General features: G+C 26.7%; 30 protein-coding genes and 1 non-coding gene across 42 annotated transcripts; 17 read left to right on the top strand and 14 right to left on the bottom strand.

Moving 5' to 3' along the window:
- Positions 1 to 31,639: 31,639 nt before the first annotated feature.
- Positions 31,640 to 45,043, top strand: Bma-kqt-1 (KCNQ voltage-gated potassium channel family protein; the record flags this gene model as incomplete). 4 transcript variants are annotated; one of them, XM_043075570.1, is made up of 17 exons in its annotated part: positions 31,640 to 31,773; positions 32,874 to 32,964; positions 33,552 to 33,678; positions 33,996 to 34,051; positions 36,372 to 36,491; positions 36,850 to 36,975; positions 37,179 to 37,289; positions 37,691 to 37,872; positions 39,193 to 39,291; positions 40,621 to 40,857; positions 41,101 to 41,282; positions 42,701 to 42,976; positions 43,444 to 43,654; positions 43,895 to 43,973; positions 44,237 to 44,400; positions 44,570 to 44,703; positions 44,856 to 45,043. In XM_043075570.1, 17 exons carry the CDS (start codon positions 31,640 to 31,642, stop codon positions 45,041 to 45,043), a joined length of 2,517 nt encoding a protein of 838 aa, XP_042931504.1. The 4 variants fall into 4 exon arrangements, with proteins under 4 accessions (XP_042931504.1, XP_042931503.1, XP_042931505.1 ...); XM_043075569.1 differs by lacking the exon at positions 39,193 to 39,291; XM_043075571.1 differs by lacking the exon at positions 42,701 to 42,976.
- A 3,053-nt stretch (positions 45,044 to 48,096) lies between these two features.
- On the bottom strand, positions 48,097 to 49,980 carry Bm8610 (serpin, putative; the record flags this gene model as incomplete). The annotated part of the gene is made up of 7 exons (XM_001896614.1): positions 48,097 to 48,252; positions 48,353 to 48,511; positions 48,604 to 48,807; positions 48,920 to 49,111; positions 49,295 to 49,506; positions 49,594 to 49,766; positions 49,907 to 49,980. The coding sequence occupies 7 exons, from the start codon at positions 49,978 to 49,980 to the stop codon at positions 48,097 to 48,099; spliced, it is 1,170 nt and encodes a 389-aa protein (XP_001896649.1).
- A 9,661-nt stretch (positions 49,981 to 59,641) lies between these two features.
- Bm8611 (Uncharacterized protein) lies at positions 59,642 to 61,908 on the top strand (the record flags this gene model as incomplete). The annotated part of the gene is made up of 7 exons (XM_043075568.1): positions 59,642 to 59,715; positions 59,900 to 60,072; positions 60,202 to 60,413; positions 60,584 to 60,778; positions 60,899 to 61,102; positions 61,440 to 61,598; positions 61,681 to 61,908. 7 exons carry the CDS (start codon positions 59,642 to 59,644, stop codon positions 61,906 to 61,908), a joined length of 1,245 nt encoding a protein of 414 aa, XP_042931502.1.
- A 1,583-nt stretch (positions 61,909 to 63,491) lies between these two features.
- Positions 63,492 to 65,507, bottom strand: Bm1988 (serpin, putative; the record flags this gene model as incomplete). 2 transcript variants are annotated; one of them, XM_043075566.1, is made up of 7 exons in its annotated part: positions 63,492 to 63,647; positions 63,747 to 63,911; positions 64,073 to 64,276; positions 64,390 to 64,581; positions 64,740 to 64,951; positions 65,110 to 65,282; positions 65,437 to 65,507. In XM_043075566.1, the coding sequence occupies 7 exons, from the start codon at positions 65,505 to 65,507 to the stop codon at positions 63,492 to 63,494; spliced, it is 1,173 nt and encodes a 390-aa protein (XP_042931500.1). The 2 variants fall into 2 exon arrangements, with proteins under 2 accessions (XP_042931500.1, XP_042931501.1); XM_043075567.1 differs by lacking the exon at positions 65,437 to 65,507 and having other exon boundaries at positions 65,110 to 65,239.
- Positions 65,508 to 67,149: 1,642 nt separating this feature from the next.
- On the top strand, positions 67,150 to 69,072 carry Bm3467 (serpin, putative; the record flags this gene model as incomplete). Of its 3 annotated transcripts, XM_001896611.2 has the most annotated exons (6): positions 67,150 to 67,220; positions 67,379 to 67,551; positions 67,665 to 67,876; positions 68,060 to 68,251; positions 68,364 to 68,567; positions 68,660 to 68,839. In XM_001896611.2, the coding sequence occupies 6 exons, from the start codon at positions 67,150 to 67,152 to the stop codon at positions 68,837 to 68,839; spliced, it is 1,032 nt and encodes a 343-aa protein (XP_001896646.2). The 3 variants fall into 3 exon arrangements, with proteins under 3 accessions (XP_001896646.2, XP_042931498.1, XP_042931499.1); XM_043075564.1 differs by lacking the exons at positions 67,150 to 67,220; positions 67,379 to 67,551; positions 67,665 to 67,876 and adding an exon at positions 68,914 to 69,072 and having other exon boundaries at positions 68,144 to 68,251; positions 68,660 to 68,818; XM_043075565.1 differs by lacking the exons at positions 67,150 to 67,220; positions 67,379 to 67,551; positions 67,665 to 67,876 and having other exon boundaries at positions 68,144 to 68,251.
- A 4,192-nt stretch (positions 69,073 to 73,264) lies between these two features.
- Positions 73,265 to 75,187, bottom strand: Bm18052 (Uncharacterized protein; the record flags this gene model as incomplete). The annotated part of the gene is made up of 7 exons (XM_043075563.1): positions 73,265 to 73,423; positions 73,519 to 73,677; positions 73,770 to 73,973; positions 74,086 to 74,277; positions 74,461 to 74,672; positions 74,786 to 74,958; positions 75,117 to 75,187. The coding sequence occupies 7 exons, from the start codon at positions 75,185 to 75,187 to the stop codon at positions 73,265 to 73,267; spliced, it is 1,170 nt and encodes a 389-aa protein (XP_042931497.1).
- Positions 75,188 to 76,827: 1,640 nt separating this feature from the next.
- Positions 76,828 to 78,843, top strand: Bm18051 (Uncharacterized protein; the record flags this gene model as incomplete). Its single annotated transcript, XM_001896612.1, has 7 exons — positions 76,828 to 76,898; positions 77,053 to 77,225; positions 77,384 to 77,595; positions 77,754 to 77,945; positions 78,059 to 78,262; positions 78,424 to 78,588; positions 78,688 to 78,843. The coding sequence occupies 7 exons, from the start codon at positions 76,828 to 76,830 to the stop codon at positions 78,841 to 78,843; spliced, it is 1,173 nt and encodes a 390-aa protein (XP_001896647.1).
- Positions 78,844 to 80,410: 1,567 nt separating this feature from the next.
- Bm8614 (Uncharacterized protein) lies at positions 80,411 to 82,592 on the bottom strand (the record flags this gene model as incomplete). The annotated part of the gene is made up of 7 exons (XM_043075562.1): positions 80,411 to 80,635; positions 80,729 to 80,887; positions 81,163 to 81,366; positions 81,486 to 81,650; positions 81,821 to 82,032; positions 82,162 to 82,334; positions 82,519 to 82,592. The coding sequence occupies 7 exons, from the start codon at positions 82,590 to 82,592 to the stop codon at positions 80,411 to 80,413; spliced, it is 1,212 nt and encodes a 403-aa protein (XP_042931496.1).
- A 2,341-nt stretch (positions 82,593 to 84,933) lies between these two features.
- Bm18050 (Uncharacterized protein) lies at positions 84,934 to 85,846 on the bottom strand (the record flags this gene model as incomplete). Its single annotated transcript, XM_001896608.1, has 3 exons — positions 84,934 to 85,243; positions 85,453 to 85,557; positions 85,776 to 85,846. 3 exons carry the CDS (start codon positions 85,844 to 85,846, stop codon positions 84,934 to 84,936), a joined length of 486 nt encoding a protein of 161 aa, XP_001896643.1.
- Positions 85,847 to 87,204: 1,358 nt separating this feature from the next.
- On the top strand, positions 87,205 to 87,672 carry Bm8615 (Uncharacterized protein; the record flags this gene model as incomplete). Its single annotated transcript, XM_001896607.2, has 2 exons — positions 87,205 to 87,259; positions 87,449 to 87,672. The coding sequence occupies 2 exons, from the start codon at positions 87,205 to 87,207 to the stop codon at positions 87,670 to 87,672; spliced, it is 279 nt and encodes a 92-aa protein (XP_001896642.2).
- Positions 87,673 to 93,148: 5,476 nt separating this feature from the next.
- On the top strand, positions 93,149 to 96,636 carry Bma-odr-7 (nuclear hormone receptor family member odr-7, putative; the record flags this gene model as incomplete). The annotated part of the gene is made up of 6 exons (XM_001896606.2): positions 93,149 to 93,388; positions 93,955 to 94,094; positions 95,049 to 95,246; positions 95,684 to 95,754; positions 95,946 to 96,017; positions 96,554 to 96,636. The coding sequence occupies 6 exons, from the start codon at positions 93,149 to 93,151 to the stop codon at positions 96,634 to 96,636; spliced, it is 804 nt and encodes a 267-aa protein (XP_001896641.2).
- A 6,638-nt stretch (positions 96,637 to 103,274) lies between these two features.
- Bm1354 (Uncharacterized protein) lies at positions 103,275 to 109,847 on the bottom strand (the record flags this gene model as incomplete). Of its 2 annotated transcripts, none has more annotated exons than XM_043075560.1 (12): positions 103,275 to 103,379; positions 103,612 to 104,646; positions 104,842 to 104,954; positions 105,582 to 105,784; positions 105,938 to 106,058; positions 106,937 to 107,090; positions 107,411 to 107,523; positions 108,024 to 108,147; positions 108,516 to 108,605; positions 109,020 to 109,195; positions 109,472 to 109,532; positions 109,806 to 109,847. In XM_043075560.1, the coding sequence occupies 12 exons, from the start codon at positions 109,845 to 109,847 to the stop codon at positions 103,275 to 103,277; spliced, it is 2,337 nt and encodes a 778-aa protein (XP_042931494.1). The 2 variants fall into 2 exon arrangements, with proteins under 2 accessions (XP_042931494.1, XP_042931495.1); XM_043075561.1 differs by having other exon boundaries at positions 108,024 to 108,135.
- Positions 109,848 to 110,674: 827 nt separating this feature from the next.
- On the top strand, positions 110,675 to 111,502 carry Bm10028 (Uncharacterized protein; the record flags this gene model as incomplete). Its single annotated transcript, XM_001891654.2, has 2 exons — positions 110,675 to 110,811; positions 111,256 to 111,502. The coding sequence occupies 2 exons, from the start codon at positions 110,675 to 110,677 to the stop codon at positions 111,500 to 111,502; spliced, it is 384 nt and encodes a 127-aa protein (XP_001891689.2).
- A 2,358-nt stretch (positions 111,503 to 113,860) lies between these two features.
- Bma-suca-1 (succinyl-CoA ligase [ADP-forming] beta-chain, mitochondrial, putative) lies at positions 113,861 to 118,037 on the top strand (the record flags this gene model as incomplete). The annotated part of the gene is made up of 10 exons (XM_001891653.1): positions 113,861 to 113,902; positions 114,222 to 114,360; positions 114,697 to 114,796; positions 114,872 to 115,034; positions 115,255 to 115,407; positions 115,686 to 115,800; positions 116,843 to 117,004; positions 117,150 to 117,295; positions 117,458 to 117,578; positions 117,874 to 118,037. The coding sequence occupies 10 exons, from the start codon at positions 113,861 to 113,863 to the stop codon at positions 118,035 to 118,037; spliced, it is 1,305 nt and encodes a 434-aa protein (XP_001891688.1).
- A 1,625-nt stretch (positions 118,038 to 119,662) lies between these two features.
- Positions 119,663 to 125,986, top strand: Bma-lap-1 (Aminopeptidase ZK353.6 in chromosome III, putative; the record flags this gene model as incomplete). 2 transcript variants are annotated; one of them, XM_043075558.1, is made up of 11 exons in its annotated part: positions 119,663 to 119,669; positions 120,151 to 120,198; positions 120,748 to 120,986; positions 121,652 to 121,753; positions 122,184 to 122,333; positions 122,683 to 122,850; positions 123,366 to 123,552; positions 124,379 to 124,508; positions 124,902 to 125,019; positions 125,350 to 125,580; positions 125,795 to 125,986. In XM_043075558.1, the coding sequence occupies 11 exons, from the start codon at positions 119,663 to 119,665 to the stop codon at positions 125,984 to 125,986; spliced, it is 1,572 nt and encodes a 523-aa protein (XP_042931492.1). The 2 variants fall into 2 exon arrangements, with proteins under 2 accessions (XP_042931492.1, XP_042931493.1); XM_043075559.1 differs by lacking the exons at positions 119,663 to 119,669; positions 120,151 to 120,198 and having other exon boundaries at positions 120,759 to 120,986.
- Positions 125,987 to 132,412: 6,426 nt separating this feature from the next.
- Bm2241 (Uncharacterized protein) lies at positions 132,413 to 138,072 on the bottom strand (the record flags this gene model as incomplete). Its single annotated transcript, XM_043075557.1, has 9 exons — positions 132,413 to 132,706; positions 133,302 to 133,474; positions 133,599 to 133,809; positions 134,075 to 134,268; positions 134,953 to 135,109; positions 135,403 to 135,617; positions 135,905 to 136,016; positions 136,688 to 136,768; positions 137,953 to 138,072. The coding sequence occupies 9 exons, from the start codon at positions 138,070 to 138,072 to the stop codon at positions 132,413 to 132,415; spliced, it is 1,557 nt and encodes a 518-aa protein (XP_042931491.1).
- Positions 138,073 to 151,586: 13,514 nt separating this feature from the next.
- Bm18049 (Uncharacterized protein) lies at positions 151,587 to 152,770 on the bottom strand (the record flags this gene model as incomplete). Its single annotated transcript, XM_043075556.1, has 3 exons — positions 151,587 to 151,634; positions 151,969 to 152,135; positions 152,653 to 152,770. 3 exons carry the CDS (start codon positions 152,768 to 152,770, stop codon positions 151,587 to 151,589), a joined length of 333 nt encoding a protein of 110 aa, XP_042931490.1.
- A 1,809-nt stretch (positions 152,771 to 154,579) lies between these two features.
- Positions 154,580 to 157,029, bottom strand: Bma-dhhc-1 (uncharacterized protein; the record flags this gene model as incomplete). Its single annotated transcript, XM_043075555.1, has 6 exons — positions 154,580 to 154,747; positions 154,967 to 155,195; positions 155,444 to 155,573; positions 155,926 to 156,109; positions 156,524 to 156,616; positions 156,916 to 157,029. The coding sequence occupies 6 exons, from the start codon at positions 157,027 to 157,029 to the stop codon at positions 154,580 to 154,582; spliced, it is 918 nt and encodes a 305-aa protein (XP_042931489.1).
- Positions 157,030 to 158,513: 1,484 nt separating this feature from the next.
- Positions 158,514 to 164,448, top strand: Bma-ndc-80 (HEC/Ndc80p family protein; the record flags this gene model as incomplete). 4 transcript variants are annotated; one of them, XM_043075552.1, is made up of 17 exons in its annotated part: positions 158,514 to 158,549; positions 158,786 to 158,883; positions 159,465 to 159,527; positions 159,626 to 159,725; positions 160,114 to 160,260; positions 160,487 to 160,615; positions 160,949 to 161,017; positions 161,409 to 161,520; positions 161,778 to 161,869; positions 162,061 to 162,174; positions 162,327 to 162,467; positions 162,695 to 162,790; positions 163,104 to 163,247; positions 163,573 to 163,728; positions 163,806 to 163,922; positions 164,101 to 164,241; positions 164,377 to 164,448. In XM_043075552.1, the coding sequence occupies 17 exons, from the start codon at positions 158,514 to 158,516 to the stop codon at positions 164,446 to 164,448; spliced, it is 1,827 nt and encodes a 608-aa protein (XP_042931486.1). The 4 variants fall into 4 exon arrangements, with proteins under 4 accessions (XP_042931486.1, XP_042931487.1, XP_001894611.2 ...); XM_043075553.1 differs by lacking the exon at positions 162,695 to 162,790; XM_001894576.2 differs by lacking the exons at positions 158,514 to 158,549; positions 158,786 to 158,883 and having other exon boundaries at positions 159,499 to 159,527.
- An 862-nt stretch (positions 164,449 to 165,310) lies between these two features.
- Positions 165,311 to 166,335, bottom strand: Bm2809 (S4 domain containing protein; the record flags this gene model as incomplete). Its single annotated transcript, XM_001894577.2, has 3 exons — positions 165,311 to 165,484; positions 165,765 to 165,840; positions 166,091 to 166,335. The coding sequence occupies 3 exons, from the start codon at positions 166,333 to 166,335 to the stop codon at positions 165,311 to 165,313; spliced, it is 495 nt and encodes a 164-aa protein (XP_001894612.1).
- A 1,503-nt stretch (positions 166,336 to 167,838) lies between these two features.
- Bm3451 (uncharacterized protein) lies at positions 167,839 to 174,068 on the top strand (the record flags this gene model as incomplete). The annotated part of the gene is made up of 17 exons (XM_043075551.1): positions 167,839 to 167,847; positions 168,194 to 168,321; positions 168,669 to 168,780; positions 168,924 to 169,063; positions 169,240 to 169,326; positions 169,539 to 169,653; positions 170,088 to 170,177; positions 170,548 to 170,679; positions 171,255 to 171,377; positions 171,487 to 171,633; positions 171,883 to 172,054; positions 172,264 to 172,472; positions 172,753 to 172,836; positions 173,134 to 173,238; positions 173,326 to 173,403; positions 173,672 to 173,725; positions 173,946 to 174,068. 17 exons carry the CDS (start codon positions 167,839 to 167,841, stop codon positions 174,066 to 174,068), a joined length of 1,908 nt encoding a protein of 635 aa, XP_042931485.1.
- Positions 174,069 to 180,715: 6,647 nt separating this feature from the next.
- Positions 180,716 to 191,259, top strand: Bm10031 (putative 38.3 kDa protein in HEM2-OCH1 intergenic region, putative; the record flags this gene model as incomplete). Its single annotated transcript, XM_043075550.1, has 15 exons — positions 180,716 to 180,758; positions 181,278 to 181,390; positions 181,849 to 181,934; positions 182,111 to 182,283; positions 182,503 to 182,637; positions 182,851 to 182,936; positions 183,137 to 183,344; positions 183,597 to 183,724; positions 184,113 to 184,233; positions 188,731 to 188,822; positions 189,410 to 189,494; positions 189,700 to 189,799; positions 190,161 to 190,261; positions 190,590 to 190,639; positions 191,110 to 191,259. 15 exons carry the CDS (start codon positions 180,716 to 180,718, stop codon positions 191,257 to 191,259), a joined length of 1,671 nt encoding a protein of 556 aa, XP_042931484.1.
- Positions 191,260 to 193,959: 2,700 nt separating this feature from the next.
- Bm7835 (Uncharacterized protein) lies at positions 193,960 to 198,103 on the bottom strand (the record flags this gene model as incomplete). Its single annotated transcript, XM_043075549.1, has 9 exons — positions 193,960 to 194,128; positions 194,591 to 194,766; positions 195,009 to 195,143; positions 195,611 to 195,710; positions 195,836 to 195,966; positions 196,459 to 196,713; positions 197,351 to 197,425; positions 197,670 to 197,868; positions 198,003 to 198,103. The coding sequence occupies 9 exons, from the start codon at positions 198,101 to 198,103 to the stop codon at positions 193,960 to 193,962; spliced, it is 1,341 nt and encodes a 446-aa protein (XP_042931483.1).
- Positions 198,104 to 219,008: 20,905 nt separating this feature from the next.
- Bma-aman-3 (Uncharacterized protein) lies at positions 219,009 to 228,940 on the bottom strand (the record flags this gene model as incomplete). The annotated part of the gene is made up of 20 exons (XM_043075548.1): positions 219,009 to 219,167; positions 219,649 to 219,821; positions 220,076 to 220,172; positions 220,360 to 220,487; positions 220,656 to 220,821; positions 221,406 to 221,542; positions 221,720 to 221,831; positions 222,165 to 222,287; positions 223,679 to 223,772; positions 224,274 to 224,407; positions 224,614 to 224,776; positions 225,185 to 225,249; positions 225,400 to 225,521; positions 225,748 to 225,886; positions 226,253 to 226,427; positions 226,785 to 226,964; positions 227,284 to 227,461; positions 227,845 to 228,018; positions 228,359 to 228,486; positions 228,840 to 228,940. 20 exons carry the CDS (start codon positions 228,938 to 228,940, stop codon positions 219,009 to 219,011), a joined length of 2,748 nt encoding a protein of 915 aa, XP_042931482.1.
- Positions 228,941 to 237,303: 8,363 nt separating this feature from the next.
- Positions 237,304 to 242,334, bottom strand: Bma-set-14 (MYND finger family protein; the record flags this gene model as incomplete). The annotated part of the gene is made up of 11 exons (XM_043075547.1): positions 237,304 to 237,411; positions 237,864 to 237,969; positions 238,160 to 238,337; positions 238,494 to 238,656; positions 238,743 to 238,853; positions 239,089 to 239,197; positions 239,500 to 239,567; positions 240,003 to 240,130; positions 240,689 to 240,833; positions 241,389 to 241,482; positions 242,228 to 242,334. The coding sequence occupies 11 exons, from the start codon at positions 242,332 to 242,334 to the stop codon at positions 237,304 to 237,306; spliced, it is 1,317 nt and encodes a 438-aa protein (XP_042931481.1).
- A 2,374-nt stretch (positions 242,335 to 244,708) lies between these two features.
- Positions 244,709 to 253,350, top strand: Bma-him-14 (MutS domain III family protein; the record flags this gene model as incomplete). The annotated part of the gene is made up of 21 exons (XM_001897043.1): positions 244,709 to 244,826; positions 245,423 to 245,571; positions 245,795 to 245,910; positions 246,142 to 246,219; positions 246,626 to 246,747; positions 247,059 to 247,267; positions 247,351 to 247,473; positions 247,693 to 247,785; positions 248,273 to 248,395; positions 248,531 to 248,597; positions 249,316 to 249,504; positions 249,668 to 249,738; positions 250,151 to 250,250; positions 250,351 to 250,448; positions 251,039 to 251,086; positions 251,233 to 251,400; positions 251,583 to 251,655; positions 252,047 to 252,111; positions 252,189 to 252,259; positions 252,586 to 252,698; positions 253,082 to 253,350. 21 exons carry the CDS (start codon positions 244,709 to 244,711, stop codon positions 253,348 to 253,350), a joined length of 2,463 nt encoding a protein of 820 aa, XP_001897078.1.
- A 1,787-nt stretch (positions 253,351 to 255,137) lies between these two features.
- On the bottom strand, positions 255,138 to 255,211 carry Bm14546. Its single transcript has one exon. It is a non-coding gene; the product is annotated as a tRNA-Asn (tRNA).
- A 695-nt stretch (positions 255,212 to 255,906) lies between these two features.
- On the top strand, positions 255,907 to 262,501 carry Bm5382 (Protein kinase domain containing protein; the record flags this gene model as incomplete). The annotated part of the gene is made up of 16 exons (XM_043075546.1): positions 255,907 to 256,005; positions 256,121 to 256,258; positions 256,559 to 256,639; positions 256,920 to 257,027; positions 257,361 to 257,488; positions 257,605 to 257,680; positions 258,051 to 258,232; positions 258,310 to 258,380; positions 258,492 to 258,662; positions 258,725 to 258,882; positions 259,233 to 259,317; positions 259,584 to 259,657; positions 259,986 to 260,040; positions 260,149 to 260,271; positions 260,704 to 260,750; positions 261,488 to 262,501. The coding sequence occupies 16 exons, from the start codon at positions 255,907 to 255,909 to the stop codon at positions 262,499 to 262,501; spliced, it is 2,610 nt and encodes an 869-aa protein (XP_042931480.1).
- A 792-nt stretch (positions 262,502 to 263,293) lies between these two features.
- Positions 263,294 to 265,459, top strand: Bm8772 (uncharacterized protein; the record flags this gene model as incomplete). The annotated part of the gene is made up of 6 exons (XM_043075545.1): positions 263,294 to 263,350; positions 263,632 to 263,714; positions 263,957 to 264,098; positions 264,354 to 264,521; positions 264,848 to 264,973; positions 265,316 to 265,459. The coding sequence occupies 6 exons, from the start codon at positions 263,294 to 263,296 to the stop codon at positions 265,457 to 265,459; spliced, it is 720 nt and encodes a 239-aa protein (XP_042931479.1).
- A 2,108-nt stretch (positions 265,460 to 267,567) lies between these two features.
- Bm3806 (Uncharacterized protein) lies at positions 267,568 to 278,280 on the top strand (the record flags this gene model as incomplete). The annotated part of the gene is made up of 26 exons (XM_043075544.1): positions 267,568 to 267,577; positions 268,337 to 268,409; positions 268,938 to 268,987; positions 269,117 to 269,175; positions 269,580 to 269,681; positions 270,297 to 270,405; positions 270,587 to 270,856; positions 270,954 to 271,038; positions 271,421 to 271,469; positions 271,720 to 271,900; positions 272,127 to 272,272; positions 272,390 to 272,516; positions 272,827 to 273,002; positions 273,190 to 273,354; positions 273,687 to 273,770; positions 274,078 to 274,233; positions 274,570 to 274,761; positions 274,868 to 274,997; positions 275,189 to 275,305; positions 275,610 to 275,827; positions 276,117 to 276,299; positions 276,713 to 276,752; positions 276,935 to 277,011; positions 277,153 to 277,386; positions 277,762 to 277,840; positions 278,222 to 278,280. The coding sequence occupies 26 exons, from the start codon at positions 267,568 to 267,570 to the stop codon at positions 278,278 to 278,280; spliced, it is 3,171 nt and encodes a 1,056-aa protein (XP_042931478.1).
- A 2,416-nt stretch (positions 278,281 to 280,696) lies between these two features.
- Positions 280,697 to 287,193, top strand: Bm2391 (Uncharacterized protein; the record flags this gene model as incomplete). The annotated part of the gene is made up of 5 exons (XM_043075543.1): positions 280,697 to 280,958; positions 283,869 to 284,148; positions 284,647 to 284,752; positions 286,742 to 286,855; positions 287,041 to 287,193. 5 exons carry the CDS (start codon positions 280,697 to 280,699, stop codon positions 287,191 to 287,193), a joined length of 915 nt encoding a protein of 304 aa, XP_042931477.1.
- Between the last annotated feature and the right edge of the window lie 1,165 nt (positions 287,194 to 288,358).

Below are 288,358 nucleotides of genomic sequence, written 5' to 3'. Positions count from 1 at the left end.
AAATAAGTTATTTAGTAATTTATAATATGCGTGGTAGATTATTATTCTTATGCTTATTACTATTAGGTAATTACTTTGAACAAAATGTGATTACGTTAAAAAATTGTGCATTTTCAACGTTTACAGCTAATTGATTACAATTTAATCTTAATGGATTTCTTTAATGAATAGGCATAAGTAAGTTTATATTTAATTAGTACTTTACGTTTAGAATTTTGCTAAAATAAGTAAAATTGTAAAATTTGCTTCTATCGTATCATGTAAATATGATAATTGGTATAAATAATAATATAATATCTGATATTTGTTTGAAATTTTTACTTTACCTTTTGAAAGTATTCAAATTCACTTGAAAGTATCCATAGTAAAAGATAGCAATAGCAATTTGTATAATTTTAGTTAATAAATAAATTTTTTTACATTTATTCATTCATTAATTGGTATTAATTTTTAATGCTATTTTATTTTCATTTCAAATAAACAATTGGGAATTTAAAATTTGTTTTTTTTTTTTTTTTGGAAAGAATGTGTTAAACAAATTTATACTTCAAATTTTTATTTGTAAGTAATGGATTAAATATTATTCAAATTTCAATTAAAGAGTGCGAAATTAAGTATTTATTTAATTTTCAATTGTTTATGCTCATTTTACTAATGTAATCTTTGCTTTCTAAGAATAATTTTTCTCAAATATATCATTTTATCACGCAATATTTGTTACTGTAAAAATATTTATATTGCAAAGAAATAAGTGCAAATTTTTTTTAAAAAAATTAAGTATAGTAAATTTAATTTATAGAGTGAGAAACCGGGTTAAGACCGGATATGTTATCAGTTTAAGCATAAATAATAATTTCTAGTAAATATGATAGCAATGCAGAATGGAAATGAAAATAAATGAATTTCGTAGAAATTAAATGAAAAAAAAAATCAAAAAATTTATGAAAGTTAAAAGTTTAAAAAAAGGAAATAAACAAAAGTTCGTCATAAAAAAATCAATAACTGAAGCATAATACGTTAAGCACACAATGATTTATTTACAGCATTTGAGGAAATTAATATATAAATTTAATTTTAATCTTATCTTACATTTTGTTGCATAATTCTTAATCAACTATTAATTCAGTACACTGATACATACTCTCATTTATCATATTTATACATTTAAATTAATTTTTCATTTATTGACTACAATTTTTATTCCTTAGCATTACCTTTTACATTAAATGAATCATTTTTAAAAATTTCAATTAAACTGTATATTTATTTATTATATTTGAAAATCATACCTCTAAGGATTTATGCTTATAGTAAGCATCCATTATTTCATAAATTAAAACAATTATAATTTGAATTTATCAATATTTTTCCAATTTTCAGTTTTCAGTTTTTTTTTTTTTTTTGATTTTCCTAACTACAAAAAAGAATGAAGAATTTAATGCTGACAAATAATTTTTTTTTTCTCTTTCATAAAAAGCAAAATGATGAAATGAAAATAATTTTGAAAAAATTTATAATCTAATGCTACTTTTATTTAAGTTTGTCCGCTGTTTTTGATTAATGATGTAATTTTAAAACAAATAAGTGTTTTTATCATATTTATATTACACACTGATTTATCTTTGCTTTACTTGTTTTAATGTTTTCTTTAGCAATTTAGTTATTTTTTTTTAATATATTTATTTCAATTTCACGTTTCCCAATTGCATCCACAGTAGAATTCGTCACTTTTCATTTGCTTTTTCTATTTTGACACATTTAAAAAAGTAAAATTTAAAGCGGGTGAAATTTTCTCAGATAATTTCACTTTTTAAATAGCAAATAATTCTATGGAGTAATTTAGTTTCAAATTTCAATTAAAATAAAATACAGATGATCACTGATTATTGATTAAATTTGTAATGGTATAAGAGTAATTGAGCTTTTCGTATTGCTAAATATAAATCACTTTGGCTAATTAATGAAAAAATAACTTAATTAATGGATTGCTATTATTAGTATGCTAATTTCAGATAAATGTTCTATAATTTAAGAGAAAAAAAGTTTTAAGAACTCTACAAATCACTAAAATATTTCATTTTAATTCTATTTAATTTATAACAACCGATGACTTATAATGTGAATTGAATATTATTGATATCGGTTTTTTTTTAATGTCAATAAATAGGTGGAATGGAATTTATAGTAGAATGATTTTTGCAAATATAATTAATTAACATAAATTAACTCCACTAAAAAATATTTCTGCAAAAGTAAAATTACTTTTGTAAACTAAGTTCATTATAAATATTTGTAAATAAATTAATCCATTGAATATGAATGTCATATATCAGACTTTATAAAATTAACACTACTTCAGATATTTATTTCAAAGTTACATTTTTTCTTCAAAGTTAAGAAAATAATTTTTGCATGATGAATTTTCCTTCTCTATTAAATTAGTATTTTTTCCTTGATCAAACTGATCCATTTTCATATCAAATTAATAGTTGACGAAATACTTTATTTATGAACTGATCAACAATCACGAATATAATTGTTCTTATCATTATAATGATATGAAATTTTGTACTGTTTTTTCATCAACAATTAAACATCAAATCATTTCAAATATTTGAAAAATAAAATTAAATTAAAAAAATATAATAATAGAAAAAATAGATTGAAGCAGTAGAAAATAAAATAATTACTTAAGAATAGCAAAATGATTAAAAAAATCAAAAAATTAATCAAGCAAAATGGTTTTAAATGACAGCAATTGCTACCAAAAACAAAAAAAAAAAATTTCCATTTCTGTCTTCACCAATCAAAAATTTTTTTGTTTTCACTTTTTTCTTAATTTTGTAAAAACGATTTTTTATTTTGCCTTCTTTTTCATCAATTCATATTTCATCAACAATGCAATCAGTTTCATTAATTTACAATTTTAATAATTTTTAAAGTTTTAGACTTTTTTCAAATTTCATTTTTTTTTTTTTGCTTTTTCACGCTTATATCTGTTAGTTTAACGGCTGTTATTTTAATTTTTAAAATTTTATTTTAAAAAATCATTAATTAATTTCTGGCATTACATTTGCAAAAATATTATATTGAATTGTTAATCTTAAAAATGCATACAAACAATACTCATTGCAATACGGAAAGTTACTTTTATCATGGAACTTTAAACTTTTACACCATTATTTCATCATTTAAATATTTGTGTTACTTAGCGAGTTTTCAATTAATTTTAAACTAATTCCTTTGTTTAGCTTATTCTTTATTCATTTATTCACTACTTAAAAAGTAAGTATTTCGTTATGCAAATAGTCCTCACTAAGTAATAAAACCGTTATTTCATTATTCAATATTAAACAACAAAATTTCTATTATTTAATTTTAACATATTAAATATTTTTTTTTTTAAATTAAACTTTTTATACATATATTTCAAATAATAACTAACAAAAAAAGAATGTCTATTTTATTTCAGTTTTTTCTTTTTGTTTTACGTTTTTCTTTGAAAACATTGATGAATAATAAAACGAAATTTCGTTTATGATTGATGCATAAATACATGGAAAAGTTAAATTTAACTAAACACAATGATGTAATAAATTAGTCGAATATTTGGTTGCACATATGATTTATCCATTTGCGCCAACAACAGCACATATGATTTATCCATTTGCGCCACAATAACAAATATTCAATTCATTCTTCTCTCCCTCTCTCTTCCAATCACTTTCTTTATTATCACTCTCAGGGGACAACGAATTGTTTGAAAATATCAGATAACAATGTTTCCTTCATGGAAATACACAATAATATTATTAAAAATGTATAAATGAGAAATTCAGGTATATTTTATTTAAAGAAAGTAAAATATATGAAGAAATGAAATTTCATCCTTTTTTTCTTTTTCCTAAAAGAAATATTAAAAATTTATTCGTTTTCTTTTCTTTTTTGCGTTTATTTATTTATTTTTTTTTATAAATTGATTTGATTTGAAAACAATTAAATAAAGCTCCATTTTTTAAATCTTTTAATTACACGTAATTAAATACTTAAAGTAGATGATATGATAAAATAGTTTTATATTCTTCTTTTTTTATTAATTATATTTGTTTTTTTATTCTTCATTCGTTTTTTTTTTTTTTTTTTCTTTTCTTTTTGTTAAATTTAACTGCGGAAAATTACAATATTTTGCAATATTTTAATGAAAAATTCAATACTTGAAAATGAAAATTTTAACGCTCATTAAATTTCATATAAGAAAAATTTATACTTTAAACTTAATTAATGAATTTTGCTATTAATTGGTTTATTATTTGTTTCACTTCTTTTATTTCCTTTTTGTTATTACTTTTGCTAGTAAGTAATAAATTAGTAAAGTAAATTTATGTTATTTTTTCCTTTCATTGTTTTCTTTTTTTCTTTTTTTAAAAATTCCAATTTAAAACGTTTTAAAATTAGTATTTTTTTTTTCTTTCTTTTTTACATCTTATCATAAACAACACTGCTGTCAATCTTTTCGATATTTGTAACAGATTTGTGAGGAAAAATAGGTTGTATGCAGCCAACACAAAGTTGTATGAAGCCAAGTTAAAGTTATATGATATATGAGCCAAGATAAAGTTGTATCAAATTAACTTCTAAACATATTCAAAAGCATTTCTTTTCATTTCTTTGTGTAAATTATTTCGCTCAATATTTTTCATCGCATCGAATCTTTTTTCATTTTCCGTCAGTTTTTTTTTTTCTTTTTTTTTTTGTGTGTGCAACCAAATAAGCTTAGAATAATTTCAATGAAAAGAATTGAAAATTTTTGCAAAATTTCTCAATTCTTTTCATCAAATTAACTAACATTTAAAAAAATAAAATAAAAAAAAAAAATGAAAGAATTGCTTAAAATCTATTTCCACTCATTCCAATATTTTGTTTTTCAAACTTATGGTGTAATTTCAACTTTAATTTTAGCACAATACAGTAAAATATACTATTCTGTTATAATTGTTGTTAATTTTTTTTTGCAAAAAAACGAATTAAAATTTACATAACTTGGATAATTTACTTTAATAAGAAAATAATCCAAATACAGTTTTTAAAAGTGATTTTCTGCATTTACATAATATAAAATTTGGATAAAATGAAGGATTGGAAAAAATACGAAAACTTTTCTTTAAAATGAAATTCACTTAACCAAATGTGCTGAAAATGCAATAAAATAAAAACATGAAAATTTTCATATACCTTTTTCTAACCAAATCGATGCTACATTAGCATTATTAAACATTTAATACTCTCATTTTCATATTTAATTTTTATTATAAGACAAAACAATTTTATTTATTGCATAATTCTAGCATTTTACATTCCAATAAAGGTTAAACATTTAATATGATCATAAAACGTTTTTAAAATTTGCTTTAGTGGTTAAAGCTTTTGTTTTAAAATTTTAGTTAATACTTATTTCTTTGAATTACAACTGCAAAAAAAAAAAAATTTGATCATATTGTTATGTAATCGATAAAATCATAAAATTTATAACAAATTCTTTTTTCAATGATAATAATAGGTTAAAAAATTCAATTTGGTTTTTATTTTCCTTATCAAAATGTAAATGGAAGTGTTATTAGTTCATACTAGCAATATAATAATACTACAAATAAAATGCCGCTTAATCAATCTTATCATTAAAATATCGAATAATTGCTTAATCAATCATTTATCATTTGACTTATAATAATTCCCTTTAGAAATTTACTTATCAATCATTCATCGCATTATTTTTATTTTATTTAATTTCATTTTTTTTCATTTTTTTTTTTTTTTTTTGAAGGAAAGAAAAGAGAAAAATTTTACAAAATCTCAACTGAACAATAACAAAAATAAAGCAAGTAATTTTTCAATTTTTAAATTTTCTTTCATTTTTTTTTTCGTTTTGTTTTTTTGGCAATATTTGTTCCATTTCATTCTATGCGATATTTATTGATTCTAAAAAATTTTGACAAATAAACAATTAAATTTTTTTGTTCATTTTTTTTTTTTGCATTTCTTTACGAATTAAAATCATTTCATTTCAAACATTTATAAATAGAAATAATCGAATAACGATAATGGCATGGAATTTCACTACTAGTTATGCTGAAAAAAATTTTTAGAAATCATGGATAACTGAAAAAAAAAAGAAGCGAAAGCAACATTGATAATTATAATGATAAGATAATGATAAGAGTGAATATCTGATGAATTTTTTGAAAAGAGAAATAAAATAAAATTTATGCTACCATTTTGTTAGGCGAAATTTTTAAATGCAACAATTAGTTCTCTTTGAGATATACACAAAAGAATGTATTAAAAATGAAAATTTTCGAATATAATTTTTAAACACCGCATACTTTTAATTTTCAAACAATTAAAGAGATTAAAACTTCGATTTAGCAATTTTTATACCCACAATACATTTTTTTTTCTCTTTTTTCAGTTATAAAATTAATTGGATCAAAAATTAAGTCAAATTTTTTCCTTTTTTTTTCAAATTTTTCTTAAAATTTATTTTATTGCCAAAGGAAGAAGAAAAAAGAAAAATAAACAAATAAGAAGAGAAAAAAGCAAAAAACAAAAAGCGAAAAAGCACTACCGGATTGGTGGAAGAATGTATAAAAATGTGTTTACCATCTTTTAAGATTATTGATAATTCATACTTCAAATGTTACACTTCAATTTTTTTTTCTCTTTGTTCTTTTTTTTTTTTTTTTTGTTCTGTCAATTTCGACAGCATTGATTTATTCGATTCAAAAAGCTCTCGATATTTGAAAACAATTCCATTTTTTATCGAATTTTTCCATGGATATTGAATAAAATAGCATAAACTATTTCATCTCTCTTTTAAATTAAAAACTGATTAAATGCTTAATTTAATGCAAAATAATAATGTTTGATTAAATTTATTTGTTACAAATTATAAATTGCACAAATATTGCATTTTTTTCTTAGATGCATCCATTAAAATTCACTGAAATTAGTTTTTCCTTCTTTTTTTTTCTCGTTAAAAAGATGTGAAAGTTTTTTTTTTTTTTAAATTTATTAAATGAAATAATTTTTTTTTTTTTTTTTTTCAGGCCAGCATATTGATGAATTATGCAAAAATATGTCAAAATCTAGTTTACAAACTATTAACGGAAGTTCAAAATCAGAAATTATTAGACTAAACATTCCGGAAATCACAACATTACATCAGGAACAACAAACGGAAAGAAATGTTAACAATGAAACTGAAACATACAGTCCATCAGTTTCATCATTTGATGAAAATTTCAATTGCGATGAAATGTTTATTACTGCTGCTAGCATCGATGATACACATATTGCTACTAATTCAGCATTTTCAATTTCTAATGATAATAATTCAAACTACGATCAGTTTGTTTCAAGCATTCCAGCACGTAGCATTTCACGTGTTATCGATGAGAAAATACGTCAACGAATTAAAAATGTATGTTTTGCACTTTTCTTTTCCTAACAAAAATTTTTGTTTAGTTTTTCATTCTTTTTCTTTTTTGTTTTTTTTTTTTTTGTCTCCTTTTATAATTTATAAAAAGTTGCACATTCATTTATAAAAAAAAAATTTATCTTTTTTGTGTGATTTGTGAAAAGCAAGAAAATTTTTTTCTGTAGTTTCTGTTTTATCTATTTATTTATTTATTTTTTGCAAGTTAGGAAGTACCATTCGGCATTAATGTCATCTACTATGTTTATTAATTTGGAATTAAAAAAAAAATTAGTAATGATTAACTTGAGAATTAAATAAATTAAATAGTACAATAACTTGTACTATTATCACTTCAATATATTTCATAAAATTATCCAATCTAGTTTTTCTTTTTTTTTTTGTTCCAAAATAGATAATTTTTAATTTAGAATGCTTTGACATTTGGCATTATCATCGTTCTTAATATTAATATTTGATTGCTTTATTTCATTCAAACATATCAGATTATATAAATATTTTTTTGAAAAATTTTTGGAAATTTTATTTTTTTTTTCCCTAAATAGTTTTACAAATTTATATGCTTAAGTTGACTGCAAAAAAAAAAAAAAAAAAAAAAAAAAGAAGAGATGGAATGAAGAATGCAATAGAAAAAATTATTGCATAAACATTTTAATTCATACATTTCTAATTTAGCAATTATTAATCATTTAATGATAAGTAATAATCAAGACAATAAATATAAATATGAAATCAATTATTGATAAGTGAATATTTTGCCTTTAAAAAATATCAGTTTTGAATTATAGTATTATTAAATTGATTAAAGTTAAATTCTGCCATCATAAAGTTCTACTGAAATGAAATAGTTTAGTAATTTTCTTTTTTTTTTTCTTCCTTTTTTCTTCGCTCCTTTTCGTGTTCTCTAAATTGAATTGAAAAAAAAAATCGTTTTAGTTAATAGCATGAAATTCCCATTTTCGTAATTATTTCTCATTTCATACATACCTGTGATATTGTAAGTAATAGAAAACATGAAAAAATAAATCCTTTTCCTTCTCTTTTTCTTATTTCTTCTTTATTACTAAAAAAAAAAATAAAAATCTTAATTTTAAACATTTTCATAAAAATAATAATTTTGTCTTTTTGTTTATGTTACATCTTTCTTGCGTTTTCTTTTTTTCGATTTCATTAGTTTTTTTTTTGATTATTTTTTTTTATAATTTTTTTATTTTTTTTCTTTTTTCATTGTTAATAAAAATACGAGATATATTCTAAACATAATAATTTGTTTTGTTTTGTTTTACATATAGTTTGTTTATTTTGATTTGAAATTTTCTATTTTTCATTTCATTTTCGTTTAAAATTTTCATTTTATTCACGGTTATAATTTCCCACAGATGGATGTGTTGTAATGATGTTATATCCCCGAACCTATTAAAATACTATTTTATAGTTGTTTACACATTAAGCATTTAAGCAAATGCATTCATCTTTAAGTACCGAACTAATCGCTTTCCCGCGGATTTTTTATGGCTTATTTACTGGACATTTGGAAACATTATGATTTTAATTTGTTACTTATGCTTTCAGTTAATCGATCAGTAGGAAAATTAATACGACGAATGTTTTTTTTTTTTTTTGGAAATTTATAAATTCAATTCATTTATTTTCTTATTTTGATACTGTTCATTTCTTTATCATTGATTAAATTGAGATCTTAAAATTCTTAACATTTATAATTTTTGCACATTGAATGAAAAGCAAAAAGAATTGGAAAAACGAGGAGAAATTGATCATACATAAAACAAAAAAAAAAGAAGGGAAAAAAAAAATAGAAAAAGGAAAGAAGAGGCTTAAGCTATCCGTTTTTACAAATTCCATTCAAATCATTGAAATAAAACATAAATGCTAACAATAGCAACTTTTCTTTCTTTTGTTTCCTTCCATTTTTTTCTTCGCTATTTTATTGACAAATTTTCAAAATTTTTGTTTTGAAAATTTCAATTCTTACTTGTATAACTGTTCCAGTTTTCTTACTGGAACTGTTACATGTATGCATTAAATTGATTACATTTTTTTTTTTTTGCTTTCATTTAATCCAAAACATTTTTTTGTCCTTTTTTTTTTTTTCAAAAGAAGGATGAAAAAATTTATTTTAATCATTGATTGATGATTGAAATAATATTTCTGTCTTTTCATATACATTTTAGGTGAAATTGCTAATGTTCTTCAAATTAAATGCGATAGGCTTTTTTTTCCTTTTTCAAAAATTAAAGTGCTAAATTTTATATTAATTTAAATTAATTGACAATTTTATTTGTTACAGTTGTAGTAATCAATTTGACTATTTATATTTGCATATTTCTGATTCGTAATCTTATCATTTCACATTAAATTTTAGCATTTTATATAAATCAGAATTTTATCAAAAATTTGTTATTTTTATTTCATTATTTCAGCAATATTTTAGTCAAATATTTAGTGTACTATGTAAATCAGCAATCAATAATTTACATTATTAAAAAGTAAATATAAATGATATATGAACAATTATATCTTATGCAAAATTTTGTTAATCAATAATACTATCACTGATAAAATTATAATTCCAAAAAAAAAAAATTTGATCCTACTGCAAATATCGTTGCAGAAAAAAAAATCATTGATGAATGAATCAATTATTTGTTTTCTCTAATTAATATTAATGATTTCAATTTTATCATAATTTTATCGCTCAAAGCTTATTAGAATTTCATTTTTATGCTACACTCATTAGCAATAAAAGAATGCCTCACAGATATACTATTATTATTAGTAGTAGTATGTGAATTTATTATTAAATTACAAAATTAATTTTTCAAATTAATTTTGTATGAAAAAAATTACAAGAAAGAAACTACTTTTGAATTGCTAGTAACAACAACAAATAATAATCAAATAAATGTTATATAAATTTTACTTTGTTATAATTAGTTATTTTATTATATCGTCATGTAATGTTTGTTTTAAAGTGCGTTTTCACTTAATCATTTATTTCTTTTCATTCAAGACAATCAAAAAAACAAAACAAAAACAAAAACAAATAAACAAATAAATAAGGCAAAATAATATTGAAAAGAGTGTGAAAAAAAAAAAAAAAGCTTTCCTATGGTTTATACTAGTGTGTATAAATTAAAATTAAAAGGCAAAAAAATAAATTGAAAATTTTTGAAATTGTTTTTTTGTTGCGAAGTTTGATTTTTTATTTATTTGTTTCATCGCGTAACAACCGCGTTTACCACAAATACTTTTAATTAAAATTAATTTTATACATATTTATCATTGTTTTTTTCAACTTTCAAAAGAACAGATATATAAAACTTTGCAAACAAATAATAATGATATTGTAAAATTATTCCCTTTTGTTGTAAAAATTTCTTCATAATAATCATTTATTAAGAGAAACAACAAAACTATAATTTATATAATTTTAAAAATGAAATTAGCACGGGCTAATTTTTAAAAATTTAATATCATTTTTTGTTCTTTCGTGAGGAAAAATATTGTTATCATTTTATTATCTTATCATTGCTTATTACAAAATTGATATTTTTCTTTAGCGAAATGATGAATAGCATAGTGAAATAATTTTTTGATGAAAAAATTTATGATTCTGATATAATTTAACAAAATTATTGGACAGCGAATTATTTTTATTCTTTAATGATTGTATAAATATCCTACCAAAAAAAAAAAAAAACAATTTATTGTTTAAAAAAATATATAGTTTTTTTTTGTCTTTCTGCCTACCAGCATTGTATTAAAAAAAACAAAAGTTTTTATTTTTATTTTTTTTTTTAAAGAAAAATTTTGTTTTTACTTTCTTCAAAAAATCATTATTAAAAAAATGATACTTTATTCTTTTTTCTGCTTTCATATTTTATCAAAATAAAAGAAAGTCTCAGAAGAAATGCTTGTCTTTTTTTTATTTTTTTGAAATTTAAAAAAAATCCTTTTTAAAATTATTTGAAATAAAAAAATACATACCAGTAGTTTTTTCCCTTACATTTTCAATATTATATTCAAGAAAAGAAATAAAAATGCCTTTTTCACTTTTTTTTTGCATTATTTCTTTTTTTAAAAAATTTTTATATTAAATTTATTGACAAAAAGTAAAAAAGGAAATGGAAATTTTTTCTTTTAATATAAGAATTGATAAAATGTAATACTTATATGCGAGTTACTTACTTATTCAATAAGAATATAATTAAAGATCTGAGAGAAAACAACATTTCATTTCTAATAAATAACAAATAATTGCATTAGTCATGTATTTAACTTTAAAATTTAATTTTCCTCTTTAGCAGGGTGGCATTTTCATTTAAATGAATATGTCTATCTATATGAATGTGATCATTGTCAAATGTTTTTGTTGTTGTTATTGCCATCATCATAGATTTCTAAGCATACTAATTAAATTATTTAAATAACAATTGATTTATTCACCAATCAGTAATCATTTATTATTTGCTATACACATGCTAGCCGTAAATAAAGCAAAAATATTATACTAAAATATTTTATTTCTCATCAATGTATAAATGAAAAAATGATATCATGAATAAAAATGGAAAGTTTGTTCTTTTTTTCTTTTTACTTTTTATAATTAATTATATTTCAAAAAAAAAAAAAAAAAAGGAAAAAACTTATAAAAAAGGAAAAAAAAAATTATATAATATATAACAATACAATAAATTTTCATTTATACTATCCGTTTCGTTTGGAGTTTCAAAATTTTATTATATCGTTTGTTTGCTGGTTGGATTAGCTACTATTAAATGATGAAATGATTTATTTAAAAAAAGTTAAATAATCTTTAATTTTTTTAATTTTAGCTTTATTTGAAAGAAAAAAAAGCTCAAATATCATTGATTTGCTAAATATTCTCGCTCTCATTTTTCTTTTTAATGCTCTATTTGATTAGCTGAAGTTGTTAATTTAAGCAAACAATGATGAAATTTTTAAAGCATTCCAAATGTCTAAGCAAACTTTTCATTTTTGCTTAATTATTTATTTATATGTAGTTTAAAAAAGAAAATAATTGTTAGAAATATTTCAATAATTTTCCAGATGTTAGCAATTTTCTCTTCTCTTTTTTTCACGTCAATTAAAATTTCATTAATATCACATCAACATTTTTAAATTGGAAAAGAAATTCTCAAAAATTATTTATGACAAATTTTTAAATTATCACAAATTAAAATCGATAAATGTATAAAATAAACTAAAATCTAAAAATTATTATCAATTCTTTTTTATCATTTTTTTTTTTTTTTTTGACAAGATTTTTTGTTGATATTAAAATTATTTGATCAAATTCGAAATACTATAAGAGGAATAATGGAATACAGCATTTGTTAATCAATATATTTCAGAATAACAAAAAGAAAATTTTATTCATTTAGATTAAATAAATGGTAAAAGTTGCGAAATTAGAAATGTCATTTAAATATAATTTGATAAAACAGCAAATTCAAATGGAAAGAAATATAATTTAATAAATGTTCAGTAGCTAATCAAATGTTTCTTCATTCGAGATTTGTCCTTCATTTTTTTTTTTTTTTTTTTTGTGCAAATTGTAGATTTGTTTACTAAACTACTTATAACTTCTCTTAATTCATTGAAGAAATAATTGAAATGCTTAACTACACTCTTTAAGTTTGTTTTTCAATGGAATTGAAAATATTTATCAGAAATAGTAGATGTACTGGGAAATTTCAGTTTTCAAAAGATCTTCAAACTATTAATTTTTAATATAAAATTTTATTAACGTAAAATAGAACTAAAAATTATGCCTAATAAAATATTTATTATATTATTATTTAACATAAATAATAATTGAATTCATTTCTTTTCATCAAAAGCTAAGCGAAAAAATTGGTAGGAGAAGCAATGAGAACCATACTTATTAATTGAATTTGAAAAACTTGATCAAATGAATTTCTTTAACTAGAAATCTTTTATTTAGTTCAATTTATTTAAAATTCAAATTGCAATTCCATATATATTTATTTATTTGTTTAATTTTAGAGTTATATTTTGATATTATTGCCTAAAAAACTGTGCACAATATTATTTTCTTTTTTTTTTTTTCAAAATTTATAATAAAAGAATGAAAAAAATTTATGAATAAACGCAATTTTTTCAAAGCATATTTTTTCGTCTTTTCATTTTTTTTGTTTACAGACAGAAAAAAGTTTCTTTTTTTATTAATACAATGTATAAAGCAATTGAATATCTTTTTTATTTTATTTATTTCATTTTATTTTTTATCGTTGCATATTTAGCTAAGCAATTTTTCGAATTTCGTTTTCTTTTCTTCGCTTTCTTTTATCACTTTCGTTTGGAAATTTATACAAAATACATGAACATTTTCCATAAGATATTTTAATCATTTATATTATCCTTTTTGCATTCGATTAACTCTACCATATCACTGTTGAACATAGAATTATTAGCGATTATTTAATTTTCTAAACTTTTTTCTTCTTTTTTAAAAAAAGTTTTATTGCCCATTTCATTTTCCTCACTTACTTAGTTTACATTGCTAAATTTTAAAATACTTACTTACTCTCCTCATTTTCATAATTTACTTTTCAACATTTAGGTGAAATTTTTTGAATTCTTATTTAGTAATTCTTATCACCTATACAACTTTCAATTAACTTACTTAATTTCTTCCACTTGCTTAGCTTATTTCATTTAATTTTTCATACTCTTTGACAATTTCCATCAATTACTTAATTTCCTATACAGACGTAAAGTTTCAACGTTGATACGAAATTATTATTGTTTATAAGATATAGAAATACCATGAAATTAATTGAAATGAATATCATTTCAAGAATACGATGAAATTTGATATGCATATTCGGTAGAATTATTCATTAATGAAGGTCAACAGAAAATATATTTTATTATATCAAATTTCAATTTTGTTACCGTAATCTTTCTTGCTCACCTTGCATTTCTTTAATCGCCGTTATACTGTAACCTCCATTTTCCATTCGTTGCATTCCATTTTAGCCCTTTTAGATGCATTTTCTTGTTTTTTTTTTTTTTTTGATTTTGGACTAAATTTAAAAAATTTGTAAAAGAAAAATCTTATAATTGCACTTTTATTGTCGGATTGAATTGTGATTTTAAACTCTAGTTAATTAAAATTTTCAAATTCTTATTTGGTTTTTGTAACATATGTAATCCCCAGTTTACTTACTTAACTACTTCCAATTATTTAGTTCATTTTACTTAATTTTTACTATTCACTAGCATTTCAATCAATTACTTAATTTGTTGCATTAATTGCATAGGTAAAAAATCTCTAAATAACAAACTCTAAAAAATTAAGATTTTAACTATTTCAATAAATTTGGTATTATTTCATAGAACTAAAGAAGAGGAAGAAATGAAGTAATTATCATTGATAAGAGTATTATTTGCCATATTTCAGTTTATTTCTGAATGAAAAATATAATAATTTGATCTACTTCTGTTTAAAAGTAAAATCATGTTTGACAAAGGCTTTAAAACAAAAATTATTCATAAATATTTTCATTTATGCACAAATTTCATCGAAAACAGAGTGTTATTGCATTTGTTTTCTTCTTTTACAAATTACTTTCTATTTTTATTCGAACAACAAGTATGAATGCGTTGCAAATTTAAATATTTGACTCAAAAAATATTTATGTATATAATAAAAAGGTTTTAGACTTAGCTAACTAGCACAACTTAAGAAGGCTAAATAACTTCAGAGATTGCATATAAATTTGCATAAAAGATAGACTCATTTCATTTTGGCTTCCCAAAACGAATAAATTAAATTAAATGAATGAATGAAAGGATTAATCGTTGTCATATACTATCACATAATTTTTTTCCTTTTTCACTCTTTTTTTTTAACTAATTGGTAAATTAATCAGCAATTTAACTGTAAGACAAATGATAATGCTATCATCATGATAGGATGATAATAAATCTTCCGAAAATAAATAGATTATGATTAAAGTAGAATAAAAAATACGATTATGATTTGATTTATATACGATTGAAATATGTTACTAAATTTCAATAACAATTAACTGAAATAATTTCTCGTAAATAGATAATACATATAAAGATTAGTAATAATAAATGATTTTAATATTTTAAATGTTTCAACATTTTTTGCCATATCTTCTTCCTTTCCCTTCCCAAATAAAATACTTACTAGAGATATCTGAGAGAATTTAGAGTGAAAGAAAAATCATATAAAAATATAAAATATTCAAATTTCAACATTTTTCCTCCAATTTCCTAAAACTTTTCTTATGAAATAGAAATTTTTAATCGCTTGAAGAAGAAAATGATATCGCTTTTTTATTTTTCTTTTCTTTTTTTTTTTTTTTTTTCTCTTAAATAGTCATGGACTATTTGCACTTATATTTATTTCAACTAAATTTTTTTCTTTTCTTTTCTTTTTTTTTCTTTTTTTTTTTTTTTTTTTTTGAAAGTTTTATCTGAGAAAAGTGATGAGAAGGAATGGAAAGAAATAAAGAGATAATGAGGATTAGATAAAAAAGGAAAGAGGGAATGAATGCAATGAAGAAGAAGAAGGAAATATTATTATTATTCATTTCATTCTACTAATATATTTATCATTCTGCAATAACATTTCTCATATTTCTTTTTTTTATGAAATGATTTTATTTTTTTTTTTTTCTCTTTTATAAATATTTATTTTTTCTAAACGATATTATTGTTTTTTTTTTGATGCAATATTATTGAATTTTTACTAGGCAGTACATTGAATTTTCAGCGTTATTATTATCACTAAATTTCAATGATAATTTTGCTGATATCTTTTCTGTTTCTTTTCATACAAAAATTCCATCGATTTTTTATGTGATAATTCTTTCATTTATTCAAACTATAACTAGTACTGCTAACTTTTCCACATATAATATCACTAATTTCTGTGAATTCTATGAGAATTTTGTTGATACTTTTTCTAAGTAATAAATTAATTTTTCCGTGTATTTTTATTAATTTGCATTATGCATTAGTGTTTTTATTGATTTTTCTGCATTATATCATTAATATTTCTTTTCTTTTTTTTTTTCGTTTTGCAATAACTTTGGTAATGTATTTATGAATACATACAAATAATTGTAGTTTTAATAGAAATTTCAATTTTGAATTTCTAATTTTTTTTCTTTAAAATATATTCCCTTCCCAGTAATCATATTTAACAAAATTAAATTTTGAAAAAAAAAAATGAGCAAAGGCTTCAAAGCATATTGAATGTTAGTCCTTCTATTGCTTACCTTCTTTCTTTTTTCTTTTCTCAATTAATAATATTCGATGCATAGAAATGGATTTTCATTCAACTTCTGCGTCAGCCATCCAGAAGAACAAAAAATGAAAAATTCAAAATTGTATTTAAAGTGCGTTCTTATTTACTTCCCTGTTTTATTACTTTATAATTTAGCCAGAATTTCATTTTCAATATTTTGAAAAATTTCCACTAATTTTTTTGTGTTATTTATTTGTAAAATTTGCTAAATTGCAAAATTATAAAATTATGAACAAATTATGAATACAAGGAAAATATTCATCATTGTGTTTTTCATATTTAATTATTCCATTATTTCTTTACTTTACTTCGTAACCAATAAGAAATTAACAGTACTTTTCAATATTTAATTTCCGTGCGATAGTTTTTTTCTCTTGTTCTTCCATTATTTTCCTAAAATGGAAGATAATTAGTTTAAATCAACTGCATAAAGCTTATATTTGCAACAAAGATGATACATTTTCATTCTTATAATAAATGTAAGAATAGCTCTTTCCGATGCTGATGGTACTTTTGTATTTTTAAGAAACAAAATTTGCACTTAACGAAATATTTAAAGTTTAATTAACAATTATTAATTATTCTTTTTTTTTCCTTTATTTCTTTTAATGCAAAATATTATTCAATCGATAGCATTTTTTTAAAAACTGCTTTAAAAATTTCTTCCTTCAATTTTTTCTTTTTTGGGTTTTTTTCTCTCTTTTTTTATTCCGAAAGTTTACTGTTTAATTTAACAAGATGAGAAGAGAAGAGGAAAAAAAGACGACAAATAATATAATAGATAAATATGTGATTCGGGAGAAAAACGATTTATATTAAAAACAAAAAAAGTGAAACATAAAAAAGGAAAGCAATCAAAAACAACAAAAAAACAAAAAGAAAAAGAATTAAGCAAAATGTTTCCTTTTTTTTTACAATTTTGTTTAATTTATTTTCATCATCATATTCAAATATAACGGAAATTTTTTTTTAAATTGAAAGATACTTGAATAACTTGAAGTGTCATTTTCAAACCATTTGCACTGAATTGAATTTTAAGATAGCAGGAATAACTCGATTGGATTTACTTGTCAATTGTGATTGAATGATTTGAAATATTCACCACATGATTATATCAAATATATTTTTCAATTTAATTTTCAATGTATGCAATTAATTTTGATTTCTTTCCTTTTACATTCTTATCATTATTACTTTTCCTTCTTTTATAATTTGCATATATATGTGATTTAATTTAATTAATCACTTTTTTTTTTCATATCATATCACTACTATCACTAATGTTTTCCTTAACACTTCCTAATTTTGCCTTTTTCGTACCTATGATTTTATTCAATTCAATTTCTTCAAATAATATTATTATCTTTTTTCAACTGAAACTTTTTTTTTCATCATTTATCTTTTGTTCTTCCAATTTATCATATTATCATGTGATATCATTGTCACTACCTTTTTTTTTCAAAATTTTTTCTATTATTTTTTTTCTTCTGCAAATGCATTGCTTTATTTAATTGATTGTTTAATCATATCTTATTGTTGTTTTCTTGTTCAATCATCAATTTCGTGTTATTTTTATTTTCTCTGCATATAATCTTTTTTTTTTTTTTCAAATTAATCTTTTTTATTTGATCATTATTGTTTCTTTCAATTTTTTAAATTCCTTTTTAATTTATTCTTTTGTCTTCTTATATAGTATATACATATAGAAACAAGTGAAATAATTGAGAGGAATAATAATTCATTAACAAAAGGTAAAAACTTGCAATAAATTTAGGGTAAGTCATATTTCAACATTTATAAACTATAAGTGTTAAAATTTTGACAAAATCCACTTCTAAATGGTTTCTATTTTCAAGATATAATTGACTTATATTAATTAGGTAATTAAATTTAGATAATTTATTATGAGACGAAAAAAAAGCTTTTATGCAGGGGATTTTTTTTTTTTGTAACAAATTGAAGCATAATTTTCTCAAATATAATATAAAAAAGAAGAAAATCTCAATTTCACAAATTTTGATACGAACAGCAAAGAGTAGCTTGCTTATATGTAGATTATTTTGCGAACTAATTTAAATTTCAATTGTAAAAACAGAAACGAAACAATGATTGAATATAAGGCAACTGAAAATATTTGTTTTATTAAGAGTGAATATTTTTAAACTACTAAATGTTATCAGAAATGGTTGCTTAAAAATACAGAATTTGAAAAGAAATTGTAGGGAATTTTGATGGGTTTTCCCAAAAAATTTCATAAATTTCAAATAATTAAACTTCTGCGGGACTTGAAACATTATAAATAATTAGTTTCTAATGAGATTCTGAATCCTTGAAACTAATGGAAATTTGTTTAATGCGTTAACATTACCTAATCACAGTCAATTGATAAATTTTTTAATATAATGGGAGCAGTGAATGAATTTGTTTGCTTAAATTAGAATCATTTTAAAAATAATTAAAATTTGATTGGATTTCCTAAAAATTACATGAACCAGTTTTTCATAATCATAATTCATTTATGTTAATTTATTTCGTAAATTAGACTATGTTAATGATGTATAATAATGTAACATTATCACAAAGCTTCTAATAGTGACAAAATGAGCTCAAAAATTTTACAAATTATTTTCGCTGTTTTTCTAATTACCTATTTCTATCCTTTTCCTAAGCCATTTTATTTGTTGTGTGTCATTTTAAATGTTATTTAACGACGATGCCTTTGTCACACTTTTTTCCTTTTTTTTAGGGAGGATTTTATCATTTTAATCATCATTAAATTGTTCCACTTTAATTAGCTTGATTGTTAAAATTTTAATTGTCATTTATTTTTTTCGTTTTTTCCATGACACAAATATGGAAAAATAAAATTACTGAAAATGGGTATTTTTAAGTAAATTTATTAATCATTCATATCCTTATTCTTTTCAATTCATTCGCAATTATCTTACTTATCATTTTCTATAAACTAATTGCATACATTGAATATGATAATATTTGAAAATTCGTATCACTAAATGAATCAAATTTTATTTTAAATAAACATATCATTTCCGATGATCCAAAAATTCTATTAGCAGAGTAATAGATTTAGGTAAGAATAAAATTTATACCATTGAAAATTTTTAAATTGTTCGACTTAATAAGAATTAAACGCTAAATGTTAATTTTATATTTTTTTCAAATTTTTTCTACTTTTCTCACCAGTGATAATATTATACATACGTTATATATTTAATCCATTATCAAATAATAAGTAAAAAACATAGCAAATTTTTTATACTTACTAACTGTTTCAATACGCCGTAAAATAATAATGTAAATGAAAGACATTTCAAGTAGAAATTTTTTTTTTCATTTTTTTAGGTAGAAATTTTTAAATTATAAATACGACACAAAGTAATAATAGCATGAATGATACAATCATTACATAATATGGGATAGATTTTAATTCTAAATAGGAATTTTCCTTCGCCAAAAAAAATTTTCTAACAGTTTTTTATTTGACATTTTCAACAATAATATTGGAGATAAAAAAAAGAAATTAGATTTTATTTTCTTCTTTGAAAGCAAAATTTATCTTTTTTCCTTAATTTAATTTACATATGTGGTAGAAGGTATTATTTCACAAAGTAAAGATAATATTAGCTGTGCTATTCATTCATTCCCTAATATAAATCATTCATCTATTCAAATCTTTAATTATAAGGTATTATTCTAAAATTTTATTTAGAAACCTATTTAGCTGTAATTGCGATATCATTAAGGCAAATATTAAGGGGAAAATTGAAAAATAGATATATATTATTTTTAAGGATTTTCAATCATAAGGTTTTCTTTAAAGAAAATTTGAAATGTGATAAAAATCATTAAAATGATCAAACAATAAACATTTTCACTCCGATAGTAAAACATTCATTTCATTCAATGAATTTTCACTTCATATATACTATAATTAGTAAGAAAACCGTTTTTTTGTCTCCAATATATTCATATTAATAATAATTATTTTCCCATCGTTATACTATCATTATCATTATATCCTAAATATTAATATATTAATATTCCTAGCATATTTATATTCAATATGAATTATTGTTATTTATTTCATTTTTACATTAACTGCTACTAGAAAATATTTTCTAATAATGTTATAACTAATCTTAAATAATTATCATAAAACTTTTGCTGATAGGAATGACATAGCATAAACAATTATTGATAATGATTAACGATAATAACTATTGTGATAGCTCAATTTTATGGACAAAGATTGAAAGGAATTATTGTATCTCTTTTCTCACTATCATTTAGGATAGTGCGGAGACAACACTTATGAAACTTTCAAACCGAAGGAGATAGTGACAGAGGATGATTGACCTGTGATTTAGACTCATACAAAAAAAAAGAAAAAGAAAAAACACTAATCTTGTTTTTTTTTTTTTTCATCTAATTTTTGTCCCATTTCAATGAAATTTCCCAAATGTTTTGCATGCCTGTTTAGCAGTCTCTTCGTCAGTTTTGATACTCGAGAAAATGTTGCTTATTGGATAGGTAAATTGCTAGACTGATTTAAACTTAGATGTGCACATAAAAGAGGACAATATACCTTTAGTGAGTGAGTGATGTTTCACGTCGTTGATCATTGAGAATGCTTCATGGAGCCTTTAACTGAGCGGAGGGCACTTGGAAAAGAAGTGGGATTGTTCGGACCATTGGCTGTGGATGGAGGATTTATCAGTATGGCCATCTAAGTTTAAGGCTGTGAGCCTAATTTGTTGTTGATCTATACGTTACATCCAAAGCTTCGTAGAGCCGGTATCTGGTATGATTGGATCTTTTTTTTTTTTTGTTGGATTGTTCTAGCCATTTGTCTGGTCACCACTTGTCCTTGCTGTCCCGAAATTTATTACTTACGAGATGAAAAGTTGTTTTTCTTGTAGAATGGATTAGCGAGGTATGCTTGACAAGCAATTCTCTTCTTGGATAGCAGTTCCTGGTTGTGTGGATTGTTCTCGTCGAATCAATCTTTGGAATTCTTTGATAAGAACTCTAGGCATTCTGCAGAGGACTGCTGTTTCTGAGGAGTTGTCGGAGTTTTAGGAGAATATTAGCAAAAAAAAAGAATACTAGACTAGAAGTTGTCTCTTATTAGAGTAATTCCAAGATTTTTAACTTTGAACCTTTCTGCAATATCATCTGTTTTAGGTTTGTTCTGAAAATAGAGGTTGAGTTTGCATCGCATGGCGCAGTTTGACATTCTGCGCTAGACATCGCTCAGGTACGAAGAATATCTCCAATGCTCGTTTAGAGCTAAAATGCAGTCAGTGTATCAAAGATGCATTTAGGTTGTCTTTCTGCTTTTAAAAAAGGCAATGTCTTTGTGATCGTGAGTTGCTGCCTTGCGCAGAACTTTAGCAAGATGCGTCCATTATTTTTTCAGTTTTTAACACAATATTTGCCTAGTACTTCGTTCTGGGTTTCAGAGTTCTTTCCTACTTCAACATTGAAATCACTTGCTTGGATGAGCGAAGATCAGTATTTGATTTTTTTTTGTTGGATCAGCTTAAAGATTTGGGACGTTTGTGCTTCAACCGGAAGGACCCTGCCGGCAAGTTAATAAGTTTGGAGGCAATTGAGTTTTTGGTCATTAAATCAGTCCTGAATGAGAAAGCCTACATATTCTTTGAGTCTGTTTTCTTCATATATACGAATCACTTAGGGACGGCCAAGTCAATGTTCAGCCGTGACAGTTCGTGGGCCCATACAGCAGAATGTCATTCGAGACGTCACTATCCGCAGTATCATGCATCAAGGGTTAGCCTTTGGAGACAGAGAGTACCTTTGTTTCTTTGTTTTGACTGCACTGTAATAGAAGATGCTCGTTGACAGTGATTATCCAATCTGATATGATGTGGAAATGAGCTTTGATCAGGCCATCTTTTCTAGTCTTCTTCCGGATGAGATAAGCTGTTCCGTCTTTGAAATACTCAGGATAGTCATTCGGGATGTTGCTGAATAAAGCTGTCATCTATAGTGTCAGGTTATTGTGAACCGTTTGCATGCAGTGCTGGATTTGTATATTCCTGTGCATCTGCAGTTTCTTCCTTCGTAAATGTGGGTGTATTCTTCGAGCATGCATGATAGTTTTTTTTTTTTTTTTTGAAGGAAAGCAGCGTGATTGCTTTCATCTGCTAGGTCTAAAGTTGTAGCATCTATCCTGAAATTATAGGTTTGTTTGAAATATTCGTTTTTTAGATAACGGCTTTGTAAGTCTAACAAACTTCACCTACCCAAGTTTGAAGTCAAAATTTCCTTCTCTATGACTATTACCCGAAAACTAATAAATCAGCCCATCCTATCCACAAGCAGGTACACTTTGCTCCAGTGCTAACAACTTCACAAGAGCACGTATACTTCCTTTTTATGAAAAGAAAGTGTGCGCGGAAATGTCCGAACCAATGCTATCTATCATAAAAATAATTGCAAAAAACTTAGTCAATAAATTATAATTTGAAATCTTATTTCGAGTAGTAAAAAATTTAAAAAAAAGAAACATTCCAATATTTCATAAAAATCGTTTCCATGTTTTTATTTTTTATTTTTTTTTTTTTTTTTTGAGCTGTCATATAAAAATTATAGGTATGATTTATTTGCCATCCATTTGATTTGAATGATAACTGTTGTAGTAGTATTAGTAGTAATTTTGATCTTTTCCGATAACCATTATCAATAAATAAACAATTTTGCTTACCTTATAATAAATGTTCACTGTTCCACTTTCCTTCTTCTTTTTTTTCTTTTGCTTTGAAAAATTTTAGCAAAAGAAAAATGTAATTTGAGAAGATTGTTTGAGAGCAAAGAGAAAACAACAGATTGAAATTTTATAGACTGTTTCATAAGTACTGTGAAAAATTATCCTAAAAAAAAAATAAAATTTCCCTCCACTTTATCACTTTTTCTCTCTCTTTTCTCTTTTTCTCTCTTCTGCCGTTCCTTCTCAACCTCATTGACATTTCATCCTTTTTTTTTCTCACTTCCTATCCTATTTTCTTCTCTTTTTAATTTCACTTAAAATAATTCCAACAAACATTTTTGACGAAATCCTTTCCTTTCTCTCCTCCCTCCTACCTCCCTCTTTCTCTCTCTCTCTCTCTCTCTCTCTCTTCAATCCTTTCATTTATCCATCATTTTACCTCTCCAATGGTTAATATTTTATATCCGTCATAGATATTTCTTTTGTTTTTTCCATTTCAATTCTATTTAAATTTTTTGTTCAGTTCTCTTTGAATGCATTATTTTATATAAGCTTTTTCACTCTTTTTCTTCTTTCATATCATTGCATTGATACAAAATTTGAATATTTGAATTATTACAACTAATTAAAAAGGGAAACTACAAATTTAGTTATATCTTAAAATATCTGTTCATTGATAGTATTAATATTATTATTAATTATCGTTATAAAAACTACCAATATTTAGACCAATTCAATTAATTAAAAAAAAAAAAATTTAAATTACGAAATTATTTCTTCGACACATAAAACACTTTTTGCAATATAAATGAAAAATGATATATTAATGATATCCGTCACTTAAATTCAATAAAAAGATGTTAATGCTAATGAATCTCAATTATCTTTAATGAAAATGTTATGATGCCTTCATGTTTGGCGCCACGATATTTACTTTTATGCCATTCTTTCCAATTTTGAACTAAATAGCTTGTTCTATGCTAAAGACCCAGTAAAATAAACAATTGCCATATAGTTTTTTCATTTTTCAATTTTACTAAATAGTCAAATTATCCTATCTAATTTTTTTTTTATTTTTCGAAATTTTTCCATTCTATTTTTTTTTAAAAATGTCGAAAAAATTACTGCTTCCAAAAAAAAAAAAAAAAAGAATTATTTTCTATTTTTAAAACGATCTCTATAAAGATAATAAAGCAAAGTACAAAAAGTAAATTGAAAAATTGCTGTAGGCAATCGAAAAACAAATGCTTGCATGGGATAAAAAGAAAGCTACTTTCAATCTGCTTATTGTTTCAAATTATTGTCAGCTAATTAGTTAAGCTAAAAGGTAGTGCCAGGAAAAGACTAGTAAACATCGCTGCTTATCTTATCTATGAAAATACTTTTATTTTTTAATTTGAAAAAAAGAATACCAAAAAAAACTGTGCATATTGAAATTTTGTAAATTAAAAATTTTTCCTTTTTCCAAAACGTCATTTCAATTTTTTTTTTTATGTTTACTACAAATTTTATTCATATAATTAGCTATTTCTATTTTGGAATATCTAGTTAAGCATAGCATTTATTTTTAAAATATTGCTCATGCATTATTAACATTTGTAATTTTAACAAAACTGTGAAAGATTTTTCTCCTTTCTATAACTAAAAATTGCTAATAATCGCTGCAGTCAAAAATCTAATCGCTCAAAATTTTTTGCATTTTATTTCCAATTATTAATGACGAATTTTTGATTTACTAAATGAGAGAAGAAAAATAAAAGAAGAAAAATGATTTACATATCGCTTATGAATAGTACTTAATGAAAGACAAATTTCTTTTTTTTTTAACTTGAAAAGAAAGAATAGATTTTTTCAACATATAATATATTGGATTAGAAAATTTTCAAAATGATGAATGATTTAGTTTTTTTTTTTTTGAACATTTTAGAAAATTAATTTCAAAATCTTTTTTTTCTTGCTCTGAATTATTTTTAAGCTAAAATATTTGTTCACTTAATCTATGTAATTTTTCCATCAATGTACTGAGATTTAATTATATTGGAAGGCGAGAAGAACTCGAAAAGCGGGGAAGTGGGAAAAAAAGAAACGAATGAAATGTATGCTTGAAATCACTGATTGATTTTTCTTTTTTCTTTGTATTTTAATATATAATTTGATGGTGTTCACTTAATCATCAATAATGTCTTTTTACAGAGAGAACTCATTGACATCACTTCTTGTCCCCTCCCGCGCCTCCCCGTTGATACCGTTTCCATGGGAATATTCTTTAATTTTTAATAAGGCTAAAAATGTTTGTTGTTTGTTTCACCGGTTCATTCATAGGATGTATTAATTTCATGGTATAAATGAATGAATGAAATGAAATGAATGAATGAATGAATGAATGAATGGAATGAAATGAAATGAAATGAAATGAAATGAAATGAAATGAATGAATGAAATGAAATGAAATGAAATAAAATGAAATGAAATGAAATGAAATGAAATGAAATGAAATGAAATGAATGAATGAAATGAAATGAATGAATGAATGAAATGAAATGAAATGAATGAATGAAATGAAATGAAATGAAATGAAATGAAATGAAATGAATGAATGAAATGAAATGAATGAATGAATGAAATGAAATGAAATGAATGAATGAAATGAAATGAAATGAAATGAATGAATGAAATGAAATGAATGAATGAATGAAATGAAATGAAATGAAATGAAATGAATGAATGAATGAAATGAAATGAAATGAATGAATGAAATGAAATGAAATGAAATGAAATGAATGAATGAAATGAAATGAAATGAAAGAAATGAAATGAAATGAAATGAATGAATGAATGAATGAATGAATGAATGAAATGAAATGAAATGAATGAATGAAATGAAATGAAATGAATGAATGAAATGAAATGAAATGAAATGAAATGAAATGAATGAAATGAATGAATGAAATGAAATGAAATGAAATGAAATGAAATGAAATGAAATGAAATGAAATGAAATGAAATGAATGAATGAAATGAAATGAAATGAATGAAATGAATGAAATGAATGAATGAAATGAAGTGAAATGAAATGAAATGAAATGAAATGAAATGAAATGAAATGAAATGAAATGAAATGAAATGAAATGAAATGAAATGAAATGAAATGAATGAATGAATGAATGAATGAATGAATGAATGAATGAATGAATGAATGAAATGAAATGAAATGAATGAATGAAATGAAATGAAATGAAATGAATGAATGAAATGAAATGAAATGAAATGAAATGAATGAATGAATGAATGAATGAATGAATGAATGAAATGAAATGAAATGAATGAATGAAATGAAATGAAATGAAATGAAATGAAATGAATGAATGAATGAATGAATGAATGAAATGAAATGAAATGAATGAATGAAATGAAATGAAATGAAATGAATGAATGAAATGAAATGAAATGAAATGAAATGAATGAATGAATGAATGAATGAATGAATGAATGAATGAATGAATGAATGAATGAATGAAATGAAATGAAATGAAATGAATGAAATGAAATGAAATGAATGAATGAATGAATGAATGAATGAATGAATGAATGAATGAATGAATGAATGAAATGAAATGAAATGAATGAATGAAATGAAATGAAATGAAATGAAATGAATGAATGAATGAAATGAAATGAAATGAAATGAATGAATGAATGAATGAATGAAATGAAATGAAATGAATGAATGAAATGAAATGAAATGAAATGAAATGAAATGAAATGAATGAATGAATGAATGAATGAATGAAATGAAATGAAATGAAATGAATGAATGAAATGAAATGAAATGAAATGAATGAATGAAATGAAATGAAATGAAATGAATGAATGAATGAATGAATGAATGAATGAATGAATGAATGAATGAATGAATGAATGAATGAATGAAATGAAATGAAATGAATGAATGAAATGAAATGAAATGAATGAATGAATGAATGAATGAGTGAATGAAATGAAATGAAATGAAATGAATGAATGAATGGATGAATGAATGAATGAATGAAATGAAATGAAATGAATGAATGAATGAATGAATGAATGAATGAAATGAAATGAATGAATTATCAAATAATAAAATTCATGGAGTACAATTGCAATACCTGTTAATAAATGATTTACTGATATTTGTATTTATTTGCTTTTTTGTTTCAATTTGAAATAATAATAATAATAAAGGTTTCGAAAATAAAACCAATGAAAATAAACTTTTCGTTAATGTTTTATAATATTTTATAAATTAGCACGAGTTTATGGCGATGAAATTGCCAAAGAAGTAATTAAAATTTGATAAATGTGGTGTTTAATGTTTATTAATACGATTAATTTATGTCGTTGATATATTTTCATTCACTATTCTGTGATGAAGAGTATTAAAAATATAACTACAATTGAAATATATTATATACAATGATTGAAGGAATAGCAGAAACTTAATTGTTTTCTTTAACGGCTATAGTTACTTATCAGGTAATTTTAGCTAGATTAAAATAAGTGTCGCTTATTTTTTTTTTTTTTTTTTTGTTTCTTTTAAATTATTTCATATGTATTAAGTCATTTATACATGTAAATTAACTTTTACCGTAACTCTAACTGGATTTTTAAATACTAATGGAGAAGATATAACAAAATAACTAATAAACATTAATTCAAAATTATTCTTTTCATAATATTTTCAAATTTAAAATGATAAAACCCTAATTTGACGAATTAACATTTAAACTTCTTAAGACATATTCTCTCACCAATCAACTATTAGATTTTACGCCTCCAATAAATTATCGTAAAATAGCACGTGAGTGTTCATGCGTAAGTCTAATGTTGCAGAAATTTAATTTTAACATTAAACTTCATTATGTTGTAGTAAAGTGTTATATGTATTAAAATTAACGATTAGATTTGACTTTTTTAGCAACGTTCATGCATTATCACTATGAGAACGACATTACCGCAAAATCCTTCGTTGTTTCATTGATTTGATATCGACCACTTCATGCAATAACATTACTGTATTCTCGTTACTTTACCACAGTATTACTTTAGACTTATTTTAAATAAATTAACCTAACAAATTATTTTTGATAAATTATTTAATAATATTATTAGCTCACTGCAATGTAGCAATCTGAAGCATCAACAAATAAAATATATATGACACTTAAAATTTCTAATAAAACCATTTGTTTAATTAATTAAACAGATTGATTGAAGAACAATAATTAGTCATTTTTTTTAATTTTCTGACGTCAAATTTTCTCTTTCTTATAACTTAAATTCAAAGAAAAAAAAAGATTTTTTTTTTCACAAATATTTATTGTATAAGTTTTATGAAATATAATTATGATAGGAAAATAATTTAATTTTTCACTATAATGTACTTTTTCTTTCCTGACGTAAATTTGGTATTGGAAATTTTTAATTTAATTTATAACTATTTTTCTCTCTTTTTTCTTTTTCTTTTTTTTTTTTTTTTTTTTTTTTTTTTGTTTAGAACTTAGGAACAACATATGTGGCCGAAAATTTATCAGCAATATCACCAACAGTATCAGTATCATCTATTTGTCATCCTCGATCACAGCATCAGCAGCAAAAGCAACAATCACAATATAAATTAGCAATTGGTAATAATGCTGTTATCACAAATGATGCAATAGATAGTGATAATGCAATACAACAAACTGTGATACCATCATCAGCGGTATTAACTAGCGCTGGTATCAATAGCGATCGACGAGTTTTTTTTCAAGACGAATTATCTACTACAGCTGGACCCATCTCAACTACTGAGGTCTGTGATTATCAATCATTATCAGTTACAGTAAAAAATATTCCTGATATTGGTGATATTTATTGTGAACAACAAAAACTTTTTTTACATTATTTTTTCATATTTGATCGAAGTTCACGATCAATAATTGACGTTAATTTAGAATAAATCACTTAACGGCAATTATTAGAAATTTCAAAATCATTGCAAAATTTCAGTGACATTATTTTGCATCTGATTTCAAAAAAATAAAAACCAAAAAAAAAGACTTTCTATTCTTTTTTTCTTGCTAAACATAGAATAAGTATGAATTTGTAGGTATAATAATTGTTAATATTACTTAGATAAAAAAAAGTGCAGCTATCTGTATATTTATTAAAAGCACAAATGTCTTCCATGCATTTTCTTATGATTTTATAACTATTAGAGTTCATAATTGGAAATAAATTAGTAAAGAAAAGAAAATTGTTAAAATTATTTGCTAATTGTTCGTAATTTAAAGAATACATTTCAATAATATATTATTATTAATCAATTAAGTGACAGAAGAATTGTTTCAAATATTTGCAATCGTTATTTACTATTTTACTCTTATTATTAAATTTGAATTATATTTAAAATATAATCCAAAAAAAAGAAAGAAAAACAAAAGCAATGAGCTAGCAAAAACAACAACATTTCTAATTTTTCTTTTTTTTCTAACTCATTTTTTATATAAAATTTATAATATCAGTTTTAATTGCAATATTCTTCAAGCAAAATTCTGAGGTTTTCATTACTCTGATTTCTCCATCTAAGAGGAAAAAAGAATATAAAAGAAAATTATTTAGAGAGAAAAAAAATGCATAATTTCTTGCGAATTAAATTGTTTTACTAATTAATTATCTATAATAAATTGTTTTCAAATTCTTGCAAGAACTTTATACGCTGTTTTCCATTCGTCAACTTTGAGAAATAATTCCAAAAAAATGAAAAAAAAATTTTAATTTTTTTTCTCCCATTCTGTTTGATATTGCGTCATTAGCAGCTAATCGACGACGTACTTCTTAGCATTTAATTTAAAAGCTTTTTTTTTTTTTTTTTTTTTTTTGCCTTTAATAAATAATTAAAGGATGTATAACTTACGAACATCAAAATTACTTATATTTTAGACTTATTTTACTTTGTGCAAACATTTCTTACTCCTTACAAAGTATTTTTTAAAATTTATTCCATTTTTTATTTTTATCTTTCGACCCTAGTATTTTGCAAAAAAGTTGTATATTTAGAGCTATTAAAAAGTTAAAAGAAGTGAAAGATAGTTATATAGTCGTAAGTATACATTAAATCCGTTCCGTTTAATTTCGATCCGTTCGATCCGTTCGTTCCGTTCGTTTTTGATCCATTTATTCCGTTTCACTTTTTTTGATTTTGTTCTCCATTTTATCTCATTTTTTTTTTCGTTTGAAATAAAAGTTTTCAATTGAAAAGCTTAATAAATTATAGCTTAATGTGCATCTTGCAGGCAAGCTTACATGTCTAAAAACTGTTTACTTGTTATCTTTCCACTATCGGAAAAAGGTAATTCCTGCTAAAAACGCAAAGTATTTAGAAAATTTATCATAAAAAATTCAAGAATTAAAAATTGTTGTTTATATTTGCTATTTATATTTATTTTTAATTATTCAAATTTTTTAAATTTTCATGCAAAGTGGGGTACATTTGAAATAAAAATATCGACTATTTTGTAAGAAAAAAAAGGATTTTTAATTTCACGAATTTGAAGCAAGAATTTTTCATTTTTATTCTATTTCTGTCATTTTTTTTTCTTTTTTCACAAATAAAATCTTTGTGTTTCTGTTAGGAAATATCATTCTCTTATGATATTCACTGATAAAATTATACATTTTTTTAAAATACTAACAGAAACACAAAGATTTTATTTGTGAAAAAAGAAAAAAAATGACAAATTTTAAATCGTTTAGTGAAATAATATATCAAAAATAGCACTAAAAAATTTTGAATTAATATATTTAAACTAATCAATTAAAGTTATGTATTTAAATTCCAATTAATCAAAAAGTTTTCGCTTTTCACATTTTCTTGCTTCCTTTCTATTAAGAAATTATTGTGTAATAAAACATTTCATCTATAATATTACAGAACTTTTTCAAATTTCGAAAAGAAAATTTTAATTATTCAAAAAAAAAAAAATTACAGTGTTATCCTGGTTTATCAACAACGCGTAAGATGTCACTGGTGGGTAAACCGTTGGTTTATAAAAATTATAGCACTGATCAGAGGTTTCGACGGGTTCAGTGCAAGGTGCATAATTTTCTGGAACGACCACGTGGTTGGAAAGCTGCTGGTTATCACTTTGCTGTGTAAGTATATTTGAATTTTATAAAAATAATTAAAAATCATTTATTTTATTCGATTTTATGATTGTTTATTAGCAGCCAATTCAATTATGAATAATTTTATTATGTCATTTCAGTTTTTCTTATTGCTTTTGTTTTTCAGAAAACTAATAGTAGAAAAAATGGTTAAAAAAAAAAAAAAATTTGGCTGATATTTAATATTTATTTATTCAAATATTCGAACTTTTTCTAAATTTTAGTCAAAAATTCTATCAAATTGTATTTTTTTTCAACTTCTATTTTCAATAAATTTGGAAATTTATATGATTTGTTTTAGTACGACTAGTAAGTATTACTTAACTGATAATCGCACTGATAAAATATACTTTTTTATTCTTGTTAAAAATGTCAAAATATTTGAAATGTTTCCTCTGTTCAAAGCATAGCACATGCAAATTTTGGATACCTTTTTCAATCATACATTTTGTTTTCATATTGGCTACTTCCCAATAAATAATGCTGAAATTCGACAAAATTAATTTTAATAAAAAATTTAACAAGAACAAAAAAAGGATAAAAATTTGAGGAATAAATCTTTATTTATAATTTCGAATTCCGTTTTACTGTTCTTTGCTCTTTCATTGCCTTTTTTTTTTTTTTTTTTTTTTTTGTTTTTTCATCAAGTTTCGTTTATTTTATTTTATTTTTTTGCTTTTTTTTTCAGAATTGTTACAGTTTTGATTTTTTTCCTTGGCATTTTATTTAAGTATTAGTAGTTCTTTTTTCATTTTATTTATAATAATGTTATTACTCTAATAAGCATTTCGATAATTTTTGTCTTTTTTGTTTTTTTTTTTAAAGTTTTATTTTGTTTTCTGCTAGTTTCTTTTCTTATCAGTTTTTTAGATTTTATTAGTTGCTTTTGTTAACAAAGCTCCAACATCCTTCCAGAAGTTTGATTATCAAATACAAAACTAAAATGAATTTAATTCTTTAATTTTCCATTAAAAAAAAAAAAACAATTTGAGCACTTTTTCAAAAAAGCATAGTAAGACTGCAATAATTATTCAAAATTAACTCATTGCTCAATTCAATAATTTCCTTTACTTTGTAAACTTATTTAGACTTATAATGGTATTGATGTGTCTCGCGCTAAGTGTCTTCTCAACGATGCCCGATTTTGAAGAACAAGCAACTCTAATACTTTATTATATTGTATGTTTCTTTTCGTCTTTTTTTCAAATTTCTAAAATTATTTTTCTGCATAAAATTTATTAATTTACGTATTGGTACGTTCGTTTTTTATTAGCAAATAAGTTGGATTATTATGGAATAAATGAAAAATATAATTTCAATTTATAAGTCACGTATTAGTGACTTATAAACACGTATTAGTGTTTCTTTTTTTTGAATTTTTCTTTTGGTTTTTTTTTTTTTTTTTTTTTTTGTGCAGTTTTGCAGGTATGAAAGGAACAAGAAAGAATTTCAGTGAGAATTTTTTATATTTATTTCAAACAAAACATCAATAAGACAAAGATAATTGTAAAATTATAGTAATAGACAAGAAATATTAATTAGTTTGAATTATTACATATTTATAAAGAAGTAACATATTTATAATTATTACATATTTACATATAATATAATTGTCAATAAATATGCTATTAAATGAAAATTTTAAGCAGCTAATTATTTAATGATAGAATTATTCATTGATTTGAAATTTTGCATACTCATTATCATTTTCTAAATGTATTATGAAATAATAATATATGTTCAAATATTTAATGATATATATTCAGGAAATAGTGTTTGTATTTTGGTTAGCGATGGAATATATATTTCGGGTTTGGTCATCCGGTTGTCGCTCACGTTATCGTGGTATATCAGGCCGTATACGTTTCGCTACCTCTGCTTATTGCATTATTGGTTAGCATTTTTTGCTTATGCTATAACACTAATAACAATAATAAAGCAATAACAGCGGAAAGATTTCAAAAGTGATAAATTTTATTTTAAGCGTGTAATATTGTGTACATTTATCAGAAATAAATAAGAAAAAATGTTATCATTTAAGAATAATAGCATGAAAATCATTGATTAAATTTTAAAACGTTCAATTGTTTAATTTCAAAAAATTTTCATAAGATTGTTAAAATTATTTTTAAAAACTATAGTTTCATAAAAAAGATAAAAGTGTTTAATATTTTCTTTTAAAAATGGATTTTTTTTTTTTTTTTTTTCAGATATTATCGTTATTACAGCATCGATAATAGTTCTATGTATTGGTGCAACTGGACAGGTTTAAATTTCATTCATTTTCAATTGCTATTGCTAATGATCGGTCATTAGGGATACTTTTTGTTAATTGTTAAAACAAAAGTCAAACAAATTTGGTAAAACATAAATTGTAAATTATAAATTAAAAGTTAGTAGTTAAATTAAAATAACTGTAATATCAAATTAGAAATTAATATTGAAAAAGCTAACGACATTTTCATGTTAAAGTTAAGTTTTTTTTTTTCTCTCATTTTTTCTATATTTTTAGTTTCACACACACAACAATATATGATGGGAGAAACAGGAAAAAAAACAAAAAGAAAAATATTATTTTATCGTTTAATAATAATAAAATAAAAATTATTAATTGGATTTGAAAATATTTAATTATTCTGTTTTCAAGATTTTTCTTGACAAATTATGCAAACTTTAAATTTGGTAATTTATGAAGCAATTCCAAACAGTTAATTATTTAATTATTCAAATCTTATTTTGCCATTACCTACGTATTTTATGTTCCACTTAATCAGCTTCAAAAATTTCAATTTTATTATAAAAAATAAAGAATCCCATTAAATTTATTAGGAAAAAAACCTGTCAAAAAATAGGTTAAATTTAAGAGAAAAAACTAAAACATATTTTTTTTGTTAAATCAATGATCAAAGCAAAACATTTAGGGGCATTTGGGGAGAATATTTAACCACAAAAATTTTGATGTAATGATTCTGCAAGAAGATAAAAATGAAATTTTTTGTCAAATTTAAATATCGTCAACTCTTGACATTATTTTTTGCAAATTGTGCTTTTTTTCTCAAATTCAACGCTGATTTAGTCATTTACTTGCTGCAAAATAATGATATATTATGTAAAATGTTAATCGAAATACCTAAATTTTGTAGCACTTTCGTTTTAATTAGTCTCGCAACAATAATTAATATTTGCATATGCTTAAAGCGAAAGTTCTAATTTTCTATTCTGGAAAATTTTCACATTTTTCCATTCCATTTCACTAATTTCTTATATTTCGAATTATTTCTTTTTTATGAAAAGTTAAAATGAATATTTTAAATTTATTTTGTCAATAAATAAATTTAATTAGAATAGAAGAATTTGTAAATAATTTTTTCATAATATCATGATTTGTCCCACATTTAGCAAAGACTAAAATGAAATGATGTAATGAAATAAAATAATTAATGGTAAAATAATTAGTGCAGAATTAAACTTTATTGCACAAATTATTGTCATGAAATCGTTGTTTCATCTTTTTTGTTCCAAGTAAAATTGAAACATAATGCTTTGGTTAAATTTCAAAAGCCATTAAGAAAGCATTGAAAAGAATAATAAAATTTTTAAATGTTTTTCCATAAAACGAAAAAAATCAATTTTATATTTACATTTTTTAAGAAGAATTACAATAGAATTACATTTTTTAAAAAAAAAGAATTACAACAAAGCTTTCAAAGTTTCAAAAAGGATAATTCAGAAAATTTTTTTTTGAAAATGAAACACATTAGTTTTATGTTCATATTTATTGGTTTAATTATATTCGTTAAAATACCTACTGTACTATTTTTTTCCGTTTTTCTACCACTTCAAATTTGAATTGATTCTAAAAAAAGGAAAAATTCATTTTTCTAAACTAGCTCATTTGCTGAACCAATGAGTTATATTTAAATATCACTAAGGGTTAATTGTATGTCGCAATGAAATACTTTTCTAAAACACTTTCAAATTTTATCAAGAAATAATCAATAATATTTCTTTTCATAAAATTTGTTTCTAAAAAAAGAATAAGAGAAAATATAAAACCAGAAAAAATTTCAGCAAAAAAACGCCACCAATTTTAAATTCACAATTATTTTTCAATCCATTAACTAAAATTCAATTTTTACTGAAATTTTTTATTATTTTATTATAATTCACAATAGTTCCGTTTAATTTCATATTTTATCATATAACATTCATTGAACGGTTGAACTTTTTGTTCTAATTATAAGCAATGTTTCTTCAAATTTTTTTTTTTTAAAAATTCAAAAAAATATATATCAGTTGTTAATTTAAAATATGTATTCAAAGTATGCATTTTATTTTTCATTAAAAAAAAAAAAAAAAAGAAAAAGAAAAAACTGAAATATCAATTCCTATTCAATAGCTATATAATTGCCAATTGAATGAATTCAAAAATTATTGAAAAACAAATCCGGAAATCCGTTTTTTTCCTCCTTTCTTTCTAATTATAAAAAGGAAAGCTTAATTTATAGCACGAAGCTTGCTGCCTATTACCAATATTTTTAGACTGCGTAATACTTCAAGTTTTAATACTTTACTTTTATTTACAGGTATTTGCAGCATCAGCAATACGTGGCTTAAGGTTTTTTCAAATTCTGCGTATGTTACGCATAGATCGACGAGCAGGTACATGGAAATTACTGGGCTCTGTCATTTGGGCTCATCGTCAGGTTTGTTAAATTTTCTTAATTATGAGAAGATATGCAAATGATTCATTTAGTTCAAATATTTTTAAAAATTGAATTTATTGTCTATTTAAATATTTAAGTTGAAAAAGATTATTTGTCACTGTTTCAAACTTTATAAGAATAGGATGAAAGTATGCGTGACATATGCGTATGAAAGTGCTTTATTCCATTTTAAATTAAAACAAATAATCATTTACACAATTATTCAAAAACCAATTGTGTTTCTTTTCGTTCTAAAAAAATTTAGTCGAATAAATAAAAAGTGGTCAATTTCAAATATTTTCCAATATTTTCATTTCAAAAATTATTGCTTATTTTTTTTAAAAAAAGATAATTTTAGGAATTGCTCACAACTTTGTATATTGGTTTTCTTGGACTTATCTTTTCATCATTTCTTGTTTACCTTTGTGAAAAAAGCACCAATGAGAAATATTCAACATTTGCGGATGCTCTTTGGTGGGGAGTGGTAAGTTTCTTACCTGTTATCATGTGTGAAATTTTGAAATTTATAATAGTTATATTTAAAAAAAAAAAAACGACAAAATTACATTTATCTTGAAAACAAAACCAAAACTAAAATATCAATCAATTTTATCAGTTTTCTTTTTATAACTCTTAGATAGCCAATTTTTTAACACTAATAATTTAATACGTAAAGTTTATTAACAGATTACTTTATCAACTGTTGGTTACGGTGATAAAACACCCGAAACATGGCCTGGTAAAATGATTGCAGCTTTTTGCGCCCTTCTTGGCATTTCATTCTTTGCTCTTCCTGCTGTAGGTTTTGCCTTTTTTTTTTTTTTTTCATTTCCAAAATTATTAGTATAAATATCCTTTCAAATTATAATAAAGGTTTTTTTTTTTTTATAGGTTTGAATGAATGTAAGTATCTTTATCTAAAATTTCAATTTTATAATAATAGAGGAACTAAAGATTTTCCACAGTAAAATAAATAAATCTCTTTTGTAGTTGAAAGATAAAATTTTTTTCTTAATTTATTTCAAAAATTTATGCATATTCTCCGTAATTAAACATTTCTCATAACGCATTACTTACAAGTAATAGTGGTAATAATAATAAACAAGAATAGTAATAATAATAATAACAGTAATAATCCGTATATTAAAGATAGGTAATTTTCTAACAATTCATTAGTGTTATGCGAAATTTTTTATTAGGGTATTTTGGGTAGTGGATTTGCTTTAAAAGTGCAACAGCATCAACGTCAAAAACACTTAATTAGACGACGTGTACCAGCTGCGCGCTTAATTCAGTGCATGTGGAGGCATTATGCTGCAACACCGGAAAGTTGCTCAATGGCTACGTGGCGTGTTTACTTGGCAACAATTAATTCACCAAAGTAATAATCAGTCATCCTGTCATTTTTTTCTTTTCATATGAAATCTTTATTTAACACTGAGTGATAGCAGTATTGATTAGATATGGTAATGGTAAAAAAAAATAATAATATCTGTATTAATTGATTAAAGTTATCTCATCTTCTTGTTCTTTTTTTTTTTTTTTTTTTTGCTCTTTCTCTCTCTCTCTCTCTCTCTCTCTTTCTACAGAAAATTTTGTTTCATATTGAAAAAGAATATTATTGATTAGATAAAATGAAATGATAATAATTGAATTAACTGATAGGGAAAAAAGTGATAAAGAATACATTTAAGAGTGCACATTTCATTTGTTGCTTCAGTAATTGATATTTTAATTTTTGAATTGTTTTAAGGGAAAAAAAAAAGAGAAGGAAATCATTCTTATTCTATCATAATTTATCTTTATTTGTTTTTGTGATTGCTAACAAAAACAAAAGGCTTTTACTAATCAAATATTTTGGTTTGAAATATTTTCATTTTCAGTAACTATCTATCATTAATTATATTACTTCTTTTGCATGTTTTTGTGCAAAAATTTCCTAACATTTTCATCTAGAATTTCATTAATTTTTCTTTTCCAAAAAATTGTGAATTGCATGATTGTTGCACAGCTAATTATGATTCACACATTACATTACGTAATATTCAAACTCCATTAAGTTAGAACTGAAATTGATTTCATGGATCTCTGAAAATGCAAAATGAATTCAAATAATTAAAAAAAAAAGAGTTACTCTATTTAATTTTTTCAAATTATTAACGTATGAACATTCTTCTGGATTTACGCATTCATATTAACTGAAATTATGATTTGATATTTTAGTCAGTTAATAATAATAATAATATCTTTCTGCTAGCAAAAAAGATGAAAAGCTAAGAAATTATTTATTGCATTACCATTACTAGTAAAGATGGAAAATAGTAATTGACTTTCTTTATATCTTATATTTAATAATTTATTAAGTAAAACGGTCATCACTTTATCATAATAACTTATACGTAACTATTTTTTATAGAAGAAATCCTTATCGGTGATATTTGTTGGCAATGAATTAATCAATAAAAAATATTCCTAAAATGTAATTAGATTTCTAATTAACTGTATTTTACAGCCCTTTGTAGACAAATTCAAATTGAATGGATTTTTTTTTTTTTTTTTTTTTTTTTTGTGCAGACTTGTTAATGGTTAGTAAGCAAAGAAAACTACTATGAGATATTTCAATTAATTAAAACAATAAATGGGTGCTTGGTTAAATGAACGTTTTCACGTTATCTTACGTAGCGAAATATTACATTTTCAGTCATGCCGTAATAGGTTATGGAAACGACAGAATTGAACGACGTCGCCATACAACGAGTTATAATTGGCCAGAGAAGAAATCTTTACTGTGCGTGAAATGGTTAGAGAAAACCGGAAATTCTACCGGATATATTTATGCTACCTAATTATACTCATACTAAATTTATAAGATTGTATTTCGAACAGTATCTTTATAATCACTTATTCCATATAAACAGTATTGGTCAGCAAAAATGCTCACAAAAGAAAATGGAAAAAACCGAAAAAAAAATTTATTTCTTATTTGGGATGCAAATTTATGTATTCATTGCAAATATGCTAATAAAACAAGCATATTACTATAATTAGGTAACTAAAATTATTGAATTAATTAATATTTATTCCTTAATTTTATTCATAAATATTAAGCATAGATATTAAGCATAGACTGCTTAATAATATCAGCTTTTGCGTTGTAAATTAAGAATGTTCACAATGCACGCAAATGCATGACTATTACTGATTGGAATGCTTCTTTAAATAGCGAATATAGCTTCTCATACATTTTCCTATGATAATAATCATATAATCATTATATTAATATTATGAATTTTTAGAATTCAATCCAAATTATGATAGCATCGATATATTAATTTTATGTATTCGGATTTTTAAATTTCATTATCGTTCTCAGTTCATAGTAGTACCTGAATAAAGTAAAGTAAATGATGGAAAATTACGCTTTAGGAAGACGAACGGAAAGAAAAACATGTGAATCAGTAATTCATTTGGGAATATATAGTGCAAGAAAATTATTATCATATTTTAGAGTAGTCATTAATTTCTGTTTCTTTTTTGTTCTTTTTCCTTTTTTTAAAAAAAAAAAAAAAAAAACTTTAGCTAAATAGTTTTGTTTATTTAATTTTCTCAATACTTCGGTGGAACGAAATTATTCGAGAGTTTTGATATTTGTAGAAAGCAGGAAAATTTTTCACAAAAAATTTTCTATCCTTTACTCTTTTTCAAATTCGCCCATTTGTAGTTTGTTTAATTTTAGGAAAGGTTATGGGTTATTTATAATCGAGTAATTGATAAAGTGTTGAAGTAAACTTCATAAATTTTAAATAGTCGAAAGTTTACTTTGACATGTGTCAATATAATGGTTTTACTTTAATAAAATATAATGAATTTTGGAAAAATAAAAATTGCTATTGTAATTTGAAATAACCATTGCTAACTTTTGATAAATAGATATTAATTGCAAGATTATTCTCTCTCTCTCTTTTTTTTTTCTTTTCATTTGGTTTAAGAAAACTTATACTTTGCATGTTTTCTTTAATAATAGAACTAACAAAGTTAACAGATAAAAATAATAAATTATATGCAGTTCTATTATTTATTATATAAGTTTTAGGAATTTTTTACAGAATTAAAATTTGATATATTGCAGTAGTCGTGGTGGTGGTGGTGGTGGTAGTGGTGGCAATGGTTGCCAGCCAAGTTTGATCAGTCGGATACGGCAGAGTACAAAACGGCGTACAGGATCTAATGTGATGAGTCATTCAGAGAGTACACTTGATCGTAATGCCGGTGATACGGTAGAACTGGGAAAAGTGAACCCATTTAGCCACCACGGCAGTTCAATCGTTCGAACATTAGCCGTACCACGACAAAATGATGATATTAGGTAAACAGTTTGGTTGTTATAATCATTGTAATCACCAAGTAAAGTTTTAATTTTTATATATTCAATTTATAAGTTCGAATGTAATTGTTAAAGCGATCTGTAGCATTTTAAAAAAATGAACATCTGACATTGTATATAAATATTTTATACCTAATATCATATATATTTACCTAATTAAATGGTGAAAAAAAATTGAAACAAATTTTCCAATAAATATGAATATTTTAATTGAAAACATTTCAGTTTCATATCGGCATCAGATTACAGCGAAGTAGAAAGTCTTGGCGCTTTGGGTTTCAGTTTAAGTGGTTGGAAAGCAAAAGGTCGAAGCAGTACAAGTGCTGCATATAAAAAAAGCCACGATGATTCATCTGGCGCAAATAGAACCTTTAACACTACGACATTAGTTGGAACTACTGATATTGGTTAATTTTTAATTTCATAATCAAGATTTGTAATTAATTCATAGATTATTTTATTTCTAATAATGATTTCATTCTTTTTTTTTCCTTCCTTCTTTTCTTTTTTAAATCTTAAGAACCAAATGAACTTTTCATATCATCCCAAATACTACAACAAAATTTGAAAACGTTATAAAGGAAATATCACTGTTGAAACAAAGATTGATTTGTTTACTGCAATTTGAATTTTATATATTTTTTCCTGATACTATCACTATTTATTACTTACTACTACTACTACTTTTACTGTTGCTGCTGTTCTCTTCTTATGACTTATTGTTTTAATTAAAAATTTTTTTTTTCTATAATTCCATTCAAAAAGTTTTTAAATTTGGAAAAAATTTGGAGAAAATTTTCCGTTGATTAAATTTTGAAGTGCAGTAATTTTATTCATTCAGTACTCTAAATGGATACTTCTTGTATATTGCTATTTGAAGTTATCATATTGATATAAAAGTACCAAAAGTAATTTTGGATCTTGAATTATAATATACTATAATTAAGCTTAAATACACCTTCATATGTCAAAGTATGACACTTTTTTGTCAGCGAGAAATTTTCTTTATTTCTTTGATCTAGAAATCGGTGTTTTGAAATTTAGCAAAATATCGGGAAGAGTTCGTATATTTTTCGATTATGACGACATTTTCCTGTATTGTGATAAGTCAAGCAAATATTAACAATAAAGCAAAGCTATATACTAAATATGAATGGTGATTTTTTCGCTTATTAGACAGTTTCCATGAATTAACCATTCATCAAGCTAATTTGCATGAAATAACAAAGGACATGTAAAATGCGCAATTTCTCACATAATTATAAAAGGAGAAACATCAACAATTTCTTTTAATCATATTTAACCTTCAATAACTGATCATTCTGTTTTGTAAGTGTTTTCGGACCACGTTTTTCAATAACATTGATAAATGCAGTCCTGATGTCGTCCATTACTTGCCCCTTTTAATTTAATTCATTATGTGTTTCTAATTCGAACAAATGAATTCCACTAAATTTACCCTTTGACATTAGAGCAAATGAAAAAAAAAATTCCCTAAGAATGTACTGCTAGTATGAAATAACAAGTTCCACTGCTGTAAAATTTATAAATTATTTTTGTACAATCTTCAACCAAATTAATTTGTGATAACCAATATCACAACAAAAAGTTGATGAATAACTATTAATGATGCACATGAAATAATAAAATATTCCTGATTATCACTGTTTCTTATTCTATCTAGCTCGTCTTTTTTTTTTTCCACCCGTTTTTCATTTATCAGTTTTTGCCCTACAAATATACTTCTCAATTTACTAACTGTTACTGCTTTTCACTTTGTCTGTGTGGGTATTAGTGTGTCATTAGCATTGCTTTGCTTCTTCAGAACATCTGCAACCATCAGGAGAAACCGCTGAACCAAACCAATCGTTATCATTATGCAAATATTTGACAGAAGAGGATGGTGATTATATGGTGGGTGATTATAATTTGGTAATAGCACCGCTCTATCACTGGTGGGAAAAGATGCAACAGAAATATCGAGAATCGGATGAACGTGAAGGAACAGAACATACAATGTGGGATCATTTAGGCTCCTGTGCATCACTCACAAAATCTCGACGTTTGCGCCGAGAACCCCATCTTGACATCTACAATATTGGTATTTTAATATAATTCACCAAATAATAATAATATTTACTTTCTTTCTTTTTTCGCTACTGCTAATGGCTCGCATGCATGCATGTATTCATCTTCAACTTACATATTCATTAAATTGAAATCATTTGTTTTAAGTAAGTATCCTATTCTGCATTGGATCAAATCTTTTTTTTTTTTTTTAATATGATGATAATATGAACTAATAATGCATGATATATTCTCTTATTTAATTTTTGTAAGCTAATTCAATAAAGCTGTTATTTCTTCTAAATGGCATGCTATATCTTCCAATTCTTTTCCTTCCGATATCAAAAATGCTCACCGATATTATTCGTAATAGTATCATCTATCATTTCATAACATTCCATCTTCCATATTTATGTTTAAAGCCTTCTATTTCTAGCGCAAGTTTCAAATTTTTTATGATAATGTTAATGATTATAAATTTTACTTTAAATGTTATTTCAGATGATGATTCACCATCATTGCAACCAAAATCAATGGATGAATTTACTCCATCGCTAAAAAATGTCATACGAGCAATTCGACGTATACAACTTCTTGTTGCAAGGCGTAAATTTAAAGAAGCTTTAAAGCCATATGATGTCAAAGATGTCATCGAACAATATTCCGCTGGTCATGTTGATTTACAAGCACGTGTGAAACATGTGCAACAAAGGTTATTATCGTAATGTTAATAATGTGTAAAATTACACAAATAATAAAATACATTAAAGTTTATATGAACTCTAACAGCATTTCCAATACTTTTCAATAATTTACTTAGACTAATATCATTAATTAATCATATCATCTATGTAATGGATCGAGATAGCGAAAGTAATTTAATCGGGAGACGTAATTTAATTTAGAATCAAAGGAATAAAATTAACAATTTTAATAGATACTTCTTTTTTAGGCTGGATCAAATTGTTGGAAAACCGAAAGAGGAAGTAAAAGTGTCCTTAACGCATCGAGTAATTATTATGGAAATGCAGGTATACATATGTCTGTTTATACAAATTTTGTTTTTTCTTTTTTTCTCTTGAAGTAATGAAGTGATTTCAAAAGCAAAATATGTTAATGAATATTCTGATTTCAAGTTATGAATTTTTCTATCATTTCTAAACATTTATTGATTATTTTTCAATGCAATTCTTCAACTTTTTCTTTTTTTAAATTTAAAGTGTGGTATTATAAGATTACTTGATGGATGACATATATCTCACTGAAAACAAAGTGCCAATAATGTTTGTTACAGATGCAAAAAATTGATAAAAAATTGGATTTATTGCTTGAAATATTTTTGGGAAATAAAAATCAAAAAAAACAATTAGGTGATTATCCATTTCCATTTCGAATTCCAAACTCAGCTCCACAGCGTATTATAGCCAATTCTGAACCTGGAACATCTTCCACAACAAAGTAATATTTGCATTAATTCTTGTGCTATCATTTAAATTAAAATTTTTGATCTAAAATTTAGTTTTAACTTAATTTCTCTTAAATCTTAATCCTAAATTTTTATGAATAACATATCACATAAAATTAGATCATTCAGAAAGTTTCAAAAGGAAGTATTAGGAATTTTTAGGCTTGACAGTTCAGCTCCACAATGTACTACAACATCTTCAAATGATACGGAAATGCTTCCAGCATCCGACAAATCTGATGAAGACGATGGACAGTTTCAGTCAAATTGTCCCATCTTGGGAGCCAACCTTTCGAGTAGTTTCATTCATTTCAATTTTATAAATTATGCATAAAATTAGAATAGTAAAAGTATTTGACCTTAAGAAGATTAATTTCATGTGATAAATATGATTAAAAATAATTTTAAAAAAAAATGAAAAATAAAATGATTAAATCAAATTTTAAAGGAAACTCCGAAAACTCATTGAATACGGGATCAGCTCGAACACAGTTTTGGACACCACTGGAAACGCCAAACAATATCAATCAAACGGCAGCTGTATTATCACATCATATTGATAGTAATGAATTGGAACCATTATTGGATAATCAAAAGGATGAGAAGTCGAGTAGTACACGTATTGATTTCTTTTAAATTTTTACAAATTATCAACATATCAAATTACTAAGATAATTTCACTAAATATTATTCTCTCCTACTTTATTTTTCTGATTTCTCTTTTTGGGATTACAATCGATCGATATTGCTAATTTTCACAACCTTACCTTTTAATATCAGAAAAAAAAGAAGAAGGAAAAGAAAAATCTAAACAAAGACAATTGTTCCCAACTTGTTCACTCGATTATCATATCATGTCATCTTGTTGCGTCCTTTAATTTTGCTCATTTCGAAATTTTATTTTGTTTCATCTTAAACAATGTGTTAAAATATCTCGGTGCTTTAATTTACCATTTTTGTCGCATCATTTACTTTTTTAGTTTACAAAATTTCCTGAAATTAATCAAATTAAAACGAACAAGCATAGAAGTGGAGAAATTATAAGTAAATTGATTTACTAAACAGAAATCTATTGCTGTACTAACATGCAGGAAAATGTTACAAAAGTTACGGTTAAAAGATTTCTGTTTAAATTCATCTGCAGATCAGATCATCGAAATAAATTTTTGTCATCTGATTGTGAATGATGTAAACGCTATTTAATACATAACAAATTTTCAGTTGCACATCTTAAAGCTGCCTAATTTTTTTTGCTTATTTTCCATTCCTTGTTATTATAAAATCCCATTTCACACAAAATGCAAGAAAAAAAATACTGCTTGATACCTCATCATATTCAATTAAATTCACAATGTTTAAGCCAAAATTTATCAGGAAAAAAAAAAATAATTTTTTTTTTAACAATTTTTTAACAATTCAGCAATCATTGGTGTATACTTATATAAAATATTCTCAAATATTTTTAACTAAATTTGTACAAATTTAAATTTAAACAAGATTTCATAATATTTTCAAATAGAACGGGTTCATAATTCATTAATTTCTTCTCCTTTTTAACTCAATTTTATTATTACATTATAATTCATCTATTACAGTGATGAAATTGATGTAATTTTCCTCATATGATTATTTGACATATGGTTTTCCTCACGTCTAATTGATTTTTTCCAATTAGTCATAAGGCAAATGTAATTTTAAATGCAGTGCATATGCATAAATTTATTTTAAATAAATAAATATTTATAAATATATATACATAAATACCAAATGTTATGTTCCAGGATAATAATTTTCATTATTTTCCTTTTTTCATCTTTTTTATTAACTATTTTTTAACCTCCAATAATAAATATATTGTTTGTGTATTTTCCACTAAATCATTTGCTCTTATTTGCCTCCTATTCACAATTTTATCAATAATAATTTAAATATTTGCTTAAAAATCAACTGAGAAAAACACAACTTTTTTTTTAAAGCACTTCAAATTTTTAGATTTATTTATCTTATTGTTATTCTTCAATTTAACTACTCTTTTCGTTATCGTACTGTAGTGTTAATCTTATAAAGAGAGAATGAGTATTGGGCAGAAATAATAGTTCAACACGATTTAATTATCATTTCATAAAACGAAATTGAATAATATTTTAGAAATAGACAGGGAAGAAAGAAGAGGAAGAAAGATAGCAATAAAGATTTTAAAAAAAGCTTTTATTATAATGCTTCTGATGTTGGGTACAAACAATGAAGCAAAATAGAAGTTTGATGTAAAATGTAAAATAATTGAGAAAAAAGAAATGAAGAATGAAAAGATTGAAATTTGGTAGAGAATATATGAAGTGATCTCAAAAACTCTTCCAATTATCAGCTTTGCTTGCAATCTGTCATTTAAAAATTTTTTTTGAGTAAGCAAAAATTCAATCCCAAAAAATTCTAACATTTGTTACTTATTTTGGAGAAACAAAAAATACTCTGGATGATTCGCAGAATCTTATGAATTTACTAGGACAAGTACTGGTTACACCACTATTCATTCAGAAATAATTTGAGAATTTTTTGGAAAAAAGAAAAAAAAAACGAATATTTTGACAGCACTACCGTCATTAATAATTTTTTTTCTTTTTTTGTTAGTTAATAAAGAAAAGTGTAGACGATCGGTGACAATTTCTGCGCAAGTGGTATTTTTTTTTCTTTACTGAACTATTCAGTTAACTGATTGATTATTGATTAATTTTAATGATTTTGGCATCTATGGCGAGAAAATAAAACATTTCAATCTTTTCTTCATAAAAGTTGATTCTTCAATAGCATTACGAGAAAATTACATTTTCATATTATCAAATGCAATATTGTATTTTTCATATTATCAATTACAATATTGTATGCCTGTAGATTTATGATCAACAAACAATGTTTGAAGTTAAAAGCTTTCAAATTTACATTGTTAATTGCTGTTCGTCGGATTCCGCATAGTCTGCTCTAATTGGAGAAAAAAGTTTTTATGTGGAAATAGAATTTAGAAAAATAAGCATTAGCTAAGAAGTGATAAGTCTGAAAATTTTGTCAAAATAACGTTGTCACATTGTATAATTATCGATAATGATTAGAGGCTGAAATATTAAGACGACGGCATGCAAATGCTTCAAAAATTTTTAATTCCTAAAGTTTTGATAAAATTTGTTAGATGGTAGATAAATGGAATATAGCACGGTCCTTTCGCTTTATTAAGCAAACTTAAATTGAAAAAGTCGAAGAAATTATAGCAAACTGTCTCTTAGACTGATTAATAATGCTCGGTCAAACAATCTCGTCTCTGGACACTCAAAAATATGACTATTTGATAAATCATAAATTTTGAGTGTAAATAGTTTTTCATAATATTGATTCGTGCAGTGGTTTGAAAGTATCGATGATGTGATGAAATTAAAATGACATTCTTCAAATGTTAACGAACAAATATCTGAATTTGAAGATGTTATGGAAATATCGATGTTAGAGCCCATCACACAATATAGAATTTGTACCACAAATATGTTTAATTTCTGTGAATTCATTTGTGACAACCTATCAAACATAATAATATCACATGAAATGATGAAGTAAGCATTAACCTCAGAAAAAAATAAAAACACCAGCTAAAAAAAATCCATGCAACTTAAAATTTTATATAGTAACAGGAATTATACGAATGATCACTGACTGAATTGACCCGCAAACAGAACAGTCTTTAAGTTCTGAACGATTGCAAAGAGGAATGGTTGATCAGCGATGAAATCGGATGTAGTTAATATGCGACCCTCCAACTCAAGCACAGTAGCAGCTGCTGCTTCTGTTCCTTTTTCATTTACCTTCAAATAAATGATTTAATTGAATTTTGTGAATTAAAATGTTTGTAATTGTCTTTAGTAGTTTTCAATAAAGTTTTCATTTAATGAATATTCTCCAAACCTCAATGAAGCCTCTATGCATGATGTTGCCTACAGAGATTGCATCATTAGTAAGCTCTCTGAAATTAGCTGTTTCACTGATAGCATCTTCAATACCAATTTTTTGTAGAGTTTCTTTCAAATCCATTTTCCCTTCCAAACGGAATTTCGGTAATTTTAGCTGAAAGCCGAAGAACATTAAATCGATAACAATAAAACTGTAAAATTACAAATCGATTAGCATATCGGAAAAAGCAAATGACAATGTTTTACCGATACATCGTTTGGTGTAGCTGAAGAAATATATGAAAGTAGATCTCGACCCGTTAAATTTCTCAGAACATTTTGCAAGCCAAAGCGTGTTTTTGGCAATATGAAGACCATTTCCACTTCTTCACCAATATAAGGCAATTTGATAACTTGCACAGAATGGTCCTCATAGTACGGGAATTCCGATTGTAATGTCATCATTGACACCTAGGAAGATAGAAATGATAGAGAGAAAGCACAGACAAATTCATTCAACATGAATGAGTTTTGAAAGAAACAGCTTGCCGCTTCAAATTTTGACATTCCAGAAGATATTCACATTTTTCGTTTCGTGCTGAGAAATATGAAATATTTCATCATGAGTATTCATGTCATCAAACTGTGTCTCCCAAGTACCACTGAAGTATATTGCATTTAGTAGCAACATTTTAGTGTTCTTATTGATATCGCCTGCTGTTATTAACTCTGTTATTTTACGATTAGTCTTTTGCGATACCCAATTGTTGATTTCCTGGAAGAGAACTTTACTATTGTCATTTACAATAATCAAAGACAATAATTCTTTAAACAATTGGAATTGCTGAATCTAAGAAATAGAACCACTTAAGAGATAGTAGCTACCATTGTATCATTCTTCCTTTCTGATTACATCTTTCTCTACTCATTTAATCTTTGTTTTTATCATAGATCAAACCTGAGCAACTTGTTGACTCTGTTCGTTACTGAAACTATGTAATGTTTCACCATAATAAAATCTAAGTACTCTGGCAAAGCTTTCCTTTACAGAAAATCCTTGCTGTACGTAAAAACGATTTGCTATATTCAGTGTGTAGTTTTCATTTTTTCTCGCATCAATAACTACCAGCAGTTTGCTAAAGTGTTTTCGAACTTCTGCTTCATTTGTACCTGAAAAAAAAAAAAAAAGTGACTGCTGTTTTATCAGTTATGAGGTAAGTTTTCAACAGAATTTCAACATTTCCAATCTGTTATTACTTCCTCCAAGAAAAATCTGCAGTTGTTGTTTCGTTTCTTCATCTGCTGCGAGATAAATCATAAAAAGTTCAGTTGCTATCGAAATAGGAGATAGAACGACAGATTTATTGCCTTGTACAATTTCTTTCAGCAAACTGACCGCAATATTGGACTGAGCATAGTCAATCGGAGAACTGCAAGAATCTGGTAAAGAAGAGACTGAGATTGAAAATGTAATAATGAAGACTACTGTTCATATTAAGGTGCCAATAACGACATAATTGGCTATGTCTAATTAATTACTTATTAGTTGTATAGAAATTTTCCAACATACATTTCTCCAAATATCTGTACGATTTGGATACTTGCAAAAAAAAGTAATGCAGTGATGACTGCTTGATCAATCATTCTGAAATATCAGTATGGTATTCGAAGTGCTGAAATAATCATCCGAAGGTAAATAAAAGTCCAATCTCAATCATAATAGAAAGGAATTATTTCATCACTGGATAGTTGCAACATTTTAAACTCTAAGATTACATTTAAAAGTAAAAATATACTGTAGAACATTTTTTCTTTTGCTAATGAAATGGCAACTTCCATAGTTACTTTCCCTATCTATCTGGAATTAAATCATATCGAATTGGCAACTAATGCATGGTGCTATGTTAAGGAATATTTATATCAAATTATTGCAGTAGAATATTGTTATGGTTGTTATGCTATTTTCGGTGGTTTCGATTAAAAAAAACCATTCAATCTTATTTCTGATTTTCTCCTCTGCAAAATACAAAAGCATTATCTGGATTCATATATATTTTTTTTCAATGTACATCATATATTTCAATCATGTTTTTACCGTAACATACAATCTGTACAAACACTAAGATCTTTTTTTCATATTATTTTATGACAAGTGATAAAGCATTTTAGAAGGATTGTTTCCTATCAAAACAATCACGTTTTCTAACTGGTCAACATATTATTACAACAGTTATTCATTGTTTTGGTGTTTTTATTTCAAAATTATGCAGTGATAGAAAAAATGCTTTTAATAATTCTTAAAATGCGACAGGTGATTTTAATTAAATTTTGTAACCTAAATAATCCGCGATTAGATCTAAAAATAAAAAAATTTAACTTTTGCAGTGTACCAAACCTTTTAGATCGCTGTTCTTTTAGTGTAATATTTTTCTGCAATTGTACAGAAAAATTATTAAATGGTGTGAAATTATCAATAGTTCTGTGGCAGATGAAAATACGATAGAGAATTTGGACAAGTTCAAATAACAATAATTATTCTTGCTGTGGCAGTGATAGCATCGAAATGGCGAAAATGATATGACATACAATATCATTTAATATAGCAGTTGGATATTCCCGTTTATTCTTCAATTTACCAATTTGCAGTTTCGTAGAAAGCAAAGAGCCAAAAGAGTTAGAGTCAAGGCTGTAAAGTATGTTTTTCTGAAGACCGCAACTTCTAAGATTTTTGTTTTTAATTTCCTAGTTTGATTCAAGTTCTTCAGTTGCAAATCATATTATCAAATTTTATTCATTATTACTATAAACTCAACGATCAGAGTAAAAGAGCATTTGTGAGTGTGGAAAATGAAAATTTTGCGTTTGTTACATCGTTGGTTTTGTTAATCTTATATTTAGATTAAAATTAAGCACAAATCGTTCGAAATCGTTTGGTCGGCTATTTTCACCTTGATCATTTGGCAAATTTTATAATAATTTACTGATAAAAAGGTAAATTTCAACACTAATATATGAGTTTTTATTTGCCCCATTTTCATACATCAGTTCAGTATTGCTTGTGTAAATTCTTCATAGTGATGCTTATTTGATAGAATATGATATGATGTAAAGACATACTCCTTTTCATTTTTTAAATTACGAGTAAAAAGAAAAAACCAAAATTAAATACCATAATAGATGAACAACAAAGAATAACATAATAACAAACACATGCACTATTGATAATTTTTATACTGTAAAAACAAATATGCTGCGAGTTAATATAAATTGCGTATCAGAAATTTAAGAAGATAGTTTAACCAAGGAACGGAAAACAACTTCATAGAAGAAATAAGATTTGATCATTTTAAATTAAAATGAAACAACGAGTGAGGTACAAGTACTCTAAACAATGAAAGTACTTCTGTACTCTAAACAATGAAAGATAGAGTTATAAAGTTGATAATAATTGTGCATCAATTGGACAATAAAAAAACATTCCTAAATTTGTATTATCAAGGAAACTTATTTATGTAAAATGGAATTTTTAAGATCGAAAAATAAAAAAAAAAAAACCAGTTGAATCTGTACTGGATTAATTCTTTACCTAACAGGCCACAATAAACAAGTTGAGATAATGAAAAAGTGTTCCATCACCAATTTTAAAGTTGTTAGCAATTATGTCTGCTGACCCTTCTTAATTTGGCAATATTTCAGGTAGTAATAAAAACGATTTTTACAAACGAATTGTTTGTTATACTTTTATCCATATGACTGTTGTTACGAATTCATTTTTCACCATAGCAAACAGGAAAAGTGGTGAAGTTATTAGAAATAATATACCGATTACTTTAATCAAAAAGAGTAGTTCGTGCCTGTTTGCAATGTTTACGACTGTTTTGGTATTCCAACAAAGTTTCGTCCATTACGGAGCCATATTACGAGCTCAATTTTTATCCATCTTTTACATATTTAAATTTTAATAAATTTTTAAATTGTGGTTACAAGCCTATTATTTATTCATTTTACGTAATAAGTTCAAATTACTTAAAATACTCTTGAACATTGGATTCTATTGAATTCGTGTGAATGATAAACGTTTCATTTGAACATTATATAAATATATAATGTAAACAAAGAAAAGGAGAGGCAATTTAAGATTTAAATATTAGGTAGGAAACAATGTATAAAGGATTTACATCAGAAACAAAGAAAAAAAAAGAAAGAGAAAACAGTTTACTGTAACGAATTATTGCAAACAATATATAAAGAATACACAGCAAAAACATGAGTGGAGACAAAGAGGTATAAACATTATTGGAAACAATGTGTAAAGGGTTTACAACCTACGCATGGTTAAAACAAAAAGTTTAGGGTTCATCGAACATATTTCCTACCCTACTAAAATTTTGCGACAAAATGTTCCATACCGGGAACATGGGGATTTGTTAGGGAAGCTTCCTGATTATAGTTTGGAGTTTGTAAAGACGATTCACCGTCTATTGTAACGAATTTTATTCGTCAACAACTCACAAAATATTAATGATAATATACTGGTAATTTCTAGAGGTGTTATTTATGAGAATGGATAAATGATTACTTACGTGAAATACAGTTTGGAACACTTTTTACATTTTTTTGAAGAATGTTCAGTTTAATCAATCTCCAGTCTCATGAATTAATAAAATTTTGTTCTGATATATTATTGCAATTTGGTTTTTTCCGACATGCGTAACTAGCAATTATTGATACTGTTGTAAATCTAAAGTAAAACAAATGAGTGAAAGGCTGCTAATACTGTCTAACGTCATTTTTTTACAGTGGGTTGGCAGATTCGGGCCATATATTTTGGCATACTCCATATTTGCTGAAAATCGTGCATGCAGCTGACAGATATCAGACTGAAACTAAAATATAACAAAATGTATAAAAATACAATAACTTACCCAGTGATGTAAAAGTAAAAGGTTTGGGTATAAGAAGAGGAATAGATCAAGCAATAGATCAATATCTTTTACAACGCACATAAAGCTTTTTTGGTGATTTAGCACTATTAGAAATTGTTTTGCTCCAAGTGTAACTTTGTTCCAGAAAATGATAGAACCCTTTTAACTGTTCCTGATTTGTTTCATCTGCGCAGCATATAAAGAAAGGAAAAATATGTGATGAATACATTTTGTAATTTTCGTAAACCATCTCAAAGGCTTTTATTTTAAGCCGTTTAAAGAATGATTTTGTGCTTATCCACATAGTTTAATTAGTTAATTGTTTCATAATTTTGAATATCATTCTACGAAGAGTAAGTTGCTTCTATGCCCACTTTATCTCTCTCTCTCTATATATATACATATATACATGATGTTTTGTAAATTCAGTTTACACCTTGTTTATTTTTAATTTATATATGCACTTTGTCAATTAATAAGTGATAATCAGCTGATAAGTTGTACGTGCTTTTGGTTTATTTTGGGTATAGAACTTTCTGGTATAAACCTATTTGTTAAGCTTTTTTTCGCCATTCCATTTATCGATAGTCGGAAGTCTTTGTATATTATAAAATGTTACTTCATTCACCCTTTGTTTACGGAGAGAAAAGAACAAATAATTGTGTAAAACACTACAAATTATGCGATCACTCAAATCGTTGACACTCATTGACTTTATCACGAAATTTGAAATAAGTCTTGCGAACCTCCAAATAACGTACAAATTATATCAAATAAAATTGTATTACCCCCATAAAACTAAAGATTGACTTATTTCTTACTTGGTTTCCTGGCATTTATCTTATATACTGACAGCTCTTTGTTAGATTGATCTCTTTTCTGTATGTGAACTGCTTATTGTGGATCATATCTTTGTGTCTGTATAGTACTGGCCATGTGGGGAGGTTACTTATATCGGAGCTATTGAGAAACAATTGATTTTGCAAGATTAGAAATTTTTTAATAAAGAAATTTTCTTTTAACTGAGTTTAAAAGCATTTACCACAAAGTCATTTCAGTCGCTTTTGCATTTATGAAATTTACTACTTATATTATTCTTGCTAAAACGAAAAAAAAGATATATATATAGTTTGTATGATGATAGTTTCTAGCAAAGTAAATCACTTATGCAATTTTTTTTTTTTCAAACATTTAGATGAAAGAGTTCAGGGGTTCGTTTAAAAGATACGGAGAATAGTTTAATCAGCTACAACCATCTTAAGTTCTAATTTCAAATCTTAACAATCTTAAGTTCTAACTTTCGAAACTGTACAATATGATCTATTGAGTTTCTTAGTTCCTTCGACGATACACAACTGAAATTATTTATCCAACATTTATAAAAAAAAAATAAATCTTGGGATTAAGTTTTAAATAAAGATGAACAACAATACAATGCGTCAAGGAATGGTCAACAAATATAATAGATTTGCTGGGATTTGCGATAATATATTCACCACAAGTTGAAATCTATGTATTTGCGGATGTTTCCATTGTGTGTTTTACAACTACGTATGAACTCAATCTATGAGACTATAAATTCAAAGTCATTTTTGATTTATGCCAAATCCTGAATTGCTCTAACCAAAGATATATCTATATCTAAACTTGAGTTATTATCTATATTAAGAGCAGCGCAGTTCATACCAAAATAGTTTTGGAAAATAACCCTGTTACACTGTGGTCAGACCCTAAATGTGCTCTCTATTGGATCAAAAATTATACAAAATTACTCCCACGATTTGTGCAAAACTAAGTCGCAAGAATACAGAAAACAAAATTTGTGTTTTGCTATATATCGAGTGAATAAAATCTACAAATTTAGCTACCAACAGTCTCTCACTGATTAAACTTCGAAATTGCAACAGTGGTCGAAAGGATCTCAATCGTCTGAAAGGAAAAAATCGGACTAGCCACAATGTAAATTTGAATATAGTGGTAGTAATGAATTTGAAGAAACCATTATTACGAAAATTGCAAAGATAATTCGAAATTTTGAAAGAAAAATAATTCACTTTATTTTGTATAGTAAATGGATAATTACTGAGAAGACTGTTTGATTTTTGAAATTTTTTAAACTAACCTGCGGAAAGAAATTTTGTTCCTACCATTATTTATTAGAAGAAATTACAAAAAAAAAAAAAAAAATGCAAAGTGGATATTAACAACACAGGCATAATCAGAAGGAATAACAGAAGAGGAAATCAATATATGGAGCCTCTATCAAGATGAAACTAACAAATAATGGTGATCAAAAAGACATCTGTGAACTTGGAATTAGACGATAGAGGAAAATTTCTTATCTATTTATCAAATCATATCATTAGCGAGTTTCCCATTAAACAGTAACATGAAGAAATATGTCAAATAGGAATTATTAATGCTATTAGCTAATATCATCTCAAAAAAATAATTTGCGATTAATTATTTCCATTCATCTTAAAACTGTTATTATATTACCTGTTCTGCATTATTCACTAGTGAACAGATCACATTTTGATATATATCCTTAATTTTATCATTTTCTTCACATATGGTTCGTTCTTTTATAGTTAACAGTAACAGAGAATAAGAAATGATTTAAGGTTGTATTGAATAGAATGATAAAGAAAGATTAAGTTTTTTTTTTTTTTTTTTTTAAGAATTTGCTAATCAATTAATATTTTTATTGTTAAGTGTTTATGGTAGTGAAGAATATGTTTTGTTTTTAACTGATGAGGATCATTTATTTAGTCAGATTAGTTTAATTTTTGCTTCTATTTGAATTGCTATCCCTGGTATTTCTGTTTGGGGACATCATATATATATATACGGTTGGGCTGGATATTGATACTCATACTTATTTTAGTGCTGCTACTATAATTATTGCTATTCCTAGCACTGTTAAGATTTTCAATTGATTAGGTACTTTTTTCGGTTCTAATCAAAAGGTTTAACCAATTTTCTTATTTTATAGAATGCTTGTTGCAGAACTTCCAAACATTTTTGACATCCTCCAGCATTTGGATAATGAACTTAATAAGACTTTATAAATTACAAGAATTTCTGTTAATAACGGAGCAGATAATTATTTTACCTTTCGTTCAATTTATTTTTTATGGACTGATCTTGCATTCTTTACCTTACTTGCTTAATTGAAGCATGGAAAAATTATAAGAGATGCGTTTAATTTAATAAAGGCGAAGTTATAAAGTTTTAAAGGGAGTGTTATATGTCGCAAAACTCGAAATAATCTCGCGAACCTCCAAATAACTTACAAAATATATCAAATAAAGTTGTATTAATCCATAGTACTAAAATTCGTTTTAATTGGACATTAGAAATGTAAAGCTGTTTCAAATTATACATAATATAAGCAACATTATTTCAACATTCATCTTCCCATCGCAGTTGAGCTTATCTACTTTTGATAACAAAGGGTATGTGCATTGTTTAATACGTTAAAAATTACTTTGTTCAAAATCAAATGTGCTTGCAATGTCGAAATACTGTAAAGGTTTTCTAAAGCGATAGTCATCCTTTGAGAAGCTACGATAACCCTATAAAGAGGAGAGATCATCAGCTGATAGCTCCTCACTCAATAATCATGTTCTTGTTGAAAGTCAATGTCCACTATATAAGAATTTAAATCCTTTGTCTCAGTCAGTTTTATTACCTTACCAGTAAGCTACAATTCGACTGCTCTCCGTCACTCACTATTCAGTTCATTTCCCCATCAATTTGTTCATTTATACATTTTCTTCATCAAATTCATAGATACTCTACGAAATTATCAGTATTGTTGCTTTAAATTAATATCTATGTGTTGTGGTTGTTAGAACATAAAATCGTTACAACATACTATCATTCAATGCATTCATCCACACCAACTACAATAACAAACAAGGAAGGTCTTTGAGCATAACAAAGTTGTATTCAAACTGAACCCCAACTTTCACAATATTGTATGCTTTTCAGCATGAAAGATTTGCTAACAACCTGCTTAGCAGATGTGACAGGAGGTTGGCACATACGATGGGCAAAATGCCCACAAGAAATGTAAAGAGAGTGAGACAGAGAAGACCAAAATGGAAGAGGAATCGGCATTCAGGAGCCGGAATTTAATATAAAAGAGGCAAAGTGGCTCTTTTATATTAAATCTTTTTATTTTTGAAAATGACAACAAAGTCGAGGGTTCCCTAGCAGAAGCGCAGCGGGTATCTTTATTGCCAGAAGATAGCGAAGAGAGCTCTAAGATGGGGTAGCATCGGTGAAAGCAAGTGGTAATGAGGAACGACAGGAAGCAATCCGAAATCGTCATTAGGTAAATGGTGAAACTTACTGGTTTAGTGTTGGGAATTATTTGTTTTCGGTGAGCATTGCTTAACACACTTGAATATTTGCTGAAGGTCGGTTTTCTTCTTTTTCAAAGGATTCATTACTTGTTGATTTTGGAGGGATGCGCTAGGACGTGAATAGCAATAGTGTAATAATATCAAAATATGTAGTAAATTATGAGTAATATAGGAGGAGGAGTAGTAGTTCAAGCCAAATCTGTACAACTATAATGTCATTTGTATAACGCACAAGTATATGCATAGAGTAGGGCTTGTTTACAATAAACATCCTGATAAATTTGTCTAATAAATTCCTACTGGGTATGTATGAACAAAAAAAATTATGTAAAGAAAGTTCTGATTAGCAGAATGATTGAAACACGATGATTATCAAACCGGAAACACTTACATGTATATTGGTTTCCGATATTTTAACTATCATTAAATTCGGTAATTGGAAACAAAAACGGAATTGTTATGAACAATCATATAAAAATCACAGTATAAAACAACAGAAGCGACAGACATAGCATATTCGTCATATTTGTGGTAAACTAATAACAGAGTAATGAGAGGAACACATATGACACGTGAAAATACCGAAAGCAAAGCGTATTGATGATGTTTACAAATTTTCTATCCAAAAAAAAAGTCAATACAATTCATTTGATAAAAAAACAAGACATGTAATAGGTACATATTTAGAATTAAAAAAGGCATAAATACATATTTAGAACTAAAAAAGGCATAAATAAATTTTTGAAATAATCAAGTGGGCAGAATTTTTTGCATCATGTTGCTGAAGAATTGTAATATTTCATTGCTTTCTTAGTTAAAATTGGTGATTAGTAAATGTAATGCAAATTAAGAACTAAGTTGCAATGACAAACAAAGGGATTAGTTTCAGCATGAAACATTATATGAAATATAAAGCTCAAGGAAAAGTCTTCAATTTTGGACTCATCGGACTCGAAGATCTGAAAGCAAAATTTAATTTGGTGATCAGATTACAACACTTTAACAATAAAATTGAGACTCAGCTATAAAGAGAAGACAAATTGATAAACAGCTTCTTGGTGGAGTCCGGTCTTATACTTGGCTTAGCATTCAACTAATACAGTCTTTAATCTTATAAATTTTATAGAAATTTGTTATAACCCAGTTTCTTGATATGTTCTGTTAGTTAGTAATTTATTTGTGGATGTAGCACAGACTAAGTTTGTAGTAACAATACAAGAAAATTAGTTGCCCTTGAAACATCATGTTAAAGCAAAACTTTAAAAAAATTCTTCAAAAATTTGTCTAAAGTTTGTGGAAGGGTGAAATTGTGTGGTTAATGTTTGCTTTAACAGCTTAACATTGAAGAAATGGAATGAGGATGTGGTATGGAATTACTACAAATTGGTAATAGAAAACGGCAAATGTTACATGTTGTAACTGAATCAGCAAAAGTTTGTTGACTTTTTGCAAACTATAACTTTTGAATAGAAAGAATAATTATCATCAATAAAAACGAAAAAGGGAAAAAATTATATATTTAACGGAAGTAGCAGAAAAAAGATGTTGCATTTAGAATGTTGTAAAAGAGTCGAATTTCGCAAAATTGCGACCTCTGAATAGAACAGATTTTTGATGCTTCAAAATTGAAAGCACATTTTTAGAGCAATTTGGAAATATAAAAGCAAGTAGTACGCCTAAATAAAATTAAGCTAGATTTTATTTGAAATATACAAAGGAATGCAACATTTGCAAGCATTGATCATCGATTGCGAATGATACCTTAACAATTCATAATCATTCATTCCAGATAGTTAATAAATAAAACCAAAGACCACAGTTGTACTCGTCATTTCGACAGGTAGGAAGAGAATGAATGGTACCACTATAAATTTCCATTCTCAAATGATCCTAAGCCTTGAAAACACCAATTTAGGTGATGTAGAAAATTCGATGATAGGTTCTGTCTATAATATTGTATTATTTCATGTTCAGATATTTATTTAGGAACTTCATTGATATTTTAGGATGATCAATCAAACAATCACAGCTGCACTGCTTCTTTTTGCGAGTTTTCAATTTGTAGTGATATTTGGAGAAATGTACGTTGGAGAACTAAAAATTTCTGAAATAACAAATATTTTTTGAACAAACTATTCAAATAGCTATTGCTAATGATGTCATTGCTAGCATCTTACCATCAACAAAAACACTTTTTTTTTGTTATATTTTTAATTTTAAATATATTTTTTAATCTTAAATTTTTTCTTCAATAAACTTTTCCAGTTCGTCGACGGACACTGCACAGTTCGACTTCGCTGTTGCTTTGATAAAAGAAATAGCACAGAACGATGAATCAACGATTTCATCCCCTGCTTCAATATCAACCGCACTCTTTATGCTTTATCTCGCAGCTGATGGTGAAACCAAGCAAAAATTGTCGGAAATTCTTGGAAGAAGTAATTACAATTTTGAAGAATAATTTAATCGAGCAGTTTAATCTACTTTTAGGTCATTGGAAAGTTTCTTCTTGGCACTAAAAATGCCATATTGATCAAAGTTCATAAATATTTAACTGATTCTTTTAGATGCAAGGAAAACACAAATTCAAGAATATTATGGTAAATTATTGGCAAGTAGCGATGGTACAAAGAGTAAAAGTTATATGCTAAATATAGCAAATCGTTTATATGTACCAAAAGAATTTTCAATAAAGCCGAGCATTCCCCATATATTTCAATTTTATTTTGGCGAAACGCTACATAGATTCAATGATGGACGAAGTGGTCAACTTATTAAGGCATGATTAATGATAAAAAATAAAAATGAATATGAAGAAGGGATAAGATAGTTGTTGTTATTGTTGTTTTTTAAATTTATTTATTCCTATTGCTATTTCCAGAAAATTCAATTTTGTTCATTTGATCTGCGATTTTCGATTAAGTACCGCAACATAATTCTTTTTTTCAGGAAATTAATAGATGGGCTTCGAAAAACACCAACAATAGGATTGTGGACTTGATGGAAACGACCAAAATTAATTCACAAAAAACCAAAATGCTACTGCTGAACACAATTCACTTTGAGGCTGTTTGGAGGAAACCGTTCTTCACCGATAAAACTCAGAATGAAATGTTTCAAGTTTCTAAAAGCAAAAAGATTATGGTAAATGTTTTGTTGAATATTATAGTTAGAACAATCTATCAAATTTTTTTTTTTTTTCTTTTCTGCATTTATTGTTTGTTCCAAATATGTTTGTATGTTAAGCGATTACATCGTGTTCAGATGCCAATGATGCAATTAAATGCAGTACTGAAGTATTACGAAGACAAACTTGTACAAGTTGTCAAGCTTCCTTATGTCAGCGATAAAATAGAAATGGTAATTATATTGCCAAAAGCTCGTTTTGAATTACATAAGGTTCGCGAAGAGATGACAGGAAGGCATTTAAGACGGTACATTGAAAATGCTGTGCCAACTAAAGTAGAGGTAAATTACTATTTTTTCTTTTTTTTCAAACAAATTACGAGAAATCATACGGAATGATGTGTTATGATAAGCAATTCTGAGTTGCCATTTGTCCGAAAAAACTCGTAAAGCAAGCACTTGCAGCAAATAAAGCAATTTCAAAGTGATCAGCGTGAAAAAATTTCTTCCTTGTCAAATTAATTTCTATAAATGTATTTCATTGGCTGAAATTCTTGCATTTTAAACATTTTGAGAACCTCTTAGTAGATAATTTGTCAGTTCAAAGTAAATATTTCAGGAACGAGAAAAACTTATCACGACGAAAATAGATGTTAATGAATCTAATTTGTTTTTTCAGCTAAAATTACCAAAGTTCGAATTGCAACAAAAGTTGGATTTGGAGGATGTTTTGAAAAAGATTGGCATCACATATATTTTCAGTAAAAAAGCTAACTTCAATGCACTTAGTGACAATTCAGTTTCTATTAGCAATATTATACACAAAACTTCATTTGGGGTTTGTTCGATGTCAATTTTTTGGTTCAAAAATTTGCATACCTAGAAACTATTGGGTTTTATTTACCGTCAAATTTTTACAGGTAAATGAAAAAGGGACGGAATCTACGAAGGAAACTGGATTCAATTCTCCAAGTTTCATATTTCCGTACAGTACTGTGTTCAATGCTAATCATCCATTCCTGTTTTTTGTTATTAGGAAGTCTCAAGATGTTCTGTTTGCTGGTGAATGTTGCAAGAAAACAAATAAGCATATAAGTTTTACGGATGATTCAAAAAATTCGCTGTATCAAACGTTGTTTCTTATTTAAAGCCTAAAAATTTCGATTTATACATTTCACTTATGTTACAGAGTTAATAAATTACTTCTAACAACTCGTTAATTTTCTGCAAATCTTAGCATTATTTCCTATTTATTCATATCTCTGGACAAAGATAAGCAAATGGTTAATGTCACCAACAAAGTGGGAAAGTAAAAACAACGAAGAGAAATAATATGATATTGATTAGAATATTGATTAGCCATAACTAATAAATAAGAAAACAAACTATTATTTCAGCGTTTAGAGATAGATATATGCTTGAGTAAAATTGCATTTGATCCAATTCAGTGTTTAAGTAAATGTATTCCATAGCATTTTCTAATTATCATTTGTCGCACCTGGAGATTAAATTCTCATAATTACAAATATTTTTAAATTGTCATCATGTTAAATTAAATTATCATAATATTATTCAAATTGCCATAAAGTTATTCAAATAATCAAAATTTTTTTATGATAACAATCTACACATGTACGTGTTTCAGTAATGTTTATAATACTTAAATCCAAGAAAAACCCAAGGTTTGGCAATCAAGGAAAGGCATATAACTGCTTAGTTGAAATAATTGAGTGAGCAAAATTGACGCACATCATGTTTCACATCATGTTGCAATATTCATTGTTTCGTTAGTTAGTTTTTATAATTTATTTGTTGATGTAGTAACATATATGACAGCAATTAAATATGAAGCTCAAGTAAAAGTGAAATTATATGGTCAATATTTGAGAATTTTAATAGGCTAACATGAAAGAAATGCTATGATGATGCAATATAAACTGGATTGTGATAAAATTTTATAATGAAATTTTATAACCAATAACTACTCATGTTTTCCCAAATGACTTTTATTTACAATCAAATAACATTTTTTTGTTTATTGGATCAATTAACTAATATTTTATTATCCTTTGTTTCAACCTTTACACCGTATTGCATTGCTAATTGGTTAATGAATTTTCATTATGGGTGAAAAAAAAATTGGATGAATCCAATTTTGATAAAGATTGTATTTTCTGATATCATGGTGCAAAGGCATGAACAGAAGAATTACTCGAAATTACTAAATGTTATCCACTAACTTTTGTACTACCAATTATAATATTACATTTCTTGAAACTTATCACCATTCAAGAATTTCAATTTGCTTATTCCGGAGTAATTCGAAAGGCTCATTTAAATGGGAGAAAGTAACAGAATCACAAACTTCTTGCGTGAAAATCCCACTACAGTGTACAGTTCAGAATCTTGTCAACATCATTTTGTCACAAGCTGTATGTTGTAGATAACTAGAAGGATTAGAAAATGAAGTTAGAGAATTGATAAGAAAACACAAACTCCAGACAGTAATTGATGAAATAAGATTTTCTTAATGTCCGCATGCCGAATAAATTATGCATGTATTTTTTTTTTTTTTTGTGACTAAAATTTGGACTGAAGGAGAATTTGAAATTATTAATAAGGCTGTCAACATGTGCACACCTATTTCTTAATAGATTTATTGTAAAAAAATCAAGTCGCATCAAATATCAACATTTTGCAAAGCTTGAAATTCAAAGTATTATTCAGAGGATCATTTCACATATTGACCTATGAATAGAACAGTCTTCAAATTGTCAACAATTGCAAAGAGGAATGGATGATCAGCAACAAAACGACGCTGCGTACCCATACGATCTATTAAATCAACTACTGTGGCAGCCGTTGATTCCGTTCCTTTTTCATCTATCTGTAAGGAAAAGAATAAAATTTACAATTTCCAAAAAATTTCAAAATATTCAGAAAGAAACGATTGTTAATTTTCCATTAAAAGAAAGTTCACACTAACCTCAATGAAGCCTGCATGCATAACTTTGCCAATAGAAACTGAAACTGTATTATTTACTAGCTCTCCAAAACTGCCTGTTCCACTGAAAACATCTGTGATGCCAATTTTTTGTAGAGCTTCTTTCAGATCTAATTTTTCTTTCACTTGAAATTTTGGTATAATGACCTGAAGTAACTCCGAAATGACAGAAAGAACGGAATAAAATAAAGGTAGCAAGCAAAAATAAGCAACAAATCCATTGGAAATGCTTTTTTTTTTTTTGTCACCCATAATTTTATGCACTAATTTGTTTAGCGAAGTTAATTACAATTGAATGAATCACTTACGGTAACGTAGTTTTTTTTTGCATCATTAATATATTTGAATAGATCTTCACCCGTTAATTTTGCTAGAACATCAGATAAGCCGAAGCGTGCTTTTGGCAGTATGAAAACCATTTCTATTTTAGGGCGAGTATAAGGTAGTTTGATAACTTGCACAAGATTATCTTCGTAATAAAGCAATTTAATGTCATTCATCATCATCGGTATCTGAACGAAAAGAAATGGTGATGAAAAAGTGCACATGTATTTATTTATTCAATGTGTAAGCATTCTAAAATAAATTAGAGGCTGCTAATTGTAACAAATATTAACATATTTACTCGTTTCATTTCGTTTTCAGAAATGTGAAATTCTCTTTCTTTGGTCAAAATCTTCATGAATTGTTTTTTCCAAGTGGCTTTGAAGTAAATTGCATTCATGAGCAAAATATTTGTATCCTTGTTGATACTGTCCTCATTTATTAAATCTTTAATTTTCTTGTTTGTTTTACTCGAAATCCATTTATTGATTTCCTAAAAATATATTAAAATTGAACATTAGCGCAGTGTTTGGTTATTTCGTTCCAAATTCATTAATTGGTGTTCGTGTAGATTTAATCTAGTACATATATATTATTTCAGCCTCACTTCTCCATCTTCATATCATTTTTGCATTTCGTCAATGAACATACCTTAACAAATTCCTTCCTCTTCTCAAAACTAAATTCATGCATTGTTTCGTTGTAATACATTCGGAGCATTCTTTTGAAGCTGTCTTTTACAGAAAATCCCTCCCTTATGCAAAAACGATTTGCTACATTCAACTTGTATTTTTTGCTTTTTATGTTTGCGCTATCAGCTATTTGATTGGCGAAGTATTGTCGAAGATCAGATGTCCTTGCAGCTGAAAATTAAAATTAGTCAAAATCATTTTATTTCTGAAATATAATATATTCTTCCAATCATGACATTTTAGGCTACTGAAACCTTCGCTGCTTTGGTAATAAAATACAACTCATAAGAAAAAAATCTTAAATTCAAATATTTTCACTCTATAGTTACTTCCACCAAGAATTTTCTGCAATTGCTCCTTCGTTTTGCCATCCGCTGCGAGGTAAACCATAAACAGTGAAGTTGATACAGAAAGAGGAGATAGAATGGCTGATTTATCGTCCTTCGCTATTTTTTGCATTAAGCTCACCGTAAAGTTAAACAGCGCATGATCTAGCAATGAACTAAAAAAAGATCGTTAATGATGAGAAATAAAAATTCTGAATTTGGAAATGTACTAAGAAAAAAGTATCATTGATGATGGTTAGACACTAACAATAGCTTAATTATTTCATTACTGTGAAATGTCTTTAGGAAAGCTTTAATTTTTCTACGTACAGTTCTCCAAATATCGATACAAACTGAATGCTTGCAAATAGAAGTAATGCGGTGATGATTGCATAATTCATCTTTCTGAAATACTAATCTAGTACTCAACCTGCTGAAATAATGGAACACAAATAATGCTCTCGAATCCCGTAAATATAATTATGAAAGCTTGGAATTAGCTCATAATCGAATATATAAAGCAAGAATTGCTGCTCCGTGGTCCAGCTTCATTTCTACCATCTAAAATAGATTGGAACTACACAAGCCAGCAAAGTGTGGTGTCAGTAAGCTGGAAAGTATTTATATCACTGAGTTAAGTAAATTATCGATGTTTGTTTGTTATTTTCAACTCGCAACCATTTACTCTTTCATTTCATATCTACCCCTTTAAGGTTACATATACATTTTGCAGACTGAAAGTGAGTGAATGCATTTATTTGTTTTTTTTTATCGTACCATTCACTTGTGCAAACATTACCAAAGATTGTTTTCTGGTTATTCATTATTATTGGAAAAAATTTTTGTACTACATTTTTTTCAATTCTTGATAAACGTAGTATCTCAGGCAAAAATTTACATGAGACAAAATTATTTCTTTACTGTTGTTGCTCATAAAAATTTGATCATCTATCAAAACTTCTAAATATTTGCCATGTCATTTCATTTTTTCAAAAAATTTAAAAAGTTTTCCCTAAGTTTCACATCCAATAAAATGTTTCAAGCTGCAAGCAATTCTCTGTTTAATTCTTAATTTGTATTAAATCTACGAAGAAATCACAAATTCCTGCTAACAAAACAATGAATATTGCTATTCTTTGATAACATAATGTAAAACGTCAATTTTCCTTATTAGATTATTTCAAATATACATTTTTTTTTCAGCAGCAATTCTTGAATACAAAACTTGTAAACATCACTGATATATAGTACCGTTGATACAATGAGTTGTAGAATGAAACAGTGTCTTCTTCATATCTTATCAGAAATATTTTGTTAACAGTCAAAATGTTAATTTCATACTTCTATCATTGTATAATCATTTCTTTTTATCGCTGAAAACATAAGCTAACGAAATTTGATCTTTCAACTTTTTAATATTATAATTTGAAAATATTTACAAATATGAGAATTAATTTTAAATTTCTAGGAAAAATTTATTTTTTTCATCCTTTCTGCTGAATTATGCTTTCATTCCTATAGGTCAGGCTTTAAATTCGTACTGAATGAATTTCTTTAGTTCTGATTAAACAAGGTTAATGTTTAAATTAATCAATTTACATTATGTTAATTGAAATAATGTCAAGTGTAAGTTTGAGTATAATTCATTCACATTTTCTTCAGGTGCAACTATCTAGTGGGAGTCCAAAGATATGCTTCTACCGCAGCAGAAATGACAAATATTGTTATTAATTTACTCGAATTTTGAGAAAGCTTCAGCGTCTATATGTTGCTTAAATATAATTACTTGCTTAATACTATTACCCATTATTTCTTTTTTTTTTTTTTTCATGTCTCAAAATAAACATGCTAAGAAACAGCATGTTTATTTTGATATAAACCACTCATTAATATAAGTACTTTGTAGCTCAGTCACTTCACTTAGCTAGCTCAAATTTTTACAAACCATTTTAGATAGGTGGGCAAGTAAATTTGGACCGTGGGGCCGGCGATATATATATTCGACTATGAGCTAATTCTATATTATATTTGTATTTTAGAAAGATGAACTGTGTAATTATCCCCGCATTATTTCTATTTGCGAACGTTCAATTTGCATTAATATTTGGAAAAATGTACGTCGAAAATTTTCTGAACAGCTAATATTTTAAAAGCAAATAAATAGCCATAGCTGATTTGTCATTATTAGTATCTTACAATCAACAATAACACTTTCTTAGTTATGTTTTCAATTCCAATTTCTTTCACGTCTCCTTTTAACAGACTTTTTCAGTTCTTCGATTGACTATGCACAATTTAACTTTGCGGTCAGCTTGTTGAAAGAAATAGGACAAGGTGGTAAATCTGCCATATTATCTCCTCTTTCCGTGTCAACCGCACTTTTTATGATTTATCTCGCAGCAGATAAAGAAACAAAGCAACAACTGCAAAATGTTCTTGGAGGAAGTAATTTTTGAAATTTCATTGAAAACTTGCTTTATACAGAAATGTTAACTGCATTAGAATTCCAGTGCTATAATTAACAAATTTTGGAAAGTTACACAAATAAAACATTTCAGCTGCAAAAAAAGCAGAAGTTCGAAAATATTTTGCCCATTTGCTGGCAGTTATTGATGCGAGAAAAAATGAAAACTACACACTGAATATAGCAAATCGTTTTTACGTACAGCAAGGATTTTCTGTAAAGGAAAGCTTTGCCAGAGTACTTAGATTTTATTATGGTGAAACATTACATAGTTTCAGTAACGAACAGAGTCAACAAGTTGCTCAGGTTTGATCTATGATAAAAACAAAGATTAAATGAGTAGAGAAAGATGTAATCAGAAAGGAAGAATGATACAATGGTAGCTACTATCTCTTAAGTGGTTCTATTTCTTAGATTCAGCAATTCCAATTGTTTAAAGAATTATTGTCTTTGATTATTGTAAATGACAATAGTAAAGTTCTCTTCCAGGAAATCAACAATTGGGTATCGCAAAAGACTAATCGTAAAATAACAGAGTTAATAACAGCAGGCGATATCAATAAGAACACTAAAATGTTGCTACTAAATGCAATATACTTCAGTGGTACTTGGGAGACACAGTTTGATGACATGAATACTCATGATGAAATATTTCATATTTCTCAGCACGAAACGAAAAATGTGAATATCTTCTGGAATGTCAAAATTTGAAGCGGCAAGCTGTTTCTTTCAAAACTCATTCATGTTGAATGAATTTGTCTGTGCTTTCTCTCTATCATTTCTATCTTCCTAGGTGTCAATGATGACATTACAATCGGAATTCCCGTACTATGAGGACCATTCTGTGCAAGTTATCAAATTGCCTTATATTGGTGAAGAAGTGGAAATGGTCTTCATATTGCCAAAAACACGCTTTGGCTTGCAAAATGTTCTGAGAAATTTAACGGGTCGAGATCTACTTTCATATATTTCTTCAGCTACACCAAACGATGTATCGGTAAAACATTGTCATTTGCTTTTTCCGATATGCTAATCGATTTGTAATTTTACAGTTTTATTGTTATCGATTTAATGTTCTTCGGCTTTCAGCTAAAATTACCGAAATTCCGTTTGGAAGGGAAAATGGATTTGAAAGAAACTCTACAAAAAATTGGTATTGAAGATGCTATCAGTGAAACAGCTAATTTCAGAGAGCTTACTAATGATGCAATCTCTGTAGGCAACATCATGCATAGAGGCTTCATTGAGGTTTGTGAAAATTCTCGCTAAATAAGAATATAATGTAATCTTTTTAATGACCGCTTGCTAAAAAAAAACCATAGATTTTGGTTATTCACTTACAGGTGAATGAAAAAGGAACCGAGTCAGCTGCTGCCACGATGCTTGATTTAGTACCTCTCATATTTGCAGTACCTAGGCCATTCATTGCTGACCAACCATTCCTATTTGCAATTGTTAAGAACTTGAACACAATTCTGTTTGCAGGCCAATTTGCCAAGTGATTCTTTGTATAATTTTCAATGTTACGACTTCCATTAGAAAAACCAATCGTTTATAGACTTTGGTAAATTAGTTAAATTTGAATACGCTTACACATTTCTCACAACAACATTTCATTTTCTTTCTTTCAGTCATCATTCGCGTTAAAATACAATAATTACAAATGCAAACTACAATTTCCATCTTAATCTGAGCTCGTGCAAAGTAAATCATTTTATTTATGCTTTTTTCTAATTTTTAAAAAGAACTCAGGAATTCATTGCCTTCTGCTTAAAAGATACGGAGAAGAGTTTAATTAGTTACATAGTTACAAAAAATTTTCTCCTCAGAAAAGGAATTACTGAGGAGAAATTAATGCGTATCGGGTTACATATTCACACTCTCGAAACCGCTAATGCAAAATGGGTGGAATATATCCAGCATATTTTGACCTTATTAAAAACAGAAGAAGAAAAGACAAAGTATAGTAAAAGTATGGACGAAGACAAAAAAGGTATTTTAAATCTGATAAAAATAAATGACACTGAGCTACTACTGCAACGTCTCAAACAAGGCAGAACAAAAGATGATAAAAATTTAATTTAAACAATAATTACAATACAACTACAGTTTCGAAAATTAGAACTTAAGATGGTTGTAGCTGATTAAACTATTCTCCGTATCTTTTAAACGAACCCCTGAACTCTTTCATCTAAATGTTTGAAAAAAAAAAAATTGCATAAGTGATTTACTTTGCTAGAAACTATCATCATACAAACTATATATATATCTTTTTTTTCGTTTTAGCAAGAATAATATAAGTAGTAAATTTCATAAATGCAAAAGCGACTGAAATGACTTTGTGGTAAATGCTTTTAAACTCAGTTAAAAGAAAATTTCTTTATTAAAAAATTTCTAATCTTGCAAAATCAATTGTTTCTCAATAGCTCCGATATAAGTAACCTCCCCACATGGCCAGTACTATACAGACACAAAGATATGATCCACAATAAGCAGTTCACATACAGAAAAGAGATCAATCTAACAAAGAGCTGTCAGTATATAAGATAAATGCCAGGAAACCAAGTAAGAAATAAGTCAATCTTTAGTTTTATGGGGGTAATACAATTTTATTTGATATAATTTGTACGTTATTTGGAGGTTCGCAAGACTTATTTCAAATTTCGTGATAAAGTCAATGAGTGTCAACGATTTGAGTGATCGCATAATTTGTAGTGTTTTACACAATTATTTGTTCTTTTCTCTCCGTAAACAAAGGGTGAATGAAGTAACATTTTATAATATACAAAGACTTCCGACTATCGATAAATGGAATGGCGAAAAAAAGCTTAACAAATAGGTTTATACCAGAAAGTTCTATACCCAAAATAAACCAAAAGCACGTACAACTTATCAGCTGATTATCACTTATTAATTGACAAAGTGCATATATAAATTAAAAATAAACAAGGTGTAAACTGAATTTACAAAACATCATGTATATATGTATATATATAGAGAGAGAGAGATAAAGTGGGCATAGAAGCAACTTACTCTTCGTAGAATGATATTCAAAATTATGAAACAATTAACTAATTAAACTATGTGGATAAGCACAAAATCATTCTTTAAACGGCTTAAAATAAAAGCCTTTGAGATGGTTTACGAAAATTACAAAATGTATTCATCACATATTTTTCCTTTCTTTATATGCTGCGCAGATGAAACAAATCAGGAACAGTTAAAAGGGTTCTATCATTTTCTGGAACAAAGTTACACTTGGAGCAAAACAATTTCTAATAGTGCTAAATCACCAAAAAAGCTTTATGTGCGTTGTAAAAGATATTGATCTATTGCTTGATCTATTCCTCTTCTTATACCCAAACCTTTTACTTTTACATCACTGGGTAAGTTATTGTATTTTTATACATTTTGTTATATTTTAGTTTCAGTCTGATATCTGTCAGCTGCATGCACGATTTTCAGCAAATATGGAGTATGCCAAAATATATGGCCCGAATCTGCCAACCCACTGTAAAAAAATGACGTTAGACAGTATTAGCAGCCTTTCACTCATTTGTTTTACTTTAGATTTACAACAGTATCAATAATTGCTAGTTACGCATGTCGGAAAAAACCAAATTGCAATAATATATCAGAACAAAATTTTATTAATTCATGAGACTGGAGATTGATTAAACTGAACATTCTTCAAAAAAATGTAAAAAGTGTTCCAAACTGTATTTCACGTAAGTAATCATTTATCCATTCTCATAAATAACACCTCTAGAAATTACCAGTATATTATCATTAATATTTTGTGAGTTGTTGACGAATAAAATTCGTTACAATAGACGGTGAATCGTCTTTACAAACTCCAAACTATAATCAGGAAGCTTCCCTAACAAATCCCCATGTTCCCGGTATGGAACATTTTGTCGCAAAATTTTAGTAGGGTAGGAAATATGTTCGATGAACCCTAAACTTTTTGTTTTAACCATGCGTAGGTTGTAAACCCTTTACACATTGTTTCCAATAATGTTTATACCTCTTTGTCTCCACTCATGTTTTTGCTGTGTATTCTTTATATATTGTTTGCAATAATTCGTTACAGTAAACTGTTTTCTCTTTCTTTTTTTTTCTTTGTTTCTGATGTAAATCCTTTATACATTGTTTCCTACCTAATATTTAAATCTTAAATTGCCTCTCCTTTTCTTTGTTTACATTATATATTTATATAATGTTCAAATGAAACGTTTATCATTCACACGAATTCAATAGAATCCAATGTTCAAGAGTATTTTAAGTAATTTGAACTTATTACGTAAAATGAATAAATAATAGGCTTGTAACCACAATTTAAAAATTTATTAAAATTTAAATATGTAAAAGATGGATAAAAATTGAGCTCGTAATATGGCTCCGTAATGGACGAAACTTTGTTGGAATACCAAAACAGTCGTAAACATTGCAAACAGGCACGAACTACTCTTTTTGATTAAAGTAATCGGTATATTATTTCTAATAACTTCACCACTTTTCCTGTTTGCTATGGTGAAAAATGAATTCGTAACAACAGTCATATGGATAAAAGTATAACAAACAATTCGTTTGTAAAAATCGTTTTTATTACTACCTGAAATATTGCCAAATTAAGAAGGGTCAGCAGACATAATTGCTAACAACTTTAAAATTGGTGATGGAACACTTTTTCATTATCTCAACTTGTTTATTGTGGCCTGTTAGGTAAAGAATTGATCCAGTACAGATTCAACTGGTTTTCGTGGATTAGAGCTGCGATTTGGATTTCGAAGTATTTTAGAGAGGTGTGCATAGCAATTTGGCGTTCAAACGGATTATTGGGCTTATCAAAAAGATTCTAAGAAGAGCAATAAAGAGGGAACTTTTAAAGGAAAGAGAATTAATAACTTTATTGTGGAAATAAAAGGAATACTTAATGCCTGTTCACTAATACATTTTAGGCTCTGATGACTATAGAGTTATACGCCCAGTTGACATCATATCACCAAATGTTTCATTTAGTTATACCAAATAATATGACAGCAATTAGGATGAATATATATATATATATATATATATATATATATATATATATATATATATATATATCCTTGTTGATGAATTGGTTCATCTTTTGTTCCGCCTTGTTTGAAGCGTTGCAGTAGTAGCTCAGTGTCATTTATTTTTATCAGTTTTAAAATACCTTTTTTGTCTTCGTCCATACTTTTACTATACTTTGTCTTTTCTTCTTCTGTTTTTAATAAGGTCAAAATATGCTGGATATATTCCACCCATTTTGCATTAGCGGTTTCGAGAGTGTGAATATGTAACCCGATACGCATTAATTTCTCCTCAGTAATTCCTTTTCTGAGGAGAAAATTTTTTGTAACTATGTAACTAATTAAACTCTTCTCCGTATCTTTTAAGCAGAAGGCAATGAATTCCTGAGTTCTTTTTAAAAATTAGAAAAAAGCATAAATAAAATGATTTACTTTGCACGAGCTCAGATTAAGATGGAAATTGTAGTTTGCATTTGTAATTATTGTATTTTAACGCGAATGATGACTGAAAGAAAGAAAATGAAATGTTGTTGTGAGAAATGTGTAAGCGTATTCAAATTTAACTAATTTACCAAAGTCTATAAACGATTGGTTTTTCTAATGGAAGTCGTAACATTGAAAATTATACAAAGAATCACTTGGCAAATTGGCCTGCAAACAGAATTGTGTTCAAGTTCTTAACAATTGCAAATAGGAATGGTTGGTCAGCAATGAATGGCCTAGGTACTGCAAATATGAGAGGTACTAAATCAAGCATCGTGGCAGCAGCTGACTCGGTTCCTTTTTCATTCACCTGTAAGTGAATAACCAAAATCTATGGTTTTTTTTTAGCAAGCGGTCATTAAAAAGATTACATTATATTCTTATTTAGCGAGAATTTTCACAAACCTCAATGAAGCCTCTATGCATGATGTTGCCTACAGAGATTGCATCATTAGTAAGCTCTCTGAAATTAGCTGTTTCACTGATAGCATCTTCAATACCAATTTTTTGTAGAGTTTCTTTCAAATCCATTTTCCCTTCCAAACGGAATTTCGGTAATTTTAGCTGAAAGCCGAAGAACATTAAATCGATAACAATAAAACTGTAAAATTACAAATCGATTAGCATATCGGAAAAAGCAAATGACAATGTTTTACCGATACATCGTTTGGTGTAGCTGAAGAAATATATGAAAGTAGATCTCGACCCGTTAAATTTCTCAGAACATTTTGCAAGCCAAAGCGTGTTTTTGGCAATATGAAGACCATTTCCACTTCTTCACCAATATAAGGCAATTTGATAACTTGCACAGAATGGTCCTCATAGTACGGGAATTCCGATTGTAATGTCATCATTGACACCTAGGAAGATAGAAATGATAGAGAGAAAGCACAGACAAATTCATTCAACATGAATGAGTTTTGAAAGAAACAGCTTGCCGCTTCAAATTTTGACATTCCAGAAGATATTCACATTTTTCGTTTCGTGCTGAGAAATATGAAATATTTCATCATGAGTATTCATGTCATCAAACTGTGTCTCCCAAGTACCACTGAAGTATATTGCATTTAGTAGCAACATTTTAGTGTTCTTATTGATATCGCCTGCTGTTATTAACTCTGTTATTTTACGATTAGTCTTTTGCGATACCCAATTGTTGATTTCCTGGAAGAGAACTTTACTATTGTCATTTACAATAATCAAAGACAATAATTCTTTAAACAATTGGAATTGCTGAATCTAAGAAATAGAACCACTTAAGAGATAGTAGCTACCATTGTATCATTCTTCCTTTCTGATTACATCTTTCTCTACTCATTTAATCTTTGTTTTTATCATAGATCAAACCTGAGCAACTTGTTGACTCTGTTCGTTACTGAAACTATGTAATGTTTCACCATAATAAAATCTAAGTACTCTGGCAAAGCTTTCCTTTACAGAAAATCCTTGCTGTACGTAAAAACGATTTGCTATATTCAGTGTGTAGTTTTCATTTTTTCTCGCATCAATAACTGCCAGCAAATGGGCAAAATATTTTCGAACTTCTGCTTTTTTTGCAGCTGAAATGTTTTATTTGTGTAACTTTCCAAAATTTGTTAATTATAGCACTGGAATTCTAATGCAGTTAACATTTCTGTATAAAGCAAGTTTTCAATGAAATTTCAAAAATTACTTCCTCCAAGAACATTTTGCAGTTGTTGCTTTGTTTCTTTATCTGCTGCGAGATAAATCATAAAAAGTGCGGTTGACACGGAAAGAGGAGATAATATGGCAGATTTACCACCTTGTCCTATTTCTTTCAACAAGCTGACCGCAAAGTTAAATTGTGCATAGTCAATCGAAGAACTGAAAAAGTCTGTTAAAAGGAGACGTGAAAGAAATTGGAATTGAAAACATAACTAAGAAAGTGTTATTGTTGATTGTAAGATACTAATAATGACAAATCAGCTATGGCTATTTATTTGCTTTTAAAATATTAGCTGTTCAGAAAATTTTCGACGTACATTTTTCCAAATATTAATGCAAATTGAACGTTCGCAAATAGAAATAATGCGGGGATAATTACACAGTTCATCTTTCTAAAATACAAATATAATATAGAATTAGCTCATAGTCGAATATATATATCGCCGGCCCCACGGTCCAAATTTACTTGCCCACCTATCTAAAATGGTTTGTAAAAATTTGAGCTAGCTAAGTGAAGTGACTGAGCTACAAAGTACTTATATTAATGAGTGGTTTATATCAAAATAAACATGCTGTTTCTTAGCATGTTTATTTTGAGACATGAAAAAAAAAAAAAAGAAATAATGGGTAATAGTATTAAGCAAGTAATTATATTTAAGCAACATATAGACGCTGAAGCTTTCTCAAAATTCGAGTAAATTAATAACAATATTTGTCATTTCTGCTGCGGTAGAAGCATATCTTTGGACTCCCACTAGATAGTTGCACCTGAAGAAAATGTGAATGAATTATACTCAAACTTACACTTGACATTATTTCAATTAACATAATGTAAATTGATTAATTTAAACATTAACCTTGTTTAATCAGAACTAAAGAAATTCATTCAGTACGAATTTAAAGCCTGACCTATAGGAATGAAAGCATAATTCAGCAGAAAGGATGAAAAAAATAAATTTTTCCTAGAAATTTAAAATTAATTCTCATATTTGTAAATATTTTCAAATTATAATATTAAAAAGTTGAAAGATCAAATTTCGTTAGCTTATGTTTTCAGCGATAAAAAGAAATGATTATACAATGATAGAAGTATGAAATTAACATTTTGACTGTTAACAAAATATTTCTGATAAGATATGAAGAAGACACTGTTTCATTCTACAACTCATTGTATCAACGGTACTATATATCAGTGATGTTTACAAGTTTTGTATTCAAGAATTGCTGCTGAAAAAAAAATGTATATTTGAAATAATCTAATAAGGAAAATTGACGTTTTACATTATGTTATCAAAGAATAGCAATATTCATTGTTTTGTTAGCAGGAATTTGTGATTTCTTCGTAGATTTAATACAAATTAAGAATTAAACAGAGAATTGCTTGCAGCTTGAAACATTTTATTGGATGTGAAACTTAGGGAAAACTTTTTAAATTTTTTGAAAAAATGAAATGACATGGCAAATATTTAGAAGTTTTGATAGATGATCAAATTTTTATGAGCAACAACAGTAAAGAAATAATTTTGTCTCATGTAAATTTTTGCCTGAGATACTACGTTTATCAAGAATTGAAAAAAATGTAGTACAAAAATTTTTCCAATAATAATGAATAACCAGAAAACAATCTTTGGTAATGTTTGCACAAGTGAATGGTACGATAAAAAAAAACAAATAAATGCATTCACTCACTTTCAGTCTGCAAAATGTATATGTAACCTTAAAGGGGTAGATATGAAATGAAAGAGTAAATGGTTGCGAGTTGAAAATAACAAACAAACATCGATAATTTACTTAACTCAGTGATATAAATACTTTCCAGCTTACTGACACCACACTTTGCTGGCTTGTGTAGTTCCAATCTATTTTAGATGGTAGAAATGAAGCTGGACCACGGAGCAGCAATTCTTGCTTTATATATTCGATTATGAGCTAATTCCAAGCTTTCATAATTATATTTACGGGATTCGAGAGCATTATTTGTGTTCCATTATTTCAGCAGGTTGAGTACTAGATTAGTATTTCAGAAAGATGAATTATGCAATCATCACCGCATTACTTCTATTTGCAAGCATTCAGTTTGTATCGATATTTGGAGAACTGTACGTAGAAAAATTAAAGCTTTCCTAAAGACATTTCACAGTAATGAAATAATTAAGCTATTGTTAGTGTCTAACCATCATCAATGATACTTTTTTCTTAGTACATTTCCAAATTCAGAATTTTTATTTCTCATCATTAACGATCTTTTTTTAGTTCATTGCTAGATCATGCGCTGTTTAACTTTACGGTGAGCTTAATGCAAAAAATAGCGAAGGACGATAAATCAGCCATTCTATCTCCTCTTTCTGTATCAACTTCACTGTTTATGGTTTACCTCGCAGCGGATGGCAAAACGAAGGAGCAATTGCAGAAAATTCTTGGTGGAAGTAACTATAGAGTGAAAATATTTGAATTTAAGATTTTTTTCTTATGAGTTGTATTTTATTACCAAAGCAGCGAAGGTTTCAGTAGCCTAAAATGTCATGATTGGAAGAATATATTATATTTCAGAAATAAAATGATTTTGACTAATTTTAATTTTCAGCTGCAAGGACATCTGATCTTCGACAATACTTCGCCAATCAAATAGCTGATAGCGCAAACATAAAAAGCAAAAAATACAAGTTGAATGTAGCAAATCGTTTTTGCATAAGGGAGGGATTTTCTGTAAAAGACAGCTTCAAAAGAATGCTCCGAATGTATTACAACGAAACAATGCATGAATTTAGTTTTGAGAAGAGGAAGGAATTTGTTAAGGTATGTTCATTGACGAAATGCAAAAATGATATGAAGATGGAGAAGTGAGGCTGAAATAATATATATGTACTAGATTAAATCTACACGAACACCAATTAATGAATTTGGAACGAAATAACCAAACACTGCGCTAATGTTCAATTTTAATATATTTTTAGGAAATCAATAAATGGATTTCGAGTAAAACAAACAAGAAAATTAAAGATTTAATAAATGAGGACAGTATCAACAAGGATACAAATATTTTGCTCATGAATGCAATTTACTTCAAAGCCACTTGGAAAAAACAATTCATGAAGATTTTGACCAAAGAAAGAGAATTTCACATTTCTGAAAACGAAATGAAACGAGTAAATATGTTAATATTTGTTACAATTAGCAGCCTCTAATTTATTTTAGAATGCTTACACATTGAATAAATAAATACATGTGCACTTTTTCATCACCATTTCTTTTCGTTCAGATACCGATGATGATGAATGACATTAAATTGCTTTATTACGAAGATAATCTTGTGCAAGTTATCAAACTACCTTATACTCGCCCTAAAATAGAAATGGTTTTCATACTGCCAAAAGCACGCTTCGGCTTATCTGATGTTCTAGCAAAATTAACGGGTGAAGATCTATTCAAATATATTAATGATGCAAAAAAAAACTACGTTACCGTAAGTGATTCATTCAATTGTAATTAACTTCGCTAAACAAATTAGTGCATAAAATTATGGGTGACAAAAAAAAAAAAAGCATTTCCAATGGATTTGTTGCTTATTTTTGCTTGCTACCTTTATTTTATTCCGTTCTTTCTGTCATTTCGGAGTTACTTCAGGTCATTATACCAAAATTTCAAGTGAAAGAAAAATTAGATCTGAAAGAAGCTCTACAAAAAATTGGCATCACAGATGTTTTCAGTGGAACAGGCAGTTTTGGAGAGCTAGTAAATAATACAGTTTCAGTTTCTATTGGCAAAGTTATGCATGCAGGCTTCATTGAGGTTAGTGTGAACTTTCTTTTAATGGAAAATTAACAATCGTTTCTTTCTGAATATTTTGAAATTTTTTGGAAATTGTAAATTTTATTCTTTTCCTTACAGATAGATGAAAAAGGAACGGAATCAACGGCTGCCACAGTAGTTGATTTAATAGATCGTATGGGTACGCAGCGTCGTTTTGTTGCTGATCATCCATTCCTCTTTGCAATTGTTGACAATTTGAAGACTGTTCTATTCATAGGTCAATATGTGAAATGATCCTCTGAATAATACTTTGAATTTCAAGCTTTGCAAAATGTTGATATTTGATGCGACTTGATTTTTTTACAATAAATCTATTAAGAAATAGGTGTGCACATGTTGACAGCCTTATTAATAATTTCAAATTCTCCTTCAGTCCAAATTTTAGTCACAAAAAAAAAAAAAAATACATGCATAATTTATTCGGCATGCGGACATTAAGAAAATCTTATTTCATCAATTACTGTCTGGAGTTTGTGTTTTCTTATCAATTCTCTAACTTCATTTTCTAATCCTTCTAGTTATCTACAACATACAGCTTGTGACAAAATGATGTTGACAAGATTCTGAACTGTACACTGTAGTGGGATTTTCACGCAAGAAGTTTGTGATTCTGTTACTTTCTCCCATTTAAATGAGCCTTTCGAATTACTCCGGAATAAGCAAATTGAAATTCTTGAATGGTGATAAGTTTCAAGAAATGTAATATTATAATTGGTAGTACAAAAGTTAGTGGATAACATTTAGTAATTTCGAGTAATTCTTCTGTTCATGCCTTTGCACCATGATATCAGAAAATACAATCTTTATCAAAATTGGATTCATCCAATTTTTTTTTCACCCATAATGAAAATTCATTAACCAATTAGCAATGCAATACGGTGTAAAGGTTGAAACAAAGGATAATAAAATATTAGTTAATTGATCCAATAAACAAAAAAATGTTATTTGATTGTAAATAAAAGTCATTTGGGAAAACATGAGTAGTTATTGGTTATAAAATTTCATTATAAAATTTTATCACAATCCAGTTTATATTGCATCATCATAGCATTTCTTTCATGTTAGCCTATTAAAATTCTCAAATATTGACCATATAATTTCACTTTTACTTGAGCTTCATATTTAATTGCTGTCATATATGTTACTACATCAACAAATAAATTATAAAAACTAACTAACGAAACAATGAATATTGCAACATGATGTGAAACATGATGTGCGTCAATTTTGCTCACTCAATTATTTCAACTAAGCAGTTATATGCCTTTCCTTGATTGCCAAACCTTGGGTTTTTCTTGGATTTAAGTATTATAAACATTACTGAAACACGTACATGTGTAGATTGTTATCATAAAAAAATTTTGATTATTTGAATAACTTTATGGCAATTTAAATAATATTATGATAATTTAATTTAACATGATGACAATTTAAAAATATTTGTAATTATGAGAATTTAATCTCCAGGTGCGACAAATGATAATTAGAAAATGCTATGGAATACATTTACTTAAACACTGAATTGGATCAAATGCAATTTTACTCAAGCATATATCTATCTCTAAACGCTGAAATAATAGTTTGTTTTCTTATTTATTAGTTATGGCCTAATCAGCAGTCTATTAGATCATTATTTCTCTTATTTTTTTCATTTTCATGCTCTGAACAAATTTATTTATGCATGCACACATATAAATGGATCAGAAAGGTCATTAAAGATTCAATGTTTCCAAAAAGTGAAAAAAATAATAGAACGAAGCAAAATTACAAGCAAGAGATATAGGTTAAGACGTTTAGGAATCTAAAATAATGGTTTTTTAGGTGTCAGATGTTTTAACTTTTTTTCAAATTTCACATGATTTTTTGTTTTCTTACAACATTGGCCAGCAAACAGAACATGTTGAGACTTACTAACAACAAAAAACAGGAATGGTTGATCAGCATTGAATATTATATTCTTTCGAAATACGAATACAGGAGAACCAAATCCGATTTCCATTGTTGTTTCCATCCCTTTTCCATTTACCTATAAATACTCGACAGTAAACAAAGTCCAACAGTTGTGTTTTTAATTCTTGGACCCGCTAATTTTTGAACGAAAAAACGTGATCATACAAACCACAAATGAAGCTCCATGTATAATATTGCCAACGGAAATTGGACTGTCGGTAAGTGCTTTGAAGTTGGCTTTTTTGCTGATAATATTTGTCATGCCAAGCTTTTTCAAAATATTTGCCAAATCTAATTCTTGTTTCAACCCAAACTTTGGTAATTGTAACTGAAAATGAAACAAACTAGACAAATTATCTACTAAGAGGTTCTCAAAATGTTTAAAATGCAAGAATTTCAGCCAATGAAACACATTTATAGGAATTAATTTGACAAGGAAGAAATTTTTTCACGCTGATCACTTTGAAATTGCTTTATTTGCTGCAAGTGCTTGCTTTACGAGTTTTTTCGGACAAATGGCAACTCAGAATTGCTTATCATAACACATCATTCCGTATGATTTCTCGTAATTTGTTTGAAAAAAAAGAAAAAATAGTAATTTACCTCTACTTTAGTTGGCACAGCATTTTCAATGTACCGTCTTAAATGCCTTCCTGTCATCTCTTCGCGAACCTTATGTAATTCAAAACGAGCTTTTGGCAATATAATTACCATTTCTATTTTATCGCTGACATAAGGAAGCTTGACAACTTGTACAAGTTTGTCTTCGTAATACTTCAGTACTGCATTTAATTGCATCATTGGCATCTGAACACGATGTAATCGCTTAACATACAAACATATTTGGAACAAACAATAAATGCAGAAAAGAAAAAAAAAAAAATTTGATAGATTGTTCTAACTATAATATTCAACAAAAAGTCTACCCCATTCGACTTCTTTTGAGAATCAGTGGAGAATTGTTTCTTCCAAACACCCTTAAAGTAAATTGTGTTCAGCAATAGCATTTTGGTTTCTGAATCAACTGTGGTCCTTTCTACCAATTCTGTAATCTTATTGTGAGTGTTTTTCGAAGCCCATCTATTAATTTCCTGAAAAAAAGAATTATGTTGCGGTACTTAATCGAAAATCGCAGATCAAATGAACAAAATTGAATTTTCTGGAAATAGCAATAGGAATAAATAAATTTAAAAAACAACAATAACAACAACTATCTTATCCCTTCTTCATATTCATTTTTATTTTTTATCATTAATCATGCCTTAATAAGTTGACCACTTCGTCCATCATTGAATCTATGTAGCGTTTCGCCAAAATAAAATTGAAATATATGGGGAATGCTCGGCTTTATTGAAAATTCTTTTGGTACATATAAACGATTTGCTATATTTAGCATATAACTTTTACTCTTTGTACCATCGCTACTTGCCAATAATTTACCATAATATTCTTGAATTTGTGTTTTCCTTGCATCTAAAAGAATCAGTTAAATATTTATGAACTTTGATCAATATGGCATTTTTAGTGCCAAGAAGAAACTTTCCAATGACCTAAAAGTAGATTAAACTGCTCGATTAAATTATTCTTCAAAATTGTAATTACTTCTTCCAAGAATTTCCGACAATTTTTGCTTGGTTTCACCATCAGCTGCGAGATAAAGCATAAAGAGTGCGGTTGATATTGAAGCAGGGGATGAAATCGTTGATTCATCGTTCTGTGCTATTTCTTTTATCAAAGCAACAGCGAAGTCGAACTGTGCAGTGTCCGTCGACGAACTGGAAAAGTTTATTGAAGAAAAAATTTAAGATTAAAAAATATATTTAAAATTAAAAATATAACAAAAAAAAAGTGTTTTTGTTGATGGTAAGATGCTAGCAATGACATCATTAGCAATAGCTATTTGAATAGTTTGTTCAAAAAATATTTGTTATTTCAGAAATTTTTAGTTCTCCAACGTACATTTCTCCAAATATCACTACAAATTGAAAACTCGCAAAAAGAAGCAGTGCAGCTGTGATTGTTTGATTGATCATCCTAAAATATCAATGAAGTTCCTAAATAAATATCTGAACATGAAATAATACAATATTATAGACAGAACCTATCATCGAATTTTCTACATCACCTAAATTGGTGTTTTCAAGGCTTAGGATCATTTGAGAATGGAAATTTATAGTGGTACTATTCATTCTCTTGTCATGGTGGTCTTTGACTTTATTTATAGGAATGGATAAATATTATTTGCTAAGATATCAATGATTTGCAATTGCATTCTTTTGTATATTTCAGATAAAATGTAGTTTAATTTTATTTAAGCATATTATCTGCTTTTATGTTTACAAATTGCTCTAAAAATGTGCTTGCAATTTTGAAAGCTTTAAAAATTCTTTCTATATAAAGGTCATAGTCTGCAAAATGTCAATAAATCCTTATTGATTCAATTTCAACATGTTTGACTTCTGTCGCGAATTCAATATCGCAATATTCCAGTTAGTCATATGCCAAAAATTTGTTATCAAATGTTAACAATTTGTTCTCACATTCACAAATAATCTCATTTTTTCTTTTCTCTATCTCCTGTGTGCAAATGAATTTAATATCTACGGTAATTCACAGGCTAATCTTTGTTATCTTGTATTTAAATGAACATCCGGTTTAATATCTATGGTAATTCATTGTAAGTCTATTGTAAATCATTCCCAACTCTTAACATATATAAACCTAAGATTAAACAACATAAGGGCTTTTAATGGTGATCAAGGTGGAGTCACTATCGTCCACAATCGTCTTATTTTTCTTTTCAAGTATTAAGTATTCCTGCTCTGCATATTCGACTAACCCATAAAGTCAACTTATCTTCACGACATTTACCAATTCTCAGTAATTTCTTCTTTTTCCAAGTATTACATGTACAATCAGTTTAAGCGCTGTCATCAATAATTTTCAGTACTTTTTTATTTGCTCACTTTTCCAACTCTCTTAAAACAGCATTCTTATTATCTGTCCAATGTGAGATCCATTTGTAAAATTTTGGTTACTTTTACTAAGCGCTTTTTTCCCTTTTTCGTCTTTATTGATGATAATTATTCTTTCTATTCAAAAGTTATAGTTTGCAAAAAGTCAACAAACTTTTGCTGATTCAGTTACAACATGTAACATTTGCCGTTTTCTATTACCAATTTGTAGTAATTCCATACCACATCCTCATTCCATTTCTTCAATGTTAAGCTGTTAAAGCAAACATTAACCACACAATTTCACCCTTCCACAAACTTTAGACAAATTTTTGAAGAATTTTTTTAAAGTTTTGCTTTAATGTTTTTAACTGCAATGATGTTTTGAGCTGCAACCAATTGCGTTTAATTTTTAATTTGTATTAAATCTACGAAGAAATCACAAATTCCTGCTAACAAAACAATGAATATTACTATTCTTTGATAACATAATGTAAAACGTCAATTTTCCTTATTAGATTATTTCAAATATACATTTTTTTTTCAGCAGCAATTCTTGAATACAGAAGTTGTATATATCACTGATATATAGTATCGTTGATACAATGAGTTGTGGAATGAAACAGTGTCTTAATAATTTTTGATCCAAAATAGAGCACAATTAGAATCAGATCAAAGAGTTACAGGTACATCTTTTAACTCTAGTTACTTCAATACACCCAATTAGTATTGAATGTAATTCCAAACGAGGTACGATAATTTGTTTAATTGGAGTAATATGTGATTTAGCATGAATGAGAAATGTTGAATTCTTACCATATTTTCTGATTTTAAGAACATGTACTGCTGCTGTGTATGCTTGATTTGAAGTATCCGAAAATACATGTTTTTCTAATTGATCTGATGGGTTTATTGCAAATCGAGGTAGGTATATTATATTCTTTGACCAACTTTGTATCATTGATTCCCATTGTTTTTATTCCTGATAGTTTAAAGACTGTCCCACGATTTGTTTTGTTTTTGTAAAAGTTGAAGAAAAAATTTGAGTGTAATAATTAAGGGGACTAAAAACCTTAGAGGGTCCATAATGTGAAGCAATAAAGTACAAGGTAATTGTGTTAGTTATTTTCTTTTCATTTCATGGTTAAAGTATAATACGAATTACATTCAATTCATAAATCCAATTTATACCAAGAAAACTACCTTTGTTAGAATTAGCCTTGTTGTAGTCGGGTAATCTTTCACTAAATTTTAAATCATTCAAAATAAATTCTCTAATATTCATAGCTGCTCTGTCAAAGATAAGTTTTGTTTGTTCGTACTTTAACAAGGCATCCTCTGTACACATCGCAGATAAAATTATGTTATCAACATAAATATTTTTTCTTATTTCTGCTGCTAATTCGTTATTTTCTTAATTCTATTGTAAAAATGCTTTTTCGATATCGAGCAGTATTACTGTTTCCATCATTCTAAAACGCAGTAATACATCCACTAGATCCGGTAGCAAAATAGGTCCTCTGTACAAGACTTCATTTAAGCTTTTAGAATCTCTAAGATGTGCTGAAGTGTCATAAACAATTGGGATTTTTGTAGTTGACTTATTAGGAGTTAATACACCATGATGAGGCAGATCCACTTTTTCAATTATACCCAATTGTTCTTGCTTCTTTATTATGTTGTGATGAATTGACTCTTCTTGTAATCGTTTGATGAGGTTCTTCAAACGACTAAGGCATATAGACCATAGTTATTGCTTAATTTGCCTTTAATATTCTTTCCATGGCCAACGAACTCTATATCTTCTATTACACTTGATTATTGACTTCCTGAATTGTTTTAACACCTCTTCATCGTCATTAGCATTAGGTTGGCCATTGATTCCCAAATTTTTTTTTTTTAATTTCAAAAAAATTTCTAATTCTGAGCAAGAACTTACATTGGCTGCACAGACTGGTCTCGATAACCGTTTGGTATTCGTCTCCACTTCCAGTGATCATCGGTCCCACATTTATTTGTAATAGTAGGAATCCAAAATTTAGTTCTTGAATTTTACTTGAATTCCACGAATTTGATGAAGTAATCTGCTCCAATCAATATGTCAGGCTGCTTGCCTGGTCAACTCTAATCGATTTGCTAGTTTCTTAGATATAAAAGATAATTGCGAACCTACATCAAATAATGCTAATGCTGTTTCTCTATGATGTGGTAATGATGGATTAAAGACAGTTATTTCTTTCCATAATAGTAGGATTTCCATACCTTCCACCTTCGTAATTGTACTTGTTTGCGACATTATTATGGTTGGTTGAATAGTCCGCCATTTTATGCATTTCTTCCTTTGCTGGTTCCAATTTGGATATGTTGTTTTGATCGCATGTGTCGAGAATTTTTTGTTACATAGAGCACTATTGTGAGAAGCTTTGCAGTAGAAACATCTTATCTTTCTGCTGCATTCTTTACCTTGGTGAGTTGATTTCATGCAAATAGTGTATCTCTTTATTTCTTTGAGGCGTTTCAGTCGAGAATCCATTGATGAAATGTTTTACATTTATTGTCCCAATGGTTTTTACTACAAAATATGTGCTGTCTTTTTTGTTTGGTTTTACTATTTTATCGAGGAATGAGAAATCTCACCTCTATTCTAGACAGTCACCAATGCAAAAGTTTCTTTATGATTTTTTGGGTTCGCCTTCCTGTATGAGGTGTATTTTCTTTCCATAAGGGTAAATGAGAACTGATTTCTTACTCGTCCGTTCGTGTTGATTAAGTTTCGGAGGAATTTCCTTAATTTCATTATTGACCATGGACTGTCGATCGTTTTTTGATGATGCACTTTGTCGAGTATCCATCGAGATAGTCTACTCTCGATTGTATTTTCAGTGCTGGAATGTTCCAAATTCTCTCCTAGCATTTCTAATTGTCGAAAAATTCTTTCCATTCTTTCAACAATTTCAATCCATTCCTTATCGTTTCGTTTGATTGACTGTAGTTCATTTTACAGTAATTTCATTATTGTCGACGAGTTTTGGTTTTTTTTTTGGTCAATATTTGGCGCATAATTTCGTAATTTTCTAGGGCAAGTCAAAGCCTCCTACTAATTATAGTGCTGAACCTTTTAAACAGAAAATTAAATAGTTCATTTTTTGGATTTGTGGGATATCCTGGGAATGTACAGCCACACTGAACCCACTCAAAACTTTCTCCATTGTCGGGATTCTCCATCGAAAGTGGGAAGAGATAGCTGAGGGAGGTTGATGTTGCGATAGGATGTTGGCGTTGTCGATTCTACTATTGAGGTTTAGAAGTTATTTGTTTGATTTCATTATTAAGTTCCCTCTTGTACGTAGTCAACGTGATGATGGCTTCGTGCTTTAGAATGAAGATATTTCGCTCTCCCGTAGCTATAGTCAGGTATAGCAAAACCTATTTAATACTTCATAATCCCCTCATAAAGCTTTCACATTCTAAATTAATAGTAATCAAACTTAATAAAAAAAAAACAAAAATCATTATAAAAATTAAAATCATAACCCAAATCAAAAGAAAAAAATCATTAAAAAAAATTTTTAAAAAAATACAAAAAATTCATTAAATAATGAATAGCTTACAGCCACAATTAAAAGATGAGTAAAGTTAAACATGTAAAAGAGAAAAATGTCGATGTATTATGGATTTAGGGAATACTGAAATGTGCAAAACATCAAAATTCCCACCAAAAGCTCTCTCATTCAGTAATACCGCCTGTGAGTGATTTCAAAGTAAATAGAAGAAAAGAATTTTCCAGAAGTATTTGATAACATTTTTGGTGTTTTTGTAGTCTTTCTGGTTGTTTTTATTATAATTTCTTTTTTTTTTTTTTTGTTTTATTTATTTTTTCCTGTCCTTTCCTCACTGAGAGCTCATTTGAGTTGCAAGAGTCGAATTATAATTAGATGTCGAATATTCATCTTGGTTATCTGTCCTCATCTCGACTGGGCAGCTTTGGCGTAGTTATTTGACGATGGCAAAAATTTCACCGAAAAAGCAGAAGAATGAGAAAGCCACCAAAGAAGCAGAAGCAGAAGCAGAAGCAGAAGCAGAAGCAGAAGCAGAAGAAGAAGAAGAAGAAAAGCAGCTGGAGCCGCGAGAAGAAAAGAAGGAAAATCGTTTTGTTTGAAGCGCTTTGGTTCCTTTTGTTACACTGACGCGTTATTCTGTCCCAATGATCTTTGGCGCAAAAGGTACGTGACGTCTTCTGTCCTTTCTTTTCTTTGTTGCAGTCTGAGAAGATATATCACTGTTGCGAATGCCGAACTTGTCTCGGAGGTTTTGCACAGGCCTACGCGTTATTGATTAGAGTTGGCTACTTCTAACCTGGTCATTCGTAATGACCAAGTCCGATAGGAAATTTCTAAACTTCGGAACCGACCTAATCTAGTATCCAACGTGGTGTATGTTTTTTGACACTTTCAGTATTAGAGTGTTCCTCTCCTAGCCGTCTTCTTATGACTTCGTAGTTTTCTAAGGTATCTTACTATTTGCAAAGTTTTTCTACTTAAACATGAATGCAGATAATGCAACTTTTGAATTTCCGGAATTGCTTATGAATGGACTACAGCAATGAAACTACTCCAAAACTGCCGCCATTGTCTGGGTTCCCAGTAAAAGTGGGTAACAATAATTGGGAAGATTGACTACGAAATGGGTATGTGAGATGGGTACAAGTTTTGACTGCTTCTTTGGTTGCAGTAATTCTTGTGAGATTCGCATGAGATTCACACTTCTTTACCTTCAAGGAGCATTCGACATAATCCACTTCTCCTTTCTCCTTCATACTTTTCTTCCACGACATTTCTTCCTTCTTTTTGTTTTGGTAGTAGATTTCGGGATATAATTGAGCCACTTGTCATTTGCAGCAGCGTATTGATGTAAAGTTGAAACCTTTGAACTTTGCTTTCAATTATTCGTTTTCTTGATAAAACTCTTATTACTGCTCCACTATCAAAGTTTGATCCAGAGACGTTGTTCGTGTCATTTTTTTTTAACTTTCCTTAGCCGGATAGATACTGTGGTAGTATTAGCCAAAATCGTATTATAATGAATAAAAGTACCTTGTTCCAACTCCAAACCACAAACAAGAAAGACTCCTCAGTCTCCTCAGACTCCTCAGTCTTTCTTGTTTGTGGTTTGGAGTTGGAACAAGGTACTTTTATTTGTTAACAACTACGGTACATAATTATTATTCTATGCTAACAACCTTTTTTTTAATTTTTTTAGAGTTTATCTACGAATATAAAGTGAAGAGGGAGAAAAAATTTTGAATTTAAATGAATGGACGAGAATAAGTTCCTTCTATAGTAAGCATTAACATAATAATCAACTAAACAAGAAACTGTTAACCTTCTCAAATCCAATTATAATTTACAGTTACTGGTGAACCAACAAACAGCAAAGAAGATCAACGTAATATGGAACTGGCGACCTTGTAAACAATTTAATTGGAAGCTAATTTCAACATATATTCTTTGTTAGCAAACAATGCAAAGATGAACTAATTTCAGTATAATTGATAGATGAATACTGGGTAAATGATTTCCTACATGAGATTTGTCCCAAGAATATTTAATTAAGACAATTTAGCTTATGAATTAACACAGGTTTATTTCTACATATTACTATAATTTCGTTCTTTCCGACAAATAATATCACTGATAAGAATCCGTTCGAACTGATACTATGAAAATTTTTCTGGCATGTATTTGATTAATTGCTATCATTGTATGATTGTATTTTACATTGAATAAATTATGGAAGTTTATTTTGGAAATTTTTTTATCTAAAAAAAAAAACGGTGGTAATTTTTTTATATTAGATAACTTTTTTGAAAAATGCTTTCTTGTTTCAAAGATATAAAATCTAAGCAAAATATTGGAGTTTAAGCGTATATTAGGAACTGCGAGTTCTTTTTAGCACTGACGAGTTGAGACAGTTTAAGATTAGGCCAAATAATGGTTCTTACTTTCATTTGCATCAAATATTTTCGTGAAACACTTGTTAGATATATAAGTTTAGGCGCATGAATATTCGCTGGATAAAAACAGAATAGTATTTCAAATTATTCATTGATATTTTGAAGTTTTTGAAATATAAACTTTTGCATACTAAGAGAATTTTCTGTGCATAGATAATAAAATTCAAGCAGAATTTATGATAATTCATTATGGTCTGTTAGCTTCCAGTCGTATACAATGTTGGAGAAAATGAAGGAATATAGATACTTCTGATTTCATTGATTCGCTTCCATTTTGAATCCAATATGATTTAACTTAAATTTTCCTCCCTAACAATACTTTAATTTCATTTGATATATAAGTGTTTTTATCAGCTTATTGTTTTAAGTAGTTTTTACTTGTTAATTGAGTTAAACCACTATAATGAGAAGGTTGCTGAGATATTATCGTTTATGATGGATAATGAAACAAAGGAAATAGTCCAGACAAATTTTTTCTTTTTGCGACTTCTGACATTTGCTTCAGCAATTCTAACTCCCTAATATATTTCCATTTCCTTCTATCTCATAAATTTCCTCTTCGTTTGGTTTAAAAAAAATATCTTCATCGCATTTTTTTTTCCTTTTTAAACTTACTCATATTTTGTAAACATGTAGAATATGACACTATTTACTTCTGAAATGACTAACAGCAAAATGATTTCATCGATATTCTTCTTTTGTTATAAAATCTGATTTGACGATATAAATTTCAGCACTAATTCATTTAACTTCTTTTTTTCGAGACATGAAGAGGGAGTGAACATGAACTGAATAAAAATTAAAACATAAACATTTGTCCAGTCTGGAAAAAATTTTTTTGTCGAAATTTTCAACAGCCAAGCTATTGTTATTAAATGAAAAAATTATGTGATATTTAATGATTTAATCGAATATATAAAATTCAAAATTTTGTGATTAATTCCAATTGTGCGCACTGCTTTTAAATCAATAATAAATGGATTTCTAAAACAATTCAAGTGATCCTATTTGTTAATTATGCTAATTATTTTCAATATTTTTTTCATTTCATTATTTGAAATGCAACTTTGAATGAATAAAATTGTTGAAAAACATCAAAGAAATATTTTTCCCCACTTTATTTGAATGAATAACCAAAAACTGTAATTTATTCGATCTTTAACCTTTTAAAATTATTGACACAATTAGCTTATAATAAATAATCAATGCACCATCATGACAGATGATAATTTAAAATGCTGTGCAAAGTGATGTTTTTCTGCTTGCGTATTTCAGCATCTAGCATATACGACAAATAATTATTTGATTGAAATTCATCATTTTGTTTCCTTGGTAACTTATTGCCAACCAATACAATTTATCATCATTAACTTTATTGTCAGTTGAGACTTTTGCACGCCTTTGTTATATAAAACTTGCATATTAAATACAAATATTTGTTTGATTAAATGATTATATTTTATGAATGCTGTACCATAATTGCTTAAGCCGAGAAAAAAATGCATCGCATTTGTTTGCTGAAAACTTATGAATTCTAAAAATAACCATTTGTTCGATCAAAATGGAAATTGAAGAATAAATTTTATAGCTTACCAAACATTCACTAAAAAATTATGCACAAAAAAATCGAATTAAAAAGTGGTAATTGGAGACTGATTGAAATTTTTTGCAGAAAATAAACTGACAGAAAAGATGTATTCTGGATGACTCTTTAACGATGAGTTTAGTAGCATCCAGATCAATTAAAAGTGATATTTCTTTTGTAGTAATATTTGGGCATGTATTTCAAAAAAGAAAGAGATAAAAAAATGAAATGTTTATAGCAGAAGCAAAAAAGTTAATTTGCATTGTATTCAAAATAAATCCATGCAAACGATTTGATTGATTACAAAACTTTGATAAAATGAAACCAAAAATTTGGATAGGGTTAGTTAAAATCATCAGTTGTTAGCGATGATCAATTAGACTTTTAGATGAACAAAAGATCGAAAATGGCGCAACTATTCAGTAATTATTTATCACAACTTAAAAAAAGAAGTTACAAAAAGTCAAAAATTCAGACAAATAAATTCAAATAAAAAAATCATTGAGGGTTTAATAAATTCGTGGATTAAAGGAATTAAAAATGAATCAGTTATGAAAGCTATAGATTGGAATGTTTTAACATGATAAAATCTAAAAAGACTAATGAACAAAGAATTGGTTAAAATGGTAAATTTAAACATCGAAAACAAGAAGAAAAATTTTGCGCGAAAATGCATATTTAAATATACATCAAATAAATGTATATATAAATTTTAAAACTATTGCACATATAGATATTAATTAAAACCTCTGTACACGTAGACAGATAGATAGATAGATTGGATAAATTAGATAAATTAAATAGATTATATAAATTAGATAGATAAATTGAATAAATTAGATAAATTAGATAGATAGATTAAATAGATATTTTCAAACATATGTTAGAATAATAATATTTTACAAGTATTATTTGTTAATTAACATGAGATGATACTTGTGAAATAAAAGATATAGGCAATATAATATATGATCAAAATTATCATATGTCACCATAGAAATGCACCTTTCCCTGATTAATTTATCATTCCTATAATTAGCACATTTATTTTATATGCCTTGTTGTCATGCCATTATTGTTATATTTTTGCATAATTAAAAGTAACCTCGTTAATATCTATGTGTTGCTAATAATACTAACTAGTAGTTTACTACTACATAATGCATAGTAATTCTAGCACATTGCTATATGTTGCTAAATCATTCTTCAAGCTTTTCGCTTCATTATACCTTTACCAAGTAGCTTCCTTTTTTTGTATCTCAAAAATTGTATTTATTGAATTTAAAGTTTGCAGTCTTTTTTTCTCTCATTTCTCCAATTTGTTTCCTAGTAAAATGAATTATTTGAAAAACTAATGCAAGGATATTTGTTAATCTTTTAATAGGCCCATAATTTGAAGTATAAGGACTACAATACATATTGTTGTTGCTAATAGTTGTTACAACAAACTGAACTATAAAATTTGCACTCAAGTGAAATTTATATAATTTGTAGTATTTTGAGCATGTACATAATGTATGGTCAATAAAAGCTTGTACAACGGATTAATTTAAAAGCAAAATACTGCGACAAATTTAAAAGAATCAATTAATTAAGCAAAATCTTAATTATGTGCATGATAAACAACTGTTAAATTAGTTTTTCAAAATAAAAATAAGTAAGTTAACACTGACCTAATTTAGTAATCTGAATTACAATCTAAGCTCTAAGTAAGATTATTTTCATATTTTTGTTTGCAAATAAAAAATACTGCTGCGCAATTTAGAAAAAAGACAGGGAAAAAACAAAAAGGAAAGTATAAAGATTAGGGAATAATTGAAAGTTCCAAATTTAATTTTTTTTGTTTTTGAGATTTTTAGTTTTAAAATATACTAAGATCATTTGAGTATTTTAAAATATTTTTTTAATTATGAATCGAGTCCTTCGTATTTGTTTATTCAACTGTGTCTTTTATTTTTAATAAAAATATTGGAACATATGAATTTAAAATTTTCAGATCCACTTTTGCAACAAAAAAAAAAAGAAAATAGGAGAAGAATGGACAATAAAAATTGTGGTAATATTTGGCAACATGGTTTCACTTTATCTCAACATGATGAATATCATTATCATGTTGAAAGTGCGCCTATTCCAGTTTTACGTGATCCTATACGTGATGCTACCACGTCATCATTCTTATTTTGGGATTATGATCCAACATTTTGCACCAATATCGGACAAACTGTTAGCAATAATTTTACTGCACCACATTGCATTGTGCCATTATCACCGATTCCGGTACCAAATTTTAGTATGATATTATAATCGGTTCAAAATAATTTCAAGTAAAACCTTAAAAGATGATATCTGGTAGTCTATTTTGTAAATAACTGGCCATATATCATTAATATATTCATGCTTTATTAGATTCACTGATGTATGGGAATATGAATGTTGTCATTAAGATGATCTGACATTTTACTAAAGCCTGTAAAATTTTACGTAATAAATGCTTTAATGGTGCTGATAAGAATTGGCTTCATGTCAAGCAGTTAGATAAAACGCGTTATCATAAAAGTAATTGCATATCATATCACCATATTTCATTTTAAAGATTAAAATATCAATATTTATTCCAGTTAATATGTTAAAGTTATGGTGCATTGATATCTAAGTGAGTTACATCAGTCTTTCATATTTTCAGTATGTTTTTCTTTTAAAATAAATTTGTAAAAAAAAAAAAAAAAAAACAAAAATAATTCTAAAAAAATTTTATTACTTTTTTCAAAATAATTTTTTCTTCATTTTTCAATTTTTCTATACGTACAAAATTGTGAAAATCTAAATATGCAAGTTTATTTTAGGATTCCAGCAGTAGTTTTACCACTTTACCAGTACGACAAATGATAAAAACAGCAACTACACCAATTTATTCAAGCTCTCATCCATATACTGTCAAAGATTTCAGCGTACCATTACCAACGAGGTTTTCATCTGAACAAAGGTATATCAACTTTGGTATTATATTTTTATAAAGCTTACAATTAAAATTTACAAATTTCAAATTTAAAATGGTGATGAATGCAAAGATAAATCAAACGGACATTTTACCATTAAATAAACGTTGTGCTACAACGAATGCAACAATTTCATTTAGCAAATAGTTATGCTATTTCATTTGTTTTATTTTTATCCCAAACAACCAATTGAAATAATTTTTTAATTAAAAAAGAAGGGAACAAAAGCCATAAAATTTGCTTTAATTATTTCACTAGGAAAAGGTAATGTCCAAATATGAATTGGTATATATTGCTTATTTCAGTATCCTCAAAACTTCTTGATTTTTAGATAAGTATATAAGAAAATCTCTTCTTTAAAATCTTTTAAATTTATTATATTATAATTTATATCTTCAGATCTCATTTACACTGTTCTTCCACTACAGTATTATATCTTTATATATCTTTCCATCTGTAATATTATTTCAAACAAAATATTATGCCAGTCAAACATCTTCCGATCTCAAACATCTCATCTGTTCAATTTCAATTTTTCAATTAGCATCTTTTACAGTATTCTTTCGGCTACCGTATCATCTCCATTAGATATTTTCAAGTGCTAGTACAATCATGTTACATTAGGTTTCCTTCGTGCATCTCTGCTAGTTTCAGTCGAATTACAGCATAAAATTGCTTCATTAAGATTGCTATTCAAAAAAACACAAATTTTAATCGTAAATACATAGATATGATTACGATAACAATCCATCTACAATCTTAAAAAAAAAAAAATTTCACACTTAAATAAGTAGTCGTAATCCCAAAACGTTCGTTTGCTCTCTGGTAATTTTTCATATCATTTCAAATTAAAATTTCTCATTTTTTTTTTGATTTCAAATTTTTTCTATTTTTGTTTCAATTTATCTCTTAAATATTTTCAATTTTAATTAAGTCTTCAGCTATCCGCTACTATCATTTGACACATCTAATACACTATCAACTCCTTCCATACCACAACAATCTGCACCACGGACAATTTCTTCAGTTATAACAAAGAAAACAACCGGAGAACAACTATGTCAGGTTTGTCTTGCTGCTGCCTCAAACGGATCGCATTTTGGAGCAAAAACATGCGCTGCATGTGCTGCATTTTTCAGGTTAACTTATTTTTTTTTTTGCTAATAATAATTTAGCAAAATATAATTATTATTTTATCCAATTTTTCTTAACAATTCAATTTTTTTTATTCGCCATATTTCATAATATCAATTTTTTGATTTCATATTCAATTTTCCTTTCTTTGTTCAAAATATTTGATTGTATCAGTTATAAATACTTAATGTTTTTAAATTTTAGCTTAATATTTTATTTTTCTTATACTTTGTCTTATTCATTTTTCTAAATTAACATCGCATACAGTAAGATGAAGTTACTATGTCTAGTGCTAGACTTTTGTATCATTTCAATTTCAATGACATATTGTCAAGTTTTAAATTGCTGTCTAATTTTAGAATTTCATTTTCGAAAATAATACTAATTTATTATTTGATCTTCATTATACTAAAGAAATTCAGAGCATTAATGTTTATTTCAGACGAACAGTTAGCGACGAAAAGAATTACATTTGCAAGCGATCACAGCGTTGTGATGTAAAGTTAAATTACGGTATGTACGATGTGAATGATGATGATAATGTTTAATCACTATGACATATTTTTGAAATAATACTGTTAAAAAAATTTTTTTAATCAAATCTTAATTTTCAAAGTAATTTTTTTTGAAGCATTTCAAGATATAAGCATATGACAACCGTACAATTCTAAATTTCAATTATCCTATTTATATTGAAATTTCAGCCACTGGCTATCGAAAGATATGCCGTAGTTGTCGCATGAAACGATGTCTTCATATTGGCATGCTTCCAGAAAGTAAGCAACTTTGTAAATAATTCAAATTTTTATATAATTTTTCAATTTGTCAATAATCCAGAAGTCATTAATTATTACCGTAGTTTTCGTGATAAAGGCAAAAAAAAAGTAAACAAATGGATATCAAAAACCGGTAAAAAATTTTTGTTAGTAACAAACTAAAAAAGTAAACAAATATCTAAATAATAATCAAAAAAAAAGGTAGTTAAGAAAGGTAGTTATCTAGTAGCGAAAATCTCTAATCTCTAACTATTCGTTTGAATATGTCATTCTTGTATAATGTTGATTTAAATTATCATAAATTAAAGATTAAATGAATTTTTGAAAAGAAAATTTTTATACTTTTTATGTCACTCCCTTTTTCATATCTTTGTTCCTCCCCCTTCATCGTTCTCTTCCTCCGCTTATACTAAAAGTATATTTCGATCTGATTACCTAAATTATTTCAAGCTAAGTTTAGTTGTAATTTAAGAACAATTACGTTCGCTTGATTTTATTTATTTATTTGTTTGTTTTTTTCTTTTTTTTGCTTTCAGATGTACAAAATAAAAGGCAAAGAAAAGAATACAAGGAAAATTTCAACTATCAAAATAGTAACCATAATGATAGTCACGCATGAATTATCGATAATAAAGAATGGATCCAACATTAATATTTAATAAACGATGTTGCAGCAAACAATCGTCTTATCAAATCCACTGATCAGAATTTCAATCATAAAAAACGGAAATGATAAAGTTTAGAAAATAGGTTAAAAATGAAGTTAAACAAAATAAAAAGTAAGAAAATAATGATAATATAATGCATGCAAATGAAAATATAATACGTAATAATAATAATAATAATAATAATAATAATAATAATAATAATTGTGATAATACACTTATGCATTTTGTAATTTAATAATCTGTAATATATATGAACAAACACCAAATGGAAAATATCATTCTATTCCAAAATAATTTTAAAACATTTCTTACAAAAATTACAATACTTTTTTTTTTTTGCAATGTTATTAATTATAATGTTTTAATATTACCTGCCAGAAGAAAGAGAGGCATAAAAATTGGTTAAATAATTTTCATATTTTCCAAAAATTATTCTTTTCAGCAGTAATAGTTATAATCATTGAATAACCGTTGATAATATTATGAATGCAGAACACACCTAACGTTAAATTAATTACAAATGTTTGATAAGAGCTTTATGTTCAAGAAAAAGGAATTGAATAAAATTAAATTTATTTACTTAAAAATATCAATTACTACTTGTGGTTGGTTGATACCAGTACTTTACAAATGGTACCAAAATGCATATACATATGATTTCTGCAAATATTTTTAATTATATTCGATTGATAACAAAAAAAAAAAAAAGGAAGAAAAAGAAAAAACATTATTTATTTATAATAATATTAATTTGAATAATATATTTCTGCTCAATGCTCAGTAATAGTAATATTGATTGATTAATTGATTAATATGAATAAATACTAATTTATATCTCTCACGCATTTTTCATTTCAAATAAATGAAAAAAAGAAAAGAACCGTACCATTTAATACGGCTATGATAGCAAGAGCTATGTCAATCCATGAAAAAGTTGATGCCCATTGATCAATTGGCTTCCAAGCTACGTGATACCAACGTAGCGAAGCCAAAATACTGTCAGTAATAGTTGCAAGATTCATAATTAGCATAATGCATAAGCCCAGACAATATATGAAAGCTGGCCAATGCAAATGAAGTGTACGAAGCATAAATAAGCCAGATATTGAAACTATCTGGATAATGGAATAAATTGTATTAAGATTTTATTGTACTATTTCTTAATGATTAAATTTATTTTGAAAAAATACATAAATTTGTTATTTCAACTACAATATTAAACCATTTTTTTAAATTTCAGTTCTAGTATAACAAAAATTTTAAAAAGACAAAATTTTAACAACTTAAGGAAATTGTAAATTACACATAGTAGTTTTAACTGAAGAAAAAAGCTCTGTTTCATCAGTTTAATCTGAAATGTTACAAATTACCAAACGATATATTACTTTGATAACTGTAATTGCCCTGTTCTTAAATTTTCAAAATTATTTAAATTATAATTTATTTTATAAAATTCCAAAAGAAATTTTATTTTGAAAAATCGTTCAGAATTCTTTGTTAAAAAAATTTATTTCTCCCTATTTACAAGACAATTAACAATTATAACAAAAGGGTATTTAACAAAATTCAAAAAAATTTTTCTAAGAAATTTTTTTTGTAAAACAAGAAAAAATTTAACACAAAAAGACGTAAAAAATTTGCTAACCAAATTGAGTAATGGAATCCATATATTAGTACCATCAGTACAGTTTACTTCATCATACATTATGCTATATTGTAATCCAAGGCAAAAGCAGAATATTCCGACGATAAATAATGTTGTAGCCAAGAAAAAATGGCCATAAATTAATCGGGTAAATATTGCCCATGGCTTTGTGGGAATATTTAGCAGTGAGCATGCATTAATTTTCTAATAAATAATGATAAATATTATTTATTTTGTAACAAACGTTAATAATAATTAATTTTCAAAAATTGCATTATAGACAGAAAAAAGGGTAACAAAACATTTTTTCATTTTTACTATTTCATAAATGAAGAAAAAATGGAAGAAAACTTATGTGTTTTACACTTCATTTTAACATAATACTAGTTGCATCACTTAAATATAATAAAGAAAATGTTAATCAAATGAAATCAGTTGATTTTGATATATTTTTATATCAAAAAGAAATCAAAAAAAAAAAAAAAAAATTAACGAAATTATTTACCTCATCAAGGCTAAGAGCAACATGCGTAAATTTATTATTCAAATTTTCAAACATTTTTCAATAAAATCGAATAATGTTATCATCAATTTGTTCTACATTTATCATAATTTTAACAAAAAATGTTACAAATTATCCAATGATATATTACTCTGATAACTGAAATAAATAAAATAGTATTTTTTTTTTTGAAATAAATATAATATTTTTAGGTTTTTATGTCAATTATAATTTGTTGTCTAAATTTTGAATTTTATTCCCTTTTTATGATATAATAATTAAGATAAAGCAATTTCATTTAAAGTTTTTCAAATGTGTTAAATGTCAATAAAATTACTCTAATCGTTAATTTTTTTGATAAATAATTTTTGTTGCAATTTCAATGGAAAAAAAAAAAACAAAAACAAAAGGAGATTCACAATAGAAGTTTCAATAAATTTCTTAACTTTATCTATTTCTGGTAAATTTTTTCCATTTTTACTTGAAAACTTTCGAATAAACTTATATGGTTATTTAGACTGGATATTTTAATTATACAGTTAAAGCTTTAATTATACAATCAAAAATTAACTACAAAATTACCTGTGTTAATTTTATTTAATTTACTACGAATGATTGCATAAATTTATCAGTTTTAATATTTACAAACTAATTAATTAATCAGCTCTATTATCTCTAACATTATTAATGCCCTTATATTCATAAGCTTATTAGTTTTATCCACAAACTCATTTCAAAATATATTTAAAAAAAAAATCGAAACCAAAAATTGCTTTAATGTTTTTTTGCGTTTGATAGAAAAGGAAAAAAAAATTGAAACTGAGATAGAAAGCATTGCAAAAATGCAATAATTGATAAGAAAAGAGAAATCAATTTAACTGTTTAATTTAATAATAACTGAGAATGATTCAGATGTTTTTGTTGTTGATAAAAATTTTGATACAAATATAATTAATCACAAAAATCAATTATTCTCCTATATTTTTACTCTTAAAAATATGCTTCTAATTATTATATCATCAAATTAATTAGCATTCCAAACTTCTATATCAAAAAAATAACTAATCAATTTTAAGTGAACAAAGTAACAAAAACTACATTGCATTATTCACCGGTTTTATTCTCTCACCTGAATTGCAACCTGAAAAATTCATCAGAAATATCAGCTGGAGTGCAGTCTGGAAATTTTACTGGAATATATGATTGCTCATTTTAGAACTATTCATGTTACCATTTAATCGGAATCAACACTTTAATCCATCTTAAATACGAAAACAATATTTTTAATCTGGAAAAGTAAACAGTTTGCAACAAATAAATGAAATGAATATTTTACAGTTTAAATTTTCAAATCGAACGATTTTCCTAGTTAATAAATTATCGTGGATTTTTATGTATAATAATAATAATAATTACCGCACAAACAATTTTATTTCTTATGAAAATAATTTTGTTTTTATCATTTTCCTCTTTTCTTTTCTAAGAAAACGCTAACTTTTTGTTAAAAATGAATAAATATTAGTGTTTTCTACTAGTAAATATTGCAAATAATATTCAAAAAATCAAAAAATGAAATTAAAATTAAAAAATTCTTTTTTCGTGACAAAGTATGGAACAAAAATTTTAACAAATATAAATGGAAGGATCGTGAAAATTAAGAAGTGAAAAAAAAAAAGAAGAATGAAAGCATTTTTAAATGCAAATGTAACTTTATTTTACTTTTGAGCACAATAAATAACAAAGTTAAAAAAGAATTCAAAAACAAATTGGGAAAAGTTGAAGAGAAAAGTGCAAAATAAATTTTTTCGAATTGCAAACGATTATAATATTTATATTCAATTTATTGATGAAAAAAAAAAAAAATGTCAAACTGAAGAATTTTTTGAATGCAGGAATGAAATGAAATAAAAGAAACTATCAACATGCATACCCAATTACATTACTCTGACAATTGAATAAGCTTTTATAAAAAATAAAAAAAAAAAAAAAAAAGGAAATAACTTCTCAGTTATTCAGTGATAATTTCTTCAACGATAATTTGTGTTCTATAAGTAATTTCTGTTTTCTTTGCTAGGAAGCATGATTAATATAAAAAATAAATGTAACAAAATTCTAACCTAAAAAGTAATTTCAGTGTTGTTTGAATATTAAAATACTATTTCCTACAACGAAAAAAAAGGTCCGCTAGTGTTTTTATTTAATGAAACATCAGAATATTTTAGAGAAAAGATAGAGGAAGATAATATGATACCTTTTTCAAATCAATAAGAAATAATGAAAAATTGGTTCTTTTGATTAAAAATTTAAAAGTTGAAAAAAAGGCAAATAACTGTTCTTTACTATTATGCTACAAAAGTCATAGAAAAATTGTGAAGGTTCAATTTATATGCTATTGTCAAATTTTACATTTTTTGAGTGCTGAAATTATCTGATAAATTTTAAAAGTGCAAAAGCGTCAATAGCTGCAACTATCTGCGCACACATTCATAACTAAATTTTTTAACCTTTTTTCTTCTCGTTGAATTGTAACAAAACAAAAAAATGGAAAAAATTTCAAACTAAAAATCTGGCAATAATCTTTTTCCACATTTTCTTGAAAACATTTAGAAACTAACTAATATTTTTCTTCTTATCATTATTAACTCTTTGTTTATTATAATCGTTACCATTACTATTGTTACTATCACCATTGCAATAACTAAAGATTGAATAAGGGAAAAAAGCAAAGAGAATGTTAAAAGAAAATATTAAAATTACCATTAATTATTATTAGTCACATATCAATAAAATAGACGCAGCGCTTATAGTAGTGATGGTGAATGAATAATGCTAATAACTTAACTAAAAAAAAAAAAAAAGTTGTAAGCATTTTTAATTCCAGAATTTTTCATTTTTACTAACTTAAATTTAATATATATAGCACAAATTAAGCATCCGTTTCATTAATTGGATAATTTGAAGCTTAATTAGATAAGTTTAAAATTAACAGTCATGCTAATAAATTTCATAAGCAAAATTTTGTTTCGGTTTTATTTAACAGGTTTTTTCAACAAATTTTCCCATAATTTTGCTTGATAAAATTAATTGGTTGGGAAATTTATTCTTATTGATTGGTTAGTAAAGGAAAGAGAGAAAACAAATAAAATCCAACATGGAATTTGTTGAAATAATTTTCTTAATTCTTATGAAAATGGAATTTTGAAATATTGAATGTGAATTCAAGAAATTTCAATAATGACATATTATTTGTCATAAAATATAAAAGAAAAAACAAATTGGAAGAAAAATTGCATTTAAAAAAAGGCAAGCAAAATGGAATGTTGTTGCTCAGAAAATTTTTGAAAGAAATTCATTTGCTTTCATGTTTTTAGATAAAATGAAATTGAGATGAAAATAAAGGTAGAAATAAAAATGAAATAAAAGAGAATGATGGATGAAATGAAATGGAAATGAGACAAAATGGAGAGCAAAAAAATGAAATAACTGTAAAATAGTTTTTAGCAAACTATTAAATCAAATAATGGCAAATTGGCAGTGTGTTATTTCAGATTTATTGTTTAGCACAAGGAAGTTTTTTGAGTAAAAGTTAATTTTTACAACTTGGTCATTAGGAAAAATTTTGCAACGATATAAGTGTTAATTGGTTAAATAGTTGATATTTGATGAATAGTTAACATTCTGTATTTAATTAATCCTCAATTGCTTGATAGGTAGCGAACGCCATGGTCAACTTTAACGCTTCTTAATTAGCTAATTAAGTTTAATCAATTCAATCAATGGACCAACTGGTCGATTGCTGCTGTTGGCTAACCTAACTGATAATAGCTGATAAAAACTGATTAGCTGATAGTTACCGATTGATTGCTTAATATTTATTTACTTCATAATTATTGCTTGCTGATTATTGAAACTTACTAATCAATTTGATATTGATTGATTTATTGATATTGCATTATTTCAGTATTGGTTAGTTGGGGCTCATCACTTATTTAATAGGTTATAAACAGCAAATTCATTCAATTTAACTAGCAAAATTAACTTAAATAATAGAAAATTTAAATCTAACTAACTTAAGAACTAAAACGTAAAAATTTTTAGTTAGCTACGTTTAGATGCTGTCTCTTATTCAATTCATATAATAGTAGATACAGTTCAATAATAATACATACGGATTCAATACCGTATATGAATTTTTGTTGATTCAAGCATATTTTATTTCAGAAGTTAAAGTATTTTAATTGAGAAAGAATGCTTACTTATGCTTTATGTTTGCAGTTACTATATAAACTATAAATGACAGTAACTTTATTTTATGAATTGTTTAATTTTTATATAATAATTGCATAAAATGAATTTTATCTTCGAAATGTAGTTTTGAGCAAAGCTTATTTAATCCTTTTTACGATATATTATTGTCCATTCATTGCAGGCTTGTTTTATCTTTACCTTTTTCTATTGCTTGGCTCATAATTCGATGTTTTACTCTGTGTTGTTGACAAGGATGGTATTTGAGTCGGTTTCAGTGCTGGATTTTGTGTTGACTTCGACTGTAAAGTTTGAGTCAACTTTAATTACCGATTTAGTAACCGAGTTAAGTAACTGGGATATAATAACTACGATTTCATTACCAAATTATTCAAATGATAAGTAATCAATGGTTCCAGGTTGTTTTCTGCAGATGTGTAAATAATTAATGGTTGGTTTGTTATTTTTTAATTATTGGTCACATGCAATTAAAGCAATCAAACAAAATTGTTTTGGGGGCAATTTTTAAACCACCTTTGCGATTACTGGTAGTTGTTTCTGCGGTTGCCGAGTTGAAACAGCAGGAGTTGTTGGTTGAATTTGTTTCTGAGATTGCTCAGTTGGGACAGATTGGGTTGGCTTCTGCGGTTGCAGTGTTGGAACAGTAGGAGTAGGAGCTGTTTGTACCGGTTGAACTTGTTTCTGTGGTTGCTGAGTTGGAACAACAGGAGCTGTTGGTACCGGTTGAATTTGTTTCTGAGATTGCTCAGTTGAGACAACGAGAACTCTCGGTGCCGAGTGGACTGGCTTCTGCGGTTGCAGTATTGGAACAGTAGGAGTAGGAGCTGTTTGTACTGGTTGGATTTGTTTCTGTGGTTGCTGAATTGGGACAGCAGGAGTTGTTGATACCGGTTGAATTTGTTTGTGCGGTTGCTGAATCCGGACAACAGGACCTTTTGGTACCGGTTGAATTTGCTTCTGCGTTTGCTGAGTTAGGACAGCAGCAGCTATTGGTATCTGTTGAAGTTGCTTCTGTGGTTGCTGAACGGGAGCAGCAGGAGTTATTGATACCGGTTGGATTTGTTTGTGCGGTTGCTGAATCGGGACAACAGGACCTTTTGGTACCGGTTGAATTTGCTTCTGTGATTGATGAGTTGGGACAGCAGGAGCAGTTGGTATTAGCTGGACTTGTTTCAACTGTCCTTGAACTATATCAGCAAGAGGTGCTGGTATCGGTTGAGTTGATTTCTCGATCTGTTGAACCGGAACAGCAGAAGGCGCTTGTTCAACTTTCGATGATTGCTTCTCATTCGCAAATATCTGCAACGGTTGTGGCTGCTTTTGTTCAATTTTTGGTGGTTCTAATCTTAACACTGCTGCACGTTCTATAACTTCCTGTACTGATTGTTTTGATTTTTGTGATGGTTCTTCTTTCTTCTCTTCTACTTTCATTATTGCTGCCTGATCATCAGTTCGTTCAGTTTCCGGTTGTGCTGTAATTTTCTGTTCTCTTGCAGCTTTTTTAGCTGCTAGCATAGCAGTATATTCATCGGAGAATTTTTCAGCTTTCTAGACAAAAAGTGAAGGATTAAATTAATTAATGGTTAATGTTAATATAATCATTTTGTAACAATTTTAAATTAAGTTCCACTTCTCAAACAAATTCGTTTAGTTCTACTTCAAATTTTAGTGTGTTTACTATTTCTACGTCAATTTTCTATGCTAACTATCACTAAAATGTTGCAATAAAAAAGAACGAAATGCCTCTTGTAATTCAGGTTTCGAATTGAATAATCCACATGCATCTGCATATGCAACCAAACATCGTACCACATATACAAGTTGTTCATCAGTTTGAATAGCACTCATACGCATCGCTAATTATATAAAAATAAAGATTATTTAATAAAAAATTCATGTTTTAGCTTTAAAATTAACAATAATCCGCTAATAAAAAATTGCAATTCTTTAATTTTATTTTCATCCTAATAATTTTTAAAATTGTTATTTAAAATTAAAAAAAAAAGACAAAAGTAAGCAAAACAATTTATCGATTTAAACAATTTTCTTGTTATCAATTACATGTGTGCTATAATTGATAATTCTTTTTTTCTTTCTTATGGAATATAAAAATATAAGTTTTTTGATATATAAAATGAAATATAAGTTAAAAAATAAAAATTTTTACTTTAGTATGGTTTCCTTTTTTTTTTTAAAAAAAAATTTCATCATCATTTTTAAGTGCTTTGATAAGTGAAGTTTCTTTGAAAAAATGAGTTTTTTAAATATTAAAGTATATGTAATAAAACATAATAAAAATTTGAGCTTAGAAAGATTAAGGTTGAATTTTCTATTTTGATACTAATTAATGTCACCACATACTAGATGTCTTTGGCATACTAAATGTACTTATTTCATTTGTAAAATTATTTTTGAAATTCTTGACAAAATCGTTGTGTAATTTTGTAAAATGTTAAATTTCAAAGAAGAAAGGAAGGACATACATCTTAATTTTTTAACCATATCAATAAGAAACAACGGTTTTCCGGATAGAATTTGTTGTAAACCCATTTCGATAGCAACTATGCAGCCGGTACGACCAATACCTGCTGAGCAATGAACAACCGTAGTACGATGCAGCGACTGTCGTACAATTCTTAATATCCGAAATGGAGCCAATACACTTGTTGGTACACCTTTATCAGGCCTTTAAGAATTTTTGAACTTAAGAACAAAAATCACCGTAAGTTGTAATAAAAAATTAAAAAAAAAAAAAACAATCATTCAATAATATATCATTTGATTTTTCTCTTTTTTTTGAAACTAATTTTTTCAAAAAAAAAAAAAGAGTAATTAATACCATTCTTTCCACCGTATGTGTTTGATAGTTAATCGAATATTTTTATTTTCAGCTTGTAAAGTTGATATTATAAAGGTTGTATCCTTATTATCATTAACCTCAGAACATGATACTTGTATATCTGTAAATCTATTACGATAGCTTATCTATTGTGTCAATTACGGCAATAAAATCAATTAAATAATGTACCATAACAGCTCGTTTATTACCTAATTAATCATTTCCACTTTTAATATATTTATTTATTATTTATTTACACTATTAAAAAAAATGAATGGTAAATTAAAAATATATATAAAATAATATTATTTTATGTATTATATGATTTCATATACACAAAAATGAAACTAAATAAATCAATTAATCCACTTTCCTAAAAGAATTACTTTTTTTTTTCTGCATATGCTTTCTTCTAAAAAAAATCACTCTCATACGCTCTTCTAAAGAAATTATTTGTTAAAATATCTTTAAAAAATATGAATTTAATAAGAATAGGAATGTTGCGCAATGGAAAAGTAATGACCATAAGTGGACACAATACGAAATAACTTTTGACCTTAGCTGTATTAACTGACTGTAGTAAAATAGCATTAATGGGCTATAAGATAGATCACAACCCAGAATTCATTGAAAAAATAGTTGTAATAACCATATTTTGTTCAAGAATGTTCACTATTATCTTGTCTACTACTGTCCACCACATCTTATTCACGAATATTATCATATCTTGTCCGAAAACGTTTTACTTATAAATACTTATAAATGTCCACTATGTGCTATTCTGAAGATCTTTCTCTTTTTCATCTTTGAAGAAAAAAAGATGCAAAAAAAAAATTTTTCTATCGAAATAAATAAGACGAAAAAAGGAAGATGAACTGTTCATATTTTTATCTTTTAATCTGAATAATATGCGATTAGTGCTTTTGTTCAAATTGATTTGAATGAATGAAAACGGAATTATGGTCAAAAGAAATCTATGATAATTATATATTAATTAACCTCCAAATGTAAGCGATGAGCCAACATCTTGTGGCCAGTATTGAAAGCATTTGTTTTTGCCAGCTTCAAGAATATTGCAGAGCATAATAATATTGCTTACTTTTTCTTGCATTATCATAATCCAGAAATCGTTTACTGTTATTTTCATTGGTCCCTGTATTAATTAATTATTCGTCAATTACAAATGATGCTTATTTATTCTTCAACAATAAACTTACTTTGTAATTGCACTCTGAATAAATCAGCATATATTTTGATTGAAAAAATATAAAATTAAAGAAATTCACTTTGCGAAAGTTAGGAGTAAAAATTTTCAAACATTTATCTTTTTTTTTTTTAATGCAAAAATATGTGTGTATTAATGCCAAGAAAATATTTAAAATCGATTATTAAAGGAAATTATTAATGATAAATATAAAAAAGAAAATGTTCTTTTAAATTTCGGGAAATCAATTGAAATAGCTATTGCTTTACCTGAGTACAAATGAATGAGTTCAGGAATGGATCACCTTTAACGTGGTTTGCGTGAATATAGTCAGATTCTCCCTCCTGCAATACAACACGTGTCTTATCAATGCATATCACATCTGCAAATATATTTCGTTTTGTCAATATTTTATGGTCATTTTTTCTACTACCATAATCATCAGATTATATGATAACAGTACTTTGTTTACGGCTATCATATCAATATATATTAAATTGAACTGCTCAAGGAAATTTAGAAGTACACCTATTTTATTATCACTCTAATTACAATATAAGGAAACACAATCGAATCAAATCACTTCATCTCAAACATTTAAATCAATTACCTGCATCATTTATTAATAATTATTACAACAGCTAACAATTTACAAATACATTAAGCAAAAGTGCTACTTTTAAGTGTAAATGTATGCGTGAATTAATAACTGAATGCAAATTAGCATTACAGTTAATAGTTTACTAATAGTTTTTAATAATTATTATGGTGTAGCATTCATTAATTTTTATTAATGGCATTCAGCTAATAATTTTTTCATATACAGTTTTTTTTGTAATAATTTTTAAATTTAAAAAATCAAAAAAAAAAAATGCAATAAACCCTTATAACGATTTTTTTTCATATTTTTATCGAATGCTGTATGTGACATATCTGGTGGAATGTACGTTTTTAGATCAGCTTGATATTGCTTCACAATTCCATCCACACCAAGCTCAAACATTTCCTGATAAAATTAATGTAATCATAGTTTTAAAAATTTATATAAGATTTTTGTTAAAGAATATTTACTTATCAGCATTTAGTTATATGTAATTAACAATCATCATTAGCACATATTATATTATTCTTATTGCCTTAACTATCACAAATTATCATTCGCTATTTTTCATTGGTGGTATAAATTAGGCAATTTGAATATCATCTTTAAAATTAGAACACTGATTACAGCATTTTTTTTAAATCATTTTAATGATTTAGGAATTGAAAAGTTTAAATCTGTGTCATTTCATTTAAACTTCTGTAATTACCACTTGCTATAAAATTCATTAAAAGTTTGCTTATTAACAAAAATTAATTGTTGATATCGATTACCAATAAAAAATTTGAATAATTCTCTTTTTGTTCATCAGTAACCGGAAGTTCCCTTAATTTTTTTTTCCTAGCTCTTATCGATTTTTCTTCCTGCAAATAAAAATCTCAAAATGGTTTCACAAAAAAAAAAAAGAATAACAACACAGATCATAGTTATTTATAATGCTACCCGAAAGTTACTGATATATAGAAATTACCTTGATAAATTTAAATAATTAGATATATAACACACATTAACAGTAATATGTTAAAGAAAATAATAGAGAAAATATAATAGAAAAAAAATTCAATAATATGTTAAAGAAAATTCTGAGACACTGAACTCATCTATTTAATATAAAAGCAATTGTAATAAAGAAAATAAAATTGAAATGGAAAAAGAATGAAATGATTCGATACAATAAATTATTTTTTGCTATAAGTCTTAGTGATTTTTTTTTTTTTGAAAGCATATGCTAATGTTATTTAACGTATAAAAAAAAAGGAAAATATTTTAAAACAAACCGTATTTTTCTTTTTTTCTCGTTTACTTTTACTTTCGTTTAATTTTTCTTTTTTCTTCCTCTTTCGTTCTCGTTTACTTCTCAACGAAAATGTGTTAAAAAAATCATTTTTCTCAGCTCTACTTGACTTCTCATCATTACCTTTTGCTTTTCGCCTTTCTCGTTTACTTTTTGTCTCTAGAAGAGAAACAAAAAGTTTTTGTTTTGTTTTTTTTGAAATAAAATAAAGTATTTGAGAAAATATTTTTTTTTTCTTTAGAAAAGCATTTTCTTCCCATTTCATTAGTTAAAAACAAAAATTAATGTATTTAATTACAAACTGTAAAATTATTTGAATCATTCTTGTCATCGTTTTTATTTTGCAATTTAACAATAACTGAAGAAATTAAATAAGTAAAAAGTTATGAAATTGCGAGGTTTTTTTTTTTTTTTTTAATAATTAAATTGACAAACTATCTGGTGCAGGTTCCTTTTTATTCACCGCTGCACTGCGTATCTCTTTTTGACGTAATCTCTGAAATTTCGTAGTAAAATTCTAGAAATCTCTTTTGATACACCATTTATATATTGTCATTTAAAACACAAATTCTCTCTAGAAAAAAAAAAAAAACTTACTCGAAAACTTTAATTATATTCCTTGCTTTTTATATCAAATTAGCCCAATACCAATACACATATTATTATAATCAAATTTGAGATTCAAATTAACTGATTATGTGTAATTTTAAAGAATACATCCCTACTTAGCATCAGTAATTCAATTAATGGACTGTGTTGTAATATGAACCATTTTTTGGAATTTTTCCATCATCGTTTTTCGATAATCCATTTTTGATTAATTGATGCTGCAAATACGAAATCACTGAACAAGCCTCTTTAATAATGTAAAAATGAACAAATTACATGTACTGAAATATTTTTATAGAAAAAAAATTTGCATAAATGCATGAGAAAATATAATGCACAACGCACAGAAATTTTACTAGAAAAGTGTGCTTTTTTTTTTTCGGAGATGATATAAAAATAAACAAATTTTTACCGTCAAATTCTTCCAGTTTTTTAATGCAGGTATGTATGTGAGCATACGATAAATTACTTGTTGTCATAGGTAGGTTGTCCGACTAACTCTTTAATTTACTAAAAAATTGAAACGTCAAAATTTTGCATATTTGAAAATTTTGATTGTATTTATAAAATGGCTATAAAATGGTTCAGTGGTGTATTTATAAAATGGCTATAAAATGGTTCAGTGGTGACGGTTCATTTTTGTTCAACAGCATATAAATGTAAGGTTGTGTTTCAATTATTACGAGTATGACAATATTTGCAATGAAATTAATGGTGAATCAAATTGTCTATTAGCAATTGCTAGCAGATTAGCATTCATAATGATATCACTCACCTTCAAGTTAACTATTTTAAGCAATCAATAATTTTTAACTTAGTGGAAAGTATTGTTACAAATGTTTTCAAAACAAGCGGATAAATTGAATCGAATGATGAAATTATCAGTGAGAATATATGTGTGTTAGAAATGAGAAAAAAGAAAACAAAATCTTTCAGGTCGAAAAACGTTTTAAAAATTGTCGGAATTATTTTAATTATATTTTGGTAAATCAATTAATCCCGATCTTTTTTTTTTTTTTTTTTAGTGAAATGATGCAAGCACAAAAGCAAGTTCAACAGTTCGATGAATTAATGAGAAGAACAAAAGAAAAACATAAAATGATTCATCAATTATGTATACAACAAATAAATACAGACACATCAAGAAATATCCAACCAACAGAGAAGTACTTCGTTAAATCTATTTCGAAACCAGCTTTTCTTTTTTCTTTGCTTATCCAGCAAATATTGTTATCAAATAATATATATACATAACATATAATATGAAAAGCAAAGTAATATGAAATATATGAAAATAATAAAAAATCTGGCACTAAAATAAATATAACACACTATGTTTGGTTTGAAACTAATAGAAATGACAAGATTCTAACATGTAATGCAAGCGCATTCTTACGCAATTAAAAAATAAATGAAATATATATTAAATAGTTATAGCAAAATAATTTTAATTGCATACCTGAAAGATATTCCTTTTATTTAATGTAGCATTTGAAATTGCGTATAATTTCTTCACATATTGATCTTTTTTTTTTTTAAAAAAATTTTATTAGAATATTAGATTTTTCTTTACTATAAATATTTAAAACATATTAACAACATTGTTGTAGCAAAATTGATGAATTAACGACAATATTAGTTGAACCATTCAAAACAGCAATATCAAGTACAGAAATTTGTGATTCAACAGATGCATATGGTCGAAATATGGCACGTTTACAAACATCTAGAAGCATACTTTTTGAAAGTGCTATTGAAATCAAAGAAATTGGTGAGGAAGATGACAATAATGATGATGATGATGATGATGATGATGATGAGGATAATAATAATAATAATAATAATGAGGTAAAATAGGATTAAAGTATTAATATCCAATAAACAAATCTAACAGAGAAAAAATTGTAAAAGTGATTTGTAATCGTATTATCTCCGTTATTATGATTTTCGAATTCAGATTGTTATTACTATTACTATAATCGCTTTTGATAGTTTGTTTTTTTTTTTTTTTTTTCAGGTTTTGGTTATTAAATTTGTTTTTCTATTCTATTTCATCATTGGTTTGTTTTATGCCACATTTTTAAATTAGTCTTGAAATTGAAGTTTTATATTCTATTAATTTTTATTTGTTTTCTGTCTTATTTTGTATGAAAAAAAAAATCTATTTCTTGCAGAAATAAATATCCATTATGCACAAATTTTTTTATTAATAATAAAAAGAAATAAAGATAGGTTGATAAATACTTGATTCAAAATATTACCAAAAATGTTGTTACAATTTAAAGAAGAAAGAAAAGGTGAGAAGTAATCAGAAATTATTAAAAAAGAAGATAGTATTTCAAACACGTTTTTTTTTTAACTTTCTAATTCACACATGGTTTTTTCTTTTATTCATTACTTCATTTGTCATGGTGAAAAGAAATGAATATTAATTAAAATTACGAATGAATATAATTACTACTTATCATTAATGAAAATTCAATTTTACACCTGCTTAACACAATCATTTCTTTAAATATTTCATTAAAACTATCCATGTGATGCATGTTATGCACAATTTAGTATTTGTAGAAGCAAACAGTGTAAAGAGTATTATGTATTTAACATTTGCTGTGAAACTATCATGTAAACACTGTCAAATGCATAAAAGTATGATTTATGAAAAGTTCTTGAAAGAAATAAAACAAAAAAATTGCTGTAAATTTTACATTAAATGATGCAATTTCTTATATAATTTTATCAATTGTGCTTATCATCTTATCCATGAGCAAACTTAGATTGCAAGTTCGAAAATACGAACTTTATTTGGTCTTTTGCTATCTAACCTGGGTTCAAGATGAAAAAAATCTAAGCATTCTTTTTTCTTCCCCAATTTTTTCTATCAAGTTTTTTCCATAAAAAAAAAATTTGTTTTTCTATTAAAACTTTTATTTTTTTATTTTTTTGGAAGAAAAGAAAGAAAAATGATGAAGAATAAAGAGCCCTAGTAAAATACCCTTTGGGGAAGAGGAAAGCTTTTGTTCAGACAAACTAAAACTTATTGTAACAAAAAAGAAAAATAGGACTTCTTGGCTATAAAGTGAATCTACTATTTTTATTTTTCGCTTAACTAAAATTATAACTTTAAGGGCCTACTTGATACTTTTAACTAAACAATAAGTTTAATTTAATCTAAAAAGGATATTTCAGTTGCAACTATTTTTCATCACTTCGAATACTGCAATCTGTCTGTTTGCACATTATCAACGCCAAAATGACAAATTTGTAATGAAAACACCAAGCTTATCAAGGAAAAATTCTTGTGCACAATTCATTCGTTTTTAAACGAAACTGTCAGTATATGTTGTAGTTTATTATTATTATTATTGTTTATCGATCAATTTATCAATAAAATCTCCTATAAATTTATTGATAAATTTATACACAAGTATGCTGAACAATGGACAAGTCACGCTTTAATTATTTTTTTATTGAACACTTGAAATTATCGCCATTATTGACATTTGAAAATAATTAGTGTAGATGTAGTAGTAATAATTGTTATTGTTGTTGTTGTTGTTATTGTTGCTATTGTTATTGGTTTTTTTAATTTAGTATAAATGTTATCGCTATATACTATTACAGTTATTGCTTATTTTAATACTATTTATTCCAGTTCTCGGGATAATAAATATTTAAAAATTCGCAGATAACGTATATGTTACAATAGGCAATCTGGGAAATGCGTTGCATACTGCAAACATGTTTCCTGCAATGCGTGCTGGTGGACTGCGTGCAGTGCAATAATTTAGTGCATTAATCGGAGAGAAGGTTGTTGGAATTGTTTCATCATTCTTGTTATTTGTAAGCTATTTATTGACTCGGTTGATTGATTTAGCTTAAGGTAATGCTGGCTAGTTTTTCGGTGTGAAACTTTGCTTATAATGAATCGAAGTATAAAGGAAGGGATGTACTATTAACCAAATAAGCGTTGTAGTTGTTCCATGTAATTGCTTTATGTTAGCTCTAATATTAAACCTTATCTGATGTTCTTGGATGATTCCTGAATCATTTCTACTGAATTTATTGAAATTGGTGATTAATGCTTTCGATACTGTTCTTTTATTTAAATAATAATGACCATTTCTACTTTGTCTAATATTTTGATTTGTACAATCTGTATATGTTGTTTTCAGATTGTTATTTATTCTCTCACATTCATCGGTAACGTGAAGAATGTTTCGTCAGGATCAGAAATTGTTCTTGAAAGCATATAAGGTTATAATTTCATAATTTCTACATGATATTCGATTTGAAACAGGAAAAAAAAGGATGTAATAAAGTTTATAACGCCAAATTGATATCTTGTAGGCACGATTCTTTGAGATTTATGATTAATTGCTATAGAAGTATAGTCTCGAAAATGACTGATTTCATTTCATGTTTCAAAAGATTCCTTGTTTTTTGTCAATTAGACTGAAGAATAGAATGAGGGCGTGTTGTTAAATGATTCTGTAGATTTCCAGTTCAATAGTGATACGATATTCTGGAAGTACTTCTCAGATTTTAATTTGATCGTCTTTATTGTTTCCTATAGGCTTTGGTACCAGCTATACGCAAACTAAGTCTTAAAGAACATCAAGGTATATCGCTGCTTAAACAGGCCGACATACCTGTTGCACCATTTGGTGTTTCTCGAAATGTTGATGAATTATATAATGAAGCTCGAAAAATTGGTATGTTTTCATGTATACAGAAACAGCGAAGTTTTATGTGAATATTAACCTCATATGGACAACACACAGGAATTACGCCATAATTTGGTGTAATTTCTACATTCCGTTCATCATAAATTAATGTTCTTCTTAAAAATTCTACTAACGTTAGTTACTGCTCAATTAGAAGAATACTGCCGTGAGATGACTTTCAAATTGTTCTTGAAAAGTATGCTGTAGTGAATTTTGTATTATTCAGCTGAATGCATTAGTTGAGATGAATGACTGTAATAATAATAAATTAATTATCAGCCTGTTATCAATCGTATACGTTGTTCAGTCATTGTAGTGTTGCAGGTGGTAAAGATCTCGTTATAAAAGCTCAAGTATTGACCGGTGGACGAGGAAAGGGATATTTTGAGTCAGGTTTGGAAGGTGGAGTACAACTGGTTTTTTCGTAAGTTCCTTCTTAACTTTTCTTTAGATTTTATTATTGTTTCATACTCTTAGTATACCATGCGAAATTTTCTAGTCCTGAAGAAGCACGTGAAAAGGCTTCAATGATGTTGGGTTCGAAAATTTTCACTAAACAAACAGGTGCATCTGGTAAACTTTGCGATGAAGTAATGGTTTGCAAACGATTGTTTACACGACGGGAATTCTACTTTTCTATTACAATGGATAGACATACCGGAGTAATTATATTATAAAGTTTGATTTTCTAAACACAAGCTTGATTTCTTTTTTATGTTTCATTTATCTTCCTTTAGCTGTCTTCTTTCGTTTCAGTTGAATATAACTTTTCAGTCCAACTTTGCGCATTTTTTTTTTTGGCGTCTTATTTCCCTTTATTCACGCCCTCCATTTTTGTTAATATTTTTCCTTTTTTTCTGAGCAAAACAGACATTATTACAGGGTCCAGTAGCTATAGGTTCATCAAAAGGAGGCGTTAACATTGAAGAAGTGGCAGCGAAAGATCCCAGTGCTATCGTCAAATGTCCAATCAATATATTTGAAGGCATGAAAGATGCAGAAGCCAGTTCAGTGGCAGATCGTATGGGTTTCAAGGTTTTTTTTCTGTTGTTTTTGAAGTCAGAAGGATATTTCTTTCTTTGGTTTCATTTATGCATAATCGAAGTAGAAGAATCCGCCAACAAATCAGAAACTCATTCTATACGTATGCCACATATGATTGGAAGCTCCGATATTGTTTATCCTGCCTAGGTCGCCACGACTACAAAAAGTTTTCAATACGAATGTGGAATAAAACCTGAGTATCCCGGATTATATTATTCCTTAACTAACTCTGATGTGGTGGAATGAAAATGATTGACTGAAATTTTCAGGATGATCTCCGAATACAAGCAGCGAACATTTTTAAAAAGTTATACAACTTATTTATTAAATATGATGCAACACTTATTGAAATCAACCCAATGGCGGAAGATATTAGTGGAAAACGTTAGTTTTTTAATCAAGTTTTGAATTTGTATCTTTGAGTTTTTAATGCGATGCTGTTCATAAAATTCATTGAGATTTTGCATTATGCTATTAGAAATAAAAGTTTTATGTCCGGCGAAATTTAACTACACCCTCCGTTAATGTTTGCAGTGATAACGGGTTTTTTTGATCGTTCATAGTGAATACAGACATACATACGTATGTTGTTACAGATCATTTTTGATTTATAAAAGTTTGATTTTTCGATAATCATAAGCAATCACATGATCTTCGCATATTATTTTCTCAGTTATATTGAAAATTGCTGCAGTGTATCTTCACAAAATCATTTAGTGCTAACGAGAAAACTCCAGATATGGAACACAAAGTAGTAGTTTTTCAGAAAAATGCTAAACGATTAGTTCAATCAAGCCAAATGATGTTATAAATTAGATGACATTGTTTTTGTCAAAATTCAAACCGTCTTTCATGTGCTTTAGTAAATAATTGCATTTTATTTCTTGTTGATCTCAGGAATTAATCTCTCCCATCACGTATTTGTTACCAGCTGTATTTATTTGTCTTTTTCTCAATCTTTTAATTTTCTAACTCCAGTCTGATAGCTATTATTATTACATTGGATAAAGCTGTCGATTTGTATCGATGAGAATGATCATTCGACTTAACTTCTCTTCTCATCTGTTTTTGATACTTCATGTATGGCTGAAGTAAGAAGCTAAATGCGAAAGCGAAGATCGATATCTATTTAAATTAATTTAATTGGATGAAATATTGAAATTACACTACTGGGATAAACTTAGTTGATCAAAGTTGAGTAAAAGTAGTGTTTAGATATCGAATTAAAATTAGCATTAAAAAGGATCATGTTTACATATCTAGTTATGGAAAGTTAGATTTAAAATGTGTTCATCTTGCATGTTTTTATTGTTATTTCAAGGGAAATAGTGTTTAGTTTACCTGTAAAATAAATCAAAAAAATAAAGCATCCAAATAATCTCAGAAATCTTCACCAAATCCCTTGTTAAATTCTTCTTTTTTAAAGTATATTGTTTGGATTGTAAGCTGAATATTGATTCAAATGCGAGTCATCGGCAAACAGAATTATTTGCTATGGAGGATCAACAGCAACAGGATCCTCTGGAATTGCGTGCAGCAAAAGCTGATCTTAATTATATTCGACTGGATGGTAACATTGGCTGTATGGGTAAGGTTTTTTGCATAATTTTGGTAATTATTTCTTTAGTGACTTAGAGGGTGGTAGGATTTTTAAAAATTTAAGTAACTTAGAGTGTTGTGGGGGTTTTGATATTTTAAGTACGAAATGTGCAACGAAATCATGCAAATTTCAGTGAATGGAGCTGGACTGGCAATGGCAACTATGGATATAATTAAGCTTCATGGTGGTGACCCAGCGAATTTTCTTGATGTTGGTGGTGGTGCTACCGTTGAGCAAGTTGCTGAAGCTTTTCGGATTATCACTGCAGATAAAGATAAAGTAGGAAGTTTTTTGCATTTCTAATTAAAAAGAAGACATTTTTCATCTACATTTTTCTTTTCCGAGAAATTTAATAGAACCAAAGGCAGTTTATAAGAAATCAATAGAAGTTATATTATAGTATTATCAAGTTTTCGTTTTGCATGTTTTTTTTTTTTTCAGGTTAATGCCATCCTTGTGAATATTTTTGGTGGAATCATGCGTTGTGACGTCATTGCGCAAGGTATGATCAACGCTGTCAATGAACTTCAGCTCAAGGTTCCCGTTGTTGTTCGGTTGCAAGGTTAACTTTTTTATCTACTTTTTTTCATCTTTTATATGCGAATAAATCATTGTGGATCAGGTTCTCTTTATAAATATGTTTGTTTTAGCTATATTTTTAGCTTTTAAATGATTTCATTTTATTTTATTTTTTTGTGTTTTAGCCCCTTCACATCATTTATATTCTCCTATATTTGTCTTTTGTGCACTTAAATTTACTAAGTTTGAAAAAGTGGAAAACAGAGGTGGTTTAACAAATAAGTTTGAATCCTGTGTAAACCAACCAGTGAGAAGAAAAAAATTTTTTTCTTCTTCAGGTACTCGTGTTGAAGATGCCAAAGCATTGATTGCAGCTGCGAACTTGCGAATGATTTCATGCGACGACTTAGATCAAGCTGCAAAAATGGTTGTAAAATTATCAGAAATAATTCAACTAGCACGATCCGTACCAGTTGATGTCTCTTTCCAGCTTCCTTCTTAAGTGTCACTTCTAGCAGAAAATGATACATAGTATGTTACATTAATATTAGTTTATTCTTTTCGTTCACTTTGTCGTTATATTTATAGATCTGTTAAGATAAGAATGTTGCCACCTTCTACAGTGATAATGTTTTTCTCGTGCAAATATTTTTTATGTTTTCTTTATACTCGATTAGAAAAGAAGTTGGTTTTTAAATAATTTCGTGTTAGCAGTAAATTTATGCATGAATATGAGTAGCATTATTGAGCTATTCAACTCGAAGTGGCATGAATCCTGTTTCCAAAAAATAAAATAAAAAGCGAATTCAGGAAGAATATTATCCATTATGGGGTTGTAATAATATGTTATGATTTTCATGTTTTTCAAATGGAATTTAGGAGTTTTTGTTTTTATTGAATTCGCATTGAATTGTCTGACAAAAACGTTTTTTTATCATTTTGACAACATTACCGAATTTACGGATAGTAATCTTTCAAATCTTTCATTAACAAGAAATCCAGTTTTTGTGTCCAGTAAAGTATTAATTTCCAATTTCTTTTTTTGTTTTCGACTGCGGTTTTATTTTTTTTTTCCTTTTTTCACCTAATTATTATACTATCTGTTCAGCAGTTCGTTGTTTTTTTTTCATTTACTTTTGTTCTTCTGAGTACCTCATTAATCAGCAAAAGCGATATTAATAAAAAATTTCACAGTAATGTAGTCTATCAGCTAATATTTCGTTATCATTTATTAACAGAATATTTTCATATCATATTATCATATTGGATAAAACTTCTCATTATAAAAAAGAAGAAAAGAAAAAAACAAACTTTTCATTCATTGTTTTTTCATTAAAAAAAAGTCATATTTGCTTTGTCAATAGTTCCTCGAAAATATGAAAATATTTATGCGCTATTAGTAATATTTGTGTTATATTAATGAAATTGACTATTTTCTTACTTCCTATATTTGTACTTATTCGATGGTTAAAAAAATTTTTTCCGAAGGTTATGCCTATCAATTATTTATTCATATGAAATAGTTGTGCTATCATCGGAAATGTTGAAACGAGTTTCATATGATTGTTTAATTATTCCCTGTTCGTATATTTCGAAGAATTGGTTGCAATAGCTCAAATTACCATTAAAATAAAAGTTAACTTACACTGTTGTCTTTTTTTTAATTATTAATATTTTGAAAAATCACTTAATGTTCAGTTTTATGCAATTGAAGCTCCTCAATCCCATTATTGTATCATATTTTTGTATGATATAGTCAACATGTACTTTGTTATGCATAAATATTTTTTAAAAAACATCAAGAATGTGATTTTTATTAGTTTAAAGTTAAGTTATTTTATTTTAAATGCCATTATCATCATCAGCTAATTTCTTTTATAGTAGGGAGAGGGCGACGAAGTTTGACATTGATATTATTTGTTTTTTGATGATCTTTTTTTATGAAATCTATTTTTCGGCTATTTAAAGTAATTTTTATTTGTGACCTATTTTTAGTTCGTTTTTCGTTTTCTTAATATATTTTTACTACACTGTCAATTTTACTACACATTACATTTAGTGTTGATATTTCAGATTAAGCAAGTGTGAATGTATAGTATTTCTGGCGTCAATTTGTTTATTTAACAGATGCGAGGTATAATGAAATTTTTGTGGCTTTCGTAATATTTAAAGTATACAAATAAATGATTTTAGCTTAATTTTTAATTCGGTGTCAAAATCATTGGTGAATAAAGATTGCCATGATGCATAATTGTTGCATATTATTTTTATCGACTGATATTTCTAATTTGAATTTATGATTATATTTTAGACATATTTTGCCACACAAAGTTTTTTTCCAAACTAAAATAAAATTTTTGTTGGTAATTTGAGAATAGTTTCTTACTAAGTATTAAGTATATTAAGTGCTTTCTTTACAGTTTGTAAAAAGAAAGAAGAAAGAGTAATAACTAATAATGTTAAAATAGGTAATCTTTTTCTACCTTTGCCACTTACCTCTTTTGTTCGCAACAAATTTCATTTCAACCTTCATCATTTTGACTGCAATTATAACCATTCCTAGTGAAAGCAAATTTATTTCGGTGTGGAAAACTTATTTCCTGAATTAATTTCAGGTGTTTTACGTCTAACATCATTCATTCGTCATACGAAACATTTTAAAAGTAATGGTTTATGGATTTCATTTTTCAATTTGAAGCACTCAGTGCCTAAAGTATATCTGTTGAAAGTAGTGAAAATGTCTAAATTAATTTTGCAATATTTAATAAGCTAATTTTTCTTTTTTTGTAATATTTGATAAGTTTACTATCATATTTCAACTATATTATAGTGAAGTATGATTTATGTTTAACTGAACTGAAATGTGATAGTAAGTTTATCACATATTAGAAGAAATATAATTATACGTTGATCAGTCTCAAAATACAGTATCTGGAAAAGTAGTTAAATTCATTTAGAGATGGATGGTTTCTTTTATTCATTTATCAAGTGAATAATTAAATAAACTAAACATGGTCGAGTTTTTTTCTTCATCTGTTATTGCAGTTAGATATTATGAGAGTGAGGAAAATTGTCAATAATAAAGTAATTGAGACATACTTATGAATGTTTTAATTTATCTAAGAAATATTTCGCTGGGATTGAGAATTAAGATGCTTAGTAATTCTTTTACAAAAAATGATCATTTAAGCTATTTTCATATTCATATCTAGGTTTAACAACTATGGCAACATTAAATGTAAAACAAGGGATCGATCCGGAGGTACAACTCTCCAAAGATACTCAGATTTTACTAATAGGGAAGAAGAAACTTCTCAAGGATATCAAATTTGATGGCAATATTATGGCGAAATTTTCGGGTTTCGTCACTTCTAAAACATGGGATTCATTAATGGAAACATTAGCTGATAATAGTTCAGCAGCAATACCACTTCATTTGAATTTAGCTACCGTTTGTTTTAAAACTATTTCCTTTTTCTTCTTTTTCAAATACTTTAATTTAATAACTTATTATGGTCATTTGTGACCTCTTTTTAATATGGTCATCTTATTTTTTTATGTATTGTTTATTTTTTCATTATGTATTATATTTTTATGATCATTATATCATATTATGGTCACTTTTGAGTTTTGTCTTTTTCTTTCTTTAATACAATTTTGTTTATTATTATTTTTGATTTTTCTTATAGTTATACGCTCTATAATACACATAAGCATATTTGTTACACTACACTACTTCTTGGATTACTGTTATAGTAAAATTAGGAAAAAAGGTGTAACTTTTATCTGAATGAATTGACACTAGAATGATGAAACAGACGGCACACACAGACATATGTGCACACAGTTTGATAATATACATCATTTCTGGAAAATTGTTTGATATTATAACTTATCAAAAGAAATAAAAATACTTAAATAAAAGTTGTAATAAAAACGTTCGATCAGTAATGACATAAAAAAGGCAACATTCTTATACTATTTATTGTATAACATTGTGAGTAAATTATACAATAGTATTTGATTGAATAAAATTATACAGGTTGAAAAATTGATCTCTTTTGAAAGAGTTTCATTCCATATTAAATTTCTTTACGAATTGAATTTGAATTTAAGGTTATTGCTGTGGGAGATGAATCCAGTCGACATAATGCTCCCTCAAATGCTTTATCGATTTTCAAAGAAGTTAAAAAGGCAGGTCAAGCAGATGGCATTAAGGTTAGATTTCCATACTTACATCTTTTTTGTCGTAATATTTTGTCTTAATTTCGTATCTCACTATATTATGAAACATATCTCAAGGAAGATTAAGTGAAGGGGAAATAATGAAGGAAAGGTATTAAAAGAAAAATGAAGTGCCAAGTAAAAACAAACCATTATTAAAGTGAAATTCGTGTAGCAAATCAGTCACATAGATAACGATTATTAGATAATAATCTAAATGAATAGTTTCTATGTTTAAGAAAAACTGTCTAATTGTTTTCTTATTTGAAACTATTCTTCTTCTATAACCCATCCATTTGTTATTTATTAATTTGACTTATCCATCATAAATTCTCTTTTCAAATGGAGGAAGAAAAATTTTCACCTTCTTTTTTCCCAAATTTATTTATTTTTTTCTAAATTTAAAGAAAAAAGTGTATTTTAGAATGTCTCGATTATTCTATATGCAATGTTAGCGGATATATTTCCAAGTGTTGCTGCAATAGCACGTTGTTATCCGCTTTATAGTCGATTTACCGAAAATATTATCAGTTTGGAAAATGTTCAAATTGAAATTGTTGTAACTGATGGCGAGGTAAAATTTACTCATTTTAAATTATATTTTTCTTTCTATTTCTTTTCCCTTTCTCTATTCTTATAAATATATCTGTAATTTATGATATTACAGTATATTAAGCATACTGACTTCTACTGACTTTTTTCAGTTTTATATGACATTCTTGGTTTATTAATGACTTTAGCTTTTAGAAAGCTCATTCAAGATCTGTCGCCTGTCTCTAAAACTCATTTAATTTTTTCTTCTTTTAATAAAACAGAGTTTTGTAGGCTTATTGTTTGGATTAGGATGGAATGTAACATTTACTATTTTTCACCTATTTTTCTTAATAACTTTTTTTATTAGTGTTATTATTATCATTATGCAGAAACTCACCAATCGTGATTTGCTGTTTCTCCAAACGTTAACAGAATCAATCCGAAACACTGCTCGCCTAATTGATATGCCACATAACGAGCTGAACACGGAACAATTTGTTGCTGAGGCTACTGAACTAATTTTAACACTTCCGAATATACAAAGTACCATTATTAAGGTTAATGATTTCTCTAATTTATCATACATTTATACATAACTTGAAACAAGCGATACGAAGTGATCAAACAATTGATATGACAATCTGCATATTTGTTTCGATTAATAATAAATTTCATATACAGCAATTCAGTAATATTACTAAAAAGAAATGCTCTTTGTTCTCGCTATTTAGTCGCTGAACTCTTTTACTTACCCCTTGTTTATTTTACAGTATTCACTATGGCTACCAATCTATGATTATTTGCCTTCCATACTTATCACTTCGAAATCTGACCCTTAAAAAAAAATCTTTTCCCTGTAATTTCTTTTCATAGTAATTTGTTGACACTAAGAGTATGAAAAGAGTATTTAAAAAAATGAGTCGACATTTAGTGTAAAATTTTTTAAATAGTAATACATCTGTACATATATGTAAAAATTATCGATAAAAACTTGATCGATCACTATAATTCATTTTTAATTAAATTTATTTCAAAAACATCTTAAACGTAATTTTTCCTAAATAAATTTCAGGGTAATGACTTGCTTGCAAAAGGTTTTGGAGGCATATATCATGTTGGTAAAGCATCTGCTTCACCACCAATTTTTGCATGCTTTAGCCATAAGCCACAAAATGCTACGAAAACATACGCTATGGTTGGGAAAGGTATAGTATATGATACAGGTGGTATGCAGATTAAAACGAAAACCCTAATGCCTGGTATATGTTTTACACTATGATTTTATTGTTACTTCTGAAATCCTAATATTAAATGCAAATGTTCAAGTGCATTATTATCATTTTACTAAGACTGATATTTATTCCTGAAATGAAATCAAAAGACAATTGATTAAAATGAATATTTTGCATTTAGTTTTAAATAATATTTGAAATATATGAAAAATATTTGAAAAATATATCATGGATGACTTTGGATAATTTAATTACTTGAAAAATTGTCGGAGTTTAATTCTGTATTTATATTTGAGTATTTTCGAAATTTTACTAATTCTAATTGGCTGAAGAATTTAACCACTACATTTTCCTATATTTCATGAAGAATAATGAGCAGCAAATTTAAAAGATTTAGTTATGCAAATTCTGTGGTGGTTAAAATATCATAGCATCTCAAGTCTTGTGTTTTGTTTTCAAAATAGTTGTTAAACGAAAGATGAAAGAGAGAGAAACATGAAGACCAAAGTTTCAAAATAAAAATAAATCTTAAATAGATAACTCGTATTTATTAGGTCTAATCAACTGTTCAAATAAATCAGATTAAATTTGATTGGAATGAATTTAAAAACATATTTTGTTTAATATGTTAATAAGATTGCATAGTTATTAGTTGATAGAATATTTATATAATAAAGAATATCTGATTGTATATCAAAATAATTATATAAGTTTCTAGAAAAAATAAAGGGATGATATGCCAAGTTATCAATATTATACCTTTATTTTAAGACTCTTTGTTTTACTAGTGATCGATCTAAAATGATTCAATATTTGATAAGTTTGGGAAAAGAAATATTTCTTCCAATTTCAGGTATGAAAAATGATATGGGTGGTGCAGCTGCTTTACTTGGCTCATTTTATACCTTGGTAAAATTAGGCTTCAAGCAAAATTTGCACTGTTTGCTATGCGTCGCAGATAATACTATTTCACATACTGCAAAGTATGTGATTTTTTTTTTCTAAGTGTTAAAGTGTGTAGTAGAAGTAAGCTGGTCTTTCTCCTTGATCTTGAGCAAATTCTAAATATTGAAGAAAGAACATTTTTGAGGCGAGTGATTTAAGTAAAAAATGATTTAAACTAATTTTTTGAAATAACTTAAAAGTGGTTCATAGCAGTTCAGGAGTAATAAAAGAAGTAATAGAAATGATAGTAAAAAAATAAGAGACGAAAAACGATAGAAATTGAAAGGTAATGAAAATCGGAAGTTATTTCAAAATATCTTAAGAACTAAGATTTGAAAATACACAAAAATGACTTATCGATAATAATTTTGTTGGTATCTTTTTCAAAAACTTTACTTATTCATTCTTTTTCTTTTAAATTCTGATTCTAGCCGTCCGGATGACATCATAACGATGTTAAGTGGTAAAACAGTTGAAATCACGAATACCGATGCTGAAGGTCGTTTAGTATTAGCTGATGGTGTTTATTATGCGAAAAATATGCTCAAAGTTCGTTTCCTAACTTACTTATAATGATTAAAGTTTAAAAAAAGAACTTTTTTTCAAGCTAAGCTTGAACTTATAGTTTCAGCTTACCTAAATAAAAGTTATTTAATTTGAGTTAGCGTTAAGGACTGAAATTAGCATTTTTTATGATCTGTAATGTTAAAAAGTTTCTTTTTTTTACAAAAAGCAACTAATCAAAAGAGACATAAGAAAATAGGATTACAAAAAAATCAAGATCTATTAGACTATTTAATTAACTTAATTTATGCTGATATGCTTACCTGTTGTAGGGTTTGAGGCTTTGCGATATTTTTTCCGTGAATTTAATTCCAGGCTGATACAATAATAGATATGGCGACGTTAACAGGTGCACAAGGACTTGCAACTGGAAAACTTCATGCTGCTGTATTAACTAATAGTGAAGAATGGGAGAATCGTGCTTGTAAAGCTGGACGAGCTAGTGGTGATCTTGTTCATCCATTACCGTTTTGTCCAGATTTACATTTTAGTGATCTGAAAAGTCCTGTAGCAGATATGCGAAATTCAACTTTTTCCAAAATGCAGGTGAAAAATTTTTTTCAGCATCAAAGAAGGGTAAATTTGACGATAATTAATTTAATTAGTAAATGTTTTTTTTTTGGAAACATTCTAGAAAGAAGTGATATAAATTTTAGCAATGAATTATTTTGTTACTACTTGAAACTATTATCACTGCTTCACTTTTTTTCTCTATTCGCTAATTATCATTCTGCTCAAAAGTAAACATTTGAAAATTTAGGGACCAGGAAGCTCAATTGCTGGTCTCTTTATTGCATCACACATTGATTTTGGAAGTGGCTTGGATTGGATACATTTTGACATTGCTTTTCCGGTAGAACATGGAAATCGTGCAACAGGTTATGGCCCAGCTTTGATATGCGCTCTTCTTGCATCTCATTTGGATGTACCACTGCTGAAAACTTTGCAATGAATAATAAAGTCAGCCTTACACATTGCATGTTTGTATTGCAGAATGAAAGAAACAATGAGCAGTTTGATTGATCTAATATCCAGTTTAACTTTTTCTCTTTTTTTTCCTTCTAATATTTCTTGTTTTTCTTCTCATAGCAATATCTCTTAGATTGAAAGTTAATCGAATTTTTGGTTTTCCCTAAACTGCTTTGCATTTTGTCTAGATTAAACTTCAGTGTGCAATGGTGACTTTGCGAAATGTTATGTAAAGTAATGGAATTTAAGAGTTCACGTTTTTGCTTCCACTGAATTTGAATGAAAATTTTACTGAGAATTTGTCTTCAAAAATTTTTTCCCTTCTTCCTTTCTCGAGAGGAAACAAGAAATAAGGAAAATTATAACCTTTGGTTTGTATCTTTGTTCAAATTAAATCCCAAACTTTTTCGTAATGATTACCATCTTCCTGAAATATAATGTAAGGTAAATATTTTATAATTTATTAGCGCAAAAAAATTTTTCTTTAATAGAAGGAGAAAAAAAATTTCATTGAATTAGCAAGCAATTTTGTTATAATAATTTAGCAAATTCTTATGAAAATTCAACTACCAAATTTACTTCATTTCAGAAAACACTATTACTTCATAATTATCTTGCTGTTCTAAGCAATTATATCATTTGTTGTCAGTGTTAACCATAAAATTTAAATTATTGAAATTGAAATTACAGTCCCGATCATATCGTATAAATAAGCCGGCATGATTGCCTGTTTGAACTAACTAGAGTTTTTTCCATCTGCTTCAATTTACTATTCAACAAAACCATCCTGCTGAGTTTTACATTTACACTTACACGAACAAAAAAATTGTTAATATCTTTGGAAGAATTTTTCACGATCTTCTAATGAACAAACTTTTGCTAAGCATTCTATTCACCAGGATTAAATATTCAATTTCCAGCCGTAACAAAGAGATGACACATTAAAGAAAGTGTTTCAAAAGAATACGCTGCTTCCAAAGGATTAAAATTAACAAAGTACTGTTAAAGTGACAAGGGATATTCTTTTCTCTCCGCTATAGAAATGGATACAGTGAAAAGTTTAACGATATGCTTCTTCAGCATAATCAGTATACCACTTTATACATGCGAAACACAAATGAAATAAGGACTAGGGAATTTGCTTATAAGAGATAAAAATAGAAAAGCATTTCATTTCTTACCTAAAAATTAAGAAACAATCGATTTTATAGACGATCACCTGGAAGATTTTATTCTCTGTACTAAATTTTGATCTTTGATCAGAACACAGTACATGATGTAACAAAGGAAATAAAAGTGAAAAATTCACGATCAAATAAAGGAAGAGAAATTCCTGTTGAAGTGATGTCCTTTTTCTGCTGAAGAAATTAAATGTATATGCAAAAGAACATACATATAAATGAATGCATGATTATAAAATTATTCGTGAAATTATTAGTTAAATTATTATGAAAAATGGTTTATGAAAGATGCTAAACTTACGCCATACTTTAACAGTCGTCTAATGAATTATTTATTTTATCTCTTTTTTTTTGGGAAAAAGTTTTTTGAAACATTTTCAAATAGTAAACTCACCATGTGATTTTTATGAAAGGATTGGATTGCATGTCTGATTTATGAGTTGCAAATATTGCAAATTAGAGCACAATTAACAAAATAATTTGAAATAAGATATGAAAAGTTGCAATAAGAACAAAAAAAGGAAGCTAAAATTACAATGTTGAGACTACCGAGTAATTTACTGTAAAAAAATGCGTTTAAAATATTTGTTAATTCTGCAAAAAACTGCAACTGCATCATTCTGATAGTTTCTGATGGAATCCGGAAATGGAATCGGTTAGTATAAAGCATTAACAATATTCAAAATGTAAAACTATTATATAAAATATTATTCAAAATGCATATTCTTCTTCTTTTGTTCTATAATTCAACAATTACTGTAAATTTCTTTTTTAAGTTTCATGTATAAGCTGCTCTTAAGTAAGTTAATAAATTCAATATAGATTGAATTAATCCGTAAGAAAGAGATTAAAGTAAGTTAAAAGTGATGCAAATCAAGCACAAATTACTATATCATTATATTATCAAATATAATGAACTAAGCATATAAGTTTTTATTCAATCAAAATTTCTTTAAAACTTCACACAACAACATCACATTGTAAAAAACGAAGGAGAAGAAAGGAGGAAAAAGTAATTTATATTAATTAAATTAGCATTCGTATACTGTTCTATTCAGTTAATTAAATATCTTGAAATTTCACAAGCAAATGACATTATCAGTTGGTAAAAATAAAAAGAAGAATTATCATACTTTCTGCGAAAGTGTGGTGATAATACTTATTATAAGTGCTTACTTTCTTGCATTTTGATAAACTTTAATAGTTAAATTTTGCAATCAATTTCAAGAGATTTTAAACATGATAAAAGTAGCAAAAGAATGCTCCCACATTCGACTCATTGGGAGATTCTAAATATGATGATAAAGTTATCAACATGATACAGTTCAACGATTTACATACATATTGATAAACTACAATAGACTAAATCATATCTTTAAATGATTCTCAAAATATTTAGTATTATGCAGAATTGAATGCTCTACTTAATTTATAAATTTTCAAAAAAAAAATTTCATAAACTCTTCCTTTTCCTTTAAAAAAAAGGCTTTTCTTTTTTTTAATCCATATATTTGCTTATTTCCATATATATATATATATATATATATATATATATATATATATATATATATATATATATATATATATATATATATATATATATATAATCCAATATATTTATTTCTTCTAATCCATTTTTTTTTTTTTTTTTAACATTTTTATTCCTACATTCGTATATTACATAAAATTACTCAAAATTAAAAAAATTCAAACTAAGGAAAATTTTTGTGAGTAATAAATACGAGAAAAAAAAATTACAAGAAACGGGTTTTATTTTTTTCATAAATACTAGTTAGCATGAAATTATTTCACTCTTAAAATTAAGAGATATTCAAATTTTACTAAAAAACTATAGCGAAATTGAGAGGATGAGATTAAGATTGTATTACAGATTAAGATTATGATAAAGATTAAGATATTAAAATTAATGATGTATTCATATAGAGATGTGAAAAAGAAAACAATTCAGATTATGATTTTGATGATTACGATATTGAGTTATTGGAATGATGCAAATTTTCATTCCAGAGTGTTTAAATCGTAGTGGTATTATTACATAGTAATGTTAAATTTAGCTTAACATTTAAATTTCATAAAACTTAGTATTACAAAGAAAAAATGAGAGTAAAACTCTTTTAATACTTCCAAACAATTCCATTACCATTTACAATGGCAATGAAATTAGGGATGAAATGAAATTGACAACAAGAATCAAACAGTAAACTGTGAAATATGAATTGATATATACATGTGTGTGTGTGTATAACAGTCTGTTTCGTCATTGTAGAGTCAATTCAAAAGTCACTCGTCCTTTCTTTTCGAGAATTTTTTGCATTTTTAAACTTTTTTTATTAATTAAATCATATAATAGACTTATCCTCAAATCAAGTTTGATTTAATTAACTTATTTTTTTCTTGATATTATTAAAGTAATTTCTTCCAATTTATCATTTCAATCACGAATCATTATGTTATTGCAATAAATATCTAAAATTCAGGAAAAGAAATTTTGTTTCTTTATCGATATGATAAAATTATCGATTGTCCTCTTAAATCAGTATATTAAATAATTATTCCCAAAAAAAAAGAATTTCTCCCATACTTATTATTTTAATATATCAATTGGCAATTTCACTAAATTATGCTCACACATCTCTGATATATTCATGCATAAAAAAAAGAAACCAATATATCAAATCTATACAGACCACATAATCAAAGTGACAAAAGACTTAAAAAAAGAGCAAGAGAGGAAAAGAAATGATATGGAAAAAAAAATTCATTTTGTTTGAAAAATTACGAATAATTTTGGCAGAAAAATTGGACACAAAGAGCAATAGGAATGGAAGAATCAAAATTGTAAAAGAAATTTTCCGTTTTATTACTTAAATACAATGAGAGAAAGAAAAAAAAAAGAGCAATTAAATTAAGGTGCGATACAGACGAAGAAGCAATTCAGTGAATCGTTCAATTTGTATAAAATTTTTCTCTTTTATGTTTGCTCTCTCCAAAAATTACTGACTATTTTTCTCCTTCACATTTCGATCATTCATTTATGCATACCATTTCACGACGAATGGTAGCAATTTTATGTTTCATTTCTTTCTTCCTTTTTTATCTTTGATAAAGCGAATGATAAGAAAATGAAAGAAATGATATTAATTTATGAAAAATAAAAAAGTTAAAAAATTAGTATTCATCCATCTTAAGATTTACTTAAATATAATTTATATTTGTATGACAATGAAATATTGATAAAATATTGGAATCAATTAAATCCATCCAATTATAAAATATTAAACAATTTTTACAACCAAAATGTTAGATACATAACAGTTTTTTATTCATTTAAAATACGAGAGTAAACTACTTAATAATTTAAGTTTAATGTTACTACTATAATTATCATAATTTTTTGTAAAAATGTTCAAATAGTTTTTCTGTTTCTTTTCATAGCATTCCAAGCCTTAAATTAGTAAACTGAAATAGGATGACTAGCAGAAGTATTGCAAATGATGAATGCACATTATTCTTATGCAAAATTGCAAAAGAAAAAATTCTTTTAACTAAAAACAAAGACAACTCAACATTGTATATCGAATTATTATTAGCAGCGAAAATAAGAAATTAAGTTAAAAACTTGAAAATCTTTCATAATAAAATTTGTGACATACTAATAAAGTTGTTGTCTGCATATCTTCATTTACCCATTTTTTATTTAGAACAAATCAGTGAAATTTTTATAATTGTCATTCTTTTTTTCACCATTATTGTCATAATTTATTGACATTCTCACTTTCTTTTTTCTTATTGAATAATTTTAAACTTTTGTAACTTTATCGTTTCTAAGAAATTCAATTTTACTTCTAATGATTGACATGTGCAAATTAGTTCTTTTGTTGATTTACAAAGCATTGAAATATCTCATTATCCATTACATTTAATCAACTCCTTTTGCTAGCACAATCTATTGGTTTATTTTATCTCATTCCATTTAATTTCATTTTCATTTTCAATTCTCATCTCAATATTAATCTTAATGAATGTTTCGAATAGATAACACAGTTTAAGGTTGAATGTTATTAGAAATGAAATATAGAAATGAACAAATATAAAATAATAGCATTCCTTAAAATTATTCAGTTTCATTCAGTGGAAAATTTTTGAAACGAAAGTGAAAAAAAAAGTTTTGAAGATATTAGCAAAATTCTCTAAATTTATTTTTTATCAATTATTTATTTGCTAATTTTGGAGTTTGAAATAATGAAAAAAAAATGGAAATTTTTAGCAATTTAAAATGAATGTCATGCTTGACTTGCTGAAACAGTATTTTAAATCATTTTAAAATTATTTTTTATGCTATTAAATAAAAATGCGTCTTTTTTTCTGTTCGATAGTTAAAATAACATGAAAATTGTATAAAAAGACGAAGAAAAGTTTGTGCAGGAAGGGACTGAAAACAAAAAAATTTCATTAATTAATAATTATTTCAATTCATATACCGTACTTATTTATGCAATATGTAATTCATAAATGAGTAATTCGTTGTAAAATTTTATTCTTTTTTAAATTTTACAATTGGTTATTGTTTATTTAATATATTATTTTGAAATAAGCAAACACATTAAATTAGCAAATACTTTTTTTTTACAAATGAATCATCGAATAATTAATAATAAGTGCAAAATAAGGATAGAGAACATTTTGAGCAATTGCAAGAATAGTAATAAATGAATTGTTTAATAAATAAAAAGCAACTTAAGTTCATTCCATCTAACAAAAAAATTGACCAAAATGTTTGAGGAGAAAAAATTTTGCAATTTCTTTAAAAATATTCGTTATTGCTTAAAGAAAACAGAAACAAATGCAACGAGGAAAAAAATGAAAGCTTCTTGCTGATTTTTAATTTTAACAGAAGAGAAAAAAGCGAAAAAAAGTAAACAAAATTTATTTTTGCAACTTTTGGTAATTACTGAAATACAATTTTCAACAAGAAATGTATATATGAAGTTTAATCAAATTTATGTTTCTTATTTAAATCAATTCCTTCTAACAAGAAACAACTGGTAATAATAGCAAGAAAAAAATGTATGATTTTATATATAAATCAAAAAATAAAATTTTTGATGTTGAAATTTAATAATTAATAATCATTTGTTCTTCTACTTTTATTTAATGAAATTATTTACTCATACACATATTTAATATAAGTAAAGTTAATGAATTTATCATAAAATTGTTACCGTATCTTTTTTATTACAACTTGATGAAATGATTGAATGATTATTTGTTGTATTAGAACAACATAAACATATACAACATTTTAATAAAATAATAATAGAAATTAGTATTAACATAGGATAAATATAAATTAGATTTGAATTAAAAACATAAATATCTGGTCGATACCAAATGATTATTTCGGTACTTGCTTCACGTCCAATTAAATCGTAATTAATTAATTTGATCGAATATTCGCAATGTGTTCGACCGTGTAATTGTATTGTTGCAGTTGTTGAACCCTAAAAAAACAAAAAAAAAAAAGTGAAATTTATGATTTAAATTTATTTTAATTAATAATAAAAATTTAAAATTATTGCATTTTTTGTTTGCATTGAATTTAAACCAATATAATATGCAGTAATTCGGGAAATGAGTATATATGATATGGAATATTTGATTACTTGTGCTACTGATTAATACTTGATCACTGCAATTAATATCTGATTATTTCACTTACATAAATTTCTATAACATAATTATTGCTTAATGTAAAATTTTATCATTTAAAATTTAACTACTGTTCCACAGAAATTTTATTGTGTATAAAAACTCGTCAATCAGTAAATTTCGTTCAAATTTCAACAAATTGTTAATTAGCGATATATTATTTAAACTGAGATATTTTCATTTTTTAAATTTCAAGTTAGTGTTAGCACAATTGTTTTTTGCATTAAGTGCTTAAATACTGAATGTGTCATAGATGAAAACTGATCTCTTAATTTAAAGAGCATTGCAAAGTTCTAGAAAGGAGGTGAAATAATTTTAAATTATTAATATACACAATGCGCTTGAAAAAAATAAGAAAAAAAAAATAGAATAGAAAAAAGAACTAACCGCATTGATATAAATGCTAGAAGGATCATTATCGCAATCATGATGATTTGTTAACGATTGATAAAGTAATTGATAAACTAATATAGTATTTGGTTCACTTGATGGTATCCATTGAATTTGCACTGATCCATTTGGATTTATTATTGCCTCCAAATTCTTAACTGGTTCAGGAGCTAAAAAAGAAAGAAAATATAAATTCATAAATAATCAGTCATAAAAAAAAAAAAAAAAAGAAATGATGCTTAACTTATAGTACAAATTAGCTAACTTTAATTTGTAATTAATTATTTTACTTACCACATTCAAGACTTCCTGAACCAAATACTTCATTACATGCTGGTGTAAAGAATTTTTGTTCTAGTATGTCATTTGTGTCACCTGCAGTTGACATATTCTTTTGTTGCAACATTGATGAATCTACTACCATTACTGATGAGATCGATCGTACTGCTACAGAATATTCCGTTGAGAATTGCAAATTTGATAGTAAAATACCATTTCCATTGTCCTCAAAACGAATTTTGTAATTTTATACACATTTTTCTTTTTTTTTCAAAAAAAAAATTCTTCCTTAAAAATTCTAAAAGAATAATTCTTTTTGCACAATCTTTTAAATTTTTTAAAGAAAAATTCTTTAAAAATTGCACAGTTTTCTCTAAAAAATTTTTTTTACACACAATATTTTTTTTTATTTAAAAAAATTCTCAACATTAAGCAGTAAGATTAAAAAAATATTCTTTTTAATTGCTGAATTAGTAAAATTTTAAACTGACCAATGTAAACAATACAGTTTCCTGTGACGTTTCATTGAGTATGGTAATACTATAATGACAGTTACCAAACAATACCAGCCTATCATCTAAGATATTCGGTGATAATTCAAGCTGATACGGTGAATGATACCATTTCACTAATGCGCACAAGCCATCTTCATTATTGTACTGTGTTACAATCATCATTGGCCCAACTGCGAAAAAAAAAAAAAAAAAAACGGAAAGGTAAATAGAGCTCAAAGATTATATTTTTTAAGAAAAATAAAAAACAAAAAGAAAAGCTAAAATAAAAATAAAATAATTGCTAACATAAATTATGTAAAATAATTCATTTATAAATTTGCAAAAAATTACTGGAGAAAGTAATTTTAAAACAGTGGAGATTTTAAGTTAGGAAAGGATAATTAAATTTATGAATATAAAGGATAAAATTAATAAGTAATGCATTGTCTGTTATTTTTTTTCTCTTTTTCTTCGTTTTATTTTCTGTAAGATATATTTCATGGCGAAATGAGTAATGTTGAAGAAAAAAAAAATCAAATAACCCAACATAAAGACCAATTAATAGATAATCTTTTTTCTCACGAAATTTCATTTTTTATTTTTTTTTTTTTGGTTTTTAAGAGAAAATAGGATTTGAAAAAAAAGTGAAGGAACTTTGGTAGATTTCAAGGTAATTACAAATACATTCTGTGTTGTGTTCTAATTTCATTCTTTGATACCTTAAAGCAATCAGAACTTCTACTTGAACTTAAATTTATATTCAAAAAAGTTTTTCTAACCATCTGCTTCTATTCAACATCTGTAATCATTCCTTATTGGTGAAAGTTGATGAAAAAAAAAAAAAAAAAAAAAGTTAATAATTTGATATTTACTACCAGGTGCGCGTAACTTTTCCTCGACCGTTAATGATTGTGCCCAGTTACTCATTATTGGCCCACCCAAACGTCCACCGGGTCCAACAGCAGTAACCATAAATCTGTATTGCATCATCGGTATCATACCCTCAACTTTAAATATTGGTTCTGATTCAATCTGAAAAATTGACGAAATTGTAATAATCTTTTTCTTTAAGCTTGCAGCATTTATCTTAAACTTAAAATTTTTCCAAGAAGCCAAATACAAACTTTCTATATTTAAATTTAAAATTATTTTGTTGCTCGCAAAGAAAAATGGCGTCAAAAACGATGATTATTTCTTTATTATTATTTACTAATATTATAATATTATTATTTTTATTATTATTATTATTACTTATCAATACTACGGAAAAAAAGATAATTTTTTGGAGGTAAAAATTTGATGAAATGAATGAAAATGGAACAAACCGAAGCAGTAATCCAACCATTTTCTCCGGTTGGACTGCCATCGTATGTTCGTTGTTTCCATTGAACAATGTAACGGATCGGATATTGTTCCGTTTCATTGGTATTGACAAAAACTAAGCCTTCAATTGTATCCTCGAAATCACTGACATCTTGTGATGTTACAACATCCATACAACCTAATTGAACACTTTTAATAGGTGAGTGATCAGTTCGACCTGAAATATTGCAAATTTTTTTATTTTCAATATTTTCTTAGCAAAATTATTAAACACTTTTTTTTAATTGAATTGTATTAAAGAAATTAGAAATTCTTCATTAAATGCTAGAAAATCTATATGTCCACTAAACAGTTTTTACACAAATATCAAATTCAATTATTTAATTAGAAGTACTAATTATTTCAATTCAAAATATGTACAATAAATTTTGTAATTTATTTTAATTTTCTTCTTTCAAGTCATAGTCTCCTTAAGTCTTTTTTTTAGTTAATTTCAAATTTTACTTGCATATGCATTTGTATCCATCCAAAATTGCATTCCTGCCATTAGCGCATTTGTCGTACCATTTTTTTCTCGTCGTGCAGTCATTCGTCGTCGATTACAACCAGTTATACACTGCAATATGCGCCTTATCATTAAAAATTTTTTCTTATTTTATTAAAAATTTCGACCTTTCATTTTTTATTTTTTTCCTTTTTGTTTTTGTATTTGCATAGATTATATTTCTAAATTGATTGCAAACATTTCAATTGATAATTTTGCAACTTCAGTTAGAATGATATCACACCATACAATGATAATTTGCAACAATTTTTATTTATTGAAAAATTAAATTTATAATTTAAATAAAAATAAGCTTTGAATAGAAGAAAGAAAAAGATTGAAACAATCAATCATTCGTTTTTTCCTTCGTTTTTTACTTTTTAATTGCATGAAATACTTTCTCATCGTAAAAGTTGTCATTAAAGTGACCGTATGTATAAAAAATTTTTTTTTTTTTTTTGTCCTTACAGCATTTAAAACAGTTTATCTCTTCCCAGTATTGTTCTATTTAAAAATAAGAAAAAAAAAAAAAAAAAAGGACGGAAAATAAAAAGAAATAAGTAAATCTTTCAAACATATAAGTCGCTGTAATGAATGAATTAAATGTTTATTACGTTGAAATTAATTAGTAATAAATTAAACGTTCATTAAATTGGGATTAATTAGTAATAACTTTTGAATTTCGATATTTAGAAAAGGCAAAATGAAGGTATAAAACAAAATAATAATTGTCATTAACTAACAAGTTTGTAATGATCTCCATCATTACCATAATATTTGATAAATGTTCCGTCATTTAAGCGCCGCTTGACTGATTTTGAATACTGAAATATATACATATTGCATGGGTAATCCAAACATTTTTTTAGCAAAACTAAATTTTATTAAAAATTTCAATTGAAAATAAAGTGAATAAGATCAAATGCAAAAAAAAAGAAACTGAGATTAATGATTCATACGTTATTAATATTTGAAATGAACTACTTTGCAAATGCATGAAACATTTCTCCGAAAATTCCAATCAATTTAAATCCTACAATCAAAGTATCAAATTTAATTATTTCATAGAAATAAAATTTTACTCTAAGCACTTAATTGCTTTTAAATACAAAGCACAATCATTCTAACTTTCATAACTGAAATGCATACGGAAGAAATTAATATTGCATCAATTAATTTAATTTGCAGTTTTAATCAACAAAGACTGAGTGTTGCAAAACAATTTGACAATATGAATTTTCTATTATTGCTGAGATAAAAATTAGCGTTTTTAATTCGAATCAAATTTTAATTCAAATAGCAATTTTCAATTATGTAGTCTTTCTGCTTTACCACAAAACTTCTGCTAATAGCTAATTTAAAATGAATTTTATTATCAAATAAGAAAAAGAGATGTGCCATCTACCATGCAAGAAAAAGAAACTGCTATTGAGAGTTATATGAGGATAATCTAATTTATCATTAAAAAAGTATCTAAGTAATTTTTTTTTGTTGTTGTCTTTGAAGGGAATTAATTTAAATGTTCGAATTCTACAAATTATTCTGTAGCGATCAATTTTATTTCATTTTTTATATCAGAATTCATTTTTTGCAATAATTTAAGAATTTTATTGAAGAAAAATTAATTTTCTAAAAATGGAACACTTTCTCATATTTCAAATTCTTCTCAAATAGCTTTTTCCAATTTTTTAGAAAATAATTTCCTGGAAAAGAAGCAATTTTGAAGTGAATAAAAACGATTATTCATCCTCTTTTGATTATATTATTACTATTATTTATTAATATTTATTGTTATTATTATTACTTTTATTTATTAATATTATTGCAATTACTATCATTATTTATTATATAATATATTATTATTTGTCATTTTTTTTTTACCAATAGTATTACTATTAATATTATTACTGTCGTTATTATTATTGTTATTGTCAATATCATTGTTTTTTTTTTTTTTATTATTATTACTGCTTACTACTATTTTTGGTTATAATTCGGAATTAATTACCTTTTCAGCACATTTTGCATCACATTGTGCTAATCTGAAATAGTGAACAAAGTCAATTTGTACATACGGTAACACCGTGAATGCTTTTAGTGTCGCCGCAATTAGCACCAGCATTGACATTTGTGACCACATCATAGAAAATTTTTGTCCAACGACTGAAAATTTCGAATTTTTGAAAATAAGTTTCATTACAATATTTTTTCGCCTTATCATATTCTTTCTGAAATCAATCATTTAGAGTCTAAGGAGCAAAAAAAAAGAAAAATGAAAACATAATAAGAAGTAAAAACAATTTGACAAGCAATTAAATTAAAATTAATAAAACATATAACCGTCCATAATTGTTATAGTTTGCAATGTACACACGTTAATATAATTTATTTAGTTAGGCATTTTCTTTTTAATTAAAGGAGAATTTGAAATTCACATGAAATCGACGGATATTTATCATTTAAAAAGTTTCACAAAATGTTTATTGAAGTTTGTTAATTTAAAATTCAACATGTTTAAAATTTCACATGTATCATAAACTTTTTGGTAAATATCTTGAGATTTAAAAAAAAAAACTATCGCACGATATTTCAGCAGACGAAAATGATGGAAAAAAGAAATAAAAAATTGAATATTTAGTTGTGTGGATAGGGGCATTTGTAAATTCAATAATTCCAATAATAGAATGAATAAATTAAATTTTTTTTCTTTTTTTTGACAACAAAAAGGAAAGGAAAGATGCGAAAAGACATTTAGCTTACAAATACATTACTTCTGAGATATTAACGATTTTCTGCATTAATGAGAACAAAAATTAAGTGTCACAATTTCAATATTCATTTGTTCTTTATTTTGTTAGAATTAATGATGAAACTGAATTGAAATATAAAACAGAAATAATTTATGTGAGATTGCGGAATGATTATATAAAAGTCAGTAACGACATATCTTGAAAAATTGAAATATGTTGCATAAAATGATTATGCGAAACTTAATAATCATTCATTTCAACTACAGTTTACATTTTTGAAAATAATGCCATAAATGAATAAATGAAATTTGAATTCAAATACCTAAAATTGTTAGCAATATATGATTGATGGAAGAGACAATCTCAGGAAATTAAATTCAGAATGAATGAAGTTGAACAAAAAAGGAATGACACAAATGATTCCTACCCATTCTCTCTCTCTTTCAAAAAAAAGAAGAAAAAATCATATCCCTCAATCCCTCCAATAGTACCATCATAAATATACGAATGACCTTCAACCTAACATAGGTATTTTACTATTTTTATGACAGAAAAAAAGGAGGGTAAAATGATTTTTAGGAAAAGTGGTCTTTTTTTTTAATTCAATTTGAAAATGATCAAAAATTCATTAAAATTAAATTGTTAATTCTTAGATATTACAAAATTCCTGCCTTTTTTTTTTTTATAAAAGAATTTTATATGCAAATTTCTTTCATTTTGATTTGTATCATATTAAAAGATAATAAAAATATGATATTGATTTAGGATTTTATTTGACTGAATTTAGCAAATTTGAGATAATTTTAATAGAAGTCATAAGATATGCCAATTTTAGCATAACAAATCTTTTGACCAATTGATAATTTAGTGACCAACGATTATTTCAATATTTAGTCACTGATAATACTATCCTAAAAAAATAGCTTAACGAATTTGCAAAATATGATATTCACGAACTATTTTGATTCAAATTTGATTAGCAGATAATTATGCTTTTCCTTTCCATCAATTACATTTTTCATTGTCTCTGCATAATGAAATTTTTTAGATTTCTAAAAAATCTCAAATTCGTTTTTCTTTTTCTACTTTTCAAATCATCAATGAAAACTTTCTAATTCTGATTATTTTCGAAATTTTTGTAATATTTGTTGAAATTTCGGTTAGGCTTGCTTAGTGTTTATCGCTTGTTGTTTATTGTTATAATACATTAAGGAATATGCCATTTTTTAATTGATTTTCATATCAATTAATAATATATTCTAAAGGATGCTCGAACAAAAAATACTTATTGATGGATGTTTGATAGCAATAAGAAATTAAGGAAATAAAGATTAAAGATTAATAGTAAAAAAAGAAAAATCGTAATTTGTGCACTTATTCTTAATAAGCTACAACTACTAGTGGCTACCATAATTGCAATTGTCCATTTGACCTCTGACCACATTCAGAACTAGGAGAACAATGACGAGAGCTAAATTGAAGTCTAAAAATCAGTGTGGAAGAAAGTTATCTGTACAAAAACTTTGGCTACTACTTTTCATAGAAGTTTAGAAATTTTATGAGCTAAATTAAATGATAGTCAAATTCCTTTTCACCTTATTGTCTATTAAAATATGATGAACTATTAAATGCGATGTAATTTTTACTACTGCAATTAGTGCAATAATAAAATTTAGGATAGATTTTCTTTTTTTTTTTTCATTTCAAGTTAATTACATATTTTTGCTGGAGTTCATAAATACGATAAGTATAAAAAGATGTAAGTAATGGTAATTTGTCATCTGTAATAAGCGGGAATGTTTGGGAATAGAAAATGGGTATAATTACGATGAGATATAATTATTGGGTATTGTGTCCTATTTAACATCTGACACTATAATTTAGTCAAAACATATGGACTAAGGATAAGAAGAGAGGTGGTGGGCAGGTAAGCAAGCAGAAAGTAGTTGGTGGTGAATTGAGCAAGAAGAGAGATAGTGAAGAATGGTAGTGGTCTAAAATGACGGGCAGGGAAAGAAGTGGGTAGAAAACGAAATGATATTTCAATTATTATTTAATAAATTAATTAAATAGTATTATCAGTAATCAGACATAATAAATTTCCATTGAGTAATCAAAAAGTATGTTAAATGTAATGCATTAGATTAAAATGTATTAAATGTATTGAAAAAACTTATTTAGAAAAAATTTATTTTATTAGTAAGTAATTTGCAGAAAGTTTAATTTTTGACTAAAATAAGCAAATATCAACGATAGCATTTTAAAATAAAATTTTTAAATAAACATGAAAAAATTTTCATTTTTGCTTGAGCAATTAACGAATTCACAAGAATAGTAATAATATTACATGATTATACGATATTATAATTATTATTTTTCCTGCTTTATCTTTTACAAAAGATGATATGCTGAAAAATTATTTTAATGAAATTTCAGCTTTGTTAAGAAAATTTATAAGCGTGTAAATTGTAAATATTATGGCATAATTTTGGGAATATTAAAGGGGAAGTGAAATAATATTGGGTAAAGGTGGTAGAAATAGTAAATGAGTAAATGTATTTCATTGTAATTTTAAGTTAAAATATTTTATCCATTTTTTTTTTCGAAAAGGAAAAATAAAATGAAAAAGGAAGTGATATGGAAGTAGGTATTGCTTCACTTGTTATTTAAAATAGAATTATTAATTAACCTTAGATTAATGTTTATTTCATTGCAAATTTCATTCATTTATGCTAGCTTTAAAAATTGATGCATAATGAATTCACTGATTTTAATTTTTGTAACTTTACTCAAACAATCAATTATTTCTGCCATTTGATTTCCACTTGGTTAAGTTCCCACTTGCTTAAAAAAAGGAAAAAAGAGGAGTCATGTCTGTTAATTAAATACTAGTGGGTCGGTATCCTTTGATCATAATCATCTGGGCATTTTCATCAAATGATAGCTAATATTAGATTAGTTGACCTTTAATTGAAGTTCTACTGCTTTATTTTAAATTTGACCAAAATTTAAAATATTTTATACGCATAAGAAGTTCTAATTTGATTAACATAAAATATCAAAGTTTAGTTAGCTAAGTTTTTCTTTTTTTTTGTGAAATAAATTTTACATATTTCAAATAGGAAAAATAATTGGGATAGCAAAATTGTGTAATTAAAATTGAAATCAATTTTGAAAACTTTTCTCTTGCAAGAAGTAACTTGAATATAGGATGAATTAGTGTAAAAGTAATGAAAAAAAAAAAAAAAAAACCAAAGCCTGTCTTTTTGCGCTTAAACATATTTTACATTTGCTTTATACTAATATTATGATTTGTTCCGTCTTCGCTTTTTAATTTTATTATTTATCTTGCTTTTTGAAAGAAATTCATGATGTTATAATAATTAATTCCAGCATTATTAGCATAGCTAACGGTATTAGTTAGATAGCATGCTAAGCAAGGATAATAACAACTAGCCAAATCTATTGTTTATAAATAATCATTGAATAAACCAATAATTTAGTTTTAGTAGGTAGATGATAAAAATAATAAATGATTAGATAACAGAAGAAAGATGCATGGTGTAGAAATGCATGAATGAAATATCGACAAGGATATTATAAGTGACAGATTTATGATTATCAATTGATCAGTGGTTACTAAATGATCAACTCAAAAGTGGATCTGAAACAAGTTTTATTGAATTTTGACTAATACAGAAAATTTCGTACATTATTTGATAATTAAAATGAATTAAGTAATACGTAACTTTGCAACATTTTTACACATGAATTTATAATTGAATTAATTAATTAATTAATTAACTGGCTTATATTAGTGTTATAAAAGCCGATTCATTATGCAAATTGTTGTTAAAAATCTAAATTTCTTTGACATTTAAATGTATCGATTTATTAATGAATGATCAAAATCAAAGTGTAAAGAAATAATTTAAGCAGTAATTAAATCAAATAAGCGCCTCAAATCATTCATTAATTAAGTATTAAATGAAGTATATTTAAATATGCAAAAAAAAAAAAAAAAATCAAACATTAACGATAAATGAAAAGAAAAGAAAGAAAAGAGAAAATGGATAAACATTTTTACTAATTAATAGGAGAACAATGATGGGCGGTAGATGTCTTATCTCTTAAGTGCAACCATTTGTTTGTTATTGTTTTGTATACTTTTAAAGAAGCGACTTACTGAAAATGAACTACCATTTATGTCTCTCTCTCTCTCTCTCTCTCTCTCCCTCAAAAAGGAAGAAAAGAAAAAAAATGAGAGTATCACGAAAAGAAAAAAATATTAAAAATTTGATAGCATATGAAATTCTGGAAGAATTGTTGAGTAATAAAAATTTTGGGGTTTGATAGCATATTAATAAAGCTAGTTTTTCTAATTGCAAATTGTCAATAATTTTTATAATAGTTATTAAAATATTTTACGAGAAAAAAACTGTTTTCGACACTTTAAATCATATTCAATTGCTTAACATTCATTTTTTTTTTCTTTTTTGAAATGATAAATGATTCAAAAAAGCAATGATGATAATAATTTAAAATCACTCTTCTATTTTCTATAATTTTTTTCTAAAAGAATAATGCATCAAAGAAAAACACAGCGAAAAAGCATCAATTAATTTACAAGATAATGAATGATACGAAAATTTAATATAAAATAAAAAAAGGAAATTTAAACAGATAATAGGAAAAATTCATGATGAATATGTGATAGTACTAGTTCAACGATCAAGTAATACTTGTTTACTTAAACTACTACTATGCAAATATATATTTTAACAGTATGCAACTAATAATAATAATAACAGTAATAATAGTAGTAATGTATTAATGATTGTAAATACCAAATATTGATGTGAAAATATTTGACACCTTGCAATAAATATCTTTACCAGTAATAGCATCCGCTGAATAAACAAAAGGTTTGTCTATTCTCTTTTCTCTTGTTTACCTTTTAGAATAAGCAAAAAAAAAAATTGCTGAGATTTAGTTAGAAAAGAATGAAAAGAAGGAAGAAACAGTGCCACTAAGTAACTAATCATATCTTTAAAAAGTACCACACATTAATTAATTGCATCTAAAAACTGCTGCGAAATACTTAAAAAAAAAAGGTCGAAGTAATTATATTAAAAAAAGTTTCATATGCATAATTGATTATACTTAAATAAATACTACGTGTTAATTAATTAATTATGCAATGTTAACGAATTTATGGAGCATATATTTATCTTTTTTTTGCATATATTTATTTAAGCGAAAAACTCAAGACTTACTTAAAGTAATTAAGTTAATATTTAAATAAGTTTGTAAAGAAATTGTAAATTGCAGAAAATATGATGGCTTTTGTTTTAACTATTAAATTGGAATACCATTGGAAAATGATCGATTCTAAGCTAATGTGACACTAATGTGACACTCAGCAGGAGGGTTTCCTATGTAGCTGTCAATCATATTATATATTCTAATTTCACTTCTTACAAGACTTTCCCACTTAATAAGCAAGAAATCATGCCAAAATCTACAGATGTAAAAGCTGGATTGGTTAAATTTGAGAGAAAAAAAAAAATGGGCAAATTTCAAATAATTTTGTTAGCCTTGAATAAGATAATGAATCAATTAAAAAATGGAAGACACAAAAATTTGATTGAAAAGTATAATTAAAACAAAATTTGATTATCAGAGAAACTAAAGTGAAATTCTTAAGCTGCAAAAAAAATCGAACTCAAAGCAAATTTTGCTTAATAATTTAAATTTAAGCACGCATCTCTGAACTGAATCCAAAAATTTATCATCAAATTTATTATTTTTCTTATTAATTTCCGAATGCTGTTACTTTTGGAAATTAAAAAAAAAAAATTATCTGCTGTTATGATAAACACAGCTGTTATCATTGTTATTATTATCACTAGCACTTTATCACTCCACCAAAAGAACTAATAGTTGTATTTAGTATATTCCTTATAAATTATTAACTTGAAAATATTATCATTGTTGCTGTTAATTTCGATTTTTTCCCAAACTAAAGATAAAATAAATCAAATTTTACTACTACTATTACTATCAGTGGTAGTTGTGACATTCCTATTTTTAAATAAGATCACAGATTAGTTGACAAGAAGGAAGGATACACTGAAAGTTAGATAAAAGGATTCTAAGAAGCAAATTATGCCATATTCCTTATGGGATAATTTGTCATTAGCTTGCTGGTCATAAACAAATAGCCATTTTGTTAGTTGTAAAAATTTAAAAGATATTTTAACTTACTAACTACATGAAATAGTCTATTATTGTTGCCAATGTCTTAACAAATGCTTTTGATTTTTTTAAAGTTATTTTACTAAATAATAAATAAGTTTTACCAAAAGTTTTAACAAATTTCAATTCTAAATTTGTCAGAAAAAGTGATGAATAAGTTATTGCTATCAGTAATTTGGGCTAATGCTAATTAATTATACTTTTATACATTTATCAGAATTAGGTAAAGCTAATTAGTGCAAAATTTTCATCACCTAATACTGAATAAAAAATTATTTCAATTATAATAGCAAAATTTAAAATTCCGGGTAGTTATAAAGTTTTATAAATGCTATTTTAATAACAATTTGTTAATTACTTTAATCGATTATAAAAATTAGCATCCATTAATTGTGGTTAATATTGATCGAAACGAAGCAATCTGATACAATAATATAATTTCCAATTATGTATATCACTGAGCTTTTAATATTTTAGCAAATGATAAAATATTTAAAGTTTTAAGCAAACAATCTTACAGTTTATTTGCTTTAAATGTAATAATCATTTTCTTCAAAAAAAAAAAAAATAAACAAAAATTATTTAAATTAAAAAAAAAAACATTTCGAATTTTCCAATATTTGATAAATTCTTGTTAAATAGAAGAAAAATTTCATTTAAAAATGCTTTCAAATATCAATAACTTCAAAAGGTTTTATATCACAATTATTCAAAAATGTCATATAAACAAAAATTTTGAAACATAATTTAATTTCTCTTAGTAACAAAATTACACTTTTTGTTGAAATTATATTTAATATTTTGCAAAAATTGCCAAGAAAATTTAATTCACTTTCGTTTGTTTTAATTTACTTGTTAATTAAACAGCTATGAAAAAATTTTTAACATTTTTAAAATTTTTCAAACTTTTCCAATTTGAAATAAAAATTTAGATTTGTTCTACACGGGAAATATTTTAAAAAATTTTATATATAACTTGATAAATTAAAATTTGATTGCTGCAAATGCAAATTTTATAAAAATTCAGCAAACGAAAAAGCTAAGAATGAAAATAATATAAGTTGCATGAAAAAAAAAAAAAAAAACAATAAAAGTGATTCTTAATTAGCTTTACTGTTAATTTAAATTTTAGAAGAGGAGTTCATCAAAAGTAACAAAAATTTTTCAGTTGCTATGCAATAATCGTTCTTCAAAAGTTAAAAATGATTTTCATATGGAAATTAATTACTTTATTTCATATTAATGTTTAATCACTGCAATTATTAAAATGATAGTTTAGCAAGAGATAATCCGAGTTATCGTGATGAATTCATTGAAGATGACAGATTTCATCGAGGTGATGAATTCATTAGAAATGAAATTTTCCGGAATTCTAATTTTAAAAGATGATTCGATTTATGCTGATGAATTATTCATTGCGATTGACAAGATTAACGGAAATGATGAATGATTGGGATTTTCCGGAATTACGAAACTGTTGCTAAACAAACAAACTATCATAATAAGCTATTAAATTCCGTATTAAATGAAATTTAATAGTTGGAATAAAAACCAAACCGTTGCATTTTCACAAATGAAAATTTAGAATAGTTAAAAATTTTAAGGCAAAGTTCAATTCTTTTTTTTCTATTTTTATTTTTCTTTAAACATTATATTTCTATTAAATAAATTAATGTGATAAAACAATTCAAACGATTGAAAATGAAAAAAAAAAGTCACTTAAAAATTTTTAAATGCTATAAAAGAAATGAAAAAACTATTTTATTTTAATGGCATTCTATTGAAATAGCTAAAGTTAAAATTTAATCCTTTTATTTGCTATCATTTATTTTTAAAACTGTCTGTAGTTGGACAAACTTTAATGCAACAAATCGTTTTAGATTAGAGCTGAAAAAAGTTGAATTTAGTCGATAAATTGCCGAAATGCAATAAAATTGCAATGCAATCATAAATGGTTGTTTATTGATTGAATCGATGTGATCGTATCATTAACCACAAAATAATTATCAATGAGGAAAATTGATCATGATGAAAAATTAAAATCCTAAAATGATTTAAGCATTGAATAAAAATTAAACTGACATTAAAATAAGTGATAGTATTTTCTCCTTTCATTTCAAAGCTATAATTTAAGCTGACAATAAAACGATTTATTGAACTAATTCTGGACAATTTATTATTGCATAAATTTTAAGTATAATTCAAAATTAAAGTTGGAAAAAATCCTAATTTATAATTATACATTTAATGGACAAAAAGAAAAATTTTTTTTTTGAAAATGCAGTGTCATTTGTTTTTTAAAACGATGTAAAGTATTTTAAAAAGGAAAGGAAATTAGATTTTTTAACAATTAATTAAACTACCAGAATTTTATAACTAAATAATATTTATTGTAATAAGGAAGATATAAGATAATAAATTGATGAAAGTGTATCATAAAAATGTCGTCTATATTCTAGCTAAGAACATTCAGTGTTATCCTTTATTGGACCTTTTGCATCATCTTATCTATCGGAAATGGTCATCTTTGAAAGAATGGAATGGAATGGAAAGTAGATGTGACCAAAGATGGAGCAATTTGATATGGTCAGTAGTAGTGAGTGGACTTTATGTTAGACGAAAGTTAAGGGATGAAAATAAAGATGAGAGATAGTATCAGGTAAAGATAGATAGATGGTCAATGGTCACCAATGGTCATTTAGTGTCCAAATAGCAGCAATAGCAGGTCACTAATGCTATATTGCTATTAGTACCTTGCAACTGATACTCTATGTTATTAATTCTAAAATGTTATATGCATGTTTAAATAATCATAAATATTCAGGTTGTAGTGAAAATGAATTATACTTCTATTGATAAGGAATAAAAATTAATTGATAAATGAATTAATTAAATGAATAAAAATATTGATTGGAGCACAGTACGAATTGAATTGGAAATTTGAACTTAAGATTTTCAGGAAGTTAACAAAAAGAAAAAAGTGCAATAATGAAAGATTAAACTTCACTTTTATTGATATAAGCAATTTCAAAATACTCAGTTATTAACAGTGATAATAATAAAATTAAAATAAAATCTATTAACTTTATTAAATTTTAATAAAATTTCATAGTTTGAAAAAAGAAAAAAAAATTTTGAATATTATCTGAATAAAACAAAAGGGAAAGAAATTTTTTTTTCATCCATTGATAGGAATTAAAAGGATGAGATGACATTTAGATATGGTATATCACATAAATGATTTTACAAACAGTTGTTAAATGTCAATGTCAGTTGTTCACATATTCATCATCGCATCAAACTGATAAAGGAAGAAAGAAAGAAAGAGAGAGAGAAAGGGTTAATAAAGAGAAAAAAATTAAGAACGATATGGTAATAATGATAAAACTTATCATTAAAGCAAAGGGAAAAAAATTGAAACAAAATTTCATATTTTTCATTTTGAAGTTAGAAAGCAAATTATGGAAAAAGAGGAAAAAAATGAAAAAAAAAATGTTAATGCAAAAATCGAAAGCAAAGAAAAGAACAACAAACTGTAAAATTTAATAAGCATCATTAAAAAAAAATGATTAAAGTAAAATTTTCATAATTTCCTTTTATTAAAGGTAACTCCAATAAAAAAAGTCAAAAATTTTTAGATGTAAGAAATTATATAGGATAAGAGAGTACAAATAAAATGAGATAAAATTAATACTAATTTTGCAATAGTAATTTATATTAGCTTTTCTTAAAACTATTCCTTAAAATAGCCATTTTGTTTCATTTCAAGTTGCAAATAAAGTTTCGGCAATATAAAATATATAATTAACATTTAAAAATTTGGAATGAAATTAATTCAAATTTATAATGGTAGTTTACTTTTGATTGGTAAATTATTAGTGATCGGAAAAAAATACGATAGGTAAAAGGGGAGTGAGAAAAAAACAAAAGTGTTAGAAAAACAAAAAAAACAAAAAAAAAAAAGACAAAAAAAAATGATCAAAGAAAATTAGCAAGAACAGTTGTCGGTAAAATTTCAAAAAGCTTTCAAAGATACAGGCTTAATTGGTTGAGGTATAAACAAGTGCAGTTCTTTATTTACAACATTATTGTTTATTCATTAGTGTCTTACAAATTTTCGATTTGCTGCTATCAGTAAATAATCACTTACTAACAATGATTAATCAACTATCCAATGTTAATTAGATTGTAAATATAAAAACATAATATTGTTTATTGGAAAAATTTAATGTTTAAAAATTGTGTTATTTAATTTGTAAAATTCATGTTCAATACATAATATATAATAAAATAATAAAAGGAGAAATTGGAATGAGAATAATTTTTGACACTTTCACATATATTGTTTAATAATATCATGTGTAGTTTTAGAATTAAAATTTAATTTTATAACGAAGCAATTTAATTTTACATTCATAACATGTGATTAATTCAAGGATTGAAATAAAGCTCAAAGCAATCCATTCTAAGACTTTCAGATTTTGTCTCATTAAATTACTGATAGCAAAAGTATACGTTTAGAAAATATTTTTGTTACAAAGTTCTTTGATAGAATCCAAGCACTTTTAGACTGTTTTAAATTTGGTTTTCAATATTTAAAAATTGTGATGCAACAAAAATAGCACAATTATTTTTGCTTATTATATGCATTAATTATGCAGCAGATGTCATCCAATCATAATAGATAAAGTTGAATTTCATATTTATCATTTGAGACTTAAAACTTTTGAAAATTTTGAAATCAAAAAAATTGATTCAAAAAAAATCGAAAAAAAGCATTATTTTGCGATATTGAAGAACTCAAGAATATTATGCATTTGTTTGAAATTTATAAGTTATATTAAGATAAATGATTTGCAAAAAAAAAAAAAAAAAAAAAAAAATGCGAAATTTAGCATTTGCTCTTCTTACTTTAGATAGATAGAATAGACTGCATGGAAATGAATTATTGCAATGAATGACGAATGAAAAGATGATTAACTTTCTAAGCAAATTAAGAATAAACTTTATAAATTTTAGTTAAAATTAAAATGGTGAAAATTTTGGAACAATAATTGGTAGTGCATCATTAGATATACTTAGATTTTGGCATTGATGATGGAAATGCTTAGAGTGCTACTTAATTTAAATCTAATAATGACCGACGAAAGCTTTCCGAAATTCAAATTACGAGCCACTTCATTTCAATTGAAATAGTAATTGATTTACCCAAAAGATTTATTCACTGGGGAAGAAGGATATAAAGATTTAGTTTATTCAATGAAAAATAAAATGCATGTAGGAATGTGAGAGTTTGCCCCGGAAAATTCTCGCTTACTCAACAATGAGACTGAATTATTAATTAAATATTGGGAAGTTATTTCTTCGTTTTTTTTTTTTTTTTTTTTTTGGAGAGGGGAGAAAATATTTTTTGTTTGTTGCATAATTTCCTGAAATTGAATGAACAAAATAATTGACAGATGAAAAGTATAGAATGAAGAAATTTATTGCATGCATGAATGCAATAATTCTATTTGCATGCTATTTTCATGTTATTCAGTATTTATTATGTTACAATAATTTGAATAATTTTATTGGCTATGTGCAATTTGAATAAAAAAAGAGAAAAAAATAATTGAAAACTTAACAATTGAAGATTTAGCAATTGTGGAACAGAAATTGTGAACTATTCGTCTAGTTTGATTTTTTTTTTTTTTCTAATCACTTCTTAATTTTAACTATCTTTTTATTTATAACATATTTATTTCTTGCATTTATTAAAAATACTTCCATTACTCATTCAATTCCATAATTATTTTATGTCATGCAATTATGAAAATAGTATAGTTTGTCATGTTGTGAGTAAATTTTCATTTTAATTAATCAGTAATTGTATATAAGTAATAACTGTATTTCAATAATTTAGAATTGATTTATTCCATTGACATCAATTATTTATTCATTCATTCATTTTTTTGAATTTACTTTTTTAAGTGTAAATTTTAAAGTAATTTCATTTACTATCGTATGTTTTGGAAATATTAACTTGTTTATTTTGAGATATATTTCATAGAAATGGAATATCAAGCAGCTTAATATTAATAGAAAAAAGCCAAATTATAGCTAAATTTATTATTTTATATTTATTATTCCAGGTCATCAAATTATTAACAAATGAGTACCGTTTTATTAATGGCTTGTAAATGATTTGCCATTGGTTTGTAAATGCTTTGTAAATAATTATTTCAGAGAAATAATTCATTTACTATTTCAGCTTGTCATAGTCAAATCTATCACTTCATATTTGCTTAATTCATTTAGAAATAATTCATTATCAAAATTATCTGTTTCCCTCTCTCCCTCTCTCCCTTCCTCTCCTTCGTCTCTTTCAGATTTTCTTATATTCCTCTTATTAACAAGGATAATTGCAAGAAATAATCTTTAAATTGTTGCATTAAAAAAAAAAAAATTCTAAAATTTAAGAAAATTTTTTAGCCTTTTATTTTTAGTGATAAAAAAGCGCACCTGTGTTTCTAGTAATGAAAATGTACACTTTTCACATTTTTATTAGTTACTTTATTTATTATCCTTATTTGTGTTTTCGAAATTATATTAAATTATATCTAAATTTTATTATTTTAAATCTACTTTTACTTCAATTACGCATAATTCGACCACCACGTTCGTCTAACCCTTTCGATCTCTAAAAAATATTTTCAATTGATTGAAATATATACTTTTATAATCGTACTACATAACTTATTTATCGTTATACTTATTTGTTCTCTTATCATTGATAAATATTTATTTTTACAAAAAGTTAAATTTATTGAAAAAGTTTCGAGAAGAAAACTTATATTTATAAAAATTTAAAGTATCTGTAGTCAAATATAAACTTTTACCGCAATTGCAACAAAAAATGAAACAAATTATTAATTAGAAAAGAAAAAAGATGGAACAAATGAAAAGATGAAAAATTACTGAAAAAAAAAAATGAAACAAATTACTAATTGGAAAAAAAAAAAAACATTTTTTACATATGAGAAGAAATGGTTATTTTGTTTTCTTGAATTATATCTGATATTTTTCAAGCGCATTTCTACGTTAACGTCAGCATAATCAACTTTTTCATTGTCCAGTAATATCTTTGTGAAATTTTCAATCATTGTTCCTACCGCCAGCTGTTGGAATCCTTGTTCAACATCTTAATTAGTTAGGTCAATTAATTAATTTTCACTTTTTCAACATGGAATATCAAATAAATATTAAAAAATGGGTTTTAAAAATTTAACATTCTAATAAAATTTTATAATTTTTTTTTAAAAAATTTTCTTCGAAAAAAGAGAAAGAGACAAATTTTAATATTGTTAAAAAAATATTTGAGTAAAAATTCTGTGCTAACCTTATTCATATTTGTGAATATAAAAGAGAACAAACTTTGCCAGTTTTACGAAATATTTGCCAAGACATAAACAAAATTGTTAAAGTCCCTATAGTTTAGAGAATAGCCTAACAATCTATAGGTAGGAAAATCTTTCATTTGGCCATGATCTATTGCGAGAAAAGTGCAAAGTTTTCAGTGTTACTTAATAAAGAAGTAATTAAAAATTTCACTTAAAAATTAGTCATTAGTGCTAAATCTTCAAATATTTGGGAATATTTGGAATTATTTTAAGCCGAATTTAAAAGTTAATAAAGAAAGAATGAAAAGATCAAGTAACCTAGTTCATCTTCGCTAATTTCACCTTTCACGAGCTGTCGCATATCATTCATTGCTTTTCTCAAACATTTATTAAATCGATAATCAACATCTTCTAGGCTTAAACTACTTTGATTCATTCCTCTCTTGGATCTATGCCTATAAATTATTATTATTGCTAATGTTATTACATCATTACGATTATCGGATTTTTATTTTTTGATAAATTCGAAAAAAACAAATAAGTGACAAAATCTTAGCTTTTAGCTTTTTTTTTTTTTTTTTTTTTTTTTTTTTTGGAAGTAATATTTCGAAAAAAAACCGTGAAAACATTCTTTAGAATTTAATTGAAATTATGAAAAAGTGAGGTTTTTCAAAAAAAGAAGTTGAAACTTAAAAAAACTAATAAAAAAACGGAAATTTTAAAAAAATGAAATTTTTTAAAAAGCTAAAAAAGTGATCCGAAATGTTTGAAAAATTCCTTTTTAAAATTATTGAAAAAATGAAACTTGTCATTGATTTTCAGATTTAAGGACGTACCAACCGTTACGAGAAGCACCTAAAAGCAGTAGTAAATTTTTCTGTAATTGTTTTACTTATATATTGAGACACAACGCAGAAATCCTTACCAGCGATCATTTGGTCGACTGCTGTTAAAAAAATTGATTTAAATCACTAAAAGATATTCGAAAGTATCAATTAGATGAAACGATATATTTCATGGATGTTCGGTTCGAGAAAAGCTGAAAGGTTGGAAACACTTTTGTAATTTTTAGATCTTTTTTGTATTTTTTTTTTTTGTAAAATATTTCTGTAACTTCAGGTATTTTAGAAAGTCAAAAAAAAAAGGAAAGAAGAGTTCCCAATCTCAAACGTTGCGCTTCAGAATTATTCTAGAAACTGCACTACAATTAGCATAAAAATCAAGATTCACTGAAATTAGAATAACTTATTCACCCCATGAATGCAATGTTTTATGAACCAAACAAGTTTAACATTATAATTAATAATTCTCGGTTGATTACTTCATTTGTGGCAGTAATTAAATTAGTGCACATACGGAGGTCTACCAGAGATGGCGAATTTATATAATAAACAAAATCCAAAGCTAAACTCGAATTTGTAGAAAAACTAATATGTCAATAAAATATTTATGATTTCAGAAATAAAGTCATATAAAATATTAACAAAACACGCACGCACACCTAAAAAATTTTACACATTAAGGAATTAAATCAAACAATGCCACTAGCTATATCCTACAGTAAGAATTACATGACTAATAAATAGTACAAGCAACAAAAAATTTGATTATGCAAAAGAAAAAAAAAACCAAAATTTAGACACAAATAAGCACAGTAAATACACAAAAACATATATTTCATGGCAGCGGCCAGACATCACCGCTCATCGTTACAAGTATTTACTTACTGCTTAATTAATTTAGCATTCACATACTCATATTATTACATTATAGTTATTAAAAGCATACTATAGAGCAGAAAGCGTTTGAAAGCATCGCAAGAAAGAACTTTTAATTTCGAAATAAATATAAACTTATCTGAAAGAAAAGCGGCGATATATAAAAAACATTATTTCTTAAAATTAAAATATGCAGATCGTTTTCTTTTTCTTAACAAAAAAAAAAAAAAAAAATCTATCTTTTCAGGAAAAACGAAAAACGTTATTGTTTCGTTCAAATACAACCATTTATAAAAACATTCGCAATAATTATGATAAGCTCTTTCACGTTTTGCATATTTATTAGGCAAAGTAACAGTTATTAAATGAAAAAATTAAGATATCACCAAAATCAGAGAAATTCAGAAAACTGCAAAATAATCAACCGGTACAGTCAAATTTTTCGAAAAAAATTTTTGGAAAAATTGGATAAGTTAAAAATTTTGACTTTAAAGCTATACGAGAGAAGAAACATTGATTTCTGTTCTTCACATAGTCTTCATATCATTCAGTGGCTTGGATTCACGTGTTGGATATGAAAGACCATCAGAATCAAGTGGTGAAGAAATGAACGGCATTAACAGTGCTATAAACCAACGTCTACCCATAGCTTGACGTACGTTTTCCATAAATCCCAGATTATACGCATGTACATCCTCAAAAAGAATTTTTGCTTAATTAAACAAAAGATTTCATAAAAATAAGCTATAAAATTCTAGTAATATATCCTCAGTAAAAAAAATTTACTTACTTTTCATCGAAAAAAAAGACCTGCTGCTGTTAATCAGAGCATTTATACTGGCAATTCATCTTTATTAAAAAAAAAAAAAAGAAAAAAAAAAAGAAATAAAACATTAAAGAGTGGAAGCACGTACCATAAGATATTCCATGCGTGTTTGCCCTCGGTAAAGGCAAAAAAGCTGAGCTGTAATCAGATAACATAGAAAGACGAATACAGTAAACGAAAAGATAAAGGTCATTACACATAAAAACTGAGAAAAACTGATGATGCGAAAGATTAGTGCCAAGTGAGGCACTATCAATTCCCACAGTTGTAATGGTGAAAAACCACCGAGTGACGTCCACATAAATGACCAATTCCACCTAAAGCATCCAATATAATTATCAACCGGCACCATAAGACATTTAAAGGAGACGCTAATGATGAAATGGAAAGGGATTCTGTTCTAAAACAAGTAATCCAGTCAATTCTAAATCCATCTCAGACTGAAAAACGCTTTGTCGGCAACTTTATCAGCAAATTATCAATTTTTATAAAAAATTGAGAAGAGATCTGAACTAAGTGTTTAAATTTGTGTTATGTTGGCATTTAAGATGAATGAAGATATTACATTAACACAGTAAGGGATATAATCCATAAACTGCAAATAGCACTAATGTAATAACGCTGATTAAAGTGCCCAACACATACGGCGACAAACGAACTATGATGATCTCGTCGAAATACACATCTGTCACAAACTAAAATGTAGAAATGCATCATATGAAAAACAATATGTACTCGAGCCAAAATAATAAAAACTTGAAAATTTTCGACCCAATTTTTCAATAGTATAATAAATTGTTACGGATTTGCTGATTTTCCTTCAAATCAATTTATTTGATATATTAGGAAAATGGATACAAACAATATAAACAGTGTTACTATTCCATAAAATATAATCATTTCGTATCAAAAAGAAAGAAAGAAAAGAATATGTCTAGATTTTCTAATATACTCACATATTATATACCAGCTTTAACTATTGGAGAGTGACTAAAAGTTTGCACACATCGAATTTTACTGCTTCATAGTTGATTATACTAAAATTACCTGGACAGTGATGCGATCGTGGAGGCTCATTTAGCTGACAGTTATAGCAAAATCGATAACCATGCTTTTGTACTGCTGGCAAATCTGAGCAATTACCATTTGGTCCAACAGATATAACTTTGTACACATTAGCAAATGCATTTAACCCAAACAGCATCAATATACCAACTCTTAAATTCCATCCCTGAAAAAAGTGTAAAACTAAATATGATATAAGTAAAATCAAGTTTTACTCGACATACTATAATCGAAAAAAAAAAAAAAATCAGCATGAATTCCGCTTTGCCTCATTAACCACTTAATGATAGGTTTACTAATCACTTAGTGATAACTTTATTCAGCACTGAATAGCACGAAGAGGTAAATGTCTCATAAGTATAAATCTATATTTAATGTTCAGCACGACAATATCGTAGTTAGCATCTCATTTGCTTATTTGATCTTTTCTAATAGAAGCTTTACCACGAAAGCACAAGTTTCATGTAAAACAAAAAATATTTTTCCTTTATTTAGAAATGTAAGTCATGCATATATACATGAAGATTAGATTAAATAAAGCTTTGAACTAAACAGGAATTATAAAATAAGGAAATTATACCTTCGACATTACTTCATGCTCAGTCGGTAATATCGCGAATATCTCGAACAGAAATCCAAGTGGTAAAAGTATGAATAAAATGAACATCGCTATCTGAAAGATATTACAAATACAAAATTTTTAAAAGAAGCCTCGATAGTGAAAGAAATAAAGACTGTGAAGATCACTGATAGAACTGATCTTAGAAACCTAAAGTTTACTGAGAAATGATACAGGAATATATCTTAGTCGAGTAGTTTACACCATTATCTAAAGCACACTCCAAAGTAGTACAAGAGCTTATATACAAATGAGTTCATTTTTGGAAATCGATATGCAAGTAAGATGAAAACATTTTATTGTACATGCGGTGGAAAGAGACACTATAACTGAATAAAAACGTGAAAAAATACCCGATCTTGTGTTTCGGATGGTAGAATTTCTCTGAGTCGTCCGGTAAAGTCTTCAAGCATATCCATATGTTTGATAACACCATCACAATGAAGACGATTCTGTTTATATTGCATTTCTCACTAGCTCACACACAAGTAAATGCAATAATGAATCGATTAGGTGGTATTCAGTTGTTTCGTTAATCGGGCAACACTATAAAATTGAAGGAAAACAATTTATAGTTGGAAATAATTAATTATTATTAATTTTCTACATGATATCCACATCCTTTAATCCAATTTCCATAATACGATCTTTCCTTCGGTAAATATATTCTAAAAATTAACCTTCAAATGATATAATAACATCATAAATATAACATCTCGGGAAAGCACATGAAAGTTTGATAGAATGCAGAACTTAATTAAAATAAAAGAAAACATTATTACGCAATAAACAAACAATGAAGCAATTTATCAGTTTAATTTACCATAACAACCTCAAATTCCACTAATAAAATCATAACCAAACGAAACATATTTCATTAACAAATGGATCAAATATTAAAGAATAGTGCTTGATAATCCTAAAAATTCACACTTATTTGCTAAGAACTTATATTTATTTAATGCATTTATCCCATTCAGTTAATCATCATATAGAACCATGAAATTAACCAATGTTATATAAAAATTCTCAAATCTTTTAATACTAATATATAATATCTCGCATCTCTCCGTGCTAAAAAGAAATCTCTCAGATCTCTCAGTGACAACATCGAATCTCTCAAATCCCTTAGACCACTCAATAGCAACAAAAAAACTTTGACATTGTACATAACCACCTGAGATGTGTTAATTTTCAAATTTAAGCAACCGTACAACGAATGGACGAATTTTGCAATCGGTGCGTGAATGCGCCAATTACTTTTGTTTAAAATGAAATGTTTGACAAACAGGTGGGGCGTTAAGGGTTCGACATGACGTGGTACGTGAGTTTCATGCTGACATCACGTAAGGTAGATTTGTTACTCCGTTGAATCCCACGTTGAGGGTTTTTTTTTTCGAACACTGTCGTAGCACAATCATTCATCAATCATATTTTGAAATTTATTCAAATGCGATAAGATGTGTATTTATTAAGCTAGAAAATAGGTTTTAACTTAACAGCTAATTTCTGTCACAATAAAGTAGTCGATGTGAATTATTTATAAAACTGATTTCTTTTTTTTTTCTTCTTAATTTGTAAAGCTAAAATCTATTTTTTAATCAATTTCTGAGTAAAAACCTTCTCTATCTTTTTATGCTGGTATTTCTGCTTCCTTAATGCTTTGAGGAATATTATACACATATTACTTTCCTTAATGTATGTATATAAGAAAATGTATATCTGTGCTTATTTGCATATTATTTAGAATACATTTGTATATGAGTATAGCTAATAATGTTTCTGTTCGCTATATCTTGTATGTGTATGAACATAATGTTTATTAATGCATATGCATGTACCTCCATTTCATATACCTCAGTGCGAATTATAATTCATTTTATGTAGTAACATATTCATTGAAATAGTGCGATAATTTCTAATGATTTGATTTTCAAAATTATTTTTTTAGATGTTTGATCCTAATCGAAAACCTCTTTTACCGCAGGTATTTGTCTTTTCTTTTTATTCAACTAAATTGACAACATCAGGTGATTAGAAATGTTTGCGAATGTTTTTCCTGTGTTGTTCGAGTGAACAGTTAGTTTTGTATATATCTATCAACGTAAAATGGTGTTCATTTTCAGCATAAGCATTGTCATCTTTAGTGAAATGGAGAAAAACGGAAAAAGGCTTAAGAGACACTTAGACGAAAAGAGTTATTTATAGAGGTTTTATCTTTAGGTGGCCAACTCAGCACAGCGATTGTCCATTACTCAAACGCCTGTAGGAGGACGTGGGCCACCACTTACAGGATATTCCTCTCTGCGGTCTTCTAGAAGGTACATATTCTATTTATCTCACAGTTTAGGTGATATATTGTAAATGTACTGGATTTTAATGCACCAACCTTATGAACCGTATAGAATAACTTCAAATTTCACGTCTACGAATGAACTCATTCTTCCTCACCATAGCGCATGTTATTCATGTTTTATGCGACCATAATTTGTGATGTAATTGGCCTACATAATTGCCGCAAGCATCAATATAAATTTATGTTTAAAAAACAAATTGCACTTGTGCGACAACATGCGAAATGGATGCTTAAAAACGAGAAACATAGAAACGTACGATTTTTTCCGTCCTTAATTGAAACAATAATCCTTATTGCCTTTTCCATAATTGATTTAGAGTTCAGAGGCAGCTTTGACATCAAAATGTCTTGGCATGTAGAGAACTACTTGATTAAACATAAAGTAATGGAGAAAAGGTAATGTAATGGAGTAATGGAGAGTATTATGACTTCTCAGTGAAGGGTATTTTTATTATGAGTTTCAGAGAAAATTTCAATTATTCTTAAGTTGATTCCATTTGCAAAATATGATTTCTTTTCCAAATAAAATGATAAAAATTCTTATAGCGGTATAAACAATGAGCGGCGATATAGTTTGGCGATGAGTGGTGTTCCCTCTACAGCATCAAAGTTTGCTTTTCGTTTAACTTTTAGTTGTCAGAAATGTTGCAAAAAAGACAAACAAAGAGCCGACAAGCCATAAATTAATACAAATTTTTGACTCTTAGACGGAGCAGTTCATTTTTCAAGTCAATATCGAATCCTGGTGTTGTCATGGATCCTCGCAATCTCAACGATCGTCATGTTCAGCAACAAATGCAACGCAAAGTAATGCTTTTTTTTTGTTTATTTTCTGGGCACTTAGTCTTCCCGTTAAAAGTGCAAGAAGTGATTCCCAATGCCACCACGGAACCGTTTGAAAACGTCATCATGATGATTGAATTTTGTAGGTAGGATTGTGTACTAAACATGAATTATATTTGGAGAAGTTTGAAATGCTGAGTTAACATTGCCATCTTACAATTTCATCTTCTGAGATTTGTTGAAAATTTAATCACTAATGGATTTAGTTATTGTGATGTGATACTTCATATCAGAATTCTCTTTTAAAAATATTTAAGAACAAAGTCTGGTTATGTAGTGAAAGGCGTGATTTACTGACTCGCGGAACGGTTTTAAATAAAACTAAAGAGATTTGGAAATCTTGTTTTTGCAGGTTTTGCAATATTTGCGTGACGAAAACTATCCTCAGACTAGCGAGAAACTTGTCAAAAATCCGACGAAAACTGAGTTTGCGCGGGTGTTTGAATTCATCTTTCAACAGTTAGCACCTGATTTCACACTACGCAAAATTGAAGATGAGGTAAATTTTACATTATAACGATCAATTTTTGGTTCACTTGTTTCCAAACACTCATGTCTTTGTTACATCCTGTTACGTAAGCAATCGACTATACCATAATTTCCTTGATAATGGCAAATTCAGGGAAAAATAAATTTCCGGGGAGAGGAAGTTAGCTTAAGGCTGATCCTTAACTTTTGAATACAATATTATAACGTGTTTTAAAATGAGAAATGTTTGTTTTGAGATGCCTCGCCTTTTTCGCACCATTGGCTATCCGCTGCAGCTTAAGCCTTCTACTATGCAAACCATTGGTGCAGCGCATACCATGCCATATCTTCTTGGAGCTATTACTTGGCTAATTGATTTGATTCAAGTAAGTTATTCTTGTGTGATTAGCTCAATTTATTTAGACCACGCTGATAAAACCAAATCAAACATCGACTTGCCGATATCAAAAACAGTCTGGATTGTGGTAGTCAAAAACCGTAATTTATTTCCGGCTGTTCTTGCTATAATGAATATTTGTCTTCTATTACGATAATGAAGTTGTTAAAACGATCTTGTGCTTTGCAGTTGATTCTGGTTAAGTCATCTCACATGTATCAGAATTCCAGAATGTTACTTCAGGACAATTGTGTTTGAATGGCGAAATCTTTATTTTTTCTTGAATATTGTGCAAACTTAAAAATTAGACTCCTGTTTGTAGATGATTGGGGAAATATCACCACAAGATTTACTCCTTGCGAATGAAGAAGGGGATGGTCAGAGAAGATCGGTGGGTCTTAAATATCCTTATCTACTTCTGGATAAGTGACAAATTGCATAACTTTATAATTCATAGTTCAACATCAGTTTATTTTAATATTCCTTTATTTGTTTTCACTAATATGTGTTAATTACTCTGCCTGGTTTATGAATATTTTAACATATTTCGATTCACTGTGATTATGTCTTATTATGCTAGAAATTTTGGAATTTTATTTCCGTAATAGTAAAAATTCCATCACAGAAAAATTGGCTGGGTTCATTTCCTTTATTTTATTATTAGGTATGTCTAAAAAGTTAGGTTTTCTATTATTTGAATCTAAAAACTATTAAAACTATTTCGAGAAAGCCTTTACATAACAGTCTGTTTGCAAAGCTATGGAAGTCATTTGTTTGTTTAGTTGGCTTACGGCTACATGGTTCGATGTTATAAGAAATACTGCAGTAATCCACTGCTGGGATTCATTATGGACAATTACAAAGATGAGAATAATGTCCTCCTTCAACTTGTTGGTTGGTCTGAACGAATTAACTTTAACTTTGTCATAACCTACAGCTGACAATTGCTTGTATAATCTCGTTGTTCGGAATGAATGATCCCAACTGGTGGGTGGACGTTTGTTACAGCTGGAGCTATCGAAGTCCTAAAATGGAAAGTCTGTAGACATTTCAAGTTTTGGATCTCAAGAACTTTGGAGTCTCATTATATAGACTTCGGAATATTTTTTGAACTGAAGCATTTAGTTTATGAAATTCATTATGAATTTCAGAAGAAAGAGAAGATATCGCGTCACAGGAAGCTGAATTAGATGCACAAATTGTCACATTGACAGAAGAAATTGCAGAGCTCCACAAGGATAAAGTGTATTTTTATCCCATTGCTTTATGTTTGCTTCTGTTAAATATCTCTTGTCGAGTATATTATGTCATTTTTCCTATTTCGAGTCATCTTTTCGAAACTTTGTTTTGTTATAGCTTTATCATTACTGTTAATAAATTTAGAAATTTAAAATTAAACTTTCCGGGCCTATTAATAGATTTAGTGTATTTTAGGGAGAGATTGATAAGCTTCAAACGAGCACTAAAGTGCTGGAAGAGGATTTAGGAAAGATGCAGATATTTAAGGATGAACAGCAGGAAACACTTGGTGAAGAAAAAAAGAAAAAAGTTGGTTTTTATCTTTCTTATGAAGTATTCTTATTTTCTATGTGTATTAACTTTATCATTGATTTTTTTTTTAAATAGTTTGAAGGTAATGTATGTATTTCTGATAGATAGTGTTTAATTGCTTGTGGTTTAAATGTGCAACTATACTGCAGGAAAGCTTGGAAGATAAAATTCAACAGTACAATGTAATGATTGCTAGTCTTAAAGAAAAGCTTTCTGCGAAAGAGAAGCAGTTAGCAACGCAGTCAATGACCGGTGAAGAAGCAAGAGCTCTTCGTGTTGGGAAAGAAGAGGTCAGTTTCGTTGCACTTTTATATGTAAAGAATGAAAGTACCTTGAAATAGTTTGAAAGTTATTGCTTAATACCAGTAGTGTCTATCCATAATACTACGGACAATAAGTGAATGTGAATATAGATTTTAATGTAACAAAAGAAGAGAATCACAGTGGCAGATATTGGATAACTATTCGGAATTGGTAATTTTTTTGCGGTTTTTATTTAATGAAGGGAAAACTTCAGTTGAAAGTTCGAATTGAAATAGCAAATAAGGAGCGACAAAATATTGAGCTCGAAAATGACCGAATTCTTTCGGTCAATTTTAAAGAAGCTTCTCAGGTTTATTCATAGTTTTTTTTTTTTTTTTTTTTTTTTTTTTTTTTTTTTTTTTTGTGAAGGCTATCTGTATTGTATTGTCAGATATGACAAAATTATTTGTAGGTAGAATTTTGAGGGAAAAATCAACACATATTGACTTATTATATATATATATTGCTAGTGCCTACAGGGATAGAGATTTCATTTAGGTGGTATGATATCGCGGTGGTTGACTGAAAATTTCCTCGGACGTCCTTGTTGATGATCATATGAAATTTTAAGAAATATTTGCCGCAAAAACCTGAGTTTATTGAATGATTGTTAAGTATTACAGTTACGTGAACGTTATCGAGTATTTGTCAGAACCTTCGAGGATGTAAGCAGAATGGTGTTTGGGGCGTATGATCCGTTCATTGATGTGCTGGATCAAAATTCTCCGAATGAACCCCATTTTGTGGAATATCTTAATAAAATTGAAGTAGTCAATGTTTTTATATTTCTTTTGTGCCTGATAGCTGTATTAAATTAATAAAATTATCGACAGCATATTTTTTGTTAAAAGTTAAGGATACAAAAATAATCAGGAATTTTTCTTATATTTTACCTTTGCCAGAGCAATATTAACAGAAAAAAAAGAAATATTAATAACAGCTTTGTTAAATTGTTAAATTAAGTTCAGGGATAATGTTGAAGTGTTCATATTGCTTTTTGATTTCTTTGCTGCACTAGCAATAGTATGCTGTTGGTAAATCATAAAAGAAATGGACTACTGCAACGAATAAAATATTCTAAGTTATTTCCAGGAGAAGTTGGATGAACTTAGCAACGAAATTAACAGTTGGATTAAGAATACGGAAGAGAAACTAATAACCGTAAACAAGGATGTGACTGAACTAAGACAAAAGCAAGCATTTTCAATAGAAAATTTGAAGTGTAATCAGCGACAAATTTCAAAAATGGTATTTTTTTATTTTTTTTAATATTTCTAATGTAATTACGCGAAAAGCATGAGACCGAAATCATGATAATTTTTTAGTCTCACGATTTTACGCTCAAGCGTGAGGATTGGGAAGAAGAACGTCAAAAGACGTCATTGGAAGTGGATGTGGCACAGAGTGAGCTTGATAGCTTGCATGCTCTCCGCAATGGAAAAGTAAAAATTTATCACTGCTCGATTTTATTGTTTCAGTTTACACGGAAATCAAATAACCACTCTTTCATTACTGTTTTTTTTTTTTTTTTTTTTTTTTTTTTGATTATCTCCCTGTGAAATGGCATATGTCCATTATAAAGTAACTAATAGTGAACTGAAATCACACGAGCAATTTCAGCTTTCCGTGCATGAACAGCTTGCGGAAGTACGAAAAACTCTGCAATCTCGACAAATCGAATTTAATGAAGCAAAGAAGAAAATTGTGAATGAAGTGGCAGTGAAGTTTTCGATTTTAGTGGAACAGTGGGAAAATCTTAAGGTCAATATGCACGTTGCTTTCTTTTCCCAATAGTTTTACTTTCCAAAAATTTTCTGGTTGTTGCATTTATATAATATAATCCAGTCGTTTTTTTTTTGATTTCGCGATATCGAATTGATTCTCGCTATATTGCAGAAATGCCAACTTCAGTTACGTGACGACGAAAAGCTGTTACGAGAAGCTTTAAATAATTTCACTGATGATTAATGTGAGATTAGAAACCATAATGATCTGACTTGTAATGATATTTAATTACCGAGTATAGTTTCCATGAATACCACTTTGTTTTAATGAATTATTTTATTCCTACAGTTTCTTTTCTGAATTATTAGAACATCTTATGCTTTAATGAATAGTCTCGAAGTAAACATAAGTATAACATCGAATCAAATAATCTACAGTAATTAAGAATACTATAAGACTTTATCCTCAATCTTAAAAAATTGTTTAGTTGATTGTGCTCTTTTTTAGTTCGAAACAGAAATTTATGACTGAAAAACTATTAAGGACATTATTTTTTATTTTTTTAGAGTATGACTTGTCAACTTTTTTTAGAATCTCAGTGAAAGCATAATGCTTATGTTAGTTGTTATATAGGTTGCTTCACATATCTACGATTTCGAAGTCATTCGAAAACCACTACTATTTACAATAATCTTATTTATTCATTTCATTGAGCACTTATAAATAGTTTTAAATTCCAAATCACAATATGAAAATAATGGAAATTACCAGCAGACAAAAGAGACAAAGTCTTTGCAAACAAAATGGAAAAAGACAACGAAATAAGGACAAAAAAAATATGACAAAAAAAAAAAATTAATAAAAATAAAGTGCTTACAATACTATTGTTGAAAATCAGCGCTGGTAGAATTCCATATGAAGTCATCTAATTTATCATGTCTTATATTTTATAATCGTTCTGAAGAGTTCACTAGCAAAAGTTAGCAGTTGGTGTCACAGATAACTACGAAAAATCCGAGTACTAAGAGATATGAATTTTTCATACTTTGCTATATACAACAAAACAACGCTCTGAAAATCCCGTATTACAGCTTATTACCATAGCTTAGTTTTTATCACGCCAATTTTGTACATAGAAGTCTTTCCATGATTTTAGGTTGATATCATAGCCTTGATCAGTTAGAATATAATTGATTATTTCGATTCTATGAACTTCAGCAAATTTAGTGTTACCCTCCACCGGTTGCTTCCAGATATCAATTATGTCGTTCTGTTGTACCTGTACTTCGTTGTATATTATTTCTTTCGATTTTTAGCAAACATTTTTCTTTCAATAAAATCAATGGACAAATTTGAAGGCGATAAATATTTGGTAGATGGAATAATAACAATTACAGCAATTAGTTGGGAATTTCAATTTTTTGGTTTTTTCTTTACAGTTTCTGTAAAAAATGTTCTGGAATGCATTCATTTTTGGAATTGATGGAGCAGTACTAAACTGTTCATAAATGAACTGCTAATTATCTATAGTGATGATACTTTTAAGATCAAATACTTACATAATAAGCCGCTTTTTTCGGTATATCTTCCTCGTTTATTTGCACTTTACCTGTTAAAATCAACTTTTCAGCTTGTCTGAAACCAGATTTTCACCAAAATCTCTATTAATCACTACTAGCAGTTATCATTTTTTCCGTAATAATACTTACAAAGAACTCCCATATCTTGTGATGCATGGTAATCATCTGTAATTATATTGTCTAGGAAAACAAAAGAGATAACTAAAATTGCTATATAATTCAATTAATTTAAACGTAAACTTAACCACTCATTTTAAAAAAAAAAAAGTGGGAAACTAAAAGAAAAAGACTGAAGAAATACGAACCCTCGTCCTTGTCCAACTGCTCTAGAAACGATCGAATCAAGTCGTCGACTGCTCACCTTGAAAACTTGTAATCGATAATCTTTCGGTAAGCCATCATCAGGTATCTCAACACCAATGTCTATTTTTGGTCGTCGATTATTCTTACAAAGTCCTCCGAATGTTTGGAATTCACGTAGCACATTGATGGTACCATAATCCGAAGTGTGATTTAAGCGTAACAATCGTGATATCGTTAAAGTTGTCATCTGAAATACTTCCATCATTTGATGTTCAGTATGCATGTAGTACCACAATTCTATTGTGTACGACTTCTCACTTATAATTATTTTAGCATTTCAAATTAGGTCTATTCAGTAATTAAATTAGATATTTTAAGCTAAGGATCAATCTTGGATACACTGGTGATACTTGCTGTCTACATCCTGATTTTTTCATTATTAATCGTTCAGCATTATTTAATCGCATGCTTCGTAAAAAGCAGACTGAATCGAAACTGTTGTAAAATAGGGAATTTTGAAGTCGTTTAGGTCAAAAAAAGAATCAAAATATCCCATGAATTTGTATTTACTTCGACCATTAATAAACTCAAAGATTTCATGAAATACGTGTAAAAGCTATCAACGTTGAAATCAGTAATTTGATTAATTAACTAAATAAGTCATTTCCATAAAGATTTACTAAAGATTTCAGGAAAAAAAAAGTCCAAGTTAATACAATAAGTGAATTAAAAGTGGTGAATGAGGTATTTAAAATTAAAATTGACAAAACATGTGCAAATAAAAATAAACAGAAATATCTATTAACTTTATTCCGAAAAAAGAAACAAACAATATGCAAATGAGAGCAATTATAAAAAATTCCGAAGTTTTTAAAATTATAAATAGAAATCAAATTAAAACAAAGTAATAACTAGTCATGAATGCAAATAAGGAAAGGAAAAAGATTTAATTAAATTAAATTATGTGTGAGTGACATAAATGAAAGCACAGCAATAATAGAAAGAAATGGAAAGAGTACAAATAATAATAAAACAGGATTAATTTAAAAAATGAATCAAAATAGATAAATGACAAAGTTAATCGCAATTTGTCTTGCGATATTTCTCTTCCTCTCTCACCTTTTTTCTCTCTCTCTCGTTATTTCTTGATTTTGACTGGACAAAATAGCCGGATAAATACCGGACAAGACATCCGGCTAAAATTATGCAATAGTTTGAAAGATTACCACACAAGCAACTACAAAACGATTAACTGAACTAATACTGCCGAATTTTCGTCGTTAATATTGATGAATGCTAATGGTAGGCTTATATTCGAGATGCGATTGATGCGACACTTTTGAAAATAGCACTGATAATTTGTGGATTAACTTCTGCTTTGCTTTTCTTTTTTTTTTCGTTGCAGGTTGTAGAAGAGATGTTTGATAATTAGAAGTTTGATAATTAGAAATAATGCAAATTGCATTAGTAATTTATTTTACTGCCAAATAATTTTGCTGTGTCATTTTTCAAATTAATTTTAAAATAATTCTTATTTATGGTATTTTTTTTCTCTCAATTTTAAATATGTTATATGATGATTAATATTTAAGTGATAATATCTTGTCAGTTATTTTTTCTCTTTATTTTGTTTCTTTAATGAAGAGCGTTAATATTGGAGCAAAGTAATCTTCGTTTTTTTAAACAGCGATTTTTGTCAACGAAGTGTAACTGTCACCAGTAATTGGCAAAAGCTAGCAGTTCGGGTATAATGGAATTGGTGAGCATTTTCTTGCTGCTAATTTATAATAAGCACAGTTAATGATTTTTTTTTTTTGCTACAAAAGAAGTAGATTATTATCTAATGAATTCAGTTCTCCAGGAATTTTCTAATTAGATGTTTTTCAATCAGTTAAGTAAATTAGTTGCTTTGCTCTATCAATTTAAGATGTCATAATGATTTAATATTATTTCTTCTAGTTATGTATTTGCATAAAAATTTTCAAACTTTTCATTGATCACTTTTTGGACAATTAAAAGAGTTGCAAAATAGCACAAATACTTTCCAGTTTGTGCGTAAGTTAGATTCGACAATTTTAGTCAGTACGGTGAAGATTCTCTTACAGATACCTTTATCACCTCAACCATATCGGCCATGTTTATTACTGAAATGGTCATCGGCATGTATACTATTAGATTGTGCTGTTAATATGGATGCACTTTCATCATTTCTTCCAGCTGCGCTTTATAAAAGGTTACATTCAATTTTTCCTGTTTAATTTACCATTTTATTTTATCCTTTTTTATATTTCGAAAATTTTATCCTTTTTTATATTTCTGGAAATCATTTATCATAAAAAAGTCTTTTTTTTCGTTTTTTCTCTTTTTTTTTTTTAATTTTATCAAGCTGGAAAAAAACATATGCAGAATTATTAGTTTTTCCTCAGCTAGCTAGTTGCGGTTTTTGCACTTGTAATGCTTCCACTATGCAGTTTTCTTTTTTTCTTACATTGTTTTTTTTTTCTTTTTTTATTTTTGAGAACTTTATAGTTATTCAAATACATTGTGTAGTATATTTATGATGTGGTTTTCAAATTTCAGTAAACTTTTTTCAAACTTACCAATGTATCCAAAAAATGCACCGAAGTATTGTCTTAAACGCCACGGGGAACATGTCCTTATTGATGGGCCGTTTGAGGTACATCCAGCACAGGTAATTTTTTTTTTTTTCTTTTTTAAATTTCAGTTGAATTATTCTTAGCTAAAACTACTTCCATATTATTCCAATCTTTTTATTCACTCATTTCATAGTTAATATCAATTTTTAGTTGGTTTAAGAAAGTTGCAATTCTTCAGATTTGCTGTACATCAATGGATTCTGTAGATGCGATATTGGTGTCGAATTGGATGTCTCTTCTTGCACTGCCATTTTTTACAGAAGAAACAAAATTCACCGGTGTCGTTTATGCAACTGATCCAACACTTCAACTCGGAAGGTTATTAAAGTGATATTCGTTATATTCCTTATAATATTTTATTAAAATTTAAATTTGGGATAACGGTTCGATCTAATAGGATTATTGGGGTAAAACGAGAAAATTTCTTCAGAGCAATCATTATATATTTATATAAGTAATTCATTTAATTTTGCTAATTGCTTAATTTTTTCAAGATTAGTTATGGAAGAATTGTTGGATTTCTTCGATAGGGTGGATCGAGAGGAACAAGACTATTCATGGAAGAAACCAGCATTGTTCATGTATGTTCTTTGCAAGTTTTCTCTGTTTGTCCGTATGTTTTGCATGCAATATCCTTGAATTATTCTTTAAAATTCCTGCCTAAAAAAATATTGTGTGATAACTATTAATTTTATACATTACCTTATTAATTTTATACATTGCCATTTGATATTGGAATTTAAGGGACAAAACGGTAGTTTTGTGTCTTAAATCAATATAGTTCAGTTTTTAGGAGTTTCCCTAATGTTCCAACGAGTGATCCACGTGAATGGAGACCATTTTATAGTCGTGAACAAATGGAAAATTGCTTGGCAAAAGTGCAACGAGTGTCATTTCGAGAATCCATTGTAAGTTTAAGACATTTTCCAGTAAAATTTCATCTAGCAGTATTTTCAGACTATGATGATTTTAAAAGTTTTGTCATTTCTTAAGATTATGATGAAGTGTTGAGGGGAAATTATATATGACTAAATTATACTCAACAAATATGTTTAGAACATAAGAATTACGCAGCCATAATACAAATATATAGAGTTATTTGGCCGTGATACAAATGTCTAGAGTTATTCGGTAGATTCTTCATACCCGCATATTGCGATATGCTGCAAATAATAATAAAATGACATTGTATGGAACATATGATATCAATATTTCTGATATACGATTATACAAAAATGCTATGAAATTAATGTTACTAAACAAAGATTGGCAATTTAACCGAATTGTAAGCCTTATTTGCTACATATTTTGGAAGTAATTAATTAGTATTTTGATTTTATAGAACATTCACGGTGCTGCAACGGTTGCGGCATATTCAAGTGGTTATTCAATAGGATCATGTAATTGGATTGTCCGTACCGAACATGAAAAGGTACACATTTCTATAAAATTGAATTCCATTTTATGTTATTTCAGTATCTTATTTTCAGATCACTTATTTATTCATTTCTTTTAAGACTTATTGTATTCTATATATGTACGGGAAGTATATATATATATATGCATTTTTGGGGCGTGTACAATTATTCTCCAGAAATTTATTCCACTGCTTTCTATATTTTTTCAACATATCGTTTTAAGAATTTGAACCGTTGAAAGTGACTTTTTTCTTCTAGTGAAATGATATTGCAAGCTTTTAATGTCTGACATAAATTATGACTATGTGATTAGAATTATAAGAATTTTCGTGCGTATTATGTATTACGACATGCATATTACGAAAATATTTTTGACACTTTCAGATAGGCTATTTGTCAGCAACATCCTCAAGAAATTCACATACAAAACCGGTTCAGTGGGATCAACTTCGTGGTTGTGATGCTCTTATACTGACTTCCATTTGTCGCTTTCCGGAACATAGTCCTGAAACATCAGTAAGAAGTTTTGTTACTTGCATACGCAACGTTTTGTAGTTGATCAGTATTCCCAGTCAGATGTTTTCGTGCTATATTGTTTAGCTTTCAATCAGTAGTCTGTAAATTAACCATTCGGCTAGACGAAAAGAGAATTTAAGAGTGAAAAAAAATGATAAAAAGTATAATAAATATCTCTTGCATGATCTATGAATTTATTGGTTGAATTTATTGATCAGGATTTGGGACCTCCATTGCTTGAATTCTTAGTGTTTAGTCGTTCTTTATGCTACATAAAAAATATTCTTTATGGATTATTCATTAGGGTGATGACCACGAAAATTCTGATGACTAAACCGAGAAACCAAAGACTTTAAAGGAACTAGAAACCAAAGTAGCCTTGATGATAAGTTTTGCAAAAAAAGTGCAAAGTTTTGTGAGTGTTCGAAATAACGTTTTTTCTTTTACCATTTATTCGAATTAATAAATGTTTCCAGATTAAAATTTTACTTTTCAATTGTGTGATCCATTTATTATATATTGATATTTCGAGGCAAATCATTGTCATAACACCACCATTAGGCTTTAAATTTAAGGTATGCCATGCATTTGCTGTCATCGCTGATACACTTAAGAGAAATGGTTCTGTATTGATGCCAATTTGTCCAACGGGTATACTTTACGATTTGCTTGAAGTTATTTCGATGCAGTTAGATCAGGTAAAGAAACTTACATAATTGTATAATTCGTGTTTTAAAGTCATTTTGAACCTTTTGGAAAATGCATCATATTTATCGGATTTTGTTAGTCGTAATAAACTATTTCAAGCATGATGTACCAGTGGATGTTCCTGTATATTTTATTTCACCAGTTGCCGAGAGTACTTTAGCATATTCAAATATTTATGTTGAATGGTTATCTGAAAAGAAGCAAAGTATGGTGAATATACCAGAAGAGCCATTTAAACATGGACTGGTACTTTTTTGTTCAGAAGATTTTTCAATTAAATTAAGAAAAATTGTTAATAATCAGTCATTTCATGTTCTATTTACGTATGATTTTCGTTTTATTGTACCAACAATTGATGCTACAATAATAGGATAGGCCACTAAGATAGATGCGCTGTTTATGAAGGAATATTACCCGTAAATAGCAAAATATTTAAATTTATTTTTAACTCATGACACTGAAATAAATTTCGGACATTTCATCTTTTTTTTTTAGACTTCAAGAAATGGTCGCTTAAAAGTTTATGATAATATTTATGGGGATTTTTGTCGACAAATGCGAACTCCATGTGTTATTTTTACTGGACATCCTTCATTACGAATCGGTAATGCTGTACATTTTCTAGAAATGTGGGGGAATGATTCAAAGAATGCACTGATTATGACAGGTAAAATTTTAATTCTTCAATTTGATCATTTGAAAAAAGTAAAAAATTAAACACGATTTGTTCAAATATACATTATCACATCACGCATTATTTTCTTTTAGGTGTAGTTTACAATATCAATCGTTTACTATAAATCACTCTTTGGTTAGATTGTATGTTAGTTTGAATTCAGAGAACTCATAAATTTCATCAAGAAACTTTCGTTTTAGATCCAGATTATCCAATTCAGAATGTGTATGGACCATATGAAAAACTTTCAATACGTGCTTTTTTCTTTCCAATTGAGACAAGGTTAGATTTTTCACAGCTTAATCCTTCTATATTGCCGGATTTAGCGCCAAAGCTTTTGGTTATGCCCGAAGTTTACACACAACCGCCACCAAATTCATCTCAACGTACCGATTTTGTTGTTGCATATGTAAGCGTTTTTTTCTTGTATTTTTTGTTTTTTTTTTTTTTTTTTTTTTGCTTACTTTTTTCATCTAAGTAAATGTGGAAATGTAGTTGCAATAACAACAAAAAACAGCTGTAAATTGTGTGAATAGTTTATTTTGTTGCACATCATTTTGTGTTTTTTAGCAAAGTTTGTAAATCCAGAGTTGTTTCTGAAGGTTTGTGTTTGAATTTTTTCTTTCTTGCACTGAATCAAGTGCTATCTGTAATAAAGTTATGAAAATAAGTTTAATTTTTATTCATAGAATGCGAGAGCTACTTTTCGTTATGGCGACACTTTTACGATACCTTCGACAGCAAAAACAAAAAGAGTTCGTTTACATCCAGACGTATGTTTTTTTTTTCTTTTTTTTGCAGAACGAATTGTACTACTTTATTTGTTTGTAATAGTATTTGGTAATTAAACTGGTTTATTCGACTTCTCAGCTATGTAGTAAGAGACGGTCGAAATTTTGAGAAAAACTGATGGAGACTGCTTTTGTGAAAGCTGAATATTTAGAAATGAGCTAGACACATTTCCTAGAAAAGGCATTTTCGTTTTAAATAAACTCCATTATTATCGACTGGAAGTCAAGTAATTATAATTATATATTCTATTCTTTCTTACTATTAATATTAGCTTTCAGACTCTTCGATGTATTGAGTTACGTGGACATTATGATCATGGTGACATTGGACTTTCGTCACTCAAGGGAATTCTTTCAGTATATGATAATATTTTGGAGCTTAATGTAAGTTGCTATCAATTCAGTGAGTTTTTTTTTTTTTTTTTTCGGAAAGTCCAGCGTCTATTTAGTACTTCGCCTAGCTATTTTTAGCCAGATATGAACTCAAAAATAAGGAATGTTTGTGTTGGAAAACTGAGTGCTGAAACATTCGCTCAAGCTTTAGGAAAGGTAAATTTGCTTTGCTGTCGAATTTTTCTTTGATTTCAATTCACTGAATAATGAAATAGGAAAGATTTTCGACTTTATAACTATTCCTATGCACATTGTCAACTGCTTAATTTAAATATGGATCAAAAGGAATTGTCTCGTGTCCTATCATATTCCTCATAAAATATTAATGTAACATGTACTTTAAAATGATAATGTAGCACTAGTATTCATCTAGTAGTTTCATTTATTATGCCAGATTTTGTATTTATTCAGTTGGTATTTTCAGATGAATTTGAAATATTCACGGAGTGAAATTAATGGGAATGTTTGTTTCACATGTGTAAGCGTTTATATTTTTATTTCTTCGCTTTATTTAGATCTTGTATTAGATACCAAACATTGTTTTTAAATGGTGAATGTAAAGTGATTAATAATCAGAAAAGAGCAAAATTTTAAATATCATTGCAATAGATAATTCCAGGGATTATTTATCATCCAGTCTTTTTGCATGACTAATTTGCTGATTCACTTATTTACGAATTTAACTTATATAATTTCAGGATACTCTTAACGCTTCTGTATGTATTAAAAATGGCGGTTTTCGAACAGTTATTAGTAGTTCAAGTCGAGAAAATCGTCAACTGTTATCGAAAGCTGTTGCAGTTTGTTTGAAAACATTATGAAACAACTCGTTACCATTCCACTTGTACAATGTTATGTCATTTGCATTTGAACTTAGAAAATTTGGTATATTTATTGACTAAAATTAAAGATAAGAGCTTGGTAACGCATAAATGCAATTAAATATTTTATTCGCAAAATGTTACACTCAGTGATTTTTAATATTGTCACAGTTGTAGTAAAAGATTAGAAGATTTTATGAATTGATAAAAGATAAATGAGTCATTAAACTAAGTTTAAATAATTGTTCCTACCTCACTTTTTTGTACAAATTATTCATTTATATTTCACCTTCCTGAATTATTTGATATAATGAAGAATTAAATGTTCTATTTTCGATAGTGTTCTATTTTGTGCTTCCAGTGTTATTCACTAGGAGAAAAAAAAAAAAGATTTTTATTTGCATTTGATTTTAAAAAATTTTTACTTTGCTAGTAACTTTAGTAATTATTACGATTTATTAATTATGAATGCAGCTATATTAATCATTTATTTCTTCTAATTTTATTTCATATATTTCTGAAATAGCTTGAATTCCTGCTTTTTGTCATGGATTTCGAGGATTAGATACAAAGATATTGAATTATTTTGATTATTCATATTTCTATGACAGAAGTTAGACTAAATTATCCTCGTATATATTAATTTTAAAATGTAACAAAACAAATATAAAAGGAGTACTTTGTCAAAAAAAGAAAAAACTAATGATAGAATAACATTATTGGTGACAGGAATAAGTGATCTAATAATAGTGAATTATGTCCAGTGTTATTATTAATCCGAATGCATTAATAATTAACTGCGATACGTTCGCCGACTGGTTTTTGAATTTGTAGGTGTAATTTATGTATATTGTGATACATATTGATAGTAAATCAAATTAATTACTTCTAGCAATAATAACAATATTAACAATAATAATATAAAATAATAGCAGTAGTATTTTTAATAATAAAAATAGTGACGTTAAATTTCCAAAAATTGTCAAAGAAAACGTAAAATTGTTGCAAGAATGAGATGTCAATAACGTTTGTAATTGCAAAGATTTAGCAAATAAATGATTATAGAAAATGGATATTGTATAGTAAAATTATTTTATGGTATTACATAGTAGAATATAGGTTTTCTTTTTTTTAAAAAATCCTGCAACCTATGTGGTTGAGATATTATGCATGTAACAATTATTGGTTTAGAAATGACTACGCATGAAAAACTTCAATATTATTAATTTGTCATTCTTTAATACAATTTTATTAATTTCAAAACGAATGGTTCAAAGAAATAAGAAAATATTCAGTTCATAGTCTTTCCAAATTAACATTGGAAAAATTATTAATTTAGAATTATATGGTTAAAGGACACTAAATAGAACTGAAATATATGAAAAGAAATAGAAGGAACAGGAATAATTGGTTTCAAAAATTAGTAAAAATATTAAAAGAAAATTTTTTTTCTCTCTCATATTACAATTATAATAAAATAATACTACTTCTATTTTTTCAATTTTTTGTTTGTTTTTTGTTTTTTTTGTTTTTTTTGTTTTTTGAATATTTTAGCTATATATATATATATATATAATTTTGAAATGAATATATAATAAATCTTTTTAATCTTTTTATGTCTTTTTAAAAATTTTTATTTATATTCAATCGTCGTTTAGTTTTTCTTTCATTTTTTATTTTACTATTGCATTAAATCTGTACTTTACAAATCAAAACCAATTTTTTTACACTAATTATTTGAATTAAATTTGATTTAATACAATTATTCCCTTTAAATAAAATTCCTTCCACAAATGTTTGCTTTTTATTCAAATATTATAATGATTCCTTCTCTAAGTATTTGTTATACATCCAATTGACACAATTTTTTAATAATGCACTTATTATGAATAAATATGCAAATTTTATTATTTCCATTTCTTTGTTCAATTTATCCGAATATTTTATTGGATAGAATTCGCAGTATTATTATTGTTATTATTATTCGTTTTATTATTATTGTTATTACTATACATGATTTGCTATTTATTATTATTCAGTGTCCATTTATAATATTATTATGGTTCTCATTATTATTACTATTGTTATTTTTTTTTTTTCAATTCTATTTTTGTTATTGTTAATATTCAACGGTCGAATGTCCAAGAGCTCAGTTCATCTTTTGAGTGAGAATTGAGTATCAGTTATCTCTAATTTATTTTATTTTAATTCAAACTGGAAATGGAAATCATTATCACAAATGTTAAAATAATGAATTGAAAGAATTTCTCCATTTAAATTTGTATTTTCGGCAAATCCGCTATCTTGTATCTCATGTTTTCCTTATTTCCCTCATATTTTTCTACGAAAAATTTTTATAGTATAAAATAGATTTTATTCATTTTCATCTTCGCCAGATTTCTTGATTTGATCCTCTTTTGCGTCTTTTTGTTCGAAAGCTTTCTTTTTCTAACAATAGTGAATTTTCTTATAAAAGATAGAGTGCAAAAATTAAATGTGTTTTCAATTTTTTCTTCTTCACATTTGCTGGAAAGAAATGCGGCTGAGAGGACCGGTGGTTTGCATTTTTTTTCTTTTTTTTTTTTTCCTTTTATTTAAGCGCAATCGTTTTTTCTTTTCGATAAATGAAAATTTGAATTTGATTACCTGGAAGTAAGAAATTTGCATGATTTTCTTAAATTCTAGTAAAATGAAGGGAGGAAATGTGTAAAGGTCATTTAAAAAACTTTCTTTAATTTAAATTAATAGCTAAAAATTATGATTTTAATTTCTCAGCCCTAAGCATTAAAATCACATTTTTTATTTCTATGTTTAGTACACTTTTAGATTATCAGTGTTGTGTGGTTGTTTTACTTTGCTGTATTCTAATGTAATCAATTAATTTGATAGCGTGCAATATTTTTTTTTTCTTTTTTTAAATAAATCTTTGATGAAATATCAGTTACATAATAAATAATAAGATGATAGGAAATAAATTAACTGAAACAGTGTTATAATAAAGAAATCTTTTAAATCATATGTCTAACGCTAGAAGATTACAAGATTGATTGATAATTTATTTATAAATATCTAATAAAAATAGACCACAATATTGATTGATAATCTATTTGAAATGTATATGTAATACTGAAAGCTCAATATTGGTTGATTATCCATATCAAAATTCAAAAGGTATATTTGAATAAAGGAAAAGAAAAAAATCACAATTTTATTGTACAATCAATTTTTCTTTTTTCTTTTTTCGTTGCCATATTAGTTTTATTAATGTCTGAGCAAAATTTCACCCATTTCACTAAGTATGAGAAAAAAAAAAAGCAAAGAAAAATAAAAATTAATTACTCTGAGAATTTTGCGAACGTGTGATATTTTCAAAAAGTAATGATATATGTTCTGCTGATGAACAGGTTTGACACAATTTCGTTTGCGTTTATCGGTTAGATGCGATGAGTTTAAAAAGTTGTATTGTTGATCAGCAAAATCGCTTGTTTCTTTCTTCACTTTCAATCATTGTTGGAATAATTCCTTTTTCAGTTCATTAAACATCTTTTTTTTTTCCTATCTTTTCTTTTTAAATTAAAAATTTTCAATCTTATGTTTTATTATTAATTAAATTTATTGATATTGTTATAAAATTAATAAATAATAAACATTCCTTTCCGTGACACATTGAAAATTTCAATTAATTATTTAAAATTTTGTGAAATTCTATTAAATCGTTTGTTTTTTTCTTAATTTTTTTAATAATCCAAATGCAATCAAATGATTTATTAAATATGATAAAATTTCGTCTTCTCCTTTAATATAACTCGTCTTTCTTGTTGTGAGGATTTGATGGGTTAACTATTCCATCATAAGTTTGCTGAATAAGTCCGTGTGTTATATTTAAGGAATGCATCTGTAATGTGAAAATGTTAATTTTTATTTATTAGAACATTATTTAAATTAAATATTTCAATATTACGAGAAATGAATAACAAATTTCCATCAATTTGTGATTTTAAACACTTAAAGTGTATTATCATACGACAACTTAAGAATTTTAAAAAATTTGAATGAATGAACAAACAAATTGAATACAATTACTAGTAACTGTAAAGTTTAATACAAAGAAAAAAGTAATGTAGAATATCTGAATAATTTCTAAATGCAAATATTTGAACAATAGAAATATTTTGACCCATTAAATTTCAGTAATTTTTTATAAAATCACTTACAAAATTTAAAACAATATTTGTAATATTTAGTATAGAACAAAAAGCAAAAAAAAAAAAAAAAAAGTACAACCCTGCATTAATTATTTAATGTAAAAATTTGGACATTGGGAATATTTCCAAAAATAATTATAATGAATTTAAAGAATAAATGCCATTAATAATGAATAAAATATTATCAGAAGAAGCAGTTTTTTCATTTCATGGTGATATTATACTAATTAATTTATTCGAGTTTTTTTTCGCTCTTTTTTGCTTTTTTTACTTTTTATGCTTTTTTTTTTTGCACAATCCATAAATAAAATAAAACAAATCATATGGTCATTTCATGAATTTACCATGATCAAAAATCAAAAATTTATTCATCGAAAGTGAATAACTTTTCAACAATAAATCAAATGAATGAATGAATGAATTGAGTATATGTTTGTATATAAATATTGTAGAAATACATTATTGCATAATAAATAGATGTAATTGAGGAATGCAAACTTAATTTCTGTTAGTTTGCTTTTTTCTCATTTTTTATTCAATTATTTGTCTATAAAATTTTATTCGTTTTTTTTTTCTTTTTTCTTTTTAAAAAAATAAACAAAAAGAACTGGAAAAATGAGAAGAAAGCGAAATTAAATTTTAACAAAATTTGCGTTCATTATGGTAGTGTTACTGTTGAAAGTAATAATGTTAGAAGTGATTTGAATACCAGTAGCATAGTATTTTTCAATTTTGTAAAAGTTTAAGTACAGTAATCAACAACTGCAATAAGAATTATAGCTATAGTTTTACTAGTAATATTGATAAAATGCTGGTTTAAAGTTAATTACAGTAAAGAGTTTCTGCATGATAACAATATATTTATTATCAGTTATAACAATGACTATCATTTTATACAAATCGTTATTGTTATTATTGTTATGGATAGATGCTTTTGATGGAATTTTTGATTCAAATTAAGATTTCAAAAACTAATTTTACTATTTAATTTATCACTTAAAGTTTCAAATGTTCATATGTGTGGTTGAGCATATTTAGCAGATTGAAGTGAGTCAAATGATGAAAAAAGAGCAAAAGTTAATCAGATGAATAAATGAAGAGTGAACATGAAAAATGAAGATCATAATTTCATATAAATCTTTTGCATGCATTTAGAAACCTTCCAAACTTCAAATTTCACTATTTTGATTGACCCAAAATCAAAAACAGGATTTAAATGTTAGTAGAATAATTTAAACGTATGCGCAGCAATAACTTTTCTCTTATTTCTACATTTATAGAACTATTATTACTATTATGATTATAACTATTGCTACTGCTGTTATTACTGTTAACATTATTATTATCATTACCACTACTATTATTGCCGCCGTTAGTATTAATGTCACTATTATCATTATTACCATTATCTTGTCATTACTAATACCTTATATTATCGTAGTTATAAGCATTACTATTAATGTTTCATATAAATAGTTGTTTAATAGTTATTGCTAACAATGTCAGCATTTTCACTATATATACACAACAATATTATCATTGTAATAAAAGGTTGCATAGATAAGTTAAATTCATATTTTTGTTTCATTTATTATTTAATTTTGTTGGCTAACAAATTTGTTTGTCCTGTTAGGATTACAACTGATACAAAAATTTCACCCTTATCACTCTGGCTGTACATTAACTAAATGTTGATAATCAGACACAACAATATTATTATTATATAATCAAAACACTGTCATAATCACTTCGATTGCCAGCATCATATCATTTGCAAATACTACTTTCGTGACTTACCAATTATCAAAAATATATTGAATGCATAATTTTCTACATTAATGATTATTATCATCGAATTTTTCTATCCTAAATAGATATTTTCTTTTTCATTTCCACTTTCCATTCATTAGTTATTAGTAATGGCAATAATAATAGTAATATTGATAATGATAATAATAATAGTAATGATAACATTGATAATCATTACGATGATGGTGAAAAAAAAAAGCTCAAAAAAGTCTGATCTTTGAATATATTGTATTATTATTTTTTTACTCTTTGTTCATTATTTATATCATTCATTGTATTTTGTTTGCTTGTTTTGTCTTTTTTTTATACTAATGCATTTTTTTTTTCATTTTTAGAAATTTCTTCTTGCAAATACGAAAAGAATAGGACTTTTTTTTTTTAAAAAAAACCTGTTTGGTAACAATTATGGTAATACTTCTCATTGCAACGGCTAGCAAAAATGTTATACCCAGAAAAAAAGAAAAAGGAAGAAGAAAAAGAATGATAATAGCAAATTTGAACATTTTGAAAGCATAAACATTTTGGGTAATATCGTCCGACCGGATTTATTTATTTCGTTTAAATTTCATCCTTTTTCCTTTATTCTTTTTTTCTTATTCCATTTTAATTAACTACTCAATATCATTATTACAGATGGTTGCCATCATTGATTCGTTTAAAGACAATGAAAAAATTGGTAATTTTTTTCGGTCCTTTTTTTAATTTGCTTATAAGTGAAATTCTAATGATTTAAAAAATTAAATAATGTAATGCGATTTAATTTTAATCAATAAATAATAATTATATGACTGTGGGAATCGTTTGCCAAAATAGATCCATTCTTTTTTTCTTAGATTACAATTTCTTTTTTTTTTTTGGTTTTAGAATCGATAACAGCAGTTTTTTAGTATTTTATTTTACTTAGCTAAAAACATATGGAGCTAATTCAATTACAATTAGCAATTGAAAATGAACGAAATAAGATTTTAAATTTTATTTATTAATGCAATCGATCAAAAGTTATTAGCTAATTAGCAGTTTTGTTATTTCTGCTTCAACCGATTCTGATTTTTTTTTTAATCATTTCAAATAGCCTAACTCAATAATGTTAATGTAATTTTGATGGTAAGATTCTTGAAATAAATGAAATTGAACTGAAAAAAAGTTTAAAAAATTTATGCGATTATTCATAAATGCAATCTATGAAACATTTCAGTTGTACTGGTTACCGGTGCATCAGGTTATATAGCATTGCACTGTGTTCAACAACTTCTAGAAAATGGTTATACGGTAAGAGGTACAGTACGAAGTCTACAAAACTCATCAAAGGTTATTTAATTATTTTTTTTTTTTTTTTTTTTTTTTTTTTTTTTTTTAGCAAAAACTGAAATTTTATTTTGACAAATGACTGTTTTAGAGTTATTTCTTAATGAAACGTGTTGTAATAATTGGAATTTATTTTGTTTTTTTGATATCTATAATAAAAGATTTTTTTTTTTTCATTGCGGTATATATCGTATATTTTCTTTTTTCTCAACAATAAAACATGTTCGAAACGCTATGAAATTGAAGATTTAAACTTTTATCTTTGATATTTATCATATTAACTGTAAGTCAAGATAGATAAATTAATTGTTAGTTTATTGAAAAATAGATGTAAAAATGATTAATATTATTTCATAAGGTACGGACTACTTTCATAGAATATGTAATAGTTTGATCGTTAAATCATAACAAATTTAATGCTAAATGATAAACGATAAAAAAATTTAAACTTCTTGTTGTAGATTAGTTCACTTCGTGATCTGAAACATAGCTCAGAAAGGCTTGAATTGGTTGAAGCTGATCTTGAATGTCCGGATCATTGGCCAAAGTAAAGAAAAATTTTTTTCTTCTAAATCTCTCTTCTTGTTTTATTCAAATTTTAACACAAATTTTTAATAATGACAGTAAAATTTTAACACAACTTTTTTAATGATGACGTGGAAGTTAACAAAAAACTTAAGTACTTATATTTACAGGTTTTTAAAATTCATTCTAAAATTTCAGAGCAATTGAAGGATGCACATATATTCTGCATATTGCATCACCATGGCCTATTGTAGCTGATGAGACAACTATAAGAATTGCCAAGGATGGTACTTTAAATGTTTTAAAAGCTGCTGCTCAATGTAGTACCGTCCAGAAAATTGTCCTAACTAGCAGTACAGCTGCTATAAATGGTAATACTTGTGAGTGAATAAGCAAGAATTTAAAATAGTATATCTAAGTAAATTACGTTTAAATACTTAAAAATAAACCAGTACTCACAGTTAAATTAAGTCCAAACACTTCAAATAAGTTACGTATAATTATATATTAATCATTTTTGTAGTGGATCTTACTTGTTGAATAATTAATAAACTAATACTTACAGTTAAATCGTTTACATATTTTAATAGATGGTCATAAAAATGATGCTCGAGTTTTTGACGAAAATTGTTGGGGAAATTTGAATAGTAAACGAATTGAAAATTACAGTCGTTCAAAAATAATTGCCGAAAAAGCTGCATGGGAATTTTGGAAATCTTTGCCAGGTTATTTGAATTAATTAAATTGATGTTTTTTTTTTAATTTCATTTCAAAAAAAAATTTTTTTAATAAATAATTTGGGAAAAACTGATTAATGACAGTGTTTTTTTCTTCGCCATTCTCATTTTTTCAATAATTAATTTTTAACTAACAAATATTAAAATTGTCTAATTGAATAGTTATTACTTCTATACTTTATTATCCTTTTTCTATTTTAGAAGCGTCACGGTTCCAATTAACTGTGCTAAATCCGTCATTTGTGATTGGCCCAGTACTTTCAGATCAAAGACATGGAAGTGCTAAAGTTTGTCATTTATTTCTCTACAAACTTTCTACTTTGTTAAATCCTTCTTTTTCTCATACATAGTGCAATAATTTCAAAATGTCAGAAGTAGTAGAAATTTAAGCATATTTAAAGTATTCAAATATATGATTTATATTATAATCTATTTTTAAACAAATTTCCATCTTGAAAATCAAATATACCCTAATATTTGCTTCCAGATTATTCGGCGAATGATGGATTATCATACTTTTCCTGCAGCGCCAAAAGTTTCACTTGGTATGGTTGACGTGCGTGATGTCGCACGTGCACATATACGAGCAATGGAATGTGCTAATTGTAATGGTGAACGAATTCTCATAACAGCAACACCATCAGTTTGGTTCTCACAATTAACTCGTTGGCTTCATGACGAATTTAAAAGTCAAGGTAAGTGAGTGAATTAATATTAATATTTTAATTTTCAAAATAATTATTTAAGCGCAAATGTATCATTGTTTCTTTTTGTTTTTTTGTGTTAACTATTGCAAATTCATCTGATTGGTAAGACTGATATCATATTATTATTATTATTCATTTATGTGCATATAAAAAAGAGAAAAAAAAACTTATGCTATTTTTATTATATTAAAGATTTAATTTTAAAAATGTAATTTTTTAATGAAAGAAATAAAATTTCAGGTTTCTTAATTTCACGTGTAACAACACCAAATTGGTTAGCAAAATTATATGCTAAGATGACATGTGATCCACATTTTGAAGCAGTGAAGTATCGCTTAGGAACAAAATTACATTTTGATAATACAAAGGTAAAAAAGAAATTAAAATTAAAAGAAATTGCTTAGCGTAATCAGAATTTTTTCCCTTTTCTAATTTAAGAGGTAATATCAATTTGTAAGTAATTGAAAGTTTGCTTTTTTTTTTTTTTTTTTTTTGTTTTTCTACATATCATTTCAAAGTAATAAATTGAGATTTGAAAATTTTGGAAAAAAAAATTTTTAAGTCTCATTTAATTAGAAAATTTGATGCAAAATTTTTTAATTTGCTTTTCCCTTCTTTTGACAAGTAATTTAAACGGATATTTTTATATAACAGATTCAGAATGAGATTATTTTAGTTAATTTTGTAAAAAAAAAAAAAGATTTTTCAATCGTTTCTGTCTTTGTCTTCTTCTTTCACTTCCTTTTTTTCTTCCAGTCGCGACAGCTTCTTCAAATGGAATACATGCCCATCAAGAAATCAGTAATTGATATGGTTTACAGTATGCTCGATTACGGTATAATTGTTAGAAAGAGAAATTTTGAAAAAACGAAAAACGGTGATTGTAAAATTGTTGATCATAAAAATATTGATAATAATGAGAAAAACAAAATTTAGTAAATTAACATGAAATGATTTGTTATCGTTAGAAATAGAACAAAACGAAATAGACATTTTAAAAATTGACTTACAGTTCTTTAGTGCAATTATACTTATGGTTAAAGTCCTATGCATCACTTTTCAATTTCCTAAATGCAAATGGCTCTTGAGATGTATTAAATAACTTTAAGATTTTGAGATTCTCGAGATGTATTAGATAGCATAGAGATAACGACTTTCTCTTTAAGAAGATAACGAGACCAGATAGACTAGGTATCTTTTTCTCTACCGAAAAAGTGCTAATGTTTATAGCAGATGACAAATTGAGACCATTAGCCAAAACAAAATGACCGTTAAGATTGAAGGACCTATTGGGACAAAAATGTCCAAGTGCTGCTTAAAATGATCATTTCACCTGAGGATATTTAATGAATTAGGCAATATTTAAAAACTACCTACTTTGTGACTTTTTGTTATTCCATCATATCATCTTATCATATTTAAACTATAATTTGAATTTTATTCTCCCACACATTTATAGAAAGTTCTTTAAGTCTTAATAAGGAAGTCTAAACTAATTAGGAAAGTCATCAGAATTTATCTTTGGTCTAATTCAAAAAATGAAATAATTGTATTATCAAAATTGTTCTTAAATATACTTTATGAGAAAGTAGTATGCATGATACAGTACAATGCTATGTAATTGATTGATCTGTATGAAGATTATAATTTATTCATGATAACAAAAAAAAGTCCTTAATTTATCATTGCTTATTGATTCAAGCCAAAAAGAAAAAAAAAGAAAAAACAGGTATCTATTGATAATTATGATAATGTAATATTGTAATATTGCACTTTTTTGCATTACATTTAAGGTAAAACTCAATTAATTTATTTTAATTAGCTATTAATTATGACTATTCCTTGTTAAATATGACGATAAAATCATATCTTAATATATGCGATTATCACCTATTGTTTAGTAATTAATTTAAAAAAAAAATGCTAACAAAAAATAATTGACGATCAAACACAAGTTTTTATTAAAAAATTGTTTAAAAAAATTGTAGTAAAATTTAATTTTCATCGCATTTAAATTGCAAATAAAAAAAGATACATTCTCATTTTAAGAATGTTAAATGTATTGCACGCAGAAAAAAATGAAAAAAATAATAGGAATTCGTGGAAGATTCCTTTTTGATCACATCCATAGCAGTATTAGTAGAAATGGTTGCTCTAACAATATTGATAATAAAATATCGATAATCAAGATTACTGCGACAATAATAGTGATAGCAGCGGTAGCAACAGCGGCAACAACATTTATCGCAGTAATTTAAAATCTATTACTATCGTTGTTGCCTTTTTAGATTTCACTAAGAAATTAAATTATGTGTTTTTTTTTTTTTTTTTGAGCATATAAATGAGATGTAAATTTAATAGATTCATAACGATTGGAAATGAAATTTATTTATTTGTTTAGGAATAATCTGAAAAGTAAATACAATTTTATTATACTCTTAAATGATTATATTCAATGTAAAAAATCATAGATAATTTTTTCTTAACTTTCGATTTTATGTGTTTTTTTTTTTGTCCAAAATTTTAATCTAGTTATTTGAAAGTTTCAGTCTTTTTTTATCTTTTATTGAATTTAGAAAATTTTACTTACCAAGACTATTAATTGGTGAAAAAGTTTAATTTATTCTTTTTATAAATTTTAATTAATGATTATGGTGCTAATTTTGTGAAAAACTACAACAAATTTCCTAAAATTTCATAAAATGAGCGAAAGAATAATATTATAACAAATATAATAACTTTGTAGCACTGATAATTGATAAATTACTTGCGCAATATCTTATCGTATCAAACATCTTTCTCTAATAACACAAATTTTAGATCTTTTAGTACAGATCATTTCAACTAATTAATCACATCAATTTATTATAGCTATGATTTATCGATTTGTTTCATTTTACAAAATGAGAACAATCGGTACTTTTCATTGCAATTACAATTGTTGCATAAACGTATATAAACGATTGATTGGTTTGCCTTAAGCATGAATGAACGAATGATCGATTTTCTTTTTTTCATTTTAATCAAATGATCAATTCTTCTTTCTTAAAAGATGAATGATCAATTTCTCTATTTTAGACATGAATGGTCAATATTTCCATTTCAATCGAGAATGACGATTTTTTTTTTTTTTTTCATCCATAAACATAGATGAATGATCAATATTTTCATTTCAAGCATGAAAAATTATAGTTAAATTTACTGAAAAGATCAAAAACATATCCATAACAACAAATGTAAAGTAAATATTAGTATTATTCACCCTCTAAAATGATTATAGAAAAGAAGAAGGAGAAAAAGAATGATTGGACATTGTCATCGTTGGACAAATATATATTATTACTATTCAATAAGAGTTAGATGCAAATATTGAACGTATAAATGATGACAGGATGACAATAGAATTTGGCTTACAGTTGTTGTAATATTCAATTGACTTTGTAATTTTATAATATTTAACTTTCATTTTTCTTAGCCTTACTTTTTCTTTCTTTCTTTTTCTTCCTTTCTTCGTCTTTTTTTTTTTTTCCTTTCTTTGATTAGTTACTATCTCATTTGTTAAGTGAAAAAGTTAGTATATAAACACGTAAAAAAAAAAAAAAAAAAAAAGAAAACCACATGAAATGGATTAACATAGTATTAAATGGAACCATATAGTATGGAATTGATTAATGTAGCAACAAATTTAGATTAAATTTAGTTTCAAATAGATTAACATAGTATGAAAGAGATTATAGTAATAACAAATAAATTATTACAGTATGCAGTAGACTTATGTAATATAATGGCAGAAAGATACAATGATGAAATGATAACTTAAATAAGTTAAAGGGAATGAATTTTTAAACATTTAGTTTATTATTATCATTGTTATTTAAGAATTTGCTAATTATTTCTAGTAGTTTGAAAAATCAATGAAATCATTTATCAAAATTTGTTTGAAGTATTAAGTCTAAAGGTTAAATACCATTCTTGAATAGATTAATTTCTATTATTTAATTGTTGGTAAGGTGGAAAAATTGAATCTGCAATTAACAATTAAAATTTCAGGCCAATCAAATTTGAAATGTTTTACAAGCAGGTTTCAGATTGAATTTATTTGTATTAAGCGATGATTTTTTTTTTTTTTTTTTTTTTTAAATATCCAATATTCTTATTACAATAGCTTTTAGAGAAGATTAGAAAGCTTACAAACTCGAATGAAATTAAACTTTCATATTTTGTAATAATTTAATGAAACTTTTGATAAACTCACAGTTCACTTTACAAGAGGACATGCAGAAACATCTAAGTATTGACTCAAACTACCTTATCTACAATGACATTTCACTTTCTTTTTTTTTTTTTTCTAAGTTTTGAATCAAAGCGCGAAATTTTTATTTGTATCGTAACAATTCATTGATTTCACTTTTTTTTTTTTTTTTCTTATTCACAAACTTTAACTGCTTACATTTCATATTTATTCTAATTAATTGTCATTTCCCTTCGTTATTTATTCCAATTAATAATTTCTTTTACCAAACTTAAAATAACTTGATAAAAAAATTATTTACTAAAAATTAGTGCCACAAAAAAAAGAAAAAAGAAAATTGATGATAAATCAAAAGAGATGAAAAAAATTTACATTAATTGCAAGATTTTTTATTCCTATCAAAGAGGAAAAAAAACATTTGGCAAAGTGTTAATTATCAAATTTGCTAGTACTTTACTCTTTCCTTTTCTATTTATTTGAATTAAAAAATTGCTTATTTGAATTAGAAGCGAAGGACAAATATTTCGCTACAAATAAAAAGAAAAAAATGATTAAAGCGAACAGTAATGATGAAATGATATATTACTTTTCTAATCTAATTTTTTTTTTTTTTTTTTGTCTCTTTTTTTTAAAAAAAAATTTTTTAAAGAAGCTAACTTTGTGAATTCTTTTTTTACTCTTTTTCTCTTTTTTTACAAATTTGTCTAAAAAAAGTTTCTGTAAAATATGTAATGATAGCCAAAGTAGAAACAATTATTTATATTTTAAAAACTTTGTATTTCAAAAAAATTTTAAATTTTAATTTTTTTTTTTTTCAAATGTATACATCTTTGTAATGTAGTGTATACAATAAGGAATGGTGGCTTCTTTTTTAATATTCCTAAAATGATATCCCAATTAAAGAAGTCGAAAATGGAAGCACCAATATTTTGCCCGATTAAAATTTGGCTAATAAATTATTTCAATATTAATAATAATGATGTATTTGTTGTTTATTTTGCAAATAACTAATTGAATTAAATGTGAATAGCTAAAAATATGAACTTTAAAAATTAATTAAAACAGCATTATTTGATTGTCTGTGAATTAAGCTATAATTAAATTAATAATTTTAAATTTTAGTTCCGCTACTTCTCAAGCTGTTAAAAATGTTTGAAGAAGAAGAACCTGGAAAACCAAAGAATTGGGGTTATACTATCACTATTATCACATTGGTATCACCTTTCTTTTCGTTTTTTTTCTCCACTTTCTATTAGTCATATACGCATATATGTATCAGTGATAATTAATGATAAACTTTATGATAAACTTCTGTGAAGTAATGAATAAGTTGAAAGAAAATGAAACGTCTAAACTTAAGATTCAAAAATTTTGTCAAAAATAAAACTTTTAACTATTATAATTAGGTTATCTCACAATGAATAGATAAATCACAATGTAAAATAAAAAGAAAATTTTGAGGAAGAAAATTAAAATTACAATTTGTATATGAAAATAAAATTAAGCTTTTCATCTTTTCAAAGGACGATTGGACAACTTCATAACAAAAAGGTTTTAAGTTACTTTAGTAAATGTTTATTAATAAATCCAAACAATTAGGTATTATTTTCTAGTAAAAAACATTGATAAAATTTAAGACTGAATAGTACCTCTTTTAATTGCGTTAAAAAGTGAAAGCAAAGTTGTATTTCACACATAAATTTTAAAAGTTTTAAAAAAGCTCTAAAAGTATGAATTCATTTTTTTGAATTTTCAAAATATTTTTTAAATTTAAAAAGTCTATGAATACTTTCTTTTTAAGGTAATGCTTTTGAATATAACAATAATTATTACATGCCGAGTACTACTTGATTCGCATGACGAAAACAATCACTATTGGTTAGAAGGTAGTTTTTTCTTAATGATTCTATTTTTTTGTTTATGCTAATTTTTTGATTAAAATTTCAAGTTTTTAAGTGCGATATTTTTAAGCTTTTTTAAGTAACAATAATATGATTTTAGAAAAATTTTGGGTTATATTTTGAATCAAATTATGTTAATTTTTTTTCAGGTTTAAATTGTATTTAATTAATACTATGTGTTAAATTTTAGGAAAAGTTCGAGAAAATTTAGTATTATTCCTTGGTATGTTCGCCATGTCATTTTGCTTCTATTGTTGTTGTTGTTTTTGTTGTGGCGGATCATTATGCCGGTATTCTTTGTTGTTTTTAACGCTTATGAATTTGAAATTACTTAAATAATCCAATTCTTTTCATATTGCTTAATTGTTAGTAATCAAATTACTCAGATAATTCAATTTTTTTTTTTGACATTGCTAGCAATTATAAGCATTGAAGCAATTTATCTTCTTTTATTAATAGCAATTAATATAAGTCAAATTATCAGTGTTATTAATAGCAATTAATATAAGTGAAATTATCAGTGATTAAATTTCACTTAAGCCTAATTTATTGACATTTCAATTAATATTAACTGCTACGTGTCATTGTCCAAAAAATCAAACTGATAACTTCCGGTTTATTAAAAGTTCAAAGCCATAATTTGAATTTCAGGTGGATTGCTAAATGGTACAGCAAATGTTTCGATCCATCTAATTTATTGTCAACTGCGACTAAGACAGTTGAGGAAGCTCCTGCAACTCATAAAAAACGAAGTATGAAAATAGTAAATCAAATTTTTCATATTTGTTTTTACTGTATACTTTAAGTCTTAATTAAAATCAAATTAATATCGAAAATTTTAAAAAGAAATTTTTTTTTTTTTTTTTTGCAGGAAAAAACTAAAAGACAGGATATTTGTGAAATTAAAATTTTGATAAGAAAACAATGCTTTACCTTTTGAATTCATCCTTTAATCTCTCAATGAAGTAAATTTCAAAATTATAAAAGAAACAGAAAACAGGAGCGAATTATTAGAATTCGATACATACAATATATATATTTTGCTTTCATTTTCATTTATAATATCTTATAAGATTACAGAAAACCCATTCTTCATTTTCAATGTTTCCAATGATGGCGATTGTATGATGGTCAGTGTAGCAAACAGCAAAAAAGCTGAGAATAGTTTTTTTTTTTTTGAATATTGATTAATTGTTTCTGAAACTTATACAAATTATTCGTTATACGTGCGACAACTTGTGTTAAAGATAAAAAATTACAAACAATTTAATGATCGAAAAAATTTTCATCATTAATTTTCTAGTTTTTTTAATAAATGAATTAATTTAAAATTGAATTTAAAAATCGATCAATTTTATCTAGAGATAATGTTTGTCTATTTTTATTATCAATGAATTAGCAAAGAAAAGATCAGTGGAAGTAATAGGTTAATGATTAAATATTACTCAATAATAAAATAAACCCACCAAGTCTACTGTTCAGAGGCAATTTTTAATGCGAATATAACTTATAAATCTTTCTACTAGGTGACTAATTCGATGAATTGATAAGTAATTTAATGACTTCAAAAAAAGCGCAAATTTTCATTATCACTTTTTAGCCATATGCATACACAAATGGTGCATTTACGAATTCATCAGAACATCGATCAATCCTCAATAATTCGAAAAGCATTCTGAAACCAAGTGAGGAAAAATTGGCTGATTATTCAAAGTTCAAATGTCAATCTCAACGTAGAAAAAGTCTTTAAATAAATGTATGAATTGCAAGAATTTTATATTTGTCTTTCAATTATTATAATTTTGTTTTTTGGTTTATAATTTATCTTCCAAAGATGAAAAAAAATAGTGAAAATTTTAAAAGGACTGATAGTAGAATTCATCACTCATTTCAAAATTTGATCCTTTCTTGCTGCTAAGTGACACAAACATTGTTTGTTAAATTTTTTATCATTTTTGAATGTTGTCAGTTTAATTTTGATAGAAATTTCAGTTTAGTTATGTAAATGAACAAAATTTTCATACGAAAATATCATTGAATCAATTAATATAACAAATATGTTTTTGTTTTCTTATTTTTTCCTTTTTTTGGATTTTTAATTTGGTGAAAATTTCATTTTTCCATTGTACAACATGTATGTATTGCAAATTGAATGAAACATTTTTTTTTTTTTTTTTTCATTTCTTTTTTCTTGTCTAAACAAGTGGGCAAATTTTGTAGAAAATAAATGGAAATGTTTGTGGCTCTCTTTTTGTATCGATGTGTAAGTGCTTGCGAGTTGGACGTGTTTGATGTGTTTAGTTGTGAGTCGAACGTGTGTGAGTACTTCTGTGGATGTACCTGGAAAGTAGATTACTTGTCTAAATGCTGACTTGTTCATACACGTATCTAGACGTATGTAGGCGTATGTAACATATATGGAAAAAGGAAAGTACGAAGTTCGATTGAAAAGAAAAACGAATGCCTTGATTAAAGCAATTGAAATGATTTTTTCACTCAGTTTTCATAACTTTATATGTGCTTTACTAATGCTACTGTGTGTTGATATGACTGCCAACGGTAAACTTTTGAATATTATACGTCAGATGTACGTTTTACACTTAGTATATGATAGTTGTTTATTTGTGGTGGAAAATTTGAAACATATGTTTGAAATATGAAATGAAGCATAAACAATATTATATGATTTTTTATTAATATTGATTTTTTATTGAATTTTTTAAAATTTCCTTTCTTCTTGCTTAAAAAAATCAAACATGAAAGAACCAGTTTTTATAGCTAAAGAAAAAATAAGAAAGGAGAGACTAAGAAGGGAGCTGTAAAAATTGAAAAAATGAAATTTAGGAAAAAAATAAAATCATTATTCTCTTAATGCTAATCATTATCCGTCTCATTAATTATTTTTAATTATTGTGATTTTAGCTATTATAATATCAAATGAACTCATTGTATTCGTTATTTTAATTCGTTTATTTCAAATTATATCCAGTTTCGAAAGAAGATTACAAAGTTTTAATTCCTTATTATACTCAGTGCTACAGCAAATTTCCAGCCAATAAGTTATGTAGTGATAATAAATATATATGACAATATTTGAATCAGATCATTAATAACTAATATTCATTTGGCAGAAAGACACAAAACACAAAAATCCGTATTTAAACGATAAAATTTTGCGATGATTATTAACTCATAAATTAATCAGAAATATTGGATAATATTTTACTAATTACGTAGAAGCTTTGCTAAAATTTCTAAAGGGAAATCCGGAAATTTTAATTTCTCATGAAACAATTGATTTAGGTAGTTTTCCCTACTACAAGCAAAATTGATTGATTGAATGACATATCTAATGGTATGATGAAAAAAAATTGCTGAAATTATCAGTGGAAAGCATAAATAACGCTGTTTATGATAATTAAAATTTCCGATATAGCTTATACGATGTATTATTGATTACCACGTGTCACTTAGATAATAATAAAACACTGTATGGGTTTAAATCTTAGTTATTAAGCAGCAAAAATATTATTTATCACACATTTAGTTTACATCTAGTCATTGGCTATCAATATAAGTAGTACTTTCCAACTATAAAAGTTAAATATACATCATAACATCAAGAGAAAATCTAATTTTCGCAAAGATTACGACACATTAAATGAATTCAAGAATCTTGAAATAAATGTTTTCTTCTCGAAAAATCTGTAAAAAAAATAAAAATTATAACACAGCTGATATGAATTCTTTTTTTATTTTTTCGTAATTTTTTATTCCATCAATAATTTTTTAAGATTTAACTCCTACTTAATCAAACTCTCTTCATTATGAATAAAAGTAACTGAGAAGAAGATTAGCAGAATGATAGAAAATACAAAAATGATAGTATTTATATAGGTTTTAAGTTTTTTAAATAGTTGAAAAAGGAAAAGATAAAATTTTTAATTCAAATTTTTAATTTAAAATTATTAAATCAGATAAAAAAAGGTTGAAGCTTTTAAAATCTCTTATTTGAAATACATATTATTTGTTATTTTCGCCCTTATTGTTATTATCGTTTTGATTTCATTGCATGGCAGATAATAATAATAGTAACGATTATAGTAATAATAATGACGATAAGAATAATAATTTTAGCAGTAGCAACAGCAACAGTAACAACAACAACAACAAAGACAACAACAATAATAGCTATAGTAATTATAGTGCTAACTAAAAAGAAATTTGTCGATAAAAGTCTTTTTAAAAAACAAAAAAAAAAACATTATGTCTTTTTTTTTTGGACAAAAGAAACAGAAAATTAAAATGAAAATTAGGATAGGAAAATCACATACCTTGAATAGATTATCATGATAATTTGCACAAAATAGTAATAAATATTTATACATATGTATATATATATATAATGGATCGAGATGGAAGCATTAACAAGCAATCCATTAATTATCCGTTAGCTTTTCGATCGTAATTTCATTTCCGTTTCGCGTGGTTTGATATAATAATTAATAAATGGACGTGTTCCACTACCATAAAACCAAAACATATTTCGCATTTTTGATGTTCGATCACCGTATCGTCCATTTAGTGCAACATAACCGCAATCATTATGCCACCAACCTCTGCATTTTTCTTTTTTGCTAATATTATCTCACGAAGATAGATCAGGAAATGTTTACGGTATTAACTGTATATCAAATATGAAGACTTAAAAAACGTATTATTTGATTTATGAGATTTAAATACGTTATGTTATCTAAAAATGTCTCGAAAATATGCAAAGAAATAATTAAGTCGAATATAGATAGCTAAGAAATGTGATAATTTATCACTGAAGCTTAGATTTTTTTTATAACCATTCAATGTTTCATTCATTTTTTAACTGATCACAAATATCGATAGAATGAATTCAAATTACTGATAAAACTAATAAATTTACTTTATCTTGAGACGTCAGTAAAAAAAAAAAAAAAAACTCAATAAGGGCAGTAAACTAGTGAACAAATTATTTGTGAATGAATCCAATCGTAAAATGATAACCCATTAATAATATTGATAAAACTGATAAGGAAATAACTGCTAACCCAAAATCGCGAAATTGGGCACAATTACCCTGAAATTTGTCATTATCTTGATCAATAGTTGTAAATGATTTCCCGTTATTCATGTAATAAAACCGATCAGTAATTGTACGCTCGGAAAGATTACCCGCTAAAGCGGATGATATCGAAAGGGAATATTTCTGTGATGCATCACCAATCTGTAACAGTAAATAAATTAAGTCATCCATCAAAAAATACTCACTTAAAAACTTCATAATTATTGCTTCTTAATCAAAGAAAAAAGCATAACAAAACAAAGAACTGCTATAATTTTGAAAAAAGAAATTCCAAAAAAAATTACTAGAATTTGAAACAGATTAGAATTGTCAACAATTCATGAAAATCATCAATTAGCATTAGTTTACTAGGAAATAATTATGCTAACAATTAATTCCCTCACATTAAAGTCCCATTCACCCCACCAATAACCATTTGGTTGTTTTGAGCAACCATTTTTATCTTCGCATAAATCACCGCGTAATTCAATCCGTAATGTTACCGGATTTCCATTCTCTTTTGCGGTTAATGCATGTATCTGAAAATAATTTACTTTTTACATATATATTATTAACGATTAGTTTGTAATATAACGTTATCAAATCTGAAACACATTTGATATGAAAAGAATGAAGCATTACTATTATTTGTCACAAAATATAACAAACTTATCAAATAGTTGAATATATTTTAACACTGTTCAAGTAATTCTCACATAGATTAAATGACGTTTTCTACGTGACCTATTACGTAATTAACAAAGTTTTATTGTTGGATACAATAATAAAGTTTTATTATTAACTATTATCTCATCACTAAACTTTCCAACATACACACATTTCCATTATCTTTTGCGGTTAATGATTTCCATTATATATAGTATACTTGACCATAAATAAGCACTTATAGCCTAATCATAATGCAAGCTAAGTTCAAGTATATATCATTTAAACCAAACCAAAATAATTCTTTATTTTTGGTCAACAAGGATAAAAGGAAGAAAACCTTATTTAAACCAAGCCAAAATGAAGTTGTTAGATCACCAAAACCATTTTCATATTCATTCCAAGTACGGTTAGCAAAGTATACTTGACCATTTTGCCTTCTGAAATTAGAATTTTTAGTTTTTTTCTGCTTTTTAAATTAATTATACTAGTTTTACTAAACTAGTTAAAATAGTTTTTTTTTTTTAAATGTATTTCCCTTTTTTTGTCTCTCTTAGATGCTTACTTTTGTATTACTGTCCAACCGCCACCATTCGTTTTCATATCACAGAGAACATTGAATTTGCCAACTGTTGGTAGAAATATTTGATAAATTCCACTTTTAGTCTTACCTTGACTAAATAGTGCTTTGCAATCCTGCAAATTAAAATATAGCGTTCGTTGCTTATAAATATTAAGAAACGAAAAAATGAATAATTGATTTTTCTTTATCAAACAATTGTTGTTTATCACAGAGAGCGTTTTCGTTTTTCTTTTAAAATAATGTATTATTTTAAAAAGATAGTTTTAAATGATTTCATGGTTGCATGTTACGTTTTAGATTTCGTACGATAGAAGCATAAGATATATGAAAAGAGTAATGGTCGAAATTATTATCATATTCATGTCTTTTTCATTAATTTTTTTTTATATTTCTCTAATTGATCTCTAATTCTAATTTATTGTACTTATCAATTTTTAACGTATTTATGAACTTTTGTTTAAGTTTGCATTTATATTATATTTCACTTCCTAAATTATCATATTTATCAATTTTTCTCTTTGAATCACCTTTAGGCTATCGTGTTTTGTCTTATCAAATTTTATTTATTATATAGTTGCTATTAAAAAAATGACCCAACAGCAAACCTCAACTTCATCGTTGTCATCAACAAATGATGATGGAGTAATTGATTCGTCTGTTTGTTTATCTGATCTAATAGCAGGTGTTGCTGTCATCGGATTAATATTGTTATTACTAGTAGGTCGTACCAAAACAACAGAAGCTCTATCAATATTTGCTTGAGCGATTACTGTAGTTGTTACCGTAGTTATTGGCGCAGTTGCTACCGTAGTCATAGATGAGTAATGTAATGTTGAATTAATTGCATCTATGATACTTTTCTGCAGGAAAGTATAAAAGGAAGTAAAAAATTCTGACAAAATATAAAGAAATGAAAAGCGAAAATTTGAATTGCTGAAAATTAAAATTGAAAAGGATAATAAGTAAAAACAAATATGATAAAACAATACAAAGCAAAAAAAAAAAAAAGTTAATCAAAAAAAGGAACGAATAATTATACTTCTACTGCTTAAATTAATAAAATTTTTGGAATATGAAAGCAAAGAGAATAAATGAAAAAGAATACAATTAACTTTTTTAATTCAATATATTGTAATCAGTACGAGTCAATATATTAACTACTTGTTGACTAATGCAAGCGTTTATTTTGCTTTTCAAACTTTCTATACAAAATGATTTGCAATTTCCTTCTTTTTTATTGCTTATTACAACCTCTATTCTAATTTGTTTATTATTTAATTTGCAAAGATAATCAATATAAGAAAATGTATTGTATGCTTATTTTTCTTCCAATTATCGATTTTAAAACAAAATTTGCGTTAATTTTTTAAAAATAAATGACCTAATTGTTTCTATTAATTCAAAGAATTTTGTGCAATCTTTTTGTTTTCATTTAATTGATAATTTGATGGGGGAAAGAAGATAGTCGAAACGATGAATTGAATGCTTGTCACCTACCTGAAATGTATTGGTGTCATTTTCAATAGCATTCGGAGATGATGCGTCAATTGCTTTCGTAGAAGAATCATTCATCTACAAATGAAAACATCGTTTATGTTAAGTTTCACATCAATTTTGATAAATTAATTTATTGTAATAGTTAAGTAAAATTTTTACTTATTTGTTTTTTATGAAATAAAATGAATTTTAAGCTTTTACGGGAAATAAATTAATTAATTTTAGATCTTTTCTCTTATCTTTCCTTTCATTTCTTTCAGGAATAAATCATCTGAAGGAAGAAAAAAAAACCTTTTTTTTTTCCTTAAAATGATCTTACCGTTGAAAATTTTGGTGTAGTAGTAGTAATGGAGCTTTCAAGACTATGAGAAATTTTCGAATTTGCTTCAGGTAATGATGCATTTGTTTGCACGGCTTTTCCTTTTGATGATGTTTTGGATAATAGAAGAAAGAGCAAAATGGAAAATATGATTAATATAGCAATGAAAGTGAAAAGAAACAATAGATTACGTCGAGTCCTGAAAACAAAAACCAAAATAAATTTGAAATTTTATTTTACCGTTTTAAAATTATAATTGAAAAAGTACCAGATGAAGTGAAATTAAATAAAATTTGAAACTTACAGGAAAAAGAAAAAAAATAAAAAAATTACCTTTGTGAAAATAATGCTTTCTTCATACGAATTTCGGCAGCAATGCATGGATCAAGTTCGGTTTCATTAATTTTCACATCTTGATTATTGTATTCCCTCATTATTGTGCAGCTATTTTTATTTTTTATTAGTGAAATAAATAAACAAACGTAAATAATAATAGATGCGTCAAATATTCAGCAAAATATGAAATTGTTCAAATATTAGAAATTAACAGTAGAATCAATGAATTAAAAAAAAAAAAAAAAAAAGAAATATTACAGTGTCGTTATCATTAATGATGACTAGCAGCTATGATGCATATAATAAAATTTTTCGCTTTTTATTTATCAAAAATTTTTTCCTGCAATTACAAAATTGAAAATTTAAAATGATCACATTTAAATAATAATATTAATAATTGAAAAACGTTCATAAAATGATAAATTGCTGATAAAAACATAATTATTGAGATTTTTTTTTTTGATAAGAATACATGAAAACGAATTGAAAAATTGTATTAGCTAGTAAGTAGCTTAGGTATAATTAATTTCCTTCCGCTTATTATGATTCATCACAGGAAGTTCACAGCTATGTAACATTTAATGCGTAATTTATGAAATAATTTAAACTTATATAATGCTTATTATTTGTTAAGTGAGAAGAGAAAGAACCAAAACGAAACTGAGATAAACTTAAACATTGGAATTTTATTTTATTTTTAAGTTAATTTTTTTGTTGAAATATTTTTCACTGCATCAATGAATTAAAACATTAATTCAAACTATTTTTTTTAACTTAAAAACTTATACATATGCTGTATTATTTTATGAACTAAACTTAAATATTATGATTTGCAATGTTGCAGAAGAATTGAAAATTAATGAACAGGCATAAAACATTTCAATTTCTGCCATTTGACGAGTGAATGATCATTTCGAGTTGCTATGTTTCGAATTCAATTAAAACGTCTAGCAGAAATGAGATTTAAATATTTGAATTTGCATTGTTTGGAAAGTAGAAATTCTTTACTGGATGCAACGGAAAAGGGAGAATTTACAACTTACGCGGTAAAGATCAAAGGATAAAACTTCCTATTTATGGAGATAAATTAAAGCCTACCGAAAGTTACAGACGTATTTCGATCATACAACAAAATTTTGCAATGATTTATTTGTTATATTAATCCTTCAAAAAAATCTAATAAACAAAATGTTTCCTAACGAAATGGTTTTGTTTTTTTAACTTTTTTCAATGCTTTAAAATTCAATTATCACAAAATGATAACAAATTTTTAAATAATTAATGGGAGAAGGGAGGAAGAAAAAGTGAAAATATAATTAGGAGAAAAATTTTAATAAAAAGTGAAATTGAATTTTCTTTTTTAAAAATGAACATGTTTTTATATTTTCATAAAAAAAAATAAATTTTGAAAAATGGACAGCAAAAAAAAGTGCAAGGAAAGAAAAGTCCGAGATTAAAAATTTTTAGCAATGAATAAATTGTTAAATTTAACGAACAGCAAGGAGAAAAAGAAGGAAAGTATCAAACAAAAAAGAAAAAGGGAAGAAAAGAAAAAGGGAATTTTTATTCATTAAAAAAATTAAAAAAATCAAAAATTTTTTCTGTCAAACTTCTTAAAAACTCTTTTGTTTATATTTAAATTAATATTTAAATGAGTAGAATTTTTCTTTTTATAATTTTTTAAAATGAAAGAAATTACATAATAAAATATTTTACGTTTTGTCAAAAAAAATTTTTTGTTTGTCAACTGGAAAAAAAATTTTTATTGTTAATTGGAAAAAATAATTTTGATTCGCTCAGTATTATTAAGAAATTTTAGGATTGAAAAAAGTCACTGAAAAAAGGACCAAACTTTTATTGCAAAAAAGAAAAAAATTAGTCCAAAATTACTTTATTACATTGCATAAAATTATTGTTATATGTCGAATAAATTTGACGAACATTTGGGAATTGCCTCAAAAATTTCTCCTCTTTTTAAATTTAAATATAAAAAATAAATGGTTTTTAAGTAGAAAGAGAATAATTCAAGTTTAAACTAAGATGCATCAGAAAATACATTTTTTATATTGCAAAAACTATCAATGCAAGAAGAAAAGAGTTAATTGTAATAATTCGGTTCAAAAATACTTTTCAATGATAAGATCATACTCGTGTAATAAGGGTACAGCTAAATAAAGTGTCTAAATAAATATAAGCAAATTTTAAGTTAATAATTTAAGTATTTCGACAAAACGATGAATTAGGACGAAACAAAAAGAAAAAAAATTGCTCAAATATTTGCAAATTTTAGAAAAAGTTATCAAAATTATGTTGTTAAACAAAAGAAAATTATATTTCACACCTATATCGCTAGCTCATTTCTACTTAATTTACTTAAAACTTTACTTAGAAGTGTTTTACTCAGTCTTTAGACTTCAAAATACTATCAAAGCTATCGATATATTATATAAAATTACTTGACAAGAATTTTACTTCAAAATTTGATGAAAACTTGATTGCTATCAGATTTTAATTAATTAATAATTTTATCAATTTTAATTTGTTTTTATGGAAAGAAGTTTACCAACTTAAATATTAATGTTTTGATGCCTTTCTCAATTATTTTTTATTCGTGACAACCATAGCTTTTTTGCAAACAAAATTTTAAAAAAACATTTAAATAAAGTAATTGTCAAACAAACGCAATTTATTTAAGTACTGCGAACTGAACTAATTGTTGAAATTAATTTAGTGCACTATTTTAGCATTCCAACTAATCACTAAAGCAATTTCAATTATAATATAAAAAAAAGCTCAAATTAATTTATCATTTAACTCAATTGGGAATGATTTAAATGATATATGTTATTAAAGACATTTATATCCTATATTTTCACTTCTGTTTTCACTTTAAAACAAAATTATTTCACTTTAAAACAAAAATTAAAAAAAACAAAAATTTTTTAAAAAGTTCAAAATTTAATTTTTTTCATCCTAGTTATTTATTTATATTTGATAATATTTACATTTGTTGCTCATTCTAAATATTAAATACTAAATATTAAATATTAAATGATAAATGACAATGAGAATGAATGAGAAAGAAAAAAAATTTGAACCATCTAAATTGTTTGCAAAACATAAATTTTCAAAGTTTCATTTTAATTTAGCACCAAATAAGTCATTTCGTAACTTTTCTTTCCAATAATTTTTTTTTTTTTTTTTTCAATAGAATTATCGAAATCGCTATGATGAGATTTTAATTTTTTTTGAAATCACTATAAGATTTAAGAAAAAATAAAAATATAATGAAACAGAAAGAAAGCGCCCGTTTCTAATACTTCTATAACTTTTCGATATCTTAGATCGGCGAACTGTCATCTAAAATTTATTAGCTCTGACAGGAAAATAAATTACAGAGAATAGAAGTAAAAATGTGAAATTTGTTTAACTAAATAGAAAAAAGAAGATTTGCTTCAAAACAATGTTATCATTTAGCAACTTAATAAATTTTAATTTTTTCTTTCAAATGTTAAAATTTCAAGCCACAAAAAAAGGAATTATTTCTTCAATTACATTAATTGATAAAAAGATTAATAACAATCAAATTCTTATATATATATATATATATATATATATATATGTCTTTTTTTTTTGTGATTTGCAATTTTATTTTATCATCTGTACAGTGCACTAATTTACTGAGTAATTAATATTAATGGCAAGATTGAATAGGCTATTTGCTCAATAATATTTTTTTTATTATATTTCATTATTATTTATCTTAAATACAGATTTATGGTTACTTTTAATATTTATAATTTAAATATTAAATATAAAGAAAAAAATCTCTGTTTCGAAGGTATCATACACTTTTCCTTATTAGCGAATAAAAAAAAAAATGTGAATCTAGTAATTTTTTAGTTTGGAACAAAAACAAAACAAAAAACTAAAAATTGTATTACTTTTTTATTTGTGCAATAAAAAAAGCAGCGTCATCAAATTGAATGATAAAATTTTCGCAGTGAATTTACTTGCTCATAAATTGTGTTAGAAAAGAACAACAGATGAAAAACGCCAATTAGATTATCAGAAAAAAAAAAATTTAAAAAAAAAAGGAGAACTTTTTCAAATATTTGAAAAAAAAATTGTTTGGAAAAAAGTAGCACTTATAAAAAATAAAAATTCGTTGAATTATCACAATTCGTTAAATACTTTTCGTTATTCAAATGAATTTAAATAAAGCACAATTATTATTTACATTTATTTATATTATTATATTTTTTTGGAAGAAGAAAGCATAATTGATAATAAAAAGTTTTGAAAATATTTTTGAAATATTCTTTATATTTCAATTTTAATTAAGTAATGAAATCATTTGATTGTAATAATCAGTTCAGTTCATTATATGTATAAGAGTAATATTCGACTATCACATTTTAATATTTATCAAATCTAGTGATAAGAGTTATCAAAAATATTATACATTTCATTAAAAAATTTAGAGTACAAGATTTGGAAGTAAAAACGATTAAAAATTAATAAATATTAGCACAAATCAGTAAAGAATACTGAATTAAAATATTATAGCAAAGTAAGCATTTTTCTTAATTGCCCCTTCACCCTTATTCCAATAATTTTCTCTCTCTCTTTTATTACTTTGAACCAATTCCTCAATTTCCATTACTTGTAATTCATTTCCTATAAATTTCATTATGACATCAATCGTACAATTCATTTCAAAAAAAAAAAATCATTTGTTCTTTGCACTTCTTTTTTTATTTCATAATAATTGCAATGGATTTGCTGTTAATTTTATCAAGATCTCAACAAATGTCCAAAAATCTTACAAACTGAAAAACTGTTAATCAATAAAAAATCATTAATTCATATTTCAAATCATAATCATTTAAAAGTTTTCAAAAAAAGAAGCAGCAGCATCATATTTTATGCAAATAAAACGCTGTTAAAAATAAGAGAAAATAAATTATTATTATTATTTAATCATTAAACAAATTTTCTTCGCTTCTTAAAAACGATTTTATGCGAAATAAATTTCAAAAAATGATGCGAAATTTGATTAATTCATAGAAGCAATTAGTAAATATATACATACGTATTGACATATTCCACACAATAAAATTACTGACGAATACTTTTCTGTAACCCAATTTTTTTTATTTCCAAATTTTTGTCAATTAATAATACTTGTGCAATCAACTTTTATTTTCTAGTTAATATGAAATTGAAATTTGATGATGAAACTTCAGAATGAAAATAATAAAAAATTGAAAACTTCAAAAAAAAAAAAAAAATCAAAACATAAGATTTAATTTTCATTTATCGCTTATTTCTATTATCTCTAGGAATAGCATGTTTTATTAGAATGAAACGATTGCAAAAGTTGAAGGAATTAAAAAATCAGAATAAAATAAAATAAGAAAAAAGTGACGAAGGAAGACGAATCAATTTTCGAGAAGGACAAATACTAAAAAAGTGGTTTTTTAAAGTTAGTGTTTTTTCTAGATTACACTAAAAATGCAATTTAATTCTTCTTCCCTTTTTTCTTTTTTATTTTAAAAATAAATCGCTAAACATACCCAAATAAAGTAAAATTTATTGATTAGCTATTTTTTGTGGTGATTTTGGGCGGAGGAAAAAATTAAAAGATTTAAAAATTAAAAATTGAAAATTTCCTTCTTGATAATAAAAAGAATTAAACTGCAAAAGTTAATTAAAATTGAGAATTAAACTAAAGAATAATAGTGAAAGAAATGAAAGAAAATAACAAAATCTGTTCAAAAGAAAAATCTCATTTATTTTGAAATTTTGGAAAAAATTACAAATTATAATTAATTTAAAATAAAGTAAATTTTTGATGAAAACTCGCCACAACAAAAACAGTACGAAAAAGGTCAATGAAAAATATCAATGATATTGATCACTGAAAGGTCAATAATTTCAAACAATGATTGTTCTTTTCTTTTTTTCTCCTTTCTTTCATATACCTTTCAACCATTATAAAAAGTAGTTTTCTATTTTGCTGATTTTACGATAAAATAAAATTTAAAAGCCAAATGAATGTTTCAAATTTGAACTGAAAATGAGAACAACGACGAGGTAAAAAATGATTGTCATCAATTCCATTGAGTGACAAATAAACAGATTAATTTCAAAACTTTTCAAAAATATTCTTCTTGTTACTTTCATCCCATTTCCATCTCTCTTTCTCTAACTCTCTTCTTGCTTTCTTATGATTTCATTCATCTCTTCTTATCATTTCATTTCCTTTATATGAAATTTAATTTTGTAAAATCATTTTGAATAAGCTATTAATTTAACTAATTATTATATACTATTGTATCTTATTATTATACACTAAAGCGAGAAGTAAAATGTAATTTAGCTAAAAGAATTAAAGGAAAAAATAAATAAATCAATCAGTCAGTGGCATGTTAAACTGGTAAAGAAATGAGCTAATTTAGCAATTAAGGAAATTTTCCCATCTTTGTCTCTTTTTTTTTTTTTTTAAATTTGAATTGAGAAAATAAACAAGAATATTTCATAATTTTTCGTGAATTCCAAAATTATTTCAAATATTTAAGTTTTATTTGCAGAAAGAAGCAATTGCAATTTACCTATAAGTAAATAAATAGTGTAATTAATTTCTCTATTATTATTATTAATATTTCAACATACAATCAAAAAAGCATTATTACATACTAAAGTTAAAAAGTACAACATGAAATAATTAATTAGAAAAACTAAAGAGTGGAAAAAAAAAAATCAATCAATGGGCCATAACTGGTTTTGGCGATCAAACGGTCAATTAGGTGATTTTCAAGATTTCAGAGTTTTTTTTTTTTTTTTCAGAGATCAATTGACTACAGAGTAATAAGATATTATCGCAGTCAATCGATTAATATCTGGCTCTTACGATTAATTAATTAAGGGGAAAAAATAGGTAATTTTCAAGATCAATCAATAGCTAAGTTTAATATCAACTGGCAACTATAAAATTATTTATAATCTCATTTAATGTCAAAATAATATTTGTAATAATTTCCATTGTTTTCCCTAATTTTGTGTGATTGGATTAAGATCAGTCATATCATTTTGCAAATATAATTTAAGGAAATGATAAAGTGATGAATAAAAAAGATACGAAAAAAATTTCCATATGCGTTAGGAAGGAACTGGAAGAAATGGCTGACATTTTGTTGGTTGGAAATTATGAAACTATTCATTAAACTTTATTTCAATCAAAAATTTCAGTCCATAAATGATGAAATTAGCAAAATTATCATATGGGAAAATTTGTCAATTGTTATTATCTCAGTGGATAATCATTATTATTAATATTATAATAATCCATCTTTCAGTAATTTGATATTGTGTGAAATGTCATAGTTAACTCGTTAAAATGGACAATTTTAAGTCGACAATTAATCAACCGTTTTATTTTCTTAAAACGATTAATTAATCATCCTATTATATTTTATGGTTTTAGATTGTTTAAATATCTAAAATTTTTGACTGAAATGAAGTTTAATGATTAGTTAGTTCATACCGATATCAATTGCAGTATTCGGATTAATGTCGAATGGTTTTTCTTTCCTTCTTTTGTTTACTTCTAATGAGGACAATGTCAATTAAACTTGTAAAAACTGAACTAAGCTATATAATTAGGTTATAATCAAGTTGAGTAATTTATTATCATTTAGCTAAGTATATTTATAGTATATTTTAGCTATCTGCTCTTCTTCATATCTAAAGATGAATTAGAATAACTTATTATTCACAGAGTAAATTACTAAGCCAATATTGCTAACATTATCATCGATTTGAGCTTGGTCTATCAAATTTTTATTGTATCAAAAAACTTCTTTCGTCATATTTAAATGAGATAAATATTAGATCATTAATGAATTGCATATGGTTGTAATAAAATCTTTTCATTTGCTATCAGTTAAGTTGTTATCACTATATTATAACATCTCCTTATCATTGACACATATTTCTTTTCTCTTTTCTGAATAAATTTTGAACATTCCAATGAATTTTGGATAAGTTTTAAACATTTCAAGCAATTTTGCTGTAAATTTTATAATTTACCATTTTTCTATTTTACACAATATTACAACCATGAGCTGATAATTTATTTTTGAAGGAAAATTAACAAAATACCATTGCATACAATTTAAAAAATAGTTTAAATTTTCGTTCAGCTTTGATAAATTAAAAAATTAAAACATGTTTTCATTTTCTTTATTTTTTATTATTTTTTTGTTTTTTTTTTTTTTGTATGAATCATCCGGTAGGTTAAAGTTAAATGAATGTAATGATTAGAAAAGCTTATTTAACTTTACGAATAATTCATTTCAAGAAAGCGTACTGTCACAAATTGAATATAATATTTTTTCATTTAAAAAAAAATCCTCAAAATAGAAAAAGAAGAGAAATATGAACACTCCTAAAAGTTTCATGATTCATCATTATGAAGTTGTCTCACACAGTAATTTTTCATAAGTGACGAAGTTGAAACGAAAAAAAAGAATAAATAAATGAGGAATGTCATGAATGAATGAAATGAGCAAACCGGTCAAAACTTAATGACACATCAACGTTTCAGTGTCTGGGAAAAATCCGGAGAAATGATCGACTGCAAATTGTAGGTATCAGTGAACTAAATTAAAATGTTCTCTATATTTCAAAGTAATATAAAAAATTAATATAAATTTGAAAAATAATAATGAAATCGATTAAAATCATTTGTATAATGCTAATATTTTCATAAAATGATACTTATGTTAGCATAAACTAGCAGTGGTTTCAGAAAAGTTTTTTCTTAAAAAAAACAGCATAAAATCAATTTCAATAGATCATGAACTAATCCAAATGAATTACTACTAAGCTAATGAGTATCATAATTTTACAGTAATTTCTTAAGTGCTAACAAATATTCAATAATTTCTAAATCAGCAATAAATCGAAAATAGCAAATAAGCTGGAAATAATTTGATAAATGATGTAACAATTGCTAAGAAATATATTTATCATATTTCGAGAAATGCGAATAAAACATTCAAATCTTGAGAAAACATGATTTAAAAAAATTTTTTTAAAGGAAAAGGTGCTAATAAATATACAAAAATAATTCTACAAATATTTATCATTTTTTTTTTAAAAGATATGTACTAAAAAATGCATATCAATAACTTCTTAGATTAAACAATGTAACAGTTAAGCAGTTATTAACAAACATACTATGATTTTAAAAATGTGGCATTTCTAAACTATTTCAATCAAAGCATGATAATTTTTGAAATTTCGAAAGAAATTATACCGTAATATCTCTCACAATTTTTATAAATTCGTTGGTCGAACCTTTCATTTTGCTATTTTATTGAAAAAAAAAAAAAGTAAAGAAGGATGAAAATAGCGCTAATACTTTTTCCTTTTTTAGTTTTTTTTTTTCTATTTTCATTACATAAATGCAATTTTTATCGTGCTAGGTGCTTAAGGAAAATTTCATATTTCTTCCTATTTTCTTTTTTTAAAATATAATTTTTTGACTCGAAAATTACATAAAAAAGAAAAATGTTTGAATTATTATTAATTTTTTTACCACAATAAGCCAATTTCATTTTGCAAAATTTTAATTGAATTTTATTTTATTTATGCCTTGTTGGATTTGATTTTTATCTGATTTTGCTCTTGATATGATTAATTAATTTGCTATTATTTAATAAAAATGAAGAGGAAATTATTAAAAATTCAATTAATTTGAGCTTATTTCTGAAAAAAATCATATTTTCTTACTATAATGTTTGTCATAAATTGCTTTGGAAAAATTTTTCGATTGAAAATCAATTTTCAAACTTTCTTCTCAATGAAATTAGATTTAAAAATCAGGAAAAATTTTTAGTATTTAGCTTTTTAATAATTAATACTTTTCACTAAGAAGCACATCTATTAATTTAAACCATTTATTAGTAATTTCCCTTAATTAGCCCAATTTACAATTTTTAAAATTTCTTTTTTCCATTTACCCAGAAAGTTTTATTCGAAATAAGCGCATTTGATAAAGAATTTTTAAAATTTTTAGCCAAACAGTTCCTTAAACATTTGAAAGCATTTCAAAAAAGTAATTTAGATACTAGAAAAACTCTAAAGTGAAAAAGAAATAACAACTAATGGCAAGAAAGAAAAGTCGTTGATAAATCATTCTGTCTTCTTTCCTTTATCCTTTGTCTTATCACAATCTTTTAGAGCTACCGTACTCCATACAGTATGTTACCTTAAAAAGTTTGGTATATTATAGTAACATCTGTAGCGATAAGTCTGAATACTGTGGTGATGAAAGTTTACTACGTTTGATATAAAATCCCGATATTACTAAGTATTAATGATCGAGATATGTGAATAGAATAGCAATTGACGCATGACAATTATATTTATTTTGACATCATTTTGTTTACTGTATTTTCGAGAAAAAATCTTTTCTACATATTGAAATATGCAAGTGGAAAGTGCTAAAATTGAAGTAATATCATGTATTATTCGCATTATCATAGTTATCATCAGTTTCTCCAATGTAAATAAAGATAATCATCATTGTCATCGTTTCTTTCAGCAACCTGTCATTTTTATTTATCCAAATCATTTATATTTTTTAAAGATATTCTTATTTCTGTTTCATTTTTTGGTTTTTATCACATTAAAATTGGAATTTTTAAACCTTTTTTTTTTAACGGAAACTTACTGAATTATCTGAAATGCAAAATTATTCAAAAACGAAGAGAAAAAGAAATCAAAAGAAGTAACTTACAAATGTCAAGAAAAATTGAAAAGAATGGAAAGTGCTTTAGAATGAAGCTATTATTTAATCATTAAAAAAGGAAAAGCAATTATTTATACATGTCAGTATTGATTATGTTATGTAGAACAAAAACAAGTCAAAAATTAAATTTGATTTTTTATTTTTAGAAATAAGTAAATTAAATTTCGCTGATTCAGAATAAATAAATTCATTTCTATTCATGTCAAACAATAATATTTCAATTAATCTGCGCCTACATTTTTGAAATAGAAATTGTAGTTTTTTTTTTTTTTTTTTTTAAATTTAAAAACTTATTTATTTTTTGTTTTTTCCTTTCTTTTCTTGTTTTTTGTTTTTTTTGTTTTTTTGGATTACTTCACAAAGTCATTGATTCATTTACATACTTTTATCCTTTCAATAATTAACGACGGAATCTTCATGCAAAAAATAGAATGAATCATCCGAATTCTTCACTTTTTATTTTATTTTCTCCGAAAATAAAATAAATTTTTAGGTATCAAAATTTTCCTCTTTAATTAATAGCGAAATAGTTGTGTAAAAAATAAAAAATTAAAAGTAAAGAAAAAGTGATGTAAGATAGTTATTGAAGAAGTAGATATAATTTGGTACAAATAGTGCTTAAAACAGTAATTACTCTTAAAACTTTATCATCAAATAAGTGGTTTCAAGGAAATTTGATAAGTTAATTCAGAAAGAATTAATGAGAAAAGAAAAAACGATTTATTAAGAGATTTAATTTTTTAATAAATTGTTCCCCGCAAAAGATAAGCAATTAAGATGAATCCCAAATGCAAATTATCAGAGGAAAAAAATCCAAAACAAGAAAGTGGAAAGTTAGGACAGGATGGAAGTGATAAATGATAATAATCAATAGAAGAAAACTTATGAGAGATTGAGCATCTAAAAGTATTAAAAAATTAGGACAATGAGCATTTAAAGCAATAAACATCTAAAACAATAAACATCTCAAGCTACTGCAAAATGTTAAGCAATAACTATTTTAAAGTACTGTGACATTAAAAGCCCAAAAACCTAAAACTACCGAAATAGTATGACAATAAATATCTTAAACTACTGCAACATTAATGCAATAAATATTTCAAGATACTGCGACAATACAAAAGCACCGACTATGTGAAACATTTTTTTGTGATACCTTTGGGTCAATTTTATAAAGAAGTGAAATTTAACAAAAACAAAACTAATAAATTTCATTTTTTTTTTCGTCATTTTAAGGATTTTACATACGTTTCATATAATTTCAAAACACTTTAATATAATAATCACTGACATGACAATAATAAATGGAAACAAAAATTCTGAATTCATTGAAGCATAACTATTTTTTTCAATCGGCTTTTTTCAAACTATTTTTTCAATTTTTTTCATTATTAGACGTTATTTAAAACTTTCTATTATCGATAATCAGTAATCAATAATTTTACATTATCGGTCACTATTAATTACTGAGCACTAAAGATCACTGATGACATATCAGAGATCAATGATTACTGACACTTTGATGCTACTGATCACTAGTAATCATTGATAACTTTGGGTTATCGATCAGTATTACTAGAGGCAACTTATAGTTGAAATAGCACATACCGAATGATAATTCTCGTCCAACTTGGAATTTTGAAAATTATCAATTGATTTTGTGTAACAAATTTTCAATTCCTAAACCAATTCTAAATTTACTTAGCCCAAAAAATCTTATTCAGCTCTTATTTAGTTGGAATAAAACTTGAAAAAACAATGGATAATTTTGAAAATTAATTGCAAGAACAATCAGTTTGCAAAACATGCATGCTATCTGCAAAAACGTTGCATCTTATCACACTGATAACTTCATAATTCATAACTTAACAGGTACTATGTCAGAATCCAGAATATATTACTGATAATCATCTATTATAACAAATGATTGCATAATTAATTAGAGAAAAATTGTCCTGTAATTGCTATTATAAATATACTTTGAATTTTAGTACATGCATGTAAGTTATGCATAGTATGCACATCAGAGATTTTTTTATGAAATAATTTTAGAAGGATAAAGCGAAAATGAATAAATAATCATTGATGTGATGTAATGCAATGCAAGTTATGCAGTTTTATTATCTTAAAACTGAATGTATTTATAGTTTCAATTAAAATTTTCAAAAATCATAACCTTGCCATTTCTTCAATCTCATTTTTTCCTTATCTTTCGGAAGAGTGAAAATAAGAGTAAGTAGATGTTATACCAAATATAACTACATTTTTAGTTATATTATTAATCACGATTATACTATCGCTATTATTAATCATGATTATACCAAAAATATTTGATAAAGTCATGAGTGATTAAAGCCAGAAAATATTTCAAGCATTTCGTACCTTCTGATCAAAATAAATATCGCATTAAAATAGTTCCTGTAGCGATAATCATCTATGATTAAAAGTTTTGATAAAAATCTCTCATCAATTATTACTTCTGCTGCAAGCGATTGATTAAAAATGACAATTATGACAATAATATATGTAAAAATGATATCTCAAATTTTGCTGATTATTAAGTATTGAATATCAAATATAATTATCCACCTCTCTATTGTATTTTAAAATTTAAAAATTTCAGCTGCTTTTTCTCTTTTCATTCTCATTTTTTTTTTTTTTTACTTTTTCTACAGTTCAAATTATTATAACATTTACCACTTTGTATAATTTGTAAATTTAATATCTATTTTGTGAAAAAAAAAAAGAATTCAATCAATATCGCTTTACTTTAAAGTAGATAATACTAATAGTTCTTTCAATTCATTTGATAAACTTTTAAGTACAGCTCTTGCTAATTTCATATCCAGCTGTAATTAATTTAATGGCATTCATTCGAAGTTATTTGAACGACTAATACATATGGTATGATATGATGTGATATTTTTTAAGAATATAATATATTTGATTATTTCATTCCAATTGTTTAAACATGCAAAAGAAAAATAATTATAACAATAAGAAATACAGAGATTAAATTAATTGCAATTAAAATATATCGTAATAATCTGTTATAAAAATCAACAATCAAATATACAATTAGTCTTACTTAACTTTAACACCCATTACTACCATTGTTTATTATCAGTTGATTTCTATATCCGATAAAATTGATCTATAATTCAAATTTCAACAATAGAGATTAAATTTAATTCTCGTAAAGATTAACAGAAAGATTAATTCGCCAATTATTTGTTTATCATAAAAGACGAAAAATAGAAAAGAGAGAGAGAGAGAGGAAGATAAAGAAATGAGAGAAGTGATGAGAGCATAAATATGAGAGAGAATTTTAGCTGAGTGTAAAATAGATCAAAAAAGAAAAAAAAAAAAACCGAGAGATTATGTTTGTTATGTAACCGGAAATGAAAAGCTTGCCGACTTATAATAGCTAATGATTATCCGGATATCTTATCATGCTATCACTTCTCTCTCCCTCTCCCTCTCTCGCTCAGTCTTTGGCTATTCTTTTCAGTCTTTTTCATTCCAATCGATTTATTTTTTTATTTTCTAATATTTTCTATGAGCTGATTTATATGTATAGACAGACCAACGAATGGTCAGACAGGCAGAGAGACATACATACAGACACACAAATGTATTTTATCATATTTAAATAAGTATTAAATTAATTAAACGCTTCTTTTTGTTTGTCATTTTTCTGTTTTTACTTTCATTTAAATTTACGACTAACTGTTGAATTGTTTACTTCTCTTTTCTACTAATTGATAATATTTCAATAATTATATATAAATATTGAAATTAAAAAAGTGCTGAAAAACTATTAGTAATTTTGATAACTATAATAATGATAGTAATTAATAACAACAGCAATAACGAAAATAATAATAATAAGTAGCAATATAATAGCATCAATAATAATAGCGACATATTAATAATAAATAATAATAATAATAGAATAATAAATAATGAATAATAGTAATTATTGTTATATAATAATGACAATTAATAAATAAATAATAATAATAAAATAATAGTAAATAACAATGATAATAAATAATAAATAATGAATAATAATAATAATACTTATTATTATTAACTATAGCAGTAAAAGTATTAATAATGACAGTAGCAAAAATAATATTATAATATATGTAATAAATAATAGCAGCAGTTATTATTTATTCATTAGTTTGTCATATTGGAAAAAAAATAGTTTGAAATATCTATGCAACAAGAATATGCAAATAAATCTGTTAATCGATTAATAATCATTACAGTATAATATATCGTTGTTTATTAGTAAAAATGTGAATTCAATGGTCATTCATTCTTTATTACTTAGATTTTGTTAGTCATTTTAAAATGAAATATTTCCATTCTTCTTCTACTTTCATTTCTTTTTTTCTTTCTTAATGGTATAACAAAGTTTGTATTTTGCTACATCAAATTTGGTGTAAATATTTCAGCAAACCCAGAAAATAGATTATACAATTTCATCAATTTTAATTGAAAAATTTAAATTCTAAATGAAATTTATTGAAATCGATTTCAATTTTCGAACAGATCAATGCTTTGGAAAAATTAAGCTTTTAGGATTTATGCAATAAAAACACCCTTCTGCGATTGCTTAGAAAATTTAATCTAGTCATTTCACTTCAACAGCTTTCCAACATATAAAAAAAAAAAAAAAAAAAAAAAAACCTGAACCAGAAAAAAAATTCTCGAAATAATTAGGCAAAGATTTCAAAAAAAAAAAAAAAAAAGGAAAGACAAGGAAAGGAAAAAATTTAAACTATGAACAACAAATTCAACTATTTCCTCTTAATTATATTTAGCCATGAAATTATCTAATTAAAGGACAATGATTGATGGAAAATAAAACTTTTAACATCGAATTTGAAACGTCTATAAAGTGAATTTTGAATTGAGCGAAATTCATATTCAAGTTTGATTGTTATTTTTCGTTTTTTTTTTTTGAAACATTTGTTGGTAGGTTTTTGCAAGCTTTTAAACTTTATCATTGTTCTTTGTTTTCGTTATCTTGTAATAATAGATTGCAATAATTTGTGGATTCTTTTTTTTTTTCGAATTGTGGCTTTGAACTTTCTAAAAAGTTTGAGCTTGGAAATCACACTCATTTCTCTTTTCCTTTCTCTTTGTTTCACTTGAAAAGCAAAAATAAATGAAATAGTACGAATGGAACGTGAAATGGGAACGAATTTCATTCACTAATTTCAATTTTATTCAAAACTTAATAATAATAAACGAGAAAATAGTACACACAAAATTCAAATTTTATAAATTACATGAAATTTACTGATTTGGGTAATAAAATTTAGAAATTAAAAAATTCTCGTTTTTCTTGTTCATTTTAAAATTAAAAAAAAAAGAAAAACGAAAAAGAAAGTTAATGAAAAAGGGATAAGAAAGAAGAGAGAAAAAATAAATATCAAATGAAAAAACATAAAATAAAATAAATAAATACCAGTCATTTTTTCGAGTTTTTTTTTTTTGTTTTTTTCTATTCTAAATTATCTTATCTTTCGCTTTTTTTATTTATTTAACTTTTCTTTTTTTATCAAATTCTATGGCTTCAATTTTTTGTTTTCAGCCAAAAATTATCCCAACGGATTAAAAGAAGTACTTTTTTTTTCCTCTTTTTCTAACTCTTTCTTTTTTCCCCTTTTCTTTTTTTTAATTTTCCCCAACTTTTAAAGTATTTGGGCTTCTTCATGTATGTGTTTTCTATGTGTGTCCACATTCATTTCATCCTACTTTTTTAATTTCCATTTAATTTACGGGAAAAAAAAAGATGAAATTACTAAACGCAAATAAGTATAACCATTTCTCTCGTTTTTTAAATTAATTTATGAAAGGTTTCACTTTTTTTTTCTTCCATCCAAAAATGAGATGAACGGAATAGAAACAAAAATGAGAAGTAGACACTGATTTTCAATTTTGTTATTTTATAAATTTTTTTCTTAGCATTATAAATAAAATGAAAGAAAAGAGAAGAGAATGGAAGAAAAAAGGTAGAAATTGATTTCCAATTTTCTCTCTTTATATATATTTTTCTTCTCTTTTTTTTTTCCTTTTTGTTTTTTTTTGTTTTTTTTTTTTTTATTATTGCAATATTTCGTTTACAATTTCATTTCTCTTTTTCATTTTTCTTTATCCTTTTCTTTTCTGCACTATTGATTTTGAGGGAAAAGTAGGAGAAAGAGGAAAATGAAATGAAATGAAGTATGGATAATGACTGAAGGATAACGAGTCGAGAATGCTAGCAGGAAAACGTCATGAAGTTCATTTGTGGATAAATATGATTGAAAGAAATGATAGTACATAAGTTTATTTTGTTTTATTTTATTTAAAAAAAAAAAAAAAAAAAAAAAACTGGATTAAATTTTTAGATCTTTTCAGAGTTGAACTTTATAACTAGTCAAATAAAATCATGCATTGGAAAAGGAAAATATATTGCAAAAACGAGTTACGAATTTTGTTTGGGTTATAAAATTGAAATAAAAATTTCGTTTGAGTTTATTCCACATCAAAAATCTTTTTATTAAAATTTCACCCGGAACAAAGTTGAAAAACGATAATTTTTTTAAATTAAATTCAGGAAAGAAACATTTCTAAAATCAAATTAAAAAAAGAAAAATTTCTTTCGCTAATGTTCGAAATTGAGCTGTCATTGAAATAAAGTTTTTTGAATGGTTTAAAATTTCATTTTGGTAGAAATAATGTTTGACATTAAATTTTATTAAAAAAAAAGTACAAAAAAAAAAAAACTGCTATAAGTGAGAGATATGAGAAAAGTAATTGCTTTGATAATTAATTGACACTTAATGAAAGTATTTTAAAGAATAAAAATATGTGCAAATAGATGGAATTTAAATATTTTATTCTGTTTTTTTTTTTTTTTTTTAATTGAGAATTATATAGACAATAATAGAAATAATAAAATCATATGCTAAAATGACGATTTGATGCAATCGATCAGAAAGTTGAAATAATAATCAAAAACATCAATCAAATACAAAAAAATAAAAGCAATTTATCTTTACTTGAGTTACTATTGCAACATGTAATATTTGTTAGTTCATTTATCTCGACAATGATTAAATATGATATAGGTTAGAATAATTTTATTTCGGCCATTTTACCATCTCCGTTTTTCTTGGTAAAGTTTTTTTTGTTAGTCCTAATAACTACAGACAAATATAATTATTTTTTGATGATAATATCCTTGACAATTCTGATGACACATGTCATTCATTTCATGCAATATAAATTTGTGGTTTCATTTTTTTAAAAAAAAGTAAAGATATTTATTATAATAAAATAATATCACTAGGATAATTTATGAATGGATTAGGAATATTTATTGCACTAAGGCTATTGTCTTGGTAATTCCTAATCGATAAGTAAACAAGGCATTTGTTGAAATTTTAAAACAAAATTCTAAAAGTTTAAAATATTGGTTTAAAAAAAATTTCAAGTAAATAAAAAAAGAAAAAGGATAGTAGAAGAAAATATGGAAGATAAATGTGAAAATAATTTTTGCGATTTTTTAAGACTAAAAGTTTTAGTCTTTACATATCATATCAGCTTTTCATACAAGCATCAGCTGCTTATCATATGAGATACTTAAATAATAACAAATAATAATACAATTTCTGCGCATAATAATTGGGAACGATGGTAAAACTATCACTAAAACTATTTTCTCTGTCACATTACTAAAGATAACAGTTGTTTTAATCATAATTATGTTATCTTTATCATCATTATTACCATTATTGCTGTTATCATTATTGTCATTAGGTAATTATTATTGCCCTTATTATTATCACTATTATTGATATTGTAATAAATATTATTACTACTACTATTGTTATTATCGTTATCATTAATATCATTGTTATCATTAGTACTTTTATTATTGCTATTATTATTGTTATTATTATCAGTCACTTAGTCCAAAGAATAATTTTAGTTAAAAGCATAATATCGATAGTATTATGACAATAACTTCTCAGTATACTGAGCACTATCTAGATTTATTATTAATAATTGCTGAAAAGTATTTAAGGATAAATTCATTAATCAATAACTTATTTTAAAACATCGGTATATATATATAAGAATAAAAAACCAATTGTTATTTCACTTTTTGATTTAACATTGTAATTAGCCATGCACGTAGACAATCATCGATTTGCATGCATCCTGCACTTTGCATTCATTTTAAACTTTGCTTATTTGATTTTTTTTTTTTTTTTGTTGTTGTGCAATCAAATTTCGCAGAAAATTTTACATTTGCTCGACAAAATTATAACTTACTTTTTCATTCTTCCACTCATTTGTTTTTATTATGCAATCAAATTGCATGCCAAGAGAAATTGTTATTTGGGAAATCAAAATTTTGAATATAATAATAATTCGTTTTTTTTTTCTTTTTCTTGCAATTCTTTTGCTGCTAGAATGCAAAAAATGTAAGCAAAGAAATTATGAAAGGACCAATTTGTACGATAATTTGTGCGCAATAAGAAATGCTTTTCAAGAGAACATGCAAAGCATTTCTTTTAAATTTTAAAGACATAATCAAAAAATTCTTTAAAAAAGTATTTTATATTATAAGTTAATATACATTAATACTTGCGAAAAAAGCAAACAAACAAGAAAAGAGAAAATAAAATATTTTTTGCTCTACGATTATTATTTAAAAAGGAAAAAAGTTTTAAATCATTTTTTTCGAGAAACATAAACGTATAAAATAATTCTTGGATTTATGAATGTAACGGAAAATCTTGATCTGAAAGATTTTTAAAAAATTCGATTTTCTTAAAGTCTTAAATTTATTTTTGAATATAAAAATTCAAGATGAATGAGATGCAGAAATAAGACGAAAGGCACTTCTTTTGTTTTTCCTCAAAAAATGAGAGAAAAATGGTAAAAAAATCATCTTGGCGATTTATTTATTTTAAATGCACTGTTAAATTTTATTAAAAAAACTATCATTTCATTAATTTTTTAGCATAATTCTTACTTTCCTATAGTCATTTCATTTTTCTGATAAAAATGATTTAAATCATTTATTTAATTTTACCAATAAGATACGTTAGTATTAGGAATGAATCAGTTGAAAATTTTTCAAATAAATTTTATCAAATTATTTATAATAAATTTTTTTTGCAATAAATGAAGAAATAATTTAATTAGGCATATAAATATGAAAATATCACACTAACATGTGCTGTAATTCAATAATAGGAAATGGAATTTTTTATTAATATTATATTCTTCAATAAAATAAGCAAATTAAAATAGTAAAAAAGCCAACAAATATATTATGGAAAATGAAAGATTTTTTCAAATGTTTAATCTCCTTTAAAAAAAAGACCGACTTATTTTGAGCTCTGAATGTTTTTAAAAAAGAATAAAAAAATTTTGTACTAAATTGATAATTTTGAACTTTTGCAAGCGATAGAAGAAAATTGTGAAAAAAAAAATTTATGGAAATTTTGAAAAGAAAAAGTTTAATGATAAACTGACATTGAGCACATAATATAATCGAAAAAAATTGACGAGAAGAAAAAGTAGGATATTCCAAAAGGTAGCTTAACAAATTCGAGCAATTTGAAATATCACAAATACGAAAAAATTATTTACAATCCAGGTGCGTGAAATAATTTATGTTGAATATCAAATTTATAGACTAGCAAATTTTCAAACAGAAGCAAATTTTTAAATAAAATTACTATACTTTATTTTCTCTTCTGTTCTTTGACGAAAAACATTTATTGTTTAATGTGATATTATATAGTGGCTTAAAATTTTATAACCTTTCAAACCGTTAATGAAATAAATTGAATTTCTCATAAAGAAAATCATTTTCTAAAAAAAAAAAAAAAATAGAAATAAAGTTTAGCTTTGGATAAAGCAATTAAAAATTGCAAAATATGATTGAAGCAAAAATTACCATTCAAAATTTTTAATGAGTTAATAATGGAAAAGAAATGTTCAGATTCTCTGACATCATAAAGCCTTTAAATTGGAATTTTTCCTCACATTTTTTCTGGTAAAAAATTTGATTTAAATTTACGTAAATGAAGATGTGAATAAAATTTAAGCAAATCTTCTTTTGCAATAATTCAAGTTGGATTTCTTTGCTAAGATAATTAATTAAAGCGTATGAGATAAGTAGCAAAATCAGCTGGTTCCAAAGTGAATGTCATCATTTGATAAGGCATTTCTTCGCTTATTTGCTTGATACCATTCAGTAATGTTTTCTGCACTGTCGTCACACCAAGAGATTGCATTAATTTTTTCAGCGCTGACTAAAGTTCACTTCTACAGTAACCCGCTATTGGATTATTATAATACAGTATGAAAATTACGATAAGAATTATAATATTACAGTGTGAAGCAATTTCGTACTGCTTTTATAATAAGAATTGTAGTTTTTTCTTTTTTTTTAATGTAAGCAACGCATAAATAAGGAAATTTCAAATATATGAAAAGTTTAATAGTAGGCATTTATCCTTGATTATGACAATTATGTTGTGTAAAATTTTAGCAAAACATGTAAAAAAAAAAAAATTTCAATTAAAAAGAATTTTTCACGTACCATAAAAATTTCAAATTTTCAAAAAGAAAAACTTAAAAACTTTAAAAATCCATCAAACAAACATTTATTATCTTTAAATGTTTCACTGAAATCATTCATTCGAGCATTACAATCAATTTAGTGATATGAAAAACCTGATTAGTTACAGTATGAGTTATGTGTTAAAGATATTTATTAAATATAAAGCTTACATCAAGTTCATTTCCATGACATATTGAAGAGTTTAAGGTAGTACAGTCAATACCCGCTCTATGCAATATCATCAATCGTCGATTTATATCATATGTTAACGGACGAATGGTTAGTAATTGCACATCACATGGAAACGATTGAAGATGATAAAGTGGTGAATTTTCAAGAATTCCTCAAATTTCACTCATTTTCTTTTCTTTAACTAATAAGTTATTTCTTTAACAAATATTATTTCGAAAAAATTTTGAAAATTATGAACTTGAGAAATTATTACCCATTATATTATTTATTTTATTGGAAAGACATTTCTATATTTAAACTAAGTTCAGCTTAAAATAAATCATGATCATTGGTAAAATAATATTATCATAGGTGATATGATTACATTAATAATAATTGATTGAAGCAACTAGAATGAGCACATACCAGAACTGATAAAAATATTCGGTTGATAAATAAGTGATTGAAGAGCTAAATGAGCATTAAGCGTATTATATGCAAATCGTCGCTGTTGTCGTTGTTGCTATTAAAAAAGGGAAATAATTTCCTTCAGAAAACTGTTTTATTTTGAAGAAAGATCAAGAAAATATGCTATTAATTTTATGCAACAATGATTAATATTTTATATTTTTGAGAATTTTCAAAACGTAATTTATTAAAAAAATCAAAATTTAAATACTTTTCAAAAATTAAAAATACGTAACGATTACTTTATTATCAGCAACTGTCATTTGTTCTATAACAAATGTAAATGCCATATTAACTGGTAAATTATCTACCGGTAAACCATCATCATTAAATCCGAGGCCTTTTCCATCATCAGTACTTAAGCGACGATCTATAAAAATGGAATGTGGAAATGAATCGTATTGTGTCAATTTTATAGTCAATTATTTTATGATTACATAAGAGCTCAATTATTTTATGATTACATAAGAGCATTAAAATTATTTAATTTCCATCCATTTCAATGCTTGCTAATTCTTAAAATAATTTTATTGCTTACCAAGCATAATTTCGAGATTTATTTTATTAAATGTTCTAACACCATGTGGGACATTGCTAAGAACTGAAAGTCGTTTTGACCGATCTTGCAGTATCATTGCTGTTGGCATTGGATAATAATTCATTTCTGGTCGATTTGATGCATCATATTCAGCTCGTTTAATTAACTAAAACTTGATTTTATTGATATTCACTTAAATAACTAAAATTGGAATTTCGTTTGTTTAAAAAAAATCTGCTCTGTTTTATTATTGGATGTTAGCCTTTAAAACTGATGATTTTTTTTTGTGTAAATTACATCATATGCATACACAAATGAATATGCAAACTCACATTATTCCAAATTTTTTTCAATTTAAGTGGAAAAAAAAAAACCTGATTTTTTAACAATTTCTTCAAATCATAATTATGGAAATAAGTAAATGAGTATTTGAAAGTTTAATTTTTTTCAACACTGCTAAATGCTTGTTTAATATAAAGCAGGTACAGAACTAAATATATAAGTAACTGAACTATAATTTTTCATGCATTGTAATAATTTTATCATTGAAATATAAAATCATGATAAAATGAGAGCAAGCATATTAAAAAAAAAAATAATTGACCAAAGTTATGTTCGGTTAATGTAACTGAAGTAATAGCACTTTTTTTTATTTTTCATGATTATAATGACTAAATTTTGATACATAAATTATCATTTGAACTTTTTCATCAATTAAATTAATGAATTATTTACATAATAAAAACTAACTTGCAAACCATTACTATCAGTATAGTATTCAACATCATCTGCTATCATATCAGTTGCAAATTTTGTGACTAACTCAGCATCTGACATTTTTCGTATATCAATACGAAGTTGCATATGTAAGCGGTTTTCTTCTGCTCCTTAAAACAAACCATTTAAAATTTAAAAAATAAAAATAAAAATAAAGAATTGTTTTTCAACTGATTGACAAAATGCCAAGAATTTCTAATAAATAATTAAAAATTTATTAAAAATCTAACACAGTTTTCTTCTCTACGAAAAAAAAAAAGAAAAAAAAAAGTATGAAAATGGAATACCTGAAATATTATTAACTGAGAGACGCTGCTTTACGAATCTTGATAACGTGTAAGCAATTTGACGCAATGGTCCCGAAACAATAAAAGTTTCTGCTTCAGTCATTTTCAGTTTCTGCAATTTCCCTCTTATTAATCAAAATATTTAACAAAATCACTTCAATTTAAAAAAAAAAAAGCAAGTAAATTATATGTTTCAGATTTCGAAGAATTTTTTTGTTGGTAAATTTATCAATTTAACTCTTTTATACATGATTAATAATTAAATTTAATATATATTTTTTAATTTATAAACTTTATTTAAATCCCTTCTGACAGTTGAACAGCTTCATATTTGCTTAAAAACGATAAATAAATCTTCAAATTAAAACTTTTAAAATGTTGTAATAAATTCATTAATTATTTTTTATCTTACATCCTGAAATAGTGCAAATAACTCTTCACTTACTATAACTTCTGCATCTTGAAGTGCCATTATATATGCTCCGCTAAAGATGCTCTTGTAATAACTGAATTCTTGTTTACACCGTAATCGTTTTGTACCATCTGTTTCAACATTCGTATATATCGCCTAGATTTTTTTTTTTTTTTTGTAATTAAAAATTAATTTTAACCTTTTTTGCTAAAATTTTGAAAAATTACAAATCAACTTCAAAAACACTTCATCCAATTGTATTGTATGAATGTGTTAAAAGTGCAGCTCACACAATCGGAAATACACCAATCATTATTTATTAATTTAGTATCCGATATCTTAGACTTTACTGATTAAAATTAATGGGTAATAAATGATTTAAGATTGCTAAATTGGTCGGTTGAATGTCGATTTTTCCATTTCACCATTTCAGCAGTTTCGCGCCTTATTGTCTTCAAAGTCCTTTTCAACTTTCCCTCTCGATAATTCGTGGTACTGTAGGAATTACTGGAGGGCATTAGTAACCCCTTGAAAATCCTCCGTGATCGGGATCGGGAATTGCAATTATTTCCTTTGAATGTTTACGTTCCTGCTCTTTGTACACATCGCCCCTCGCTGCCCGTGATTAAGCCGTTTCAAAAAAAGCGGAAACTGCTGTTTCTATACCTTTCAAGGATGGTGAATCTTTATTGAAAACGACTTTTGCTGAACCCAGCAAAAGTCGTAACAAGGTTTCCGTAGGTGGGACCTGCGGAAAGATCATTAGCGAGATTCAAAAACAGCACAACAACGATTGATTTATATTATTTTATTAGTAACATATGCTTAAATTGCACAAAAATTACTAATAGTAAATATTAATAATGATAATCTGCGTTGCTGATGTCTATGTTTGACCCAAGTATTACTTAACCATCGATAATAATGATGATAAGGCGAAAGCTTTGTAAAATTAATGAATTTTATTGTTAACTTATTAACTTAATAAGCATTTATAAATTATATGCTACCAACAAAATAAACACAAGCATTATTATTGTCGTTGCTTTTTTTTCTTCAAATTATTTCTTATTTTTAACTCAGCGGTACATTAGTTGGCTCGTAGATGGATAAAAACGTAGCTAGCTGCAATGAACAGCAAGAACTGAGCACAAAAATTTCGAAAGTACGCTGTACATCGATTGAGCTGACCCCCGATGGTGCGTCTAGTTGAGGGTCAGTAAAAGTAATGCTGATATTATTATCAAATAGTTCATTCAAGCGAAATTTTATGCGACTATTTTGTTTGAGAGGAATTATTTGAATGGATAATTTAATGATCGTTAATTGATTAACAACTAATCATTTTTCCATTTATTTTATTAATTTGAAGATGGAAATATACAAAATTTTTATAATATATTCTAATTTTTAAAAATTTTTATTAATTCTTTAAAGTATTTGCAAGAACTAGATTCTGTTCATACCATTTAAAAAATTAACGATGTCTTACGTTCAAATGATCGCAATTCGAGGAAAAGAAAAAATGAAAGATTTTTGTAAAATACCTCTAATAATCCATTTTTAGGGTTTAATTCCACTAATATTCGCTGTGTTTGAAGGAAAAATTCATTTTTGCTTATTGTTTTAACGTGGAAATTGCTGAAATAAAATGAATGCATAAAATGAATCCAACTGTCATTTGCTTCAAAAAAATTAAAATTATAATTCTAACTTTCTAATCAATATTTCAAAAAAAAAAACTCATTAAATCAACTATTGTTAATATCTCAAAATAATATATTTAACAGTGTTAACATAAAACTAATTGCAGATTCTGTTTCTTTCTATGCTGAATTGATTATCTGAAAAAATATCCGGTATATGTTAATCGATATATGCAGCACTCGAAGTACAATAAATAAAGAAGCTGATGAACAAAGGAAGCTAAGTACTCTTAGCCTAATGACCACCAATATTTTTGTTTCATTGGTGTGTTATTATTTTGAAATACTAAAAGAATATAGAAACATGAATAATAGTTTTGATGTCTACCAGAAATTAATAAACTACCGCGGATAATTCCAGAAAATATTTCCTCATCATACACATTGATTGTCAATTTTTTTTTCTGAGACATTAAAAAGCATAATAAAACAACACCTTGAAATATACTTTGTCATTCTTAACGACTTTAATGGTGTTAAAATTTGAGTAATTTCAGTTGTTGCGGCATGATTCTTTTGAATTGTGAAGTGAACAAATGATAAAGCCTTGAGATGTGCAGAGAAAACCAACTGAAAATTATTGAACCAACTAATAATTTCAAAAAAAAAAAAAAAGGAAAAGAAAAATACAGTATAATTGGAGTCTTATAGTTTGGTACAAATTTTAAAATTCTATTATCAACCAATTTGCTTGCTCACTATACGTTGGTGAAATAAATTTTAGCTTTAAAATGCTTTTATTTGTTTGGTATTCAAATAAGTAAATTTTAATTTACCAGGTAACTTTTTGTTAATTTACCACTAACTGTATCAAAATACGGTTCTATTTGAGCTTGAATAGGTCCATTTGTTCCAATTACAATTACGTTCGGATCTGATATTTGCAATTCGATTAATTCCATTCTTCCATGTGGTTGATTGTTGTATATAAGTATTGTCCTATTAATTGACCATTTATGTTGCATATATTTGATGAAAAAGAATGACAAAATTTGATTTTTGATGAAAAAAAATTGTTCTTTATTTTTTGAAAAATTGTTTATATATTTGATGAAAAAAGAAATTGTTTTTTAATTTCACAGCGATATTGTATTTTACATCAATATGTAATACAGTACCACACCTGAAGATTACTGTGTATTAAAAAGTTTTTTACCATAATTAGTATTTTGTAGAGCAAAAGTATAAATTTTTCCTAAGGTTTTTAATCAAATAATGAGGATAAAATGTAAAGAATTACATAAAAATTTGCTCAAATTGAAAACTTTCAAATTTAGATTTAAATTCATCAGTGTTACAAATGTCAAACTTTTAATTATATAAGAGAAATTTTAAAGTATAATATACTTTGGCTGTTCCACAATGACCATCTTTTTGCTACTGCTTTCATTGTATACTAATGGAATATTGTCCTGAAAATTATTCAAAAAATCCAATTTCGCCGCATCTTATAACAAATTTATAAAATTTTTGCTGCACCTTTTATTAATTTAAAAAAAAAAACATTTTCCGGTTTTGTTTCTTAAATCAAAGAAAATTTATTTCAAATTGTCAGAAATTACTATTTCAAAATTATTTGAGCGTAATAATGCATTTAATGAAATACGGAGCATATTTTCAGCAATTTTTATCGAAGCAAAAATGCGCTCTGAATAATCCTTCATAACGTGATTTTTGCTTGTTCCTAAAAAAAAAAAGAAAAAAAAAAACTAACATCTTTTTTTCTATAATTTAATCGAATTTGCAGAAATTATTGAAACAAAAGAAAGGAAAAAAAAGTTCATTTTCGCAAATGCAAAGTAAAATTATAAATTAAATACAAGCTGAAGTATGTCTTCTGTTCAAGATATAAATAATAAATTCAGAAAAAGAGAAAGAGAGAAATAAAAATGATGAAATTTATGATTAACCTGTAATAGCATCGTGATGCTGAAAAAGCGCCAAATTTCGTCGAGCTATCGTAAGCTGCTGTTGAATAATTTGGCGACTTTTGGTTGACAAATTTATTAATGCACTGGCAGTTAGCAAATCGGAGGCTCTTATAAATGACTGAAACCTTTGCATAGTTTCTAATTTCCTTTTTAAATTGCTCACTTTTTTGGATAAAACAAGATTTAAACTTTCAAACTGTAAGAAAAAGAAAACAACTTTAAGCTTAATTTTATGATGAACCCAAGAAGCGAAATAAAAATCACAACATATTAATAAATGATATTTTAAATAGAATTGAGAAATTTTTGAACCCAATATTTTTAGTGATTAGATTAGAAAAGTATAATTCGAAAATGCAAAACTATTCCGAAATTTTAATTTCGCGAAATATTTTAGAATTTTTATTCAGATTCCGAGCTAAAATTATGCATAGCAGAGAAGCAAACTGTTACTATTAAATGAAATTTAATCCAAAAAATTTACATGCAACTCTCGTTCTTGTCTTTTATAAAATGGCCGTGTGGTATAATAACCAGTCCAATAATCACCAGCGGAACATTGATAAGGGAAGAAATCACCCGATAAAGTTGCTGGGATAATATTTTTAATCTTATTGTTTCGTTCTAATGCATCAAAGTATTCCATTAATGTACCAAATCTATATTTTCAATACTAGAAAATTTAAAAAAATATTGAAAAATTGGAAGGAAAATTGAAAAAGAAAACGAAAATGTCTTTTTTCAAAAAATTTCAATTTTTTTACAAAAAGAAAGGTATTATTGGCAAATCAACAAAAAAAAAATTAATTAATAATTAATAAATGTTTTTAAAATTTTTTCGTATATGAAAATAAATGAAAAAGTGAATACTTTGTAGAAATTTTAGAAAATATAAAAAAGAATATAACTTAATTTTTTGACCTCTTTTTTAGGCAATTTCTTATATAGGCTCAGGAATTTAAACGAAAAATAATTTCAAAGATTTAAAATAATCAAGGGAGACATAAATTTTTAACCTAATTTTTGTACGTTTTGAATTCTTATTGATGTAATCAAATAGCAGTATTAAATTATCATATTGTTGATACCATTCCTCTAATTCAGCATATCGAAAATCATCACCCCAAACCGATAATAAAATATTGCTTCCTTGTTGAAGTGACATTTTTAGAAATGCTTTTTCCAGTATTAATGCTCTACAAATAGCAAATTATTATAGCTGTAATTCAAATTGCAAATTTATTTTAAATATTATATTTTTCCTAAAAAAATTTTTAAAAACTTTCTCAAAAAATCTGTTGTTAATTTTTTTCTTCACAAAAATATTAGCTAAATAAATTATTCATTTAGTTAGAACTTTTTTAGAATCTCTAGCAGTCTTACTCAAATGATTAACACTCATCAATTTTTCAGATATGCTAATTTATGCTTTCTATATTATATCCCTTAGGCAAATATTTCTGAATAAAGATTTGATTGAATGAAAGCTAAAGTTTAAACATTCTTTTCACTTACCTTTTACGAATGTTCGAGTCTGTAATCGGTACAGGCGCAGCATTTGAACATGTGAAATGATTTATCCGTTTAAAATCATATTGGCAACATACATCCGGATCCGGTCCGCAACTATTTAGTATATCGTAATGGCTATATGGTAATACATGCGTATACATTTCGTTTTCATCATTTACATCTGAAAATTTAAAAGTATATTAAGTATTCATTATATTAAATGCTTATTTCATTTAAATTCATTATGAAAATTTTATTTTGTGTCCAATTTTCTTCCAGAATTTTCGTAATAATTAATTGATTAATTCTACTTTATAAAACAAATTTTTAACACTAGCAGCATATAGATTAATGGTTCAAAGGTTATTTCTTTTACAGATAAAATATTTCAATTCATATTCATTACGTCAAAAATTCTCTTAACTGATAGCAAAACAAATGGTTTATGATGGAGGAGAAATGAAATAAAGCGAGTAAATAACTTAAATTTTACATTTCAAAAATGATAAATGGTGAATTTTGCATTAATGACTGAATGAAACTACTAGAAAAAAAAAAAATTACCAAAAAATTGTTGCCAACGGAATGGTATTGCTCCATGATAACGTAGAAATGCTTTTAGACCATGATGAATCCTATTAATTACGCCACGTTTGACACCTGTTTTTGTATATAAATATGGCACTGATGGCCCATAACCAAATGGATCATTTGACCACATCACTTCAGCTTGTACATCTAAAAAATTTAATGTTTAATGAAAATAAACTTTAAAATGCTATAATAGAAATACGTAATATAAATTATAAATGAATGCACATACATTTCATTTAAAATAGTCATTCATGTTGATTCAGTTTTTTCAGAACTAAAAAATTAAATTAATTACTATTGCTTAATTAGTACCTTTTAGAAATGTAAACAAAATAGATGATGTAGAATACAAGAACTGAGTAACTCTTTTTTTTGAAGAAAACGATATCTGCAGCAATTTTATGATAAAATTAAAATTACGGATTAAAAAAAAAAAAGAATCTTTTTTCTAGTCAAAATAAGAAAAATGATTGAAAATTCACACTTAATTCATTGTTTACATATTGTTGTCCCTCGATAATATTATCCACAATCGATGGAAAATATGTTGTTGCTTCATCAGTCATTACCCATGAACCGCTTACAATTTCTAACTGTTTGTTTTCAATTAGTCTTAAAATTTCTATGTCATATTTTGTTGTTTAAGTTTCAATTAAGCAATATAAATTTAATTTTCACTGAACAGTATAATTAGATTGTTTTCGAAATTTTTTTAAATAGTCAGAAAGTTACAAAATTTCTTCATTTTATTATTTTTTATTCAATCAAAATATCTTATAAAATGATATATTTTTTATGAAGAGTAATAAATAAATTTAAAAAACCAAAAAAAAAAAAAGTAAACCGTTCATTTGATATAATAGGAAAAATTTGGTAATTGATATAACAATTGAAATTTTTCTGCCATTTTTTTTTTTTTTTTTTTTTTAAAAAAAGATAATATTTTAAATATAATTATTTGATACTTTCGTGTTAAACTTTTGACACTTTCATTTTGCTTTGTCCACCATCGCTCCAAAAATACAATTTCGCACCACATGAAACGCATTCGTGGATGATTTTGCATAAATACAATCATATTATCTAATATAGCATTTGTGTCATTCAAATAATTGTTGAATGTTTTTAGCCAACCTAAAATTCATTTTAATTAGATTCGCTTTTTTTTTCATTGAATTTTGATAATTTTTAACTCTTTTTCAAATTTGAAAATTAAAAAAAAAAAAAAAAAAAAAAAAACCTAAGAAGCAGAACAAAATTTTAGCTTATAAAATTTTTTTTGTAAAAATATGTGTTGAAAATTGAAAACATTTTTGAAAGAATTCCTGTTTATATTTTATAACAATTTTTTGTTTATGTAATTTTTTTTTGCAGAATAAAAAATAATTTTCCACAGAATAAAAAACGACAATGATTCTCATATATAATATATGATAATTTTGCATATAACATAGTAATGATATTATGCTGAATGTGAATGAATTATGCAAATCAAAACGCATCATAAATTGAATCAACCAATTTTATATTCCATATTCATATTCGACTACTACTTCTACTCATACTCTCATCCTTATTAAATCTGGATAAGTGTAGAATATTTCGGCATTTATCCGGTAAATACAACGATTGAAGATAGATCATCAGTTCAAATCTTTCACGCTACTGAGTTTTCGAAAAAAGAAAAAAGTTCTGAAAGTTTTAAGACAATGCGATACATCTGAAAACAATCATTCTTGTAATTAATAAATTTTAATAGTCCTGATTAGTAAATTAATCAGTTTTTAGAATGATGAGCTACATCTGGTTTTTTGTAATTAACATATTTTGAAAATTCTCTAATTAGTAAACTGACATACTTACCTGGATCAACATGTGTAAACGGTAAAACGTATACTTCCGTTACGTCTAAAATACTTTTCTTTCTCACTGTGTAGTGTTGTTTTGATTTTTGTCTCAGACCGATAATTTGTTGAAACACGTCGAAAGTCTTAAAAAAAAAAAAGAAAAAAATTCAATTATTAACAAGAAATAACGATGGCCCAGAAATAAGGTAAAATCAAAATTAAGAAAATGATTGACCATAGAAGAATAAAAGAAGTAACAAAGTGAAATTATAAAATTCAAAAATAATCACAACTATCGATAATAGATAAGGGAACAAAAAACAAAGCTTATTGTGATTTATCATCTGTAAATTAAGCAATTTAAAAATGATTTTCAAAATAGTCTGTGTACTAATTTATACTGATGATTAGTTGAACCAAATTGAATTTTACAGTTTCATTAATTAATAAATATTCAACATAGGTTTTATTTATTTTTTTTTCTCTTCTTTTCATAAAAATTCGAAATTGTGAAATTATGAATGAACGAAAACTGAACATTCTTTGGTACCATTTTTATTATCCTGATAGATTTCAATGTTGAATTTTCTAAAAATTTTTCGAAAAAAATAAAATGAACAAGTTGTGTAAAGCAACAAAAAAATTGGATTAGATCTTTGTAAAATGATTTTCTTTTTTTAATCTTGCAATTTCCTTCTTTTTTATTTGAAAAGTGAAGCGATATTTTCTAATAATGCTTGAAAATTTTTAACAAACATTATTTAAAAAAGAAATTGAAAACAATCTAACAATTCAAAAGAAACTTTTAAATCGATCATTGCAATTAAATAATAATTTTCAACAGTTTACGATCAAAAATTCTAATAAATTTATCAATTCGACTAAGAACTTATAGTGATTAGTTTTTGATAATTTTTGAAAACCTGCTAAAATTCAACACTGATAAGCATATTACACGAACGACTGCAAACTTCCAATCCATACATTAAATTCGGTTTTTGTTTTTATTGGATATGTCTGAGTACATTGAAATGTTGCACCGTCGCTTTGTTCTTCATCATCAAATTTCAACAAATTGAAAATAAATGAAATCGTAAGAAGAATTATTCGAAATTCAATCTGAAATTCAAATTTATCCAAGGAAAAAAAAAAAAAAAAAAAACATTGATTAAAATTCATCTTTTTTCCTATTTAGCGTTGTTTAAAATGAAATAATTAGCCCTTTTTGTCAGTATTGAAATATTTTATAGCAGAAGTTTTCTTTTGAAAATTTCCTCTGTTTACTATTCACTTGAAACTTAAAAATAAGTATACAATGAAATGAGTCATGGCAGTTTTTGTTTTTTAGCATTTTTTTTTTGAAAAATTGAAACATTTAAATTAGGTATTAGCAATTCAAAATGATGTATAAATTCAAGTTTTCAAATTAATGGCAAAAATTTATGGGTAATTAATTATTTATTGCAAAATTTTAGCAAAAAATTGGAATTAATGATTCATACCAAAAATATGAAAAATACGCAAAATCCAGTCATAAAAATATAACGTTTGGTATGTGCAGATAGAAACGGAGTAATTTTTATTTTAGCCATCTTTTCTGCAAATATCAATTATCAATCAATTTAATTGAAGTAATTATAAAGCTTTTTTTAAATGGTTACAGTTTCTTATGCTTATCATTTGTCATAGCAGTAATACGATGTTTCCTAATAGTGATAGAGTGTATGTTGATAAAAATAGTAGAATAGCATCGTGATACTGATACAGTGTATAATCTGCTCAGAATTGACATAATAAGTTTTGCTAATAGTGTGGAAGGTAATCATGAAAATGATGACTTTCCGTACGTTTTGTTTAACATAAAGCATACAAATGACAAAGTTATTTGCTAAAAATTCCCCACAATTGAACATTCCTTCCAAATTAAGAAAGTTAAGAATCACAAAATCATTGTTTGTAAATATTGTTTTTTCTTTTTTTTTTCACTCTTTAAACTTATAAATTTATAATTAAAATCTATTTTTATAGATTTTTGAGATTCCTTTCACTACAACCTAATAATTTTTGTCGCAACCTATTTTTTCGAAGATTTAATTGCTAATTGATTAATTTATATTCGATAATTAATATATTTATACCTATTACAATTTGGGGAAAATTTGCGTATTTCGATAAAAATTTATTTTGAAAAAAAAAAAAGTCGGAAATTGTAAATACATATTTTCAAAATTAAATATAATATAATGAAATAGGAAGTTTTCTAATTTAAAATCATTAAAGCAATATTTAAAATAGGCTTCTAAACTAAAATTGTTAAAACAGTTTAATTCACTACATTTTTCATATTCTTTTTCCATTGATTTAATTTCAGCAACACAAAAAATTAATTTTTAACACGTTTTCTCTCTAACTGGTATACTAATTGTTATTAGTTTTTGTAAAAATTTTGCTCTTTCTTTTTTGCTAAAAAAAAAAAAAATTATATTGCATTTTTATAATTTCAGAAAAATCGATAGCTAATGTAAAATCAGCTATTCAATACTTTGTATCTTTTTTGAAGCGCAATAAGATTGCGCCTTTGGCCATCAAATAAATTATATTACGATAGGATTGAATCTGTATTAAATAACTAAAATAAAAAAAAAATTAAGTGAAACCGTCATATCATCATATAATATTTCTTCTTCGTGCTTCAACTATGTTGTGCAAGTAATTTAATCTCATATAGCAGTAATATTTCAAAACCATATTTCTTCAAAAAAAAAAAAATTGTTAAAATTTCTAAATTTCAAAGATTTTTGTTTTTTTCTTCACAGAAATTAAACACATGTTTTTAAATTATTAGTGACTTCAACTTTTTGCTTAAATGGAAAATTTATGAATAAATTAAGATAAGTCATTCGCAAACAAATTTAGTTGATCAAAAATGGATAAACATTTAAACGAGAAAAAAAAAAGTGTTGTTACAGTTTGGAAATTGCTTGTTTCATAAGAATATTTTTTCAAAAAGTAATAAAATTAATCCAAATCTCTGGATATATAAAGTTTTATTCCATTAGTCAATATTGATTGGTTATCATTTAAAAGTGAATTTTCTCTTATCTTTCAAATATCCTTCATCAAATTTTTTTCAATCATTTGTTAGACTGGTAGATTAGTTAAATGATAAAATGATTGACTAAATGACAGGCATATATTACTATGCCGTTTTTTGAATTTAAAGGAAAGATAAGAGAAATATTCGACATTCATATGTTAAGGAAAATGTCTGATATTAATATTTTTGTTGTAAAAGTTTTCTTTTTTTTTTTCTCTAGAAAATAGCTGGAACAATTTTCAGTATTTCTGAGAATACCAGAATTACAGATAATGAAATGGAAGATAGAAATGAGTGCATATTAATAATCAATAAAAGAATAATAAAGTATTCTGCTGTAAATAATGAACTTAGAAAAAATAAAAAAAATAATTAGCTTATAGTTGATTACAAGTAATAAATTATCAAAGTGACATGTAAAAAATTTATTCCCAGCTTAAAAATTATAAATAAGCAATAAAAGGTTGTAGAGAGTTGAAAGTATTGCGCTAATTAACTTATAATGCAATATAATTAGACAACTGAAATCGATAATAACACTTAAACATTTCAATACTAATTGAAATAATTTTTAGAAAAATTTCAAAAAAAAAATAAAAAGCAAAAATTTTGTTTTCACAACTGACCTATATTGAGCTAGTTTAATCAAATCAATCATTTTTGTCTCTCTGAAAAAAAGGAAAAAAGTAGAATGAAGTTTGAACATTTTAATAAATTATTTATTCTCAAAATGAAAAAATCATTAAAATCCTTAGAGAAAATGAAGTGAAAGGCTGATATAGAGGTGATTTAACTGTGTGAAAATTAAACAATTTAAAGTAAAAAAAAATGAAAAAAAAAAAAAAAAAACGTCTATTTGTCACAATCCACATCACAAAAACAATATTAAAAACAATTCAACGAAAGTGTCGCATGATTATCATGTCAATAATGATAGTTTCAAATAAAAAGGATCAAATAAAAAGAATCACGTGGGTTTCAAACATCGAAAATGATATTTTCAGTATATGAAAGAAATATCTGAATTTTTGGCTGATTATATTTTGTTTTCATTTATTTTTTTTTTTTTAGTTCATTTTCAACAGTATCAATATATTTCTCCTATCTCTTCTAAAATGTAAAAAAAAAAAAAAAAAAAAAAAACAAAAGACAGGTAAAAAATAGGTGAAAAATGCATCTCATATGATTGGAGTTTTCATGCCATTCAGTTACGGAAATTATCATACAAAGTTAGAGTATTGTTTTCGAACCGAAAATTTATTAAAAAAAAAATTCTCAAATCATTGTATTAATTTAAACATATAATTTAATCTAGATGCCAATCATAAATTTATTTATCCCATTCAATGTAATTACTTTATTTGAAATATTTTCGTAACTTATTTCATCCATGCTATTAATGCTATTTTATCATTTATTTATTTATTTAAGTACTTTTTCCACTTTTTCAAACGCTCACATTTCCATTCATCGTTTTCAGTCACAATTTGTTTGAATAACCCAAAAATGCATTTTACTTTGACATTTTGTCAACTTTTAAATGCGTCGAACTTACCAAATGTGTACAACATGCTTTAACATCATTAGCTTTATACTTTGTCGTTGTTCATTATTCTCTATCACCATTCTTTGTCAACATTTTCTTTCATTGTTTCTACCACTAAAACCCATCATAATTTTCTATTATCACCCTATTTCTTCTTTTTTTTTTTTTTGGTTTACTTTCCTGATTTGGAAATCCTTCACTTTTACTAAATCAATGAAAATATTTATTTTACTGCAAAAACTTTTCTTCGTTTAATTCAGAAAACAAAGAAAATAATTATTCTTAGAAGAGTTATTCATTACTAGTTTTCTGTCTTGATTTTTGTTATAAGCTGAAATTGTAAAAGAAACGATAAGAAAAAGAAGGAAAAAACATCAATCCAAAAAAATAATAAATAAATAAATAAAATAAAAAATCATCTTTCGCTTTTCTAGTTATTGACAGATTGAAATGATATGACTGATTTTAGGAGAAATGATAAACAAATAACGACCGATAATTTAAGCAAACATACTTTAGTTCAATTCACGACGTAATTTTATCACTGTGCAAAAAGATTATAACTTACGAGTATATAAGATGTCGTATCAAAGAAAATAAAAAAGTGACATTGAAAACTTGCAGTAATTTTTAACTTTCATTTTTAATAATGATAAAAAGAGAAATCATAGTAACAATAATAGCATAAATAACTAATAGCAATAAATAATAATAATAATGAAATGATTAAAAAAGACAAATGATTCAAAACAAACACAAAATTTAAAAGAATTTTTGCGGCAGTAACAAAATTATTGCATCGGAATGAAAAAAATTAAAAATTAAAGATCGAAAAAGAATTTGAATTCCTTAAAAATAAATCAGCTGAATGTACAAAGAAGAAAAATGGTAAATTTTTTTGTATTTGTTCATTTAAAATAGATTTCTATTCTTCGTATTAGCCTTTACTATTAGCATTAGAAAAAGCTTCGACTGAGAAAAAAATTGTTTTGGTGAAACTTTTTATGGGATGAGAAATAAAACAGATTAAGTAAAAATAATGACTTACTAATAATTACTGCAATAATAGTAATGAACAATGATAATAATAATAATAAGTAATAATAGCAACAATAATGTTAATATTAATAATAATAATAAAAATAGTAATAATAATAATAACAATAATGGTAATAATAATAATATTAGTAGTAATAGCAATAATAATAATAATAGATACATATAGAACAAATATTATGTTATATTGGTAAGTGAAGACGAAAATACATATTAAAATTAGCTATGCAAAAGAGATTTTGACAAGGAGTTTTTCTTTGTTTAAATTGTTTAGTTAAGTCTAACTCAGATACTTTTTTTTTATTTGAACCTTTGGTCAAATAAGCACCAGCAAGACGAAATGAAAAATAACTGGTTATTCATTCAATATTCATTCAAAAATCAAACGCGAGATTAATTCAATGATCCTTTTGTCGTTGAATAGCGTTTGTTCATTTATTGTAGTCAATTTTTCTTTTTGTCAGATTTGATTTCAATTTGTTAAAAAATTTGATCTCATATAAATGAGATTTATTAATGCAATGAATGCTTTTGCAAAATTGAAAACAAAAAAGAAAAAAAGAAATGCGGAAATAAATTAAAAAATCGCTTTGTTCATATATAATATACGAAGCAAATTGAAATTAGAAAAAAAAAAAAAATGATTGAAATTTTCATTAATAAAATGGATGCTTTCATGCTTGTTTAAATAACACACTTACCAATTTTCCCTGAAGCAAGACAAAATGTTCTTTCGTAACTTGTTTTTTTATAAAAAATTCTATTGACATCATAATAAACACCAACAATATATTATAACAGGTGCATTGCAGTATATTACATATTATCTCACCATAATAATTATAGAAATATTATAATAAGCATATTTATAAAATATTAAATATTCGTAACTGAAAATGAAATGTATTAGGATAGGATTCACGAACTATATTATATGATACTTAATGATAGATAGCAAAGCAAAAGTCCTATCAATGCAATTCCTTGAATTTTATTATACTATACGAGAAAGTAAATAGTATAAATCAGCATCCTTTTATGATATAAAAATTTTGTAAACACACTTTTCATCTCTCATGTCTCTCCTCTTACTTCCATAATTTGATCTAATACTGTTTCAAGTATCCAAGACTGCAATCTTTCTGTAAATTGTATTTCATCAAATACCACTTACCACCCTCTCACTTCCTCTATTTACAATTTGTTTAGCGCTTTCCCCTTGAAAGTATTATAATTAAACTTACTATTAAATTAATAAAAAGGTTTACTTTTGTGCTATATAACTTTAGATGTCCTTGCATATTAATGCAATCTTCAGGTTTCAATTTTTGGAAAAGAAAGAATACGGAACAAAAACAAAAGCTAAATTCTTTTTTTTTTTTTTTTTTTTTTTTGGTATTTCAACTCATATAATATTAACACTAAATTTAGTGGTTTAACTGTAGTTTGTTTAGAAGGGTTTGCATAATTCTATTTACAATAGTATTCCAAATGATACTATTGTAGTGAGAGATTTGAAAGTAGAAAGAGGGGTTAACTGTTTGCTGTTTGCTATAATCCCCTTCACATGACTGTTTCTAATAGAAATATATAGCAATCATTTGTCATTCTCATCCTTTTCAAGCATTTCACCGTTTGATAGAAAATCCCAGCTTTTAATACCACATCAGAAAACTGGATGAAATTTCGAAAACTCCTGACTTCCTCAGCAACATAAATTGTTACTAGTTCGATAAAAATTAACCATTAAATTCGCAAAAAAAAAAAAAAAAAAACAAAACAAAACAAAACAAAAACATATACAATTCACAAAAAGAAGTTCACCGGTTCAAAACAATCAATTAACAGAATAAAAGAACTTCGCATAATCACCTATCACATCATTACAACGAAGTAACAGACAAATTTTTTCTTAAGTCATCCAGCAATTTGGCAGTAGTAAGTGCAAAATTACTTTCAGAACCATAACTTTCGCGTATCATCTTCAAAGCCTGAAAATTTCGTAAAATTCCATATTACCATGAATTAAATGGTTAATGGAACGCTAAGGACATTTGAGAAGGTCACAAAAAAATGTGATTTTTAAAAAGCTTAAAAAAAGGGATACTGCAGAACTTGTCGGAAATTTCACAAATCTTTCACAAAAAAAAAACTCCTAGGTAAAGGATGGGTGCGGAGATTGTGAACTGGTAATTACTGCTATTCCAACAAGAATATATACTACGATAATAAAACAAAAAATAGATTTAAAAGGAAACAGGAGAAAATACTGGGAAAATAATAATTAGCAATCAGCAAAAAAATGTGCATGACTCTATGAAATGTAACTTTTTTTTTAAAGAAAAATAGATTTTCTAGTTTAAAAAAAAAAAACAAAATATGCAAAAATATGCCGAAAAAACAATTTTAAACACAGTGCTTATTTAAAATGGAAACAGCGAACCTCTCGTAGTATGGGAAAAGCTGCCTCATCTTGTTGCAACATCAACAACTTTGCATATTCAAGCATGCGCGCAGGAAGTGGAGGAAGACCTTTTGGATAAAATGTCCTGAAAGACTGCATCAACAACCAAGTGAAATTTTTAAGGAAAAACATACAAAAATACAATATATTTAATGAATATAAAGTTCTCAAAATTTTTTTAATTGAAAATGAAGTTCTAAATATTCATCTTCATGATTGTCATTAAATCCTACTAAATTTAGAAATTCAATCATTTACTTCCTTCAAAATCTAACCTGTAGCAAATGAGGGTTTTCTCGGCATACTTAGCTGCTTCATCGTATTTATGATGTTTCATTGCTGAGATCATAATCTTTTCCGCAAATTTGCAAAGAAGGACGTTGTATGGTGAGAAAACTTCTTCAGATTTGTGATATAAATCTATTAGCTCATTTAAGTCCTTTTCTGTTGATCCTTAAAACAACGGAACAAATAAAGAGAAAAATATGGTTACGATAAATAAACTTCAATGTCGTATTGATCAAAAATAGGTTTGCACAAACATTACAACAATCTTAATTTCTTCAACAGATATAAATCTAAATGATTCCCATTTTTATAAAACCAAACCATCAATTGTCAGCTGTTGATACAATTTTTGCAAATGATCAAAATTGAAAACTGATATTTCGCCACAAACTTTACACCGCGTTTCTGCCTGTTCATCATCAGGACTATATGGGCAAAAACCATCTGTGCATTCGGAACATCGTAGAGAGTATTTTTGTCGATCCTAAAATTCGCTTAAATCATGAAATTATTAGCGTTTGAGAATTTAGAGATAATCATGTCATACTGCTTAATATGCAAACAGCTTACCAATTCAACGTTTTGACAAATTTCACAATTACATATAAAATTGTGCTGCAGTTGCAGGTACTTACATCGTGTAGATGTAAGCTCTAACAGATCACAGTACGGAATGCGTAGCTGTAATTTATATCTTAATATACAATTGCTAAGTATTAGTTGAGTAAATCAATAACATCTTATAAAATTGAAAAGACAAAACAAAATTCAAACTCCGAAAATATAAACCTCTTTAAGAGACTTCGAAAACAAGATCTTTTCTAGTATGGACGGTTGGATTTGCTCCCATCCATACAAATGGCTATCTCGTACAGTAAAACGAAAAAAAAATTTTTTTTAAAAGATAGTAACAAACGTTATTGTTGTATTCTTTTATATTTTTATTCAACGATCTTAAAATTGCTTTCGTACCACTGAAAATGACGAATGCATCTGGTTTACAACTATGATCCAAAGCTGAAAGTCTGAACAAAAAGAATATCAAAAAGTAGAATGATGGAGTTAAAAAAAATTAAGATAGCGTAACATGGAAATGATAATATTGCTTTTAGAAAGAAATGAAAAAAGCAACAAACTCAAATGACACCGATGTGAAAATGGTTTCTTAACAATTTTTAACAACGTTTTCTTTTTGATTGTAAAATTTTTTATTCGAAGAAAAGTGAGTAAAAATGATAATGATTTTAGGTCTCGAACATGATATAAAACTTTTAATATTGGAAGAAATTTGCCTTCCTCTTGGCTAAACAGAAAAGAAAAAACCAACCCTAGATAAACTCCAATACCAGTCCTAGTTAAACATGAGTCGGTGATTACCATTGTATTGATTATAATCTGTAATTATTTGAAGAAAAAATAAAAATAATGATGACTGCTCAACAATAAATTATATAATTTTAGAATTCTTCAATTCTTTCAACAACTGCTAGCAACAAATAATAATATAACATTGCTTAATATTAAAACAAGAAAAAAAAAAAAGTAAGTTTTACTCTATAACTTACTGAAACAGTTACCACAAGTTAAATCATCCTTTACATCAATGAGATTTAATATGGTTAATAAAAACGATCATTTTCTTCGTATCTGGACGACCAAAAATATCAAAAAATTTAAACAATCATATCATCTCAGACATGTCTTTCAGTGAACTTCTAGATGATAATCGTCGCCGACAGCTAATTACTCAGTTTTGGCATAGATCATGAATAACTGAATCATTTTAATGGGAAAAGAAGATATAAAAATAAAAAAATTAATTGAGCTTACTCTACAAAAAATATTGAATATTTCGGTGCTGGAAGGCATCTCGTCTGATGGAAGATAATCTTTTATGACATATGCAATAGACATAAATCCATTCCTCTTTTCCTCATTTCTTTCGATATCAAGAATATCTTTAAAGTTATTAAATACTTACATTTGATACATCCAAATTAATCGAAGTGACAGTCAAGCTTTGGAAAAAGATTATCTATAAATACTGACAAATTGTGTTTACTTTTAGACACTACATTTTCTATATGAGTTAGCAGCGTCAAGTTTTATGAATCTGAAATAAAATATGTCTTCAATATATCGCTTTCATTTTACTCCCTTAATTCTGTTTGTAGCAAAAAAAATAAACAAAAAAGCAGTGCAAGAGAATGCCAGTGAAACCTCAACAGGAACCTTAAGTTGATTGCTGAAGATTTACACATGTTGAACGAAACATACGCACCTTAAACTTGAAAAAAGCCTAGAATAAAGTTCTAATCCCAATCAAGCTAAACCAGCAATTAAGCACAATTTTAACGGTTTCAAACAACATACAAGTAGAATTTGGTGATAGCCAGCACCATGGACTTTTTTAACGCTTTCGAGGACTACCACACAACCCATCTTAAGCATGTCTTATTCCAGAATATACGAGATTCTGGCAATCAGCTGAGAAAAAAAAAATGAATAAAACTCACGACTTTCTAAGGAAGAAAAAATACGTCCATTAAAAGCAGGATTTTTATCACCACAGTGTCGTAATGTCGTGATTATCCGACCTAATAATCGAGATAATGCTTCCGGAACGCGTGGCGCTACACGTGACAAATATGAGCATTCTACCTGGAAAAAAAAAATAAATTAAGCAGTGAATACTGCACTGTAGTAGATATACTATTTCCAAAAAAGGCAGGCAAGGAAAAGCCTTCAAAGTATACCGATCACACAAAATTTACAGCTTTTATGCAAATCATATTCATACTTTAGGTCCTTAATTTTTAACAGCTAGTATTTTGAGGGTTGTTTCACGTTTATGCATTTGACTAAAACTTTTGTCCGAATTCTTATGCATAGTTTCTAAACCTTGTCATGGTTAAAAGAATATAACTAATACCTTGTTATGGTTTAAAAAAAAAAGGATATAATCCACTAGTAGTTGAATTCTGATTCGTGACCGGAGAAATTTTCATATGAAATTCGTAGGATATTCGATAAATTCTACTCAAAGATTTCAACAATCTATATTAACAGCTAATATTTAACTTTTATTTGACACTTACTAGTTCTATTTAAAACCCCTTTCTCACAAGTAAGCTACTGATATGACATTTTTTTTTTGACAAGTAGCATGCAAAATTGGACTTGGGTAACAGATGAGTTTAGTAAAAATAAGCAAACCTTATGAATACGCCAATCTTTCTTTTGACACTTCATATTACAGTAATGGGTGAACTTACAACGAGCACAACGACTCAACTGTGTCACATTAACTCTAAAACGGAACATTTTAAGCAACACAGTTTGCAAGGATAAAAAGTAAAGAATACAAAAAAAAAAGTTAAATCTGATCAATATCCAAACAAATCAGTGGAAAGCAACAACAGCACGTTTGACTATCTTTCATAATCTTCAACTTCTATTAGCTATTTCAAATATCCTCTGCGAATTCCACAATTTTCAAACTCAAATCTTATGAAATTGCTTAGTACAAGTGGCAAATAAATATACCGAACTTTCAAATTCGGTTTCATGTTAGTCTGCTAATTTGAAATTTTAAAGTTGAAGTTAAAATTTCAATTTGAAACTTTGTTGCATCTACATCTAACCTTTTTCTATATATTTAACTGTTCTACTGAATTAACTCCTCTTTTTTCATCGCTGTATATATATTTAAACTTCAACGTTAGAACACGTAAATGAAAATCTTTATAAGTAGGACTAACGTGCTGTTAGAAAAAGCAATATCGAAGATTAAAAATTCAGCTATCACTACCAGGCTATTCAAAACAGATAAGAAAAACTAGGAAAAGATTCTTTTTTCTGCATATATCCAAGCAAAAGAGCCAAAGCAGACGATAAAACTAGCTATAATCACTAACCTCGAACCATATGTTTACATAATTATAAGATTAAAAGTATCCTAGAGAAAAATATAATCGAAATATGACAAGATATCGTTTCGGAATATGACGATTTCTGTCAGACTTTCAGTACAACTTACGATCAGTTAAAATTACCTTTCCCATACCGGTATCATACAATAGGCGCAAACTCTATCTGCAAAGTTACTGTCAACCACATGCGCAAATGGCGTTTCCTCAACCAATGTAGTAATAGAAGCCATTACTTCTGAAAATGATAAATTAAATGAAAGCTTTTTGCTTCTAAAAATGTACTAAGTTAAAATATGTGTATTTGCTGTATTAATAAATTGCTTAAAATTACTTCAGTTAATTTATCAACAAACTTATTATCTTAAATGCAAAGTTATGTAATAGCAGAATTGATTCCATAATATAGCTGATAAATAATGATAATTCTCAAATATATTAAGCATCCAATTTTACATTATTTGAATGCGCATAGCGGAATTAAAATTGTGGAAATAAAGGAACATATTTAGCAAAACCAATTTCGATTTGAACTATATTCCTTTCTTCTTAATATGATTTTAAATGCATTCGACAGGCAAACTGCAACAGCAATACCAGTAATGGTTGATAATTTTTTAAATCGGATGCATTTCATATTTCAAAAAAAGGGAAGGAAAAAAGGAAAGAAAAGGAAAAAGAAAAATTCAAAAATGTAAATTTGATGCTTTACGAAATATAACACAAACGAAGAGTGTTTCATAGATCAATGACAAAATGAAATTAGTGTATGCAGAGAAGCAGCCATGAGATGGATTTATCTGAAATGAGTTTTGAAAATAAGTTACTTAAAGTTGTTAGCATTGACTGTAAATTTGGTTTTCGGAAATTAATTTGTCGTTTTAAAATCAATCTGAGTGTAATATTTACCACAACATAATTTTATATTTTTGGAAAAATGAAAAAAAAAACCACTTATCTTCTACATGTCTGTAACGTATAAACAAATATGCGGTAATTAACACTACATACATGCACTATATCAAGACATGTTTGCATGCATGCATGCATTAAATGAATTAATAGTATTAGATATTTCGAACGGAAGACAAAGCTAAAAGATTCCGAGATTTTGTTTTATAAGTTTTTCTTCTTAAATTGATTTAATGGCTCTAAATTAATAATCAGATTTTCTCGAAATTTTACGTAAAATAACAAGTAAAACAAATTTGAAAGAAGAAAAAAGAGGTTCTTTTGGCTTTACGTGACAAAAAGACATTACGTAGTGAAGGTGTTATGTGATTAAAAAAAAGGCTTACGCGACAAGAAAAACAAATCAAACATAACTGAAAACGAGTTTGCAAAATACGATTTTTTTTGTTTTTCCCATCTTCGTAACTATATTCATAAAATTTTATATAAATAAAAAGTGTTCCTCTTTGAAAGAGGAAAAGAAAGAGAAAGAGGGAGGGGCTGCTTTAATCAGATAAAGTTTAAATATGCTTTGGTTATTATTCATATTTCTGGTATTAGTTTATTAACTGAAAAGTAAATTTTATGGTTTAATATAAATCAATCTGAAAAAAAAAAAGGAAAATTTTTTTTAAGACGCGTTTCTTTTTTTCAATTAATCTAAAATAAAATTTTAAACTTGTCTTTAAAACTTTTCTTTTAAGTTAATTTTTTTAAAGGAAATAATAATCGATGATTTTCTTAATTAGTCTTTTTCTTTATTTATGAGAAAATGAAAAATCAAATCGAAGAAATAAAAATTCATATATTGCATGAATAGTTGTCGACGAGATTCTTGATCATTCTTAACTCTGTCATATCATTGGTCACTAATATAAATGAGTAAAAAAAAATATTTCATATGTCAAGAATGCTTTTTCTTTCTCATCAAATAAAAATAAAATGTTGTAAATGCTTGAAATCTAATTAGAAATGCTCAAAATTGTAATATTATATACGAATAAATGAATGAAAGAAATCAATTATTGGGTGAAGGAATTAATAATAAATAAAATATAATAAAAATAGGAATGAATGATTAAATGAGTGATTTAATCAAAAAAAAAGTGATTAATTAATTAAGCAAGCAAATGAGTGAATGTGTCGTACGTGATATAAAGCAGAGTCACGCGAGAACGCTGATTTCAATAAGAACAAAAGTAGACGAGTTAACTATTAGGAGAATCAGAGAAAGTAGAAAGAAAAGAGCGGAAGTGGACAAATAATGATCAAACGGGTGAGACTAGCTATTAATGCGTGAAAAAGGGAATGTACACGTGATAGTAAGCCACGTATGTATTAGTATATATTAGTAATCACGTACGCATATATATCCACTGCTTACATTTTAATTATATATAAATTAGGAATTATTTCTTTATATGTGTGCTGTGAGAGCATTCATTTTAGTATTTTACGTAATTTTAGATTTCATTTTAGTACTTTACGTTTTTGAATGTTGCAGAAACGTAACTTTGTGTAATTTCATAAGTGTTTGTTTACTGTATACTAGTAATTATGTAGTGTTGCAGTTTTACATTGGTATTAGTTGGCGCTTACGTTTTGCATTTATTATACCTAGTTACACATCGAATAATACTGTGATCGAATACAATTATGCAACGTGATACATCATCCAGCGCACCAAAATATCGTAGCTTCACGTCTACTCGTGAACGTTCGCGATATTCTGGAAATGGGACGAAACTATCTCTTACAAGTTGCATCATTTTTTGTAAGTTTACTTTGACAATTGTTTAACGCTTTATTTTTATTTTGAAAAGATTTCTGTGCAAGATTTAGATGTAAGCATAGGTCTGCATAGTGTTTAATATGAAAGAATTGTGCTTTGATTATTGTATTCTTTCTTTTAAATAAATCTTTTTTTTTTTTTCATCCTTAAAGGAAACTTTTATGCATATACTTAAAATTTTATTGAGTGCAACTTTCTTAACTTTCTTGTTATAAAAAATTATTCGAATTGCCAACGGTAAGTTTCTCTTCATGTATATGGATGCAGCTGAGATATTTGACCATTGGACACGAACTCATGTTTCTCACGTTCCGTACGTTACCTATTAGACACGTTTTTAGACAAAACATAATTTGCACATAAGATGTTTTCAAAAAAAAGAATGCTTTTGATGCTAGTCAAGAGATTCATTACCAAAAGAAGTCTGTATGTTATTATCTTAAATTTGATAATTCATAATAAGCACAAAATTGAAAGGAAAAGAATAGATTAGAATGAAAAAATAAAATAAAATGAAAACAGACTATCACGTCAATAACCATCTCGTTGACACGTGTTCAATTTATATATACCTGCAGCAGTTGTGGAAGGTCGGGGTAGTGCACGTGGTGAAATTGGACTTGCAAGCATTGATGCATTATGCAGTGAATTACACTTATGGCAATTTATCGATTCTGCATCTTATGCACGACTTCGAATTCAGTTTCAAATTCAAGAACCTGTTGAGGTTTTCCACATAGTTATTTCTTATTTGTTCAATACGTTGTTGCTTTTCAGGTAAGGTTAATGTTCCATTCACTCTTCATCACATAGCACCATAATGAATAATTTTCAGATCATAATTCGAAGAGAAAATGCAATGTATATAAAGGAGTATTTTTAAAGTTAAAATGTTTACCTGATGTTTTACATCATCCTATCTCGTCATTTATTATCATAATTTTTTATAGGTTATTGTTCCGGAAACTTTCGTTGAAAAGGCTAATAGTATGAATCCTGTGTTGGAATTGATTCGTAGCACTTATCCAGAAGTAGAAATCACGATGATTAATAGGCGTTTTTTCAAGTATATAATTTTCTCATCTGCTTATAAAACGAAATTTAAAACTTAAATCTTATCCTTTAAATAAGTCGTTTTAAAATATTATTTAGGTCAGAGAATCTTTATCACTTCCTTTGCTTTTTGAAATTTCAAATGTTATGAAATGTGTCGCTCGAATTATTGTAACTATAAATCGAGATTAAGCACCTTAAAATATGCGAACACATAGTATGTACAATTTATCATCATTTTCAGCGATCTGAAAGGGATTGAATTGTTAAAACAACTAAGTTCAAGTGAATCGTCCAATATAACACCAGAAGTATATAAAAAGTTTGTTTCTACAGAATTGTCAAAAATACGCAAAATTTACAAAGAATTTTCAAAAATATAGGGTCTCGAATTATAGTATTTGTTTTTTTCATCGTGTATACTTTCTGATTATTTCAAGAATGCTCAAAACATCAATTTAATACTACTTTCATGGTATTCTGAAGCTAGACTTGAATTTAAATGTAGGATTACGATTTCGAATGCATGCAAGATGCATTTGCTGTAAACTAACTGTCTTCTTCCCACATTAAAAAGTACGCTACTTCTCGGGGACATCAACAATTTCTTCCTTGTACATTTACCACTTCTATCACTTTTCACTAAAACGATCAAGTTTTAACATTCTAATAATTTTACTCTTTTTGCCTGTTTTCATATGAATATTTCATGTTATTAAAAATTATAGATACTACTGTATGGCAGCTGCTGCCGCATTAATCAAATATGTGGAATGCATACAAAATATATTATTTGCTCAAAATTCGCTGAAAGTTACTTATCTTTTTGCAGAGAAATCTTGCTTTATAGGTGATTTTTTAATAAATCATTACTATGAAATAATCATTTTTTTTTTCATAGCTTATTACTAAATAAGCTATGAAAATAATGATTAATAGTCTTATGACGAAGGAAATTCAGTGTTTAAAAAATTTGTCTCCTAGTTATCTAATTTTGTGCATCTCGAATGATTTTAGATATGCACATTTTCTAATACTAAATACTAAACATTGATATAGCTCTGATATACCACCACCTAACATTTCATATTAGTTATTGAGTGGATTACGTAGAAAATGACTTGAATTGTTATGTTTATTTGGTGAAGCCTGTAATTGCAGATGTCAATACCATGAGAAATGTGGAAGTAGTGGAACGTATACATCTTAAGCAAAAAACATTGGGTCGTAGTCTTTTCTCGGTTTTGAATACATGTTTGACTAGTGGTGGAGTACGATTGCTTCGTAGTAGTTTATTACAACCTTCAGCCGACTTATCAATGATTGAAACACGCTTGGATGCTATTGAAGAACTTATTAGCAATCAACCGGTAGTTTGTAGATTTGTCAAAAGATCGAAATTTATGTAATTTATTAAACCAATAATTCACTTCAAAAAATGTTGCTTTTATAGAAATTTGATCGTTTGCGAGCAATTATTGCTGGCATAAGTGATATATATCGATTAATAACAGTTTGCTGTTATCTACAAAATCAAAACGAAACTGTTCGTATAGTTGAGCATCGCATCACTCAGGTTTTCTTTATAGTTTGAATTAAAGCACGTGTTTGAGTTTTTATCTAGTGAATATGTTTTCCTCTTGAGAAAAAAAAAAAAAATAGACAGAAAGTGGTTGAAAATGGATAAAAAGTCGAAAAAATCTAGCGTTTTCAATAAGGTTAAGTTAATTATTTGATTTTAAGATCTAAAGAAAAAAAAATCTCAAGAATATTTGAAAAAGGCTAAGCTTTTCAGATCCTGAATTTGCAACAAACACTACATTTGATTAAGCCGTTAAAGGATGCTTTAAAAAACAGCAGGGCTCATTTGTTTCGTCTATGTTACAATGTACGTCGTCAACTTTTTTTGTTTTTATTTACTCATTCTTTAAAACTTTAGCGATTTTTATAGTTTAATTTATAGAGATTACATTATTCGGCCTTTTCTGGCAAAAAATTAAGAAATACTGTTTGCCAACAGTATTTCTTAATCTTTTTTCTTTACTAAGTCTGATAAACAAAAGTTTGATTTCATACTTGGTTTACTCCTACAAAAGTAGTTATGACTAGGTCTTCAGCGGAATTAACTAACTTCTAAATTTACCAAAGGATAATCAAGTTTCTTGTTGTCTTTTGTCTCGTAATTTGAATAAAATATTCTAAAGCAAATTTATTGTTATTGTAGTGATCCTCTAAAATGGGCAGAAATATTACAGAATCAGAAATTTGCATAACTTACATATTTTCAAGTATTTTAAAGGAAATTTGTTTTAATCAACTTTTTTTCTGAATATTTTCTTTTTTTTTTATCTACAATAAAAATTCATGACTTGAAGCATTTGGACGATGAACGATTCGAGAGCATAATGAATATTCTAGATGAAAAACTGAACACAACATGTAAAGTAGGCGAACGGTCATCTTTAGCATTACGACAAAAACGATGCTATGCAATTCGAGTAATTTTTCCCTTTTGTCTTTTTCTCACTATTTACGTTTATTATATCTCTTTTATTTCCGTAGCATATATTTCTTGAGTTTTCAGGAAAAAATGCTTATATTGTTTTTGGAAATTTTTTAACAATTTATTTTAGGACGGAATTGATCAGATGATTGATGTGATGCGAAAAGCGTATGAAGAGCTGTTACGTGATACGCGCGGTATGCTTGTACGATAATAAATAAAAATATTTTCTAGTCATCGAACTTTTATAGTTACTCATGATGGATATAATTTTCGAAGCTTCAGAGCAGTCCTAGATTAACATTGGCATCTCGCATATTTGGTGTAAATTGGCATGTCGCATATTTGATTTTTTTGCACTTAAAAAAGATTTTAGAGAAGTAACAATTATTAAGATTAGTGAAAAGTATTTAAAATCTCAAAGTGTTTGTTCAGCTACTTTCTATGCTTAACCCTGGAAATACTAGCAAATTGATGATAACCTTACTAACTATCAACTTACATATGATTATTTTAATCCTGATGAATTTAATAGTCAAGGAAAGTCAAATTTGGCATATTTCCTAGTCCCGAAAAAAAATGGAGATTTTCATCGTTTGTTTGACTATAGCTTCTAATTTTGCTTTTCCAAATTCTATTTCTTTTTTTCTGAGTATCTGATGTTGATGTTGAATTGATTTAGTTCTATTTTTATTTTGGTGTTTTTTTTTTTTTTGTATTATTTGGTTTCTTTTTATTATTCTGTTTACGTTATGGTCTTATGGTCTGTTTTATTCTGATTTTAAGTTAATTGATCGTGGGGCTTACGCAAGAAAAATGAATGCATTCTCTAGCATGAGTTGTAAGTTTTGCATATCTCATCTTTCAAATAAAGTTGTAACAAAGTAGGTTTTATATATCTCTCAAATTTTGCAGAAAAGGGTAATGAAGATGCAAGCGAGATATCGGAAGCGAAACTTATCTATACTGCAAGTCGTGGTTTCCATTTTTGTATTCCTTGCTTGGATCCTGTTGCTAGAATCAAACTGCCATCACAATTTATTGATATGGTCAGGAATCGGACTTCTGTTTCTTGCACAACTCGTTCATTATTACGCTACAATGGTTGTTTTCTTTGTTATATGTCTTATCTGTAAATCACTTCATAAACTATTCTTAATTAATTTAAATTACAAAAAAGAAACAAGGCGACATAATTTTATGTTTTTTGACATTAGGAATATTTTGAAAACTGAAAAGTTCAAAAGATTGTTCAAATAATTTATAGAAAGAATCGATGAAGTGGTTAACGAAATAACAATTAGGAGCAATGTGATAGTGGTTGAACTATTGAATAAGGTATCTATTCCAGTTCTGTACTATTTAAAAGCATAAATTGTGAACTTAAACACTGACAGTAATATATTAATCGCTTCTTAGAAGTATCGACTTTTCATACTCAAAGTAATGCGAACTTCTTTATTGTTTTTCAATTATAATGATAATGGGAGAAACCATCAAGTAACCCGTCATGTACTGTCGATACCGAGATGATAACTATTTGACTGAAGCTAGTGGGATTAATTCAACAAAAAAACGATCCGAAAAAAGCGCATTAATTGTAGTTAAAAATATATGTTCGGGTATACGAATGTATTCTTAGTTTGTGGTTAGTACATAATTTGATTTACTAATTTCGATCCTTTCAGCAGTGAATGCATACCTGAAATGGAAGAAGAAAGAAAAAATAGATTAAGTTATGATATTTTAGATCCGTTTAATGATTCCATGTTTATATCATGCAATTGAAGCAATATCGATGGTCGATTTTATTTCATCTCTTGCGGTATATGCTATGAAAATTCCATCAGGTGCTGTTCCTTTCTGTCAAAGAGTGTCATTCCTTCCATAACATTTCAAATGTGAACATTAGTTCAATCAATGAAATTTGTTAAATTTTTCTTTATATAGTTCGACCATCATTTTCTCCTTCAATGTCGATGATTATCAAACGAGGAAGACACCCACTTTTGGATTTGGCAAGCGAAAATTTCATTCCAAATGATGTTGTAGGTTTTCTCATGTCTATCTATCAAGCACACTGTAAAATATACTTTTTACACTTTTTTTTTTTGAAATTGGAATTTTATCGAATCTCTTTCTCATTACATTCAGATACTAATAAATGAGATCAAATGCTTTTCATCAAGTATTGGTATAAATGGTTGAAAATGAGAGTTTCTTGAGCATGCCGCTGTCAAAAATTCAAGAAACTGCGTAACTTTAACAGAAGATTGTAGTTAAAAGTTAAGAAGGTCAAGAAATTTTAACTGTCAAGAAGAAGTCAAGAAACTTTAACAAAGTTCAAGCAACGGCAATAATCATTAAATTGACATTAAATAGTGAGATCACAGGTTGACTTGTTAAGACATTATTGTTATTATTACTATTATTATTGTTATTACTAATTATTATTATTTTCTTAAAATGCTCAAAAATTAAAACCAAAAACCTAATGTTGAAGCATGTTTTTTTTTTTCTTTTCTTCAAATGAATGTGTTCCAAAACTTTAGGGAATTTTCGACCTTACTTAGTTTTCCCACGTAAAAACTGAAAATTTTTGATACTCGACTTTATTAGTTAGTTTTTGAAATTTCAGTATTTGTCGCCGGAATCCCGAATCAATATCATTACGGGACCGAATATGGTAAGTTACTTGTTAAAAATATTTGAATTACATTCTGGTCATTAAATCATAGAAACGTTAAGTTAATGATAAGTAAAGCTCAGAAGTAATAAACAAGCAATAAATATGAACTGGCATTATGCGAGTTTTATATTTATACTTCTTAGGCTGGAAAATCAACATATTTGAAGCAGATTTGCTTACTGCATGTGTTAGCCCAAACAGGAAGTTTTGTACCAGCAGAAATGGCGGCATTTCCAATTCTCACTCGAATCTTTTCACGCATTGGGCATAATGATGATTTGACAGCTAATTTGTCAGCTTTCGCTGTTGAGGTAAATGGCAGAGAATAGTGAGAAATTTAAAGGAATCTTTGTTTAAAATTTTGAAATTATTTAAGATTCTAATTGATGCAACAAATGCAGTTAATTAGATCATGTTTTATTTATATTTAAGGCACGAAAAAAACTGCAAAATCAAAGCATGGTGAAAATTTTCATGGTTTTTTTCTCTTCAGATGTCCGAAATGGCACCTATTTTAAGTACAGCTGATTCTCTATCATTAGTTCTTATCGATGAACTTGCATGTAGTGAGTGCTTAATTTTTTTTTTGAGTAACTTCTTTTTTTATTTTAGGATAAATATGGAGGCAGTTTTTAATTTTTGTTAACTTTATTTCTTTTCCTTTTTACTTTTCCAGTTTTTCGGTTAATTTGTTGAGTTTCGAATTCATATGTGCCTGAGCTAGCTATTGTTTATTGCTTATAAAATTATACTCTACTTTTCAATGTTTTCGAAAAGGCGTTTATTGGCTTTAATTGTTTTTCGAAAAGTGGCTAAAATAATACGAATAATAAGTCCTTGCTTCAGTAACTGCAACTATGAGACAATCATTTGCTCTTTAAATACAGTGGTGCAAGCTACTGCTTTTTTCCTTAATTGGAAAGTAACATTCAGTTAATATTGATTAGAATTTTTCAGGCACAGCATATGATGAAGGTTTAAGTATATGCTTTGCCATATGTGAAGAGCTTCTACGGAGAAAGGTTAAGTCTCTCATTTCTTCAATTTTCCTTCTGTAACATAGCAATTATATCATCGATTCAGAAAATCCAAATTGTAGGCTTATGTTGTATTCGCTACTCATTATCTTGACTTGGCATCGCTTGCAACAATGTATCCCAGTGTTGAAAAGTAAATAGAAAGTTTAACTTTTTTTGTATTGCCTTTCATCTCTTCTATAATGATAATAATTTATCAAAGATTGGTCAGTTAGTATGATTATATCTAACATAAAATGTTTGAAATGATAACAATGCTTAGATCTTCAAACTTGAAAACTGATTATCTTATCTTGCTATACCAGTAAATAGAATTGTAACTCTAAGTAATATATCATGCAGTGGTATTGTGACAACAGTCTTTATAATCTTAGTAAGAAGTTAGCAATACGAAATGATTTTTTAAAATTGGTCATCAGAAGAATTTGTCAGTTTAGTTGTTACATATTTCATTTTTAGCTTTCATTTCTCCGCTAACACAGTGAAAATCAAACAAGATGACGATAGCGAAGTGGAAAAACTTCACTGTTCTCATCAACTCTATACTGGTCCATACAATGGTCCACTTTATGGTAAGGCATATATCACATATAACAATTCTTTTTTCTCCTTCATCCATTTAACTTATTTCAAAGTGTTAGCTTCATTTCTCGCTCTTCTGGTCGCTATTAATTTATATATGAAATAATGGTATATCCTCAGCAGTTCCCACTCAACATTGTCTTTTTTTTTTCTCCTTGTTTATCAGAGTTTGTAAAATGTGACATTGGATGTGACTATTCTATATGTGACATTGGCACATGACTGTTCCGGATGCATGTTTAATGACAAGTGGGAATGTTTCACTTTCTATGACAAATTCCATCTTTTAAGACTTCCTATGCTTATCCTAGTTTAATCACTGACCGAAGGTGTGAAAGTAACGTTAAAAACGTAATCACGGCTACATTTTCAGCATTTAATTTGGCTGATCTAACAACTTTTCCGAGAGAAGTACTAACTGAGGCACATACATTAGCCATGTCCTTACGCACACAACGTAACGTGATGGTCGAAATGGATGATGAAATGCGTCAACGTCGTTCTATTATTCGATTTGCATGCAAGTTACGTTCTATGCTACCACTTCTAACAAAAACAGATACCGATGCTGCTGCTCCTTATCTTTCAAAATTGCGCGATCAACTTTTCCAAGATTTACCACCGCTAACAAATGATCAGTAGCTGCAGATTCTTCTAAATGACAATATTTGATATGTCTTCATTATCATTTACGTAGAAAAAAGTGCAACCATAGTTACGCTTTCCATTCGCTACACTTCACATTACTTAGATTTTCTTATTCTCACCAATGGACTATATTTTTGAATTTTGGAAATAATGAAATTATGAAGCAAGTTCAACAAACACGTTCACAAAATACTGAAAATAGTACCTAAGAATAAATAATGGTGGCAGTTTTTAATTTTTGTTAACTTTGTTTCTGTTCCCTTTGCAATTTTTTTCTTTTTTTCTGTTAATTTGTTGAGTTACTGTCTGTAAAATTATGCTTCGTGTTGTAATGAAATTTGTGAATAAATCATAAGCATTATTTTTGGAAAATATTTTTTCACATTGAATATTCAGTATTTGAAACCTAATATATGAAATATTTGAAACAAATAAGCTTTATTCTTAATGTTTTCGAATTTAATTCTTTATTTTTTCACTGAAAATTCATTCAGAAGTTTCAACAGTATGATACATCTTTAAGCAATGGTTTAAACCACGCGGGATTCCCCCGATTAAAATCAGAAATCACTACGTTCCTAAAGTGGTCTTTCTATCCTCTATTGCTTAGCAGATGATCATATCATACTCTACGTATAGAAATAATTCAAAACTGTAATCATCAAAGACGAAAATGTCAATTTCATTTAAAAATCCGGAAGTTTGCTACTTGTTGTTGCTAATTTACATCCAAATTTTGTTCAGTTATTCTTTATTCTATTTCTGAAAGTTGTATTAAGATAAAATATCTCCAAATTTCATTTTTATATTTCAACAGCTTTATCATTTTCTCAAATTGTTAAAATTAATAAAAAAGGTCCAACAAATGCACATTATTCATTCATTCCTATCATAAACGAATAGTGAATAACTTGTGAGAAGCTACATCTAAAAGAAATTAAAATATTTTTATATATGGTCCGAGATACTTCTTCTTTCATTACGCGTATAAATATTTGTCTCAGTAATTTCTTTTTTTTCTTTTTAAATCTGTAAATTCTAATAATTGTTTTTAAAATGTTTCTTTAACTTCTTGTTTTAAATTGGTATTATTATATTTTATACTACTTTTGATTTCTTTTCTGCTGTTTACTTTTAATCCCAATAGTACAGACTGGCATTTGAATTCATCATATTCATGTATGATAAATTGCTATTATTATACTTCTAGCACAGTACTTTTGATATTTTTCAGATTACTACAAAATATGGAAAATGATTCGATATTGAATTTGATAACAATTACTGTTATTTTATAAGAGTTGCACATTGGAAGTAAATGATCGCACGCATGAGGTTGAAGTGCATGATAGCGTTAAGTAATTTTTTATAATCAAATCAAATTTCAGTTAATATTGTTGAGATTAAAAGTTGATAACCGAAAAGAAAGTCAGCTATAAAAAAAATGTTCAAAGTGATAATATATAAGTGAATAATATAGCATTATTAAGACGTAGGAATAAAATATCATTTATAATTTATATCTCTTGTAGAGTTTTTTTCCTATTTTTGCTTCAGAATCTTAAGTGAAACTTTGTAACTAATTTTTGAGGTAATATTAAATCCCAATTAGACTAAACTGAAAATATTTAATCACAGTATCCTAAATATAGAGTTTTAAATGAAATGGCTAATCCGAACGAAACAATCAGACCATTTGGTTGCCACTATTATTAATGGTTGGTCCGATCATGAAATGTGCTGGTTAAAGCATTTTCAACGAGAAAATTAGTACATTCGGTCGCTCCCGGGTGGGCTTGAACCACCAACCTTTCGGTTAACAGCCGAACGCGCTAACCGATTGCGCCACGGAAGCAGGTGTCTCCACGAGAGTCGAGAGATAATAGAAAAATTTAAGCCTAAAATTTGTTATTTATTAATATGTTTCATTTTAAACGCTCATAAGCAATTAAATAAATTATTTTATCAGTGTATTATTTATCAGTGAAAAAGTTTGCAAATGAAGAGGAAGAGAGAAGAAAGATAGAGAGAGCTGTAAGAATTGAATTGTCACTTTCGAGACGAATCCTTGCAAAAGCTTTAAGTTACTTTTAGTTAATATTTATTGCTGTTGTTGTTATTGTTGTTTCTGCCTTTTAATATCTAGAATTTAACACAAACATAAGTGAATTAATGATTTAATTTTAAATGCATCAAAACTGTCGCACATATATTTTACTTTCCAGTAAATGGTCGTATCTGTAAAAGAAAAATGCAATCAGTGAAGATGAGAATGCTTGTATGAAAATGTAGTCTGCTTATAGATGTTACTAGTATGCGTATGAATTTGAATTTGATTAAGTCTTTATCGTACTTCCAAATTTTTGATTATATTTCTGAGTTTTAAATGTTTGATTTGTATGTACATTTTCGAGGAATATTCATCGCAGTAAATGATACTGGTACAAATATTTTAATCTTTTTACTTTTACAGAAGCTAATATTTATCAACACACTGTTTGGTTTCTTGTTAGTGTGATAAACGTGAAAACAAAAACTCAAATCTAATGGATGATGAATTTTAACTGGGCCAATGAATTAGCAAAAAATGCGTTAAAAACGGCTCAAAAACGTATCGATTCCGTGCTTGATATTGCCCCAGGAGATGAAGTTCATTTTATTACTGTTTGCATTCTTTTTGTTGTAGGATTTATTCTCTTTCTAACATCTTGAAGGTTGTTCCTGATTTATCTTGGCTACTATTTAAAGAAGTACTGAAGTTTAGGCAGAAAATGATGAGGACGCTAGTGGTATAATAATTTCTTCTGAAAATGAAACGCTGGAACATGGGAAGCAATCCGAACATCATGAAAATTGGGAAGAAGCAAATTCTTCATTCACTTCTGCATACGATGGAACTTCAGTAAATCAGTTCATTTATCTTGTATAGTACAATGTATTCTTTATTTCACAGTTTTATCAAATTTGACAAGTTTTAACACTTGATAAACTTGTCATTTGGAAGAGATGCTGTTAACGCGCAGAAACAAATTTGTAACAATTTTTGAGGATCAAAATACGACGTTGAGAAAACCAAAAATATAAATTCATCGGAGTGGAGATCTAAGTCGGTTAAATAAGTTACTTAATGCTGCATTCATTGAATTGATAATTTAACAGGATGGAATTTATGTTATTAGAAATTTCTTATTGTTACTTCTAGGGCGTTGAAGTTGTGGATTCTGAACCTAATCCTATTCGTGATAGTCACCATGCTGGATTATTACCGCATTCACCGTGTTCGGTAAGAAAGTATGAAACAAGTGTGTGCGTGTGTATTTTATAACATCTCTGGGTTTTTATATCGTATCTCAAAAAAGATTTGGAAATAGTAATTTTTTCATTTTGATTTCATAATGTCCGAGGACAATAGAAGATTTTGTCAGCAGTGACATTTAAAAGAAATCTTCAAGAAATTTAAAGTCAATATGTTAACTAATTAATCAAGGTTCTTCTAAATCAGGTAAATTAATTAAGCAGTCAGAAGCAAGTCGAGTGTTTACCAGAAATATATAGATTTTCAGAATTCTCCGGAAGAAGAGTTGGTGTGTAGTGGAGAAGAGCATGGAGAGGAGCAAGATGCCTTACGTCTAAACGATACCGAAAAACATAAGGATTCACATCTTTTAGAGGTAGACCAACTAAAAGCTATTATTGTCATTGCATTTTTTCAGTGTTATGGAATACTTTACACGTACAAAATTCTGTCTCAAATAATTATTAAAGAGATTGAGCTAATTGCTGTTTGTGACAATGAGATCAGATAACACGAATTGTCACAGTTGATTGAGCGAAAATAGTTCGATCATTTATTTATTTCGTTTTGTAATCTGTTATTGCACCTTCATCACCAGACCGAATAAATCATGATAGCACATTACTATGATGGGAAAATCTCTCTTTTGATACTAGACTATGATTACATTATTTGATTTTTTTTCCTCACGGGACCATTGTTGTTACAGTCAACTGTTTACGAAGATACCAAGCATTTTGTTGCGGGAAATTCATCCTATAGGAACGATAAGCATCATGATGATACCTTGACACTTATATCAAGTGACTTCGAAGTACTTCGTCAAAGTGATTCTTGGTGCGTATACTTAATTTTCATTTTTTTTTAAAATTGTTGACTCTCGGCAAATTATTCGAATATAGCATATCTGTTAGAAATTATTTTCAAATTGTAAAAAAGGAATGCGGTTCTAGCTCGATGGCAAGCAGTGTACCGCCAAAAACTCTCTCCGTTTCGTCACCAGATGCAACAGTAGAAACTTGCCAGCAGGTAAGCGATGTTAATATGTGTCTAAGCATTTTTTCTATAGGGACTATTGCGATACACATGATTGTCTAATTATATGGTAGTTAATCACTAGCTACAAATATTTTTATTAGTTCTCGAGAGCTGTTTATGATATTAGTTGTCAACTAATCCCGTTGAGTCAGATCCTGGTCGGCACATTTAGTGTTATGGTATGTATTCCAAGTAATGATTTTTTGGGTAGAACTACAGTGAAGGTACCATATAAAGAAGTTCGTCAAAAAAGAAGAACTTGTATCTTTTTATAATTTGTATCTTTTCTCCAAAACATAGGCTATAATTTTTTCCCTTTTGGATGTGTAAATAAATTTAATAATTTTTGTTGGTTTTATAGGCAAAAGAAGAAAGCGATAATAATTTGACTGGCAAGCAGCAAACTCATGCTGAAACAGCTCATTTGAGGACACAAATTCAGTATCAGGAAAGACGAATTCGTGATCTTCAATTCCAGAATCAAAGACTAGAAGCAAAATCCAAAGAATTGCTTGCTCTAAAAGCGATGCGAACACAGCAGAGGTGTTTTTGGAATTCTTTAATTGCTTGGGAAAAATTGTAACTTTCAAAAACTCGTGTTGTTATTGTACTTTTTTTAGCACAACAGAAGCAAAACTTCTGAAGAAACTGAACGAGAAAGAAACGAAATTAGCAGATCTTCTACATGAAGGTAAGTCTTCTACTGATTAATGCTGTGGTTATTTCTAGAGTAGTGATCATCATGATGTGGTGAACTTTACTTTCTTAGCTTCTACTATGACTTTAATAAGCTTAAATGTAGGTGAAAAATTAGCTGAAATGAATGGAAAATTGACGAAAGAGCTAAAAAGACTTAGAGCCAGCCTCGCCGAACACGAGCAGTTAGCAAAAAAAAGTAGCGAGGCAGAAACTGATCGAGATCTGGCTCGTGATGAAGCGCGAACTCTTGCAACAGAAGTTACAAAATTACGGAGTAAGTTTCACGTGCTTTATTATATTTCTTTCATATTTAGAGCTAATTAGCTGTTTTTCTAGCCATGATCAAATCTTTGGAAAGTAATTTGGCGGAATTAAAAGTAACAAATGAAGGTTTAACAAGTGATTTAAAGAGGAAGGACGATAAGATTAATAAACTGCTAGCAGATGTTCAGCAGTCAGAAGCAAGTCGAGAATTAGCTCACGAAGAATTGAAGGTATCATTGATTTCTGACTTGTTCAGGCTTAGTTTGTCAACAATAGTTTTTTTTTTGTTTTTTTGTTTTTTGCTGAATGAAGCCCATATACACTTGTGCATGATAAAATATCGTTGCTGTAAACTAACTATGGCTTATTGAAAATTTAAATGAAATTCAGCCTTTCTTGAATCATTTTTTCCCCTTCATTAAGGAACACCTTTTTCTGAATGTTGAAATTTGATCGTACAAAGTAAAAATTCATTCATTAGATATGAAGTGTTTATTCCATAATGTCTTGGGTTTTTTCATGGAGAAATTTTTAGGCTTGTAAAGTGGAATTAGAATTGTATCTTTCTTTTACCTTTCAGAGACTGGGAGCTGCCTTTGAGGAGGCTTCGATCAAAGTTAAGCAAAAAGAAATGTCGTCAAAGAGTATCGAAGAGATCACTCGAGGTTGGATCATGATGTTTTTTGCTCATAATGAGTTATTTTTGTTAGTAGCATGCTAATGTTGCATTTATCGAAGAAAAACTGAAATATAAAACGTTGAATCAGTTACATTATCAAGTTGTTAAGCTATTTGCTGTAAATTGCAAATTTTGAAATAATTCCGGTTATTTTTCAATATCAGCTGTTTCTCTGTGAAATTACGACGATTAAGCATTTTTGATTTTGAGATAGGTATAAGAAGTTTTCGAAATTTCAGAGCTTTGTTATAGGTTTAAATGCAGATCTTGAAGAAGAGAAAAAGAAAAATGAACAGCAATCAACCTACATAGACTCGCTGGAAAAGGTTGTAATAATAATAATTTGTGTAATACAATTGTAATAATTTTTTTTTGTGCAGTTATGAATAACATGGCTTATTATCACAGTTTTCCGCAGTACAATAATCCAAACGAATGTGAACCCACATACAGCTGGAAGATTCTGTTTTTATGGTAGTTTGAAAGCTATCACTATGACATTATCATGTAATGCATTAGCAATATGCTAATAGCGAGTCTTCAAAAATTTTCAGGATAGTCTTCAAGAATTCCTTGCATAGTTATCATTTTAATCATTTCTTGTAGTGAGAATGATGATAGTGGTATTCTTTGTATTTATTATTTTTGTTTCAGAGACTTGGTGAAATGATGGAAGCAAATCAGAATAATGCTGAGATGATTGCTAATGGTAAATTTTCTGCATTCATCAATCATCTGTTTCAAAATCATTATAAAGAAGCAGTAAAACTATTCGTTTCACAGTATTTCAGCTTGCATATGATGGTTCTTAATTTAGTTAGTGCTCCGTTACTGGAATCGATACAGCATTTAGAAGAAAAAGTTTCGGCAAAGGATAAGGAATACGAACAAACTATATGCGAAAAAGAAGTAATTATAAATGCACTGAACTCGGAAAAAGGTATTTATGTATCAGTTAAATATTTGCAATGGTTAACGATCCGAGGTGGATAAAGCTCTGCTGTAGTTTACGAGACGAAATTCGTTTTCTGAACCAAAAAGTTTAAAATTTTTGAACGTTTTGTTTAATTTGACTGTTAGTTTGGGTGGTTATGCATGAAAGCCCTTTATATGCATCTGCTCCTTGTTTGATACTCAACGATGTTTCATCCACGTGCATATATTAAATATCCAAGTTGAATAAAGCGATAAAAAATTCTGATTTAAGAATTTTTACTTTATTGATACTTTAAATTCCTGTATGCTAAAAAAGTTTTTCTATTTATTCACAGTTCTCCAAATTTTGATGTTTATTTAACTGGCAGAAATAATTCGTTTACCGAAAATGATTATCAACAATCAAATATACTATCTGAAACTACTTCTTTTTCAGGACACATTGAAATTGAAAATGAAGAAACAAAAAAAGAAAACGAAAAGGTGAGAAATTGCTGATTTGGGGGGAAGTTAGAATAATTGAAATCTTGTGCAAATATCAGGAATTATTGGTTTTTTTTTTTTTTTTTTTTTTTTTTTTTTGTTATGTTGGAATGATTAATTGTTAGACAGAAGCAGCCAACTAGTGACAAGTAGTAAGAAAAAGAATAGTGTAATTTTCCAATTGAAAAAGGGAGAGAGAGAATGCCAGGAAGGAATAGAGATGGAAAGAGTGGGAAACAATGAATTAAAGAATAGGTGGTGTGTAATGGAAGAAAACAACGACGACATGAAGTTCTGATGGTACGAATGGTGGCAGTATGGATCGGTCTTGTTCACAGAGAAACTCTCAAGTTTGGGAAGAATATTTTAGTACCTTTGCGTCACTAATTTACTATTCTCAATTAATAAATAGCAAAACGCAAATTAAGCTATTCAATTAATTTGCGTTTTGGTACTGAACTAAATATAGTACATATTTTACTTCATCGAAATGTAAACATCGCCCCTCAAACTTAGAAATTATATTGTTGAACAGAGAGAGAGAGAGAGAGAGAGAGAGTTATGTGGTAAGTGTGAACGAGGGCGTCTCTTGGTTCGTTTATTATTTTATCATTTGGAAGCATGTAATCAGAGTTGTTTTGCAAATGTGAACCTGGAGACGCCAAGGCATTTTCATTTTTGTAAACAAAATTTTCAGTGAATGCTTGCCGAAGCGTCTCTAATTTCACTGTTTGCAGGATGACAAGAATATTAATGCTGAAAATATGACATGTCATTCTGATACTATCAATGATTCGAGGCAGCTATCAGGAAGTGAGGAGAAATTGAAAGAAATGAGGACACGATCAGATTTTATATTTTTAAATGAAATTGGTGAAGGATCATTTTCTACGGTATATCATGTCAGGGAAAGAAGTACTGGAAGAGAATTGGCAGCAAAAGTATGCTTCAAAAAGCAAATAATTCGTGAAAAAAAAATCGATTATATATTTCGGGAGAAGGAAGCTCTGATACGATTATCGAACAGTGATGGGAAGCATCCATTCCTGGCACAAGTCATGTGCACATTTCAGGATATTGAAAATCTTTATATCATAATGACTTTGGCAAAGAAAGGTGATTTATTGAAATTAATGCGAAAATCAGGCGGAAGATTTGATTTGAACTTGACACGATTTTATGCCAGTGAAATTGTTGTAGCGCTGGACCATATACATTCGTTGAAGATAATTCATCGTGACCTGAAGCCGGAAAATATTCTAATCTCTGAGACAGGTCATATTCTTGTTTCTGATTTTGGTTCTGCTAAAATTCTTGATCGCGCAAAACCAACTAGACAAATGAATAGGCCAGAGAGTCAAAAGCGACGAGGTTCTTTTGTTGGCACGGCGCAATTCGTTAGTCCAGAAGTTTTAAAAGGTGAACCAGTACAACAGGCTTGTGATTACTGGGCTTTGGGTGCCATCATTTATCAAATGCTTACTGGTAAGCATGCATTTCATGACATATGTGAATATCTCATTTATCGACGAGTTATGAATGCTACATATAAGATTCCGGATAATTTTCCTGAAGTTGCGGCAAGTATTGTGAGGAAATTTCTAGTTGTAAAAGTGAGAGATCGTTTGGGTTCTGTCGAGTCCGGTGGAGCTGAAGCTGTGAGGAAAGAACCGTTTTTCAATGATATCCAATGGGATCGAATTACGGAAATCGAAGTACCGCAAGTGCAATTCAGTTCCGAAGAATGTTGATAGTGTAATAAGAAAGTGATTTAGAGGATAGTAGTTCTCTCATATTTTGTGATATAATAGAATATGAAAAATTGTGACATTAATTGTGAAGGAATGGATCAGTATATGCGTATCTTTCGCGTATATTATAATTCATAATTTTATAAGGTATACTCTTCTAACGTAACATCTTGAACCTGTTCGTTTTCTTTTTTTTTAAAGTTTTAGCCCCACAAAATATTGGACGTATTATTTATACTTATTTTTTGTAGAAGTAGTGAATTTCAAATGTATTCTTTTTAAGTAAAACATGATTTATATTACAATTTTAAGGAATATTAGGAACTTATATGTATATTATTTAAAATTTCTTTGTGTTTATAAGATTTTTAATGTTGTGGGTGTTAAATGAATAACGAATGAAATTATTTATTTCATCCACTATTTATAGCTTTCACAATGAAATTTACTGCCTAATTTAATATTTAGAAGTATTTTTTTTTCAGTTTCCACTTGTTGATGTTTTCAGTTGTTTTTAATTATTTTACGCTTTTTTCTTTTGTGTGTGTGTGTGTGTGTTTTTGTTTGTTTGTTTGAATAAACAATACAAATAATAATACGAAAAAAGATACGATAGATTGTATTATAAATATGTGAGAATAAACAAAGAGTACTGCTAGTAGAATGGTTTATGAACTGCAAGGAGTCTTAAATGGAGGAAAAATATTTGAATTCAATTCACCTCATATTATTATTTAGTATTTAGTGTTAAATAAGTTTGAGTGAGAGGTTTCCAAAAAGATTTAATGCAAAATGTATTGTTTGTTGTTTCATTGTACAGATATCTTGTACGGTATTTTTCCTGAGAAGGTCTGATATTTGATGCATAATGAAGTTTAATGGTACCATTGAAATTAATGAGGGTTACTTAATACGCTTGTAAATTTGGTACATTTTAAAATAGCTGAATATCGGAATTCATTAATATGTCTCTTGCTTTTGATATTATTGCCTGATATAAATAGCTAATAAATCTAAGCTGTCATATTGTATTGATTCTGGGGTATGTTTTATTCCTTATTTAATGTATTTGCTATTTCTTTTCCACAGTGATGTAATGTTTTTCCTTAACTTTTTTTTTTTGTTTTTAGCTACGAGAACGTATACAGGGAAATTTGGTTACAATAGAAAAACTTAATGAACATGTTCGACAGGTTGAGGAGCAGAATTCGATGTTAGTTTTTTTTGTTGTTGTTGTTTTGTTTTAAGAAAAATGCTAAAGCTTTTGATTTTGGATTGGATAATTGCACAATATATGCTATGATCTCAGTTCGATTTTATCAGCTGATATTAGAGTGTCGGGTGGTTCTGTATCGCTAAAAAAAAGTTTTTGATTTCTAAAAATTTTTACGAACTCATTTGGAAAAAAAGTAGTGAGATGTGTGATAAAATAATGGCAGCGAAGTCTTTTTCAAGATTGGAAATTAATTCAAGAAAATTACTGCATAAAATAGAAGAATTGACGAAGAAACTGAGCGAAAAAGAAGATGAAATTGGAATGTTTTATGTACGGTTGAACAATGAAACGGATGCACTCAAAAAATGCATTATACAAAAAGTGTAGTTTTATGCCATTTCATATTTATTAATTATATTATTTGCTTGTTCAGCCGTAGATTTGCCAAGTTGAGAAGGTTTCTAAAATTGTATTTTGTTAGAAATATTTTTGTCGGATTTATTTTTTCACTCTTTTGTTCTTGGGACTATATAATTATTATATCATTAATGACGAAGGAATTTAAGGTTCCAATTAATATTTCAGATATTTTTTGGTAAATTTTTCAATATAAGCGATATTTTTTGAAAGTTTTAGCAAAGTGAATTAGATGATGCTAAGAAATATTCTGATCTTTTGGAGAAAGAATTGCATAAATGGAAGATGCAAAGTGATGAATGTTTATTGGAGCGGGAAAAGAGACAAGATCATTGTCCATCAAACGGTGGTCCTTTTATGCTCACTATACCAAATCATACGATTCAGGTTTTTTTTTTTTACTACCGTGTGGTATTCGTTTGACTAGTGAACAAAAGATGTTGGATCAGAGTTCAATTTAAATTTTAATACAAATTTTGTGAGAGAACGAAACTGTTTGCGTTAACAGACTAATAGAGAACTAGGTTGAGAAAATATTTGTCAAGAAAATGAAATAAGTGTGATCAAATGTCTTTTAAAATTTAGTATTGGGGTCAAAGAACGATTTCTTTGATTAAAAAAAAAGATTTTTTGGTTGAGACTCTCAGTAAGTTTTCATTTATTTTGTCTTTAGTAAAATAGTACATTTATGTCTAAAAGTTCATGTGTTTAAGGTAGAGCTAGCTGATGCTTTAGCTAAATATGAGCAGTCTATGCGACAAATTTCGATACTTGAAGAGAAAATTTCGACAATGGAAGCCGAAAGTCAATGTTTAGGGTCACTTCGACATGAATTGCAGGTTTGATTTTTCTTTTTACTAAGTTAACGAGTTTGCCAAATTACTTTATCATTACCTTATCATTTTCTCTTTCAGAAGGACCTACGCATGAATACGGAATAAGGGAGGAAAAATAAATGCCAGGGAAAATGAAATAGGTGTTATTGAGTTTTAATCCTTTCATGGAATTTCTTTTCATTGCTTGAGATATTCAGCTGTGAGATAGTTTAAAAATTTAAGTTGGGAAAAAGATAGTTTGATAAAAAAATATTTTCATGTTTGACTGTCTTTAATTGTAACTCAAACTGCAGATCCCTTCCCGGTGGAAGCACATTAAACCAAAGCAAAGAATAAGATTTACAGACACTGAGGTCGCGTTATGAAAATTTGTTGGAAGCACACGGTGAGAAAATTGAGCGAGTTGAAGAACTTGAGTTGGATTTAGCTGACCTGAAGAAACTATTAAAGGATCAGGTAATCACTTCAATGTTAAACTGGAAGCAGTGATATTTCAACTTTTTAAGAATTAAGGACTCATCTTTCATGAGTAAAGTTACGTCCTGATTGGGGCAACCTGAGATTTTGTTTAATTTGACTTGTTGGTTTCTAATTCCATTTTTTTCTTCTAACATTCTGAATAAATACAACTTCCAAGTGACATAACCCAGAAACGTAATTATTTCCGGAGGAATTCTCTCATTTCCATTCGGTCAATTACTTAGATTCCTAGTTTTCTTAACTGCAATTAAATTTTTCAGATGGAATACTTCTTGGAGAAAAGCTGAGATTATTAATCGTCGAGTAAATTCTTCAAGATAGCTGTGTAATAGATATAATAAATATTGATGGACCTACTAAAAAAAAATTTTTCAAAAAACGACTCAGAAAATAGCCATTTCAATTTAAAGTTATTTGTTAATAAATGTTGTTTCCTAGGTTTCAGAAAAATAATTGATGGAAGCCTGCTTTCTGGAATTCAAACTTCCATTAGGCACAATGTATTGAGCATTATGGACTTCTTAGTTTGTTTTGACCACTTGACTTGAAAGTTTCGAAAAAATGATCTGGAATGATGTGCGACTTATCTGTATATGCATGAGATTTCGGTTGTTGTTACCACAGGTTTAGATTATTCATTTTTTTAACTTAATTGTTTTTAGTGACACATACTAATTTTAGCTAGTACCAGTCTGGTTTTGTCTTGCGATTTCTTGTTCTCAGCAAAAGCTAAATTGCCTGTCGAATTGCAGAATCAGATTAATGTTAGGCTCAAAAGTATAAAAAAATTATGCGTATTTTCCCATATCTTTTACGATTTCTTAACCAATGTGTGCTAAAATGTCTGTGATACTTAATTTTTCCAATTTCAATTTGATGATTATAGTTTTTCTGTTCGGTTCTAACGGGTTTCCAAAAAAAAAAAAATTGGATAATATTTGCATGATATATATTTTGTAAAATTTAAATGTCGCCCGCATACCATTCTTTATCTGCACGATAAGAAAATTGGTTTAATAAACTTCTTTTGCAGGTATATATATATACCATCTTCCAAATTTCGACCAAAATTTGCATTTTATGCATAAATAAATATAAGTCACAAGAAACTGTTCTGTTTGTGTACACTTGGAAATGATTATGTTTTTCAGATGAAAATAGTACAAGTCCATTCTAGGTGAGCATTTGCTCATAATTTGCTTCGAGGGAACTACGATAATTTAAATATATATGTATAGACGGAAATTTTTGTGAACGTATAAATGCACTGACTGCTTCGTAAAATTACGTAAAGCATCATTAAGCATACTTATATCGTATGCACAAGCATCGTTATATATGCACAGGTGTACATATATATCACTATGCACATACTTATGCAATCAGTAGTTAATGCACAGAATTATCACTTCTCCTGTATACATTATGACATTACAAAAACGAAAAAGAAAAAAACAAAGGTTCATCTTTTCATTCTTATGCATTACATTTTTACCATAATTTCGTAACATATAAAATAATAGAAATAGTTAGACAACATTATAGCAAAAATTCTGGCGTAAAGATTGAAATTACTGTAAAAAGTGAAGTTAATATGAAAATTGGAACTAATGTAAAAATGGAGTTGATAAAAAAAAGTGAAAGGAATTAAGTTTAAATTTAACCTGACTGCAACAGGGACATGTACTTAACCATGCTATATGAGCTGGAGTATTTCATCACGTCCCAACCAATTGTAATTGAATTGGAATGACGTCATGAGTCGATGAAATACATCGGGACGTTCTGCAAATGATATAGTAGAGAGTTGTCAGCATGTGTGCTTTCTTATTCATACTTGTTGTGCATAATAATATCATTAATGTGATCATATTAATTAATTGAAAACCATTAAAGAAAACAATTGTCATTAGTTCGAGTATTTCTCAATGATTTCAATTCTTACAATTATATTTATTTAAACTAATCATTATTATTAAGCATATTTCCAGACGAGACCAACAGGGAATCGCTTCGAGTGCATCGGTGGAGCAAAGCTCCTAATATATTCATATCGGTTTTGGTTAATTTTGATGTAAAATACGAAAGGGCATTTTACGCCACACAGTAACAATATTATGTCTGAAGGTTACTTAACCATATATCATTATCATAAGTCTTTTTCTTTTTTTTTGGTTAAAATTTTTCTTTAAAAAAAATATTCAAGTTTTATGAAATTAATAAAAAAGATTGAAGTAATTCTTGGATAAAGATATGGCCAACAATACTTAATAATATTATTTTTTTTCTTTTGTTACCATATCCTTATCCATTTATAATACTTCTGCGATGTTTAATAAATTATACTCGTGTTTTTTACTTTTATGAATAATAGTATCATTTTTATGAGCTATCGTACCTCTCCGCTTGTAGTTGTAAAGACGAAAAAAAGAAAAAGGAAAAAACATTTTGCTTATCTTTTAAATCGTATACTGCAACATAAAGCACCCACTACTTCTATTATTTCTTCATTCGACAGGGTATATAGAGATCATTCCATTCCGGCAGTAGCACCATTAGAAAAGAGAAGCGAATTATTTTAGATACATCCCTTATTTTCATATTCTGATGCAGGTACACATAGCATTTTTAAAAGAAAGGAAAACAAGTGTTACCGTTGTGCGGGAATTAGATGATAATTTAGATAAATATGAAAAACACATATAAATGAAAACTAGGAAGAATCCTTAAATTGCCATATTTATTAGCAAAAATGAATAAACTTGTTCCATTTAATTTGTTAAAATTACAAATATATTTCTTTTCACCCTTTATGCAGCTGATCAAATCGCTAAAAAATGCAAATTATTATCTATTTATATATGTTTATATGACTGCTTTCCGCAGATAGCAAAAATCCACGCAAGATACGCGTAAAGGGACGAGCAGAAGAGGAAAATGATGATTCCACTCGTGAAAGGTAGACGAAAATACTTACTTGAAGCATATAGTATCATTTACTCTTTTTATTTCTTCTGCATGTATGTAAAAAGGTATTTCTGGTTAATTCATTATAATGTATTTCTTTATGCCGACTTGATTTATAAAGTGTATGGTCACGTCACTCATGTTTGGAGGATGATTGTTGCAATAATTGAGCAGTTGTTAGGACCGCTTAGTCTTTACCCTTCAAACGTGGTCGTATTTTTCTAAAAATATTGCATAATATATGGGATATTTTATTAGCCTTTTAACTATATTACTTGGTTTTACCGTGGTATACATGGAAAATATCCATTAATGCCATCTGCTAGCATTTTATAAAGTTGAATTAGTCTTCAAGTATATTTATTAGAAATAATTTGGTGAAATTATGGAAATGCTGCTTTATCAATTAACTGTCATGAAACATAGGGCCAACTAAGCATATTGGATTTCAAATTTGATCATTATTGGTATTTGTAACCGTTCACTGAACTATTTTAATATATTAAATGTGTCATTTCAGAACTAAACGTGAAATCAGTGTCTCAGCAAATGAAACAACAGTCGAATCAGGTTTGTTCCCTTTTTGTTAGTTTTTTTTTTTTTTTTTTTTTTTTTTTTTAATTGGTTTGCTCTGAACTGAAGCGTCTCAATTATGAAGCCATTTATTTCCATTCAATTTGAACCATAATTCAAAAGCAGGTGATGCCGGAAGAAGAACAAGACGAAGACCATTTCCCGATGCTCAAGAAGTTTTACGAGTAAGTTTTCTGGCTGCAGTCTTTAAGAAACTCTGATTTTGTGTTTTTTTTTTTGGAATTTCAAATGTAAAAAAAATTTATATTATCAAGAAAGGACAACACAATAATCGTTAAGAAAAGTGAATAGATTCATTAGACTCACTAATACTAATTTTTTATAAGATAGTCAGTGATCCGATGCTAGCATATGGAATAGCCGGACTCTTTTTAAGACTTCGATGGATGTTTCAGGTCATTTGAACGTTCACAATTTATCATTTAAGCATTTAGGCATGCATGTATATGTTAATACTAAACATTATCATTGATATCTTATTTTGGATAGGTGATGAAAATTACGTTAATATATTAGATACTGAATATGAACTTGTAGTAATTGTTTTTTCTACGTCAAGAAATTCTAGAACCAGTCTGAAATTGGAGAGGCATGTTGCGAGTCCGAGCAGCCTATACGTTCGAGTAAACGTTTAAAAAAATCAGGGTTCAGTTCTGCTGATGAAGTTTCGGTAAGATTTTTTTGGGATTTACATGTAACAATCCGCCACTGTTTAAATGTATGAGGAATTGTGATTAATGTATGAAGAATTGAGTTGCTCTTTCGATTTTTTTTTTTTTTTTTTTTTTTATTTTGTATTTTTTGCTGTTACGTAGAGAAGTTTCTCACTGATACTGAATATCTGTCTCAAACCGCTTGGAATGTAACATCGGAGAAAGTCATTCAAACTGAAGGGGACAGTTTATTTTTCTAGTTTAATGCTTTCCATGACCACAATGCTGTTTTTGTTTTCAGCTCAGGGACAGGTTTTTTGGAAGACTTATAATTTTATCGAACAATTTTACTTCTTTAAATGTGATTTCAAGCCAGTTTTCTTTGCTTTTCAGCACACCACTTTATGAATACCTTCACTCACAGAATTTATTTCAACACTTTAATACTATTACATGCCTTTATAGTAATCCGATATAGAGATTTTATACGAGTGAAGTTTTAAACTTTACAAATCATTTCAAAACAGATTTTTGAATATATTTATTGAGCAGAATTAAATTTTGCTAATTTGCAAGCAAAGAGCAAATGCTCTGAGTGGCGAAATAGATTTATTTTGGTGGAAGAATTTCAGAAAACGCGGATTATGCATCAAGGGAAAGTTGGACATAATTATGAGGATGATGCAGTAGATGTTGTCACCAGTAACGATGATTCATTGGCAGAACTTGATGTTGGATCGTGTATAGTTTATTTTTTGTGTTGTTTCATAAATTTAAATGGAAATATGCCAGTAAGAAAACACTGAATGGATTTAGGAAACTTCCAGCCTGCTTCGAAAGCAATCACCAAAGTATCTTTAGGTGTGTCAGAAAGTTAAGCTATACAAGGTTCAACTGCACTGCAGACATTATACTTTTTCAGCTGTTAAAAAAATAACGAGTGAATTTGGAAACCATCGAAAGGACGAATTAGGAGAAGGTTTCCAACAGTATGTCTTAAGTCAAGCCCAGAAAGGTATTTCGCCAACAAGACGTGATATATTCGTTGATGATGATATCCGTTATGGATACGACGGACCAACTGGTAGTAGCTCTTCGAGTATGTTGAGATTGGACCGAAAACCTATGCCGGCAACTGCACCTCTACTGACAACTGAACGAACACATATTCGAGTTGCAAAACGTAAACATGGTGAGTTTAACTTTTAAGCAAACTAACCTATGATGCTTGATACATGTTTAAGTGGTTTTTCGAAAATAAAATATTGCAATTAGTCGCGATTATTTAGATGAAACGGCTAAACACAGGGAAAGAAGATTACAAGAACGAGAATTGTTTCAGAGAGATGCACGGGGAAGAAATGCTAGAACGAAGTATGTGCTTCACATTTTTGTGTATTTTGGAAATTGAAAGGTGTAATGTAGATGCCTGACTTATTGATTTTTTATTGATTTACGTAATATATGCTTAAGTTTATGGTTCCCAACATTTCAGTTTCTAGTTTTTTTTTTTTTTTTTTTGTATATTAGTAAAGAACAATAATGCTTAAATTTTCGTTGACAAGAAGGATTTTCTTTAGATTGAAACATAAATTGATGAATATAAAGTGAATTTATTGACATGCTTTGATGCATTTTTTTTCCTAGAAATAAATATGATTAACATGATTTTAAATGTTATACGTAGGAACTTTCACACACTATGGAAGTTAGAAGTTAATATCTGAGGCTATGAAATATTTATTTTTGTTTTCAGTCGATATTATTACGAAGAAGAAAAGCCAATACTGGATGACGTTGATGATGTAAGTCAGATTCAAAGTTGATAATCATGTCTTATTTTCTTTCCTAAATGCATGTTTCCAACACCAATACCCTTAATGTTTGAATTGAAACAAGCAGTTTTGTGTAACGTACTGATAATCGAACCAAAACTAGTGACAATTCTTTGATTTAAGTCTACACCTTCGCTGTTGAAAAAGTTTTAAAAAATTTTGTGAAATAATGAAATTATTATTTCTTTTTTTGACGAAATTATTTTAAAAAATTTTTAAGGTTATGTATGCTGAGATTGGTCTTGGTGACAATGATTTTATCGAGACTAGTTTCGAAGAAGAGGAGCTGATATATGACGATGATCTTGTGACTGCAGGTGCTGCTGAAGAAGGGAGTAATTGTGATAGTACTATGGGTGCAGAACGCATGCGAAGCCAACCTATTCAGGAAACACAAGAAGGTGTGTTAGATTTGTGACTTGTGACCTCTTTGAAATAGTATATAATCCAATTTCACTACCACAAGAAGTATGATAGAAGTAGTTGGAGTTTTCAGGAGAAATGTTGTGCTAAACGATAGATTTTTCAGCCGGTTATATCGTTTTGTGAGATAATGATGTGACCAGTGCCGTTTATTTTCTTTGTTTTATATTATATTATATCGTAATTAAAAGTCCTTGAATTTAGGTCGTACAATACCAAAGCAAGAGGTTGTGATCGAGCAGGTTAATGATGGTATCGAATCCAACGATGATGAAGCGCCACCAGAATTAGAACCTCAAAGTCCTGCTCTGCAGAAAGTTGTACAGCGTTCAAGTGCGAATAAACATGATGTACATCTTTCGTTATTTTTTTATTTGAAATTATATTAAAATAATTTCTATTCTATCCATCCAATTCATAAATTTTTTTGAATTTTTTGCTTTAATTTTTGATCTTTTTGATTAAAGGATGTAACGAATTTTACTGATGGCATGGGTGAGATGCAAGTTATCTGTGTTCAAACACCAAACGGAACGGAACAATTCATACAGCTTGCTCCTGGGCAAACTCTTGATGGCAAGCTTCTTTTTTTTGGTTGTTTCGTGTTTGAATACTTAGTCTGTTAAATTTCTTTTAAAAAATGATAAATTTAGACTTTCCAAGTTTCAAAATTTCCAATTATTTTCATTTCATGATAAACTTAACTCATTCATAGTAATGTCGGCTTTCATATGATGAAGAGCGATTTAATAATTTTAGTTCCTCCTTCTCAATTTACATTTCTGTGCTGTCAGTGTGCTAGGATTTTTTCTATATATTGTTTCTGTGATACTAAGTTTTCAATAATGCAAACTATGTTCCATCAAAACCAGACAACTCTTGATTAATGTTTGGTGTCTTTTAGACGAAAACGCCCTATTCATGAGCGAAGGTGATAATGTTGAAGCGAACATACGCCATGATCTCCGAGCGGTTGAATTTAGTTTTTTGGATTCAAAAAATATATGTTGCGGCTTATGTGGTGAAATTGTTTTGTATGACTTGCTGCTCAGTTCCCATATTCCACAACATCATCCTGAAGTAATGGAAATTATTTCATATTTTCGGCTTTCTCATCCGCTAATTTTCTTTTTGAGTTTTGTTTTCCTAAATTTAATTTCTCAACGTTTCCAAGAAAGTTGTTAAGAAATTAGTTGCAATTAAAAGGTTGAAAAAGGCTGTGATATATTGTGGGACATTGTGGTTTTATTTATTCAGTAATTTTTAGGTATTAGAAGAAGGCGTAACGGCATTCGAGGATGTTCCATATGAAACTTGGTTAAGAGAAAAGTTAAATGAAGAGAAGCGACGCATGGAAGATAATGTGTGCAACATTTATGATGATCTTTCATCTAGTCATAATTCCAATCGTATTTATCGAAGCGTTTCTACGGTAAAAGCGTTTAAATTTTGATTTAATGCAATAAAACTGGTTGCAGCAGCGAGAACCTTAGTCATCTTTGTGGTGATAGAATTCATATGTAGATTATCTACCAGCATGCAAGTAGGGACTTTCTGATGTATTAAAAAGTTTAACACAGTAACTTATAATATTTTAAGTCGCTTATACCTGTGAAAACGAAAATTTAGGTGTTTGAACTATTTAAGGTGGAAGCGCCTAATATAGAGCAAGTTTTCAAATTATGCTAACGTTCAAAAATTTGCGATAAATTAAATAGGATGAAGTGTTCAAGCATCATTTCAAAACCTTTTTATTGTTTTCAGATTCGTGTCAACCCAAACGAAATGTCGCTTAATCAGCTAATAACAGCTTTGCGGAAAAAAATGTTCGAAAAGTTAGGTCGCGCAGTATGTTTTATTTGTATTATTTGCATGCATTTTTGAACTAATTAAACCTGAGAACCAGACACAGCAGTCAAAAAACGGATAATTACAGTATGTTCTGCTTTAACTATGAATCATAATCGTTATTAAAGTGTTTGCATTGTCATGAAGAATAAATCTGTATGTGATTTGTTTATAAAATTCGTGTTATTCTTTTTGATTCATTTAGTTACGTGACTTTAACTTCATTTATTTTTTCTATTTGAAATTCATAAACTTTTGTAATGCTTATTATGTCAGCGACAACTAAGATAATAAATGCTGCATGCAGGTACCCGTAACTCTGGTGGATAAACAACATGCACGTTGTGGTATTTGCAATGCGGTAGTATCTCTTAATCGTAAATTTGAAGTTGTGCATCTAGTTCGACATTTCAATGCATGGCATCCATCGATTCATCAGTGTGCTGGAAAGTGGAAACTTAGGGTTACATAATGCTTATCCTTATGGACTTCGTAGATATTAGCTATCTATTAGTTTAAAGCGGAAGCCGTTACGAATAATTTTTAGATTGTTTCTGAAATTTTCTTTTCATAAGAATTTATCTGATTGTTTTCATCTGGATTTAACTGAACTGAAATATGATTTTTTTTTATGTCTCAGAGCCCTGGTCGAATAAAAGTATGACTTTATTTTTTCCGAATTGATTAAAAATATTCTGGCTATTCTTGTAAACTTTCCAGTAAGATGCTTATTTTAATGTTGACTTTGACCAATTAGTTTACTTCATTTAATGATATATTTTTTATCTTCCTTTTTCAGAAGCCACAGCCAGGACTCGGGAAACCTTTATCAATTCAAGATTTTGCTGTCATCGATACATCACTTGATCGTGGAGCGAATTTACAATGTATTTGGTGTGGTATGTTTATGGCAGCTGAAGCACTGGCCATGCATTTTTCGGAAGTTCATCCAGAAGAAGTTGAAGTGCCAAAATGTAATCTTTGTTTACAGGTGCGTTTTTTTCTAGTGCAATGACTTAATTCTTTTATGAATTTTGCCAACATCTTAAGTGTTTACAGACTTCTAAATGTATTTAACTATAAAATTTTCTTTTAAGGAGCTTGTTATTAATGCTCGTTTGTTGGAGAAATATGGTGATGGATTTGATGTTTCAATGCCAGATGAACATCGCATTAGATGTGGGAAATATGGTACAATGCATACATCAGAAGCCCGTTTACATGCTGGTTTGTTTTATTTTATTTTCTATTTTCTTTTGCTGTATTTTTTCGCACTGGATTGAACGACATATCCTCACAAAAATTTTCTATTTTACTCTCCGTAACAAATACTACGTAGCTATTTCGGAACAGAAGAGATGAATTCCTTGTAGTAATCAGTTAATGTGGTTATTAGCTCAGAAATCATATTTTTATAGCGATAGAAAAGCGACTTAAACTCTGTGAAGAAGGAAAAAATACAAATGATGTCGAAGATGATGAAATGGAAGAAGAAGAAAGGACTACAAATTATGTAAATAGTCGAATGACATTCGGTTGGTATTAACTGCTTGAGATTTTCAAAGGACTTTATGATTAAATATGATTAGCGGCGATATTGTTTGTATCATAATAGATGGTAGATTATGTTTGACTTTTTATATGAGTTCTTCCTTTTTATGTTGATTGTTTTGCTGAAAATTTTATCGATTGCATTAGCCATTATCCATCACATTGTACAATATATTGAAATATAAAATGAAACCTAACAATTTTCAGATGATATCAATGCCTAACAGATAATATCGTTTATGCGGCTTTATTTATTTATTATTATTATTTTTTTTTTTTTTTTTTCAGGTCGTCGAAGTAAACCAAAACGTCAGTTTATAATGCCAGCGTTACGACAGGCAGCGCCAGTAAACAGCCGATATGTGGAAGCAGTAAACGATTGTCATTGGAAATGTAAGATGTGTAACGGAGATATTTTAGCAGCTGTGATAAGTGCTGGAGCAATACGTCACTTCCGAACTGAGCATCCACATCATCTACATAGCATGCAGTATGAATTATGCAAAGTTAGGAATTGTTCAATTTTTCCCTCCCCCCATTTTTTAAATTAAAAAAAATGAACTTGATGTATACAAGTTTTGCATAACCAATAGGTCAGTAGAGGCGTTTGAATAGTTAGCTTTGCATCTTGCTTATAACGCAAGAGAAATCATACTTGGTCTAAAGCAATTCTTCTGCTTTAATTTTATTCCATCCGACCTTCACTAAAATGTTTTATGATTATTATTACATCTGACATTAGCTCCTAGTAATAATATTAAAGCTTGGGATTCAAATTAGAATTTTCATTTACAGACAAGATTGGAAAGGATTTCTGATGGTTGCATGGAATTCATCAATCCGCAGTTAATTGAATGCTTAGTATGCAACATGACATATATGCTACATCGACCGTTTAATATGTGCCGAGCTATTCGTCACCTTCGCTCCAAACACCCGGATTTAATGCCTGAATTTGCTTCTACTACTGGCGATTCGGTAGGTTCGAGGATTTTAAATACTTAAAAAGTATTTTAAGTATTACATTTATTATTATATAAATATTATTTATGAGTATTATATTAAAAAAGTATTTTAAAATTAGTCGTAGAATTTGCTTCTGTATAGTTACATCATCTGTACAGGTTGAGGAAATTAATTCAACAGTTGCTAAAAAAATAATTCCTCAGTAGCTTGAAATTACAATGCTAATAATAGAAACAGTTGCTACTACATAATAAAATGCGGACATCACGGTCAAAAACTAACAAAATCCTGCTAATGGCACTACTATTACCAGTAGTTCTTTCTTCTTACTACGGATCATGCAACCACTGCGTACATTTTTATTCACTGAAGTCAAGCAAATTATTAAATAAAATACTTTTTATTTGAAGACATTACGTTTGTAGGGTAATAGTACGCAACGCAAGCGAATGGTTCGAGGCCAAGGTAAGTCGAATTGATTTGAAGTGTGACACTGAAGTATTTAAAAGAGAAATTAATTCAATTGAAGCATTCAAATGACTAAAGCAAAATGATATGTAAATTGAGCGGTGTAAGCTATGCTTTTCTCCTTACTACTATGCGTATATAATTTCCTCTATTCTGTTCAGACTTTATTTCTGTTGCAGAGGATTCTGAGGGTATTATTACTGATCCGGCTACAATTGCGACGCTCAAAGCGCAGTATGGTGTCGATTTCAAAAAAGTTTGTTTGTGTTTTTTTTTTTTTTTTTATATGGGTTTTATGTGGCCAAACTATGAAATATTGAAAGATGAAATGAAGTAGAAATAGAATTGAAACTGGAATTTATATATCCATTTTCACTATTATTTTCTCTGCTTTTAGGTACAGGCGTTGAAAGGCGCAAATGGTGAACCAGTTTATGTACTGCTTGATGAAGGTGATGAGATAGATCCGGAAACTGCTAGTCAACTCGCTGCTTCTGTTGCAGCAGGAGATTTTGATCAGGCTAAGCCAGAAATACGGCATGCAAAATCTAACGCTAGTTCTACTGCTACAACAACTGCTGCTGTCGAAACTTCTGGTAGAAATGCTATTACCGCTAAGGCTACTTCGGATGTGAGTTCTTTTAAATTCACAGTTTATCCAATTCACAGAAGCGTGCGAATTTTAGCTCTATCTATTATACATATCTGTTGTGTTATGTTAATATTTTTGTATTCTATCAGTTATTTAGGCCAGGTTTCTTTTCACATGATTTTTTTTTTCTTTTGTAGTTTATGTTTCATCGCATGAATCCATTTGAATGGAAGTAATATTGGGTGAAAACATCCACTGTAAACTGTAAGGTTCTCAAGGAATAGTTACCTGGCAGATTAAATTAAATGTATAAACTCATGCATCTTCAGGACAAACATTTTTATTGAATTTAATTGGTTATCAAAAAAAATTTGCAATAAGAACAGAAATTCTATTATTGTTTTTCCTTTGCAGAAAAGTGCACGAGGTCAGCAGGCGAAACACGTTAAATCTAATCCAACAAAAAATGTTGGGAGTTCAAATTTTGAAACTGGTAATTTTAAAGTTTTTCTTTTTCTTTTTGGTAATAGCATATCCGAGCAGAAAACTGAGAATCGGGCCGTGGCCCTCACTCTCCAAATCCCTAAAAGGATTGTTCTTATCATTAAATATAATTCAGTAGATTTGCCATTGTATAGCGATTAGTTCTTTTGTCTTTTGATTTTAACGTGCAATTATTCGAAAATTTTAGCCTATTTATCTGAACCATCATAAATTTTGCATTGTTTAATAAATATTTAATCATATTTTGTGTTCACAGATGCAAAGTTTTACGATCTTGTGAAACATAAAACAGTTTACAGAATACTCTGTCTTTGAATATGAAATATAATGAAGCACTAATTTTTTACCAATAATTGTTCTAATTTTTAAGAAATCGTGAACAAGAAACTTGATGAAGCAACAGAACCGTTTATTATTGCTTCGGATTGAAGACTGAAGCTTGTAAAAGTGAAATTTATTCTCCACTATCCTGTGCGATGTATGTTAAAGAACCAGTGATATCTGTTTAATGAATTGTGGGTTACAAATGTTTATTTCTAATATTATTAACTGGAACTTTGTTATTCTCAAATTTCAAAAATTTTTCATTTTATTTTTTCTTTCTTTTTTCGCCTCATTAGAAGTCATCTGTGCTTCTAAACTTTGACAGCTAGTTCAAGAAAAAAAAAGAAAAATACATCATTTATTCTATAATCATAAACTCTAACGAATATCATTGATTTGTTGATACAGTGCATGCAGATAGGTTTAGTAACCCGTGTAAAAAGTCATTATATATTCTTTATTTTTTAATGTGAGACACTTTATTATTGACAGTCAGTTTTCTCTGATATCGGTTTTTTTCCTCAATAAAAAACTAAGTATTCATCATGATTTATATATAGCATAAAGTGATGTGTCTTGTGACATTGTTGAATTTGGCAATTTATCAATCTTGGTAAGTTAAATTTTTCAATATCACTCAGTTTATTGAACTCTTATCATTCAACCTGATATCGACTCCAAAATGGAAGTTATTATTAGTGTTTGTAAATTTCCATTTCATTTTTACAGAGCTGAAATTTCGTAATCAGTGTAAAATTTTCTTTCTAATGATTAGTATTTAGGCATATGGTATAAGGATTTTGCATCGTTAGGAATGTAATGTTTTATCAATAACCCAATATCAAAGGTTGAGGTTATGCTATAAACATCCATGTTTTTCACATAAAACACCCTTTTTTTCGTTCCATAAGAGAAGAATTTTGAATAGCACCTGTCAATAGTGGCTAGTTTTAACATCATTTGCAAAAAGGTAGGTGTGTTTGATAGTAATTTAGATATTTGTCAATATGCTCCTAACAGACAATGATAGGTAAAAGAAACTTTAATTTGACGTTTGTTTGTTTTTTTTTTTTTTCTTTTTTTGGTTTTAAAAAAGAATATTCCCAATAAAAAAAGCAAAAAAAAAGATGCTTGTAATTTATGCAAATTATTTCCCTACTGTTTTAAATGAGGGAACATACTATTTTACTATTATATATATATATATATATATTTGAAACTAAATGAAGTATTGATTACATTTTTTATTTTTTTCGAGGAAAAATTCCACCTACTAACAAAGGAAAGAGAAGGTTTAAAAATGGGTTGGGTATGTGCTGTCTAGTGATTTCGATAATGTAATCAAATGACATTAATCATGATCAGTCTTTTTCCTTTTCTTCCCACTGTTAAATCAACTGTGACAAAATTGATTAATCAATTAATGGCGGATTACTTACCAATTAATTTTATCTACTGAAAATAAAGAATATCAATACCAGGATTAATGTTATTTATTTATTTTTCATGCTATTTGAAAAAATATTTCGATTTTTCTCTTTAATTTTATTGTTTGAATTGTCTTTAGGAGAAATATTTGTCTGCTTACAGTTTTCTGCTGTGCAATTAGCACAGTCTCTTTTCTCTTTGAAAATCATTTAGTTTAAAAAAAATTTATTTCCTTCTCTTTACATTACATACATCTTTTGATGAAAATGTGATGTAAAAAATTTTAATTCTCTTTTTGTTCTGTTTTTTTTTTTTTTTTTTTTTCAATAAATTTAAATCAAAGGAATTAAAATGAACGGACAGGAAATGACGAAAGGAGGAAATGCAACGTTACTGTCATTATTGATTGATAATAATATTGTTAATAAAAATAGTAATAATAATAATAATAATAACAATAACAATAATAATAATAAAAACAATGATAATAATAACAATAATAATAATAATAACAATAATAATAATAATAATAAAAACAATGATAATAATAACAATAATAATAATAACAATAACAATAATAATAATAAAAACAATGATAATAATAACAATAATAATAATAATAACAATAATAATAATAATAATATGGTAATGATTGCGATGTAAAAATGGTGAAAATGATAGGCAGTATAAAATTTTATTCTTTTCAATTTACGTTGATAATGAATGGTAATGGTGTGAGTAATGATGACTTATTTGCGTTCATAGTAATAGTAATAATAATTTAATAGTATTTAATATTTCAAGTACCAATTAAATTGTCTTTTCCAAGCATATATATATATATATATATATGCCTTTACAACCATATTTCATTGTCATCACTTTCGCATATTGCTTCTTGTTCATTGCCATATATCGTTAATGTTATCGTTGTCATCATCATCATCATCATCGTCGTCGTCATCTTCTATTGCTGTAGTATTTTGTCGAGATTATTTTTGTTCATCTTTAGGAAATATGTTATTGTTGTTATCATACCCGAACGACTTCAGATATATTGTTGATGGTGTTTGAAGAGGGGGAAGAGTAATGAATGAAGAGACCCACCCATCTCCGTTTATTACCGACCCATATCACCCATCTTTGTGGGTGCTCCAAAAACTCAATACATTTACCGCCTATCGGCAACACCTCATTGATGTTTCAACTTCAAGTCTCACTTTTTCATCTTCCTTTTACCTCACTTCATCTGTTATTAGCTGGATTGCTGCTTCTTCAAACCAATAATAATAACGTTGAAGCGCAGCAGGATCGAGCTGAAGTTAATATTCGTGTTTCTGGTGCATGTGGCACAGGTAAAACAAAAATATTGTTTTTTAATTATTTTGAAATTATTTTTCAATAAAGTGCTTGTAAAATTGTTTGCAAACATTCAAGTCGTTAAGTTAATCGGGTAATTAATAACAATAATAATAATAATAATAATAATAATAATAATAATAATAATAATAATAATAGTAATAATAATAATAATAAATAATAATAATAATAATAATAATAATATATAGTAATAATAATAACGGTAATAATAATAATAGTAATAATAATAATAGTTATAATAATAATAATAGTAATAATAATAATAGTGATAATATAGTAATAATAATAATAGTAGTAATAATAATGGTAATAATAATAATAGCAATAGTAATAATAATAATAGTGATAATAATAATGATAAATAAAAATTATAAATAATAATAATAATAGTGATATTTACAACAATAATATTAATAATAATAATAATAATAATAATAATAGTAGTAGTAGTAGTAGTAATAATAAGAGTAGCAGTAATAATATTAGTGAAAAATAAAAATTTAAGGAGTGTTGTAAGTTTATGATTTTGTTTAATAAAATCCAGCGAATGAATGTTTTTTTTTTTTTCCTTTCCTTTCATATATTTCGTTTATTATCTAAATTATCTCACAAATTGACTGCTTCCCATTACCACTCATTCTTACCCTCAGCAATCTATTTGAAATTCACTCCTACCTATTTCGTTCCGTTTCAAATCCATCATTATCTGTATTAGCCCCTATCAAATCCATTTTGCACTCGTGTCAACCCATACTTCCCATTCCCTGTTGAATTTTAGCTTCTGCTAAACTTCTATCTCTATACGCCTTTCTTAATTATGTCACATTCATTATCATTAACATTTCTACATACTATGTATATGGACATAGCGACTTATCTTGTCACACAAATATTATGGCATTTCATAGTTTCCAAAAATTTTTTTGAAATGTGAAACTAGAACCAAATATTCCAATAACTTTTTAATTTGAATAGTATTATGATTTAACTAAACCACTATGTTTTTTTTTTCAAATTTTTTTCTTCAAATAAAGCAAAAAAGCTGAGTGAAAAATGAAAAAAAGCAAAAAACGAGAAAAGTTTTTCTCCCACGTTCCAATTAATCTTTGTTTTCCTTTCTAATAAAATTATTTAACAGATGAAAGAAATGCGAGGTAATGCAATAAAGTGCTAATAATGAAAACTCCTTTATTATTTAATTCTTTTCTTTTTATAAATTATATTTTATTTACCAAACAACAACTACATAATGAAGAATGGGAAAAAAAAAAAAGAAAACTTAATGAAAGAATTTTTGAAGTTTTTGCTAAACAATTTTTTGAAATAAGCAATGATTGAACTTCTTCTTGTTTTAACCAAAATTTAAAGGATATTAAAGTAAAAACAAAGGCAGAATATATCTTTTATCTTTAATTCAAGAATATCAAGTTATATCGTCCGAATGAGCTTTAAATGACCATTTGTTTTCATACCTTTTCCGACCAGCCATTTTCATCCGATTAGGAATGTAACAAAGTTAAAAAAAAGGGAAGAGGAAATAAGAAATAAATAGAATACAAATGCAAATTTCTAACTGTATCATAGCAAAAGAAATCCTGAGTAAAATCAATAATTTATCATTTTTATTTTTTAATTAGGATAATTATATTTCAACGAATTAATGAATTTTAATTTTTAATGCTTTTATCTTAATGCCTTGATAATGTATAAAATTAAAGATGAAAAGGTTTGCCTTCCATTTTTTTCTAGAAAAATTATATTTTGTAAGTGTGTAGGAAAATGGTATTGAATAATTGTTTGAAATAATTCATTTCTCTACAATTATGTTTCATTTCCATAAAAGATAGAGAAACTGTCCAATCTTTAACTATTTTCAAAAACAAAGAGAATTCGTTTTTTCCGGATTATTTCTTTTTTATAAGCAAGTTTTCTACTAGTTTAAGTATATTAAAAGAAATATATATTGTAAATATTGTGCTATGAGCCTGCTTCCTTTCTCTTTTTTTACACTGATTGAAATTTAGGCTTCAGCAGTATTTGTGTTATTAATTAGCTAGTTTTTTGCCCTTTGACAACATTAGTTACATTTTTTTTCAGCGAGAAGTTGTAAGTTTAAAATTTTTTCATTAAATTTTCTCCGTTAAACTTTAACTCGTTGTTTAATTTATTAGCTGAGCTTAATTTAAGTGATAAAATTTTTCAAAGTAGTTTCAAAAGTGAAATCAAATAAACAAATCAACAAATAAAAGTAGCACTGCACTAATTATTAGTCTAATCACATTTAATCAAACTTTCTATTTACGTATGTATGAAACATATTTGCTTTAATAGAGCTTAAATTGATAAACCACTCTTTCACCTTTAAGTTTATCATTGTTGACAAATTAACAAATTTTAATAATTTATTTAATGGAATGTAAATTTCCAGTTTTCATCTCTTATTTATTGCTACCAATTGTAAAGTAGTTGCTGATTGCTGAAATAAAATCAGTAATATACAATTTAAAACCATTCCTTCATCATTTTGAAAATTTTTCATTTTAAAATATATATTAATCCGATAAGAAGTGCGCATCTCACAGAGCATTAAAATATGTGAATTTAATAAGTTAATTTGTTTGACAAATTAGTTTGATAAATTAATTTAATAATTCGATTGATTCAAAATTGATAAATCAGAGCAATTTGATTGCTAAATTTATGATTTAAAACAAACGAAATGGGGGAGAGAGTGAAAATCTAAATAAAATTTTGGTTTGAATAATCAATTTATTTTTATTTTTTGGTTTAAATTGAAATAAATTTTACCAAACTGCAAATTTCTGAAATTCACTTTTTTTTATTGCAATGGAACAGTTAATTTTTATTTCGAATTCAAATTTCAGCTTATCTATCAAGACGAGGCATTGATCCGGCAAAATATCGGCCGAAAATTCGATTTAGTCCCGATCAAATTTTATTAACACCCAAAAATCCTACCATACCAGGATGCATCAAAATTAAAGCACTTGGTGTTGAAGTTATACGACCAGTAAGAAATCTAGTCGCTGAAATTGAAATGCGAATCGGTGGTATACCGGATCCAACTTATCCGACATTACCATGTTCGGAAAAAGTTAACAGCAAAATTAATCAATGTCCCTGTGGAAGATTGGAAAATACTTGGTATTAATTTAATTTTAATTTTTTTTTTTTTCAAAAATAAAACCAAATAGTTAATAGCAAAAATAATCTTTCACAAAATGTTCAAAAAAAAGGTATGTGTCATACGTGTATACAATATATAGATTATCCATTTCAATATTCAATTGTTCAAAGTTTAAATTATTATTGAAACAAAAAAGAATTAAAAAATGTAGAGAAAAGCAGAAAAACAAAGTATTCCAAGCAGAAATTTTAACTTTTAAATAGAATAATGTTCAAGATGAGGGAATCGAATTAAAAATTTAAGTAAATTAATATTTAAGATTCATTTTAAAAAAATATGGAAAAATAACAAATAAAATTTTCCATTCTGCAAAATATGAAAAATTATGCTTGAATAAAACAGAAATTTGTGCTAGTTGACACTGATAACTTTGAGCATAACATTTTATTGATTGCATTTTTAATTGTTTAAAAAGAAATTTTTGTCTTGCCCACTATTGCCAGAATTGATTACAGTGTTTTTTGCGATTTCTGTAAACAAATGCGGAATCAAACAACACGTCATGGCAGTTCACATGCACAAACGATACAAAAACTTATTGATAATGATTGTCTATGTGAGGTATGTTGATTTTTATTTTTGAATTATTTAATTAATTAGTGAATAAAATAATCAGTGGCTAACTAATTCTAAATTGGCTTTTTGCATCCTAATATTTTATGCAAGTTAACATGCATGAATATAGTAGTAATGTTCCGATGTCGCGATGAAAAAAGTAGACTAATTATGCTAATTAAATATTTTGAAATCTAAAGTTAATTCTTCGATTACCTACAATCATTGATGCTAATTTAGCATCTATTAATAATAAATTATTGATATTAATTTCTCTGATCTTATTACTGCTGACTAAAAGTTATTCAGCTCAGTTGTTACCAGCAATTTAAAAATAATTGTATAAAATGATCTGACACTGATCTTTTTAAGTGATTGATGATTAAATTTGCCATGTATATTTTACCACAATATTGAAATGTCTGACTATTTAAAATTGTAAATGTTGACATTTTAAAGTGCAGGAATGCGAATTTTGTAAATTTCACTAAAAACGAATTAATCACTTAATTTTTGTGCATGCTACAGCAGTTCATTCAAAAAAATTTCTCTAAAACAGCATTTTAATAGTATTCATGATTAATTAGCAACTAAATAAACTTCCATTTTTCTTAATTTAATTTTCTTAAAAAAAAATTATTCTTAAAATTTAATGTCATTTTTTCCCATATTCATAAATAATTAGAAGCAGTTCTGTCACATATATTCAATTTAATCAAATATTAGGAAAAAGATATTGGTATAATGCTAATGGCATAAAATACTTCTTGATCAATTTTTGATTTAAAATTATTGAAAAGCTTATCTAAAAAATTGAAAAGGAATTTTTCTAAAATTTTTTTTTTTTGACTTGCATTTTAGAAGTTAATGAAACTTTTGCTGGAATTACACGAGGTGAAAAAAAAAAAAAAAAAAACGGCTGGAATCTTTAATTACATTTTATATTGTTTATGATTTTATACTGCTATTATAATTCTTTATGCTTATAATTAATTAATTGCATCAGTATTTATTTATTCTGCAATGAAGTATAAAATCAAATGAACAACATATGCCATTAATAGTGAAACAATTTGACAGTAAAATTTGTTTAGCGCAAAACTCATAATTAATTTCTTTTTTTTTTATTGAATAGTTATATGTGCTCCGCAGTCATAATATGAGGAAAATAACGAATATCAAATCGATGAAAATTCAGAATTTTATTATCGACGTTTTTGTGTCTATATGTTCACACAACATCTAATCAACATAGTATCAGTCCCTTATCATATTTTTTTATCATACTAAAATTTTTTTTCTCCCACATTATGCATCCTAAAATGCATACAAAATATAATAAAATCATAAATCATGTGAAAAATTACAAAATAATACAAATACGCGCGTAAAAAATTTGCTTATAAAAACTTTCCTAAAAAATCTTAATTTTTCTTTGATGAGAAAGAAATGCTTTATATTTTAAATATATTATTAAATAAGAATATGAAATAAAAAATTTTGCGTACAATATTACTGACTAATTCATAAATTACAAGAGTAATTTCTTTTTGTGTAAAATTAAAATTAGTAAATATCAAACAGTTTTTTTTTTCACACTTTTTATTATTTATCTCTCTATTTACTTCTCACACTACATGTTGTAAGAAAAATGTTTTATAGATCAGTTGATAAAAAGGAAAAAAAAAATGATTATTAGATGACTACTCATTAGCACTTAATTAGGGAATTTATATTTATTGCTATTTAGCAGAATTTCTTTTCATATTATAATTTTTAGATCAAATGCGATTTTAAGATGACAAAAAAGAGAAGAGTGCCTTTATATTTTTGGTTGATAAAAAATAAATAAATTCGGAAATGAGTAATCAAATAAGAATAAATTTAGATTTTATAAATTTATTACAGGAGAATTATTTTAAGTATTACTAGAAACATTTACCAATTTTTTAGTTTCATTCGTTTTTTTTTATTAAATTTTATTGCTATTTTTAGGTGATGCAACCGGGTTTCTATGATATTGAAACAGAAATGTGTACACCAGAACTGGATGATGTCAAGGAATACATACCACCAGAAATTGAAAAAAATATAGTTGAAAAACGACCGGTACCAAATTTCTTCCTTAATTCTTTAAATTCATATTCAATAAATTATTTTAAAATAATTGATTACTTTTATTTCGTGCCCTTAACTGGAAGCATAATTTTATTTAAAAATTTCAAAAAGTAGGACCTAGACATGACACACTGTAAGCTTAAATTATTCATTTATCAGTAGTTTTTATCTTGCAGATTTCCATGTTTATCACTGTTTATTTGATGGATTACGAACAGAATGGCAAAGAATCGTACATTTCGGAATTTGGAAAAGCTTTATTACGGCGGCGTATGACGCAAAATACGATAGCATGTTTTTTAATGGGAATTGACGTGAAAATTGCTTAATAACTTAGTTGAATTTAAATTTTCTTATGCTCTTATTTTTAAAAAATTGTATCATTTCTTTTCATTTCTTTTTCTCTTTTTTATTCTTTTTCTTCTCCCTCACTCCGTTTTGCTTAAGTAGAAATAATTTTGAAAAAATTTTTTTTCTTTGATTTTTGAATCGTCCTATTTATTTCAAACTTTTCCATGGATATGTGTATATATATATACAACATTAATTGTATTGTTGTCAACTTCGTTATTATTTACTTATTGATCATAATTTGTCTTTTTTTGTTAGAATGATGGATTTTTTTTTCAATAAATTATCATTTATATTTAACATATAACATAGTTTGTATTTTTGTAAAAGTTTTGATAGTAAAAAATTATGTCTTTAAAAAGTTTTAAACGAAGGATATTTGAGTAGATGACTGCAATACAGAAATGCTATTCAATATCAAAGTTCAATACCGAAATTCATGAATCCTTTGTTTCTGTTCCTTCTTTCATTTTAAAAGCAATCATAACTTGTTTTCTGGTAATCGATTATACAAATGGCTCTTCACCATTATTAGAAAAAATTAATTAATTGATTAAGATAATGTCATTCTAAAATATTTTTCTGAGAAATTTCATCTCAAACGAATTTTATTTTTACATTTTTTCAATGATATTGAGTTGAGCCGAAAAATTGCTATAAATTTTAGGTGTTAAAAAAGTATATGTTATTGAATTTTAAATTTCTTTAAGATAGATTTATTTAAAGTGATGAGCAAAAATACTAAGTCATAGTCGGAAGTAATGCTGACTAGGCTCTTTAGGCAGTTTATGTCTGAATATACGTCACTGTACGGTATCATATGTCTTCCCGGAACTATTATTTTATATTGACTAGTATTATCACATTCTTCAGTTAACTGATGCATCCAATTTTATTAATTCATTCATTGATCCATTTGATTTTGTGAATAAAAAATTATAATAACAAAGCGGAAATTTCATTCAGTAAAAAGTAAGATAGAATTTAAAAGTTTTCCTTAAATCTTTTATAAAATAAGAAAATTAGGAGTTAAGATGAAACAATTTATAGTAAAAGACTGAAAAATACTAGTAACACTTTCTGTTCTAGCAATTTCATTATCATATTCAATGCATATTTGTATTTCAGTAAATTTTAAGCTGT

Source organism: Brugia malayi, assembly GCF_000002995.4.
Source record: "Brugia malayi strain FR3 genome assembly, contig: Bm_v4_ChrX_scaffold_001, whole genome shotgun sequence".
NCBI classification, from domain to species: Eukaryota; Metazoa; Nematoda; class Chromadorea; order Rhabditida; family Onchocercidae; genus Brugia; species Brugia malayi.
The sequence above is the reverse complement of the archived record's forward strand: the minus strand, read 5'-3'. Positions and strand labels throughout refer to the sequence as shown.